General features: G+C 38.1%; 2 protein-coding genes and 1 non-coding gene across 3 annotated transcripts; 2 read left to right on the top strand and 1 right to left on the bottom strand.

Moving 5' to 3' along the window:
* Window positions 1-12,510: 12,510 nt before the first annotated feature.
* Window positions 12,511-22,672, top strand: Stoml3 (stomatin like 3). The gene is made up of 6 exons (XM_047554286.1): window positions 12,511-12,846; window positions 12,928-13,000; window positions 15,622-15,704; window positions 17,485-17,688; window positions 20,245-20,379; window positions 21,657-22,672. Exons 1-6 carry the CDS (start codon window positions 12,511-12,513, stop codon window positions 21,882-21,884), a joined length of 1,059 nt encoding a protein of 352 aa, XP_047410242.1. The 3' UTR covers window positions 21,885-22,672.
* Window positions 22,673-37,045: 14,373 nt separating this feature from the next.
* Frem2 (FRAS1 related extracellular matrix 2) lies at window positions 37,046-209,816 on the bottom strand. The gene is made up of 24 exons (XM_047554183.1): window positions 204,309-209,816; window positions 199,226-199,315; window positions 128,999-129,145; window positions 123,852-124,082; window positions 111,644-111,769; window positions 110,108-110,359; window positions 73,332-73,481; window positions 69,368-69,577; window positions 67,715-67,912; window positions 66,505-66,669; window positions 65,632-65,814; window positions 62,250-62,380; window positions 60,231-60,389; window positions 58,402-58,705; window positions 56,017-56,148; window positions 55,381-55,712; window positions 46,051-46,243; window positions 44,606-44,710; window positions 43,059-43,186; window positions 42,824-42,958; window positions 41,954-42,080; window positions 40,944-41,131; window positions 40,585-40,731; window positions 37,046-39,302 (listed from the first exon to the last, which is right to left on the bottom strand). The coding sequence occupies exons 1-24, from the start codon at window positions 209,470-209,472 to the stop codon at window positions 38,790-38,792; spliced, it is 9,510 nt and encodes a 3,169-aa protein (XP_047410139.1). The 5' UTR covers window positions 209,473-209,816; the 3' UTR covers window positions 37,046-38,789.
* LOC124986060 (U4 spliceosomal RNA) lies at window positions 49,086-49,220 on the top strand. The gene has a single exon (XR_007108964.1). It is a non-coding gene; the product is annotated as a U4 spliceosomal RNA (small nuclear RNA).
* Window positions 209,817-277,834: the final 68,018 nt, after the last annotated feature.

The following is a 277,834-nucleotide window of genomic DNA, read 5'->3' as shown; positions in this document are numbered from 1 at the left end:
GGACTAGACCACACAAGGAGGCAAAGAGGTACTGAACGTATTGGCATTCTGAATCAATTACGACTTTGTGTTCACTTGAAACCAGTGGGGAAAGGGAGACATTGTGAAAATTAACCCAATATTCCCATTGTAGGAGATACTGAGCCAGGGCTCAGTTCCCACTCACCGTAAAGACAGTCACTATGTATGAATGCCAGTCATTACTCTGAGAATTTTCGGTGTAACATTTTGTATGATTCTCACACAGAAAACTCTGGTAGATCCTATTATTTCCACTGTATAGATGAGAAAGATGAAAGACAAAGGGGTGATATAACCTCCCCACGGTCACCCAAGGGGTTCACAGTGGAGCAAAGATTTCTCTCCATGGGGCAGGGTGATGGCAGCTCAAAGCCCCCTTTCTTACCCCCAGTGCCTCTGGTGTCATTTCCACATTGAGCCATAACCAAGGGTGTATGAGGACAATTCGGAAGAAAGTGTAGGAGGGCAGACACACACTGACCATGTGCGTGTGTCTGCTCTCATCTGTCTCTGGCCCCCAGTCTCCTTCCCTGAAGTTCCCAAGCTCTGTGTTAGTTCTTGAAACCACAATGGCTGCCATGATTATTACTGTAATTTGAAATTGTGCAGAACGCAATTTAGATCATTAAGTATTTGTCGAAAGTACCCCAGACTCTGGGAAATATTTTAAGATGATGTTGCTAGGAAGAAAATAGAAGCCAAATGAGGAAAGATCAGGGTTTGTTTTGTGTTGTTTGCTTTCACACAAAGGAGGACACAATATTTGGGATATTGTTATGAAAAAGATAAATATTATGAAATTAGAACACTGGTGTTTTTGGTATTGGAGTAAGCTTGACATGATTCTTGATTTCAGGTGATGTGATGCAAGAAGGAACCGACCAGGTGGCCAAGGTTCTGGATTCAAGAAAGGGCTTTGCCCTTGTGAGATGCTATCCTTGACTAATGACCTAATTCTTAAATCAACAAAAATCTGTTGAACATCAGATATGGACCTGCATTGCTCTAAATGCTACAGATGCAATCATAAATAATACGAAACCTAATCACTGCCCTCAAGGAAAAGTGCAGTGTAGGGCAGGGACAGCATGCTTCTCCTGCAAAGGGACAGATAATCAATATTTAAGGTTCTGCAGGCTAGATGGTCTCTGCCACAAATACTCAACTCTGCAAGTACAGTGCAAAGGTGGCTGTAGACAATACAGAAATAAAGGGGTATGACTGTGTTCCAATAACAGTTACCTTAAAAAAAAGGAAAGAAAAGAGGCAGTAAACCAGACTTGGCTGGCAAATTGTAGTTTGCCAATCCCTGGTCTAGAGGGGAAAAAAAAGATTCAAGTCAGACATTTATGTATATGATACCATGTGCAAAGGCCCTGTGGCAATAAGATTCATCAAGTCTTAGAGGGAGTGAGTGGGGTGTCATGTGAGTGAAACTGGAAAAGGAGGGAAGGACAGACTAGCAGCGTCTCCTAGGACATTTAGAACTTTAGTCTTTATCGTCCTAAAAGTTGATAGTCTTGGATTATTTTAAACAGGAAGATAACATTAGATAAAACTTTTAAATGATGTCGCACTGCAGTGTGCTGAATAAATTGGATTAAGTTTCCTTTTATAAAACATAAGGATGGATATACTTGCCTTGTGTATCAGATATTTCATTATAGTGACCAATTGCACCAGGTGCACAGAAACATTTTATAAAACCAAAATGACACAGAAAATTACATAGTGAAATCTTATGGGAAACACTACCACCCGCAATTCATATTCTTTTGGATTTTCTTTCTGAACAAAGACAATGTGAAGTCATGAAATAAATCTTTTGTTTATGTTATTGGGCTTCCTTCACCAGGGTAACTAGTCCTCAGGGTGTTCATTGAAGAGCAGGAACTTCCCTCACTCTCTCACTCTTTCTGTTCTGCCTTCTCCCAAGCTGCCCGTGCTGCCCGCTGCCCAGGCCTGGCCCTGAACCCATGAACACTTGCCAAGTATAAGAGATCCCCAAGCATGAGATGGACGCTGGGATGTCTTCGCCTGAGAAGCAGGATAAAGACAATTTAGTGGGTATGATCCTCTCTCCTGTTCGAAGCATGTTGTCTACATAGGAAGCAAAGCAGGAATCATAGCTTAGGGTTCATCTCTATTTATTAGTAAGCATGGGGTGTACGTATTGAAGTTGACTTCAATTCCATTTACAGTCCAGGATTTGGGATTCATTGCTTATATTGGTTCTATTTACTTCTTGAATGTCAGTCTAGGATTTGCTCCTTCTCTTCATTTTGAGATGGAATTGGTATTTATCTTTGCATTCCTTTTTTCACATTAAATAGCAAAGATAAAGATGTATTCAAATATATCCGATGATACTATGATTAAGAAAAAACTGGTTTAAGTTTCATCATGTTTGATAAATGGAGAGAAGTTGAGTAAACTAAAACCCAGCCCCTAAGAACCAACTGCAACCTTAAATATTATTAAACATAAAAGAGTCGTTTGCTTGCATTATTTTTCAAATCTTACAGTACTTCTAAGTAGATCCTCTTATAATCTGATTTTATAACCGAGAAGATCGAGTCTTGGAGAGGTTAAAAACTGGAGGGTTTAGAAACCCACAATGATGGTGTTGGTGGTAGGCATGTGTGCCTGTGTATCCAAACCCACACTTTATACCTTATATCACCAAAAAGTCGTAGTTGAAGTTGCAAATCGAGAACACATTTATCACTATTAATTTATTTTTTAAAAGTGTACATTTAAAGCCATTTACGTTGCTGAAGTAGGCATAGCTACACTGATATGCTGGAGGCAGCAGATACCTCCTGGAAATGGTAGCGGAGGTGGACATCTCTTCCAGGATACCCTTTGCCATCTTTTTAAACAAAACATTCCTTGAGACAGTCAAGTTTCCATTCTAAAAGGTTAAGATAGCAGTGGGAAGGTAGCATGATTGAAGTTGCATTGCCAATGAGATATTTGAAAATGTTCAAAAGTTTTCTTGGTTTTGATCTTTTAATATAATGAAAAACTTACACTATAGGAGAAAAAAGAGGATTGGGACTTCTATTTTACCGTGTCTGATTTTTTGTGCTTTGAGCCATTTGTGAGAAATGCGGTATTGACCACCCTCTGAGATTTGTGGAATAAGTTTGCCCTTGCCCTCCTCCAACAAGGATGTACTAGACAGTTCTTGTTGTAGTACAGAAATTCCATGCCAGCTTTACAAACCATTTGTGCACATCTCTAACTTCAAATTCACGGTGTCACAAGGGGTGCATTAGAATCAACTGCTGCTTGGGGGCTAGGACTGGGGTGGTATTTATATAATGGAAGTGCTCCCAGTAACTATTGTTAAACACTTCCTACCACACCACTATCCACTAGCTTATTTTTTGGCACTGCTGAGGAATTGAACCCAGGGCCTTGTGCTTGGGAGGCAAGCACTCTACCAACTGAGCTATATCCCCAACCCTCTCACTAGCTTTTGACATTCACTTCTGCTCTTTTTTCTCTAAAGTGAAATTGATTAGAATCCAGATTACCCAAGTCTTAGATATTCCTCTTAACAATAATAGGCAAAAGAAATTTGGTGGGGAACTTGTCCAAATGCAAGGTGGTTCCTCCCTCCTAAAAATTCTAATACTCTAGGTCCAGCTGGGTTTGAGATTCTGCCAGCTGGGTTTGAGATCCTGCAACTAAACCAGCTCCCAGGAAGTTGTCAGACTGAGCCCACACATTGTGTATTACTATTTCTTTTAAGAAATTTTGAACTTTCCTGAAAAGTGTTCTTTTCTGAAATAGGTTTGGACCTATTTCAGAGAAAGAGACAAGAGGGAAAATGAATTTCAGATGATGAAAAGATAGTGTTTACTTCTAAGGTTTTACTTAGATTTTATGTTTGAAGTTCAAAATCCTTGATTCTCAGCAGAAAGAACCAGAAAGTTGCTGGATTCTATTTGGCCAATCGTAATCCTCACAGAATTGAAGGTGAATAGAGAGAATTGCTAATGCACCTTCTCAAACCCAGGGAAGGTGACCATTCTCACTCTGATCACTTTTTATTTTTCTCCAGGGAATAATCTGATCTTGTCTTCTCTGCAAATGCAAAGAACTTGTTTTTCACTTGACATGATTTTTATTTTGAATTTACTTTTAAAAATTATATAAAAATCCAGAAAATTCAGAATTAGAAACTGCTCAAAAATAAAGAAAACTCAGAATCTCTATGTTTCCAACACTCAAAAATAACCACTTTTTCTATTTTGGTTCATTTTCTTCTAAAATTATTTCTATGCATGCATTTCTATAATTGGGGTCTTACTGGTTCTAAAATTGACATTCTACGACATTTTTCTCTTAACATTTTACCATAATCATTTTCCCATACTTTTTTAAACTTTAGAACAATCATGCATAACATGATACAGGGTGTGTGTGTCACGGGTCACTTAATTATCCTGCCGTTGTGCTCTCCAGGTGCTTTCGACTTTCTGCGGGTAGAAATAACACTATCATGAGAATATTTAAGCTTAAATCTTAAGGACAAAGTACTTGTACTTGTTAGCAGTGCTGTAATTTTAGAGAGGACTGGAAGCGTGGGGAGCGTGGGGACAGAGAATGATGCAAGGAAAACATTTTCTCTTTATTTTCTTCTCATAATGATGAGGGGGTGAGGGGACAAAGAGGCAGAAAGCACGAAGGAGAAAATGCAAGGGCATACGGTTCTCCGCTTAATTGACTCTCTTGGGAGAAAACAGAATCTCGACTGATGGATCATTATTTCCAGACAAGAGTGTTCAAACTCTATTATGTTGCTGAGCATTATTCTGAGACTTCAAAGTGGGTACACATGTACCGTTCACTTCATTTGTCTAGCAACCACTGTGGGTCAGGAGGTGAAGACATAAAAATAAAATACCTACCTTCAAAGCACTACAATTTTATAGGGAAGACACAGAAGTTAACTAAAAATGGCAATGCAGTAGGAAAAGTGACGAGAGAGGGTATGATAGGAAATCAAAAGAGGAGCGCCCAAGGGTGAGGATGAGAGTCACCTTCCTAGGAAAGAAGGTGATAATCTGAGTTGAGACCTGAGGCAAGGTGACATAGGGGAGAATGTGGGGGGATGGGGACCCAAAGTCTTGTGCAAAAGGATAAAGATATGTGAAGACCTGAATGTCTGTCTCTAGTCATGTTAGCGTGTTATCTGGGTCACTGGACCTATAATGGAGACCACCATGATCCCTGCCACCTGAGAATCTGTTTATTGTGCTAAGAGCCTGTGTGTCAAGCCTGGTCTCTAAGTGGCAGGCTTGGGGGTTGTTGCTGCATTGGGCTGAAAAGGATGGCAATCATCACAAGGGAGCTCTGGGGCATGACAGAGGGACACCAGGAACTGGGCTATAGAGGGGGCTTGTCCTCTGTGGGCAGCGCGTGAATTCTTAAGCTGGGTGGTGGGTATAAGGCATTAAGTGCATTATTTTTACAAGTTTTTGAATGTTCTATTTCAAAATATATCTTAAGTATTTCTTTATAAGGAGAGCGAATGGTGAAAAGAGATCACAGTAGATAATATGTGTTAAAGTTCATGGAACTGCTAAGCATAGATTCTGGAATTGAAATGTACAACTTTTAGAAGACCTGTAGGATTGCATAGTGTTGTTCTCTTATAGAGCTAGCCGGGATGATAAGATCACCATTCAGCTCTGATGTAGTAGTTCTGAACCAAACACCTGGTACTTCTGCATTTTTTCTTTCTTTCTTTCTTTTTTTTTTGCGGGGGGGATTGGGGCTTGAACCCAGGAATTACCTCACCATTGAGCCCTGAACCACACCCCAGTCATTTTTAATTTTTTTTTTTTTTTTTTTTCTTTGAGAAAGGGCCTTTGCTAAATTGTTGCAGCTGACTTGGAACTTGAACTTCTTCTACCTCAGCCCCCTGAGTCGCTGCCTCTCTGCATTATTTCTTAAGGTTGCGAAAGTTATCTGAAAGTGGTTGAAATGTCAGTGACTAGGTAACTTCAGTGGATAAAAATCCTCAGCAATCTAAATGTTTCATTGTATATTATTGAAAGTTTAGTTCTTGCACATATACAAGAACCATTATCTCACAGAAAAAGAAAGCAGGGCAGTGAATGCCAAGGGGTGAGGCAGGGGAAGAACGGCTAATGATACGGGGCTATAATCTGGAATCAGATATCGGTGATGGGTGCACAACACTGTGAATCTATGGAAAACTGCAGAATTATACAACTACAAAGGGTGAATTTTATTGCGATAAATTAGAGCTCAAAAACTAAAGTATCCTCTTTGGTAAAAAGAAAGAAATAAACAAAATGTAAATTGCTAAAGAAAAAACTTCACTGAACAGTGAAACAAGCAAGGAAGAGCTTGTTCAAAGCTATTGCAACAGAGGAGAGAAGCCAGAAGTGGGTCTGAGCCCATCTCACTGGAAGGGTAGTTGATATTTTAAAGGTTTAAAGTTTGGGGTGAGCTAGCAGAAAAGTTATGGAGGACCTGGTGGCAGAGGGTTGTCTGGGCCATGTGAGTTTACTCGCATGCTTCCCAGGTCTTTATGGCTGGAGGTAGCTACAAAGCTTATAAAAGATGTCCAGAAAGGTGCCCACTGAATCTAAGCTCTTACTCCCCACAGAAACTGGTAGATAGGACACTATTTTCCTTGATACTCACATGCCAAGAGGTGAAAAACAAAAAGTCCTTAAGGAAGACAGTTGTAGATTGTAAAACTGGGAAGAGAATTTTTGAAATCCTGGCCTCAAATCTCAAAAGTGCACAGGAAGATTTCACACTGACAAGTTTGGGGGTGGGGGGAATGCTCCAAGAAAAGAGATGCCTGTCAAAGTTGAATGGAGCTGAGGGGCTCTCAGCCTGTCGTGGTTCAAAGCACAACCTCTGGGAAACCCTGGGCAGTGGCCAGGATGGCAACAGAGCCCATTCGTGGGACTAAGAATTCTTTTACATGTATTGTTTTACCTAATCCTCACAACTAGCTATTATTGTCATTATGGTCATGCGACAGAGAAGAAACCAAGATGGAAGCAGGAGAGAGGGAGGTATCTGGACCAGAATAAGAGGCTGGCTGACTCAGGGCCTGTTCTTCTCATCTCTGCCCTGCCGTCTCCTGTCTGCCCGCAGGCTGGCTTTGCTGAGGCTTTTCTTTTCTCTTCTTTCTAAGGATGTAGAGTAAGCAGTGAGTTTCCATCCTCAGATCGAGCCCAGTATTACATACTCTGGCTTTTATTTGAATTATTTATTGGAATATGACATACATACCGTAAAGGGCATGAGTCTGAAGTGTTTGACTTGGGAGACTGAATGTATAAAGGGACAATGGCCAGACCATATCTAAAAATGGAACCCTGACCCATAATTTGCAGCAACCTGCCCAGGAAGCCAGTCCCTATATTTTAGATTTGTGGAAAGTCTATCTCTATCTCTATCTCTAGTATTGCTATCTCTAGTGATAATTCAGAAGCCAAACAACTTCTGTAAGAATCAGCCAAATGGCCAGGACTTGATTAAAACTGACAGTTTGCCTACAGTTTGCCCCCACTTCCAATTTAGGATGCATCAGAGAAATCCAAATATGCTCCCATAAGCAATCCCAGAGAGGCCCACTTCCAGTTGGCCTGCCTACAACTTCCCCAAGCCAACAGCTTCCATCTGGCACACACCTGAGCCTTCCTGTTTCCCACTCTATAGCTTCCTTATGCCTCTGCTGCTTTTGAGTCTCTTCAGTTGATGATGGCTGAGTCCCTGCCATAGCAAGCTCTAAAAAGTCTTTGCTTTTCTCATTTGGTTGATCTTCATTTATTTCTATACACTCAAAATGTGTGATCTATGTAATCGACACCCACATAAACCCATGACGCATCTGGTACCCCAAAAGTCTCCATCATGTTCTTTCCTAGTTAATTCCCCAACCACTGACAACCCCACTACCTAGAAATAGCTACTCCTCTGACTTCACTCATAGTAGTACTTTGTCATTCTTGAATAAATCATAGAATATAAGTCAGATCCTATACATGGAATAAAAAAAAATGTACTCCTGTATCTGATTTGTATTGCCCAATATTGTATCTAGGAGATTCATCCATGTTTTGCAGAAAGCAGTAGTTTTATCTTTTTACTTGCTGAGTAATTTTCCTTTTTATGAATGAACCACAACTTTCTTAATCTTTCTTAATCTATTTTACTGCTGCTGGATTGAGTGATTATTTCTTGGCTTTTATGACTAAAATTGCAGTGAACATTCTGGAACATTTTTCCCGTCCTCAGCACTTATTTCTCTCAGTTATTACTTCTCTACTGAATATTGGATCATAAAGTAGGTGTATATTTAGCTTTCATGTTATTTCCGGATAGTTTTTTCAGATGATTGTGCCAATGTACATTCCCAATAGTATATCTGAGAGTTGCAGTTGCTCCATAACCTTACTAAAGCATGGTATTGTCAGTCTTTAATAATTTCTCTTCTAGGAACCGCATACTAATATTTCCTGTGGCTTTAACTTTCATTTTCCTAATGTGTAATGTACATCGTTCTATTTTGATGTTTAAAAATAATATAATAACTGTATAGCTTTGTCTGTTAAGAAAAGAAATGACTGTGATAACAGATTTGGGGTCAAATATCATATGTAGTATTGATCTAATATTTAAATACTATTGACCAAGCTAAAGTTGGGAAACAAGCAACCAAGTCACCTCACTTGCTTATTTACTATGATTCGTTCCCAGTTCTAATGCTGTTTCAGTGGGGCTAGTGATTCGGAATATTGTCCCTACTTCCTGGCCTCAGGCCGGCACCGGATCTTGCCTTGAGGGTTTACCCTGGGGCCTGGGCGGTATTTACTTCTTTGGCTCGCGGGGCTGTCTCTAAGCGCCAGGAGCAGAGCCCAGAGCTCACCTCCTCTAGTGCTACTGGTTTTGCCTCACTGCCTAAGACAGTAAAAGTAGGCTTGAATCCTGTCAGTTTGGGAACTCATGGGTGCCACTTTGCCTAAAGAGAAATCAAGATAATGGTGCCAATGCTGCCTGCCAGGAAATCCAAAATGAAGTGTCGGTCTTGCTGATCTCTGAAGTCCTCCCAGTGGAGGCTCCAGGTCCCTCTCCCCAGGGTCAGTGGCTCTGGGCCTCGGCTCCTCAGCTCCTTATCATGGCTCTGCCTTTCCCCTTGCAGAACGAGGGGAAGGCGTTGGCTAAAACTCTTCTGTTCTTTGCTGAAGTACTTGGACTCCAGATGGCGAGTCTGGCATCTTGTTCTTCCTAGAGTCCTCAGCTCAGCACAGAGCCTGGCATGTGACTGGTAAAATACTTGCTAAGTGAATGGATGAGACATGAGGAGCAATTTGTTTGGGGGAAGCAAAATCCAGCTTTCTTCAGAAAGTAAGCATTTGGTAATATGGTTTTATGGTCATGTAACAATTGTCCAAAGAAAATACACCTTTGTGGATTTGAATAAAACAGGCGATTGGATGTGTAGGCTGTGGTCTTTATTTCCATCATCCTCAGCCTCTAGGGAGGGCCTGGTAGGAGCCTTGGGTAGGTTGACCTGAAGGCAGTACGGGAAATTTCGGAAGGTCTTCCTTAGCTAGCAAAAGCATTTCATTTCATTCAGAATTACAATCCTCAAATCCAGTTCTCAGCATAACTTCATGGTGGGAGTGGATGTAGAGAGGGGAAAGGTAACCTGGAAGATTTGCTCCTTGGGAAACCACAAAAGCAGCAGCTTGGGGTGTCCCCCAGGGCTGTGGAAGCTCAGGAGGCTGAACTGGGAGGGCTGCAGGGCGGTGGACAAAGACTCAAGGCCCCCTTTAGCCAGCAGCGAACAACACGTGGAGGCTCCACCATTTCTATCAGCAGTAGCGGCTTTGATGATTCAAATGCTCAGGTGTAAATCTTAGAAAATTAATCACATTGTCATCTCACTTCTCTCTCAGCATGCTTATTACCTAACAGAGTCTAGCCTGTGCATGTGTAATGATTGGAGGGCTTGTGGGGACTCTGGGGGAGCTCCATAGTTTTCTCTGTGATAAATTCTTCCTTATGCAACTTGGTTATTAAGGTTGAGGTTCCCTGGCAAATATCCAGAACTTAGCTCAGGGCATTAAGTGTATTCAGTATCCTTGTTGAATCCCAGCTGCACAGTAACAGACTGGTAACAACTGACCCCAGAATCCCCCAAGGTGTCTGAATACCAAATACCGCAGTGTCAGCAGCGAGGAAAGGCATCAATAATGGCAGAACTATGTGCCTTCTCAGCATTTTTATCAAGACTCCATGGAAATGCATATTGACCAGCAAGGCAGGTACCAGCACAGTTATGGTAGCCTTGTTTGTAAGGGCAAAATCACAAGTAAACTAAATGTCAATCCACAGGAGAATAGCTAAGGAAACCAAAACACAGATTTAACATGGGGGAGTATGATTAAGGCAGATGAGTAGGTAATGACATGGAAAGATACAGAAGGTGATTAGGTTTTTTAAAAAGTAGAAGCTTTGGTACAGTGTGCTGCCATTTTTCCAAAATAAAATATGGAAGTCATAGCTAACATTTTCTAAATGTAAATAAATGTGTGCAAATACATTCGGCTTTGGTCTTTAAAACATACATCAAATTGATGATAACTAGGGAACTTCTCTAGATAAAAGTGGAATTGAGAAGGGGGCAGTGCAGAAGACTCTAGTTTTATTCTTTCAATTTTTTTCAATGAGAAGATACAGGCTATGTCATTAATGCTAAAATATGTGATAATACATAAAATACAACAAAGATATTTTTTGAGAATGCTCAAAGTATCTTTTTATCCCATATAATGATAGTCTAAAAAATGAACCCCATAAAAGAATATTTATAAGGAAGTTTTTAATACCGAAATAATGTATCTAGAACTTTGATACTTCTCACCTATCAGAATATAACAATCGAGAAACCCGAAGTTATCTCATGAGAATAGGGCATGTGCTGTTGGTGCAGATGCAGGTGGGTACAAACTTCTTGAAGGACATTCACCATGGGTCAGAATCATAAATACTAGTCCCTTTGACCTAACACATCCACTGCTAGATATTTATCCTACACAAGGGCACAAAAAACAGATGTGTAAAACCATCCATCATCGCACTGCTTGCAAGAGCAAAAGCCTAGAACTCTCTTAAGGATTAACAGATACAGCTCAGGTCCCAGTGACTCAATGGCAGTAAAATGTCTAAGTAGGGATGGTGTTGAGGAGACATCAGTTAGTCCCAGTGACTTTGGTGTTGCATAGGGAAGAGGAAATAATGCCACGTCTCTAATCTGGGCAATGAGGTGGGTGGTTAAAGCTTTAACGGAGATGGAGATGACATGGTGTTTGAGGAATTTCCTGGGTAGAGAGATCTAATCAATATAATTGTTGTAGTGTTCACATGAGAATGGGTCTCAACTGGAAGAGCTGCAGGGGTGGTAATGGGGATGGATGGTTGTCAAGGAGAAGAGAATGGGGAAATGAGAATAAAAGGGACGTAGAATGGTACTAGAGAGGATTCTAGAATGAAAGAATCAGTCAGACATGCATGTTTTCCAAAGAAGCATCCTGAGTCCTGAACAATTATGTAATTGATGTAAATAGAGCCACAGTTTTAGATGGTTGAGGTAGAATTTGAATTCAGTTCCATCTCATTGCAAGACAGTATTCATGAAGACAGAATACCCTTGCTATCATGATTTGTGATTAACCAAAAGACATCTAATGCAATAAGTCGATCCAACAAAGTTCCACGGAAAGTCAGAAATTTTAAATATCAAGATCTGACAGTCCCTCGAATTCCCGTCCATCTGTAAAATAGGAATAATAGTGGTCATACATGAGTGCTAATGTAGATGGCAATGCATATGGGTTAGAAGTCATAAAAGTCATCTCATTTAGTCCTCATCAAATCTTCCAAAGTAGACAACTCTATCCCCATCTTACAGATGAAGAAATAGAGACCCAGAAAGACTGAGTGATTTATATGTAAGGCCGTAGAGTTGGTGAGAGATTTGCACAGAAACTGATGCCTAAGGGCTCTTCAAAATGTATTTCCACAGCCAAGCCTAGTGTTACACATCTGTAATCCCAGTGACCCCGGAGGCTGAGGCAGGAGGATTGCAAGTTTGAGGCCAACCTCAGCAACTTCGCAAGGCCCTATTTCAAAATTAAAAATGAAAAGCACTGGGGGTGTAGCTCAGTGGTTAAGTGCCCCTGGGTTCAGTCACTAGTTAAAAGAAAAGAAAAAAAAATTTTTCCAAGTGCTACATCGTTGCCCTCTGGGGATAACAGTACCTGCCTACTTACCTCTAAGTTATTTTGAATTTCACCTGGAGAATTCACGAGGCCCAAGAATCTGAAGGCTCTGGTGTGGGTGATCCATGGATCATATTCTGAGAAAAACAGTTTTATGTCTTTTGAGAATAATAAACGATGTCAACTCTAAAGAAATATAATGATAATTATTGCTGTTGATTGCTGTGAGACTTTTCTTGGAAGGAACAGGTCCACTTCAGTTTCTGAAAACATTGTGTGTTTGTCTGCGTTCGTGGGTGTGGATAACTTTGGGTCTTCACCTCAGTCGAATCGGCCTTGGCAGGCTGTGGGGATAGTTCCCTCACCTACTCAGCTGGGTGGCCTTCAAAGGATCACATCAATCACAGGCTTGCCTTTTTCTTCTTTCTTAGGCATCAACAAAAAACAGCTGGGTGTCTGTGGCTGGATTCTGTTTTCCCTTTCTCTCCTGTTGATGATCATTACCTTCCCCATCTCCATCTGGATGTGCTTGAAGGTAATGCCCTGGGAAATAAATGGGGCTGTCCACATTAGCCAGCAAACCATTAAGGCTAAATGCTCTCCCTTAATCTCTTAGATCATTAAGGAGTACGAGCGTGCTGTTGTATTCCGGCTGGGACGCATCCAAGCTGACAAAGCCAAGGGACCAGGTATGACAGCGAGACTACTCCCGTCGCAGATCACGGGCACCTCTTGCTTTTGCTGCCACCACCTAGTACTTTTTCCTGGTGGCACCGAGTGGGAGTCTAAGAAACATCATAGGAAGCTGGAACAATTCCGCACAATAGAAGGATGTTGTCCCCTAGGGAGAGTGGCCACCGGTTCGAGGGTCTAGAAATCTGGATCTGAGAGGTGCAGTGAATGTGAGCCAAGTCGGTGATTATGCTCACTGGACATGGACTACCAGGGCCAATAAAAGCCTGTCAGGAGAACAGGGGAAAGGGTAAATGGCCAACATAGACCATTAATTTACTCAGAGCAAACATTCAAGGGGTTGGGTTTTGATTCTTGCTCTTTAAAAAGGGCTAATGGAAGAGTAAAAGATAATTTCCTCTCATGGCAAATAGATTAACAGACCATGGTACAACTCCCTCTGTCCTGTCCCTTGGTTTTGAAAATAAAGAAACTGAAGCCAACATAGGTCTGATGATTTACCTAAGATTACTCTCCGAGTTGGAGGAAAAGACGAACCTTCAGGCTTTCTAATATCGAATGTAGTATTTATTTTCATCTTTTCACTAAAACTTTGGAAGAAAAAATGTTCCAAACGGTTCATGTTACAAAAATATTTTTTTTGTTCTTTTGACCAAGGGTGGAGGTGAGGGTGTAGGTATTAAAATTTCATAGAAAAAAGGTATTGATTTCATTCTCACAACCTCTCAGTGTATATTTAGTTGAACCAAATGAAATTGCTAACATTTGTCTTGGTTTACAAAAATGGCAATTTCATGTGGTTAATTTTAATATTCTTGAAAGAAAAGACTTTCAAAAAGCGTTGAGATGATGGTTTTTAACTATATTTCTCTGGTAACATTTGTTTTTGGCTTCTTCTTAGGGTACATTAAATAAAATTTCGTCTTTCTGCAATGCAAGACCTCTGGAGGCAGAAAGGTTTTTATGCATAGTGATATTCTGTGTATTTTGGATTAGGCCATGAACCACGGTAGCAGGTGCTTGACTATCTGTCACATGAAAACATATGATATGCTTCAAAAGGTGAAGCTTGTGAATGAGGCTTGGGCATTTTGAGAAGTACTTGTCTAATTTCATAGAGTCCAAGGAAAAGAGGGCAAGAATCATATGTTGTAGATGTTCTTATAAGTTTACCAAGATAGGAGTGTTAGCATCATCCAACAGAGGAAAAATAGACAAAGTTAGCCCCTTCCTGGGTGCTAAGATTATAATAATGGATGCGAGAGAAGCAGAACAGTCACAACTTGGAGGACTCTGGAGAAAAATGTATCTCTTGTAAATGAATTTTCCCAGAAGATTTCACTACTAAATGTCCCAGGATAACCACCCTCGTCATATATGTCTCTGGGGCTAATGAGTTACCTCAGAATGTCATAAGGACAAAAGGGAAACAAGCCAAATTGCTAGCAGAAAACTTCTCCACTTTTGCAAATCACAAATTATTCTTCAATAATACAAGTATTAATAATAACAACTGCTACTTCTTGAGCACCTATTACATACCTGGTACTTTATTTAGCATTTTACTTCATTATCAGGTTGAATCACGCTTTGTCTTCACTACCACCTTTGTGTAGTAAGCAACCAAAGTTCAGGAAAGTTGAGTGAGTGTGTTCCCTGTCACAGAGGTATGAAGTGGCAGGGCTGGGACTTACCTCCACTAGCTCTCAGGGCCATGCTCTTTACCACAGTGACACCAAAGAAGCAAGTCAATAGTCAGTCATTCTGACACAAGTCTCAGAAATGTTAGAGACCAAAAGAAAGAGAACATTCCAGTAGTGTACTCTGCTTGTGCCGCTGTCCCTTCTCATGGGGCTTAACCTGAAAACTAAAACAGTACTTGTACTTGAACCAGAATATGGCTAAGTTTTGCAATGTATTGGTTTCAGGGAATATGAGACCCCAGGATGATTTATTTCTTCTGGGTTTTTTGTTTGTTTGTTTGTTTTTTGTGATGGGTATTGAATCCAGGGCCTCATGCATGCTAAGAGCACACTCTACCATCGAACTACACACTAGTGTTTAAGAAAAAAAATTTTTTTTTAAATTTTTGTTTCAAGACAGGGACTTGCTAGGTTGTCCAGGTTGGCTTTGGTCCTTCTGTCTCAGTCTCTCCAAATAACTGGAATTATAGGTGTGCTCAACCATGCCCAGTCCCTGGAATTTTTAACTCAATATTCCCTCAATACATTTGAAGATGCTGAGAATGTTAGTACTCACTAATATTCAAGACCAAAAGTCTATCACTTGAATTTTTTATGTTGGTACCTTTATTATAAGAAAACCAATTTCCTAAATGTCCTTTTAAATTCACATGATATTAAACACTTAGGTAGAAATAGATTGCTTCAAAAACAAAATCTAAAATTTAAACACCAAGGATCATTAGCATTTTACCAAGAGAATTTAATTCTTAGGCAATTGCTCTTCTTTAACCCCCAAAGTTGAATTGTTCATATTGAAGATCATCTGAGAAACATACAGAGACCCGTGAAAATGATATACCAAATAGCTAGGAGACTAGTTGTTGTAATTACTTTCAACAGGTAAAAATTCAAATTGATTTTCTTTTTTGTAGGTTTGATCCTGGTCCTGCCCTGCATAGATGTGTTTGTCAAAGTTGATCTCCGAACAGTTACCTGCAACATTCCTCCGCAAGAGGTAAAAGATTAAAGACGTGTTACTAGAAGTAAAACCTGTATCTCCATTACATGGGCAATTGAAGTCTTTTAGTATGTTTTTCAACAATAAGGGGAGGATGAACTGAATCTCCAGGGACCTGCTCTGATTGCCTTGGGTGACTAATGAAACTACTGCGCTTTGCTTTGCCAAATGAGTCAAGAACCAGGGCTCAAATACTAGAAGACCAGAAGGCTAGAAGACTAGAAGACTTTACACACTAAATGACCTGGAACAATTTATATTACATGCCTGGAGGAATCTGTCAAAATTAACCACACCATAATGTATAAATATATTGCACTAATAAAGACATTAGAAAATACTAGAAGACTTGGAATGACCAGATAAATGAAAGGCTGAGAGAAGAGATTTGGCAGGGAAGCTGGGGTGGAGAATGATAGAACAGATGCATGAAAGAGACAGATAACTCACCACAAAAAGGAGCTGAATTGAATCAGGCAGAGGGCAGTGTTCGCTTATTTAGTATCTTCTTCATTGCCTTCTAAGATTTTTAAATTAATATCTGCATAACTCATCTTTGTTTTATTTTCGATACTTGGAATTGAATGCAGAGGCACTTAACCACTAAGCCACATCCCCAGCCCTTTTTTTGTGTTTCATTTAGAGACAGAGTCTCGCTGAGTTGCTTGGGGCCTTGATAAATTGCCGAGGCTGGTTTTGAACTCACAATCCTCCTGCCTCAGCCTCCTGAGCCGCTAGGATTATAGGTGTACACCACCACATCCAACTCACCTTTGCTTTTGACCTTAAATTGGTTTTATGTTTGGGTGCAACAGAGCAGACAGATGTGGAGACAGAGCAGAGGTTGTGCAGGGCTTATCTGTATTTAAATTTCAAATGATTCTTGAAACTATAAATGAATGACCAAAACCAATAACTGGACACTAGCAAAGACAAACAGAGTTACTAATAACTAATTTGCTCTCTCATTATCAAAGTTACCCCTGGAGGGAGGAGGGGATAACTGTGAGTAGGATCTAGGATGAGAGAAGGGCTTAGTGGAGGGCAGAGGGTAATAAGACAGGAAACTCAGTCAATGCTCAACAATGACATCTCCAGGTCCCTCTCAGGAATGACAGGACTGAGAATTTAGCTCCTTCACAATACCTGGAATGCTTACTGACCTATAGTAGGGATTTCCTGGCTCTATGATGGACAGTTTTGGCTTCTGTTTCCCATGATCCACACAGAAATCACTCATTTGCTCCAAAATACCTTGTCACATTATTCAGATTGATGAATGCTGAGCCTCTTTACAAATCTAAATCAGTTGTGCTTTACTTGAATATAGAACATGGTCTCTGGTGCCATCTATGTTTTCTAAGAAGCATTGCTTCATCACATCTGAGGAAAACTGAAAACCAAGTAGATTACAGGTATCAGGAAAGAAGTGTTCTCCATCTATTTAGAAATAGAAAATGACAGATTTCCAAAAGGGTTCTATTGATCCTTTTTAAAATGGAAGTCTCTATTATCACCTTGGCAAGTCAAGAGCTTCTGCCTATGGGATGTAAATGTTCTCTTAGATGAAGTTACAAAGGTAGGTAGGGATCAAATCTGTGTTGGAATTTTGTTACCAAGTAGGATGAGGTTATAGTCAACCCAGGACAGGATTTGGTGGCTGCTGGCATGAACTGTCATTAACACTTTCCTGTGCAGAAGGGCTTTGGGGGCTGGCTATCATTGTCAATTGCTGTCAATGTAATACGCATGTGGTTTTGCTGTTTTTGCTCTATAGATCCTCACCAGAGACTCTGTGACTACTCAGGTGGATGGAGTTGTCTACTACAGAATCTACAGCGCTGTCTCAGCAGTGGCTAATGTCAATGATGTTCACCAAGCCACATTTCTGCTGGCTCAGACCACTCTGAGAAATGTCTTAGGGACACAGACCTTGTCCCAGATCTTAGCAGGGCGAGAAGAGATTGCCCACAGCATCCAGGTGAGAACTCCAAGAACTAATAGCTTGTGTCCTAATGAATTCTCTTGAATTATTAGAGACTATCAGTGTACCCACTCCATGTGTGTTAACACACACACACACACACACACACCACACACACACACACACAGGTGAGCTTCTATTTGCGAATTCAATTACTTATCATTACAAGGCATAGACTTAAATATATGGGTGGGAAAAGGGAACTTATCCCCCTTATCCCATTTCTTTGGAATTCACAATTATGGATTAATAGCATACCCTTTCTGAGGAGACTAGATACCAAACTTATTTTCAATTTAGATTACTCCAGGAGAAGTGTAACCATTTACAAGGCAGCCCCTATATTCCTACATTTCAGGGAGGTGTTAAAGCTAGATGAGGATTCATCTGAGACAGCAGAGATATGCCTTGTCTGGAAAGATTTACATCATAACACAAATATTAATAATAGTTGTTGCCGCCCGCAGCAACAATCTCGCGGATATTTATCGGAGGTGGACTGGAAATAAACTATTTCTATTCTTGAGCTGCTTCCTTGCTTACTTGCTTATTCTCTAGCTTATAGAGGAAGAGAAGCTTGCTTGATTTTAGAGGAAGAGAGACTTTGAGAGGGAGTTTTAGAGAAAGAGAGGCTTGCTACGCTTTCAGAGATCTATTTCTTAGAGTTCTGCCACTTCTTCTTAGAGGTGAGTCCTGCATCCTGCGAACTAAAGGTGCGTGCTAGAGGTGCGTGCTAAAGGTGCTGTCTATCAGAGGTGCTTCTTAGTACTGCAATCTGTGATCTGAGACCTAGATGTGTGTTCTTAGTCCTTCGCTCTGCGATCTGCCATCTGCCTTCTGCCTACTGCCTACTGCCTTCTGCTTTTTGCCTTTTGTTTACTGCCCGCTTATATTTCCTCCAGGAGGCAGAGGGTAGGTCCATGCCAGTTAAGCAAAGATCAGGCAAGGAGCGAGCTGCCCAATCACAGTAAAGGTCAAAAGGAGCAGGCACGAGCAGGAGCACTCGGGAACACATGTTGTGTGCGTGGACTCACCTGAATACTGCCAATGACAAAGAACCTGAATGTGTTTATGCTAACTGACTTCCTCACCACCGATGTGATCAAAACAACTTCTGACTGGCTGCCAGGCGCCATCTTGGCGTAGTCCGCATGGCATAGCCCCCAACAAATAGTGGTCACCATCATTATTGTAATAATGAGAATAGGGACTTGATTTTAAAAGGAGTAGTAGAACCCTTCTGGAAGTCTGCCATCTTTAATTTCTAAATAGATATAGAACACTTGTTTCCCTGACACCTGTAATCCAGGTTGCAGGTTGCAGGATGTAGCAGGTAGGACCTCATCTCTAGTTTGTAAATCGTGTTTCTATATCTTCTTCTTCTTTTTTTTTTTTTTTTGCCGTGCTGGGGATTGAACCCAGGGCCTTGTGCTTGCGAGGCAAGCACTCTACCAACTGAGCTACATCCCCAGCCCTATATTTTCTTAAATTTGGTTGCATTTTGATTCTTAGCCTCCTTTCTGTAAGTTAGAACTTGGGTCATTCTTGACCTCTTGTGCCAAGACAACACCGTTTTATGAGGTGATGTCGGTTCTGCATGATAAGTCCTCATCTCATTTTAAGAACCTGCTGAGTTTGACAACTCAGATGTTTCCCTTCTAAAGCCAGGTCACTGGCTTCTTGTGATGTCTCACCAACTCTTGGTGTTCTGCCAAAACTATAGAAGGGAAAGGGATCACTTGTCATTTGGTGGCAGAGATGTCTGATTCCCTGTTTGGGAGAGTTTCCCTTCTGACCTTACCATTTCTCCAGGCATTCTTGTCCCTCCTTCTCCAGGACCACCAGTTAGATGTCTTTCATGGTTTTAAGCTTTCACAAAGGATCAGAATATCTTTAATGTAAGCTTCTTAAAAAAAGTGCCCTAAAATATGCTTTAAAAATATGTCCTACTTAAAAAAATTAAAGCAAACATATCTTGTTACTTGTTTAAAACTGACCATCAGGAAGAGATTAAAGAGAGTAGGACAAATAATATCTTGAAAAGTGTCCAATAATAATATCCACTGAGACATTACTAGGTATTGATAATTTATATGTATTATCTCAAAACCTCATGCAAATCCTCATGACGGTTCAGACAGGAACTTTTCATAGGTGAGAAAACCAAATACCAGAGAGGTTAAAAAAAAAAGCCAGTTCTTTGATTCATAGCTGCAAATGGCAGAGCCTGAACAAAATCCAAGCCTGTCTGGAAAGCTTACCCGTTGCTATCTACTTGATATCAGTGACAGCAGATCTGGGACATTGTCTCCAATCCCCATCACATACTGATATCATATGCTGATATACTGAGGGTGGTTGTAGGTTGGACCCTTTTGGTAGACCACTCACTGAATTTATTAGGATTTGTTCATAAAAACTTCATGGGATTCACTTCAATTCCAAGAAGGGATTCATAAGTTTGGGAAGGATTACCTCCCCAAAACATACCAGAAACTTAACATCATATCACCTGTTTCCTGTTCAATGTCTTTTCTTTTGATTGACAAACAGACCTTGCTTGATGATGCCACAGAGCTGTGGGGGATCCGGGTGGCCCGAGTGGAAATCAAAGATGTCCGGATTCCCGTGCAATTGCAGAGATCCATGGCTGCTGAGGCTGAGGCCACCCGGGAAGCCAGAGCCAGGGTAAGGGCCACTACATGTCCCTGAGTAGGGATGCTGCTTGGTACTGGGGCAGACAAGGATAGCACTAAACAGAAGATCAGGGTGTTCTTTTTTATTTTTAAGGAAAAGTCTTGTTCACAGATTTACTGAGAATTCCCTTGGATTAAAAGGTAACGAGTGTGGCAACAGGTCAAGAGGATGCTCAGCAACATGCTGAACAATGAGCAATATGGAGTCCGGTGCTGGCTGCACACCAGAGTCTCCTAGAGAACCTAACAAAACCAAACCCTTCAGCTCCAGTGAGGCAGAGTCTGGGGTGGGTCCAGGAACCGACCTTTTTATAAAGCTGGTGTTTCGGATGTAGCCAGCCAGTACCATGGTTTGGTGCGTTTCATGTTACTGGATTCAAAGGGAGTAATCAAACACAACCCAGGTTAGAATTACCAATGTAACTCCACCCTGTCCCCAAATGTCCTTGAATCTGTTGGATCTGCAATCTTTGTGTTGATGGATTTCCTGAAGAATCAGAAACCAACTGAAATCAGAAACCTCCAAGCACCCTTTTGGGACTCTTACTTCTGAGCTGATGAAGGTTGTTTTCTCTGTCCTCATTCCTTACTCTGGTCTATCTGCTGAGTTCCAGTAGCTCCCCAGCAGGGACTTGGTGATGATGGACAAGATATCACTCTCCCATGGACAGTCAGTACCCACCGCGGGAGTCAGTACCCACCGCGGGGGTCAGCTGAATCTGGCCAAGTTGTTCTTGGGCAGTCTGAGAACTAGGAAAGCAGAGTAGTTAACAGACTCCAGGACCGGCACTTGCTACCACTTGTAATCAAGAGCTGAGGGAACTAGGAACAATTCCTGCATTGTAAGAATGAGACTAAGTTGGTAATAGAATGAAATAAAAACATCTTATGTGAACAAGGAAAAACAACACAAAAGCCAGTAGGAGCCCTTGAATTTCAGACTTCTCTAAAAACAAAAGCGGTGAGTAGTGAGGCCCCTATGGGCTTCAAGAACATTCCCAGGGTGGATGGCTAAGTGTTTATTTGTATTAAAGACAGTGCTTCCATTTTGGTTTGAAAATGAAATCTAGGGAGTCATAATTTGTAAAACATCTCTTCTGACATCGTGCAACTTCCTCAATTTCTCTGTTTACCATGGGATGTGACACTCTAATTCTTGCCAAAGAAGGAAGCAGAGTAAACACATGGGGCAAATCAGGAGCCGGGGGGACAGGTATCAGCATAGAAAATACTAGTCGCATTTGTAAATGTTTATTTCTGTCATTTTAGGTCCTGGCAGCAGAAGGAGAAATGAACGCTTCTAAATCTCTGAAGTCGGCCTCCATGGTGCTGGCCGAGTCCCCCATAGCCCTCCAGCTGCGTTACCTGCAGACCTTAACCACAGTAGCCACTGAGAAGAATTCCACCATTGTGTTTCCTCTGCCCATGAACATACTGGAGGGCATTGGTGGTATCAGTTATGACAATAACCACAAGAAGGTTAATGACCGAGCCTGAGGTAGCCAGTACATTGCTTAGAGAGTCCTTTGAATCCTGTGGAGAAGCCAGCAGTTAGAGGCAGTGAAAAATTACAGCACTATTCAAACCACAGTAACTCCATAGCTGGAATAATTAGCAGGGAAAATGTGTAGAGGCTATTCAAAAAAAAGAAGAAAAGAAAAACGAGGGTTGTATAGTAGTAATAAAACATAATCAACTTGGTAACATTCTTATATAATTAATTAATAGTCATTCTGAGTTATGGCAGGAATTTTCTCACAGTAGTGAAGGAAATCATTGGTTCCTGGTGACTAAGATTTCAAAATTACTTTCTAATTGTTTTAAAAGAAGTACTCTAGATCACTTGTAAAGTAAAATAAATCTCATAGGCATACCACATCCAAAGTAATTACTTGCTATATCCCTGATAGTTGCAGGAAAACCCCTCAAGGCTAAAAATTACAATTGCTTTTGATGTTCAAGACAAAATGTCCACTGCAAACACAACCCCAGCCCCACAGGACAAATCGCACTCAGCTCAGGACACCAGATCTCTTGCTGCCTTACAGGTCCTACTGGGAGGCCAATTCCTAGCCTCCCAGGATGGTTATCAGAGGGCAGGAGAAGGCACAGCCAGGTGGATCACTCTAGTGAATTCATTTGCTTTCAAGTGAGAATGCTTATGAAAGTCTTCGTAGGTGGAACCCCTGGGGAGTCCTGTCCTGTGGATTTCATGTTCCACTCTGCTGTTTGTCTCAAGAGTCACTCGCAGCCCAGAATTGTTAGCAAATTCTATGCCATTCCCTCTCCACCAAAGAACCTGCTGCAAATAAAGAAGCCATAGTGTGTGAATATACTTAAAAACAATGCTTTGTTGGAGGGTCTTTTATTATCAAGGTATAATTTTCTTTGGGGCTCGGGTTTGAGAAATGGGCTAGAATTTTTTTTTTCTTTTTTACAGATTCATTTGTTATTTTCCTATGGCAGTGCATATTCATAATACAATTACATCTTTACAACTTGCATATAACAGGAAAAGTTTTAAAAATTGCTTTTTATTGACCACTTTGTCTTACACTGTGTTCTGCCTGTTGGGACTACCAAGAAATATCTTTATTTTACAGAGGAGAGAAAGTGATGTCGAGAGGTTAAAAATAACTTGTCCAAGGTCCCTTAGCTAGTGAGTGTTGGACCAGAATTTTAAAAAATCCAGATCTCAATTCAAAGTCTTGGTTCTTACATGTCATCGAGTTTTACGTGGGAATGTGGGGTGAGGGGTGGAATCCTCCAATTCCCTTTCTTGCCTTCAATACCAAACTTCCAGGTTCTGGAAGACACCACAGTAGTACCCAGGACTATAGATGCATGTGTACAAACGTGTGCAAAAACACCTTTCTTGGTGCCTCCCTCTCTTTTCACACTCTATGCCCCCCATGTAACCTCCCACCCTCCCTTTCCTGCCCCCATTTCTGTTCACATTGCCTCCCCAACCTCTCCTCATTCAGATCCCATCAGGACACAGGCATTAACTACACATGAATGCAAGATGGGGATCATACTCCTCTTTTGGTTTTATAACCTATGCTTTTCTTCCACCAAACAATCTGATTTTTGGACAATCCTTCTGGCTATGAATCCAACACTCATTCTTAACTTACAGAGGTTCGTATTTGTTCTTTTAGACTCATTACTTGTATTATAATGGAGTTGAGACCTAAGGTGGGTGGTCTGCATCAGCCAGAATCTGAGTCCACTTGTCTTAGTTGGCTTTGTGTTGCTGTGACCAAAATATCTGACATGAACAACTTAGAGTAGGGAAAGTTTATTTGGGAATCACTGCTTCGGAGGGCTCAGTCCATGAACATCTGACTCTATTGTACTGGGCCCAACATGAGGCAGCATGCCTCACCTGCATAAAACTACCACCCAGTCAGTCCATTTAAAGTAGGATGGACTGATTAGGTTGCAGTTCTCATAATCAAATCATTTTACCTCTGAATATTCCTGCATGAACAGTAGCTTTTGGGGGACACCTCAGAGCTAAACCTTAACACTACCTAAACACTTAACTGGTGCCCCAACAACTGAAGGGCAGACTTCACAGAGGCTAGGGTGCCTCTGACCCTGAGAACCAGCTGAGGAGGGGGCCGGATTTATACAACAAAATTTTGCTGACCCTTTTTAAAATCTCTTCTTAGTCTTGTTCCACAAATACATAGTTGCTCCTTTTTTTGACTTCAGTGATTTACATTAAAATGCAAAACTTTGCTGACAGCGTACAGAAAATTCTAAATTAGTGGTTCTTGTTGGAGGTAAACAACATTCTTTCATTCGCTGGAACCTCTTTTTCAAAACGCACAACCAATAAACATACACACACACACCCAAACAAATAGTGCACAGTCTGTTTGCATCTCACATGCATTAAGATGGGGTTGGGAGTGTAACAGCTATATCGGAGTCTTTGGAGCAGGGACAGATGTAGTTCAAAAACTCCCTAGAAAATTCAAGTTACTCCATTCTTTCCAACATCAAACCTTCTTAGTTCTGTCGTGCATTTTAAAACAGATAATTTGTTACATTATTACGAGAGGTCGACTAAAGAAGGTTCCCCTGAAAGTTAGTATATATGAGGACCAAGGGCTTGTTGAAGAATCAGAGAAGTCAGAGCTCTTGAAATGTGAAGGCCAAGGATGATGTTCAAAACAGTCACCCCCCATCTCCACCCACAGAATAAGGCTAAAATTGTTTTTTCTCCTGGAATTGGGGGCAAGGCCAGGAGGGAAAATAGTAGGCAACCCTCTTAGAGAGAAGTGGCTCTTCTCCTAGTAATGCAGCCCCAGGACCCACATCCCATCACTATTTAAACTAGTGCAGATGGGCTTCATCAGGAGATTTCCTGTTTTGATAGCAGGGATGTCTGGGCCCTGGTCACAATGCTCAAGCAGGTTTGAGGCCCCAGTACACACAGGCATTGCCCCTTTGTTGCTGGGCCAGAGGGAAATAGTGGTGCTATCTTAGTCTCTTTGAGCTGCTATAACACAGTTCCATAAACAGGTGGCTTATAAACAACAGAAATTTGTTTCTCATAATTCCAGAGACTGGGAAGTCTAAGATGAAGTCACCAGCAGATTCTGGATTGATGAGGCCCTATTATCTGTTCATAGACGGTGCCTTCTTCTTGGGTCTTCACATGGTGGAAGGAGTGAAGGGCTCCTCTAGGTGTCTTCTTTTTTTTTTTTTTTAATTTATTTTTATTGTAAACAAATGGGCTACATGTTGTTTCTGTTTGTACATGGAGTAACAACATACCATTTGTGTAATCATACATTCACATAGGGTAATGGTGTTTGATTCATTCTGTTATTTTTTCCTTCCCCCCACCCCTCCCACCCCTGGTTTCCTTCTATACAGTCCCTCCTTCCTCCATTCTTGCCCCCCTCACATCCCCCATTATGTGTCATCATCCGCTTATCAGCGAAGTCATTCGTCCTTTGGTTTTTTTGAGATTGGCTTATCTCACTTAGCATGATATTCTCCAATTTCATCCATTTGCCTGCAAATGCCATAATTTTATCATTCTTTATGGCGAAGTAATATTCCATTGTATATATATGCCACGGTTTCTTTATCCATTCATCAATTGAAGGGCATCTAGGTTGGTTCCACAATCTGGCTATTGTGAATTAAGCAACTATGAACATTGATGTGGCTGTATCTCTGTAGTATGCTGATTTTAAGTCCTTTGGGTATAGGCCAAGGAGTGGGATAGCTGGGTCAAATGGTGGTTCCATTCCAAGCTTTCTGAGGAATCTCCACACTGCTTTCATAGCTCAGTTGGTAGACTGCTTGCCTTGCAGGCACAAGGCCCTGGGTTCAATCCCCAACACCGAAAAAAAAAAACAAAAACAAACAAACAAACAAAAAAAAAAAAACAAAAAAAACTGTGCCTGGGTGTCTTTTATAAGGGCACTAATAATAATGAAGACTCTGTCCTTGTGATCCAATCAAAGGGTCCATCTGCTAGTTACTATCACTTTGAGGGTTAGGATTTGAAGATGTGAATTCTAGGGTGGTGTGGACATTCAAAAACATGCTTACCAGTTGAATGTCAGTTGTGATAAATACTCACTTCAAGGGGACCTGAGCTTCCACAAGACAATGGACGGGCACTGAGGAACTGTGATGAGGCAGAGGCTGTGAAAATGTGTCTGGACTAGAGGCAGCATTGATCACATCTGGAAAAAACCTCGGCTCTCATTCAACCCAGGGAGCTTTTAATTTTTAAAGCCTTGAAGCAGACTTTATATGCAAATTTAAAACCAACATATGCAATGAATGAACATGGAGCCGTTGTGGTTGTGGTAGGGATGGAGGGCATGGGGATCTGTCTACCACCCCTTTCTTCTCCTCATTTCCAGGTCCCCTTCACAGTTTGAAAACCTTTAGTCACTGAGTCACAGCTTGTGACATAGTAGGAGACAAACAGCCAGAAACGACAACCAAGGTTAGAGAGACAAGGTGTGGCAATTATGAACCACGTCTCTCAAGTCCCCAAAACAGTGGAGTGGCAGGGAGGGACCAGTCTTTTTCGATGTTCCTTGGTCTTGGATCAATCCGATTTCTGGTGTTAGCATCACACACACTGTCACCAAGTGCACCTGGTTGTGCCCTACAAGGATTCCCTGACAGGTGATCAATTTTCAATGTCCTAAATGGGAAGTAAGAGAGCAATGAGCGGCTCCCTTTGTTAATCTTACTTACTAAACCACCTCACGTCATATCTATTCCTTTAAACTCCAGACATAATTGGATATTGTATTTTCCTTCAGCTCATTCTCTTAGGTAGAACCATCCTGGGTAGAGAATGGCTATGAGGGAGAGGAGCCTCAGAAGCAACTGCCTCTGAGGACATCTGCATCTTGGACTCCCAGCCTTTAGAACTGTGCACAGGCAAGTAGCTGTTTAAGTCTCTCAGCCTGAGGTTCTTTCTTATGGCCTCCCCAGCAAACCTAAACACCCCACTTTCAGTGAGGTAGGCCTATGACCTGGCAGTATGTACATGTGGCTTCTCCACAGGAAACATGATGATTTAAGTGTGATATAAATCTCCAGCTGCCTACCTGGAAGTTCTCGGCCCTGGCTCTTTTAAAAATAATCTGTGGAGCTTTAAGAAATACTGATATCTGGATTCCATTCCTGGGGTTTCTGATCTAATTAAGATGACATGTAGCCGGGCATGGTGGCACATGCCTATAATTCCAGAGGTTCAGGAGGCTGAGGCAGGAGGATTGCCATTTCAAAGCCAGCCTCAGGACTTAGTGGGGCCCTGAACAACTTAGTGATACCCTGTCTCAGAATAATAATAATAAAATGATAATAAATATATGCATATGACTGGGAATGTGTCCGAGTGGTTAAGTCCTTCTCAGTTCAATCCCTGGTACCAAAAAAAGAATGAGGTGTGACCCTGGCACTTTCCATGTGATGCTAAAGTGGGGAGAACAATAACTTAAGGATGATTCTACTGCATTTGCTTGTCTACAACATTTTATGACTTGTGATGGAAAACTTGTTTTTCTCTTTCTGATACGTAAAATTTAGGTAACATGGATCTTCTAAATTCTGTGTTCAAGCACCTGGTAGGTGCCCACCCTGTGGGATCCAATGGTGCTGCTAAATACCATGAAGTGTGGGAAAGGTGATAAGGCCCCGAAGGCAAACAGCAGGAGGACCATCTCACACTTGCTCTTTCTTTTCTGTGAGAAGTGCAGGCTGCAGTAATAGGAAGAAATGTCATTTACATCTGCCCTGACAATATGCTATTTCATTTGGAGAAGTTTTTTTGTGAAAGTATCTTTCTTTGAATCCAGCCTAAGCCAGGGCCCAGGCTACTCTAAAGATATCCCCCAGATCTCAGGAAGTCAATAAAACGTCCTGCATTTCTGTAAGTTAGAATTGCTTGGTCTTCTCTTAGCTGACTGAGACACTGTAGAACTGATATCTGTTTCCTTTCCTAAACACAATTGAAATGTAATCTACTCCTGCTTTCCAACATCTGTGAGATACCTAAGAAATACAAGTTTTCTTTCTAAAATCAACTCACAAAATAGTTACAGCTCTTGGGCATTTTATTTATTTTTGTCCTCTTATTGTGTTGTTTAAGGAAATCATGTCTCCAGATAGACCTTCTACTCAGTAAAAAGTCAAGATTGCTTCAATGGTGCTGGGAAAACAAATCTGGGAGACTAAGAGATAAGATTCCAGGTGCTCAGTTTTCCTGTGTTATGGAAGGATATGAGCATGAACACCCCCTTACACTTGCAGGGGTGTCCTGCCTTAGCTTCCATCTCTGAACCTACAAATGAATTTCTAAACCTTCACCTGAAAGATGTAAAACTCATGGTTTAGGTTATTCTGGTAAAGAACAAGGAACCCAAGTATAGATTGTTTCCAAAAGTTTTCCTTTTATTTTTTCTGTTTTTATTTGACAGGATAAGAAATTTCTCTGCCAATATGATTTTTGTTTTTTGCTTGCTTCTTGCTTGCAACTTTGTATTATCTCTGTTAAAGGAAACAAAAAGAAACAAAACTTTCCTTAGTGCTCCAAATCAGAAAAGAAAAATGCTAAAGGGACGTGACAACCTGTCAATCATCTTGGGTATGAAAAGGAGGCAGGCACGTCAAGGAAGAGGGGCAGAGGACAACTTCTGTTCAGGGAGCTTGATTGTGTATCTATTTGTGGGTCCCTACATGTGGTAGTGGGTCAAGGTAGGGGGTAGAGGGTCCTGAAAATGACTAGCTGATTGTGCAAAAATGTTGATTGCAGGAAACATGATTACTGCTTAATGTTATTTTAGATGGAAATTCAAATCGTTGAAAATCTCTTCTGAGGGTCTTTTGGATATTTAAAACTTTCATTCTTTGCCTCATAAAAAAAGAACCCATTAATCCATTAGAGTTTGTCTAGGAGAACTGAGTTTTCATTGTTCTTTGTCCAAAACTTCATTTATTCCAGATTTCCCCTGACATGTCTATCTTGTTCCTCACCGTACACAGTTCTTACATCACCTGTCATGGCTACAACAATGACCAGAGATTAAACAGTAGGAAAAGATAATTCATCATTGCTTCTCACATGCTTTTCTTTTCTTTCTTTTGCCCTTTTCTGAGGGACTAATATGGAGAAAGTATAGTCTATAGTTTTATTAATTTGACTTTGTGAAAATATTTATCTTTACTGCCCCATTTCTGGGTGTAAGTAAATATCTTGGTCTCTTAGTCCGTTTTTGGTAGCTATGATAAAATACATAAGGTTGGATAATTTATAAGGAAAAGAGGTTTATTTATCTCCCAGTTTTGGAGGTGGAAATTCCAACATCAAGTGACTGCAATTGTTCTGCCTCTGCTGAGGTCCTCTGACTCTATCACAATTTTGGATGTACAGCTTTACATAGAGGCCAACAAATGCAAGAGGGGTGAGCAGAAGAGAGATTTGAAGGTGGTGTGGGCTCACTTATAATAACTCACTCTTGCAAATACTGATCTAGTTCCATGAGAGTTATAGCTCTTGAGAGTCAGCAATAATTCCTTCCAAAGATGGTGCCCCAAATGCCCTAAACATCTCCTAGTAGGTGCCACCTCATACAGAGTCTATCCACTTAATTGCCACACTGTGGACAACGTCTATTTGGGGGAAAAACCACATCTGAATCATAGCTCTTGGAGTCAACCAGGCCCTGGCCCTTCTTCTAGAGACTACTTAACTCTGCCCCAAAATGGACTGGAAGGACCAACAACTGTAGAAGTACCTTGGGACCAGGTAGAGCTGTAAACCTAGTGACAGAGACAGAAGCATTTTCTGATTCCTCCTGTACCATTCAGCCTTGGTCAGATCAGAGTGCTATTCACTCACATCTCATCCTTTACAGCACAATGACAATTTAACACAATAGGGTATTTGTATAACTCTAACTGAAGGACTTTCCTTCGTTCTGGGATCTCATAATGGTGCTGAGTACCTGACAACCACCAATGTCCCCTCCTACTTACCATGGTACCTGCCACATCTTTAAATAAATGAAAAAAGAAAAAGAATGAATAAGATTAAAATTTACATGTGGTTCTCTGACCACTGCTGTTCTTGTTATTCGTGCCTCCTGTAAACCGGCACTGCTGTCTAGGAGGTTGTGACCGTTCACCGGTCCCTTACAGGACATGGACACATGGTGGGCATCTGCTCTGGGAATTGCCTTCTGACAATCAGGGCTCTGCACAGCTATGTTTTGTCAGCCTGCACTGCGTAAAGTCTACAGGTATAATTTGGATTTATAAAAATTGATCTCACCTCCAACCCCACAGTAAATTGTGGTGTGATCATATACCTTGCTATTGAAAACTGCAAAAACTCAGGTTTCACATCACACACTGGCTTCCTCTGGATAGTACATGTTTATTCCTGGGTAAGCAGATGTGGTTAGCGACTCATATTGTCGCCTCACACTGGGCTGCTCCTGCCACTAGTCTTTCTTTGGGAAGAAGAAACACTGTCTCTTGAGACCTTGTTTGTTAAACCATGTTCTGCAGTGCCCCCTCCTGTCACGGTCAGTGGGAGTAGCAAGTCCCCAGAGGTGCAGGAGAGTGTTAGGATGAGTAAACACTGGATTCTCACTTATTACAGGGCCAGTCACCATTACCAGAGCTTGAATTGATCATTATTTTTGCTCTTCTCTCTGTTGTGCCTGCACTTTTTAAAGAAAGAATTTTAGAGCCAGGAGACACAGTATGTGGAAGTTCTGAGTTGGCTGGGTCAAATGTCAGTATTTCTTCATATTCTAATTATTTTAACCAGAACAAAAATCATCTCTAGACTCATATGTATTCTAATTCATTTGGATTTTATTCAGTTCTCTCTAAAGAGGAATGTACTTTGCCATGGTGTTGTTTTCTTGTTGACTGTACTTACAATACACAATTGTCTAAATTCTGTAAAAGCATCATTTATACTTGAGTAATACTCATTACTCTTTTAAAGACTCATCTCATGTTAATGAGCTTTAAGCTCCAAGAGCTGTTGCTATCAATTTTGATTTTTAAAAAAGGCCTTTCTTAGTGATAGCTTCTTCCTCATCTTCATTTCTAAGTGTAGGGGATCCAGCCGGGAAAACCTGATATGGTAAATTAGGCTAAACTCTTAAAGCGTTTCACAGGTATCGATTACTTGACCTTTATCTATGGTTGTTATAATCAGATTTGTATGTCACTTGCTTTAGGCTTAAAAACTCCCACTTCATGAAAATTCCACAGCTTGGCCTATGATTCTGCATTTGTGGAGTGCACAGAGATTCAGGACTGAGAGTGTGGGTGAGGGCTGAAATACCACCTTGGAGCAATGTGCTGGAGTGGGTTTGTATTGGTCAGTGGGAGTCGACCTTTAAATTTTTAGTAATTTTTCCAAACTGATGATGTCATGTTGTAGCTTGAAATTGACCACAGTGGAAGCACTTACATCAAGCAATCAGCAAATATTGATCTGGGACTCTGTTTTCCTCTGAGAACTGGATAGTAAAATATACAGCTCACCACTGACTTGACTTGTCCAACCATGCACTCCCTGCAAAAAGTCCCCTTCCATTTGATAATTTTGTGTTTCTGAGGCTTTCATCCTTCTGATCTTGCTGATCCTGGATGGACAATGCTTCCAAAGGTAGCCCATTTTCAGAGATAATAAATGATCAACCTATGGGTACGCCTTCCATAGGCAACCCAACCAATTCAGAGCCGTACTTCAATGATTGGTTTTTCCACCGTGGCAACTATCCACTAATCACTCAAGGACCAGGTGCCAGACAACTAGGCCCTAGGCTCAGAGCCCCTGAAAGTATCCAACCTAACCCACCCAAAGCCTGCTTACCCTGCCTTACTCTTCAGACCCACAGAAACCACAGTAAAGGCTTTTGCCCAATCCTGCCTCCTGACCAACCCTGGTCCTTCACTCTGTGGCATTCCATGGAATGGCATGGCTGATCTCTTGGAAACTGTGGGTGTAACGTGCCATATTTTTAACAGCAATCATTTCCTCTGCTGGCATTGCAATACCTCAACCGTGATAAAAGCTATGTTTAAAAACACCAAGTCATAAATCTGGAGTCTCATCTCATACAGGAACTATTTTTCTCTAATTCATCAACACAGAGTGAGTATCTGTGTCCATAGAAATAATACACTGGTCTCCCAACAGAAAAACATAAACCTATAAGTTATAAGCAAACTCCTTTGATTCAGGGAGACTCGCAGTTTATGGCAGGGAGATTTTACCTGCAATTGCTCCTGAGGCTTTCTCTTATGACATTTGGGTAGTAACAGTGCCTCCTAAGTTAGTGATTTTGTTTTTTTAAATTTAAGCAAAGTAGTAGTGGTGGTGTGGAGGAGATGGGTAACCTGTCTTCATTGGATGTGGTTGAACCATATCAGGTCATAGTTATTGTGGGTCCTAAATGTAGCTCAGGGTGACCAGAAAAGGTAACCAGTCTATTTTGGTAGTAAGACCAGACTGACTGATCCATCCTCGTCAGGGAAGCTGGGTAGGGTTTCCTGTGTACAGCAGGATCTAGTCATCTAGGTGCATTAGTCAAAGGATTAGTCATTCCCAGTATGTTGTTTCTTTTAAATATACATCGCCCTTGGCAGACCTCAAGGTTTTATGTACACCCGTTACAATTGGTGGTTGGGCTTCAGGACCTGTGGGTATATCCTGCTGAGGAGTGGCAAATATTTACCACCCTTATGGCCCCGTCCAGAGGCCTGCATGAGCTCAAGTCTCCAGAACAAGAACACACAATTGACAAAATGCACTGCATACTGCAGGAATCTGTCATTTTAGTGTAAACAAAAGTTGCAGAATGCACCACAATAACTTTGCAATTTGAACATCCATATTTGTATGTGCTTTATTTATATTAGAGGGTGTGATATACTTTGAAGGAAAACAGGGTTAGTTATGAAACAAAGGTGGTAGCAAGAGTTATTTTAGACATGACTGTAAGACTGCATGTCTACAAATTATTTGCAAAATTAGATTCCCAGGTATAAACTTTGATATCCAGCAAATACATAGTAACTTAGCAAACATATGAAACGAAACGAAACAAAACAAAACTAGACCCTGTTTTTGGAGAATTCCCATGGGAAAATAACCAAGGCTATTAAGTTCTGCAAATAATTCCATTACACACAGATATGTCACTCAGTGGCCAGATAAATACAAATTTACTAAGTGTTATGAAGGCCACTTGGGAAGGAAGAAAGCACTTAATATAATTATAAAACACACAGCTCCTTGTTCAGGATAAAGTTTTCTTTAATACACAAATGGGCTTCAAAAACATCTTGCCAAAAACTTGAATTCCTGAAGTCAAAGGGAAAGACTCTGCTTTGTACCATTTTTGGTAATATGTTTAATTTTGACCCGCACAGAAATTCTCTTTTATTCTGACCAGTGACTACCTTGCCATATTTTAAGTAATTTTTATAATCATGCTCTTAATTTTTAATTTTGAAAAACTTACACTATTTTTCCTTCTTAAGCCACAATACTGACAATTCTCATATTAGAGAATGATCCAAATGTTGCAAAAGATAACTATCCCTAGTAGAAGGTCATGTGGCATCTGGGAGTGACCATGTGATCAGGGAAGGTGCCATCTGGCTAATAGCAAAAAAAAAAAAAAAACCTTATGACTTTAATAATTATAATTCAAAACCGTTAATGCTGTTAACATTTTAACAATTTCTTTTGACAGTTGATTCCATTGCCAAGCATTCAATCATCCCAAAGAATTTCATCTGTGTGATCTCTGACCTTTGATTCTTATTCAATGAAATCTCTAAAGGGAATTTTTTACATCTTAAATGTCAAGGCTGAATTTCCACTGAGAAAAAAAAATGAGGGCACAGATTGTCATTATATTATTCGACATGATGCTTTTGATTCTGGCAGGAAATTGTTTTTCCTTTCACCCCAAAGCGTTAACATTTGGTACAGAAAGGAGTACCGCCACCACACCTGTAATCCTGGTGCCTAGGAAGGCAAAAGCAGGAGGATTGCAAGTTTGAGAAAATTTAGGGAGACCCTATCTCAAAATAAAAAGTTAAATAAAAGGCTGGGGATGTAACTCAGTGGAACAGCATCCCTGGATTCAATCCCTAGTGCCCCAAAGGAAAAAGAAAAAAAGAAAAAAAAAAAAAAGAAAAGAAAGAAAGACCTAGTTCATTAAGTTAAAAGGGAGAAAGGAAGGAAGGGACAGAGAGAAAAAATTAAATGTGTTTGAAAGACAGGTTTGCAAATTTAAATATTCTGATTTTTCTCCCAATAAAATTGAATCAAGAAAGAGACTCAGTTTAGTATATTTTGTGTTATCAACTTTTGTTCAGCTTTCTTTCCTTGTTTAAAAGTTTTCTATGCAATCTTTCTGTTGGGAAGGAAGGAAAAGATCTTGTTCTATTTTAAAGTCTTAATTAAAATACCTACTCAAATCTCAAAGCCTTTTGTTCCTTAATTAATATGAAAGGATATGGAAAAGGGAAGAAATAGTAAGGGATACCTTGATCGTATGAAATAATATTTCCTGAAATTTTCTGTCATTACTATGCAATAATAGAATTAAATTTGGGGAAATATCTTGAGGAAACATACTAACCTTTGGACTAATGTCAATGAGATTCCCCAAATAGAAGTTTCCCACAAATGACCTTTCTGTTGACCTTGGACAATCATGAGTTATTTCAATTGTAACTATGCCTTTAGGATCATATCCATCTAGAAACGAGGTGCTTCTTTTTATATGTATTATATTTGAGAGAGAGAGAGAGAGAGAGAGAGAGAGAGAGAGAGAGAGAGAGAGAATGTGTGTGTGTGTGTGTGTGTGTGTGTGTGTGTGTGAGAGAGAGAGAGAGAGAGAGAAATCTCACAGGAAAAAAAAAACTCCTACACCAGGCACAGTGATGCACACCTGTAATCCCAGCTAGAGAGAGAGAAAGAGACAGAGACACAGAGAGACAAACAGAAGGAATACTAGTATTTATAGTTTCCTGCCAAATTATACATTTTTGAGTATTGACAAGTCAAACTAGATGAACATTTGAGTTCCATTCATGTGCCCCATGGTTGGTGAAGAGACTTGTTTTCATCCTTTTATAATTGCTGTTATGGCTACAAAAATAAAAGCATTTTAAAGAATGGTAACATGCTTGTTTTCAAAATAATACAATTCCAAAAATTTCTAATTTGCAAAACATTTGCACTTTTAACAACGTTTTTTTCTTTTTATTCTTAAAGCACTGAATCAGTGTCCAAGATGATGTTAAATAGATATTTAAAAAAAAAAGTTTTGACTTTTAAAATCAAAGAGTCCTTACATTTAGTTCTAATATTGGTACTTTCACATTGCTCTACCTAGAATTATTTTAACTTCTAGTTTTGAGACATATGAGGAAAGGCTCTCAATAATTTTTATACAGGTCTGTAAACCTTGGAGTTGGTACCCTGGAAAAAATTGGAAGTAAGATGACTTGATAAAGCTCTTTTGCTGCTTATAGAACTAAATCCCTTCCTACTGAGCCTCCAGTGGGTCTCTCTAATCACGATGCCACGTAGAGAGTTGACAGCAGGATTCTAGTTGATCTTTGATGTGGTTCCAACATGGCAGATACTGGTGAAGGTGGATTTCAAGAGATACTGATGATGCTAAAGGAGAAAGAGTTTGTTCTCTGCATCCCATTCTTGGAATAAAATGGGTCTATTGTCTACTAAGAGGAAAAGAAAATGCAGGGTCACTCACAGCACTACAATGTACTTCCTCTGGGTAAGTCTGTGAAGGTCAAATCCATCAAATTACTGATTTGAAATATTTTGCATGGGGTTCTTTCAGATGGAAAAGAGTGGACTCTTATTTTGGTGATGTAGAGAGATTTTTTATAAATGTGGTTCACCGACATACCTGGTATGTCCTTGTTCCAGGAGAGAACCTAATGTGATTCCTTTAGTCCAAAGAAAGAGCCCTAACCCACGGCGGACAGGGAGAGTAACTTGGTTTCTACATAGTCTCTCAGAAAGGCTAATCAATTCCAAGTGAGTGTTCAGTAAATGTTAACTGAAGAAACGAAAGGGAATAAATTAAATGATATCATCACTAAAATTTACTTACATATTTTAATGTCCCATGGTTCATATGCTTAGAAGAATCACTAATAGTAATATTTATTTTTTGTTTTTATTATGTAATATCAACAAGACCTTGACTGGGGTCAGAAAGTAATGAGTAACTAAGGAACTATTATTGCCTATAACCTGTTCTCTATGGAAGTTATTTTATGTATTTGTTCTGATAATAACAGAATACTGTAAAAACAAAATACTGAAAATAAGGGTCAATTTTATTGAATGAAAAAAATTACCTTATTTTTTTTCTACTTAAAAGAATGTTGGAAATACTCAATGTTTATTACATTATATATTTAGTGAAAAGAATTTTTTAAAATGATGCATACATCTCCAGTAACTTATATGTAAGAAAGTTATATCTGCATATTTCCCACAGACTCCTTCCTTTTTCATAGGGATGAAGAGAAAGAAGAAGAAACAAGGGGAAAGAAAAAGAAGAGAAGGGCAGAGAGGAAGGAATTTCTTTTGAGTAGGAAAGAATAGTCAATTTACATTTGCTCTCCAATTTATAGATAGTAGCCTCCTTAAAATAAAGCATTGCGGAGTATAATCTAGTAAAACCAACCTGGTCAATGACTCAAAACAGACTTACAATGATGCTTTAGTGAGTACTGTTTTCAGTTGTCAGTGAGACCCAAAGGTTGCATGATAGGCTCTGAAGTTCTTAACTGCTGAAGTATCAGAAAGTTGATAGAGAATACTTGTTGCATCTGACTACATAAACTGAGCCCAATGCAAAGTAGTAAATTGTCCGTGTACTATTTGAAGCTGCTTAATTCATGTTAATTCCCATACAGAATATGAGGTAGCCAAAGATGTAGCTAAGCATCTACCAGGAGGTAAAGCAAGAGAAAGGGGGATAATTAAGAAGTATCACCATAGAAGGAGATTATGGTCTATTCTTTAAAAGACTGTAAAGAGCAGAGGTGCCCAAAAGAAAGGAGGCAAATATCAGATACTTTTTAACCTCTCTCCCAGGACCAGGTAGCTTCCTTTTTTTTTTTTTTTTTTTTAAACCAAGAGATGGTTGGTATATGGATACATCAAATGAAGATGGGCATATATGACCTGAGAAGAAGTTTGCCTTTTAACAATCTCCATTCCACCAGAATGTCCACTTTGGCCAGGTTCCGGTGGAAGTGGAAGGGGATTCTGGAAGACACTTAAGGGTTCATCCTTAGGCATTGCTCTTTTTCTCCTGATTTTATCTTTGTTTGAAATGTATTTAGAAGCTTTCAGAAGACTGGTCATTAAACTACTAAAAATTTCCTTTCCAACCAAAATTTCAGCCATTTGGTAAAAACACAGAAAAGCAACTCTTGAGAGAAACAATACATTTCCCTCACATTCCGTGGTTTTGTGGGGAGAATGATAGGCAGGGTTATAGATTATATTTTTAATTAGTGAGTGGCACCTCACTTTAGCAGTTCACTGAACTGGGGATGCCAAGAGTGGTGCTTTCTTCTTGGATCAAAAAGCAATATGATCAATGATGCTGGTCACATCCAAGACCATTTCTGGAAAGACAACTGCAGAGATTCCCATCATTTGGATCGGGTGCTGACTAGAAATGTAATAAAAATTCCTATGGTCAATGAAATTCTAGATGTTATTGTGTGGTTATGTTACTCTGAGGATGCACCTCATTTGCCATGTGTCAAAATGTTCTTTCGTTCTGTAAAGTATGTATCAGAGGCACTCTGGTTATACATATTATATTAATAAATATCACCTTCGCCATCTCTAAAGATGTTTTTCATTATCATTTATGGGTTCAATACTGCAAACATCTAGGCTCAGTTCTTACAGAACATTGTCTGGTAAAAGAAATCTGATGCTAAGGCATTTCTTTGTCAATATCAACAATACTCTCATTTTCCACAAATATTGAGCACCAATAAGGTATATTCCTATGCAAAAAACAAAACAAAACAAAAACACACACAAATCCTACTATTCCTCACTAGATACCCAAACAGGGCAGTCTCTCTAAAAAATCTTTTCCAGAATGAACATATTCTTTGGTTTAATTTAAAATTAAATAAGCAAATAAAACAAGAAGGATCTGAGGAGGATGAGAAGCAATTCAAATCCAAGTGAGTGAGTGAGTTCCTCTGATCTTTCCATCCACTCTTTCCCAAATAGTAGAAAAAGGTGATTTATATTGAGTTAGCACTGATCATAATTTTATGCTGTCTTCACCTATGAAAACTTGTCATAATGAACAGGGTGTTCATCATTCCTACCGGCTACCAATTAAAACGTTTCTAGTAAGGATGAGTTATAAGTGAAAGAACAATGTGATAATTTCACCTTCCAAGTTCACACTAACATAACAATGGACTTCTTTTAAACTCAGGAGAGAGTCTGTTAGCACCTTTGAATTTGTTCATCTCTATCACTGAGAGAACATGCTGGAAATAAAAAAAAACGAAGTACATTCCTTGCTGTCCATCCATGGTTCTGTGAACGTGTGAATACATCATTGATACCTTCTGGCAAAAGAAAAGATGTGGTTTGAATTTGTCCTTTGATGCACAGGAGGGTAGATAGAATTCAGATTAAAGGACATTAGCACAGTTGGGTTCTCTGAGCAGCTTCATCACACGATCCCCAATTCTCTGCTGTCCATCAGAAGCATTGGGGGTTCTATTGTCTTTTCTCAGGCACTTGAAGAGAAGGTTGAATTATAGCTGCAACTGTCACACCTCCGAGCTGTCGCTATGGTGGCTCTGCGGGGGCATCATGGGCTCGCTGCTGCCAGAGCCCTTTGGGGTGTCCTTCCCCCTGACACTCTGCTTGCTTTTGCACATCATTACTGCAAGGACTGTGAGGCAGATGGTGAGTAATCCCACCGCGATGCTGCCCACCATGGTGACCAGGCTGACCTCAGAGCTGGGACTGTTGAGCTCCCGGGGTAGGACACCTTCAGGGGGGACTCTCCTTGGGGGGATCTGCCTCTTGTTGGTGCGGTCCAGGGCAATGTGCTGGATGTTTGTCCCTCGGTTGTTTTCAGCACCAATGTCCTGTGCCAGAGGGGGTGTGCTCCTGACCTCCCTCTTCTTCCGGCTGTCGGCAGGGATCTGTGGTTTCCCTTGATGCACCAGAGAATGGTACTCGGACTCCACGCTTCTTTTGCCAATACCTCGATTGGTGTTGTCTTTTGATCTTACTGTATAGATTGTGTGGATGTACCATTCTCGGCCCAGAGCAACCTGGAAAACACAGACCCATTTGTTAGGAAATTCAATTCTATGCCAACCTAATTTACAAGAGAAATTAATGGCAGACAAAATGAAAAATGATGTCAGCCTGACTTAATTTACTCGATACTTTTTTTTTTGTGTGTGTGTGTGGTGCTGGGAATCGAACCCACAGCCTTATGCTTGCAAGGCAAGCCCTTTACTGACTAAACTATCTCCCCAGCCCCTACTTGATACTTTTTGAGAGTATAGAAGGTGCAAGGATTTGTTTAAAGCACTCTGTTAACTTGTGTGCAATTCAAGGGAGTTTGCAGTTACAGAATGTGAGTGCTATAATGAAGTTTCTATAGTACATGCCTTTAAAAATGAGCAAAGAAGAATACACAGTAGTTCAGAGACTCGCTTAGTCTCTCCAACTAGTTAGTGGCAGAGACAGAACCGTAGCTCAAACCTGCCCCGCCGGGACTCTTTCAGTATGTCTTGCTGCTTTTTTGCAGGTAAGACCACAGTGGGGAAATATCAGTTTTTAAGCTTTTCCAGGGTCTGGGAGGAGGAGGGATTTTTCTGATGACTCTTTGAAGCCTTCAGGATTTAGAGATGTCAGATGTTTTGAGATATAATAATAAAAATGAAAGGAATCGTATTTCCATCTGTTGTTTGAAGAGTCAGAATAACAAATATGCTTTCTTAAGACTCCTTCCTTAGGTTGAATGAGAATAACGTATTTCCCCTGTCAGTGTAAAATCCTGCCTGTGTGTAATTTTCAGTAACCATCCGGAAGGGTGTACTTGCTCCCCCAAGGATTCACAATGTCAACACATCTCTGAATTTGTTGTGATTGTCCTCTCAGTGTTCCCAGGACTGCCTGTGTCCCTTTGCACTCTCTGTCTTAGGATTTTCTATCTTCATTGATGGAATCTTTGAGAAGGGAGATCTTGTATACTGTGCACAATTGCTTTTATGAGCCCATCAGTTCATGAAAGATCACTCTCAAAAGTTGGCCATGCAAACTCCCTAGGAAGGAAATTTTCAGTAAGAAAAGCAAACTACACAGCTGCAAGGCTTAGCTCTATATATTTGGGCTGAATAACAGTCTTCATTACATGTAGTCTTAAAATAGTAACACATTAATAAAAATAAAAATAGCTAGAATTTGTGGATGGCATTATCTTATTAAATGTTCCCGTTCACTACGTACAGTATTACTGTTCCTTCCATTTATATAGGAGACATCTGAGACAGAAATGTCAGGAGTCTTGTTCAACTTTTCTAAAGGAACTTTTTGGGGGCCTACCTGAAAGAGTGGTGTTGAGTCAACTTTAAATCCATCAGAGCCAGGCTGATTCACTAAGAGAATGGCTTCAGGGTCATCCACTGCCAGTTTGGCATTAAAGAGGACATTTCCAAAACTGGTGGCTTGTGTCTCTGGTTGAGCTTTGTCCTTTGAGCAATAAGAAAAGTGATTATTGTTATAGATGATGCCAACTTTGACAAGGGCTGAAAGTTTTCCTATTAGTTTTGTGCAAGTACAAACTGACATAAAATGCCACTATTTGATTTAATTTAAAAATGATGATATTGTTTTAAAGAATAAGACCGAAAAGCTTACATTTAAAAATCTATCTAGTTCGTTGTTTGGATCAAAGCACTTACCACAATTTTAAATCTATACAGGAGTGAAGGAGAGTCGGCTAAGCAGCCATATTCTTCATTTGTCGGACTGTACTTGGGGACATAGCCATCAGCTCCAGTGCATAGGAAAACCTTCTCGATGCTGCAGTAAAAGGAGTCACCCAGATTCTGGACAGGATCTACCATGACACGACCATAGATTATATCACCTGAAACAGATGTGGAAATGTTATTTCTTTTCTGTGATAGAATGTCTCTGAATGATGCTGCACTTTACGACAATAATGACCCAGAGATTATTTTCTTTGCATCTGTCATCAAATATGGAAGGCCTTTTCATGTTTGGATTCAGTCAACTCCCAGGTCTTTAATAAGACCACTTTTTGGAATGACTGAGACCAACTGGAGAGCTATGGAACCTCAGAGACTCAACCACCAGTGGAATAATCCAAAAGTCTGGTCTATAATTTGACATTCATAACATTCCCTTGTGGTTAAAGTCCAGTTTACACAAATTAATTAGTGGGTGAGATGTAGACTAATATAATATAAAATAACACTGAAAAAGAAAACATCAATAAATAGCCTAATTAACTTTATTTGCTTTTGAAAGAGAGTTTAATGAAACCCCCTGGTATTTAATCACATATTTCACAATAATTACTATCCTCTTGGGTTTGCTAGGTATTTTTCTAGGTGCTGAGCATAAACCATTAAAAAAGATGGAAACAATATTTGCTTATGAGGCATTTAAAATCTCATGTAGCTGCAGTATTTCAATCTGTGAAAACTGAGAAAAAAATCCAAGAAAAGAAAAAAAAAAAAAAACACAGACTAACTCTAAGGTATATAGAGGCTAAACAGAATAAAGACACCATTCAGTGACATCTGCCCAATTCAGTGACTCCTCACACCTGCCGGAGTGAGGAAGACTTGCTTATATTATAACACAGAAGAGGCTGTAATTTTCCTCCTCAAACACAATCCCAATAAAGCAAGGACAAACAGAGCAGCCCTCTCTGAAGTAATACCTTCTGCAAAAGCAACATCACTTTCTTGCCCAAATCCCATGGATCCATCAGACAACCAGAGACTCTTCTTGGAGAGTAGGTACATCTGAGTATTCAGGCTAAACTCAGCTGCCACTGGATCACTGACCTAAAACCAAGGGAAAAAGCCCTTTTATGTATTCTCGATGGTTCTGAAGGCTCACAAGTACACACCGCACTGTTGACGGACACACACACACTTATGCACACACATTCACTGTATGCTGGCACGGAGACTACTAAACACTATGCTGCAATCTCCATAGCCAATCAAGTCAATTTAGGGAATTAACTATGATCACTTTGTCCTTCTTGAAAAAACAAAACTGGTGGGGTTAAATCCTTTGTTTGAATGGGACTAAGTGGCATTGCTTGAACTCATTTCTACTGGGGTTTTGGGGCATATAACAACTCTGTAAATATCATGGTCAGTGGAAGGTCAACATTTAATATATCATAGCAAGTAGGTACTTTGACGTGGTTTGAACTGTAGGTTTTTCATTCTCCTTGAAGATTAAGAATGAGATGAAGATGGGCAGAACTCTGGGAAAGTTCTCAAATCTCTGAGGTAGCAAAACTGCAGGAGCTGACAAGATGAGATCAGGTAAGAGAAAAATCACTCCTGCATGAACTTAAACTATGAATTTTATATCCAGAACTACCAACAGATAAAATTCAGTTCAGTTTGCCTTCTTTCTTCCCTTGCCTTCTTCCTATGTGACTTCCTTTTTTCTTAGTATAGAAGAATTAAAGTCATTCACATGTGAGAAAAAGAGTAGTGATCAAAGTAAACCAAGACTTGAACAAAGTGGGATTCTACAGGTCATGGGATAATAACTCTATGAGACACACCTGTTGGAAGCGGATGTCAAGGTCAAAGGTGACAGGCTCTCTTGGGTTGCAGGTGACTGGCAGTCGGTACTCCTGATTGGATGGGGTGGTGCATGGCACCAGCTTTACAGTATAGGTTCCTGAGTAGTCACGTACCTTTGAGAAGGAAAGAAGGCATTTATATAGTTTCCACTTAAAAATTCAAGGTAAAATCAAAAAGTAGCAGAAAAGGAAAATTTAAGTAAGCTTTACTTACTGCAAAGTCAGAGACAAAGCTCCATTGCTGTATAGGCTGGTTATAGGTTGGTTCACTCCTTATAAGGCGGAGGGAAAAGGTCAGGCCTGAATGATCAGCTGACATGATCATGGAACTGGTAAAGGATGCTGGGAAAGTGCCAACAATAACAATGGTTTAGTAGTTAAATTGGAAGAATGAACAGCAGTTTAATGTTCAAAGTACCTTACTATATATTATGTGCTTGTATTCTTATAAGTCTGCAAAGTAATCAAGATTGTATAATAATCTTCATGTTGTAGGTGAAGAAATTGGGCTGAGAGAAATTATGTGACTGTACCAAGATCATCACACAGGGAGGGTGTGTGACTTCCGTGCCTTTTCTGCTATGATATTCTCAAAAGGTAATTGTATAGAAAATGCTCAAACTGCTCAGGACTACTTTCCAGGGAGTCAGTGCACAGCGATCACAGTGCATGTGAATGTATTTATTGTGCACCAATGCTAGGAGCTGAACTTCAAATAGTCTGTTAGCCTCTGCACAGCTGGGCAACCCCAATTTATGAATGGGATCTAAATTTAATTAGATTGCCTGCAATTGGGGCTAAACAAAGATTCAGTTTATTAGAAAGGTGGACCTGTGGAAGGAACTGTAAAACCCAGGAAATCCTCCTTTTTCAGAATTGTCAATTATAATAAAGCAAAATGATTCCTTTGGGTTCTGTATTTCTTGTAACTCAATCTCATAAAAATACAATGAACCCTCTTTATTTGCCTGAATATTCAACTCTGGTCTCTCTTTCATTAGGGCTTACATCCAGAAAAAGGAAGGATATGGGGAATGAAAGTCAACTATTTTCTCTTCCCAATCTAACAGAAGTTGGCACTCCAGTAAAACACTCAAAACCAGTTTAGTAATATGGAAACTCAAATAAGAAAACGAATTATTTGTAATGAAATGTCCTTTTTAAAACCATCAAACATGGGGCTTTGCTGACTGCTACCTTACTGATACTCAAAGCACAGTCCATCACATTGAGTAGCCGATCCTTGTTAAAGATAAGTAGTTAAAACGCCTGAAACTTCAGTATGAAAGTAAAGTACCACTTCTGGCTCTCTTATAAAGATTTCTCACAATACCTAAAGAAGGGCTGTAAACACAGATGTGCTTGCTAAATGAATCACCTGAAATTTAAAAGGAAAAAATGGTTTTTTTGTTTTTTTTTTTGGTGTAACAGAAGCAAAGTGGAGAAGGGAATTGTTATCCCCATGTTCTTTATCTAAGGAAAACTCTACTAAACATGAACTCTGAGGTTTCCCTTTACATACACTCAAAGAGTTTCAAAGAGTTTGCATTATCTCTAAAAGTCTGCATTACGATAATTTTGTGGATGATGAAATAACAGCAAACAATTATCAAGCCTTCAAGGAGATAATCACACGTATAAAATTCACTTGAAATTAAGGGCTTCAAAGCTAGTGGGCAAGCATGTTGAAACACATGTGAATACAGAAAATTCATCTCTTTCTTGTGTGGGGAGTGACTGCTAATGGAGAGTGGGGCTTACCAGGATGTGACAGCACAAACAAGCCGTGGAACTGAGCCTGGGTCTTGAAGTTCACAGCCAGGCGCCCCTCTTCCCCGATGCGCATGCTCGTTGGGTAGAGAGAACCTACAATGGGGACAGCACACAGGGTGGAAATACAGGTGGGCAGAGACTCCCGATGTACTGATTCTTTCCAAAAACTAATTCAGATTTGTCTGATCTTTAAGCGCTGCAGACAAAGGATATCATCAGAAGAAATCTGAATAATAAGAAAGGCAGAGATTTCTTTATTTTCTAAGAAGAAAAGACATCTAAAAAGGAGGCGAAACAAATTAGGTAATGAGTCAGTTCGCTATGAAATACAGATTGATTACAGTAAGCAGAGTTTGTTTTTTCAGGGTTTGTCTGCAAAAGTGAAGCTATAAATTGAGAGAAATGATGAGCTTGTCAAAATCAGAGATTTGGACATCTAAGTGGAAATGGGTTTGTGTTCTCCAGAATTTTGACTGCAAATTTTACAGGTTTCAGGAAAACCCTGAAACTTTCCCAAGACATTTAACACTTTGGCAAAATTTAGCTCTACATGTAAGTAATTAAATCTATATACACACTGAGGACCAAGGAAAGAATCTTCATTAAGACTCACTTAAATATCCATCTAGGGTGAGATGTGGAATTAAAATTCATGACATATCCTGAAGTGATTATTTAGGGTGATCAGGTTACTTTTCACATAGCTTTATGGTGATTTTAATCTGCCTAAGACAGTAGATTTGTGTTTAGGATATGATACCCACTCTGTTTTCTTTCTGGCTAATAATGGAGTTTCAGCATGATGCTATAGACATCCATAGGACCAGAACAAAAAGGTATGTCTGAAAAGAAAAAGTCCTTATCTACAATGGAATAATTAAACTTTAAGCTGATAGACTTCAAATTATTATTCTCACAGAGTGTAAAATGAACTTTTGCAATTGCCAATGGATCCTAAGCATTTCAGAGACCTGTGTTCTAAGACATTTGGCTAAAGTATCATAGAATAATAGAATGTTAAATTGGAGAGAGATATTAGAAGCTTTGTGAGTCCTACAAAGGTTAAGCAATATGCTTCAGATCACACAGCTAGTTTCTGTATCCATTTTCTAGAACCTGGGGAAATACACATCAATTACTAATCAACTAAGATGGATTGTTAGAGTAAAGCATCCACGGAATGCAGAAAGTTTATATTTAACAGTTACATATAAAAACTTCTAGTCATCGGGATGATCTTGTTAAACAAGATTCCATCCATCACAAAAGGGAAATAATCTTATTACTGAATAGAAAAAAGAGAATATATTGAAAGTTGCTTCTATTTTTGTTAACCACAGTAAACAAAGCAAAACAAATGCCCCCCATCCCCCACTTCTCTTAAGTAATTCAGGTAGATAAGAAACCTGGAGCGTTCTGTCCCATGCACGCACCTTGGAGTTCAGCTCCTGGTGGGCTGCCGATTCCATTGCTCCACAAGATGGCAGTGTCATACACGAAAGTCAGACGGAGCTCCGACTTCAAATCAAAATGCTGCCAGCCACCTACTCCAACCGGGGAGTGGAACACGTAGGAAACGTACAGAGGAACTCGAAGGGTCACGTAGGACTGCACTAGATTTAGGACCTGAAACAATAAAATCATACCTATCAACACTCCCCTGTGTGGACTAGATGAGCCTGATTTTGTACAAGCCATTTTCCTTACACTTAATTGAGGATTTCACATTAGTTACCCAGGAAAGGAAATGACAGCATTTTGTAACATTGTTACCTCACTCTTAGCTTGGGAACAAATACACTGTTATTACTAACCCCCTTTATTTGAGGCAGAGGGTATGCAACAGAAATGCTTAGGATGAACATTATTTTGAGCACAGTAGGCTTACACAGTCCTTTTTATGTTGTAGCAGCTTTATTAAGATATAGTTCACAAACTGTATTATTTAAAGTGGAAAATTCAGTAGTCGTTAGTATATTCAAGGAGTTGTGCAATTTTAGAACATTTTCATCACCTGCCAAAAGAACCCAGTACCCATCAGCAGTCACCCCCACCCCTTCTCCCCACAGTCCCTGGCAACCTCTAGTCTACTTGGTGTCCCTGTGTATTGCCTATTCTGGACATTTGGTATAAATGGGCTCATACAATTTGTGGCCTTTTGTGATGGACTTCATTCACTTAGAATGTTTTCAGGGTGCATCCATGTTTCAATACTTTATTTCCTTTTATAACTGAATAGCAGTCCATTTTGTGTATACATTGTATTTTATTTACTCAGTGTATTTTATTTACTCAGTATTTTATTTACTCAGTGGATGGACATTTGGGTTATCGCCAGTTTGGGGTTATAATGAAAAATGCTACTGTAAGCTACTTTTTTTTATTACATAGAAGAAGATGAGGCAAAACTGTGAAGAACCATAAACAAACATATTTAATAATGACATAGAACATTTAAAATGACCCAAGCATAATTAGAGCAAAAAAATTTTTTTTCAATGTATTGTCTTGCTTTGAACTTTATACTTTTCCTCTTCAGGTACTTAGCAGGTGGATTGGGGCTAGTGGAGGTTAAATATTTATTTATTGAGCACAGATCACATTTCAGACTAGATTCCTAACAAAAGCTACATAATATTTTCATTCTCCTCCATAATTACATTTATGTGTATGTGTGGGTGATTGGATGGGTGGATAGGCAATGAATACAGAAAGAGATAGGAAAATTGTCTTAAAGAAATAAGATACACTTCCCACAGGATACCTTAAAGGTCCTTAGTGGCTCCACCAAAATTAGAACTCAGTTTCTGGTCCATGTTTTTTTCTACTCTTACTACACTTTATCACATTCCAAACAAAGCTGATGACAGTCCTAACATCATCTAATAAAAATTATCATAGCTAATTCTCAAAATAGCTCTGAAGAATAGTAGGACAAACACAACTATTCTCTTTCATGAAAGAGGAAATGAACTTAGGTTAGGACACACTCCTTAGACGTTCAAGTCAGACAGCGTGATAATAGTCTCATTCTTCTATGCTGAGCTGACAAAAGGAATCAGTACCCAAGTTAGCAAATAATTTAAATCAGGAAAATTCTAACCTAGCATGCTATCATGGGGTTAATAGTGAACTACTTAAGTCACAAAAATGATTACGAGAATCACTAACAAAAACATGTAAAATGAGAACCATCAACCAGTAAGTTGGTTCCCAGCTATGTAGAAACTAACACTTTCCATTTCCTGCTGGGTTAGCAAGAAAGGTGCCTTGCAATACAAGTCCTGTGAGACACAGTTTTCCAAGATTGGCTATTATAACTTACACTGAGCAAGTGACTCTAAAGTCTCTAAAGTGACTAAAGTGACTAAAGTTTCTAAAGACTCTAAAGTGCTGTGTTAAAGCTCTGGCAGTGTGATGGAGGATAATTAAGTAATCCATGGACCAGTGGTCCTTATGATTTAGATTTCATCCTGAGATCTAAAAAGTCACCATTCTTTAAATATTAGGCTTCAGTCATGAATTTCAAGTTAAACTTTATGATTTTTGTCAATCATATACGCTAATCCATCAATCATTATTCAGTGTATTATTTTGGAGGGAATTGTTAACATTTATTTTCTATGAATAAGTTAATTGGAATAGAGCTCCATGACTAATTCTTATTTGATTTTGTTTGATTCCTATGGTAAACTAGAATTTGATCATCTCTGGACATGGACTTAGCATCTGATTGCATTTTCTAATTATCCTTGGTCAAGTCTTCTTTCTGTCTACTTAGAATCTCTGCCTTGAGGAACAGAAGCCTAAATGGAATGACCTTAATCATTCAGGTCACCAATCTGTTTTTTTTTTTTTTTTTTTAATTGAAGCATGCAATGCAATCAATTTAACTTTAGATGTCACTTTAAAAAGCACTCAATTTCCTTTCGGTCTGCTGTACCTGAAGACTTTTGGAGGTATTCGTTTATATTGAAAATGGCAAATCTTAAACAGAGATGCAGTGAGTGCCTCCACATGTCCTTGCTGACCTTTGAAGTTTATTCAACAAAGGGAAACACTCAAAATACTATATTTAAAGGGGAAAGTGTAAAATGCAAATGCCCTGGAAAAGGTGACATCTTGTCAAATTTATATTACTAAGTAGCAAATATGTATTTAGGAAGTATATTATTCGCCTAAGAGAATGTCTGCTAATTAGTGTGAGGTACGTAGAGATGGCATGAACAGGGAGAAAGACTGTGCCCCAAAAGGAAAACTGCACTGGTAATATTTTCTGAGGTGGGAACTAATGTTAAGGAAAATTGCCGTAGCTTTAATTCTTCACTTATTTTGGGTATTCAGTTGTAACCACCCAACTTACATTTTGCTTTATTGATTTGAAAATTCTCGTACAAACTAAAAATCTTTCTCTCAGCAAAGGAAACTATCAGTAATGTGAAGAAAGAGCCTACAGAGTGGGAGAATAAGCTTTGTGCAGTGGCAGTATCGTAGCCAATGAGGTTTATCCGAGGCGCGATTATTGCTAATTGAAACAGAGTGGGAGAATATCTTTGCCACTCATACTTCAGATAGAGCGCTGATTTCCAGAATCTAAAAAAAACTCAAAAAACTCTACACCAAGAATACAAATAATCCAATCAACAAATGGGCTAAGGAAATGAACAGACACTTCACAGAAGATGTACAAGCAATCAACAGATACATGAAAAAATGTTCAAAATCTCTAATAATAAGAGAAATGCAAATCAAAACTACCCTAAGATTTCATCTCACCCCAATTAGAATGGCGATTATCAAGAACACAAGCAACAATAGGTGTTGGCGAGGATGTGGGGAAAAAGGTACACTCATACATTGCTGGTGGGGTTGCAAATTAGTGCAGCCACTCTGGAAAGCAGTATGGAGATTCCTCAGAAAGCTTGGAATGGAACCACCATTTGACCAAGCTATCCCACTCCTTGGCCTATACAAAGGACTTATAATCAGCATACTACAGAGATACAGCCACATCAATGTTCATTGCTGCTCAATTCACCATAGCCAGATTGTGGAACCAAACTAGATGCCCTTTAGTTGATGAATGGATAAAGAAACTGTGGCATATATATACAATGGAATATTACTCCTCCATGAAGAATGATAAAATTATGCATTTGCAGGCAAATAGATGAAATTGGAGAATATCATATTAAGTGAGATAAGCCAATCTCAAAAAACTAAAGGACGAATGATCTCGCTGATAAGCGGATGAGGACATATAATGGGGGTGGGAGGGGTTAGCGTTAGGGTTAAGGTTAGGTTTAGGGTTAGGGATAAGGAGGGTGGTAAGAATGGAGGAAGGAAGGACTGTATAGAGGGAAAAGAGGGGTGGGAGGGGTGGGGGGGGAAGGGAAAAAAATAACAGAATGAATCAAATAACATTGCCCTATGTAAATTTATGATTACACAAATGGTATGCCTTGACTCCATGTACAAATAGAGAAACAACATGTATCCCATTTGTTTACAATAATAAAAAAATAAAATAAAGTATACAAAAAATAAATAAAAATTCTCATAAAGTAAGCAATATATATATGTTTATATATGCTTATATATGCTTATGTAAGTAAGCATATATAAGTATATATATTAACACACTAGTGTTCCATAAGAATAGGAGTCACAAATTCAATTAAAAAATTTCTCATAGCTAAATTTGAAAAAGTAAAAAACAAAACAAAACAGGTGAAATTAATTTCAATTATACAGTTAACTTAGCCCAATATATCAAAAATTACATTTTAATATGTAATCAATGTAAGATAATTTTTGGTAAGATATTATACATTGCTTTTTACATTGAGTCTTTGAAAACTGGTATGTATTTTAACTGTACCGTGGCTGGTACTATCAGATTAGACAGTGCAGATGTAAACACCCCCTCCTCAATTTTTTCAACTAGCTTACACATATTTGAAATAAAAATTATTTAAAAATATTTTATCAGTGGGTGCATTCCTCCCTTTTAGTGGGATAGGAGGTCTGTGTTTACCTCGCAGATTGAAAACTAACTGGGATCTGAGGGTTATCACTGCTGGGAATTTCCTACTGGTTGAAATATCTTTCTGTTGTTTGTTTTGTTGCCAGAAACATCTACACACATCAGGATGGCAGTGTTTGTGAATGTGGAAAAAAAGTTCATCGATCTCAATAACTTCAGGTCTCCAGGTGTGCATAGCTACTTGGTTGAGGTCACCACTTTCACGAGTTAGAATTCTTAGCCATGTTGTATGAACAGCACACATCTGGGAAGTCTTCGGAGAAAGAGACCTTGGCTTTGGCCTAGTTACAAGACTCTCTGAGGGCCTGTGTATCAGAGAGGCAGGTGCAGATCCCGGAATGGGAGCCAATATTGGTCCGCAAATTCTTTCAAGGCAAGGAGCACTCTATGGGATGGTTATGATGAGAGAATTATAAATGATCTAAACGACCAGCAACAGAAGGATGGCTGAATTCAGTGTGATGCACACCCCCAAGGTGAAGTATCATGTAGCCATCAAAAGTCAAGGATCTGAAGAATTTTCCTTATCATGGCAAATATTCATGTTAGGTTAAAAAGCAGAATACAAAATGTTATGATTAATATTATGCCAGTATACTTAAAAATGTGATGCATATTAAAAGGAGGTTAGAAAAATGTGTCTTTTCCAACAATAGTGGGATAATGGATAGGGTATTTTTTCTTTCTTTACATCTTTTTGGTTCCCTAGATGTCCACAATGATATCATTACTTTCATTAAACTATGCACATGGCTAAAAACTTAATTGGTAAATTTGACAAAACAAGAAGCAACATAATTTGTTAAAGTTAAACATTTTGAATTTCTCTTGCTATTCCTTACAAAATGAGTTAGAGCTTATATCTAAAAGAGAAACTCTGCACTAAATACAAAGTAATGGGATGAAGACAGATGACCTCTAAAGTGTATTCTAGCCTCAAAGTCCATGTTTGAAAATCAAACACACCAGAAAAGAAAAAAGGCAAAACCATTCACCAAAGCAACTAAAAACCATTATTCACTTTTCCAAAATCATAACATATCTTTTCACAAGTTCATTGCAATTTCATGTCTTAAGTGCAAACTGTAACTGGGATGCATTTATGCAGCTTATTCATGCACCCTGAACCATATTATCAGTTGATGTTTACCTAACAAGGTGGAAGTTAAAATTCTTACCTTGCAATACAACTAATTAAAGGTAAAATGAATGTCTTTTATTTTTTAAAGAACTTGTTTTCATGAGAAAAATCACAAAAAATCCAATACTTTTAAAATCTTAGTTTAACTCTTGCATCAAGAGTGTTTTTCATAGCATACTGGAACAACTTTATTACTATCATTTTTAAATGAAACACAGGAAGCACAAAATATGTAATAAAATAATTTGTTTCATCGACATTTTTTTCCTGCCATTGCCCTCACTTTTATATTTTAGAAACTAATGATTAAAATGATTTCAAATCATTATAGAAATTCAAAATTTCTTTTTCTTGGCAAGTAAAATTCTTAACTTTTACAAAAGTGATAGCCTGAGTCTTTTAACTTTACATTGTTGGACTGTAAGCTTTGTCTAGTGTCCTTTCCTGGTATCTGATATGTTCCTTTGGTGTTCATGGAAAGTTTTTTTTTTAATGAATGAATGTATAAATGAGTAAGATGGCCAAAGCTGATACAATCTTGATAGCAGCAGCATGTCAGATTGCATAAAACAGTTGAACTGTATTGCTGTTAACAGATAACTGTCCTGGATTTTCCAGGTGATTCCTTCACTTTGGCAACTCTTCTTACATGATAAATAATCCAAATTGGGTGGTTGGTGAAGGCAGAAAACCCTTTTAGAACGTGTCAGAAACATATCTCTAATCACAGACACGAAGGCAAGAACTTGGCAATATTTCATGGTGGTAGCTTTAACTACCAAGGACACATAAAGAAAAAAGTCAATTCCCCATTGCGTTGCTTCTGGCAGAAGCAATTACAGGTTAATAAAATTTGTTTGCACAGTGATTACCTTAATCTGAAATGCCAAGTCTAAGAAAGGTCTAAATGAGGGAAGTCGTGTCTGCTTGGTCCTTGGCTAGGGTTCTGTGACTCTGCAGAGGCCAAATATACCTGCATGTGCAGTTGCCTGGGGAGATCAACAAAACCACTCGAAATGAAGCTGTTTAAAAGCATACATCATGCACGCTGATGGTTTAAATTTATTTTTGCCCGTTTTCACATTCTAAATGCAGAAATGTGAGGGGTGTAAGACTTTCATGAAATTCTAAAGTAGAATCTATTCACTTCTCATTTCCTTTGCTTTTCTTCAGGTGCCATCCCATGAAATGTGTCTGCATTTAAAACTGACATGTCTGCACTCAGATGGCCACTACTGTTGGGATGTGAGTTTCCTCCGTTTTATCAACAGTAGGTGTGGACATAACCTGGTACCTATTTTCATGATCACTAACGGGCAGCATTCTTTGTACGGAGAACAAAGGGAAACATTCACTTGGTTTCCTTGCAACTGTATCTGCGATCATAACCATTCTTCACATTCATTCACTCAATTAAATACCTAGATAAGAATTATGATGTGGTTATGAGCATAGGCTTACTAGCTACATGAACTTGGACAAGTTATTTGAATTCTCTCTGCTTCAGCTTCTTATCTGAAAGGAGGGGACAAAAATAGTACTCACCTCATAGGGTTGTTGTGAGGTTAGCATGAGTGGAAATATACAAAGTACTTAGAAGAATGCAGACCCATAGTAAATATGAAATATATGTTTGCTGTTATGGATAAAGGACAGGAAAGCACTGCTATTTTATGGAGAAGACAGAAAACATTCTTGAGGTGAAAAAAGGTAATCAATCAGATGAGACCCATAAAAAAGTGACTTCAGCAAGGAATAACTGAACTGCAGTAATCCTATTATTAAGGCCTATATTTTTCTAGGCCAAAAGATTCCATGACTTGACCAATTTCCTGAGAACAGAGCAATCAGAAAAGAAGCAGAAGTGATTCAATAATGGATTAAAAATAGGCTCTGTGAAGAAGAGCTAAAGGAACTAGAGAGATTAGATCTATAAAGGAAACTCTACTTAAGATAGAGTTGGTGAAATGAGCCTTTGTTTTTATTCTGGGGACAGGATTTTTTTTTTTTTTTTAAGGTGGCAAAGACAGGTTGAGGAAGAAGGACATGAAGAGTTGTCATTTATGAAGGCTTAAGTAACTTGCCCAAGAAAACTTAGGTAGAATATATTAGAACCAAGTTTGAGTCTCCATTGGCTTGAATCCAGTATCTAGGTTTTTTCTACCATTTCACACTGCCTTTATGTTGGTGTTTTTATTTGGCATTTTTCCTAATTTGTTCAAGTTACCAAGTGTGACTGCTTTTAAAGGAAGCTATTAAGATGAACTCTCACAACCTGGAGTTCAATGACTCCAGACATAATGTGTGGCTGCTCAATTCAACATCAACACCAGCTGAGCTTGTCAAGTCCCACAGCAAAGCTGTGGGATTAAACCGATAGTGAGTTATCATCTACTTCTCTCTTTCTACTACTTGCTTTATATTTTAACACCTTAGGAATATAGCCTGAAGGAATTCAGGAACCGTCTTTTCTGTTAGGAATTGAGCCTCATCTTGGTTAAATCTTGAAAGATATGTTATATTCTGTGTACCCTTCACTACTTTAAAGTACAAAACTGCTTTTGTAACTCTTTATTCAGTTCAAGTAAGACGGAGCATTACTTTCAGTTCAAATGTGCATTACAATCTTAAATGATACTCAATATATTTAGATTTTCTATTATAACCCCAATGGAGACCTTGCTTTCTTATGATTCTTTTTTCATTATTTGGCATCAAACCCAGGACCTCCTGAATGCTAGGCAAGTGCCCTCTACTAAGTTACATTCACAGCACCCCCCCCCCTTTTTTATATTTATTTTTCGTCAGAGTCTTGCTGATTTTCCAGGCTGACCTCAAACTTGGGATCCTCCTGCCTCAGCTTCCCAAGTTACTGGAATTCAAAGAGCAGACCACCAAGACTGGTTTTTTTCCTTACCATTTTAACAATTTTTTTTGATGATGGTGGGGAAGAGGATTTTGTATGCAAGTGGTATTTTATGTAATAATGTCTGTGTAGTATGAGGAGGAATTGCTAATTGTAGTGGAGAAATAACAAAAATGTTTCATGAAAATAATTTTGACTATTAATGATGAAGACATAAAACAGAGGAAAAGGCCATAAAATTAGAAAGAAAAGGGAGGAGGAAGAAGGGGAAGAGGAAAAGATAATAAGTAGGGATAAAAACTAGACTTATCCTTGGGATTGTAAATCCCATTTTAGGTGATGTATGATATAGTTTTGTAGGTACCTATATGCAATAAGTGATAATGCATACTTTAAAGAGAAGTCAGTATTTGGATTTTTAAATGTCAGAGTTGAATGGAGTTTCAGGCCATGGTTACACAGTGAACTTTCCATACAAAGCTAACGTTACCCATTATTTAAAACTATATGCATTTTGACACATTGTTCCAGAAATAGACATGAATTTTCATGTCATCCACGTCAATTGTCTGGTCCCCCTTGTGACTAATGACTAGTCCCCCTTGTTATCAAAACTAGAGTTAAGATTTATTAAAAAAAAAAAAAAATCTATGAACAGAACAAACCAGCTGACTTATGCAGTGATGGAAGCTCAGGTGTTAGAAATCTACCTGTCCGTCTGTTCCAATGGTGCCTCCACAGTCAGCGAGGAGCTCAGACATGTCATAGTAGCTGACAAACTCCCACAAACAGGCCTCTAAGTTGAGGTTGCGGTAGAAGCGTAGGGTGCCGTTGCCTCTGAGAGATGAGCTGTACTGGTAAGGATATGTCTCACCAATGACCTCTGGATTTTTTGTGGCATCTGTCAGGAAGCCATGATGGGTCTTCACCTCGGTGTAGTCCAGGAGGTTGGAGCACTTGTGGTTCCCCACTCTTGTACCATCGGGGCTGAGGGTCAGCTCGAAGTTGGAGAGCTCTCTGGTAGAGATCACGGGAAGCATGCCTACAAAGAAGCATAGGAACCAGGGTTTTGTCTTCTTGTGTTCGGAATTGTGCTAAATTTATCTAAAATTTTTGGACATGTGTTAAATTTATTTGATTCTAAAGAGAGCTGAAATTGTCAGACTTTTCAAAGCTGGGAGGAAAGAGGGCCAAAAATAATAAAAGACACAAAAATATTTAAAAAGACACAAAGTTGTGAACTGAACAGTTATTTCATCTTTGTTATTTAGGAGGTTAATTAAAATAAATCAGATGATGAGGAGTTCAAAACTCTTCCATGGGGCTTGCTTACCCAAGTCACCTACCGTCTATGTGTGGCATGGTGACTGTGAGCTTGATAAGGTTTGAGTAGTCCGGGTCCTCAGGGCCGGTGTAGCGCAATTTAGCTGAGAAAGGTTCGGCCCCAGCTACTCCAGGCACACGGGGCTGACAGAGACCTGGAGGAAATCAAGCACATTTATGCTGAAAGAAGAAAATAGATAATAGGTAAAAATATTTTAAAATAAGTGCTATTATTGTTCTATGTACTTTACAATTTCCTGTGGACTAGGACCCAGTTAAGAATGTGTATCCCAAGGAAGTTGAACACCACCAGGTGAAAAGTTGTCATGGCACCCAGTTAAGTGGCCCCTTCACAATTTAGAGATTTTAAAAAAGATTTGACAAAAAGCAGCTATTGTTCAATGTGATTTAATATGTGCTGGTCATTTTAGGTCATGATCATATTCAGAAAATAATTTTAAATATATAGTCTGAACAGAGACAGTAAAATGATTGAAAGCCAGTAGGAAATAAACTAAGCAAATTTGATTTTTACCCTAAAATAATATACTAAAGATTAGTTGTAAAATAGACATCCTTTCCTACTGAATAAAACTAATAATGTGCTTTTTTTCTTTTTTTCCCATCTCATGTCTGGGATGGAACCCAGGGCTTAACCCTTGCTAGGCAAACACTTGAGCACTGAGCAACATCCCTGGACTCTAAAAAATGTTTTATTATTACAAACAAAAACTAAAGTCCCCTTAAAATTAGAGAGCATAGAGAAAACCATAGGGTTTTCTCTTTTTATGTAATTTCTTAGCATGTGAGACCAAGATGCTGGATTTTAATTTCAAGAAAACTGGGAGATAGATGACTTCTTTTCTGTTTGTACACAATAGAGAAAATAAATAGGCATTTATTAGAATAGTGGTAAAATCAGATTTAGGCCCCAGCATCTGGGCTGTCTGTTTTATTAATGAGGACACTAATTTTAAGGCACTGTTTAATTATTTTTTGTACCAACAGAATAGTTCGATTTTAAGAGAAATTTGAAAATCATACATCATAATCCATTTAAAAGAGATGTTTATTATACGTGATATAATATCAATAAATATTTGATCCTGCATCTATAAAGGTAGAAAGTGGTACTTTGGCACATATTACTTTTGTTTATCAGCAAAGGTACATTGGTGTGTGGGGGTAGCAGGGGTGTTCGGCATCACACCCATATTAAGCACACTACCACTGGGTTACATTCCCAAACCTAAATGTGCTTTTGAATACCATATGCAAATAGAAATTTTAGAAAATGAATCATATACAAATCACTTTAAAAATATGATTTAGAACTGGGGTTGTAGCTCGGTGGTAGAGGGCTTGTCTGGCATGCATGAGGCCTTGGGTTTGATCCGCAGCACCAAAAATAAATAAAATATAATTTAAAAATTCTTGTGCAAAGTGAGGAATCAGTTTATAAAGTAAATTTCCTGTCTTTCCAATGTTGTCTCCAGCCCCAGTGCATCCTTGGTTCTAGCTCCAAACAGAACCTCTCTTGTAATAAAAATGTATGAGCCTGTGCACGTGACTCTCCACCTGGACTACCCTTACCTTCTTGTTCCCAGAAAACTCCTATTCACCCAAATGCATCATGCAACAACCAGCTGAGCATCCTGCATGGCACAGACATCCCCTGTTTAGACCTGGACCTTGCATCCCATCCTACTGCGTCTTTTTGGGGGGATGGGCACCAGGGATTGACCTCAGGTGCACTCAACCACTGAGCCACATCCCCAGACCTATTTTTTTGTATTTTATTTAGAGACAGGGTCTCACTGAGTTGCTTAGTGCCTTGCTGTTGCTGAGGCTATCTTTGAACTCTTGATTTTCCTGCCTCAGCCTCTGGAACTGCTGGGATTACAGGCATGTGCCACCCCATCTGGCCTGCTATGTCTCTTGATCCTGCCTCCTCTTCCTCTCATAAGTTCCCCCATTTCTCTGCTTGTCATTCTAGAATTCCATGCTCTTTCACACTTCTAGAAGTCATTGCTCCTGTTTCTGAAATTCAGTTTAAGCTTTTCCTCAATAAGGAGCCTTTCCTGATCCACCCAGGGCAGAACTAATCGCTCCTAATTTTGCATTTCAGTGCCTTATCCAGACTCAAATTTATCTGTGTCCTCAACCTTCCTATGGACTCCTGGAGGAGGAGGATCTTGCCTTTTATCCTCATTGCCAGCATAAAGTACTCACAAAATGAGGGGACAAATAACTTTTCTGATGCTTATTTTCATAAAAAGTAGATCTTCATTTTAAAGTACAGAGTGCTATGGAACACACTGGGCAGTTGGAAGAATTAATAATCATAAATTAGACACACGTAACATTCCACAGCGTTCCAGTGATCAGGTGACATGCCAAGGCCTCACCTTCTTCCCTGCCAATGGTAACGATGGGGCTCATCAGCTCCAGGCCTTCGTTCCCATTGGCATTCACAGCACGAGCCGCACACTGCACCCGGGAGCCGGGCTGGAAGTATATGGAGTCTAAGGTGATCATCTTGGATGATGTAAAAAAGGTGTCGAAGTCCACCTCTCTCATGGGACTGGTCACACCATCAGGGCCAGCAGGAGCGCTAATCAGCCATCGGTAGCGGGTCAAAGTGTCGTTGATGTTCTCACTTGCACAAATAGAGCCTGTTTTATCGTAATCCGAATATTTGGGGTTGCAAGCCTACGAAAACAAACAATGGCGTCAGGACCACAGTATAGAACAACGCAGCCACCGTTCCTCAGGTCCTCTCAGTCCTGGGGTTTTCAGTGCTCCCCGCCCCCACTTCCACATGCTGTTTGTGCCACTTCCAAATTTCTATTCCCAGCCATGATAGCTTTCATGAACCATACAGCTTGATTTCAAATGGCACATTGGACTTTTCCACCTGTAAGCTGATACATGTAAAGGAGCTGATCATATCATCTGGAACCCTCAGAGTTGTCAAATTAACTTTATTCTTTCTCTTTCTCTCCTTTACCCCCCAACTCCCTGGAAAAGGTACCAAAGTCCACCTATCCTGTGGGTGACCAAAGAGCATTTAATCTGCTGTTGGTAGGTGGTTCCCTTCCTTCCCTTCTTCCATGTCCAATGGATCAGAGGATTTGATTCTTCTTCTTTTGCCATGGCTCTTACATTGGCCTTTTTCCATTTCCATCACCACCTCCTCATCTAATTTAGTTCTTTCTCTCCAGTCAAGTGACACAGTACTGCCCTGCTAACTCTTCCAACATCACCCCTGCAATCATGAGGTCCTTCCGTGCAAGAGCTCCCTGTTATCCAACCAGTGAAGCCCAGGCTCCTTACTGTGACATTTAGAGATCTTTATAATTTGGCACCAAATGGTTACCTATGTTTTCTTAATTCAATAAGCATTTGTTGCCTACCTGTTGTATATGGGTCATTGCAACAGGACTGTTGTGATAATAAAAATTAGCAAGTCTCAGTTTTTGCTCATAAGGAGTTTATAATTTAGAGTCAAGAGAAGACAAATAAAAAAAAGTAATGATGATGGACCATTTCTTTTGCGCTTCCTCTGGCTGTAGCATGTGTTATGATCACTTATTTTTGAGTGATATTTCTTTGTCTGACTCTTATATTTGAGAGTCAGACTATCCCAAACCTTCCCTAATATATGCAGCTGCAACGCTAGTTCCTAATTTGCATCATTCCTATGATAACAATCACATCTTACATTACAGCTACTGTTTTGTTCTTTTCCTTCTTATTTTTTCTTTTTCTTTTCCTGCAGTGCTAAGGATTGAACCCAGGCTTCATGCATGCTAGGCAAGTACTCTACTACTAGCTACACCACAACTTCTCTTTTCTTTGCTTTTATTTACTCATTTATTTTATGTGGTGCTGAGGATCAAACCCAGTGCCTCACACATGCCAGGCAAGTGCTCTACCACTGAGCCACAACCCCAGCCTGTTTCCTTGTTTTTAAAGGCTTATGTGTCCAGTTCGTGGTTTTTCTGTTTTTCTATCAGTGACATACTCTGGGGTCACACTTGATGTACACATCAGTTAACAAAACTTTATTGGGTAAAGGAAGAAAAATGGGAGCTTCACTTAATGGATGTTATCTTTTCTTATTTAAAGGTCAAAGTTTAAAACTTAAAGTATTTTCCCACTTTCATTCATGATAATATTGATTAGGGTTTACAGTTAAATAATTATAATTTCCCTCAATTTGTCAACTTCTTACTGTGACGCAGATGATAGGATAGCCGGACACAGGCCCTGCACTCTCCTTAGCTTTGGCAGTGTCGTCATACATCAGCAGGGACACGATTTGAGGGACAGAAGGAAAAGTGACATCTGCCATGCTGTTCATTTCTTCTATATACACAATGGCTTTGGTCACCTAGAAGGAAAAGATAATTATAATTGATTAGTGAAATATTAGAAGAGACTTTTAGTGCTTCTTTCTACTATTCAGGGCAATACTCACCATGCTGGCAAAGCCATAGGATCTTTAAGATGAGAACTGTGGAGCCACACCCCCAGCAGAGTGACAGACTGGGTGGTTAATGGCATGGGACCCTGACACCTGTCTCCTGTCTCAGGGCTCCAGTGGGGGGCGCCTGTTCCTGGGGCAGTAAATCCAGAGGTTAGCCAGTGGTCCCTGAGGTCTCTGGGGTCTAAGGTCTTTTTCTTTCCTATTGTGATGATGGCACTAAATCTGTCTTGGGGTTGCGAAGTGGAAGTTCTATGAAGAAGTCAATCATTTGACAGTAGGAGGAAAGCAGGCAGATGCCCGGAGAGAAGGGTGACCCTCAAGGTCATGGGAAAGTGTAGGCCAAGAAGAAGCGGAAGTAAAGTAAAAGCTTTAAATCAGATAGAAGTAAAAGCTTTAAATCAGCAAATGCCAGAAGGCACTGCCTGAAGCCCAGAGAGGAGAGAGAAGTCCAGAGGGAACATGAGTTCTAGACAGGATCACAGACAGAATCTGTGAGCATTTGCCACTGGGCAAGGTGACAAACACCTTGCTATCAGAGCCCTGACTCCTTATATGCATAGATGCTCTGTGGCTTACAAAGTGTTCACATCCCACAGACGCACTGCAAGTTGAAAATATTGTTAAGTCAGAAATGCATTTAATCCACGTGACCTGGTGAGCATCAAAGCTGAGCAACAAAGTGCACTGCAGAGTCTCAGCTGTTCCCACCACCATCACTGGGAAAAGACAACAGTCTAAATTTGAAGTGTGGTTTCTACTGAGTGCATAACACTTTTACAACATTGTAAAGTCAAAAAACTGTTCAGTTGAATCATTATAAATCAAGGATTGTCTCTGTATTTTTAAAAGAAGCTTTTATCACTGGAAGTGATTTTAGTGAATCTGTTCCTCTCACAAATCCATAAAAATAATAATATTGACATATTTCTATAGGTCAAGACATAAAAATATATTTGATAAAGATTTTCTGTCCAAACTTCTTTATTGTAAGTGTGACTTGAAAAAGAGTAACACAATGGAGCAGAAACACCATCAAGCAATAAGAATGATAAAATCACAAAAATGCTTAAGAAAAAATATTTTTCTCAATTTTTTCCAATTTGACTTCATATTAATGGGGAAACAAATAACAAAAGCAATCTAGGGAGTTTAAGCATAGATTTTATTAAAATTGATCTGTTCCTAAAAGGACATATAATTTAAAAATTTATTTTCAATATAGAAATCAGAATTCTGTGGAAATTATGTCTGACTTGAGGAAATCTGTCTGCTGATACAATATAAATTACATGAGTGTAGAAAAGCAGGGTTAGGACTGTAAGATTTTGGATGAATCTCTGAGCATCAAATTCTAATCCAACTAGGAGGAACGGGTGGGAATTTTGGTGGCTAGTCAACTGTTTTGTGGGCTAAAATGTATGTTTTCATGAGTAGTGGTGCTGAATTAATATCTCATCTTTGCATTGAAATGATGCCTTCTCTCACTATTTCACATTCAGTCACTACTAAGTGTCATGGGAATGGTACATGGGATAATATGGGGCTCAGTGACCCTATGCCTGAAATTTCTATAAATACGATTTGTCAAAGAAAGAATTCCCTGCTGTGATCTAATCAGAACAAAATTTATTTCAGAATCGAAAAGGGATTATGCATGTCCCTTTCATGTAAGGCTTGCACAAAGTCTAATTACTTTAGTGCACACTATTTGATATCTTTGTATGCATTTGCTGGCCATGAGTTTATAAATATCAAATTACTTACCTGGGTCTCTGCTATCATATTTTCATCAGGTTTTAAGTGAACAGTGAAGGCCTCTCTCATCTCTCTCACCCCATCGAAGATCACTTCAATTTCAACAATGTGCTGGGTTTCTCCTTCCTTAAACTCAATTTCTATAAATGCAAAATTACAGATTTAAAATTTTTGAATATGAGTAAAAAACGTTTTATGTAAGTCTTTTTGACTATAGTGTACAATGAACAATACATTTTTCCTTGGGGCTCAGTATTGTGTGTGTGTGTGTGTGTGTGTGTGTGTGTGTGTGTGCACCTGTGCATGTAGGTGCCAAAGCACAAGATTAACAAGCATCACTTATTCTTATTCTCTATATTGTACTGTAATATATTCTGTTCTGTTCTACTCTAATCTACCCTACTCACCTCTTCTCTACCCAAAGGTAAGTCCTAATTATAAATTACTAAATTGATTTGTTGATTTACAATTTGAAAAAGTTCTGAGTTATGGTACAATCAATAGTTCTCATACTGGGACATAATCAGACAAACTCATCTCTCATTCCCCAGAATTCTAAACCAAGAGCATCAAAGGTATAATGGTGTATCAATAGTATTTACTTTATATATATACGTAGAAAAACTAGATAAAAAATTTTGAGTTTTCAAATGCAATATAAAATTATATTTAAAAAAACATTTCTTTTTCTTTTCTTGGAAACGTAGAAAAGATACTACAGATAAATGTTAGTGACTTTTTCCCTCATCTTGTTCCTTCTCACTAAAGAGAATTGCTTTATTGTCATGAAAGTTAAATCCAATTATCAAAATTCTTTTTTTTAACCATTCCATTTACAAATTTAAAAATTTTCATATCAAGGGATTTTATTGAACTCGTTATTGAGCAGTTGGCTATATGCTAAACTTGAATACATAATTTTGTTAGCTTTTTCTTTTTTACCTCTCAAGAAACTGGTTTAGAAGAGAAAATATAAAGAATATAAAGCATAATCATTCAAGCATAAATCATATTAGAGGAGATAATAGTTGCTTTCTGACGTTATTGCATCAGAATTCTATCAATTATAAATTTATGATCCTATCAATTATAAATTCTATCAATTATAAATTTAGAGTCTGGCAGAAAAAAATGGAACTGTACTGTATTTTTCTTTTTCTATTTCAATTCTTTTATTATCAATTACAAAAAAAAAAACCAAAAACACCCTATTTTCTTTAAAATTGAGTTTGTGAGTCAGACATCTTTACAATTAGTTCTGTTTCTAGGTATGGCATCTCCCCACCCCTGCCACCCCCATGTCCCATTAGCATGTTCTTCTAGCTCATCAGTCCCAGGTTGCTCAAACACTGAGAAAATTTATGGTTCTTAATCCAGGGGATGAAAATTATTTTTGGTCTACTAATTTGTTTAACTTTAATTTTTCCATTTTATTATTTTTATACAAATCTTTTAAAAACATTTTTAAATTTATCTTAAAAATTTGTTCTAATTAGTTATACATGGCAGTAGAATGTATTTATGCATTTTGATAAATCATACAAAAATGGTGCCCAAAACATTCACTGGAGAAAAGATAGTCTAAGTTTAATTTTTTAAAAATAAATTTTATTGCATGAATTTAGTGTATACAACATGATGTTATAAGATAATCTGCTTAGTTAGACCTGTGTGATGTGACAATATAAAATTTAATTTCTAACACTTAAAAATCCAGGACTTGCGAAGGAAAATATGGATTTTGAGTTAATTTGCACCTTTCTGCACCAGGATAGTTAGGTGGTTAGGACAGAACAGATTTTTCTCAACAAGGAATGTACTTTCTGGTTTAAGAATATTCCAATCATTCCATTTTCTTTTCATATTTTTTTCACCCATTTTCACTGCTTGTCCTGCCTTTGTATGCATGCAGGTTTTTATGACCCTCTGAGTCATACAAACCACAAGCACTTATTATCAGAAATTTAAATGAAGAACATGTTTTGAATATTTAAATTGTTTTCTGATTGTACACTTGCTAGATGATAATCAAAGCTTCTCAGATACATTTGGCTCAATCTGTTACTAAATTTTCAATGTACAAAAAATTTTCAACCTTTGTGTTTAATTTTTTTCTGCTTATTTTCATAGACTAATCTCAACTTAGGCCATAAAAGGAGAAACTAGAAGATGCTTCAGGAAAAAAGTTCCTTTAATTTTTATTATAAACATTATAAACAGCATGCTAACTTTCATGGGATAAAAGTCATAGGTCGATTTAGTATTGTTTAACTTTTCTCTGAATTCATTTGTCAGTTTACTACGTGGTTATAATTTTGTTCCTGTTTTAGGCAAACGAATACTTTTAGTTTGTAGAAAATCTTTCTGTGAAAGGTCATACCATTAATTTTTAGAAGACATTTCCTTTACTCATCATAGAAAAGACTGATTTTAGATTTTTATAATTCAGTATCTAGTCAGTTTTGTTTTATCTTCTTTTGCATTCTATGTGATTTATTTCAATTATATAGGGAATAACTTGAGGACACCTTTGAAGTTCTATAGTGGTTTATCTAAAGTGTACCATATATGTAAAGAAAGTACAAACTCCTTTGTAGAAGATGCTATTTTTTTCTATTATTTCATTAACTTTGTTACTGATCCAGTTAATACCCATCAGTCACTTTCTAAATTTCGTTAGGAAATTAGAAAATTGATATGAATGCCTAAAGTACTACAATGGTCAAAAACTGGTTACTAGCAGTGAGAGGTAGGAAAGTATAAACACAGTGGAAAAGTAGAACTCCAAATAATTCATAAGCTTAATTTTGGATGTAAGTTTAATGTTTAGTCTGTCAGTAAATAAGTTAGAGAAGAGAAGAGAGAGATCAATTTGTTTTAACTATTCATAAAAATAGATAATAAAATGAACCCAAAATTTGCAGAAAGAGATGAAATGCACCCAAAGAGGCTCTTACATCTCAGAGAACTCAGGGTCTTTGTGGTTGGTATACTACCCTCTCACTGTCCTCTGTTAGCACAAATTTTTCTAACTTTAGTCTAAAATAGACTATCATCATGGCTACCAGGCACATTTTCCATATAATAGAAACTTACAGAAAAATTATTATCTAATGTCTGATCTCTAGATGGAGATAAAATCAGCAGAAAGTTAGACTCCAAATAGGTCATCTAACTCTTCTCAAAATTTCCCTAAGTCCTACCACATATATCCTGCAAGTCAAAAGAAAATACTAGAAATAAATTCTGTTCTTTATTTTTCTAAAGGTGAATTTAAAAGAGTGGGTCTATTTGTTTTTCAGCTGGATGCTTCTCTCCTTCTTCTCAAGGGCATAGCGCTAACACAGTGTTGGCATGATCCATCTGGTGACAGGCCCTGGGAGCCCCGTACCTTCTGACACAGGGTGATAGTCTTCTCCAGAGGTGGCTGAGCCATCCTTGGTGTGGACTCTCATGATGGAGACCTTCGAAGTGTCTCCTTGGCGAATCACTGGAATTTTAACCACTACTGATTCTCCTGGTTCTTTGGGTTCTGTGACGCTAAATTTGGTTTCTCCAAATTTGATTACAGTCTCTGAAATTGTGAAAAACAGACAAATTGTTAGGGGAACACTTTTCTCCCATTTCTAATATTTTTTTTTCTATGTGGGAGGAGATTGATTACTATCACACTCTTGGCTTCTCCCTGTCCCTCACTCAGTATTAGTTGTGATTGTGTAAAGTGAAGTTGCTAAGTTAACCCGGCTCCTTTCTGAGAATTAACCAGCCCCCAAATAGCGTGTGCTCTGGGATGTCTCTTTGTGCCATAAGTATACAGGAGCAAACCACTGGCAGGGGACACGCAGGAAGGAGACTGTTGGTTCAGGAATACTTGAATCCAATGTGTGAGTAAGGGGAGGATGGGAAGAATGTTTGGGCTTTGATATTTAGATATAAGTCATTCTCCAAAATCAGCTTTATCAGTTTGATTTTCTTCTTCCCTTCTTTTCTTCTTCTTTTTAGTTTTTTTTTTATTTTAATTTTTTACTGTGCTGGGGATTGAATCCAGGGAAGCACTCTACCATTGAGCTGCATCCCAAGCCTCCAACTTGATCAGTTTTAATGATTTGTTTTATTCTCTATTTGTCTGAGTGCTTTTCTTATTTCTCAATTGCTTCCAAATCCTCGTCAGCAAGAGGGGGTTATTTTCTGAGCTGCCTAAAACCTCCGTGGGGATGGATTTCAGTGCCTGCTTCACAACTGAGCATGAGCAATGACTTCTTACTATCGGCATCATCTTGGATCCTTATCAGAGTTTCATTCTGTTCACCAACCACAGCCCCAAAGGGAGAGCTGCCTTGTGGAGTGCCAAGTACCAGGCGGAGTTCTTCCACCTCCTCATAGAGTCCATCATCCATCAGCTCAAGGACACAGGGCTTTTCAATCTCACCTGGAACAAGTAACAATGACAGCAGGTCAGTCACATCCCATAGGTCGGGAGCCATACATCAGCAACTGGAATTCAACATCACAGGAACATGGATGTTACTTTCCCTCTTTTGTGGATAGTGTTTGGCATGAAATAAGTTTTCAATAAATATTTGCTGAATGATTAAATAAATGTTTGAACATATGCTACGACACACTGTATTTGTACAGGGAATTTCCTTAATTTCTGTCTTTCAATTCTCTCACTCATCTTAGAAAACAAGGAGAAAAAGAACAAATGCCAATTTTGCTTATGAATTTCTAGCACTCTGATTAGGAAGCAAATTTAATGGATTTTTTAGTTGATTATCTTTAATTTGACCACAAGACTAGTTTCTAGTATTATTAACTTTGGTATTATTAAATAAATCATTAAGTCAAGACCAATTAGGTACTTGCCTCTAACAAGTTGGGTCAACATTATATCCTCAATTATCCCTTATCTCATTAAAATTTTTAAAACAGTTTTTATTGACTATGAAATATACTATTGCATAGATGTTCAAATAAACAATTATCTAATGATTGACCACTTATTTAAGTTATTTATATTTTTCTCTTATAGTTAATGTTACTTTGTGATAAACATCAACATAAGGAAACTTTCTTACACATTTATATTATTTAAGAATTTATTCTTATAATTATCGGATCAAAATGATTAAATAGTTTGAGGCACAGAATACATATTACAAAGGTGAGCTTTATTTCATTTCAACATTAAGTTCAGTTTCAGCATTGTGAGATCTGTACATTTGATATGTTCTCGTTCACTGTTAGTTTCAAATAAACAATATAGCACCTCCTTAGGAATCAGTGAGTTAATACAGAAACCAAAAGCACTTTCATTCAACCTGTTACTACTGCTTCATCTTATCATTTAGTATACACGAAAACATCTCACAGGCTTGTCAAAATCAAGGCACTCGTATTTCCCTAATTGCATATTTCTCAACAAACACTTGATTTTCTTAAATTCCACATAAAACTTTCAAGCTCTGATTTACCAGGGAGGAACGTGATGGTGGAGAGGTCAGTGTTTGGACGTTCTTCAAAGTCCATCATCACCTGTGCAGACCCCTGCCGGGTGTAGCATCTCACTGAAGACCTGAACTGGATATCCCCACTCCTGTGGATCGTTGCAACTACATGCCCATCACTTTCACTGCCAGTATAGACTCGTTCTTTGAATTGCATCTTAGGCACTGCAAAAACAAATAATCTTATGGATCAAAGTGAACAGAAATTTCCTTAAGGAAAATGGCATTTTGAAAGCAGAGTTATAGTGGAAAAAAATAGGAGAAAAGAAATGAGAAAGTTCGGATCTCAGTCTTTACTCAGTCACTTGCCTGTTTTTTTTTTTTTTTTTGGGTGCTGGGGACCCAGGGCCTTGTGCTTACAAGGCAAGCACTTGCCTGTTTTGAAATTGAAATCATTTAACTTTAAGGTCTTTGGTCTCCTTATCGTTTCAATTTCCCTCTGCCTATTTTGTGGAATAAGGATATGAAATGAAATGTCAAAGTAGGTGTTATGATTTAGATATGGGGTATCCTGCAAAAGCTCATGTGTGAGACAATGCAAGAGAGTTTAGAGGGGAACCTAAACCTAAGCAGTGTGTTAATCAGAGGATTTCAGAATTTCTTGGTATGAAGAACACTAAATCTGATGCATGTAATTACAAACAGTTTATGCAGACCATGTTGAGAAAGTTGACAATGAGTGTGCACATATATAATTTTTAGGTGGCACATAAATGGGGTCAATTACACATAGGTGTCATTGACAAGCACTTCCTTCCAAGTCAGAATCAACATGGCCCATGTGTTCAGAATGCCCTTGTGATGATGCCTCTGCCTCGTGATCAGCAGCTGGTTGTCGCGGAGCACTGTATTTTGGCATGGTATTAGGGATATTTGAAAAGTGGTTGGGTGAAGGAAATGGAAGTGTCTTGCGGGTCTTATGAAGTGAAAAAGGACCTCTTACACTCAGTGATCTGCACAGCTCTGTGTAGTTCTACCCATTTGTTGTGAGGAGATTGTTGAGACACAAACAAAATGCTGATGACAACACCACTTTTTTCTTTGAAATTTGAGAAGTTTAAAGAATTTCTTCTAAGACTTAGTCTATCAGAATGATAGGAGGAGAAAGGAAGAAGGGGTCTGCTAATGTATCCTGGGTTGCACTGTGTCCACCACTGCACTGGTCCATTCACATGTTGAAGTCCTGGCCTCCAGAACATTAGAATGTGACCTTATGGGTAGGCAGGGATTTTACCGAGGTGATCAAGTTAAATGAGGACATTAGCGGAGGCCCCTACTCCAAAATGACTGGTGTTCTTTTAACACAGAAAACTGGACCTGGAGTTTGATGTAGAGGAAAGATGATATAAGGAGACAGGGATAAGCAGACCATCTCCCAGTCAATGAAAGAGGCCTGGAACATCCTTCCTTACAGAGCTCAAAAGGATCCAACTCTGCTAGCACTTTCTGGCCAATGGCTCTGAAACAATAAATTTCTGTTGCTGATGTCCTTTAGTCTGTAGTCCTTTATAATGGCAGTTCTGGTAGAGGAATATAAGAATATGTAGTTTATTGTTCTACTTGTGAATTATATAAACCCTGGCTTATCATTTTAAAGTTGTAAAATGAAGAGACACTCACAATCTGAGACAGAGTCATTGATGAACACTGTGGCTTTGCTGGGCTCCCCAAGGGCAGCATTCATAGGCATACGAAGCACCAGTTCAAATTTCTCAATTCCTTCCAGCACTGGTTGTCCAAGGTCATCCAGAATGATAACACGCACAGTCTGCATGTTGACTCCAGGTGCAAAATCTAAATTGCGACTGATTCCCACATAGTCTGTTCCGGCTATGACAGTAACAAAAGGATTATTTAGTTGGGGACTAACTCAAAAAATATACAAGAAATAAATTATACAGATATATTTATATTTCATTAAAAAATAGAGACCAGCATCATAGTACAGAAAAATACCTTAATGAAATGCAAAATTAGTATTCACATGGCTGTTGAGGAGGTGAATCAAAGATCAGGTTCTGTACTTAATCTATGTATAAGAATTTGGATTAGTTATTTTAGCTTTCTGTATTACAGTTTCTCCATCTTTATTAGAATCCTCTAATGGAGCTCATAAAAATCAAGTCTAAAACAATCAGCTTGTCAATCAAATCTTAAATGTTAAATTTAAGATTTGATAGACAAATTATTATATATGAATTATACAATATTTTTACATTAGTGAAATATCATACTTCTTATTTCTATATTTCTGGAGCTACCCTAGAACACCCTATTTTGGTGTATGGTTGTCTGTTAATCTCCATAACACATTTCAGGTACGAGCTGCTGTCCCCCACCCCCACACCCACTGGCCCCAGGAAACAAGAAGAAATTTCAATTCCAAAGATATATTTGATCTTTGATTTAATATTTTTCAGACCATGAAGTATATACACCTAGTGCTGGAACCTCCATTAACATCTAAAGTAGCTAAAAACGAAACCGTCTTTTAATCTTTAGCCACTACAAACATAAAGACTTAAAAGTGGAGGACAGTAAATCAGCATTATTGCCTCTCTCAGTTTTCATGCTATTTGCTGTTCTCTCATTTTGTTCTTGCTTTACCTCCAAACATGCAACTTTTTGAGAGTATTTGTCTTTAATTCATTTCAAGACTTTTCTTTATCTCCTGGGGCAGGGGTTGTAGCTCAGTGGCAGAGAGTGTGCTTAGCATGCATGAGGGTTACATCCCAGGGCCAAAAACAAAAATCAAAAGCAAAATAAAATAAAACAAAAAAACGTATCTCCTTGTGGTTCTTTTTTGTATTTTTTCTCCCTCTGCTTCTTACATTTTATTCTCATTTGTCTTTCCCTTCCAAATTCTGATTATTTTCCTCTCAAAAATAAAAAAATGTGACTAAACAAATGTTTACTGAATACCTACAATATGGAAAACACCACGCTGGTTCCACTGCATCAAAAAAGATAAAACTCAGGTGACTTTTTAAAAACTGGAATGACCTCTGCTTGCTTTATGTGAGGAATGTGTGATGTGTGTATGATATAAATGTGTGTGCGCACAGATCAGACATTTCTAGTGCAAGGATGAACCTATATACATGAGGGACTTTGTATTGTTGGCTGATTAGAAAAAAAGAAAAGGAAATTTTGAGTCCTATGCTTTCCCTAAACTTTATGATCCACTTTTTGAAGACAGAGATCTCAGAATAAGAGGGAGGCATGTGGTAGCTGGGACAGTTTGTACAAAGAAGTGTGAGAAAAGCCTTTAGGTCTTGAGTATGTCTGGAGACACTTGGTTAAAATAAGGAGGAAGTCAGGTGAAGATGCATGACAGGTCTTCAGATTTCTGTGAGGGCAGACAGCATGATTATTCTTGCGCATGTAACTTAACAACATTCAATCATGTTAGATTTCCAAGAATGGAGAAGCAGTTTATGCAAACGTAGGTATTAGAATTTAGAATATTACAACTTGGCTACTGTGAAGTCAAACATGGAATACACACATCACTGTAGTATGATGACTTTAATTCTTTAGGATACATACTGAGGAGTGGTATAGCTGAGTCATATGGTGGTTCTGTGCCTTGTCTTTTGAGAAACCTACATACGGATTTCCACAGTTGTTGTACTAATTTAAAATCTTGCTAACAGTGTAAGAGTATTCCTTTTTTCTCCACATCCTCTCCAGCATTTATTATTTGTATTCTTGATGACTGCCATTCTGACTGGAGTGAGATAAAAATCTTAGTATAGTTTTGATTTGCATTTTCCTAATTGCTAATTGGTGTTGAACATTTTTTTCACATACTCGTTGGCCATTTGTATTTCTTCTTTTATTTTCTTTGTATTAAACAGAAGGGTCTGTCTAATTCATTTGCCTATTTATTAATTAGGGTATTTGATTTTTTTGTGTAAAGTTTTGAGTTCTTTATATATTCTAGATATTAATCCTGTCAGAAGAATAGCTAGCAAAGATTTTCTTTGATTATGTAAGAATCACATCCCTAATTGTTTCCTTTGCTGTGCAGTTTTTTAATTTAATGCCATCCCATTTATCAACTCTTTGTATTATTTTCTGAGCTTTAGGAGTCCTACCTACTCATGTTTATAGTTGTAGGGTTCACTATAGCCAATCTATGGAACCAGCCCAAGGGTCCATCAACAGATAAATAGATAAAGAAAATGTGGCATATATATACAATAGAGTTTTATTCAGTCATAAAGAAAAAATGAAATTATGTCATTTGCAGGAAAATGAATGGAAGTAGAACTATTATGTTATGTGAAATAAGCCACACTCAGAAGGTCAAGGTCATATGTTTTCTCTCATATGTGTAAGCTAGAGAGGAAAAAGTAAAATAAAGGTGTTGGGGGTAGGAATCTCATGAAAATCAAAGGGAGATCAGTATAGGAAAGGTATCAGAGGTGGGAGGAGAAGGGAGGAAGTGCTGTTGAGTGATACTGGTCAAATTATTTGTTATATTGTGTGCATGTACAAATATGCAATAAATATACCATCATTTTGTACAACTACAATGTACCAATAAAAAATATGGAAAAAAATTCAGAAAGTTACAAAAAGCAAACTTGAATTTACCACATGCCAAGCACTTGGCTGAATCCCACAAGTGAGGTGACATGTAGATGCACCCTGCATAGCCTCCTACTTCTACCACCCCACAGCCTCTCTCCTAAACTATCTGGGCATCCTTCACCTTGGGTCACCATTATGTGCTCACACGTGGGCTGGCAATGGTGGCATCTAGATTGAACATGTGCAGACTCTTTTTTCTAATCATTGTCCCCTAAACACTACTGTATAACAATGCTCACAGGACTTACATGAGATGCCATATTATAAGTAATCTAGAAAGGATTTGAAGTACATGGGAAGATGTATGTAGATTCTATGCATCATTTTTTGAAGGGGACTTGAGCATCTTCAGATTTGGGTAGTCACAGAGGAGTCCTGCAACCAATCCCCCATGATGTCAAGGGACAACTGTACATGAATCAATACATCACACCATGTCCCACAATTATGTACAATGATTATGTATCAATTAAGAACAAAATTAGGGCTGGGGAGATAACTCAGTTGGTAGAGTGCTTGCCTTACAGGCACAAGACCCTGGGTTTGATCCCCAGTACTGCCAAAAAAAAAAAAAAAAAATAAATAAATAAATAAAAAAGAAAGAAAGAAAGAAAGAAAGAAAGAACAAAATTAGGGGCTGGGGTGGTGGCTCATTGGTACTGTATTTGCTTAGCACATATGAGGCACTGGGTTCGATCCTCAGCACCACATAAAAATAAATTGAAAAAAAAAGAACAAAATTAAAAAGTGTTTTTGGAAAAAGAAAAGAATTCGGAATCTCTGAGTATTTCATTTTAATCTAGCCTCTGATTCACAGCTCTTAAATGTCCCACAGTTGTAAATAAAGCCCAGATTCATTTACCACCAATAGATATCAGGAAAAAAAACATCCATCCAGACTGCTCCAATAGGAGCAGAGCATTTTGTGTCATGGTAGTTGAAAGCTGCAGAGCAATCAAGAGAGCTGCTGTGGGAAACCTCTCACCATCTGCAGAAGGAGGATCCGTCTTCCGAGATCTCACTGTGACACTGGAAGGCCTGGAGAGGTCGGTACCTGTTCTCCACACCCGTACCTCCACGTGGCTGGAGCTCTCATCCACGGAGTACTGCGTATCCCCAAAGTAGAAGCTGGGTTCTGTTAGGAACAGAACACAAACCACTTCTGCTATTTTTACTTTTTCACATCAAATGCTACTGACATGATTTCAAAGAAGAGTTAGCTTCATCTTATATCATCATAACGTTTTCCTTTTAGGAAGATAACGTCTCTTATAGTTTTCAGGTCAAAGTGCCATTGCTCAAGAACAAAAATACATATGGTAAAGTACTTTCTGGAACATTCTAATCTTGAGACGTGAGAATTAGTTTGTCTTCCCTATCTGAGATTATGAATGGCTTCTAAATGTACTTCCTAAAAGCTTAGATGGAAAAAAGAACCAAATGAAATATAACACATAAGGCGGATTGTTTTTAAAGTCTGACTCTGGCATACTTCATCTCCTACCAAGTTTTCACTCTGAAACAGAGACACTATCCTGACATTATGTCTTCTATTCATTAGATTTTTGCTTTATCCATGTATTTGGGTCCATTATCATGACAAGGGTGAGAAGTTATTGGTGTAAAGAGACCCAAGTGCTTTAGGGAGGCTTGCCTGCTGGTTACCTGTAGAATGTTTGGGGATCTTCTATATCAACTGAAGATTTCCTAAGCATCATGGTTTAGATATGAGGTGTCCCCTAAAAGTTCATGTGTGAGACAATGTAAGAAAGTTTAGAGGTGCAATGATTAGGTTATGGGAGTCTTAACCTATTTAGTGCATGAATCCTCTGATGGGCATTAACTGGGTGATAACTCTAGGCTGTTAGGTGTAGCTGAAGGAGGTGGGTCACTAGGGACATGCCTTTGGGTATATATTTTGTTCTTGGTGAGTGGCTTTCTCTCTCTGCCTTCTGGTCCCATGTTCTCCTGTGCTTTCTGTCACCATGAACTTCTTCCATCATGTTCTTTTTTGCCTCGCCTCAGGCCTCAATGAATGGGGTCAGTCATCTGTGGACTGAGACCTTGAAATCATGAATCTCAAAATGAACTTTTCCTTTTCTAAATTTGTTCTAGTCAGGTTTTTTGGTCACAGCAATGAAAAAGCTGACTAAAACACTCAGTAAATAATCTCATTCCAAGACTTCAGCATTTGTCCTCATGATGATGTGAAGATGATGTGACTTGGGTTACTAAACTAGGGCATGTGCTTTGGGACTTGGCCTTTTTCTCCAGTATTGGTGATGAATCTGAATCTATTTAACCTAATCATCATTTCCCATCTGATTCTACCTGTGACCAGTTTACTTTGTGATAGATAGAGCTGCCAGGAGTCTGAAGTATAGCAGTTAGATGACTAATGAATAAAACTGAGAGATAATTTGTGAGCTTATTTTTTTTAAAGGGCCGACTTTGAAATACAGAGAGGCACATAAGAAATTGGAAAAAAGTAGAGTGTATTCTTTGCCTATTTGTGAGTTTACTTTATGAATCCTTAACAAAGTTAATTGTACATGCATAAGATGAACAGTGTTTTGAAGTGAGACGTTCTAGTCATTTGTCTCTGGTTTTATGAGAGCCGAAAGGACTGTATCTAAAAGGATGTGCGATTGATTCCCAAATACTTTATTTTTTTCGAAGCTATTGTGAATGGGGTAGTTTTCCTAATTTCTCTTTCTGAAGATTCATCGCTTATGTATAAAAATGCCTTAGATTTATGTGCATTGATCTTATATCCCGCTACTTTACTGAATTCACTTATGAGATCTAAAAGTTTTCTGGTGGAATTTCCTGGTTCCTCTAAGTATACAATCATATCATCAGCAAATAGGGATAGTTTGAGTTCTTCTTTTCCTATTCATATCCCTTTAATTTCTTTGGTCTGTCTAATTGCTCTGGCTAGAGTTTCAAGGACGATATTGAATAGAAGTGGTGAAAGAGGGCATCCCTGCCTTGTTCCAGTTTTTAGAGGGAATGCTTTCAGTTTTTCACCATTTAGAATGATATTAGCCATGGGCTTAGCGTAGATGGCCTTTACAATGTTAAGCAATGTTCCCACTATCCCTATTTTTTCTAGTGTTTTGAGCATGAAGGGGTGCTGTATTTTATCAAATGCTTTTTCTGCATCTATCGAAATAATCATGTGATTCTTGACTTTAAGTCTATTGATATGGTGAATTACATTTATTGATTTCCTGATGTTGAACCAACCTTGCATCCCTGGGATGAAACCCACTTGATCATGGTGCACTATCTTTTTAATATGTTTTTGTATGCGATTTGCTAGCTGCTCAGTTCACAATAGCCAGATTGTGGAACCAACCTAGATGTCCTTCAATTGATGAATGGATAAAGAAAATGTGGTATATATATACAATGGAATATTACTCAGCCATAAAGAATGATAAAATTATGGCATTTGCAGGCAAATGGATGAAACTGGAGAATATCATGCTAAGTGAGATAAGCCAATCTCAAAAAACCAAAGGAAGAATGATATCACTAATAAGTGGATGATGACACATAATGGGGGGTGGGAAGAGTTAGTGTTGGGGTTGGAGTTGGGTTTAGGGAGGGGGGCAGGAATGGAGGAAGGAAGGACTGTATAGATGGAGGGGAGGGGGGGAGGAGTGGGGGGGAAGGGAAAAAATGGCAGAATGAATCAAACAACATTACCCTATGTAAATTTATGATTACACAAATGGTAGGCCTTTACGCCATGTACAGACAGAGAAACAACATGTATCCCATTTGTTTACAATAAAAAATAAATAAATAAAAAAATAAAAAAATGTGCAACTCACATCACTGCTTCTTACAACACAAAGTCATTAACAAGATATTGTCATGTTCCTGAGATTCTGATCCAATTCTCCAATACAAAACTGAAGAAAAACCTTACAACGGCTCACAAAGAAAATCTTTGTGCATTATTCAAGTTGAATATGAATTCTTTATTTTCCTGACCTAAATAATTTACTTTTATTAAAATTAGAAAGTCCGTTCATTTCTTTACAAGGTGGGCATGATTAAAAGTACATAGTTGTCCCAAATTCTTGAATGATGCCAAACCAATGTTGGAAATTTTGTTTGCATATTTTGGTTCAGGAGGTGATAAATCTGCCTACAGCATAGTTCACCTCCTTCCAAGGTGGCCAGCGCTAGGGCATGTGAGTGTGTGTGTATAGATGAAGGTGTTATCTTATCCACCTTAGTCAAAGCAGACCTGGACTGCAAGCCAATACATTCCTTACATTTTTCACGCTAAGGAGGGGGCAAAGGTGAAGACAGAGCCCTAAAAAGGCTTCTTCTGGCCAGATGGCAAACCACACACATCTGCATGTCTTTTGAAAGGCTTTTATAATTATCATGGAGGCTCAATCATCTCCAACCAGAAAGCAAGCTCTCTAAATCTCTATACATTCCTGGCAAACCATAGCATTGCACAGATTAAGTTTCTGAGTTATGGGATAGAGCTGTGAAAGGCAGTCAGGAAGGATGGACCACCTATTTAATAATGTTACCTCCCGTCTGCCTGCTCTTCACAGATATGTACTAGAAGTGCAATGGAATAAAATCATGGAAGTACAACTATAAAACACCAAAGGCACTACTTACCAGAGGAAAAATTATGTTTTGCATGTGTGTGTTCAGATTCGTTTTGTTAACTGTAGAACAAGTCTTTTTAGTTTACAGCTTAATGCATAGTGGGGAGTCCTATGTCATACTCTTGAGAATTTTATCCAACTGATCATTCAGAGTGAAGAATAATGATAATAGTTAACATAAATAGACACATGTACTTTATACACGTGTGTGTGTGTGGCAGGGTGGAGCAGCGGATAACAATGCCATAAATAAGTTCCATAAATGATGCAAACAATATTGTCATATTGCCTATTACATGGTACATTGTTACCTCCAGCAGGAGGAATGGAAATAGGGTTTTAATCCTAAATCCCTCAGTTTTAAAACGATAGCTAATAGGAGGAGTTAGGAAAGTTAATTAGCTACTTCCTTAAAAGGAAGTTTTTGATTATCAGTCAACTTAAGTTATTTAGAAGATTTCTTTCTGTCTCTGCTGCACTGAGAATGACTGGAAAATTGGTTAAACACAAATTGCAATCATTGCATTCAAGTTTGAGGTGATTAATTATTATGAGATTAAAATACAATTAAATAGTTCCTAAAAGACAAAAATAAACAAAAAAAAAATCCATCACCCTAACTACTTAGTTTCTTGGACGGGGTAAAATGAAATGTTTGGATATTAGCACCTTTATATCTAGATGAATTAGAACTCATGCGGATTATTGTATTTCAATTTCTTAATATCTTTTCAAAATCTCTAAAATTTGAATATTGTTTATAATTGTTAGTATTGGGACAAAACCTTAAGCATACATATAAGCTATAGATCTTTAAAGCAGTGAGTTGAGTTACAGACAATACTCAAAAAAAAAAAAAGAAAAGAAAAGAAAAGAAAAAGAAAAACAGCAAGATGCTCCTAGAATATTCTAATGGGTGTCAAGCAAGTTCCAAGGGAAGAAAAGGATAAATGGGTGAAGACGGTCCATGACTGAAGGATACCTATGTGAAATCCAGAATAATAGTTGCTTGTGCTAGCAAATAATTATTATTCATGAGTAAGATTTTTAACTTATGTCTTCCTTTGTTTTTTTTTTTTTTTGCCTAGGAAATTGACTTCTTTAAAGTATTAAGTAAACTGAAGATTTTTATGAATCAGTCATGGAAATACTCATATGACAATTAGACTAAGTTGGGAAAAGCATGTTTGCATGTTTAATTCTCTAATTCTGCTCTTAAATACACACTGTGCCTTGTACTACATTGGGCTTCACAGACTTTATGGAGAAAACAACCAGTAGCTGATACTATAACCTGGAATGAGCAGATTGTCAGGTAAAGCCACATATCCTGCAGTCCACACCAACATGATACTATACAACAGCCATTCCTCAGCACTTTCCCACCCTCAGGTGAGACTCCATAATGCAAATTTATTTCTTCTGCAGAAGAAAGATAAGTCATGTCCAAATTGCTTGTGAACACCAGAAGGGAGGTTTGCAATTGACCTAGTCAAAGTGTAAGATTCCTAAAGGAAGGAAAAATCTACTCTCCAACCATTATGGCATTGCACTTTCAAATGCAGGGTGCAAAAGGTCTGTTTTACTTAGCTCATTAAGCATTACTAAGACTGTCAAAGTTGGAGATACTTTCACTCCACACAGCCCAGATACAAGCACATTTGTTTCCTGCAAAGGTAGAAGAGAAGGCTTGGCAAGCTGCACATCATACACACCTGCAACAAAGGGAAATAGTTTCAGTTTTTTCCCATAGGGTAAAAGTGAACTTTTTCTTTAGGTGTCTAGATTGATGTTTACAATTACACTGTGTCTCATGAGATGAAAGGAAGAGGTGCCTAGAGTAATTGCTATCTGGAGCCAAGTCTTATTTACTCACGTGTACATGGACCATCAGTCAAAGAAGCTTTGTGGATCTGACTCACATGTTTGTTTAGAACTGAACCGAATAGAAGCTTTTATGCTTTCTTTTGGTTCAGTGCTGAAAATGAGACAAAAAGCCTCCTAAAATTGTCTCCAACTCAGGTCTTTCTTCTGAGCTTTGACTTGATAACTCACCGCCTACCCAACCATTTCCCAATGGGCACCTCAAGGTAAACTTCCCCAAAACAGAGTTGATCAAGTCTGTCACCCCACCCCTAGTGTCCCTCTGTCTTCCTGCCACTAACTTAGACACCTAGGCAGCCAGTCCCCTGCCATTCGAATTCCCCCAATAACCATGAAACAGGCTTTTAACCAGAACGGCCACCCCCAGAGCACATGGTATCAGAATAGTCCTTTTGTTGAAAAGCTTCCAAAATTTCTCATTGTTCTTAGACTTGTTCACAAACACCTTAACAAGGCTTTTAAGACATTGAAACGTCTGGCTCGGTTTGCCTTTTAAACCTCCTGTCCATTGGTTATACAGTGTCTCCAATGTCTTCATGTGCCAGCCCCGCCTTGGCTGTCTCAGTGACAGGCCTCCCTGCTGCTCATCTGGGTAACTCTCACTCACTCATCCTAGCCTAGGAGTCACAGTTTAATTCTCAGGAGTAATCTCTTGGGATGTCACTTCTGTGTAAAGCATCCTTAGCTCCTATCCAAGCCCTGGTTCATCTTCCACTGTCATTGCACGTCCTGTCCCCCATGGTCTTTGAACTATCTGTGGGGAGACACAAAGCTTCCTTTATTCACTGGTCTTGTCCTGATACTTAGTTCTGCCTGTACCTGGCAATAGGTGCTCAATTAATGATCATAGAGTGAGCGTGTCTGTTTCTGTTGTTGGTGAGCCGGTACCAGGCAGGGGAAGTGTAGGAGCCTCCCAAGGAGGAGCACTTGGCTCTCCACTGCCATGAAATCACTTTGCAAGGCTGCCCTTTGGATCGGGAAGACGTCCACAGGGAAAGGGAACTGAATCACAAGGAGCTGAGAGACAGTCCCCCAGCCCTTTTTTTCTCAATTACTTTGCCTTTCATGGTCCTCACCTTGAATGTGCTTTGGAATTATCCAAGGAGATGTCAAAAATGCATATACTGTGTTCTCACCTCTTATTTATCCAATCAGAATCATCAGCAGGAGCCCTAGGCACCAACTTTTTATTTTTATTTTTTGGTTTAAGGACTTTATTGTTTAGAGTAACTTTTGTCTCAGGGCAAAAGTGAGCAGAAGATACAGATTTCTCAGGCCCCTTACCTCCGCAGGCACAGCACTAGTATTTTTAAAAAACTTTAGCTCACTTCATTGTCTTTAGCAATGATGACTTCATTGTTAGATGTCACGCTTATTTTAAATTCAAATATCTTATTTGAGGCTCACAACCACTCTTTGAGTATATTCTATATTAATCCTTTTTTCAAAGATGAAAAAACCAAGGATTCAGGAGATCAAGAGATTGGCCCAAAGTAGCCCATCAGGGAAAGTGTAGAGTTAAGATTCGTATCTAGATAAAGTCCTGTACCCTCAACCACCATGAAGAAAGAACTGAGTCATAAGGATAGGAGATTTTCACAAGATTTTAATGGTGAAATGTCTTACCCAGAAATCCATCAGAGGAAAATGCTAACATACATGTACAAAGATATATACAAAAGAATGTTTACTGCACTTCATTCATATTAGGGCGCCATAGAAAAAAGTCCAAAATCCCCCATAAGGGGGTTGGTTAAAATATAGTGCTTTCATAAAATAGACTACCAGGCCTGGTGTGGTGGTACACCCCTGTAATCCCAGTTACTTGGGAGGCTGAGGCAGGAGGATTACAAGTTCAAGGGCAGCCTGGGTAACTTAGTGAGATCTTGTCTCAAAATAAAATTAAAAGGGCTGGGCTAGCTCAGTGGTACAACCCCTTGGATTTAGTCCCCAGTACCAGGGAGAAAAGAAAAAGGAAAAGGAAAAAAAGAATAAACTACTAGGCTATTACATATAACACACACACACACACACACACACACACACACACACACACACATATCTCCAGGTTAAAACAAACAAAACTAGCTGAGATACTGATGTTCAGGGCGATTGTGGGATAACGTATCTTATACTTTCCACCTATCTTTACCAACATCAAAAGATAGAGGAAAAATTAAAGGCAACCTTTTTTTTCTTTTTAGAAGCTTTGAAGAAGGAAAAAGAGGACTGTACTCGGAATGAGTGGGCTAAAAGTGGATTGGAACATCACAGTGCTAAGTGAAATCAAAGTGAGCATGTTTTTGCTGCTCTCTGAGTCTGGAGGCACAGTGAATCCACTCTCGAAGGAGTCAAAGGAAACTAAACTAAAACATCATTCAAGAGTGAGGGTAAAATATAGATTTTTTTCAAGCATCAAAGATGAAGAGGGTTCAGTTATCCACAAGATGCACATTGAAAAATTACTAAAAACACAACAAAGAGAAATTCAATGGACTGTGGATGCAAGAAACTATGTTGAGCAAAGAAATCAGTAAAGTATGCTGGTACACCCAATACCTATTGATGAAAGGCATAAATAATAATTGTGACTGATACTTTTCTATTCAATGCTGAAACTAAAAATTGAGACAAGAATAAGAAAGTTATAAATGCAAGGGTTTAGTTTAATGTCCTGGTCTTTTTCAAGAGAGCAATCTTTCTTAGGACAAATAGTTAATATCTTTGTTGAAATTATAAAGGTTGTCACTGAAAGGACAGAAGGCAGAAGGAATAAAAATAACTCTGAATAAAGAAAACTTTCCCCAAATAATGTTAGGAAAGAGGAGGAAGCCAAGGAAAAGACCACAGGCAGAATTCTACAGAAAAAAGAATTCTATAGTCCACCAAAATTATATGATAATCTTGACTTTGCATTGAAATATTTAAAGTGAAAATTGACAGAATTATAGAAGAACATTGATTAGTGTATAATTATAGTAGGTTTTTATTGCACAACTTTCAGAAAATGAGAGGACACAGAACAATTTAGTAAGAATATAAAAAGTTACAACCTGAGTTTTGTCTAAGGTGTGTTCATGTGTTCCTAACCCTAAAACAAAACATTAGTATTCGAAATAAATAAAAGTTCTCAGAAAAGTATAAGAAAAAGTCTAACATCAAATGGAAGAATTGGAAAATTATATAACCATGCAAGTATCAGAAGAAAACTGTATTGTTATATTAAATAATTGTGTTAGTACTCAGGGAAATAAAAATTAGAACACCAGTGAAATTCTAAAAGATAAGCAAAACCTAAGTAGTTCAACTCTATGGGAAAATAGACATCCTCAGATATTGCTGGTAGGAATTTACTTTAGAAGAGATTTTGTGATATCTGGTGAACTTGAAAGTGTATATGCAGTATAACCCAGCTCTTTAACTACTAGGCCATTAGACCATTAGGAATACACTCTACAGAATACATATATTTTTAAGAACATTAACAAGCATGTTAAGTGTGGCATTATTTATACTTACAAAGCAAGGGAAAACTCAATGTCCATCAGAATGGGTTCATTAAAACTCACCTAAATGCATCAAAATGACCAAATCTTCAAAAGACAATGCTGTTAATTTAAAAAATTGGGTTGAAATAAATATTTCTAATTATGATCCCTGCTGCTCTTGGGGACAATGGCAGTTGAAAGATCCTAATAGAGGCATAACATTGTATGTACAATGTTTGATACCTTCAAAAGATCTGATGCAGGCTCTGGGTGAAGCTTGGTGATAGAGCACATGCCTAGCACAAACAAACAAACAAAAAAATCAAAAAGATTTGAAGCAACATTGCTTAGTTTGATATAGAGGACATATCTTACTGTATTATTTTTATATTTTTGAACATTTCTGTGATGAAAATGCTTTAATGGTAGTTATAGAATGGCATGCATAAAATGATTCCATTTTATTAAAATGTATGTATTTATTACTGATACATAGATAAACAGTAAAGAGTATATGTCAGAATGCCGATTGACTAGACATGGGATTATGAGGACATTTAACCTCCTAAGTTATATATTTCTTACACAGTTTCATTTGTTACACATTCAGCTTTTAAAGGTAGCCTCTACTATTTTTATAAATTAGGAAAGCAAAGAAGAAAGCCAATCCCGGATGAATTTCCTCTTATAAGTAATCTATTTTTTTAAAAATGAACATTGAATAGTTTTGACTGGGACTTTCCCACTTTTTTCCTCAAGAAATATCTTAAATACATAAACACATATTCTTAAGAATGATCTTCAATCTAGTCTTCAAAAAGCATTTTCAAAATTCTTGTTGAAAAACTGAAGACCAAATGTATATTTACAGGGAGAGTTTAAAAGTATATATCATTTTAAAGGCACGTTTGACATTGTTTTTTCTTGCCAATTATGATTTTTTTCATAGAGATAAAAGGGAAGCCAGTTCATGCTTAGGATGCTGATAACGACTGAAACTTTCCAAGATTTCTGTTGAGAATACAGCTTTTCTCCAAAAAGATAATGCTATCAGAGATTCTATTACCAATATGGTTTTATTCCAAAATTCTGATGTGATATTTTAGTGGGTCAGCATAAGTTTGAATTAAAATTTAAATGTCATAGTCATCAAAATTTTCTACCATTTAGCAGTATGTGATGAAGCTTCATGAATGTTCTTTATTTATAAGACATTGTCCTGTTCCCTGTCTTCTCTGAGAGTGTTTGAAGACTCTAGTTTTTCTATCCTATATGATTTGATATCCCATAAACATGGAGGGGAAGGAAAACTGGTCATGACCTATTAACTGATTTCTCAACTCAATGACATACAATTTACAATTTTCTAAACACTTATTCTTTATGACAATGTTTCCTTAAGGTGCTTCCAGATCTGTATTCTAAGTCCCTGAGGAATCAAAGATTTTAAAGGGTCTCAGGTGAACTGTATGCAAACTGGAGACTGAGAGTCAGTTCTGCCCTTCAGTAGTTAGTGTGGGAGGGCACAGGGGCACAGCGTTGGCATCAGGTGACAGGCACTGCAGTCCAGTTCCCAGGATGGCAGGCTGCCCCACGGTAGCAACCAGGAGAAGAAAATGTGAGCCAGGCCTTGCATCCTGAGCAGGGCTTCCCAACAGCAGTAAAGTGGAAAAGCATCTCAGGAGGAAAAAAAGGTGTTACGGTTTGGATGTGAAGTGTCCCCCAAAAGCTCATATGTGAGACAGTGCAAAAAGGTTTAAAGGAGAAATGATTTTATCATGAGAGCCTTAAGTCAATCAGTAGATTAATCCCAGGATGGGATTAACTGGTAACTGAAAGAGGATAGAGTGTGGTTGGAGGAGGTGGGGCATTGGGGGCATGTCTTTGGGTATACATTTTGTATCTGGTGAGTGGAGTCTTTTTACTTCCTGACCATCATGTGAGCTGCTTCCCTCTGCCATACTCTTCTGCCATGTTGTTCTGCCTCACCTCAAGCCCCAACGAACAGAGCCAGCTGTCCATGGACTGAGACCTCTGAAACCGTGAGCCCCTAAATAAGCTTTTCCTTTTCTGCAATTGTTCCGGTCAGGTCTTTTAGTCACAGCAGCAAAAAAGCTGACTAAACAAGAGAAAAGATGCAAGCACCTGGTGGGATGGAAAGTGGCATGACTGGAGTACAGAACTGCAGCAGAGGGCAAAAGGTGGGGAGGACGTTCAGGTGAGGCTGTGCAGGTTCTTGCCCTCCATGCTGAGAACACAGAGAAGGAGATTCATGGCTCATTTTTAAGCTGGAAGAGACAGGATCAGAACTTGATTTGGGAAGAGAGAACTCTAGAAGCACTGTGTACTGAAGCAGGACTAGGAGCTGGGGAAACATTCAAACCGACACGCAGTCCAACGGATTCAGGTACTGAGGTCCTTGGGAGAGGGAAGGCTAAGAATTCATAATTAAGAAGGACTTCTGAAATAAACACAATGCTTTGTGATCAACTACATGTGAAAGGCCTCATCAAGGTGGATGAGAGGGTGATATCGAGTTTGGTCAACTGGGCAACTTTCTCATTGTGAAGGTTCTTCCTATTGTCACTGTTTGCCATTGACAACTGATTTCTCTCAGAAACAATCATTCTCTTGCTTTCATTTCCTATCTCTCCCAGTACTCTGGTATGATACACACACACCACCTACATGTGTATACACACATGTACACACACACACACACACACACATAGGTATTGGGGATTGAATCCAGGGTACTTTAGCACTCAGCTGCAACCCTAGCCCTTTTGTTTTGTTTGGTACCAGGGATTGAACCCAGTGATGCTCCACCACTGAGTCACATCCCTAGCCGCTTTTTGTGTTTTATTTTGACAAAAGGTCTCACTAAGTTGCTTAGGACCTTACTAAGTTGCTGAGACTGGCTTTGAACTTGCGATCCTCCTGCCTCAGCCTCCCAAGCTGCTAGGATTACAGATGTGCACCACCGCGCTCTGCCCTTTTTATTTTTTTACTTGGAGACAGGGTCTTGCTAAATTGTTTGGAGCCTCATTAAATTGCTGAGGCTGACCTGGAGTTTGTGCTCCTCCTGCCTCAACCTCCAGAGTCTCTGGGATTACTTGTGGGTGCCACTGCAACAAGTTTAGTGTGATATATGTTTTTAAAATTATCTCGGTAAGAATATTTGTATGTTAACACGCTCTATTCACACCTGCGAGTCCTTCTTTTAGGGTAGAAGAAAATTACTAATTTTTCTTTATGGTTAAGAATACAGATGAGGGCATCCTTTGGATTTTTGCAAAGATAATAGACATATAATTAAATTTAAGGTTATGAGTACAATTATTTTAGAGGACTACTTAAAATACTGTATTTAGTCAATGCTATATCTATTTTACAAGACAAAAGCAAAGACAAAATTTGCAGAGGAGCAACTTTTTGAGAATGAATCACTGTTGGAAAGTAGCCAAATTGTTTGATGTGGGCAAATACATTTTTTCCTAAATCTGTGTACTCCAAGTATATCTTTCAGTTTCTAGACACCATTGATGTGACTTGTTTCATCAAAAAAGGAATGAGTTCTATGCTCAATTAACAGGTGAAATTAACACAAAGAATATAAAATCTAAAAGAAAAAGAGACTGTTTTCCACTAACATCTCCATTCCTTTATTACCCTACTAGCATCTGGGGTCTCCTTATGCTATCCTACAAAGAACATAAGGGGACCCCAGATGCTATTTTATGTAATAGTGTTTGTTTTTCTCTACTATCAACAATAAATATTCACCTTTAGTATAATACCAAAAGTGAGGAATAGTGATAAATGGTTAAGAATGATCTCCACAGTCTCAGCATATTAGACTTAAGAAAAAAATATTACAGAACAGAAAATCCCTGATCTCCTGTTAACAGGTTCTGGCATCTTTACCAGCTTGCTGCAGTATTTCACGGTATTAAGGACAAGTATGCTGTCTAGGGAAATGAATAGTCAATGCACTTTAAAAAATCATTACCTCAGAGTCCCAAGGTCTTGCAAAGTTTGTAGCTTTCCATTCTTAGATATAACCTACTTCCAGCTAATGACTGCAGACAAAGACTGTCTTCTCCCACTTCTCACATGCACTTTTCAAATGAATCATTCACACAACCCTCTCATCCATTAGACGGATCTCCTGGAAGGCAGGAATCATGTCTTGTTCATCCGTGAACCCTAACTAAAAAGCATGAAGCTGGTGCATACAGTTCATCAAAAAATAGGTGGGGACATAAACTATGACTGCTCACTGCTTCCAAGTTGTCTAATCAAAAGCAATTATTTAGGTTTTAGGTTCATCTTGCATGTGAGAACACACCAATTAACAGCATAGCTAATGCAATACCAATAACATTATTATTAAGTATTATTACATTATAATGTAGCATAGTATAACAATAGCTATATTTCTTGAGTGTTGGCCTCTGCAAGTAATATCAAGATCTCTAGAATCTTGTTATGAGCCTTTAGGGCTCATAACAAGATCACACAGTTAGCATGTGGCAGGATTGTAATGTAAGACACTAAAGCTGTAAAATTTGTGTCTTTTTTCATTAAATAGCACTTTCTTTGAAAACAGTTAAATACCTATATAGTTTTAGATGTGTAGTTTTTTAGATTATTTCAGGAAGTGTAATGAGAGTGAGCTTGAAGGAAAAGGGAGAAACACTATAGTCTAGGTAAGAGAAAATAAGAATGTGTTACAGAGGTCAGTATTCCTAAGTTGTGAGAAATTTCTTAATTTAAAAACAAGGGTGTACCATCACAGGAAGAGGAAAAGAGCATGAGATAGCACTTTAGGCTTATTCTCTCTGTACCTTTAAAATGATCACTCCCTCCAGATCACCTGTCAGAAGCTATACATGTACATGTTTGTCCCTGCTGACCAAAGTGAATTGTGCAAGATTTTGGAATCAACAGAAACTTTGACATCAGACTGATTTATTTGGGAATCCCAACAGCTGAAGGAAGAAAAGCTGCAACTAGTAAGGTGTTAAACACAATCTGTGTGAGGTCTCAGGAACAACAACATGAGGTTAACACTCAAAAAGCAAATAATCTTGACTACAGACTGCTTAACAATTGACACTTGAAATGTGCCTGCAGGCAGCAAAAGAAGGGACTCCAGAATGGACAGTTAAAGCTACTTATTTCTAGGTAAAAGAAGTGTGCTCCCTTTTGGTCTAAATCCTTCCTTGGTAGTGAGAGTTGCTGTTGAGAAGCCAACAGTTCTGCTGCACTTCTTCCTAGTGCAGGAAGGGAAATCATTGTCCTCCAAGTCAGGGGTGCCAGTCCCTTTGTGGTCACTGTGAAATGCCTGACATTGGGAGACCCAAAGTATGGGGGGTCTTGACCTTCTTGTGTGCAGTATGGAGACGATCCAGCTGGGCTGTGTGAAGTCTGATGACTGAGTTTCAGGTCTCTTCTCACTCTTTTGCCTCTCATTGATTCATCTTTCAGCATCAGTAGGCACTGGTTGGCAGTCATCTCTCATGTAATTCATTCAGGCTTACTTTTTGCAGTCTTTAATGGAAGGAAAAATAGTTGCTTCCTCTCCAGGAAAAAACAGAATTCGGAAACCATTCTTGTCTTATAGATTGTTTGTAAAAAGGGAAACCATAAACCAAGATGATAAAAACTTAGGCATTATGATTTTCATATGACTTCTTATATTTGGAGAAAAGGCCCTTGGTAATATACCTGGCCCTTAAGCTACTACCTTGTTTAATCATTTCAGTGATTTCATTTAATTTCTAACTGCTTACATTATTAATCATTTAATTTTCAGAAAATAAAAACTAACATTTAAAAATGAAAATATAAAGCCTTATTACCACCTAGGGTGAAGCAAGCAGCAGTAAGTTAAGGCAGAGCCTTGTGAGTCAAATGGTTAATAGGCAGCTCAAAGAGGAGGCTGGGTAATGGAATTGGACAGCTCAATGGATGGTTTTTATGGGGAAACTTAAAAGCCAATTTGAGGCTATTAGTGTTCAGATAAATATAGTGTCACTACGAAGCTATTTAGTACTTCTCCCCTAACAGCTGCACGTAGGCTGGAGGAGGCAGAGGTTTCTAGAGCAATGATGGTGCCTCTCTGCTGCCTTTAGGTGGCAAGCCCACCAATGGTTTTCAGAGAAAGACCTAGGAAAATTCAAGTAAGCTGCAAAGAACACATCTTGTTCTTGGAAGTATTGATGTTTTGTAAACACAATAAATGAGATAAGTAAAGCTCTATTTTTTTAATCTCAATTTTATTATAAAAACAGTAAGTAATAGTAAGAATATTAAGAAAGGGAAACCTGGTCACCTGCCTACTTCCATGCATCGATCACCTATTTATTGGACACCTCTTAAGGGTCGGGCACTTGTTCCATGCTGGGAATACTAATAGAGAAAAGAGCTTGTTTTTAAAGAACTATTGAAAAATAAAAACCAAACATGCCACTGCACAGTTTTCCTGGCAATAATAACAATGGCAACTCAACATATTGGTGTTCCAAATGCTTTGCATATGTTAATTCTTCTTCTTCATAACAGTCCTACAAAATAGGTGCTTTTAAATGGAAATTGTGGCACAGGAGGGTCTTCTTTTACTTGAATAAAAGCTTGAAATCTTCTATCCATTATCTTTGTGTTCTCAACTCCCATTGATTGTGAAATTCACTGAGATATGACTTCATCCTCCAAAGCACTCCAGAATTCCTCTTCCCAAGATGATCAGTGCCCTTCTCTTTGCAAAATCCAACTGCATATTGCAGATTTGTCTTTGTTTCTGCAGAGCTTAGTGCTGTGGTCTACACCTTTCTTCTTGCACCTTTATCCCTTTGCTTCTGTGATACCACTTTCCCCGAGCTCTTCTCTCATCTCTTTAATTTCTTCCCTGACCAATAATTGTGCTTTCTTTTAAAAGAAAAATATGAAGATGACCATAACATAAAACCATTATTATTAACAGTTGGATTCTGAGACATTAATGTGAGTTAGAAGGGTGAGGAGGTAGAGTTGGGTATTTTTCCAGGCATGGAAAGCAGTGCAGATGTGGAAACAGACTGAGTAGACAGTCTTGAATGTTTGGGGACTGCACAGTTTGGTGTGGTGTGCTGGGCTCTGCTGTTTGGGGAAGGAGATGGGGTGAATGGCCATTCAGGCTGCTGTGGTTGGAACCTTGTCTTATAAGTTAACAGTTGAGAGGTGAGCTCAGTTTTAAGAAAGGGAAGGAATATGATGAAATGCTCATGTAGGGGTCTTGGAGGATAAGCAGTCTGGGGAGGAGGGGAGTTGGGCAAACCAGAAGTAGAGAGACTAGCTAGACAAATGTAGGAATCTAGGCAAGACTTGAAGCTGGCTTGGCTCAGATGGTGGCAGTTCAGATGGGGGAGGAAAGTGAGGATATAATGTGCTGTGATAGTTTGGATATGGAATGTCCTCCAAAAGCTCATGTGTTGCAAGCATGGTCCCCAATGCAGCAAGGTTCAGAGGTGAGGCTATTGGGTAATGATTATATTATGAGGGCTTTGACATCATTAGTGGATTAATCCATTTGATGGACTTGATGAATTAATCCACTAATAGCTGGACAGACTTTTGGAAGGTAGGACCAAATTGGAGGAAGTAGGTCACTGGGGGTGCGCCTTGGAAGTGCTTGTCTTCTCTCCACTTCCTTCTCCTCTCTTATTCTCTCTCTGCTTCTCAGCTGCCATGAACTTAGAAACTTCCTTCACTGGATGCTTCTGCCATGATGTGCTGCCTCACCTCAGGCCCAGAGCAATGGAGTCAGTCTACTATGGACTGAGACCTCTGAAACTGTGAGTCAAAATAAAATTTTCCTCTGCTAAATTGTTCTTGCAAGTATTTGGATCACAGGGATGAAAAGTTGACTAACATGCAGAGACATAAAGGAGCTAGAATAAGGATTTGGGATGGGGGATGAAAGAAAGGAGTCTAGCACTAACAGAAGCATTCACCAAGATCAGAAATAAAGGAGGAAAACCAGGGTAGAGTGAGGACTAACTACTCTTCCCTATTTGTAGCTCTCCTACCTGATTTACTTTGATTTCTTTCAGAATTGAAGGTTCTGAGTCCTTGGTAACTTTGTATACCTACATCATTTTTATTTTACTGTTTAAGAAGAAAAAGAAGACAAAAACAATTCTCATCCACAGCTACCTTACTGGTCTTCTGTAATTATAACACAAGAGTTTGCTGGAGTCCCCCTCTTCATAGAAATGTCAAGGGATATAATGTTTTGAACACAGTAATGAAGCTTCCTCAGAGAATTAATCAAACATCTCCTGCTAATGGAGGATTTGTCCTCGTAGTATATGAAGTAAATTCAGTACCTATTACTATCTAGAGGTACTGACATTTTAAAGAACTTCAAAATGTTTATTCTGGATGAATGTCAGTGAAAATAAGCAGGTTAGATTTGTTGGAAGGACAGGGATATCCCCTGGAGAGTGGGTGCAAATCTCTTACCTCTCAACCCTGTTGTGTGGAATGCATAGTATTGCTCCATGTACTGAGATGGAGACCAGGCACACAGGTGTAAAGCCAGCACATTGGCCATTTCTAATTTTACCTCATATTTACAGGGTCTTCTTGCAGTACTGGGGCTGTGAGGACTGTGACTTTGGTGTTTTAGTTTTTAAGTTAACTTTTTTTTTTTTTTTTTAAACTTTCCCTGGTAGTGTGTTCCTAACCCCACTCAATAATTGTGATTCTTAAAAGATAAATTTAAAAAATACCCCAAGCCCCCCAAACAGAATGAGCTCCTTGCTGGCATTTTGACCCACAGATCTCTAGCTTTTTGGTTGCTTCCTGTGAAACTGATTGCTTTTGAAATACCCTCAGGGAAATTTAAGGTGAGATCTATTTTCTCTTTCAGGCTAGAAGGTGTAAGAAGGAAGTTCTTTTTATTTTTTTTCCACAATATCTATATTCTTGTTTTTTAAAAACAGTATTCACTAGTGAAGAGCTACGCCGCTTTTATTTCTTTTCACGGGGACTTCTGATCTGTGCTGGGATGTCACTCAACCCAAATGGTGCAGTTATCTTTACAAGAGAGAGACTTTCACAGCCTCAGGGGACATGTAATAATGCTCATCAATTTACAAGCTACCAATTTGAATGACCCTATCTCATAAATTTCTGGTGTGTGGGACAGCCGGCTTCCTGGAACCCAAGACCAAGTTGCATGACCTCTGAATGCCCCATCCATCATATGTGGGACCTGGCCTTATAATTTGCTATATTGCATCTGTTTGTCTATCTCCTTGTTCAAATCCTCTAAAACTGAGCTAATCTTATTCACCATGGTACCTGTTTTAGTCAGTTATTTTGTTGCTGTGACTAAATGATCTGACCAGCACAATTACAGAGGAGGAGGAGTTAATTTGAGGGCTCACAGTTTCAGAGGTCTTAGTCCATAGAAGGCCGGCTCCATTCCTTGGGGCTTGAGGTAAGGCAGAACATCATGGCGGAAGAGCATGGCATAGGGAAGCAGCTCACATCATCAGGAACCAGAGTCTCCACTCTCCAGATACAAAATATATACCCCCAAACCATGCTCCAATTCTAATCTCCTCTGGCCACACCCTACCACTTCGATTAACACTATTAATCCCTATTAGGGGACTAAATCACTGATGGGGTTAAAATTCTGACAAACCAATCATTTCTCCTCTGAACCTTTTTGCATTGTCTCACACATGAGCTTTTGGGGGACACCTCACATCCAAATCATAACAGTACCCTTAGCGACTTAGGGTGTGCCCACCATACTACTTAGTTGGGGCCTAGCCAATATGTGGAGTGAAGGTTGGAGAAATCCTGCTACCCTAGCACAGCATCTTGGACAATTGAAATATTCAACAAGTATTTTAAATTAATAAATGACTGAATGTAGAGGATCTCTTGATATCCATGGGGGATTGGTTCCAGGCCTTCCTTGGATACAAAAATTTGCAGATGCTCAAGTCCTCATATAAAATGGACTAGTGTTTGCACATGACCTAAGCACATCTTTCCATAGGCTACTTAATACCTAATGCAACACTTAATACCTAATACAATGTTAACTCTATGTAAATAGTTGCTATACTGTATTGTTCAGTGATTCATGACAAGAAAAACTAATCTGTGCATGTTCAGTACAGATATAATCTTTCTCCAATATTTTTAATCTGTGGATAGTTGACTCTGCAGAGTCAGAACCCACGGTTATGGAGGGCTGAAGGTATATTGCTTCAGTTACACAAGTCATGTTTCTTAGAGAAAAGATGAAGCGATGCTTTATTTCTCCAGAAATTTGAAGGGAAAATTTTGTCCATAATTTTAAGTCCTTCACATTGTTACAAGTGACCTAAAGAAAGGAGGCATTTTTAGTTTTAGCTAAATCTCATAATTCCAACATAGATTATTATTGTGTTTATTTGTAGCATGATGTAGTTCCCCAGTTGTATCAAGTGGTGTTACCTCTGTACCTTACTGTGCAATCTTCTATCTCTGTTGGTCATTGTCAAGGTTCTCTGTATCATTCTAAGGAATACTTAGGTCACTTACAAAAGCAGTATATATAAGATTTATAGACAAAGAATAAAGGAAGAAGAGAAGATTTGAACATTTGGTTCAGTGGCACAGAACGAAGACCTGCTTCTCAGGGAAAATACTAAGACCTGTTTCTCACGGAAGGTAGAATCTATCTGTCAAAGAAAGGAAGAATGACAGAGAGTAGTTAGAGAACTACTTCGGATTTTATAAGGATACAAGCTAACATGTTTTCATGACTCTACAGTGACCTTGGTGTGTCACCAGTAACAGAAAATACTGATTCCAAAAACTTTTTAATTTTTTCATTTTAATATCATAAATGGAGATGCTGCTAACTGTTTAAAAATGGACATTATGAGCACATGTTTTCAACAATAGGTCACAGATGCATAGTGCATTGTTTGGACTTGCTAAATAAGTAATCATAGCCCAGTAAGTCCCCTGTAGCATTTCGTAGACTCTGGCCATTCTTGCATCACTGCTGCATACAGGCCAAGATTCTGAAGCAGCTTTCAGACAAGCTGCAGCTTTTGGCTTATCATTTTGTTTTATATATTTTATGATTTCAAAAATAGGATTCATCAGACCCCTGTTGCTGGCAAATAATTAGAACTTTCTAATGCTACCAATAATATTTTTAAGAGAAGATCTTTTAAACATATTCAATCTTTCATGCATTTTATTCACTTGGTTTTTATTATTAATTTTTCAGTAGTTTTAAGATTCTTAAATTGCTTATAGATTCTGAAGTCTAGTGTCTTAAACTGGCTTCTCAGATGTCTGTGATTTTTATCACTAAAATGGAATTTGTCCATGACCAAGTTCTTGAGGTTTCTATCAATGTTCAATGATCTGCTTCCAGAGTTTTAGTGAGAATAAATCAGCACTATTTATCCTTTGATGTCTAAAAGATACATGGCCAGATTTCACTCTCCTGTTTGGAAGAGATGAGAATCAGGCAGATAGTGTTACTATGAAAAAGACAAAGCAAACACAAGATGGTATTTAACCTGAAGAACCTGACAAGAGAGGGAGGCAGTTCAATCCTTCAGAAAGGCAGCCACTCCTCCTGGGCGGCTTGCTAAATGATGTGGAAAAAGCAATGCTGCTCCTTGTCCAACCAAAGGAGCAGACTACATAAATAAGCTCCTAATGATCCTGGCGGAATTATAATTGCTAAAAAGTGAACTAGAATAGCTCATTTACAAATTATCCCAAGATCTGTAACATTTTAATTACTCTAGGATAATATTCAGGTTCCATATTCATGTGAAAGTATATGTAGCTTGTTTCATCTTGTGAGGCTTTCTGTTAGGATGTCTAATAACATCTTTTGAGTATTACACTGTAGAATCAGAAGGCAGCTGTTTTCGTTAAATAAACATAGGGCCTACATAATAAGAGGTGGGTTGCAGAGGTTAATGGCACTGATGGTGTAAACTGGCTACATACTTAGCAGCTGTTTGCCCTGGGACTAGCTACCTGACCACTCACAGATGATGAAATCAAGGCATAACCCAACTTGCTCATAATATATGTGTGTGCTTGGGCATGTTGGTTAAAATGAAATAACTCAAGTAAATGGCCACGTGGGTGCTCATGATAGCTATGATTACATGAAATATATGTTGTCTAGGTGGCCCTGAAAAATAGACATGAGTTCATTTTATACTGTGAATGGCACAGTCCTATTCAGTATCTTAACCTTGAACAAACCCAGCCGACCACATGCCGACAGATGTACACTCCAAGGATTTGAGAGCTCATGTCTGGGTGAACTAACTGCCCCTGCATCGTGGCTCAGCTCCCTGTGCTCACTTTCCTGTGGGCAAGAAGGTCATTGTTCAGGGTAAATTATACAAAACGGTTAGTTGTTCTCATAATGAACTCTGGAGTCTTTGCCTTTTCTGGTAATGGTGATGAAGCGTTTTCTTGTGACTAGCAGGGGAGATTCAAGTGGCTGCTTGCCAGGCCTGCACGTGTGTGCTGTGGAACAAAGTTCCTGATGCCTCTCCTGGGGTGAGCAGAGCATTCTATAAACAGTGTCAGGAAAACCAGGGGAGTCTCAACAGGTAGCACAGCAGCAAGGTTCCCTGTGGAGGTTGAATCAAGGTGATACTCATCGTGAATGACCCTTTTCTAGCAAAATATATATATATTTTAAGTTATTGATGGACCTTTATTTTACTTATTTATTTATATGCAGTGCCAAGAATCAAACCCAGTGCCTCACACATGCTAGGCAAGCACTCTACCACTGAGCCACACCCCCAGCCCTCTAGCACTTTCTGATCCTTGATCTTTTGCCTTGATTTTACTTGGTGTGCCCCTTCCCCTACCCCTCATGAAATCATTCCTCCTTACTGGCTGCTCTGCTGGGCTCTGAATCTATGTCCAGAATTAAATAGAGAGGGCTAGGAATTAGGACTTTGAGGGGCCACAGGTTCTCCAAAGGTCAAATCTGGAGAAATCTCTCTTCTCTGGACACTTCTGCTCACATTTAGTAGAAGACTTCCCCATTTTCACCAGTGTTTTCTCTCATGTAAAAATGAATGAATACTGTGATTTTGCATCCCCCCTCTTCAAATCACTAAAAAAAAAAAAAAAAAAAAAACATGAAATGATTCTATCAGAAAGAGGTCTAAATTTAACTGAAAGGATTTACGAAATGAGGGAATGATACCTTGCTAATTTGGTTTTAGTTATATTTAAAGGAAGCAACATTTATAGATAGTTTGTTTAAATGGTCTGAAAATAGACTCATATTTGACAACTGCAATGATGTACTTTACCCTGCATATTTCTGTAGTTTTTTGTTATATAATGATGGATAATAACCATTGCAATAACATTGTGTATACTCGGTATCTCCCAATCCCAGTCAATATATGTGGAATTTAAAAATTTCCATTAAATAACTTGCTTTCTCTTTGCCATGAGCTTTATAATCATATTTAGTACAATTATTCTGAATAAATGTTGTTTCCTTTCTAAAAAAAAATAAATATCCTCAAATAACTTTTTATTATTCTGCTTCACATACTTCATTTAATATAAATGTCTATGAAATTCTAGAGCATCGTAACTTAACTCCCATCACCCTCTCTCCTCTTCCTTGTAGTTCCCATGTCCCCTCCTGATTGCAACTACCACCACTGGAAACGTGATTTAGAATTCTCACACCACAACTTGTGCGGTTCTGTATTAACACTGCCTTTTGCCAGTCCCACCGACGCTTCCTACAGGAAGCTCAACCTCAGTATGTTTAAAAGGAACTTATCTTCTTCCAACTTCCTTTCCCTTCATGGGGGATACATGAGCCTTCCATGTATAAACATTTTGGACATGCATTGAAAAAAATTCCTCTCCTTTCTCTTTCCTACTTGAGGTCCTGGTCCTGTCAGATTTTTCTTAACAGTGGATCATTTCCTGTCCAGTCTCAACTCCTTACCTTAAGCTTTCAATTCCTTATTTGGTTCCACTTTCGGTTCACTTACATTACTGTGCAAGTGGTAACCTTCAAACCCTGCTCTGATTATTTCACCCTCTTGTATCAAATAAATTCAGGCCTCCTTATTCATTCAAGCCACCCACAAAGTCAGTCCTGTTTTCCATCCTGTACTGCCAAGGAGTCTTATCTTTCTTTTGTTTAACTCATTTTTAAAGTGATTTCAAACAGATCATGTTGTATGGTCTTCCCCAAATTTCTGTAAGCATGAGATGATTTGTTCATGCTTCAAATGAGGAAAGGAAGATGGACAAGGAAGGTGGACTGGTCAAAAAGAAACCTCAGTTGGCCAAAAATTACTGCCTAGCCAGGGCACAGTAGAGTACACCTGTAATCCCAGTGGCTTGGGAGGCTGAGGCAGGAGGATGGCAAATTCAAAGCCAGCTTCAGCGATTTAGCAAGGCACTGAACAATTCGGTGAGACCCTGTCTCTAAAAAAAAAAAATACAAAAAAAAGGGGGGGCTTGGGGATGTGGCTCAGTGGTTGAGTGACCCTGGGTTCAATCCCCAGAATAAAATTTTAAAAAATCATTGCCTGGAAGATAGCAAAAATGATCCATAACCCAGGACTCCTAATGCCCAAGCCAAGCAGCTGGACACTGAACCTTTCTTTTAAAAGGCAGCCTGTCCAAATGGGACTGCCCACTGCTCCCAGCAGCCTTTCTTTTGCTCATGCAATCTCAGAATAATTGGTCTTATTCTCTATTCATCTAAGTCCTTTTCATCTTTTAAAGGTTCCATCCATTCCTCTCCTGACTCATAGTGACTCATAGAGTGACTGCTTTTAATCACTCGCTGCCATCTTAGTTCCTTTCATTGTTTCAAATTCTGATTGAAATAAATTATTCTCATTTAACCTTTTATATACTTATTTTTTCCTCTCAAATAGCTTTTCAGTCTTATGAGATCCTGACCTACATCCTAAGTGTGTCTGTGTTTCCTACTTATCCTACTCATTATACTTAGTAGGTGGACAACAAAAATTTGTGACAAAGGGATGCGATCTCAGAATAGATTTTTCTAAATGGTGAGACATTGCCCATAGACTGTTTATTTTGGTTCTAAAGAATGTAGTATCTATATCACTATATCTAGTATCCTTCCCATATGGAGAAACTGGATAATTTCTCTTAGTCTCCCCTTCTGTGCCTTCATGGGCCAGAAACTCCCAAATGTCCTTTGGTATTTACTGAGTCCTTGGCACCATCAACACTATTAGTCTATTAATGGCTGTAATGCATTAGTATTCTGAGCATTTAGAAATTTGTTTTTCCATTTCTTGATTTTTAATATTTTCTACCTTAGGCAGACTAAATACCGAATGAAAGTTTGTTTGATCAAGTTGTGGTTTTAATTGAATCTGCCCATTTCTTAAAATGATGGGCCTGGCATTCCTTCATCAGAGCTAACATTAATGCAAATCATTGCATTCAAGAGGAAAAAGATGGTGAGTAGGTCTTTTAGCTTTGCACAAATGAATTAAAAAATGCTTCACCCACACACCACCCCATGATGTATTTTTCTAACACTAGAAACGTTTTCTTCTCTAAGCTACTCCTGCTGTTGAGAGAGCTTTTCTGATGTCAGTAAGCTTCTGAATGGCACTGAACTGAGGTACGTTTACCACAGGGCTCACCATGTCGCCTTTTACACGTTCCTGGCTTCTATCAGGCATGGTCATTGTTCCAGGGTGGTCAAGGAAGACAGCCACTTTAGCAAAACCCCCTGTGGCCTTCACACAAAGGCAGAGAAAGAATTTAGCTTGAATGTGCCTTAATTAACTTCCAAAGACTGACAGCAAAGATTAGTGAAATATTTTTGGTGCTGCCTTAAGGAACTAATATTGTGGTATTAAGCTATGAACTTACTGAAATACTGAGGACTGAAGACATGGAAGCAGAATGTTTAGAATATCAGCACAGAAAGCACTCTGCACATTAGGCATGCTGTTCTCCAAACACAATGAAAAATTCCTCTCGTTTCTTAAAGGCCTAACAGGTTTTATCAAGACATATCTCTGTACTTCGAGAGTCCCTGTTTTACTTGCCCACAGTTAACTTGGCACAGAGAGAAAACACTGGGTTCTGATGGAGATTTTTAGACACGTGCACCTAAGAGGAGCCACTAACAGTCCATGGCTGGGTCCTTGGCTCTGCAGGCAAAGAAATGTCACTTTATAATTTTACGAACTTCGCAGAGTCAAATTTTTAAAAATTCAGATTGCTCTATTACACAAAGTAACAAGGGATTTATTTCTTTAGTTAGGGAACAGTTCGTGTGTTTCTCATAAGTTTTACCTATTACCATAGAAACACAGAGATCACGGCAAAGGCGTAGAAAAGGCAAGAGGGACTCTTCATTCAGGCCGGGTAACAGCTTGAGTGTTCTCCCTATTCCAATTGCATAATTTTCTGCGACTAGAAAATCAGCCCACTCTCGGAAACATCTTCCTCTTGACAAATGTTGACCTATAATTGGACTTTTTTTTTTTTTAGATTCTAGGCTAATTTGGACCCTTTGGTTATGCCTTTAAGTATTACGTATGTTTTAACCCCCTTAAATACATCCAGGATTCATTATAGCCCAGTGGTGAAACACTTAGAATCCAAGTTTAATAGACTTGTATTAAGGACCTATATCCAACATTTTACAGCATCTTAAGCAATTTTCTGATACTTTATAGCTAGCATTGTTCTTTTTCACTTATAAACTTTGTACATTATAGGTAGAAACATCACCATAAAATATCAAAAATTGAAAACAATATAGGTACAATTAGTATAACCATTTTAAATTTATGGAAACTGAAACTTAATTCATAAAACTTGAAATTAATAAGACATGAAGTTTTTCAACAAAGCAGATTCCTTTATCATAAACTCTGGGTATAACTTACCTAGTATTTAAAAGTTAGTGATGTATTTACATGTGAAGAAAAAATAATCTCCCCATAGGCTAGTTAAAAGCTTTTAGTAAGCAAGAGGAATATGACAATGACCCAGTTGTCACATGCTAGATGTTTCAGATTTAGGAACATCTCATAACACTCTGACATGGAAAGGTGTTTGATCCTTAGATTCTTTTTTTCTACTGGGATTGAGCCCAGGTCTCACACCTGCTGGGCAAGAGCTCTACCACTGAGCTGCACCCCAGTCTGATCCTTGGACTCTTCTCAGTTTCTTCTTTGCAGAGATTGTCACACTCTCAATAAGGACAGGCGTCTCTCCTATTTATTACTTCCATTCTCTGCTTAGCATTCATGAAATTCATTCATTTTTTTTTTCTTTCAACACTTTCTACCGGTACATGATAGCTGTGCATAATGATGGGATTTGTTGTTACATATTTGTCCATACACACAAAATAACAATAGACTTGGCCAATATCACTCCCCAGCATCTTTTTTCTTTTAAATTGAGAATCATAAAATTTGTTCGTGGGGTAAGTCATGTGAGGAGCATTTTTGCGTATTTTCTTAAACAATCTTGTTATGGTTTGGATCGTAAGCGTTCCCCAAAGGTCAAGTACTAAAAAGGTTTGGTGACCAGCCTGTGACCCTACTGAAAGGTGGTATAAACTTTGTGATGTGCAGACCTAGTGGAAGGAAGTTGGGACACTGGTTGTGTCCTTTGGAGGGATCCTGGGTGTCTCAGACCCTTCTCCTTTCCCTCTCTGCTTCCTGGTTACTATGAGGTGAGCAGCTTTGCTCCACCACGTGCTCCCTGCCATGATATCCTGCATCACCACAGGCTCAAAAGCAATGTACCCAGATGACCATGGACTGAAACCTCTGAAACTGTGAACCAAAATCAATCTTTCCTCCTTCTAGGTTGATTTTCTCAGGTGTTTTGTGACAGCAATGTAAAGCTGACTGACACAAACCAGTGACTTTTATTATTAACAGAGAGAAACTGTAACATAGTACTTCACCTAGCCCAGAACTCCTGATCTCCAGACCCATATCTTCTGTCGGGGTTTCCGGGACCCCCAGCCTTGGGCATGGTCAAGATGGCGCCTGACGCTGAGCCAAAAGCGGCCAGCTATACAGTAAACAACCAGCGAATTCCAATGATTGGCTAGTTAACGATGTGATTAGAGCATGCCCCCCTCGTGTACCTATCCTATGCTTGCAGCTGTCCGCGTTTACCTCGTGTACTCTCCCCTGATTGGTTGAAGTGCATATAAGCCTGGTGGGTGGGAGAGTAGGGGGGCGGAGGCTGAAGCTGAGCTGGAAGCTGGGAGTGCGTGGAAGCTGGGAGTAAGAAGAAGCCGAGAGAAGGGAAGCTGGGAGTGCGCGGAAGCTGGGAGTAAGGGAAGTGTAGGAGAGGGACTGTGCATAATAAACTTCCAAAGCTTCAGACATTTGTCGTGTCTCTCTCTGCGGCCAGAGGGAGCGCGATAACTGGTGCCGAAACCCGGGAAGATGAAGGCCTTATAAAGAAAACAAGGTAAGATACCTAAAAAATCTTTTTTATATACAAGTTAAAACCGGTTATAAAAAAGTTAAAGGGTGTCAGGATGCGCCATCGGCGGTCCTGGGGACGCGCGGAATGCGGTCCAGTTAAAAGGTTTCGGGATACGCCATCAGCGGTCCTGACGCGTAGAACGCGGGTTAAAAAGTATCGGGATGCGCCATCAGCGGTCCTGACGCGTGGAACGCGGGTTAAAAGGTAGCGGGATACGCCATCAGCGGTCCTGACGCGTGGAACGCGGGCTAATTAAAGTGAAAGTAGAAACACGTTTGAAGCGGTCCAATTAGGGTGTAGGTAGTACGTGAAAAGCCGATATAAAAATTCTAATGCACACTTGATAGTTTTCCTTTCAGTAATCTCCTTGCTCCTGGCAGCTAGGCCACTGTTTGATTTTGTAACTGCCATAATTAAAGCTATTCAAATTAGTAACAATGGGGTCTGAAATGTCTAAATTCAGAATGCAGCAACCCCTCAGGGAGCTATTAAAAAACCATGGAACGCCATTAAAGGAAAAAACAGCTAAAGTATTTCTTGATACTGTGGAAAGGATTTCCCCTTGGTTTTTGGATGAGGGCCTTTTGAATACCCTACAGTGGGAACAGCTGGGGAAGGACCTTCGTATAGCGGATAGGCAAAACCCTTTGCCAGTAGGCACTATGGCTATTTGGTCTCTTATTAAATCCTGTCTGCAAGATAAAAACAAAAAACCTTCACTCAATGAGCCTTTAGCTGAGGGAAGACAGGTTTTGGAAGAAATAAAAGAGGAACGTTCATATCTTTCTCAAAATTCAGAAAAAGGAACTAATTCAGATGAGGAACTATCGGAAGGGGAATTATCGGGAGAGGAACTGGAAAAAAGAGTACAAAGATTAAGACTAGATAAAAAGCCCCCTCTAGTGCCCGTGTTGCCTAGTGCACCTCCCATAAATAGGGAACCCCCTCATGAAGCGTCCGGTTTTGGATTACGCTCAGAATGGAGTCATCTTGGATCTGTAGCGTATCCTGTTTTTGAGGATGCTCAAAATCAAAGATTCCACCAACCCTTAGACTTTAAAATAGTGAAACAGTTAAAAGAAGCAGTTAGCACATATGGTCCTCAGTCAGCTTTTACTATAGCCTTAGTAGATACCTTGACATCATTAAACTTAGTGCCCCAGGACTGGACTAATCTTGCTAGGGCCGCTCTGTCTGGGGGACAGTACCTTATGTGGAAAACATCATGGCAAGAAATATCTACGGATACCGCCCACCGAAATGCAGCAGCGGGGAATCCCCAAGTCAATAGGGACATGCTTATGGGCGTAGGACCTTATGAAACCCTTCAGGCACAGCTTAATTATCATCCAGCAGTCTATGCGCAAATTGCCGTGGCTGCAACCAAGGCCTGGAAAACATTACAAGGAGCAGGAGATTTGCAGGGCCAGTTGTCAAAGGTAACTCAAGGGAATAGTGAGCCCTATGCGGATTTTGTCGATAGGCTAATTCAAACAGCATCACGCATCTTCGGAGATGCAGAGCAAGCCATGCCCCTAGTAAAACAGTTGGCTTACGAACAAGCTAACAGGTGGTGTAGGGAGGCCATAAGACCATGGAGAAACAAAGACTTGTCTGCCTACTTAAAAGTGTGTAGAGATGTAAATGATACTTCGGCGCAGAGCAGTGCCTTTGTAGCAGCCATAGACAGACAAACCACCTTGTTGTCTGCTGCACTTGCACAAGCCCAGGGGAGGTTCCCTTCAAGAACTAATAAAGAGTCTTTAGGATCATGTTTTGTGTGTGGACAGAAGGGACATCTAAAAGCCACTTGTCCAAACAAAAGGCCACCCTTTGCCCGGGGTGGGAACATCTATACAAAGAATAACCTGGGAACCGGACCTGGGCTATGTCCAAGATGCAGAAGAGGAAGTCATTGGAATAGTGCCTGTCAGCCTATTAGAGATAGGGAGGATAATTTCCTAGGGTTGAATCCTAAACTTCAAAAAAACGGGAGACAGGGCCCTCCCCGGGGCCCGCAACAAATATACGGGGTAATTCAACAAGTTCCCCGACGGTGGTATCCTCCCACAGAGAAGGGGAGCGTAGAGCCACCTCAGGAAGTGCCGGATTGGACATCTGTGCCACCTCCAGACTCATACTAACCCCAGATATGGGGGTGCAGATGATTGATACTGATTGGCATGAAAAAATCCCACAGAACAGTGTAGGACTATTACTAGGTAGAGGTTCCTCAACACTAAAAGGACTTATAGTACACCCAGGGGTTATTGATCCTGATTTCACTGGACAAATAAAAGCCTTGGTCTCTTCACCAAGAGGAATTACGGTCATCTCTCCAGGGGATCGCATTGCACAAATGCTTATATTGCCCAGTCAACATTCTTTGTGGCCCAGTAAAAATACAAATAAAAGACAAGGAGGTTTTGGATCAACAGGAACCACTTTAATAAACCTTACTATGGATATGGGACAGAGGCCCCTCCTAAAATTAAAAGTGGGAAATATGGAATTTACAGGTTTATTAGATACGGGAGCAGACAAAAGTATTATTAGCGCAATGGTCTGGCCAAAGCACTGGCCATTGATCACAGCAGCTCAGAGCTTGAGAGGCTTAGGAGTAGTAGACAGCCCCAATCAAAGTGCTTCCTCATTATCGTGGAAAGATACAGAGGGACACACAGGAATATTTCAGCCATATGTCTGTAATGTTCCTATTAGCCTATGGGGACGAGACGTCCTGCAGCAAATGGATATGAAACTCACCACTGATCAGACTTACCAAGGGACTCCTGTAAGAAATATGTTACAAAATATGAACTATGATGATAAAAAAGGATTAGGAAGACATAGTCAAGGATCTACCCAACCACTGCCTTTACTTCCACCAAAAAATGATTCTCATGGATTGGGTTTTTCCTAGGGGCCACTGATAAACCATCAATCCCTATAATATGGAAAGATGATAAGCCTCGCTGGATTCCACAGTGGCCCCTAACAAAAGAGAAGCTAGAGGCAGCTCATAAGTTAGTACAAGAGCAGGTACAAGCAGGTCATTTACAACATTCTACTTCTCCTTGGAATACTCCAATATTCTTAACAAAGAAAAAATCAGGAAAATGGAGGTTATTACATGATTTAAGAGCCATAAACGAACAAATGTACCCTATGGGACCCATCCAATGTGGACTCCCTCTTGTCACTGCACTACCAAAAAATTGGCCTACTATCATTCTGGATTTAAAAGATTGCTTTTTCTCTATACCCTTACACAAAAATGATTGTTGGAGATTTGCTTTTACTTTGCCCTCTCTTAATCACACTCAGCCTGACCAGAGATTCGAATGGACCGTGTTGCCTCAAGGTATGGCTAACAGTCCTACTATATGTCAAATATACGTAGATAAAGCGTTAACAACTACTAGACAAAAGTTTAAGAGATTGTTGATTTATCATTATATGGATGACATACTTATTTGCCATCCAGAAAAAGAAGTTTTGTTAGAAGCATTACAATTTATAACTCAAGCATTAGAAAAGAGAGGACTAACGATAGCCCCTGAAAAATTACAATTAGAGGAGATCCAAGAATATCTGGGTACAAGGCTCACTGCTACTACAGTCAGACCAACAAGGTTGACCATCAGGACAGATCAATTGAATACCTTGAACGATTTTCAGAAACTCTTAGGTGACATTAACTGGATCAGATCCTATTTAAAATTATCCACAGGGGAATTAAAACCTTTATTCGATATATTAAAAGGTAATCCTGACTTGAATTCCCCTAGGAAACTTACTCCTGAAGCACGGATATCCTTACAGCTAGTAGAAAATAGACTTCAGCAGTGTTACGTTGATCGTTGTGATCCTACTCAACCATTAAGTTTAATCATAATCTCAGAGAAGCATACCCCTTTTGGCATAGTTTGGCAAGGAGGACCTCTGCAAAGTATAAATCTCCCTAGCTCTCTGGCTAAAACATTGCAATCATATCCCCAAGCTATTGCTCAGGTAATATTCAAGGGAATAGAATCTTGCATTACTGTTTTTGGAATCCATCCGTCTATTATTATAACTCCTTATTCCACTCAGCAAATTAAATGGCTAATTAATAATGATGATGATTGGTCAGTATTATATTGTTCCACTTCAGCTCAGTTCGATAACCATTATCCCCAACATCCCTGGATTCAATTCTGTAAAAATACTCCCATAGTTTTTCCAAAAGTGACTAGTGTCCAGCCTCTTAAAGACTGTGTAACCATTTTTACTGATGGCTCCAAAAAATGGAGTAGGTGCAGTACTTATCAGTAAACAACTTCACACCATAATAGTTCCACCCAACTCCGCACAGGTTACTGAACTTGCAGCTGTAATAGTAGCCTTTAAATTAGCAGATAATCAGCCATTCAATCTTCTATCCGATAGCTTATATATCGTTAACGCTTTACAGGTTCTTGAAACGGTACCCCATATTTCTTCCATGTCCACGGTAGCTTCTTATTTTACTACACTACAAAACCTTATCCTACAGCGTAAACATCTATTCTATGTAGGACATATTAGAGCTCATTCTAATTTACCAGGACCTTTGGCCAATGCTAATGACTTGGTAGATATGGCCACCAAATCAATTTTTGTTTTTTCCATAGAGGAACAAGCAAAACTCTTTCATGAAAAATTTCATGTAAATTCCACTACTTTGAGCAGAAAATTTCCTATATCTAAATGTATGGCTCGACAAATAGTAAAAAATTGTCAACATTGTGCTCCTTTAATCCCAGTACAATCCTTTGGAGTTAACCCCAGGGGACTGCTGCCTGGTCATATTTGGCAGATGGATGTAACCCATATCTCTGAATTTGGTACTGTTAAGTATGTACATGTGTCAGTAGACACTGCTTCAGGGGTCATTATGGCTTCCGCTCATTCTGGAGAAAAGGTAAAAGATGTCATTCAACACTGCCTACAAGCATTTGCTGGCTGGGGCATACCTAAAGTTATTAAAACAGATAATGGTCCTGCTTATACTTCCAAAAGCTTCTGGTTGTTTTTACAAACATTTAACATCCAATCAGTCACTGGCATCCCCTATAATCCTCAGGGACAGGGCATTGTGGAAAGAGCACATCTTACTTTAAAAAATTGTCTAAATAAACAAAAAGGGGGAATAGGAGCCTCCTACAAGTCTCCTAAAGATAAACTTAACTTAGTTCTTTTCATTCTAAATTTCTTAACTTTGGATAGGGACGGCTATTCTGCAGCTGATCGACATTATAATCCCCATAATACTCCTCAAGTATGGGCAAAATGGAAAGATATCCTGACAGGTTGTTGGAAAGGACCGGATCCAGTCCTTCGTTGGGTCCGAGGGTCTGTTTGTATTTTCCCACAGGATCAACAGACTCCAGTCTGGATTCCAGAAAGGCTAATCAGAGTTTTACAGCATGCAAGTGATGCTGCTCCTCCTCGCAATGGCGAGCCTGAGCCTTCCTCCAATAACAAAAACTCAGACGGAAGGGCAAACCCGGAACCTATGGGCCATTGTTAGCCTGGCCATATTTTTCACTTCTAACTAACACATTTTTTATCCTTCCTTTTCTAGTTTTTCACCAATTCCTCTACAAGCCTGTCAATTCTACTGATGATTTTTCAGGTCGTGCTGTTTTTGGTGACAAGGATATCTCTAGCCTTTCTTTGCTTTAACAGGAGGAATTTCTGCACTTTGCCGTTGGAATCATACTAAAAATCAGACCTAGAGTAGAGCAACTCGTTCTGCTGACCCTAGCTGTAATATTGCTTTTCCTCCTATGTCAGCTTGTGTATTTCCTCCCTTTCTATGTTTCTACCAACTAACATTTCTAATAACACCTCTTAACTGTTCACTAACCGTGTGCTATCTCTCACAATACTGGAATGGTTCTTTTGCCACCCGTGCAATTTGCACATTTCTATCTTCCTACCAGTCCTAGTTTCTGTTGCAGATATAGAATTGCCAGTGTTATCATCAAGAAACAGGAGAGGCTTTGACATTGCAACAGCCGTGATCATTGTCATCACAGTCCTTGCAGTAGCAGCATTGACACAACCATAACAACGATCATTTGGCCGAGAATGCAGCTGCAGCCTTGCAGACCATAGAGACTCTATCAGAGAGTGAACTCATTATAAGAACAAGTGGATACCTTGCAAGAACTTTTGGGACTGGGATGCGTTTATTCCTTGAGAGCTGTTTTGTGTTGCCCGTATTGTAACTCCACTGGGATGTATATTGTTTCTGTATTTAATATGGCTATATGGTTTTTCTTCTGTTTATAGATTTGTCAAACAGCGGGCAGGCTTGGGAGCTATGGTGGTACTCCTCTGCCTTGGCCTCCTTCTCTTCATTCATTTTGGCATGCATCTACGAGCTAGCCAATAGAGAGATCAAATTATCTTTCATCAGGCCATGACCGCCCTAAAGGCCGACAGCCCCCCATTAGTATGGCTCTTGATGCTGGACGGGTAGTCAAAGACGGGTAATGAAGGAGGTGGCTGTGTACCAACCTAAGACAGGAGCTGCAGCATGCTCTGCAGACTCTGATGACGGGTAAGGACATATGCTGACCACTCAACCTAAGACAGACACGGTCCCGAGCCTTAGTTTAATAGTAAAGAAGGGGGATATGTCGGGGTTTCCGGGACCCCCAGCCTTGGGCATGGTCAAGATGGCGCCTGACGCTGAGCCAAAAGCGGCCAGCTATACAGTAAACAACCAGCGAATTCCAATGATTGGCTAGTTAACGATGTGATTAGAGCATGCCCCCCTCGTGTACCTATCCTATGCTTGCAGCTGTCCGCGTTGACCTCGTGTACTCTCCCCTGATTGGCTGAAGTGTATATAAGCCTGGTGGGTGGGAGAGTAGGGGGGCGGAGGCTGAAGCTGAGCTGGAAGCTGGGAGTGCGCGGAAGCTGGGAGTAAGAAGAAGCCGAGAGAAGAGAAGCTGGAAGTGCGCGGAAGCTGGGAGTAAGAAGAAGCTGAGAGAAGAGAAGCTGGGAGTGCGCGGAAGCTGGGAGTAAGAGAAGTGTAGGAGAGGGACTGTGCATAATAAACTTCCAAAGCTTCAGACATTTGTCGTGTCTCTCTCTGCGGCCAGAGGGAGCGCGATAATCTTCATTTGTCAACTTGACATCCTATATTTGAAGTCAATCAGGCTCTTCAAAATATCATGCCCTAAATAATTCAGTATTGGTTTCTAATCTGATTCTATTCTTATTCTCCTTCTAAGTGGACGGGACCAACTTTTAATCTAACTGCCCTAGCTAGAAACCAGAGCATCCCTTCAGTCCTTCCTGTTCCTCATCTTTCCTCCTCTAATTGACTACCATGTCACATTCACTCTCACTCGGCACTGTCTCTTGGCTGCTTGCTGGTCTCTGTCCCCCCTCCACAACCACTCTGTTCCAGCTGCTGTTCCCAGCACCTGTGCCCCTCCCACACTCCCTGCCCCCAGATACCACTCTGTTGTACACTAGCCTTGCAAATTTGAGCCTGTCTCTCTCAGCCTCCCTAAATTTTAATTTGGACATCTGTGAAACAGGGATAAAGACATTGCCCCTCTTTCTTGTAAAGATTTAGTGATATATATGTGAAATGGCTTATTTCTGTACCTTTATTTTTTTCCTATGTGCATTCTGTAGCAATCCACACAGAAAAAAAATTTTTGCCAATGAAACAAACTGAATTGAAGTAACCATTAAGTAGACTCTCTATTTTTACATCAAACCTAACTCTGTCAATATAGATTATCAACAGCTGAAGAGCTCTCTGGATAGTAGATAGTCTTTTAGTGTGACTCTTTAGATCTGTTTAGACTGACATTCAAAATATTGGTGCCTTCCCTAATATTGATTCAATTCAAAATAAAATTCCTACACTTGAGTCAAACACAGAATAAAACTTCTTATTAAACTAATACACTAAAGCCAACATTTAAAAATATTATCCATGTAGTTTATTATCTATGGATAAATATCCATTTAGGGGTAGAATCAAGACTTTCTTCCATCTTCTCTTTTATTTTTTTTTTGCGGTGCTGGGGATTGAACCCAGGGCCTTGTTCTTACAAGGCAGGCACTCTACCAACTGAGCTATCTCCTCAGCCCCCCCATCTTCTCTTGATAAAATCATTCCTAATTTATCATTAGTATTTTTAAACCTTTTCAGTAAAGGACATTCTTATATACTTCATGGGGAAATAAAGTACAAGGTAGTACATAGGCTGCAACCCTGTGCTTGGCAGAGTTTAAGCTCAAGTGACCCCTGACCACCTCCACCTCTGACGTTCTCCTTGCCCTGAACTAGCAAAGACCTTTCCTGGTAGATCATTTTCAATTTGCTGAGTTTTAAGATAATTTGTGATTAAAGTCTTTTGACTCTCCTCCCAATAGACTCAACCTTCCTCTTTCAAAGGGGAAAGAAACACAGTCCAGTGCTGAATGGGGTGGAACGATCTGCTCTCTCTGTTTACTGCTCTTTGTGTTCATTATAAGATTATTTATAATCTTTTTCTCTTATTCCCTTTCCTGACAAGAAAATGAAAACTATTTCTTCAACTGGGAGGATTAAGACCCCTTTTTTCCTTTACTTTTCAGAAGGTCTGACTTCCTGGTAAGCTAGTTTCCCAGGGAAGAGTCGTCCAGTGTATCCACCTCTCTTCATCTTTGGTGTCAGGGTTCTTGCCTGGTAGACTTAATTTTCCATTTATTTATTACCTTTCCAGTTATTCATTGAACAGCCTTATCTGATGGATTTCTTTGAAAAAGGGGCTGGAACACTGAGAAGATTAAAGTTATAAAATACAAGCTTTTTAGCAAAACAAAGTGAAATAAATTGGGTTAATTAAAATTGCTTCAGTACTTCACCATGAAATTTTTAAAGTGTAATATCACCTAATGGTAAATGGTATTACAAAAGAAACCCTATGGAGCTTAACAAAAAAAGCAGAACAACAACAACAACAACAAAACCCCAACAACAACAAAAGCTACCACATAGGTGGTTTAGCTCTTTAAAAACATGCAGTCAAAAAGGGGGCCCTATTCACACTATAAAATCAAACTGACAATAAATGTGCATAGTTTTAGACTTCCATGTTTCTATCTAGAAAGCTGTGCTTGACATGTGCAGGCAAATGAGAACTTACCATCATCTTTGTCCGGGAGGATTGTAACCTGAGCTCCTGGGAACTCCGATCCAATTCTCCCACCCATGGGCATGCTCAAGAGGACACGGAACGTCTCCTCTTCTTCATATAAGGAGTCGTCAATGACAACTATCCGACACATTTTCTCCCTTTCGTCTTTGTCAAAGCGAACAACACTGGTATGGTCCTCAGGCCTGGATATGTAATCAGAGTAAGACAACACGGAAGTTGGCACAGTCCCCGTCGCTGTTCCTGGAGGAAGAGAGAAGCCAAGAGGTTTGATGTAGAATGTGTTACAGGGTATTTCCAGAAACCACTGTTTCATAGGCAGTATTTTAAAAATATATATAACACCCCCATAATTGCAATTGCAACTGTGGATGGTTCCATTATCAAGAGTCAACCTCAGGGTGACCTCGAACATTTCCAGTGTTTTCTCTTGTCTTTCCTGTCAATGGACTTTGAGTTCAACATACTATTATAAAATAACAGTCCCTATATTCAAATGCCTGACATCTATTAATCCTCTTAACTGTTGTTTTGGGTTTTACACATTTAGTAACTGAGGTTTATAGAAGTTAAACCATTTACTCTGGAGGTCAGAGCTCAGAGCTAATTCTGAAGACTATTTTTATCATTATTCTATACTGCCTTTAAATTCATATATATATATGTATATATATTCATATATTTAAATATATATATGAATTTAAAGCAGTATGCATATATATATACATACATACATATATATACACACATATGTGTGTGTGTGTGTGTGTGTATATATATATATATATAAATATATATATAAAATGTAATGGAACTCTGCTCAGGTGTCAATGCATATATGACTTTTTCTTTTGCATTCTTAGAAAATCTACTGCTTTAATGGGCTCAGTGGCTCATGCCTATAATACCAGCAAAACAGGAGGCCCAGACAGAAGGATTTTAAGTTCCAGGTCAGCCTCAACAACTCAGTGAGACCTTGTTTCAAAATAGAGGGTTGGGAATGTAGCTCAGTGGTAAAGCACCCCTGGGTTAAATTCCCCAGCGCAAAAAAGAAAATCTACTGCCGTCCCGGAAGGCAGTTAGTATGTTAAAGAATATTATGTATGCATTTTAAGTTTGCATGACATAAATCACCTTTCATAAGGTGCTTATCCATGAGTAAAACAAATATTTTGAAATTGGTTAAAATGAATTTCACACTAGTTTTAAGTTAATTTTCCTTGGGTATACATGTTTCTTTCTTTTTGTTTGTTTTAAAAATAACTCCCTTCAACTTGAAGGACTTGGATAGGCTTCAGTTTCTTGTAATCTGAAAAGACGAGAATTACAGTAAGTGACCATGTGGAGTCAGAAACATCTACAGTGAGCAACAGATTGTTCTGCATGCTCTCAGAGGGTGTCCTCAGAGGACACTTAATTGCCTTTTTTGCAATTAGAAAAACATCAAAACTTCATGGCAAAATGTCCTGGCTCTGTCAGGCTAAAGGCTTATTTACATCATTCGGGCTATTTCCATTTAGTTTGTACCTTGTTGCGTGTAACAGATCACCATGAACTCCTGGCTGACGTCTCCTGTCCTCCTGATGGGAATGAACAGCTCACCCACATCTTCTTCGATGGAGTATTCAGACTGGGGAATGAACACAGTTGATTCTGAAGAGAAAACACAATTAAGGTGCTATGATTTTTGTTTGAACTGTGCAAATTAAAATTTCTCTGGTGATTGATTCTTTTTCCTTTTGTGTATTATTTTAGAGTAATAGTGTGAGGGGTAGGAGGGAGGAGGGGGGAATGTAGTAGTTATAACGTATGCAGGCTCTGGGCCAGTGATGTTTTAAATCTACACAAAACCCAACTTGACTTTTATCTCCAGTTATTGCCCTTTTCTCAATTAATAGTGCTGCTGGCAGAGTTCCTTTAAATCCAACTTTGTTCTCTCGGCAGAGATTCACCCCTTCCCCTGGAGGGGTACAATCTGAGAGGCACGTGACCTCAGTCATCTCCTTCCACCTCTTACCTTATGGGGTAGGTGGGGGGAACTTCAGGCTCCCACAGTTGAAATTATTTGCCCAGACTTTCCCTGGTGGAGTCAGGATTAGAACTGGGCTCTCGTAATGTCTACTCTAATTCTTTGCACTCTAAAAGGATCCTTTTGGATGATTTGTGATTTAAAATATAATAATACATTATTTGACACTTTTAAAAGTAACAGTTCCTTCAGAATTCATAAATCGACTCATTGGCTGCAAGGATGTTTCTGCAGTGTCCTTCTTCCCTTGCAGGTTAACAATGACATGTAGCATATACATTATATGTCTGTAAGTTTATATATATAATAGATTATATTTATGTAAGTTTATGTATGTATGTATTGTAAGTTTCAATGATTCACTTTTAACATAGTTGAAAGGTACATTAAATAATAAAATAGCATAATTAAATTGTTAAAAATTAGTTACTATATAAAATTATAAAAACCATTTAGTTGGGTAGTTTGACATCACAAACCCCAAACAGATACCCTATTATTTGATAGGGAGTCCGTTTCCCTGAAAGTCTCATATCCATATGTACATATAAAATGTTTTAGGACTATTTTTAAAGTCATAAGACCCACTTTGGTGGATAGTTATAAAAGACGCTGGAATAGTGGACAGAGGACTCGAGATCCACTCTTCACCCTGCTCTGTTCCCAGACTAATGGGAAATACATGGAATGTACAACCCTTCACTTTTCAACTTCGGGCTTCCAGGTGGGTCAGTCAAAGAGGAACACAGGAGTGGCCTTGGAGGGCAAGAGCCTAGTGAGTTTGGCAGTTATCCCTCCCCCTCTCAGGTTTCCAGAGCTGGCTGCATGCTCCTCTGGCCCACAGGGGAGGGCAATAGCCCTCACTCATCTTGGGTCACTTTGCTAAACCTGGGGGGTCTACAGACCCTTGCTCTCACTTTGGTAAAAGAATCACAAATTCTGTTCAAATTACTCATTTTGAGCCTATCATTTATTTTCTCCTGGAAATCTGACACACTAATTTTTAAATTTCTCGTATTTTACAAATCTGAATACAAGATTTTATAACTAATTTTTCACTTATCAAACCCTGACAGAGTGACTTCAATTTCACAGGAACTGTGCTAAGCACAGCAGATACAAACGTAAAGAAAAATCCTGCCCTCCTGGAGTTTTCGTTCTAGTTGGGGATGGGGAGGAGAAAGAAAATAAATATATAAAAAGACAAAATATCGCATCAGGGTATGATACGAAGAAACTGAAATGTGTTCGGAGCAGTAGGCATGCTGGGGCTGGGCTATGGGGGTGGAGGGTTCTATGGTACTTAGATGTCACATAGGGTGCTTCTGAGGGAGTTGTATTAGAGATGAGGTTGGAAGATAGTACTGAGAGGCCCTCAGTGAATACCACAGAGGTGGCAGTTCCAGGCAAAGGGATGAACATGTGAAAAGGGCTTCTGGCCATGTTGTGCCAAGTGTGTACAGGAACTGCCAGAGACCAAGCAGTCAGAGCCAATTGGGAAAGGCAAGGTTAAGACCCAGGGCCAGTGATAGGATGGGTGGTGGGCAGAGCACACGGACCTTCAGGAATATTAGAAGGACTTTGGTTTTCACTCTAAGAATGGAAATAAAGTTATGAGAGCAAAGAAATGCTGCTTATTTAGGGTTGGCTATAATAATGGAGTCCACCACCTTCACTGGGGTTTTGACAGAGACTCAGAAGCAGAGAAGTTTAGTAGGGGAAAGGGAAGCTCATGTGGGTCCTGATTAGAGACTGTGGGATGGGAAAATGGTAGCAAGCTAAGTAGGGTGTCCTATAGGATTGTGGAGGGCTGTATATTTGGGTTTCTCTGGTTGGCCTAGAGTTAGAAATAAGAAACAGAATCAGGGAAGCTGTCAGATCAAGTTCTGATGATCTTGGGCTGATTGCTCCAGAGGTTGTGGTTTGGCTTCTGTAGGTCATGGGTAAGAGCTGAATTTTAACGTATGGTCTGGCTTTCTCTGTTTGCACATTCAGTTTCTCAAAATGGAATCATGGGAGGGCTCTGGACATGAATGGTAGCATTGTACTCTAACATAATTTTAGAACATAAGTTTTGGCTACTATGAGATAGACATTAGGTAGCAGCAACTGAAACAAACAACTTAGTAAGGAGACTTTGCGACCACTAAGGGAAGATTGGAGGTAGCTCTAGATGTGTTACAATATGATTCTGTGGAGGGTGGATTGCCAAGGAAGATCCCAAAGAGTTTTATAAAGATCAGCTATGTTGTGTGAGAGAACCTGAAGAACCAAGGATGACTCCAGGTTTGGTTGTCTTTACCAACTGAGCAGATGAAATTGCTGTTGATGAAGGTGAGGAAGACTATAGGAGAATCAGATTTGGGGGGAACCTGGAATTCCATTTTTGATATATTAAAATCAAGGTGTCTTAAATATCCACATTGAAATGACAAAGTGCCCTGCTGAGTATATAATCCTGGATTTCAGAGGAGAGGTCCAGATTGGAAATACACAGGTAGAAATTGGGCAGGTTGATGGTATGCAAAGCCACGAGTCAGAGAAAAATTCCACAGGAGAGGATTATAGACAAGGAGGGGAAAGGGTCCATGAACTTTGCTTAGGGCATTGAGAAAGCAGGGAGGAGACTGAGCAAAGGAAGCCAACAGGGACTCCCAATGATGGAGACCAAGTGCAAATCCTGTGTCAAGAAAAAGGGGGAGTTAGTTGTTTCCAATGCTGCCAAGTCAGATGGGTTGAGGCGTGAGAGTTAATCATCAGATTAGCAGAGAAGGCACCAGAAGTTGGTCTTCTTCACTGGAATTTTTTCAGTGGAGTAGAAGGGACGAGATATTAAAGGAGTGAGTTTATAAGAGAATGTGAAGACAGGAACTGGAGACAATAGACCTAGGGATTTCTCTCCAGTTTTGCTTGAAATGGGATCAAAGTGGTATCTAGAGAAAAGCTGGGTTACTCTTAAGATGAGTTTTAGTAAGGGCAAAAATTCTCAAGTAAGATTTTACCAATTTAAAATTTCAACATAGGATCACCCTGACTTTAGTGCAAAAAAACACTCAGTGTGTCATAGAATATTCAAATAGTAATTGCGTTTTGCTGAATTTTTTTTCATTAACACTTTCATTAAACTTGCCCTGGTGTCACCTAGGTTTCGGCAAATTTTAGGTTTGGTGCTTGTGGTGTTGAATATGAAATATCATGGAAAGTTTGATGACTTTTCTAGGCTTTGCTATGGAGCGCAAGTTTGTGCCCCTGCAAATTCATGTGTTGACACTCTAACTTCCAGTGGCAGATGGGCCTTTGGGAAGTGATTAGGTTAGGTGAGGTCATGAGGATGGGGGCCGTATGATGGGATTAATGTCCTTATAAGAGGAGCAAGGACATGAACTCTCCACCAGCAGGCAAGGAATGCTGAGTAATATAGTGCAAATACAGCAAGGACCTGAGTTACTATCTGTAAGCCAGAAAGAGGGGTCCCTCGCCCAAAATCCTATCTGCTGGCACCTTAATCATGGACCTCTCAGCTTCCAAAACTGTGAAAAAGAAATGTCTGTTAACACCACCTGGTCTATTGTATCTTGGTATTACAATTGGAGCTAAGAAACAGGGTGGATCACATGTAATATTCATGCTGCTAACTTACACTGACCAATTTTGTTTTCAAATAAGTTATTCAAAAAAGTTTCATAGGTAGAATTTTAATAGCATAAACCTTTTAAGATTTATACCTTTAATACCTAAGGTTCCTCCTAAACTCCATGACCCATGCAGAATTGATTAAAGAAGACAGGACTTCTTGGCAGTGCCAGTATGTTGAACTATGAATAAAGAAGAAAACTGAGTAGTTGGACCATGCCCTCAGCTCTGGAATTCTCTCCTACAGTTGATCTGACATAGGGCAAATAGGCCCAGTATCAAGTTCAGGTCTTCTGTTGACCTAACTTCTAACAGAAATGTGTAATCTGTGGGAGAAACTTTAAAAGGGTATCAGGGAGACAAAGAAAAGATTTCCCGGGTAGACTTTTCAGCTAACATTATTTTTCAACTTCAATTTGTATATACAATAGAAGTGTATTGTATACACTTCTCAAGTATGTATAGCCTTTTATGTGAAAAATTTCTCAAAGTGTCATTTTTGTATTATCCTTAAAAATGATTAGCTAACCCATACAGACTTCTTACTCTTTGTTAAGCCCTATTCTAAACACTTGACATGTACTGGCTAGTTTTATCTTTTCAACAACCTTTGAGGGGAGAAGTCTTGTGACTGTTATTTTACCTCTGAGGACATGAGGCCCACAGATGTGAAGAATCTCCCGGAAGGCTAGGTTGGCAGGTGTTGATGCTGGAGTTGAACCCAGACACCCCATCTCTAAGCCCTTGCTCATAAGCCTGACTCTACTGTGTGAAGGGAGAATACTCAGCATTACTCAAAGCACAGGAAAACAAAAGACTAAACTACCATGAGAAAAGAGGAATTTAAAGTACTGCTGAGGCGGAGAGAGAGAGCAGGGGCCTCGGGGAAGGTAGAGGGAAACTGGAAACAAGTGTTGAGAGGAATCCTTCAACCATCAGAACTGTTGGGTTGGGTGCAGTGGCCCATGCCCATATAATCCCAGTGACTTGGGAGGCTGAGGCAGGAGGATTGCGATATCAGAGCCAGCCTTAGCAACCTAGCAAGGCAAGGCCCTAAGCAACTCAGCAAGACCCTGTCTCTAAATAAAATATCAAAAAGGAGCTGGGGATGTGGGATGTGACTCAGTGGTTAAGCATCCCTGGGTTCAATCACCAGTAAAAATCAGTCCTGACACAGAAATTTTATATAGGCATACAATTGTACACATACAAAATTATAAAAGTATCATATGTACAGCACACATATTAGTACATATAGGGAGAATATGACATGTGGATATTAAATAAAAGTGTATATGTCAAATCTCACTCACACATTACATTGAAACTGTAGCTGTCTCTCTGAAGATGCTCAGGGAAAAACAAAGGGCTGGATTATAGAAATACAAAGCTCTTGGGAAGTAAGCAGAGACTAGTATGAGAACCCTCAAACAACAAAAATCACCAGTCAACAAACAAAAGTGACTGCAGGGTCACAGACTAAAACATTAACAATGATTTTTTACAAAATTTAATATGCTTTATTTTTTGGTAGTTTTAGGTTTAAAGAAAAATGAGTAGAAAAGTTATTATATCACCTGACACCCCCCACTTCTTATTCCACTATTATTAACATCTTGCATTTGTCTTTTGGACAATAAAGATGTGTAGCTTCCAGACTTGCATTTTGGTTTCATGACCCTTTATTTTGAAAGATTAAGCTGAGTTGAGTGAATGCACTCATTATTAGTCAATGTGACTGTACTGAACACTTTGATTTATAATCATGGTTTTTATTTTTAGGTCTTGACTCTACTTCAACTTAGACCAAAAAAAAAAAAAAAAAAATGACTTTTGTTCTCAGAAATAAAGTAGTTGTAGCTATTGGAAAGAGAATGTTCATGCTGTCCCTTTGCTCAATTATGCTACACAAAGAGAGAAAAAAAAAGGAACAATCAGACTTGGTTAAAAACACGATAGAACAAATTATCTTCTAAAAGTCTTCCAAGGAAGGGAAGGAAAATGTAGCACATGGATGAAAGCACCAAGTGTTCATTGCTTTTAAAAAATTTGGCAGATTCAAAAATGACTAGAAGACATTCCGGTACATCTTCAGGCTATGACTGGACTGATCAGTACCCTTGGACTGACCAGTAAGTGTACTGAATACAATGGAATCTGTCACTGATACGTTTGAACTTGGATGTCTCTCCTACTTCTTTGCTTTAAAAAAAAACTTTTTTAAAAAATAGACTTTTAATACAGATTAATTTAAAGAGCAGCTTAAAAGAGAAACAACGGAAAATATGCCGGAACCACAAGATCATGTGTTACAAGGTCACCTCAGGGTACCACAACGTCCAAAAGTCATTACTTGATACTGTGCAGACATATTGGTTAGAGTGAATCTTTGTGAAATCTTTGCTCACATCATTAAATATCTTTATTTTGTGAATGCTGCAAATTTCAGAAAGTTTTACATGACTAAAATAATTTTAGTCCTGGAAAATGAAAATAGTGTCATCAACAACCTTTGAGTGTCAGAGACTATGTGCAGTTCTTTCAAAAAGAGGCTGGAATTTTTTAGTTCTCTTAAGATGATGATATGCTTCACACTGCTGAGTTTAACTCTCACAGAGGTTGAAGCTCTTGCGTGCTTTCTATATCATTTCCCTGTTATCAGCTGCAGTTGACCATCCTCTTTCACTAACTTGGGACATTGAATTTTGGCACACTTATCTCAAAATATAAGCCAGCCAGTGAGCTCCTTTTGTCAACCTTGTCACTGGTGCAAAATTTCAAAACTGAGAATTAATGTTTGGATTTCAGATACTGGTCAGCCTATGTCACCCAAATGTCATATCATAAAATGGAATTTGTTTACTCAGCTCAGACATGTGTGTGTCTTCTCTTTGTATGCATTCATATCAGGATTTCTTGAGATACATTAAGTTCTATATTCCTGTAGAATAGTGTGTTTACTCTGTACTAAATATTATATAGCATTAACCTGGTATGTTCATACCAAAAATGATCACAGAGATCAAATCATTAATCTACTCATTCATAGTTATAGTTTGCCGTCTTAGAAATATAAGAATGACTTCATTTCAATCAGAAGTTTGCAGACAGTTCAGGTATACAAGCAAAAATAACTAGATAAAACATTTATAGGACTTAGATAACTTTGCTAGGTATTGGTACTGAAATACCTCTATATTTGAGTTTTGTACTTAATTACATAAAACTCAATTTACTCTGGTTAAAAATTACAAGGTAAAAAAGGAATGGGATTTTTATGTAAATTAAGAAGCTTCAGCTCTTACATGTATTCTTTAAAAAAACAATGAAAATGTTTAATATTAGTTAATATTTATATATTTCTAAGCTTGTGGAAAGATGATATAATGTCTGATGGGGAATTTAACATACAGAAAGTTAAAAATCTTCATCTCAGATACTTTTATTTCTCTCTCAAAACTAGGTATAATATTTCTATGGGCTTTGATTGTTCATAGACAACAACTGGTAGTTAATTAAACTATTGTATTGTTAATTAAAACAATTGGTAGAATGTAATCACATAATTATAAGACAGACTTCAGGGTTGGCATGCTTTCTGTTCTCTAGCACCTGTATCCCTACCTCTTAGCAGAATTTCTGGTATAAAACAGTTGCTTAATAAATATTTGTTGAATACAGATTATTATATATAGGCTGAAGTGGTCTTGGTTATCTTCTTAGAGCACTTGGTTTTATTCACCTGTTCTCACTTGATATAGAAAATGAAAACAGAATAAGAAGGGGAGGAATTACTTTGTTGTTGTTCTTCCAACATACAAGAATAATTGAAACAATGTGGCTGTGACAAAGCACACGGATTAATTATGTCTTGGAAAAATTATGTCTTTTCTAGTCATGTGAAATGATGGAAGACTGCACACTTCAGAGGAAAGGGAAGGACATAAGAGGTTAAAATATACCTATACGTGTATGTGTGTGCATCAATATCTATATCTTATATTTTTCAAATACTGCATCTAGCACTTATTAGCTGGGAGACTTTGGGAAAGTAAATTCGTTGAGTTTCAAAGATCTCATTTGCAAATTGACGTATAAATCACAGGATTGTAAATGTAAGTTTTAAATGCAATAAGGTTGCAAAGTTCCCAATGCAGCATCTGGCTTATAGAGGGTACGTGACAATAGCAGAGATTTCTATTATAATGACTATTTTAATCTTGCCTGTGGAACTGTCCTTTTGGACTTCTGGAAAATGGGTCAGAAGAAAAGGCCTAAGGAATGGCAATGACCTGAAATTCCCTGGAAGTCCCCCTGTCTCATGAAAATCTGCTGTGATCTGTGAGGGCAGAGAGGATCTTCCAAGAGAAGACAACAGCTGCCATTCAGTGGAACTGCAGAGGAACTCCTGTTCCCTCAGATGGAGTGTAATCGCACCCATTTCTGCTAATACCAGAGAAAACCAAACAAAACAGCCTGCAACTGTTTGACTTCTGCCAAGAATAAAGGACACCTGTATTTCTCAGGTTCTCATTTCGAAAATGTGTTAACTGTTCCATGAACTTTAAAGAACCTTCTAACTGGAACTTTCAATGTGCATATAAAAAGGAAGGAGATTGTGGAGTCCAACTGAAACAAGGAATGACAGTAAAAATCATGACAACAGATAGGTAATTTTCCACGTGTGCAAACTCAGGGGCCGCAAATGTCTGTTAGCATGGGAGGTGTTACAAAGAGAGGATAAGCAGTCTGTCCTTTCCTTATTTTAGTTCTTCTCTTTCAATTTATTGAATGCATTTTTATATTCAATAAATGAATGAATCCATTTGTCTAGGAAGTTGTTGATATTCATTATGGTGTATTCTTTCTTTAGGGCTCCCATAGCAGTCTATTGAATAACAAAGAAACCTCCTTCCAGTCTTGCATTTTCAAACAAAAAATATGTCTGAGCTAGACGAAAATGTGGACTTGCTAAGCCCCTTCCAACAGTGGCACTGCCCCTGGGTGGTTCTCTCTGATTGGCAGGGGCAGGTACCATCTGTTAGCACAGTTCTGAGTTTGCTCCATCATATTCATACCATCTCAAAGCTCTCAGATCCCTGATTGGATGCCACTTGCAGCAGACTATTACTGGTATCTGCCACTCAAAACAGGCTGTGCTTCTCTATACAGATGCTGCTTACAGAGCTGTGGTTTCAAACTAGGTGGGGCACAAACATCTGGAGGCACAAGAGGAATTATAAACCATCCACGTGAGCACTGGGTAGTACCTCAGATTAAATAAATAAGTAAGCATTCAACTGTGTGTGTTATTTTTCCAGTGGATGTGGATGCTGATAGGTGGAATAAAACACATGGTCATTTAAAATCATGATCTAACTCATAAATATATAATTTAAAAATATTTAAATGGATAGAGAGAATTATGTATACTTCTGAACATATAAGAAGTCAGATGAATATATGCATATGGTATGTATACGTTGTGTGTATATAGAATTTATGTTTAAGAGTTTGTTTTTGTTATACAATTTGGGAACTAATGCTTTAAAACTTGGCACATGTGTAATCAGCCAGTACAATGCCTAAAATGGAGCACACATCTACACAGGAGTGAGGGAAAGGGGATTAAATGAATGAGCATACATAATGTGTTAAGCATGCTATCTGGCAAATAATAAGGGCTTGATGAATTTCAATCATTACCATTATCTGAACCAGTTATTGTAGTAAAGTATTTGAGAAAGTATGGACTTGCATGTATTCATAACATCAACTAATAAGGAAAAGCAGCTCCCAGCCTAAAACAAAGCAGAGTTATTTAAACTCTTCTGTTCCCCACAACCCTGGCTCAGAGTCTGTTGAGCCACATCACATTCTATTGCAATCACCTGTTTGTAGGGTTCTCTTTCCCACCTGCTATGGTCTCTGAGAATAAGAATTGCATTCTATTCTCTTTGCTTTCCTGATATGTAATACCCTGCACAAGAATTAACTGGATAATTTTTTAATGCATGGAAAAATATCTTGTAGTATATTTTAGAGTGAATATATGGAGAGAGAGAGAGAAAGAGCGAGCGCGCGTGTATGCACATGAGAGTGAGCTTATAAGCATAATGATTTCTAGGGCAAGTTAATTTATTTTTTGAAGAGCTTGGAGAGAAAGTACAGCAAGAAGCAATCAAAATTTTGAAGTGGTTGAGAAAGTCATTCTGTTTGGAAAAAAAGATTATTAATTTCTTAAAGTAAAATCTGATATTAGATTTATGATCTTAGAAATAACAATATTTGTATCCTGCTTTACCTTTCATAGAAATGCTTTAATAAAAGAATTATTCTGTTTTTTTTTTTTTTCTTGCTTAGTGCTTTAGGAAACTAAATCTTAATAAAAGTTTTCTGATTTAGGATCAACCAATTAGAAATAGAGTTGAAATCAGATGAAGGTCTTATAATCTAAAGACCAACAGTCTTCAGCAGGACATGGGATTTACCAGGTGTTATGGAATAGTCATCAGTTATCAAAAGATAAGCATGGCTTGAAACGAAAAGGGTGGCATTTGATCTAGAAAATTCCAGAACAATTTAGAAAACCATTACACAAAATAAAATTAGGGTAAACTTTTAGTTGATATATCCTATACTAAGAAGAGATGATAAATGGGATTGTGTGTGTGTGTGTGTGTGTGTGTGTGTGTGTGTATTTTGTTTTAATATCCCACCACTCAGATTTCACTGGTACAGAGTGTCACTCTGTCTGGGTTTATAAATAGGAAGACAGAAATAAGTTTAAAATGTTCTATTCCTTAAGATAAAGTACAGTAACTGTACCGAATTTGTAAATAAAATCTCCAGAAATGGCCTCTAGCTTTAACTTAGGCCAGTTAATGGATCAGTTTAAATGTATTATAGCTGTATACCTGTCATGGGCTTGTTTAAAAGAGAAAAGCTTTATTACTGAAGTACCTAATCAAAGCTCAGGACTAGAAGAAAGTTTAATGACTTATCCCTAGATAATGCAGATAAAATTAAATGTAATTAAATGCTAACTGTTCTTGAGTAGAAATGATAAACATAATTGGACTTCATATTTGACTAAAGGCAGAGATGGTAGTTAAACAAACCATGTCAGAGCTCCTGTGCTCTTATCCACTATCGTTAATTATACTCAGTCTTTTAACACAGGGATTTCCACATGCATCTCCATTTCATGTACTCAGCAGATTGTATCTTTGCCGAACATTTAAGAGCGTTCTGACAAAATAAAGTAGGCTGGCAGTTTAAACTAAGTCACGTCGTCTGGCTTCTGACAGGATTTCAGCTTCAGAAGTCTCTATGAGGTTTGTCTAAATGCCAGTCTTCAAAAAAGTCATTCAACTTTTTTTTTTTTCCTTTTTTCTTTTTTTCTGCCTAACAAGCCAGGATTGTAAAAGTTTGGCAAGGAGAAGAAAAAGGTCAAATTACACACAAAAGCATTAAGGTTCACTTTTACCAACATTAGCCAAGAGTGTGCATTGATAAGAAAACATAATCTATCAGAAATGAAGAGCAATGTTTCAAGACTCTGTTCACTGCAAATGAGAGAGGGTCAGGCGAGTGGGGTGGATTTTATGTAACAAATATGGAAACCATAACCAAATGAAAAAAAAATTGGCTGTGGAATGTATGAAGGAAACTTGAATAATTAAATGCAATCTTGGAAGCAAAACATTCCCCCAAAGGTCGAAGTCTTAAACCATTTGTCTGAAATTTATTTTAAGACATCGAAAAGACTTTAAAATTGATGACTTAATTCAAGAAAGATGAGATGAGTAATATTGGTTCTAAAGGATAGAATCATAACCGTAAGAACATGCTGGTAATCTGTGTAGTTCATTTACTTAAATGAAAAAATACAACTTTCTTTCCTTAGTCTGTTTCCCCCTTCCCATTGACCTATCTGGAAATACCAAACCATTAATCCAGAAAATTCGCTCTATAGGAAATGAAAATATTGAATTTCAAACTTTCTTTATAAGGTATTTCGTCATGAAAACCCACCAGCAATGACATAAGTAAATTAGTAATAACTCTTACCATCTCCTGGGTCAACGATCTCTACTGTGGTCACTGCAGGGAATTCCAGAGCAGCCAGCACAGGCTCTGAGAGAACCACCTGGAAGGTCTCAGATTGCTCGTGTTCCCCATCGCTCAGGATTCGCACTCTCCACGTGGCCCTGGTCTGGCCAGGGTTGAACTGCACTTGCTTCTGGGCTTTGCCTTTGAAGTCCTTGTCCTTTTCTGCAGTCCCATCTCTTGTGCCAATACCTGCACAGAAACAGTATCGTTTTCTTAGTTTTGATTTCGCTTGTGTTAAGGCTTTCCTTGTTAACTATTCAGGAGCCCCTGTGTCCTGCAGAGGAAAGTAGACCCTGTTTGACTCTATAGACTACTGAGTACAGCACTGTGGACGAAAATGTTCTACTGAAGGTGTTGGTAGTTCATGATTCTGTTCTACTCTTGCCTCAATTATGGTTTTGCTATATATTCTGTGAGCTAAGTTTGCATTAGGATTTCATGGAAGGCAAGACTGAGTAAATTCCTACTCATGTGATACAACATCTATACTCTTACAAGTTCATGAATCTAACTAGAAAATATAGGTCAATCAGAAACTGTGAGACAAAATTCTTTGATAATCTAACGCATAAATGGTCAAACAGTAATACAATTATAATATTTCCTAAACATCTAATGGAATTGGAATCCTTAAGAAAATCTAATCAGTGTTTAGTACAATGGTCCTTGCCAGGTTTTTCTTTGTGGAACACCCCAGAATTCCATGAAATTATGTGACCAGAATCAAAGAGCTAAATATATATAGTTACTATGAGCAGTATGCTTGGCTTATCTAGTGGGTCACTCAAGGTCAATTTCAGCTGTTTGGGAAGGCTTAAGAATCTCCAAGCCTCTAACTATATCACAAGAAGATTGTTACCATTACTATGCCAGGGACTGAAACCAAAGGATATATTATTGAAAAAGCAGTGAGCAAATACAATGTCATAGAAAAATTATAAAATCACAATAGTACCTTAAGTACTAAATCGGAACCTCTTGGGTCAATCAAGTTATTAGAATAATTTTCAAGCATATGTTTTCTGAACATTGACAATTTTAGAGAAATTGGTATGAAAGATTTAAAAGGAGAAAGAAGTGTGATTGTGAGATTTAAAAGTCTGAAAATCACTTATTCGTAGCATTTTTCATTTAATTCAAGAATTATCAGTTTGGGGAAAAAATTCCTTTTGTTTTTTAAGGTAGAATTGAAACTGTACCAAAAAAGGTACATTCGACCTCAAATATTCATTGAGTACTTTCTATGGGCTAAGCTTTGTTCTACGTGCTGGGTGTATATCAGAGAATAAACAGACAAAATCCCTGGATCTCAGAGTGCTCAAACAAAATTAATTTGAATATTTATGTCATCATCTGAATATATCATTGGCTGTTAAAATGGGGATCAAAATAAAGGTTTTGTCAAGAGCATATGTCTTACAGGTCTTAGAAAAATAACTGACAGATAAATATTGTGTTGCATGTTTTTTTCAGTTGTGGATGAAATATGAATTTTTTTTTAATGGCAGGAGAAGGGATACAGCATAGCAACTACAGCAGTATGAATCTTGCTGGATGTTGCAGACTTCCTTTTAGCTCTCTGGTTCCTAATGCCCACAGTGGTTGTCAACACTTCTTGGATCCACTGCAGTTTGCACCACCAAGGGGATGATAAAAGGAAACATTCTCTGTGAGGTTCCAGAACACATGCTACTCACTGACCCATCTATCCCCAGTGGCACAACCAGCAAAATTCTGCTAGTCTGCCTCTGGTAGCTCCTGTTTTCTATTTTGCTGTATTTTCTTTCATCATCAGTACATTCTTTTCCTGGAGATTCAAAAGACCATGAAAAACAAAAAGGAATTTGTATGATACAGGGAATATCCCCTAGTTCAAACTAGTCATCTTGACTACATGATAGTCAACTCATTCAACCTGACGAATAATAAGTACCAAGTCCCAAATATTCTTACTGAAACACCCATAATTTTTCAGTTTGCTTATTGAGTGAAACCACAATTGTATCTTTTTGTCTTATAGGGAAAAATACCCAGGTGTTAAGCAAAGTACTTTTGGAGTGAGAGAAAAGATTTTATGTATCATCTCAGTACATAGACATGGGATTGCAGACAAGTTATTGCATTCTCTCCAATTTAGAAAACCCATGATGCAGTGGTTAAGGGTGGAGCCAAATATCAGCTTTGTCCCTTACTAACTGCATAAATTCGGGCATGTCACAGCCTCTCTGTTTCTCACCTGTAAAATGAGGGATATAATGGCACTCTTCTGTTGGGGGGAACTAAGTAGGGTGTGGGGAATGAGCCCTGGCACATAAGAAGAACTCAGTACATGTTAGCTATCATTAGCACTTCAAAGTCCATCACCTCACACAGCACCTGGCATGTAATGAGCATTCTAGAAAATATTAGTTGAACTAGTGAGTAAAGGATTGCTGTGGACTAAGAGAGAGAGGTAAAGTGCTTCATGTGTTTGATAAAGTATTTTGTCTTTGGTGGATGATAATAGTAGCAATAAGATCTTTGAGATGCAAAGATCTTAAACACAAATACATATTTAGTTTATTAGTAAATTATAAATACAAACACATATTTGTAAATACAAACACACATTAGGTTTATTAGTAAATTATAATGGTTATAAAGTGAATGATCATCTCTGAGAAATACATCTATCAGTTTTGTATAATTCATGATTCACTGTTCAAGTGATATTCTGTTTTTAGCCATAGTGCAATCAAGCTCTTTCTGAAAGTCTGTAAGTGAAAGCAGAAGTGGTGTGGGGACAGCTACATGGGATATCCTCAGTGCAAAGACCTATCAGGCTGACCTCCCTTGTATCCTACTTTGTCCCACCATCCCAGAATTGGAACATCTCTTAAAAACTTAAATATAGCATGTAACATATAATTTTATGATATATAGCATAATCACATAAAATATAATTATAATATAATTAATATTATATATGTTCTAGATTATCGACTTCCAAACTATTTTAATGCATCTGTGTCAATTTCATTAAAATATTCACCAAAGAGAAAACCTAGACTTAATGGGTAATTTGACTTTCTCCAGGTCCTAGCAAGAATGCTGTGGCCATTTTCAAGGATAGCAGAAGTGGGCTGCACACAGTTTACTAAGTAATCATCTGATGTTAACCAAGTAAAGCTATAGAACTTTTGTAGAATTGCTGGTGTCTCCACAATTTGTAGGCAATAACAATTCGTTGAAATAACTTGGAAAACAGTTCTTTTAAAATATTTTAGCATTGAGCTTAAGTGGAAAAGGCAATGGAGAAAAAAAATCCAAAAGGACAGTTTTAAAATCTTTCCCAACAATTAACTTCTCAATGATATCCACAGGCCAGTTGTGAGCAAATAAACACTCTAGGAGTGGAAATCAAATGCTAAATCAAATGAAAATATCCTTAATAATTGCTAAGGGGCTCTGTTGCTATGGTACTCTTATTTAGTCATTATTTTCTGAACAATTTATTTGCTATATTCTTAACATGAAGCACAGTTAAGACTAATCTCCACCAGGTGCAGTGGCACAAGCCTATAATCCCAACAACAGGGTGGGGGTGGGTGGGGGCTGAGGCAGGAGGACTGCAGGTTTGAGGCCAGCCTCTGCAACTTGGACAGATCCTGTCTCAAAATAAAAAGTAAAAATGACTGGGGATGTGGCTCAGTGGTAAAGCACCCCTGGCTGGGTTCAACCCCTGGTACCACCTCCCCACCCCCACTCCCACCCATTAACCTCTCACTGCAACAGGTAGGACAGGTTCTGCAGGGCATGTGTGTGCAGACAGAACATGTCCCCAAAGGGAGAGCAACAAGAGCACTCATTACCCTAGAAGGTTCCACACAGAGTGCAAATGACCGCCAATGTGGAAGCACATGCAAACACAGAAGGAAGCAGAGCTGCCCCACTGCAGGAGGGTCTGAAGGTGGACCAGCCCCATCCCCCGGAGCCAGAGGAGCCTGCAGAAATGCACAGAGTACGAAAACCCGTTTCTAAAGTTAAAAAGAAAAAAAGGTATTTTTAAAGTAAGGAGCAATTCATACCCAGTATTCAAACATATCAGGGGAAATCCTAAGGGGGCAGGAAGCTGAAGCCATGGCAAAGGAGTAGAGGTGTGAGGGGGTGGTTTTCTATTGATACGGATCTACTGCTTTAGGGTTCATGGACCAGTAAAATTTCAAAATAACCATTCTGAAGACAAACTAGGGTTACTAGCTTTTTATTTTGCTCATACTTCCCTGGATTCCTTAGTTGATGGTCTGACTTAATGAAAAGCTTTTACTTATATAAATTCTATCAACCTAAAGGTTAATGAAATATATAGTACCAAAAACAATACAAGTGCTTGGGGTGCTGCCAATTTCTATCAACATTATCAAACATCTTGTGCCATTATATTAAAGCTTCAAATCACCAGTGTATTTACTTTTATCTTTTTTATGTCTATATGAAATTTAAAAAGTACATGAATTAGAGTTGAAAAAGCTATATTCATTTGCTTTTGACTTTCAGTTTTACTCAAAGAAAATAAAGTGGAAGAAAATAGTTAATAATTAACACTAATATTTGATACCAAGAAAAATCACAAAACAAAATTTTTATGTAATATATTGATGATGTTCATAGAACTTTTAGTGACTAGTTGGAGCATTCAAACACAACAAATAGTAAGTTATACTTTCATGCCTAATAAGTCACTGAATAGATTTTTGCTTATTTATTAAAATAGCTATCAGATATTTTACACTGTTGATTCAGCAGACATTTATGGATAAATTTCAGGTCTGCCTAAGTCACTAAGTCCTAGTGACATTTATTTTTAGTTTTTAACTCATGAGTGATTTCTTAGTTTTTTAAAGTTATTTTATGTCAGAGAAAGATCACAGTTAGGTCAATAACTTGAAGAAGTATATCCCCTGACACAAATCTGCTGGTGTGTGTGTGTGTGTTTTTTTTTTTTACCAGTTAAAGAAATGTCAATATACTCTTGAGTGTTTAAACTGGAGAGGTGAACTGGAGGGAGATTATAAACTGTTGCTATAATAATGGGATTTTGAGACAGAAATGCAAATTAAACTTACTTATAAATGAAGTTTCTCCCAAGTAACCTCTACGTTTAAGAACAACATCGAGAAATTTGGAGTCCTCATTTATCAGGTAATACTCCTTTTCAAAGGAGATCCATGCCCAATTCAGACGAAAATGCTGATTGGTTAACTTGTTTCCACCTGGAAAATAAAAATTTATAGCCCGACATTAATGCTTTCTAGAACAAGTGACCTTAAAAATCCAGCATGCAACTTAAAGAATCCATACAGCAGCTTGGTTTGATACATAGCTCTAGAAATCAACAGTTTACTATTCAGTGGTTGTTATACAACACACAACAGCTGTCATAATTGTTCACAAATGCCGTGTTCTTTCAGGAGGGGAAGTGGGTAAGGGTGAAGAAGCACACTACTACCAGAGGCAATTTAGTTCAATCATAAAACTGAATATCCACATTGCAGGAAGATGCACTGTCCACAAGGTGCCGCTAAAGAGCAAGCTTTTCTACGAAGAGGTCCTCAAGCTTCCTTTGTGATGTTCTTAAAAACACAACTTCACAAATACCTTTTCTGGTTCACTGAGCAATTGGGTGGAAGGCTTTCATTATAACCACTTAAGGAAAAACAAATATCCCTTCCCAGCTGCCCCTCCATTCCTCACAGCAAACAGACAACTCTTTTCATTGATTTCCATTCCACTCTGAAGATAAGGGTTTCTCCTCCCACCTTTCCACCAAAATGGAGCTGGCTGCCTATCAGGAGAAAATAACCTTTGCGTGTGATCTTTCTATTGTGAAAGCTACTATGAAAGGAAAAAATGGTTATCAGCTGATCACTCTGCACCTATCCCTAAACTCCTTTTGATCTATGCCAATTATTTCAGAGTAAAGTGAGGTTTATAAACAAAAGCATCAGTAATTCCTTTAAAGTCTTTCTGGAAAAGAGTAGGGGGAAAAAAAGCCCAAATAATAAACATAGCTAGAGGCACAATTTCAAGTCTAGTGTCTTTTCTTAGTTCACATAAAGAGAGCTACAGTAAAGAAAAATAAATGAGATGGGAAAATAACTTTAATAGACCCATAGAAAAAAATCTGCACAATGGGAAATAAGTGAGTGAACAAACACAAGAAAAAAATTTTTTTCCTAGAATTTTTTAAAAGTAAAGTGTACAGTGACTTCGAGTATCAGTTGACACATATTAAAGAATAATGACCCAGTCTAGCTGAGATTACGTTGGGAAATGGGTTTTCCTGTTTATTTTTGTTTGACTTGCAAATTAACCCAAACCTTTTAGACAGGTATGGCAGTTTGTACAAGAGTAAAACGATGTTCATATCACTCTTGTAATTTGTATGGGAGAAGCAATAATGTGTTTCTGAGGGAAAATTCATGGCAATATTTTCTGCAATAGCCCCAAACCCCAAAAAACTTAAGATTAACTATAATGTGATACATCAGATCAATAAAACATTATTCATCCATCAAAAAATAAATACTAGAATCTTGTTGAAATGCTTAAAAGAGTGTGTTGTGGCATACTTGAAATAATTACAGGTGGTAATTAGCAGCAATCTCATTTGACTCTTCAGGTGAAGAAACTGAGGTCCAAAGACGAAAGTTGCCTAAAAGTAGGCAACAGATAAGAAACGAAGTGGCCTTGAACTCTAGGTCTGAGGAGTCTTTCCACCCATGGCTTTTCCTCCCTAGAGCTGGGAGTACCCAGGGACTAGGAGATGTATGACATAACAAGGTCACAAAATATGAATGAGTTTCCTTCGTAAATTGACAAAAAAAAAAAAATTCTGGTCTGCAATCAATTTGCCTTTTAAAAATTAAGTATAAAATTGAAATGTCCATAATTCCATCCATTTAAAGCACCCAGTGAAATGCCATATCTTAGGTGACTACATTGACAGGGTCAGGACCATCTGTTTCTGTGATTACTTCCAAGATCAAGTGAGATAACCCATACACATACAGCGCCATCCAGTCCATAGGTGGCATTCTTCAACAAAGGTCAGCCTGCGTTGCTCTGCCCCAACACATGCTTAAGTCCCCCCTGCACACTCACTGCCAGACTCTTCATCTTCCCTAAGCTCAGCTCTGCTGCTTTCTCCTTTGCCCCATTTCCCTACAGCTGCTGCACACGTCAAGCCAACACTTCTCTGTGGATTTCCAGGTTCTCCTGACCTATCCCCATCACTACTCTCTCATCTGCTCACTCCATGCTCAGGCCAAGATCCTGGCAGTCCCCTGAATGTGCTACTCTTGCTCCTCTGGACACCTTGTTCTCCTGCCCCGAAGATGTACTTTGGCAAGTTCTACTCTTGGAATCTCTCTCTCTCTCCAGCAACTTCCTGACGTCTCCTGCACCTCTGGAATTCTATAGCTGCTCATGTGTTGATTATTCTGCATAATTATGCACTTGGGTTGATATCTTTTGTATGGCTTAATTGTACTAATTTACTGACAGCATTAATTTGCGTCAGAAATGGAAAGTGACTGTTCTTTTACAATGTTTCATCAATTAAATGAAGGCAAAACCAGTTTGATTTATTTTTTATTGGTGCATTTTAATTATAGTTAACCATGGGATTCACTATGCCATATTCACATATACACATAATCCGATCCATCTCATTTCTAAGTCCCGTCCCATGCCCTCCTTTCCTCCTCTGATCCACTATTAAAACAGGTCCTTCTATCAAAGCTCCTTCTATTAAAAACAAGTCTGATTTCTAAAGGAATTATTATATGAGAACAACTTTAGGCTACACTTTAGTCCATTTTGATTGTGGTTCCAGTGAGCCCAGATTTTATTCCAAACTTCTTGTCCAGCTATCCCAAGTCATTCCTTGTCCATCCTAACACCTACAGCTTCATATCCCATCACTTCCCTTCTAAACATGATCAGTTGTATATATTTGTGGGGAACAGTGTGATAATTCAACATGTGCATGCAGTGTGCGATGATCAAATCAAAGCAGTAAGCATTTCCATCTCCTAAACTTACAAAAGGTTCTTTGAAAGGTCATTACTAGAGGCTGAGAAGGGTGGAGGGAAGTAGGGGATGGAAAGAAGTTGGATAAGGACTACCCAGACACAGTGAGATAGAAGGAGTAAATCCTAGTGTCCTACAGCACAGGGGGGTTGGGGGAGGGATACAGTTCACAGTAACCACAGCTAAAGTTTAAAACTCAAATGTCCCCCAAAGGCCCATGAGTTTGGATAAAACACAGAGTTCAACATATTGAAGGAAGGGACCAAAATGCTGGCAAATCCAAGGTTTTAAATGACACATAGTTGAACAAGTGTGCCAGTGTATCACATGTCCCCCCACCACTTTGAGATTTCATTAGAAATAAAATTCAGAAACAATATCAAGTTACTATTCCTAACAAGTTTTAAAATACATTCTAAACTGGGATTTTTAAGTAGATGTTTAGTGAATCTGAAGTGAAGTCTACAACACTTTGCTCCAGATAAGTACTAAAAACTCTTCTGAATCAGGACTTTGTAAAATCTTAGTACTCACCTCTGATGCTGAAGTGATTCAGGAGTTGAGGAACTAAGCTGTAGCTCATTGTGACTCCCTTTATTAAAACTGCCATCTTGCCTAATTTAACTCTGTATTTTGCCTACAGAGTGGAAAGCCACCTTATTTACTCATTTATTGCACGCTTCTCACACTTCTCTAAAATTGCCGTAAATGGAAATAGTGACTATTAATGCTTGAACAAAAGCTACAGCTACTCCATGGGAAATTGTAGATGAAATCAAACACCTTTAAATCTGGCAAATTTTTACTTACACATGAAGCAGCCTCTCTAAAATAGAATCTGTCATCTATGATGCCGGAGGAGCTCTTCTCATTGAAAACAAAGTCCATAGCTTGTACCATAAATCCACACAACAGGTGCCTGACAGCTGATAACCACACTCCCAAAAGCTTTGTCCCCAAACCCTGACACTAAAGTCATTAAGGTTTTGATGAAAAGACCCCTTTTGAACTTTTCCAGCTGGTCTTTAGGCTTCTTCTTTTTCTTTTTCAATTCACATTCAATAGTTATTTTAGAATAACAAAGAATCCCAGTCTTCAATTAGCCCTCCCTAAAAACACAGGGCTCCTGATTTCCCTGAAGACAAAGCATACCTCTTCAATAATAGGAAACTAGTATCACAACTTTGACTTGTGCTTGTTAAAGGCTGGTATAGCTTTAACTTTGACAAGAAAATGCTTCTTGGACAAATTAGTTAACAACAGAAAATGGTCTTGTTATTTTCTAGCTTAGTAAAATGTCATTTGCCCAGAATAAAGTTCAGCCTGGAAGCTAAACTGGAAACCAAATATACAGCTACTAAAATAAACAAACAAACACAAACCCCTCAAAAAACCTGTATAGAGTAATTTAAATCAGCAATAGAAATAGGTATTTACATTAGAAAAGATTATGTTATTATTACCTAATCTATTGGGGCAAATGAGATAATTTTGTATTTAAGCAGATCTTAAGGGGTCTTATTCACGTACAGGAAAAACCCAGTGTTTAACAACCGTGCAACCACCGTCAGGGTCAGAGTTGGTAATTCTGGTGAGAATCTAAAATTAAGGTAAAAATAAGAGTTCTTTGCCATTTCTGTGATAAGATGATCTTCTCAAACTCTGTGTTGCTTGTAGAATCTTCCATAGAATCTAAGCCTGTGGAATCCTGTCCTCTGGGCCTTGAAGTCAGGTTGATTTTACTGTTTACTAGAAACCACCTGGTGCAAAGTTGAAGCCAACTTGGCTCTTAAGGGCCCCCAGGGGTTGGCATTTGATGATGGGAGATGGCACATGCACAGAGATAATGCACACAAACTAGATCCTGGCAAATACTGTATGAGGGGCACTGTTAATGAGCTGTGAGAGTTCACAAGAGTGAGGGATTACTTTAACCTCTGGGCGTCAAAGGCAAAGTCATGGACGAGACGGTGTTCAAATGGGCCTTAAGTACAGGGCGGTACTTGGACATTCAAGGAGATGGAGAGGAAAGTGTTTCTGGAAGATTAAATATAAAACCAGAGATAAGAAATTCAGTAAAAAAATGAACTTCAAAGAATTCAATTTGGTAGGAGCTCAGGGCATTTACTAAATATTTATTTCCTGCTCCTTTTCCTATTTAAATGATTGCATAATAGAGACAAAGATACAGTAGTAAAGATGCATCCAAAATCTGGGGTGGAGTGGGGTATGCATTCTCAGGTGCCCAAGAAACCCAGAGATGATGAGCATCCTTTGAAACAAGAGCAGCTATATCTTCCTGTGACTGTGGAACTCCTGAGCAACTTGGGGATAGACCCTGAAGAATTGCCAATAGTTTTTGTTTTTACTCCTAATGCATTTTTCCTCAGCCAATGGTTTTTAATATTCATACACTAGTTAATAATTTTAATGATTACTTTTGCTCAATAGTTAATTGTCCAAAAATTACCACCAGCCAGTGCAATGGCACATGCCTATAATCCCAGCTAGTGAGGAGGCTGAGGCAGGAGGATCACAAATTTGAGGATAACCTCAGCAATTTAGTAAGACCCTTAGCAACTTAGGAAAGCCCTGACTAAAAATAAAAAATATAAAACAAAATAAAAAGGGCTGAAGATGTAGGTCAATGGTAGAGTGCCCCTGGATTCAATCCCCAGTACCTCAAAAAGAAAAATTATCACCATGTGCAACTTTTGATACATTGATACATTATTTTCTGCTCCCATTCTGCACACCCACACATTTCTACTGTCTTATGTGCACAACACAAGGGGTCAGATCCACTAAAAAACGCAAACAAACAAAACAAAACAAAAACAAAAGCAAGAGTATGTAGAAAGAGAAGTTAAAAGATGAAGACCCAGGAGCCGGTGTACATGTTGGTCTCCACGGGTTACACGCACCCATCCAGGATCTTCTAGGCTACTTTCAGGAAAGGCACAAAAAAGCTCACCCTTCACAACCAAAAGAATAAGTGGAGATACAATATCTTGTAACTGTCACATGAAGTATATTGAATTGAGCTCAGGTACAGAGCAGTTCACACTGTTCTTTGTTCTTCCGTAGATCTTGCAGGTGAGTTTCCAGATGATGTGGGGTTAGAGATGGGGACTGACAAATATACCAATGTTCACCTTGGAAGCCAGAGGTATCACAATCCACATTATTGCCTGTAATTGTGTTCCTTGGGGATGTGACTTGGTCATATATCTACTTATAACAGGTATAGAATGGGGGGGGTGTGTATAGTGGGTTATTTGTACATGTGGTTCCAAAGCCTTCATATTCCTATTCATCTACTACACCAAAGGTTAACTTTGAGTGCATACTCATTGTTCCTGGATTTTAAATTTGCAGATTCACCTGCTCAAAAAAGTTTATTTGCAATCCCCAAATTAGTACTCCAGGTATTTCTGAGGTCATTCTTGGGCATGAGCACTGTGGGATCAAAAATTTTGCAAAACCTGCTCAGCTCCCCTTTGCTAAACACATGTCCTTCCCACAGTCTGTTTAGCACCACATTGCTCACATCTTGGTACTATTTTCTTGGTGATTTCACCACTTAAAATGACTCCAGATCATAGTGCTGAAGGACTATCAAGTATTCCTAAACATCAGAAAGCACTAACATAACTTAGGAAGAAAATGCGTGTGTTAGGTAAGTTTTGTTCACAGGTGCGTTACAGTGCCGTTGGCCGTGACTGCAAAGCTACTGAATCAACAACAAATATCAAATGAGGTGTCTTTGAACAGAAGCATCCATAAAACCAGGAAATGGTATAACTAGAGCTCACGGGAACCTAAGCCTGTATTTCCCTTAAGAACTATCATTCAGTATTTGCTAATTTAGTATTCATGTTGATTTTATAGAACTTAACTGCTATGAATAATGAAAATCAACTAAACACAGTACAAGTCACAATAAGTTATTGTAAGGTATAACGCCACCCTTCTCTCCCGTTTCAGGAATTTCGGGCCTCCCCACCACCTGTCAATCTGTGCTCCCCCGCCTCTTCCATTACAGGAATTTCCGGCCTCCCCATCACCTGTCAGTCTGCGTCCTGCCCACCTCTTACGTTATAGGAATTTCCGGCTTACGCTGCCCTCATCTTCCTGCCTCTCATATTATGTCCTAACATGTTATTGGTCCATCAGTCAGTCTGTAAGAATTCTTCTCTGCGATTGGTTCCTCCCAGCCTGGGAAATTCCAATATCTGGGAGAAGCCCTACGCCATTACTTCTTTTTTCTTTTTTCCACCCGGAGCGGACATTATGCGTCCCCATAAATAAAGTCTTTTGCGTGAGATCTCCTATCTGCGGAGCATTTTTTCTGGGAGCTACCTGCGAGCCACAACTGAGCCAGCGACCCCTAATAGTTATTGTTTCAAGACATGAAAAAATGGAGCACAAGAGCAGAAACATCAGCACCCCAACACCTTTCCCTCTCTTGAATCAACATGTTTCCTGACTTAGGCTCAGAAGTGTGAATCGAACGGACTCTCACTATATTCTTAGATGGGCAGCCCTGGCCTCCCTCCAGCCATCTGCCCCTGGCTACCACAGGCAGCACTAGAGTGCAGACACCTTGTGGTTCATGGGTGAAGGGTATCCTGCCTCCTGCATGACTATGTGCCATAATTTGAGGATAAACAAAGAAAATTTATAGAATAGCTATTAACCCGTGTGAAAATAATGTACACGGACTGAATTCTGATGCAGAATCACTCCTAATCCTGCCAGAATATCTTAGGATAATTCATACTAGCATCTCTGTCTAAAGCACAACCCACAACTATGCTTATGTGGGGAACTGGGGTGAAAGACCTTATGGAAGCTTGGGTTATAAGAAGCTTTTTTTAAAGAGAGGACTCACAAGAATGGAAATCAATGTCAGACACAATAATAGATTCCATACCAAGTTTTAATCATCAGTGTGAAGCAGATATTATAAATTAAAGTGTAAGTTTATTCATCTTTAACTCTTACCCAGGCTCCTGAATGAATGTTTGGATTCCAAGAAAGAGAAAACTGTGAGTGGAAATTTAAAGAGTTGCTTAATTAGTTTTTTGTTTTTGTTTTTGTTTTTTTTCATACCAGGGTCCAAGTAGCAAGCTTTGGAACAAACTTTTTCTTCAATACAGAGTAACAGAAAAGGTTACCACACAGCTAGGGCCCAATCCTTGGGATTCTTGGGGATACAGTAAGAGAAGGCCCATGCTATGGGGGAGCCAGGCATTGCTGCTAGAATTTCTGGGGAGCTCTGCTGGTATGGAGAGACCAGGTTGACTGCAGAGAACCTACCCTTGGGTAGCAGGGATAGTAAACATTATTTTTACCAACCAATGGCATGGGTTTGGAGCAGCTGGCATTGCAACAATGTAGGCATTGATCAGTCAAAAAGGACTGGCCAAAAGCACCTGGAACCTGGATACACTTGCAAGATATCTGAATTCAGTTCAGCCTTGAGGACCCTAAAAATACCCAGTAAAAAGGGCTGGACATATTGGGGCCCATGGTCAGCAAGATCTTGATAACATGCACGTTGTCTCAATGTAACTCACAGCAACCCTGCAAGTTAGTAATTTTCACATTCTGTGAATAAGGTAAATGAGTGCAGGTTAAGTCACCCACTTTAAATCCCTACAGGTATGGTAGATGGCAGATTTAGGATTTGACTCTAGCCTGTTAGTGTTCTGTCTATACTGCCTCCAAGTTATCAGATTATGTCCTTCAGATTAATATTCCTTTTCAGGCTATTTCAGATTAAATCTGATTTTTTAACTTAATTTATAAATTAACGCTATTGAATAGGAGCAAAATATTATCTGGGTGAGTTTCCTTCTATGAGCATACATTTCGGTGCTAATGAACAGTGAGGTGGCCAAATAGTAAAAATGAAAACAAAAACAAAAAACAAAAAAAACACAATCTGAAGGTCAGTTTCTAAATATTTAAGGTGGAATTACTAATTAACACAAGCTAAGAGTTAAAATCCTCTTGTTTTATGAAAGAATTTATAGTCAGAGGAAAGGAAAAGTCTTCCAGGCTGACTGATCCAGGCTGAGCCATCCGGCCACAGCTGGGGTCAAATCTGCAAGCCCCAGCCTGCAGGAATCCTTCTTTGCATTATCTAAGCACAGCCCCCTCCCCCAGCTCCAGTTTAAAAATAAAAGTAAAAATAAAATAAATTTAAATTTTTAAACATGTTTATTTCTGTTCTCTGCAACAAAAAGAAAAAGAGCAGAATCACAAGTTTAAACATCCCTTCAACTAAGGTTTAAGCAGATTTCCTTAATCAAATCTGACTTAATTTTGTCACACCTCGCTTTCTTAGTTGGAACCTTCACATCAGTGGAATGAATGTCTTTACTGCTGGTATGCGGGCCTAGGATAAGGAATTCAGGTGCACATCCACAGAGCACAAAGGACAGAGCCAACGTGTAATTGCAAGGTGAACTCTCATTCACCACAAGGATGTTACTGGATTATCATTTGGAATCTTGAATTAAAAGCTAACTTCGTCACGTTAATGATGCAATATGAGAAGCTAAATTTTTTTTTTCCCTGCTGAAAATGCAAGTGTAACACTGATTTTAAACAAAATCACTAACTAATTCAAGAAATAATTGTGTTTGTGAACAATATGAACATAGACTCCAAGCATTTTGGAGCAAGAATGAAAGTTGGATTGTATCTTTTCTCATGCAATTTTACCAAGATCCAGAAAGGTTGTGATTTGAATAAAATAACATAGAAACTATTTGTAAAAAGGAGGAATATGTTCCCAGGGGTTTTCATTCCTGGTCTAGTGGTCTTTACATTTAATACACTGATCTCAAATACTGTTCTTAAGCATAAGATCATAAAAATGAAAATTTTTTAATTAAAAATTAAAAATTAAAATTTTATGTAAGATATATTATATATAATACATTTTGTGTGTAATTTATATTAAAGCTGTGTGCTTAAAATTATATGTAAGATATATATAATGTTTTATATCTAATTTATAGTTAAATTATACATAATTCATGACAAGTAATATATATGTGTGTGTACATATACATATGTGCATATACGCACATATATATGTAAATAAATTGGGAGAGACATACTTTTTTCTTTTTAAAGCAGTCCAGGAATAATTTTCTATCATTTTTCTCGTTTACCAAGAGAAGTCAAAATTAAAAGCAAAAAATCACTACACTTTCATAGAAACACTAAATGCTTTATGGAGAGCTGAGTCTGTCGGGATGATCCACACCCTCTTCTCCCTCGGGGAAAGGAAAAAAGACAAAACCAAACACCTGGTGCAGCAAGATTTCATGCATGCACAGCCTGAAGCTACAAATAAATTTATTAGATCTCTGGCAACACATTCTTAAAATAAACTTAATAGCCTTCAGGTCTCTGTTCAAACCAGAACCTAATTCCTTTTGTGGCGCCAGACATCTCCCCCACCCCAAGGAGGCTGGGGAAAGCAAGGCAGTGGCCCTGGTACCCTGCACCTCCAGGAGTAACCGGTTTAGCACCATTTAGTTAATTCCCTGCAAAGTAAGGCTGTTTTCTAATTCCTATTTGTATAGCAGTACTATACGCATTACTGTGAGACTCCCACTGCAATTAACATGCATTACAGGCTGAACTATATTTTGGATTATCTTTTGACAATGTGTTATACTCACATTAGGAGACAAAAGTATAACAAAGAAAAAAAAAAAGAAGTGATTTAATCTGGCTCTTAAAAAGAAAGAAAAACCTTTAACTCGTTCCATTATTTTCAGAATTTAAATTTGATGACCAGGATGGAGGGATTCAGGTGAGACAAGAGCACAAGAGTCAATCTACGAATTCAAATACCGTGATTGAATTTTAACTTGGTACCTGGAAAGTGAGAGCTGAATGAGAATTTCCTGAAGATAATTTTTGTTTAATTTTTTTGCTCTTGCTGCTTTTAAATATGGGTTGGTAGTATTTCTCAGCTATATTCTTTTTCAGCAGCAAAATCAACATGTGGCAGTTTTAAATTTGGAGGCTTAAAATAAATTTATGAACTCATAGCTGGTTAAACAGCTATTACTTCTGTGAGAGAAGAAGGGAAGGAAAAAAAAAGAATGTGTGTGTGTTGGTGGGGGGAGAGACAGAGATAGACGTGGAGAAGAGGTGGAGTAGTATAGTATGAATGCCATATGTTTATTCACATGTTTTTTTCATTTATTTCAGATTAGTTTTACAAAGCTAGCTTTTGTACTTACCTTGCAGTGTAATTTAATTAGTTAACCCCTTTGGTGACTTCTCTGATCCCTTTAAAATTATGTCAGAGCTACAGAATGCGGCCCTCCTTGGTGATTTCCCTACCTGAGATTAATTTGAAAGTTATTCATTTACATATTTTGTAAAAATGCCAAAATAAGGAAACAAACAAACAAACAAACCTAGGACAGGTATAGAGACAAGTTGGTTTTGTCATAGAACACCATACCTGATGGAAAAATAAAAAGTGAACATGGAGCCGTTTAATTCAATGTGTGTTTTTGAACCGAGCTCTGAGCAAAGCACATACTAGGAAGTATAAAATGTTCAGATATATTCCCTTCTGTAAAACTTAGACTCTAATTAAGGGGATGAACCAAGTACCATTCATAAATTGTATTGCAAATGTAAAGTAAAAGGGTGAATATAAAGTACCTAGGGCTCAGAGGATGGTATAGGGGCTTTGTGCAAAGGGCTTTGTGCAAAGGGCTGGGGAGGGATTCCAAAGGGCAGTGCCACCTGCAGGGGAAGTGCAGGAGAAGCATGGTGGGCAGGCTCCCAGGAAGGAATGAGTCAGTTCAGCTCTGCAGGGTCTGTGGACACAGTGGGAACAAGGAAGAGACAAACTGGAAAGTGAGGCTGCCCTGGGAGAAACATGGGTTCAGGAGATTTATAATCCACATCACGCTTTAAGAAATATCAATCATTTTTTTCATTTTTTATTTTATTCCTTAGGAAAATGATGTAAAGGAACATAATCCAAGAGACCATTTGTTTTGGGCAGTGAAAAGAAGCCATGGCTGGATTCCTTGAAGGAGTTTTGGAATTAAGTGTCTATTTGGTCAAAATCCAAATTGTATCACAGGCAAAACTTATGCTTCTCTCTCTCTCTCGTAATGTTATTTAATTAGTGAAACCCTTAGCTGACTTCTCTGATCCCTTTAAAATTATGTCAGAGCTACAAAATGTAGCCCTCCTTGGTGATTTCCCTCTCTCTCTCAAGAGGAAAGGATCCATGTGGCAAAATTCTTTCTTGGGTCAAGATAAACCATATTTTTCTTCGTTTAGTCAATATTCAATGCAGGTGGCATTTTATGAATATGCTGAGGAGTTGAAATCCCATATTTGAGACAATTTGAATATGCAGAGAGTTCTTACTGATTATGTAAGGCACTTAAGAAAGTATACTTGGAAAGCCAATACAAGGACTTTATAACCCAGAATATGCCTAAACCCATGGTGCCTGGGAGTGGGTGATTGAAGGATATGGACAATAGGCCCCAGGGAACTTCCCCTACTGTCCTACCTGCTCCCCTGTCCCACCCTAATTAGCTCACCACCCAAGCTCCTCCCATGACCTGGGCCTGCTACACCCTATAAAACCCAGACACTTGTGGTGGCTTGCCACCAATTTCCCCTCAAAACTATGCCCGTCCAGTGCTGAACAAAGCATCACTGGTCCACTGAGATCTGCCTCCACTTTCTTTTTCTTTTTAAATTCTCTTTTATGTGCTTTAAGTGATGATTTTGCCATTGGGTGGTGGGGGGTGGTTATGTCTGCACATACTTCTGCTGTCACAATGGGGTAGGGGTGGAGAGTGAGGAGATAGTTACTGACATCTTCTGGGCAGGTTGAGATCAAGGAGACCAGGGATACTACAAACACTGGACTGTCAGACCCTGCCCCTCCCCTCTACACAAAGAACCATCTGGCCCAAAATGTCAATAGTGCAAGTCTTAAGAAATCACAGTCCAAATTTATTATGTTCTGACATATCAATATATATATAACTTAGCATAAGCATATTATCTGACTTTCCCATTTTTTTCCTTAAAAGTTAAATTAATAATACATATAATCAAATGATAAAACTGCCTCTTCTTCTAATGTAAATATGCAGAACTGTTCAAATTCATCAATGATGTGGAAAAATTCCCCAAAGTTTTTCTCTCTTGTTTCAGGAAGTAGTTGAGCTGGTAGTTTTCCTACTTAGTTAAAATTTATGGCTAATCTCATGGGAAGTTAGGGATGAGGAAGGATCTTGAGAAATGCAGCAAAATTGTCAACTCCATGCATGATTTATATTTTAGCATCAAATCAAATATGTGGGCAATGATTTTCACTCTAGACCTTTTTAGTAGATTAAGGTTCACTAGGGCATCTAAGAGTCCATGTGTTCAAATGCATGTGTGTGCATGTACACAAACACACACACCCATGTACACCCACGCACACAAGTGCATATGCATTCTTACCTATGCTTCTACAAAGAATGACAACACTTTCCAAACACTTTCCGAAAGCATTCAACACATAGCACCTTTTATAGTCTTTCCACTGAACAATTTAGGGAAAGATTTCCCAAAAATATGTTTTTGGGATTTTTTTTTTAAACTTGTTTTTTCCTGGATGTTAGTACGTGTTATTAATTTTTTTTGAAGAAATCACTATATCAACAGGAAGAGAAATATTCTGTATTGGGCTATATCAATAGAATTCTTCATAATCAATCAACAAATATATGAAAAATATTCAATTAGAGAATTAGAATTATAGTAATTAGAGAAATACAAATCAAAACTACCCTAAGATTTCATTTCACTCAAATTAGAAAGGCTATTATCAAGAAGAAAAACAACAATAGGTGTTGGCAAGGATGTGGGGAAAAAGGTACACTCATACATTGCTGGTGGGATTGCAAATTGTGCAGCCACTCTGGAAAGCAGTATGGAGATTCTTCAGAAAATTTGGAATGGAACCACCATTTGACACAGCAATACACTCCCTGGTTTATACCCAAAGGACTTAAAATCATCATACTACAGTGACACAGCCACATCAATGTTTATAGCAGCTCAATTCACAATAGCTAAATTGTGGAAATAACCTAGATGTCCTTCAATAGATGAATGGCTAAAGAAACTGTGGTATATATACACAATGAAATATTATTCAGCCATAAAGAAGAATAAAATTATGGCATTTGCAGGTAAATGGATGGAGTTGGAGAAATCAAGCTAAGTGAAATAAGCCAATTCCCAAAAACCAAAGGCTGAATGTTTTCTCTGATAAGTGGATGCTGATACATAACAAGGGGGAAGGGGTAAAAGAAGAATGAAGGAATATTGGTTATGTAGAGGGAAATGAGGGAAGGGGAGGGAGCAGGGGGCAGGAAAGATGGTGGAATGAGACAAACATCCTTACACTATGTACATGTATGATTACATGAATGGTGTGACTCTATATGGAGTACAACCAGAGAAATGAAAAGTGGTACCCCATTTGTGTACAATGAATGAAAATGCATTCTGCTGTCATGTGTAACTAAATAGAACAAACAATTTAAAAAAATAGAATTCTTTACTGCAGCAATTCCCAGGGGCATGCAACATTCTCAATCTCGCTTCACCAGGAAACCCATTCCTTATGGTATCATGTAGACTCTGTCCTACAACATGCACTTTGGGACAAGTTGGCTTCCTCTATGGACCATTTAAAAGGCAGATATGAGCTTAAAGCCTTGTGCAGTATCAATCACAGTCAGATCACATAATTTTCAATTGCCACCTTGAATACCAACAGTTGGAATTGTACTTCATAATCTTTAGAAGCAAAATCAAGGGATTTCTTTCTTTTTTTTCCCTACCAACAATCCAAATTCTGGCTCAAGGTACTTCCATTTCCTAATCTAAATGTCAAAGTAAATATGTTAGTTTGTAGAATGCCAAGAAAAATAAGCTACGTTCATGTGAACACATCTGACAACTGGCATGCTTACCCCACAGTCACCACATTTGTTGTTGGAGACACAAGTTTTGCTTTTTTAGTGGCTTAACAATACAGTTCTTCAGCCCTGCCTTTTAATTAGCTAAATGTGGAATCAGATCTCAGAGGAGACAACAATTAGGATTTCGGTCATTTCAAACACACACACACACACCACACACACACACATACACACACACACAAAATCACCAACAATGTACAACAAGCTACGTCAGCCCCTATTTTCAGTGGGATCTTACTCCCTGTGGATATTTGAACCCTGTGATCTGCCCAACTCTGATAAGGGATTTAAAGGCTTACTCAGAAGAATGCTTCTGAAGCTATTAAAACAACCAGCACGGGAAGCATGGGCTAAGCTGGGTTTTGGGAAGAGGATAATGCTGCAACATAAACTTTAAGGCTGATAAACAGATAAAAATTCTGAAAGCACATTGTTCCCTAGTCTGTACTTCTTCCTCACTCTGAGCAGTAACTGCTTCCCATGAGAATATCCACAAATACGACTGTACTCATCAGCTTCAGAAGGAAGCTGAAGGACATTTTTAAGCCATCAATTCACATCTCAATGGGTTGCTATAATGATATGAACAAGTTCTCCTGGAAAACACCTTTAATCATCTGAAAAACCAAATGGGCTACAAAATGAAAATGGTTAACTAACTTACCCTGTGTTATATGTGTGTGTGTGTGAGAATGTATGCAAGTGTGCGTGTATACACATATCTATATAACAGGATCAGGTGCTCTGGAGATTTAGGGCTTTAGGGTAACAGATTTTATTTATACATATATACATAAATATATTTTATTTATATATTATATATATTATACTCGCACGCACACACACACATACACACACACACACACACATATACACACACACACACACACACACACACACAGAGTCATGTCACCCAACTTCATGACCCCAAGAAACTAAAACTGAATTTTTTTTTGTAAGAGAAAATGCATGCCATGAGTACCTTTTATAGGAAAACCATCTTTTAGGAATATGGAAGATTCATAGAATGCATTCTTAGAAAACCTAGTAATCATCTTTGAGTACCCTATTGGTAACAAAGTGAATGACAGATACCAGGGAGCGCCTCTATTTCTTGTTTCTATTAGTCTCTTGCCTCTCTTTCCTCAACATGGCGGACAGGGCATATGGCGGATGGAACTCAAGATTCCTTGATGGAACTTGCAGATGCTGGATTAAGTGTAAATGAAGCAAACAGGACTAAGTTGCTCTTACTTGTAATCAGGGACTGAATTAAGACATCTGGACTAGTTTGGAGGCTACAACCTGGCCAGTGGCTTCTACCAAGGACCCTGTTGGAAAACTCCTCTTGCATGGCTTCACTTGTTCTCTAGGGAAGTTAAATCCCCTTTTGGTCATTTAAAGCCCTCACTCCTTTTCTGACAGACGTCCAACTCCGTCACTCCACTTCTTTCTGCCTAACCTCAATTATAAGCCCCTTTACTTCGCTACCATTCATCAGGTAATTGAACAGCTTATCTTCATTAATTATTCAACCCAAAATATGCACAGGCTTATTTTTTCAAGATTTCTTGGAAAGGAAGAGCTTCACCACATTAATACTCTTCTAGTAGAGGGAATACTTTTAGTATAATTATACATGATAGTGGAATTTATTGTTACACATTTGTACATGCACACAATATAACAACATAATTTAGTCTATTCCATTCCCTAGTTTATCCTCTTTTCAAAATTTTAAAAATTTGTTCTTTTTAGATATACATGACTGTAGAGTGTATTTTGACATAGTATATATACGTGGAGTATAACTTATTCTAATTAGGATCGAGAGGGACTATTTTTAAGAATGGGCGTTTCAATAATATTTTCCTACATGAGACCATTACTCTTCACTAATTTGCCGGGCAGTATAAATTCACAAAATCACAAGACTCGTTCACTTCGTCTTCTTGTCCCCATCTCCTGGCCACTCACTTCCCTCACCCTGGTCATTGCCAAAGAAAGAGTTGCATCTAGAAAAGTGATCTGGGTATTGTAAATATAAGTGTGGGCATTTTTATGCATTATGGAAACATCTTGACTAGCACTTTATTGCATTTTATGCTCAGTTCCCTACACAGCATTAAAGAACTTTCACTGGGAGCCGCCTGAAGACATACAGTAGCTTCATTGTGCACAGGTTTCTCTAGCTATGGATTGTTTGCAAGACTATTCAAAAAGTTAAATAGGGTTGGGATGTTGTTATGCAGAAAAAAATCCATAGCTTCCATAGCTATTAAGGCTATGCTTAAAACTCCTTCATAACATGAGTGATCTAAAGAATAATTTAGGGCAGAAGAGTAGAGATGAATGCTAGTACTATGCTACTATAAGAGTTCTAAAAAAATGCATTGTTGCAAATCTAATGAGTCTATCTGCTGTGTTCCATGAGGCAGGATTTGTTAATTTGTGTGGTACAGGGATCATGGAAGTGTGAAATAAGATCAGATTTCTCATACAGAAAAATTGTGTGGCCCAGGAGGGATATAGAATGTGCATTTGGCACAGGGGACAAAACATAGGCTCAGCTGTAAGAAATTGGGAAAGGAAGGAAAAACGAAGAAGGGAAACACATATAGGCAGAAGATTCCTAATTTTGCCCCTAAGTCTGCTTCTAGAATATGGGTAATAACCAAGTACTGAGTGTCAGCTACTTAGTTTCAATCTGTGCCCATGAGATGTTGGAAGGAAAATCAAAAAACCATTTTCTATGGTCAAGTTTATGTAGGGTGCTCCCTGAAAATGGGGACAAGAGTAGAGTGCCAACCTAGACTTCTTTGGTCAATAAAGCAGAAGGGGGAAAGTTTTTAAAAAGGAACAAACCGCATGAGGATAGGAATGAGTCAGGTGTTTTCAGGGACCTGATTAAACAGTACTTCTTGACTTTGATATGAAATCATACCATAATAAAAAATATAGAATGATATGAGAAAATGTTAGTGAATATATACATGGTTTTATTTATTTTTTAAATATGAGACAGAAGTCTGTTATGGTTTGATTTTTAACTGTCCCCCAGAGGTTCATATGCCAAAGGTTGGGTGGTCAGCCTGTGGTCCATTGGGAAGTGGAACCTTTAGGAAATGGCACCTAGTGGATTAAGTCACATTATCGAGTGTATGTTTTAGTCAGCTTTTCATCACTGTGACCAAAGGACCTGACAAGAACAACTTAGGGGAAAAAATATATTTTGGTTCATGGTTTCAGAGGTTCAGTCCATGGTCAGCTGACTCCATAGCTCTGGGCCCAAAGTGAGGCAGAACATCATGGCAGGTGTGGCAGAGGAAAACAGCAAAGGACATGGAAACCAGGAAGCAGAGAAAAAGAGAGGGGGAGAGAGAAAGAGGAGAAAGAGAGAGAGGAAGAGAGAGAGAGGAGAGAGAGAAGAGAGAGAGGGGAGAGAGAGAGAGAGAGAGAGAGAGAGAGAGAGAGAGAGAGAGAGAGAGAGAGAGAGCTCCACTCACCAGGGACAAAATAGAGACCCCAAAGGTAAGTTCCCAGTAACTCCTTCCTTCAGTCACACCCTACGTGCCTCTAGTTACCACCCAGTTAATTCACATCAGTGGATTAATCCACTTATTAGGTTATAACTCTTATAATTGAATTATATCACTTTTGAACATTCTTGTAATGTCTTACATATGAACTTTTGGGGCACATCACATACCTAAACCTTATCAGAGAGTATCTTTGAAAGGGGTATTAGGACCCAAGTCCCTTTTTTCTCTCTTTCTTTGCTTCCTGTTTACCATGAGATGAACAGTTTCTTCCACCATGTGCTCCTGCCCTAAAGTATTTTACTGCCAAAGGCCCAAAGCAATAGGCCCAAGTGACCATGAACTGAAATCTCAGAACCATGAGCCAAAATAAACTTTTCCTCCTTTAAATTGAATTACCTTAGATATTTCATCACAGTAGCAGAACACTAACAACTCTGTTCACTCTATCTTTTTTATTTTAAGCTCTACTCATCTATTCCTACGAAAATTAGGAAGATTTTCTTTTTCATCTTTTGCTTCAAAAGCAGCTCAATGATCCTCATCAGTATTTACCTACAGTTGTTTGTGTTATAATATATATAGGCTGAGTATCCTTTATCCAAAATGCTTGGGATTGTCAGTATTTGGATATTTCTGGACTTTGGAATATTTAAATGTATATATAATGAAATAGCTTGGGAATGGGACCCACTTGTAAACACAAAATTCACTTACATGTCATATAAACCTTATATACATAGACTGAATATAGTTTTATACTATTTAAAAAATAAATTTGTACATGCACCAAAGTTTCATGATGTGGAACTTCCACTTGTAGCATCATGTTGAAGTTCAAAAAGTTCCAGGTTTTGGAACTTTGTGGATTTATATTTTTGAGTAGGAGTACTTGACTCTTATGTGTGTGTCTGTGTATCCAACTGTCCACAATGAGAAAAATCAGGGAAAAAACTTAAGTATTCCAAGATTGAAGTTGCCTGGGGCATACCTGGGTTGTAGATCCCAAGTGTATTTTTGAGTAAGAAGAGATTGGGGCAGGCCTGTGATAAGGGGGATGAGATGGGACATGGTATTAGTGGCATCAATTTTCTTTAGGAGATTGTTTTCCTTTCCTGCTCCTTCTTACAGGTGCTCCACATAGGTGTTTGTCAGGTACACTGAGTTTGAGGCATGTGAAGTTTATCGGTACTTGTGGGCCCAATTCACTAAATTATCCCAGAAATCCTAGTTCAGACCTTGCTATTGGACCATTTCCCCAGTGTAAGGCTGTTGCCCTTATCATTATTTTACAGTTTCAATAATTCATAGTTGTTGGTTCTTATCAATGTAGGAGACATGGGACCAAGTTAAATCCTAATTTAAGTCCCAAAACTCACTGGAAGAACTCCTATAATATAGTAAAGAACAAGGTTTGAGGTTCATGGTTAAAAACTACACAGAGAGTACACTTATATGTTTTTATGTTCTTTGGAATTTCCCCAACAATTCTAATCTTGTAAAATAGCAAAATGGCATAGTCCCCGAAGAACAAAGAGAGCAAGAAAGACGGCAAAAGCAATAGCATTTATAATTTGGAATCAGGTGGGTTAGTATATCAGACTAGAAAATATTAGAAAAAGTACAAAATAAAACTGGTCTGGGGAAAAAATTCATAGACAACCCTTATTTGTGTTTACAGGCCTAGAAAGCCTTAGAAATTAATAACGCCAGGTGGCTCCTCACAGCTCGCTTTTGTTTGTCCCCTGTACCAAATTCATGTTCCTATGCTCTTTTTATTCCATATAATTTCTCTGTATGAGGAATCTAATCTCATTTCTCATTTTCATGATTTGTGTATTGTATAACTGAGGAAACCCTGCCTCACTTAATACAGCAGAAATATTCATTATTAGATTTGCAAATGCATAATTTTATACTAGAACTCCTCAATTATGTTCATCTCTATTCATCTGCCCTAAATTGTTCTTTAAACAATACTAAACAATACTAACTCATACTAACTAGGAACTCCAAAAGTAGACTCACTAGCTGGTAGAGATACTTAAAACCTGAACAGATGAAGGGGACTATAAGAAAGAAATGTGACCGGAGAAGATAATGATTAATTGTTATTATAACAAAAATACAACTTTGCCTCGTTTGAGTTTAGTAATTCAACATACAGTGTTAGTGGTTTACCCATTATGTATTTCTGACCTCCGCTCATAATGTATTATTTATCATTGTCAATATTTATCAGATAGAAAACCTAAATAATAATCAGCAAGCCTCAGTATCTCCTCTATCCCCAGAGAAGCATAGTAGACATCAGCCCTAGATTTATACATTGGTGTATTGGGAAAAATTTCCACTGGTGTGTTGATGAAATGATTCCCACTTTCACATCCTCATAGAAATGCACACTTAGAGCAGTGGGTACATGGCAATCACCTCCCATGACTGAGGAATAAAGCCACTTCAACTCAAGTAAGGGAATAAAAATAATCCTTTCAAAAGGTGGAGAGCCAGAGAGCCACTAACTGACGTCTTGCAAGGGTATAGCCATCTTGGGCTTACGATGCTTCCTAGGAGAAACTAAAATCAAGCATCACCAGTACCCCCATTCACTTCCAATGGTGACTTCCTTGGGACAACGGAGGTGCTTCCCTTAGTTGTTTGACACACACTGCGTTGTATGCACTTGAGAGTGTCCTCCATTGTCCCTGCTTATTAATTTTTTCAGAAAAAGAATACTGAGTTCTTAATTTATGGTCATTTGTTGACTGGATTCAAGGCACAGAAGAAGGTTTTCATTAGGAAGAAATTCTGTGTGTAATATGGCAGATGGAATATTCCTTCCATGTTTTGAAATATGTAACATGGGGAACTCGTGGCATGCACTCATCTCTGTATTTCTGTCTTTGTATTTCTGAGTGTCTATCACTGCTTCTTCACTGTCTCCACCCAGTGCTAAATCAGGCATGAGTCTCAGTTGTCTCTTTAGTGGTCACAGTGCTACAACAGGGAGTGTGTGGTTTCGTGGAAGAAACAGGTGCTTTGGAATTACATCAGACAAGGGTTTGAATTCCAGCTCTGCCAATTACTCTCTGTGACTAAGGATATTTAATCTCTCTTTCTACCTTTATTGTGTGGATAAATACCGTATAGGGCAAGGATTTAGAGTCAGTTGAGTATAAAACAAGAAGATATATTCTTTAATTTATTGTGGAAATTTTTGTATGTGACCTGTATGCACACAGAGGGTTGTACTGTTCATGGTGAAATTTATTTGTCACTTTTTGGTGAAACTATCTTCCTCATCATTCTTAAGTAAGGCAAGGACTCAAGAGCTGAAAAAAAAATTTCTTATTCCTGTTTTCCTCTAACAGGAACCACTAATAAAGAGGCAAGCTTCCAAATGAACACCATGAATAAAAGTTTCCTTAATACCATAAAACAGCATGCAAGAGAACAATTATTTTTAAAGTGATAACAGACAACTGCATTTCATTGCAATTAACATTTTAACTATCATCAATATTTATTGATATCCAGAGGGCAAATAGCACTCTACTGCATTTTTCTTCAAGATGGATATTGCAATGAAATCAGAGAACAAAATAGAGAATGATACATTTATTTCCTTATGAGGAGTAATGCTTGCAAATGAGGTATTATAATTTTCTTTGTCTCTTTTGTTCTTGCAGTGAAGAATAGAACAGAGAACACAACGTAATCACTGGCCTCTTCTGTTGGTTCCTATTTATCACCTCAGTAATTAATGCATTTTCAAGTTCATTTCAAAAGCCGTATCTCCTAAAAGTGCTCACATTGTTAAGGTCTGATTTCTAAATGTGCTTGCTGAAATTGCGTTTATTTTATTCTCACGTTTTCCTTTGTTACAAGTCTTTAATGTTTATAAAATGAAGTAACATACCTCTAGACCATGAAAGTGCAGTATATAATATGTCCTTTTAAACATTTTTTCTTGGATAATTTATTAAGTAGTTGAGCAATCTTACTGTTTTTACATTACAACAGGACTTGTTGATTTACACAAAATATATTGATCAAGAACATCCTAAAATAGATAATTTTAATAGATAACTCAAAACTGAAAAATTTCCTTAGGGTTTATAAAATATGGCAATGTTTTTGTGAGAGTATGCAATTTTCTTACTTTGAATTGCCATGCAGATTAAAAGTGTAAAATTATAAGAAGGAAGAATTGTGATCTGCTGGTTATTTTAAAGATAGTTAAATAAAAGCTGTTTAAATGGGAAGATAAATTTTTGCTAGCATCAGTAGACAATGCTCTTCTCTGAATGCTCAGACCTTAATGAGGTAAGTATATTTGAGATTTTATCAATATCACATTTTCTAAGTTAATGAAAATAGCAACTTTATGTCATACTATATTCCAATCACTGTATCTTTAGTAATACAAACACATCAACTGTGCATTACATATCAAATAAGACCAGGTTCCTTGTTCTTTGAGGCACTGGGTGGAGTCTCTTTGGGTGGTAGATGACTGGCATTAGGCTATCTATCCCAGGTGTTGTGGGGATGGTGTGGGGTATACACTGAAGTTGTGAGCACAGAAGAGCCAGCAGTGGAGGGAGCTGCGGGGAGAGTACCTGGAGAAGCTGGAGTGAGGCTGAGTCTTAGAGAAGAGGATGGTTGGTGTGGGCTCATGGTTTCTAGGAGGGGCAAGGATCAGGCAAAGCAGGGCCACTGTAGTAGAACAGTTTGATTTTAGGAGGGGCCATTGGAACAAGACAGAAACGCTGGGCTGAGGACACTATACCAACTGTTGCCCCATTTTCTTCTTCCCATCAAAGTCAAAAAAATAAAAATTAAAGGGCTGTACATATTCAATCCCAATTCCTTCACCTTCCACTACTAACACTGTACCCATATGGGAATAGGCCTTCCCGTCCCACTAAAACTGTGAATATGAAGTCCACCAATCAAGTCCAAGTTTTCAAATGTACTGGACTGTTTTGGGTGCTGATCTCCCTTTATCTTTTGCAAATATTTGCCTATTTTAAGAACCATATTTATTACTTTTGAAATGTTCCTTATAGTAGTAAAATAGTGGTGATGATGATCATCATTGCTGCTATTACTGCTCCACCATTTCTCTTACTTCTGATTACTCCCTTCGCCATGGGCAATTACTGTGGGTGTACTGGGGAGTTGGCATTGCCCAGTGTGCTACATACATGATGCCATTTCATGTTCACAGAAATACTAGGAGATAGATACTGTGAGCATGACATCTTCCAATCAGGAAACTGGCCTTAGAGAAGCTAGCTTGGTCTAGTGGGACAGAGCTAGTATTTCTGGAACAAAAGTATAAAACCATGTCTGTCTCATCCCCGATCTAAGACCTTAACCATGTGACATCACTGATTTTATTCCAGGCTTTCTTAAAGCCTTATTTCCGTTTCTGTCATGGGCTTCTCTTTCTCAAGGTTGCAGAGTTTTGTGATGAGCAACCTGATGGTCTTACACTGTGTCTGACTGAAATTGACTTTTTTTTCTCCTGTGGACCTTGCTCTTCTTACACACCGATAACTCTAAAATATGTGGACTTATCTAAAACTCTTTGGTCAGCTTCAGACTCAGGTGATCTGCTTTGCATTACAGGTGTCTGCGTAGGTGTCTCACAGGCCCCAGGGAGTCCAAAGCCAAACCCTGTTATTATTTTTCCCTGCTCTTCTCTTATGTCTCATGTTATGATAAATAGTGCTTCTTGCTCTTAAGTACTAAACAGAACATGAGGAGTCATACCAGCTTCTCTCATTCACTCACTTCCACATCTAATCAGGCACCAAGGTCTAAACATCTCTGGAATTCATCCCCCCTTTTTTTGCCATAGCAAGTTCAGCAACTTCCTTCTTTCAGTCCCACATTATCTGTCTGCAAAGGCTGTCTACCTGGTGCATCTGCATTCCACTTCACACTCTTCTCCCCATCCATCCTCCATGGAGCTTCCCAATCACCTTCCTAACATGCCAACTAAATTATTTCATCTCCACTTGAAAACCCTTCACAAATTCCCCATGGACCTGAGGATACCATCTACAACCTTAGAACAACATGCCCAAACCTTCATGATTTGGAGTCTCCTTAACTTCCCAGTCTCACTGTCCTGATATCTCCATACCAAGCCCTCCTTTAAATCACACCAAACTGCTCACCAGTCCAGGAACACAATGAGGTCTCTCAAGTGTCCACTCAACTCTAATAGATATTTAGTGAGTGTCTAGTATTTACCAAACACTGATCTGGGCTGTTTCCTTCACTGCTTTATCCTGTTGTCTTATAAAATTCTTAAGACATTTAGTTTTACTCTAGTATTAGTTTCAACTTTTAAATTATAGCTCAGAATTGGTTTGTATACCACAGATCAAAACAGATTTTCCTATTTTATGTATGCTAGATAATCACTAGCAACCTGTACTTTGCCATAGATATTTGAGAGAACTATACTAACATTGTTCTTTTTTTTATCCCAGATGTCTTGGGGGCTGGTTTTAATTAAAATAATCTAAATAATAAAAACATGTGCAGTCCAATGATCTAGCATTGGAATAACAACAATTTAGAGCTTCTCTTCCTGACAGCTCATGAGTTCAGCTCCCTAATTGTTCTATTCATTTATTCAATGATCTTTAAGAATGTGCAATGTAAGGGGCTGTGTTGGAGTGGAAGACACAAAATTGAAGGAGACATACAGTCCATCCTGGGGAGACAGACAGGAACACCAGCTACTGAAATCCCCACACATGATACCTACTTGGGTAGGGCATTGGTGGGTAAAAGAAAGAAATTGCTTCACATCAGTCACTAATAGTTTCTAAGAGAAGAATATGTGAAGTGGAGTCTTCAAAAATAAGGATTTAGTTTAAGTAGGAAAGGGGAGCATTTGAGCCAGAGAGACTATCAAATGCAGAGGCCCACTTAAGTGGTAAGAGAGAAAACAGAAGGAAGAATTAAAGAGAACAGGAACAAGAGTAAACAGTTCATCTATGAGTTAGTTGTCTGTATAGTTTCTAAAAGTTAACACTGTCCTATTGGCTAATGGAATTTCCATCAAAAGGAGATGTCTAGTTTTTAACATCAATATGAATTTCTTTGTACGATGATTTTCATTATTCATTTTAACTCAGATTATTCAATAATTCTTTGATTTGTCTTCCCAAGAAATGAGGTTTCACCATGAACCCAAGGGTCTGCTTCTTCCCTAAGCCTCGGGCTCAAAATAGTTTCATTAAAGAATATTATATTGCATACTCCAAAAGTGGATAAAGAGAACATGCTGTCTTATATGAATATTTGGGACGTAAATGTTAAAAAAGATGGAAATATTTTATTGTAAACCATCAAAAATTTTGACATAACATAAAGTCCTACAATAAAATACGAGTACTTTTCCTTTGACTTTTCAAAAACTAAAATGCCTGTTCCCTGGTTACAGACAGACAGGTTGTGATGAAAGAGCAGCTAATAAAATCATGATATTTCTAAACAGATTCCCTTCATCGATCAGTCTCTCCACCCCAATTTCCAGTCATTTGTTTTCAGGTCCTTTCGAAACAATTTTGTCGCTCCCTTAGGCCAGAAAACATATGCCAGTTAGAACCACTTGCTGAAAATCATTCTTATAAATAGGTTACTTTCTAGTTAAAAATTATCTCTCAAGGTTTGAGATAGCTTGTATCATTAAGTGAACCTCTGAGGCAGAAAAGAGCTTGACTCAATAAACAGTGCAATCTGGTCTGGGCCTGAGCGATGTGGTTGGGGGAAGTTGTATACATTGAAGTAGTTTAATACAGCCAAAGGGCATCTGCCTTCTGCATGATTGTGTACCTCATTCTGTCCCCGACTGCTCCTCTGTGTTTCTTGAAGCAGTGGGGACACCAGCTTTCACATCAAGGACACCTGTGTGACTGCCAGAGTCCAGGTGAACTAACTCCCACATGTACCTAAATCACCTGGAAATGCAGGTTGAGGAGGCTCCTCAGAGGGGGAGGCAGGGGAAGGAGGGAGTATTATCTAATCACAAAGGATGTTGAAGCCCTACCAGGAGCAGAGTCTCAGATAACAGATGCTCAGCTGTTGAGTCTAGGTGGTTGGAAGAGTCACTCTATTCTCTAACCCCAACTCCTCATTTGAGACTTCTCATTACCAGTAGGTTAAGCTTTTCAGCAATAGCAATTTAAGTTCTCCTGAGTAAGTTTCCCAAGAAAGCATTATAAAAGAGACCTTGCTATATAATTTCCTGCTGTGCTGATGACAAATAATTACTATTTTGCTAAATGGTTGTTCTTTCTGTAAGAATAAAAACTGAAAATGAAATGACAAAGGAGTGGTTATCCTGTTCACAGATATAATCAGAGAGAACCATCAAAGAAAAGAGGTGATTCCTCCCTTGAATGAATTTCACTTTCAAACAAAGACATCACAGGATGTGTGTGCTGCCCTCCCAGGACTGTGTTTGTCTAAATTCAACCACACAATTTCTAAACCGAAGGGCACATTTAAAACTAGGAATGTGAGAATTGCTGTAAGTTGGGATGATTTTAAGGTCTTATATGCATAAAGGTGAACACCTTAATATTTAAAAATTAAATATAGCATGAAGATAGAATTCTTCATAACAGGGAAAATTTAACAAGGCTATATTTTCAACTCAAAGGATGTATCATCACCAATCAGATGCAGAATCAGATCTGAGAGCCCTGCCAAGCTCTATTAAGCCAAGTATTTTAGATATTCCTAAAAATGTACAGCAAACTGCCACTCACCACTCTTCTAAAATTTTTATTTAGGAACATGGGGTTACTGTTGATAGTACTGTTATTTTAGTATAAGTTCATTATTTTTATATTCAAATGAATTGATAGATTAGTATCTGAAATTTCTCTCAGTTTAAACCATGGTGGATATGAATAGGTATATCCCAAACAAAATATGATTTATTTGAGGTTCTCAACAAAGTTTTAAGAGTAGAAAGAGAGCCTAGGTCTAAAACATCTGAAAACCTGCTATACAGTATGCACAAACAATGACTTTGTCATTGTGTTACCTTATTTTATTTTATTTTTAAACAATTGCATGTATTTACTAAGCTTTACATATCTACATATAATTTTGAGACTGGCTGGAGACACAGCCCAATACAAGAAAGAAAGGAGAGGCCTAAATGAGTCCTTAATAAGGGGTAGAGTTCTCCCCCACCTCTTTTATTTTCAGCTACAAAGTATTTTTTATGTAACTAGTTTAAAAAATTGTTTTGTTAATACTAGAGTAGTTTTTTTTTTTTTGGGGGGGGGGTGGGTACCAGGGATTGAACTCAGAGGCACTCAACCACTGAACCACATCTCCAGCCCTATTTTGTATGTTATTTAGAGACGGGGTCTCACTGAGTTGCTTAGTGCCTCATGTTGCTGAGGCTGGCTTTGAACTGGAGATTCTCCTGCCTCAGCCTCCCGAGCCCCTGGGAGGCATGCACCATGGTGCCCAGTGGCAATCAGCATTTTAACAAAAGGAAAAAAATATGAAGTGTCATTTCATTGTAGAGAGTAAAGGTAAACATTGTTTCAGGAAACTATGTTCTTTTCATTATTTTTATTAAATTATAGGCAAAAAATATGCTTTTGAGCTTTTCTATGGTCCTCAACTTCTTTGCCTTAAAATGGGATCTTCCCATCATCAGAAAAACCATTATTCCCAAACTTAGGAACTGGAGGTTCCACTGCCAACTCTTGACAATTTTTTCCCTCTTTGGATGCCACACTGTAGTCTTCACCTTTAAAACGCCCTCCCTCTATACTAGATGACTCTAGAAGTAGGTTTGCAGTTCTCCTTGCTCAGCCACCTGGTGCTGGCTGCCATCCTCTAACAACAACAACAACAACCCAAAGCAAAACACACAAAAAACCACAAAGCCCCACAAAGCAACCCAAAACCCGATGAAACCTCCTTCATATTGTCCATATAAGAGATCCTCTTCTGGGATCACTTTCACCTGACCGTTTATAACCACTGTCAGTCACTGAAACAATATTCCAGTAATACAAGAAAATGTTTCACCATTTACCAAGCCAGTGTGACTCCCAGACTCCAAAGGTTTGTTTGGGGTTTCCAAAACTATGCTAGTGTTCTCTGCGGACTCACTGTCTCTATGGTACTGAATCTTCACTGACATTCATCAACTTGATATTAATTTCTTCTTACTCCCCCTCCTGATCTTGCTGGGTGACTTCTTATTTCTAGAACTCCATCATCATTGGTTCCTTCAGTGGGCTTTAGTGATATTTAGAGGTATTGCACAGCTAGAGATAGTATATGCAAGTCATGGAACTGAACCCAGTTCTGCCAGACTCCAAGGTCAACTCTATCCCCATTTCCACACCACTGTTGGGGAGGAGGACTACGTTTTGCTGACCTTTGAATCACCATGGAGAGCTGAGCATAAAGTCTTCTTTAGGGTTCAACAGACACTTGCTGAACTCACATAGAGTAACACCTTAAAAATAATGGCTATCAGAACTACAGTATCTTATTAGGTAAAAATAAATCATGTATCTTAATGAGAATACAGTCATGGTGTTGTACTATGAGCAGTTATTTCTGTTTAATTAGCAACATTCATGGGTGAGCTAAATTCAATTAGGAATTTGGCAAGATACGGAACCTGAATTGACAAGTTCTGATTTATGGGCAGTCTTAACATGAACACTCTGAGTGAATAGTATTCAAAATTTAAATGTCAAAGAACTAATAAGACAGGCAATTTTGTCAAACCTAGTTATATTCTTTTAAGAGGATTTTAATGAAGCTTAAATTTTATACATCTTTATTATCACATTCTTCGGAATGTAAAAGGATGGTACTCTTCTAATTCCATTTTTCTCTTGCAATCACCAGTTAAACTAATCGAGCAGTACCTGGTGGTACATCATATCCTAACACTTCATGGCTCCACGTGTCAGATTAAAGATGAAAGTTCAGAGTCAAGTCTTTTATAACAGACATCAAATGCTGGTGTTTCATGGGATCTCTCTTCACTAATGGGATTTTCCTCCAATGTAATTGCTTAGTTTCTACCTGACATTGAAAGTATTTCTTTTTAATTTTGTGGACAAACAGTAGCTGTTCAACTGAAGCCATTTATATAGCTCACTCTATTCTGAGCAAATATTTGCTCTGTATTGGTAATGTAGGTAAGCTCCAGGAGAGCAGGCTGGTGTACTCATTTCAGAGTTGTGCCCAGTGACTAGCACAGCATCTTGAACAAAATTAGTGATTGCAAATGTGATTATTGAAGAGTTTTCGTTTCCTCTTTTGAAAATTCATAATCTGTAGTTTTACCATTATTTACCTCCAGGACTGCCCTTCTTTATATTGGATGGACTTTTGTTCAGTATGGTTAGAATCCCCCTTTCTCTCTCAAAAGTATCCTAGCTAGATAATAAATTATATTGTCCATGTGGTCTTTCAGATAATGAAATAGAAAGTCCATTGTCAAGGTAATGCATTCAACAAAAGACTGGTCTCTTGACTGCTTTTCACTGGCATCTCACAATTTCAGGGAGACCCTAGTTACATGCTATTTTTAAAGCCAATTTATTTAAGAATAATCTTTAATCATCTGTTTTGTGTGTTTTACATACACAAATGTATGTAAAAATAAGTCAGTGTAAATCATTTACATAAAAATAAATCATTATAGTTTTCTTAATTTAATACATAAAGTAGTTCCTAAGTAAAATAAAGTCAGTTAAGCATATATTCTTCATTTCTTTTCACAGGGGATTCATTTTCTAGAAGTTAGCATAGACCTTTCGAAGTCTTCCATAAGTATTATTCTTGCCACTTTTGTGGGATAATTCTCAGACATGAAATTTTGAATGGAACACTATTATGAAGTAAAGGTAGAAACGGAGCATTAAATTTTGCCTTTGAATTTAAATCTGATAAATTTTGGATTCTTCAGATTAGATAACATCTAATATCTAATAATGCTCCATTGTCCATAAGAACATTAAATTTCTCAGCAAAGACATAAGTAAGAACTGTTGTGAAGAAAAACTTTTGAAAACTAAGTTGCGTAAGAATGTTTTATAGCCATTTTAGTGTATTGGAGCCAGGTTTTACACTTCGAAACTTCAAAAACTGGAAGAAAAATACTGTCTTTGAACCTTCTCTACTTTAATATACAAACAATGATATTCCTGGCTGATTCACCTTATCTGCACCTACAAAATGTGGGCAATGAGTCTTGCCTAAATGACAAATTGCAGTTCAATAAAAGAAAACCATTTTCATCTTAAAAGAAAAAGCTATGAACACATCTCAAAACACATAGGTGCAAATAATAGGCTTGAGGGAGGATGGAGGGGAGAGTGCACTGCCTGAGGAAGAGGTCAAATATAATTCTTTGCCTTTCTTCTTGCAAGTCTTTCCAAGAAAGTGCCAAGTCTTAATGAGGCTCTCCAGCAACCCAGCATTCCTTTCTCCCAGAATGGGTTGCAGGTTCACACTGGTAAACCAGCAAAAGCTCAGAGATCCCTCACCCCATCAAGCACGTCGGTACCTCCAGTCATTGCCAGGATACCCTGTTCACACTCCCTGCACATCATTTTTATGTTAAATCCTTAGATTCCACTTGTGTTTTTACCACCAAATGATGGTTAACAGGCAGAATCACTTTATAAACAAGAAGAAATATCATTTATAAAGAAGTTAAATGTACGGCACCCACCTCCCCCACCTCTTTTAAAACAAATGTACCATAAGCAGACTTCAGGCAATACAGTGGAAAATGGGAAAATTCTAGCTACAGTAAAGACCTCTTCACATTGTCACCAGACCCAGGGCTACTGTATGATGTCTGATGATGGAACCTTGCTTGTCAGTTTCTAAATTCTCGACCACCATTCATTCACTTCCCTTTGACATTCCTAAATAACTACCCTAATAATGATACAAAAAAAGGAAATTCCTTCTTTTTTCTTTTTTAATTGTAAACAAATGGGATACATGTTTCTCTGTTTGTACATGGAGTAAAGGCATACCATTTGTATAATCATAAATTTACATAGGATAATGTTGTTTGATTCATTCTGTTATTTTTTCCCTTCCCCAGGAAATTCCTTCTTAAATGAAGAATTCCTCTCTTCATTTATTTCATAGAATGTAGCTTCATCCTAAGAGTTTTCTGTTTAATTTTTTGGAAAAATCTGGATAGAATTATAGTCAGTCAACATAAAGACACTTTATATTTACTCCCAGAGCACAGTAAGACCATTAGTTCTCCTGATTTATTGACTCATTATATGAAACATGTTTAAATACTCTGTAATTATGCATTTTAAAAAAACCACTTATTTACTATAGTTTGATCACAACTGTTGAGTTTCTAGGTACCACCAAGTCACATTTGGACTTTAAAGAAATCTTCAACATGTAGGCTTAGGATCAGACTTCCTTAACAGGACTCCCATAGCACAAGAAATAAAAGCAAGAATCAACAACTGGGATAGATTCAAACTAAAAGCTTTCTCTCAGCAAAGGAAACTATCAGTAATGTGAAGAGAGAGCCTACAGAGTGGGAGAAAATCTTTGCCACTCATACTTCAGATAGAGCACTAATTTTCAGAATATATAAAGAACTCAAAAAACTCTACACCAAGAATACAAATAATCCAATCAACAAATGGGCTAAGGAAATGAACAGACACTTCACAGAAGAAGATGCACAAGCAATCAACAGATATGTGAAAAAATGTTCAACATCTCTAGTAATAAGAGAAATGCAAATCAAAACTACCCTAAGATTCCATCTCACCCCAACTAGAATGGCGATTATCAAGAACACAAGCAACAATAGGTGTTGGCGAGGATGTGGGGAAAAAGGTACACTCATACATTGCTGGTGGGGCTGTAAATTAGTGCAGCCACTCTGGAAAGCAGTATGGAGATTCCTCAGAAAGCTTGGAATGGAACCACCATTTGACCCAGCTATCCCACTCCTTGGCCTATACCCAAAGGACTTAAAATCAGCATACTACAGAGATACAGCCACATCAATGTTCATAGCTGCTCAGTTCACAATAGCCAGAGTGTGGAACCAACCTAGATGCCCTTCAATTGATGAATGGATAAAGAAACTGTGGTATATATACACAATGGAATATTACTCTGCCATAAAGAATGATAAAATTATGGCATTTGCAGGCAAATGGATGAAATTGGAGAAATAAAGCTAAGTGAGATAAGCCAATCTCAAAAAACCAAAGATGAATGATCTCGCTGATAAGAGGATGATGACACATAATGGGGGGTGGGAGGGGTTAGTGTTAGGGTTAGGGTTAGGTTTAGGGTTAGGGTTAGGGAGGAGGGCAAGAATGGAGGAAGGAAGGACTGTGTAGAGGGAAAAGAGGGGTGGGAGGGGTGGGGGGAAGGGAAAAAATAACAGAATGAATCAAACAACATTACCCTATGTAAATTTATGATTACACAAATGGTATGCCTTTACTCCATGTACAGAGGAACAACATGTATTCCACTTGTTTACAATAAAAAAAAAGAAAGTTTCAAAACATGTATCAAACATGACTAGATAGAGTCACTCTTTTTAAAATGTCATTTAAATGTAGCAGTTTTACATTGAATGTCAAAACCCAATGAGTGATTTTTCTTTAATAGGAAAGGTAATCAACTGGAAATGAATGTTTCTTTTCCAGATTTTTCCTGTCTATAAGAATAGAGAATAAAGTAGAATATAGTAGAGTTCATTATCCTGGTATCAATTTCACCCTTTTATAACATGTACACCTAACACAAATGAGAGTGATTTCTGGTCAAGTACACATGTCATAAGGATCAGGTCTTCAAAGACCTATTCTTTATTTTAAAAGTTCAATGAGAGTTAAATTCAAGTCTTTTAGTAAGACTGAAAATATCAGAGATGAATCTAGCCCAAATTCCTAGTTAGGTCAAGAATCTAGTAATAATTATTAAAATAAAAATTTAAAAATCACAATTCTCGTGATGCTGCAGTAATGAAAAATCATATGCTTACGTACTCTTGAGGCTATTACAAATTCACATTCTTTTTTGACAGCAAGATGGTATTATGTTTCAAGAATGACATACAAGTTCTTATCTTGATATTACCTTAGAAATAAAATAATTCAGAAGAAGAACAGTATCATATGCACAAAAATATTCATCACTTAATCCCATAATGCGCATCGTGAGATGCATTCTTTGGAAGCCAAATTCCACAGGACGCTGGCGTTACCTGAGAAAGGAAATGCCTGTGATCAAATGAGTATGAGTTTCAGGTTTCTTTTCTTTAGTACTCTCTACTGTGACTCTCCAGGAGACAGGTAAGTAGGTGGAATTTCCCAAATGTACTTGACTATGGAACTCTTCATGGAATATCTCATGAACCTCTTTTTTGGTAGAAGGTATTCATGGAAATAATAGAGTCCTCTTGGATGTTTCTTCTCAGACACAAAGACTGCTCCCTATTATGCAACCTTCTGAGTTGCCCAAATGGGAACCCCAAGTTCACACTCACTGTATACTTGCCCCTGTTGTTTAAATTACACTTGGTGAAAAAGTGTAGCACTCATAGTCTGCCAGTGGCAACTGGTGACTTGGTCCTTACAGAGATTCAGAAGACCACCAGCTAGGAAAAAATAAAAGACACCAACCGTGCTCTGCATTGTTTTACAGTGCAGTAAGCTCCCCAGGGCACAGCTTACCCAAGGGTTCTAGTCCAGAATGTATGACTAACAAATGGCATGGATCTGAACGTATCCTAAACCTCTTCTTGCCTTATTTGATTCATCTGAGAAATGACCTGTGCCCAATCTGTGCGAGAGGGTTTTGAGTAAGTCATAACTCAAAAGTTTTGTGAATGTCACTATGGTGTCTCCGACTTTCATCTAAGTCACAGCCACATGACAATCTTGGGTTAGCTTTTATTTTGGGGGTACTGGGGATTAAACTCAGGAGCACTCAATCACTGAGCCACATCCCCAGCCCTATTTTGTAATTTTTAAATTTAGAGACAGGGTCTCACTGAGTGGCTTAGCACCTCACTTTTGCTGAGGCTGGCTTTGAACTCTCAATCTTCCTGCCTCAGCCTCCCAGGCTCTGGGATTACAGGTGAACACCAACACACCTGGCACAATCTTGGGTTAACTTTTAATTGCAATTATAACAAAAAAGGAATGTGACTAATTGTATAGCTCTAATGTGTTCCATTTTACCATCACTAAAATTACATAATAACATTATGAAATATTGTTGCCAGAAGCAAAACAGAAAGCAAGCTGTGGAAAGAAAGCTCCTCAGAGGTGACGCAGTGCACACAGCTTGCAGAGATGGCAATGCTCACTGCAGAGATAATCCACTGCCATGGTATTACACTTGGTTTACCCTGGTTCATGTATTCACCAAGGTTTTTTAAGGGTTTACTTTGTGCCAAGTGCTATGTTAGGTGCTAGAGAAAATGGTGAACAAACACGACTTCTGCCCTTAAGCAGCTTGTAAACTTTTTATTTATAAAAGAAAAATTTTCAGATACACCAGAACAGAATGATGATCTGCATTTTTACAGTATTTTAAGTAAATTAATAAAACAATATACCCAGAGTGACTTTTTAGAATAAAATTATGTAAACTAAAAGATTTCTATATCTTAGGCTCATATCTAAAACTCAAATCTGTTATGATTTAGAGGTGCTTTGTTGCAGTAGAAGAAAAATTTTGGTTGAGTGCTACTGAAATTGTATTGAAAGCATAAAAACTATTTCCAATAGGCTTTGGAGAATTAAAACAATACTTTCTTTGCACCTTAATTAAAGTCAATAAAGAATCTCACTTTGTCAGGCCTGACAATCACCACCTTTCATTTCAACTATTTTAATTAAAATACCTAGCAACTTGGCAGAAGTTCTACCGATTAACAGAACTACCACTTAACTCTGTTGGAAACATCTATCAGATTCCAAATTAAGGTGCAACAACAGCTGTAATTTCATTATATGCATAATGGGTAAATATTTTTATTTCCTCCACCCACAATCATGTGTCTGTGTTCAAACATAAAACATCACATAAGAACAGTTTGGGCAACAGGATGCAGTATGGGGAAGGCAGCTGCTCTTTCTGTGTCTAAGCTCCCTCTGACCATAATCTTTAGTAGTGGAAGAAACAAAAACAATTTTAAAAAGACCATTTTCCAACCTGTTTGTTTTTTGTTTTTATTTTTTTTTGGAACCGGGATTGAACTCAGGGGCACTCAGTGAGCCACATCCCCAGCCCTATTTTGTATTTTATTTAGAGACAGGGTCTCACTGAGTTGTTTAGTACCCCCCGTTGCTGAGGCTGGCTTTGAACTCATGAGCCTCCTGCCTCAGCCTCCCGAGAGGCTGGGATTACAGGTGTGCACCACTGCTCCAACCTCTCTTTTAGATGAACTTTCCAGCATTTTAGCAAGGCTACCTGGGATAGCAGTAGTACTTAACATTCCTCCTCCATACCCTCGTGCCACACATACGACAACTGTCATTTACACCTTCACGCCCTGTATTGGCTGCATTTTCATATGTTCTGTATTCTTGGTGCTCTGGCCCTTGGAGCCTTGCTGACTCAGGGGAAATGCCTAGAGACAAATTGTCCCAGCAGTGTGCCTTTCACAAGAGATCAACCACTCCAGAGCACACACTCCAAACACCTCCTCCACTTGGCTTCTACATTCCAGGAGGCAACATTTCTTTGTCCTCATCAACTCAGGCCCAGGTACCAGACAACTAGGGACAGAGAGCACATCCCAGGCCTGCAGAAATGGTTCAAGCTAGCCAACCCCTTACTTATCCTGCCTTGCCTTTCCCCCAGAAACCACAATGCAGGATGATGCCCTTGCGATCCCTTTATTTCCTCTGCTTTCTGCTTCCCCATGTGTTTCTGCATGGGATGGGGTACCCCCTTCTCTTGGAGACTGTGAATAACAGGTACCATTTCAATAGCAGTTGTGTCCTGATCAGTTGGCCTCACCATACCTGGGTAATAAGATCTCCAATTAAAAATAGTCTCAGATGACTGTGAGTTCTACACCTCTGCATGAAACGGTGTGCTGGACACCTTAGTTATAGATATCTCTATCCTGACATTTCTAAAGCCAAACTTTTCATTTCCTAAAGCTCTCATGATACATGTCAGTAAAAAGCCTTGCCATCCTTCCAATTATTTGAATCCCAAAACTCCCAGTCCAGTTCCACAGAGATCTGTCAAAGTAAATTAGGGTTTTCATTTGTTTGTTTGCTTTGCTTTTTGTGATAGGGTCTTACTACATTGGCCAGTCTCAAACTCGCCGACTCAAGCAATCCTCCTGCCTGAGCCTCCCACATAGCTGGGACTATAGGTATACACACCTGGCTTTGCAAAAGTACATTAGATTACTTGGCTCCCTGGGTTGAAAACCTTCCATGACTTCCTGTTGTCAGTCAAAAGTCAAGAGGTGGACCTGGGCGGGACTTTCTGAAAACTTCCCTGTGACCCCCCAAAAAACTGGAGGGCAGGAGAGGTGCACAGTTCCTCTCCTTTCTGAGAAGACTCACTCTCTCCCTTGAGAGTGTTCCCTTCCCCCTTTCCTATTCCTTCTAACAAACTCATGCCTGCTGCCCTTGAGTGACATGTCTCAAATCCTTCTGACCTGAATAGGGGCTTAAAGGGTCCTTTGCATTGCCTCAGTTTCCCGGAAGAACCCAGCCCTCTAATACCAATACTTGGGATTCTGAGACGCAGTTTCTAATGGCCTCCTCTAGCTCTGGTTTCAAGCCTCTCTTCCTATAAGACCTCCCCAGCACTGACCTAGACACGTTCTCAATCCCCAAGTCTCTGAGTACAACCAGACATGCAAGTTGGAGGTGGAAACTTCTGAAGATTCAGAGGCAACAGCAACTAGCAAGCATCTTGCAGCAGCAGAGGAAATGGAAAGTGGACTTTGATTTCTTAAGAAGCCCCTGGGCATTACCTCCTCTCTCCCTTCAGGGCCATGTTGCTGTAGCCCTCCCTCCCAGGCACCTCCTTGGTGACTACACCTTCTTCTGGTGTAGAAGGCTGAAAACCTTCCATGACTTCAGTGGATCCACAGACTTCCAGAGAGCAAGGCTTTGATTGACTGGACTTCTGATCAGTTCCTCTATTTTCCCTCAGATCTCTTTGTTTTAGCCATAGGGCTTCTCAGTTCTGCAGAAGGGAAGCATTTCTCTTTCTTAGATCTTTTCACAGAGAACCTGGACTATTTCTTTTGAGTAGCCCACTTCCCCCCAACTTTTTCCAGGGTTAACTCCTTTTCACTCATCAGAGCTTAGCTTGAACCCAGCTCTACAAGAATCTCCTTGTAGTTTAAGTCCTCTCTCCATTTCTCCATTTCCTCACAACTCCCCACCCACATTTTTGTTTCCTTTTATTTTTAAACCACTCATTATATTTTATAATCATTTTAAAAAACGTTTGCTGTTTACTAGTCTGCAGTTTGTTTTCCCCTTGCATTTAAGTACCACGAAGGCAGGGATTTCATGTTTATTCAGTGATCTAAATCTTGCACCTAGTGTTACAACTTGACATAAAATTGGCCAATAAAAGGCAAGTAATAAATAAATGAGTGAATTATGAATGAATTTGTATGTATGCACTGCCATTTGCATGTTCAGATTACTGGCTATGGTTTATAGGACATAAACTGGGGATTATGCATAAGTCTTACCTGTAGCTTTGTCCCTTCTTTTCCTTTCCTAAAGGATGTGTTTCAAAAGACATATATTTTATATTCAAAGATTTCCAGACACATTTCCTCATTTCCTGTTCCCCCAGCAACATCATATGAAGCCTATCAACCATGTCTGCCCATCAAATAAATTTCCAATTAGTGGGTGGGCATGTGTTCTTAGTTGATACAGTTATAGTAAATCTCAGAGTTTTGTGAGAGCTATTGCAAACAAGTCTTGCTCTTCCCATTGAACTTGACTGCAGTTGGTATAAAACAAGTGCTATAGCCTTCTTGCTACTGTATTTCCCAGAAAATAAGGACAATTAACAAAGGTGAGCTGAGCCAAATCCCAAACAGAAAGACCTCAGGATCTCAGGATGTTGGTTCTAACCATCTCTGAAATCACTCTCCCCTGGTTTCAAATACATTTATTTTTTATGAAACAAATTTCAAGTCTTTTGATCACTTTCAACAAAAAGAGACTTCATTGACATGATGCTACTATTATAAAGATAATTTGTGTTTTACATAAAATTGTTTTAAAAGTCTTTAGTTCTTTAAATAATATCTTTTAAAAGATGGTGATGAGCCCATTTGAGTTTTGGGCTTTGGAATCTAGTATCATGCTCCTGGTGGGATTTCTGTCCTATGCTGGTTACAGCATCTTGGTTAAGTTACTTCATGTTTTTGAGTCGGTCTTTAAAGTATAATGTGTTTTATCTTAAAATGTACCACCGGAAATGAAGTGAGAAAAAGCACGAGGTTCATGGCAGATATTAAGCCAAGGTCACAAACCTACTTTGTTCAGGGCTGATTTCCCAACAGAGGACTCTTCCTCTTTTCTGTACCACCCACTGCCATTCCCAACCACTTACAGATGCAGTATGCCATGGAACAACCTGTGGAATAATGCTGGAGCACAGATATGCTGGGTCAGCTGACTCAGTAAACGAGTAAATCCAAAAGAAACACAAGTCTGTCCCCAGACACATTTGCACTGTACAGAATCTAGAGTAGCAGAGCAACTAAGAACATGGGTCTCCTGGCTCCCATTCTTCCTCTGCTACTTCCTTTATCACCTTGGGCAAGTTATTTTGTTGTGCCTCAGTTTCCTCACCCATACAAACTGGGGAAAAATAATAGAATCTATTTTTTAATCGTTGCAAAAATTAAATAAGCCACAACCCACAAAGTGCTTGGAGCAGAGCCTAGATGCCAGTCCTGCAGGAAATTATCTCAGTGATTATTTTCTCACTTGATTAAGGCTCGTACCATTCTAGAGAACGGTCATGAAGTAAATTTATTTTGTGCAGCAAATGTTTTAGGGCATTAGGGATTGACTTTCAGGAACATTGGTAGATAAGAGACAAAGAGCTCAATAAATATTAAAGACTGTAGAAGTTCTCCTCAGGGGACAGGGAAGGGACAGGTGCCTCATAGCCCATATGCAACAAGGATCCTAAAACTCATTTCCATGCATTTCTTAATCAAAACAATTTTTTAAAAGAATTATGTGTTTCTTTATTCATAGTGATATTTTGATCAGTGGAGTCATCCTCTGAAATCTTTCTGGTACTTAAGGAGACCAACTTTTCAGTCCTGACTTTTCTTCCAAAAGCAATGGGCCCTGTCAATCAAAGGTTCTTGTTCCCCATCCCACCCCACTTCACCAAAAGCTCAGTTTCTGGCTGAGCTGACAAAGGAAACTGTCGGGGTTTCTGGGACCCCCAGCCTTGGGCACGGTCAAGATGGCGCCTGGCGCTGAGCCAAAAGCGGCCAGCCATACAGTAAACAACCAGAGAATTCCAATGATTGGCTAGTTAACGATGTGATTAGAGCATGCCCCCCTCGTTTACCTATTCTACACCTGCAGCTGTCCGCGCGTTTACCTCGTGTGCTCTCCCCTGATTGGTTGAAGTGTATATAAGCTTGATGGGCAGGGGAGTAGAGGAGGAAGCTGGGAGTAAGAAGAAGCTGAGAGCAGAAGCTGAGAGCAGAAGCTGAGAGCAAAAGCTGAGGGCAGAAGCTGAGGGCAGAAGCTGAGAGTAGAGTCGCAGAAGAAGCTGAGAGTAAAGTAGCAGAAGAAGCTGAGAGAGGGGGGTAGAAGGGAGGAAGAGGAGTGCGGGCAGGCGTGAGCCAAGCGGGAGAAGCGGAACGACCGGAGCAGGCGAGAGTTAAGCGGAGGGAAAGAGAGCAAGAGAAAGAATAGAGAGAAGGAACTGAGAGTAGGAGTAGAAGCTGGGAGTAGAGGCGTGCAAGCGGGCGTGAGCCGAGCGGGAGAAACGAAGCGCCGGAGCAGGCGAGAGCCGAGCGGGAGAAGAGTGAAGTGCAGGAGAGGGAAAGAAACGAGAGAAAGGGGTAGATGAGAAGGAAAGAAAGGAAGACTGTACGCAATAAACTTCCAAAGCTTCAGACGTTTGTCGTGTCTCTCTCTGCGGGCAGAGGGAACGCGATAGGAAACTTTCTTTATAAATGTAGGGGCAGGAGGAGGCATGCAAACACTCTTAATCTTGTTATAAAAGTATTCTTATCATATTTGGCAAAACAAAACTTTGGCACATTTTACCAGTCTCTACATAATATATAGTATGTGGCAGACACAGAAATTAACTTGTTTAAGATGAATAAAAAAATCAATAGAGATGCACTCCCAAGGGTATCCCCAGCTGAGTTTTGATGACTTCAAAGTTTGAATATTCAATGCTTTGAACTAAAATTTTATTTAGACGTTTTCAACATGTTGTCAGAAATGAATAACATACTTAAAATCTTGTATTTTAAGATTGATTCTCTGAGGTCAAGTAGACAGGCAGTAAGATGGAAAAAATGTTACCAGTCATCAACTTCAGTCATCTTTACTACATCTTGTGAGGACAAGGTTTCTCAGCACATGCCTCCAATGCCAAAAGCTTTGGCAACCTGAGTCCAACCTGTACCTATGGAGGAATCGGATCCATGCAGGGCGGGAGCCATCAACCTGTGTGTCAACAAGCCCTCCAGGTTGTTTTGATGCATGCTACAATTTGAGAACCACTGCTGAAGAATACTGACTTAGCTCAGTAAGTTAAAGAATATCAGGGAAAAAAAGCTCAGGAATCCAGGCAGGACTGAGGATTTACTTTCTCTAATTCAGTGCTTCTCAATCTTGGCTGCATACTGAAATTACTTGAAAAGATTAAAAACATACTAATGCTGGTGCCCCCAAACCACAGATTCAGACTGCGAGACTTTTCCTGGGCTTTGGGACTTTATCAATTCTCCAGGTGATTCTGATCACTCACCAGGGTTGGGAACTTATCTCTCTAAGGAGTAGACAACATCCAACTAGGATGGAAACTCATCATCTTAAAACTTTATATTATTTCTGTCATTAATAGCTTTTGGTACCACCAGGAGATAATGAGTCTGCATTTGTTCCATAAAAAATAACAGATAAATATTATTTAATTTTTCTGTTTTCAAAATAAAATTAAGTTTCATCAAGATGACTGGATTCATCGGTGCTAAATTATTTTCCAAGGGCTAGACTAGCCTCAGAAATTGAAACTACAAAACAGCTAATGCTTTGTGTCCTGCAGTTTTGCAGTTGGTTGTTATTTTGTCACTTGGGTAGGCATGGCTTGGCCAGCCACTCTTTCTCATAAGTCTCATTATTAAAATGCCTTCGGGATCAGAATCAGCAGATGGTATCTCCACTGCAGTCGGCTGTGGGCTGATCCTGGTTATGGGAATGTTTTGCCTTAAGGATCAGCTTGCCACTGCCACCTAACACATGCATCTTCCACAGACGGCTTGGAGCTCTTGGGCTGCTGCTGCTTCTCAGTCCTCCAGGCGGCTACTGAGCCGTGGTGGCTGCCAGTCTGCTCCCCCCACCCAAGCCTGCTGTTTAGCACAGTGTTGCTCTCTCCACCATCTCTACCTAAGCTCGGCACTACGCCACTTCCTCTGGTGTCCTGTCAGTTTCTATCACTCTCCTCAAGTGCTGGGGACATTGGAACTTGGTCTCCAAGTTACTAACAGCTGATGAGAAATTTTTTTTCTTGGACCGTCAAACACATAATTGCTTTCATCTGTCCAGCATCTCTTTTTCATCAAAAGTCAAGCTTAAAAATATCTGCCTACTGCTACCTTTGATGATGTCCCTACCAGCAGAGGATCCACATTGAGGAAAAGAAAAATAACACATTTTTAGAAATGGGATTTTTCTTTTGAAACACAACCCTTGGGACATTTTGACATCTCCCTTCTCACCCCAGTGACATCAAGAGACCCCACCTGGTCTAGGTTTGGGTTTTCCTTCCATCTTTTGATTCAGTTGGCTCTGTCTTGGTCTCTTTAGCATCTGTCACTTTGCCTCATATAAAATTTGCAAAACATTTCTTGACCCCTTCAACTGGCAGTTCAGTTGGGCTGAGGACATTAGATTTTTTGCCCCTTTGGCTATGGGCCCAAAACCCGCCTTTACCCTGGTCCTGCTCAGACTCTCAGAAATCCTGCCTGGCATCTGACTTTATAAGGACGTGATTCAGAAAGCTTTCTCTTTGACTCATTTACACCACCCAGTCAGAATTTGTAAATCTAGGATTGTGTATGTCAGAATCTACCCAGAGCAAGAGACACAATTAGAATCTGCCAGAGCATGTATAAGCTACATAGCTTTAAGCGATGTGGTTTGTATACACTAAGAATTCAATGAAAATGTGTCCAATTGAATGGACGACTCCTCCTGCTAATCTCTGCAGACAAGCCTCCATTCCATTCTAGCCGACAGCAGGCCCACTGATGTTCTTTAGAGTTAAACTGTCAAGCATCAACAAGATAGTAGTAAATAAGGATTAATAATTCAGAGTTACAATGGTGTTTGCACATGTTTGTATGCCTAAGTAAGGGGGAAATCCTACCACTAAGACTGGCTCTGGGCCAAATGATGTAGTCGCCTAAAATGAAAATTTCCATCACTCCACCTTCCCTTTCCATGACCTCTGCCTCACTTCCTCCCCCTCTATAGGAATGTTCTGTGTGTACTCAGTAAACTACCAATGAACCATCTCCTGAGCACCTTTGCTATCTGAATGTCACTTGGAGATTCTTAAAGACTTTTGAACAGAAATTCCCCCAAACTAATTCTAATGGTGGCATTTCAAGCATCGTGACAGGCTGTGGGTTAGATATTTTTTTCCATAGAAAGACCTAGATTGTGTCCCTTAAATTCCACAAACAGGAAGATAAATAAACCTGGATTTGACTCATCACGTGGCTGTTTCTTATAAGTAGGATAACTTTGTTCGGCAGAAATGTGGGTTCCCCAAAGATATCCATGTCCTAATCCCTGGAATTTATGGATGTGTGAGTTTACATTGGGAAAGGGAATTAAGTTTGTTAATCAACTGACCACGAGAGAGGAGATTATCCTGAATTATTTGAATAAATTCCATATAATCATGAGCTTCCTTTTAAGTGAAGAAGGGAAGCAGAAAGTTAGAATTACAGAAAGACTTAGAGATGACTGATCATGAAGATAGAGACAGAAGCCAAGAGAATGCAGGCAACCTCTAAGAACTGGAAAGGCAAGAAATCCAGTGTTTTGCTCTTAAGTCGCTTGATTCCATATGTAATTTTCCTTAGCTTCTTATCAGATAGATGATTTGCAAATATTTTCTCCCATTCTATGGGTTGTGTGTTCCTGATCATTTCCTTTCTGTGCAGAAGCTTGCCTACTTTTCTGCAATCCGGTTTGGCTACTTCTGCTTTTGTTGCCCATGCTTTCTGAGTCCTATGAAATCGCCATCCAGATCCAAGTCTTGGAGACCCAAGTTTCTTCTAGTCCTTTAGTTTCAGGTCTTAGGCTTAGGTCTTTCATCCATTTTGAGCTGACGCTTTGCAAATGATCTGACTCTAACTTCATCATTCTCTATGTGGATATCCAGTTGCTCCAACACTATTGTGGAGACTGTCCTTTCCCCACTGTGTGATCTTGGCACCTTTGCAGAAGAGAAACTGACTGCAGTAATTGTTTTCTGAGTTTTTCTTTCCTGTTCTATGAGTCCGTTTTGATGCCAGTACCATGTCATCTTGATCACATAAATTTATAATACATTTCGAAATCAGCAAGTTGCTGCTGTCTTTATTCTTTTTTTTTTTTTTTTTTTTTTTTTTGCTGCTATTCAGTCTTTTCTGGTTTTGTATGAATTTTAGGATAGTTTTTTCCATGTCTGTAAAAAATGACATAGGAGTTTTGATAGTGAATGCATAGAATCTGTAGATACCTTTGGGTAGTATAGGAATTTTAACAGTATTAATTCTCAAAACCCATGAACATAGAATGTATTTCCATTTATTTGTATCTTCTTTAATTTCTTTCATCAATGTTTTATTGTTTCTGGTATAGAGATGTTTCACCTCCTTGGTTAAATTTATTCCTAAAAGAGCCATCCTGGAATTATAGCATGGCGATGCCAACAGGAAACCCAGATTCTGTGAGTTCATAGCTAGGTCTGCGGGAACCAATCTTGGCCTAGCAAAGACTTAACTAAGCCTAACAAACCTAGGAAAAAATAAAAAACTGAGAGGCTTTTCCCCAGGGTAGGGAGGATAGGAGGGAGACATAAGTTTGAGTGACTGGAAACAACCCAGCTCTCTTCAACCCTGTGAGTCTGGCAGTTTGCAGGAGCTCACAAGTTCTGCTATAGTAGGCTGGGAAGTTAGATGGGTGGTTGTAAAGATTTTCTCTCACTCCATAGGCTTTCTTTTCTCATTATCGATTGTTTCCTGTGCTGAGAAAAAACTTTTTAGTTTGAATCTATCCCATTTATTGATTCTTGCATTTATTTCTTGCACTACGGGGGTCTTGTTAAGGAAGTCTGGTCCTAAGTCAACATGATGGAGATTCGAGTCTACTTTTTCTTCTATTCGGTGAATGGTCTTGGGCCTAATTCCTAGACCCTTGATCCATTTTGAGTTGAATTTTGTACAGGGTGAGAGATAGGGGTTTAATTTCATTTTACTGCATATGGATTTCCAGTTTTGCCAGCACCATTTGTTGAAGAGACTATCTTTTCTCCATTGTAAGTTTTTGGCACCTTTGTCTAGTATGAGATAACTGTACTTATGTGGGTATTCTCTGTATCTTCTATCCTGTATCATTGATCTACCTGTGTATTTTGGTGCCAATACCATGCCGTTTTTGTTACTATTGCTCTATAGTAGAGTTTAAGGTGTGGTATTGTGATACCTCCTGCATCACTCTTCCTGCCCAGGATTGCTTTGGATATTCTGGGTCTTTTGTTCTTCCTGAATTTCATGATTGTTTTTTCGATTTCTATGAGAAACATCATTAGGATTTTAATTGGAATTGCGTTAAATCTGCATAGCACCTTTGGTGTGAGGGCACTTGGCTCTTGGCTTGCCAGGCCTGCCTGACCCCCCACCTGGCCCATATATCACCCTGCCAGACCTGCCCGCTGTCAATTGACCCATGGCCCAGCCCTGGCCCACTCAGCCCACACAACCTGGCTTAATGCAGGGCCCAGACAGCAGCTTCACTGCCTGATCCCAGCCAGCTCATCCGACTTGACCCGATGCTTAAGCATCTGGCCCAGCTAACCATTTCCCGCCTGGCCCACCAAATGGCCCACAACTTCAGTGGCTCAGTGGTTGACCCCAGGAGGCCAGAAAAGGCGACCTGGAGAGACTCCTGGGGTACAGTTTACCAAGTAGATTGGCATCTACTGGGCTCTAGATGTACATGGATTCAACACTACCAGACTACTTGCCATGCAATAAAGCAACTGGAACCTCACTAAACCTAAGTCCCCGCAATCAGGAACTCCTACTGGAACCCCTCTCACAGAACCCAGCAGCGATCACACCCTGGGAGTGGAACCGATTGCTCTTCCCATTCTACCCCACACCAATCTCCCAAGAAGGGAAGTTGAGAAGTCTTAAACTCCAACAGGCAACTCTGTGAACAACACATTCAAAAGGAAGGACAGCCTTCAGCCTATACTCCCACACTCAGTCACACCTCAAGAAGAAAGAGGCAAAAAATTAGTTGGACACAGTGATCATAGAGGCTCATTGACTATCTTGTCCACCATAGTGGAAAAGACTCCTTAACTTTTTTTCACCAATATTTTTCACTTTTCTTCCTCCCTTTGTGTCCTGAATGATTCAAGGACATCTTTACATATACATATTTGTTTCTCTCTTCTCCTTTCTAACTTTTTTTTTTAAGTTGTTACTTTTCCTTTTTTTTTTTTTTTTTTAGGGTTAGGATTTTTGATTAGTAGACTTGGTTTTGGTTTTCATTGTCTTTTCCACTACTCTATTTCCCTTGTCTCCCTCTCTGTGTTTTCCTTTGCTATCAGCCAAACTTTGTTCTCAATTTCATTCTTCCTTTACATTTTTATTTCTATTTTCTCCCCCTCCTCAATACCAACACATCCTACATTACACTGCATTTTCCCTATTCACCCTTTGAAATTGCAAACACTTTTTTACCCTCCTATCTCTTATTCCTGTTATTCAACTTATCCTTACTACTAATTAATTTATACAATGCCTGCCCCCACCACAAATGCTGCAGCAATAAATAATATGGTGGAAGTCACAGACAACATCTGTTGTTTGATATTATGCCAGACATAAATTATGATTATTTACTGTTTTTACCATTGGAAATTGGTGATCCTACTATTTTTGATTATTGTACCAATTAACACTGTAGACGTCAAAAGAGGAGCTATGAACCTAGTCTGCAGCTATAAATTGTTTGCATAGGTTTTTGTTATCATTGGGCTCTCCCCTAATCTGTGAGGTACTAGTAACATATAAGGACACTATAAAATTGTAAGGTAGAAACTCTATAGCTTCAGATCCATATTGTTAGATGGATAGGCACAAACAATATCAAAAGCAAGGTAACAAACTGTTGCAAACAATACAGATTATCTCATCAATAGACTTCATTGACACCACAGTGAAGGAAATATCAGAGATGGAATTTACAAAGTTCATGGTTAAACTGGTCTATGAGGTAAAAAGATGATGTAAGAAGTGAAATCAGAGAGAAAATACAAGAAGTGAAAGAACACTTCAATAAGGAGATAGAGAATATGAAGAACAATCAATTGGAAATCCTAAAAATGAAGGAATAAATAAACTAAATTACAAATTCAATGGAAAGCATCACCAACAGACTAGACCAGTTGAAAGATAGGTTTTCAGGCATTGAAGACAAAGTAAATAATCTTGAAAATAAAGTTGACGATAGAGAAAAGATGTTAAGAGACCACAAACAGAACTTTCAAGAAATATGGGATAACATGAAAAAGCCAAATTTAAGATTCACTGGGATGGATGAAGGTTCTGAAATACAAACTAAAGGAATGAACACTCTTTTCAATGAAATAATATCAGAGAATTTCCCAAACCTTAAGAATGAAATGGATACAGGAGGCATATAGGACTCCAAATATACATAATTACAACAACAATTCCAAAGCACGTTTTTATGAAAATGCCTAACATACAGAATAAAGATAGAATTTTTAAAGTGGCTAGAGAAAAATGACTGGTCAGATTTAGAGATAAACCAATTTGGATTACAGCCAATTTTCAAACCAGAACCTAAGAGCTGGGAGGTCTTTGAATAATATTTACCAAGCTCTGAAAGAAAATGGATGCCAACCAAGAATACTATATCCAGCAAAATTAAGCTTCAGATTTGAAAATGAAATAAATACCTTCCATGATAAACAAAAGTTAAAGAATTCACAACTAGAAAGTCAGCACTACAAAAACATACTCAATAAAATAGTTCATAAAGAAGAAATGGAGAATAACAATGAAACTAGCAAGGGAGAAACTACACTAGAAGAATACTCAGTTAAAAGAGAATATAATTCAATTTAAAAACTAGAAATAAACAAAAATGACAGCAAATAAAAAAACATCTTTGAATAATAACACTGAATGTAAACAGTCTGAACTCACCAATCAAAGGCATAGGCTTACAGATTGGATTAAAAATCAAGACCCAACAATATGCTATCTTCAAGAGACTCACCTCATAGACAGAGACATCCATAGATTGAAAGAATGAGAAAAAAATATATCATTCACATGGACCTCGTAAACCCGAAAGGGTTTCTATTCTCATATCAGATAAAGTGGACTTCAAACCAAAGTTCATCAGAAGATATGAGGAAGGCCACTTCACACTGCTGAAAAGAATTATACAAGAGAAAGAAATAACAGTTATAAAATTTATGCTCCAAATAATGGAGCAACTATGTATATCAAACAAATCCTCCTCAATATCAAGAATCAAAAAGACCACAACACAATAACACTGGGTAACTTTAACACACCTCTCTCAAGACTAGATATGTCACCCATACAAAAACTAAATAAAGCTACAGAACTAAAAAATACAATCATTAATTTAGACTTAACATATATTATATATATAATATTTCATTCATCAATGATTGAATACATCTTCTCAGCAGCACATGGAACATTTTCTAAAATAGACCACACTTTAGGCCATAGAGAAACTCTCATCAAATACAATAAAATAGACATAATACCCTGCATATTATTAGATCACAATAGAATGAAATTGGAAATCAATAATAAGGCAAAAAGTATATATTATTTTAACACCTGGAGACTAAATAATTCATGTTTGAATGATGAATGGATAGCAGAAGAAATCAGGATTGAAATAAAAAAAACCTTAAAAGTAAATGAGAATAGTGATAAAACATATCAAAATATCTAGGACACTATGAATGTGGTTCTAAAAGGAAAGTTCATTGCATTGAGCTCATTCATTAAAAGAATAGAAAAATGTCAAATAAATAGTCTAACATTACATCTCAAGACCCTAGAAGGGGAAGAACAAATCAACATCAAAAGCAACAGAAGAAAGGAAATCAGAGCTGAACTCAATGAAATTGAGATTAAAAAATAATTTTAAAACATCAACAAAACAAAAAGTATGTTCTTTGAAAGAATAAAAAAATTGGTAAACTCTTAGACAAGCTAACTAAAAAAAGAAAGAGAAAAAACTGAAATTGTTAAAATCTGTGATGAAAATAGAAATACCACCACAGACAGAACTGAAATAAAGAAGAGTTTTGGAAACTACTTTAAAAATTTACTCCAAATAAGCTAGAAACTATTGAAGATATTGACAGATATCATATATCATATTCATATGACCTACCCAAGCTGAACCAGGAGCTTAAACAGAGCTTTAAGCTTTAAACAGAGCAATTTCAAGCAATGAACTTGAAGATGCCATCAAAAGCCTACCCCAAAGAAAAGCTCAGGACCAGACAGATTTTCAGCTGAGTTCTCCTAGACCTTCAGAGAAAAATAAACACCAATACTCCTCAAATTATTCCATGAAATATAAAATGAGGGAACCCTTTAAACTCATTCTAAGAAGGTAGTATAACCCTGATACCAAAACCAGACAAAGACACATCAAGGAAAGGAAACTTCAGACCAATATCCTTGATGAAGATAGATGCAAAATTTCTTAATAAAATACTGGCAAATCACATACAAAACATTTTAAAAAGAGAGTGCACCGTGATCAAGTGGGTTTCTTTCCAAGGAGGCAAGGTTTGTTCAACACACAGAAATCAATAAATGTAATTCACTACATAAATAGACTTAAAGACAAGAACCACATGATTGTTTCAATAAATGTAAAAAAAAGAATTTGATAAAACACAACATTCATGCATATTTAGTACACAGGAAAAACTAGGAATAATAGGATCATACCGCAATATTTTAAAAGTTATATATGACAAAGCCACTGCCAATTTCATTCTAAATAGAGGAAAACTGAAGGCATTCCCTCTAAAAACAGGAACAGGACAAGGATGTTCACTTTCATCACTTCTATTCAACATAGTCCTTGAAACTCTAGCCAGAGAAACTAGGCAAAAGAAAGAAAGTAAAGGAATATGAACAGGAAAAGAAGAGTTTAAACTATCTCTGTTTGCTGACAACAAGATCCTATATTTTGAAGATCCCAAAATCTCCACCGGTAAACTTCTAGAACTCATAAGTGAATTCAGCAAAGTTGCAGAATATAAAATTAATACCCATGAATAAATTGCATTCCTACAGTCCAAAGATGAATGAGCTGGAAGAGAAATGAGGAAAACTATCCCTTTCACAATAGCCTCAAAAACATAAAATATTTGGGAATCATCTAACAAAAGAGGTGAAGGACTTCTATAGCGAAAACTACAGAACACTAAAGAAAGAAATTGAGGAAGACCTTAGAAAATGGAAATATCTCCCATGTTCTTGGATAGGCAGAATAAATATTGTTAAAATGGCCATAATTCCAAAAGTGCTATACAGATTCAATTCAATTCCCATCAAAATTCCAATGATGTTCTAAGAAATAGAAAAGTTGTCATGAAATTCATTTGGTAAAATAAGAGGTCCAGATAATCTAAAGTAATGCTTAGTGAGAAAAATGAAGCAGAAGGCATTGCAATAACAGACCTTAAATTAAACTACAGAGCTACAGTAACAAAAACAGCATTGTATTGGCACCAAAATAGGCAAGAAGACCAATGGAACAGAATAGAAGACACAGAGACAAACCTACATAAATACAGTTACCCCATACTAGACAAAGGAGCCAAAAACACAAACTGGAGAAAGATAGTCTCTTCAACAAATAGTGTTGGGAAAACTGGAAATCCATATGTAATAGAATGAAAGTTAATCACTATCTCTCACCCTGTACAAAAATCAACACAAAGTGGATCAAGGACCTAGACATTAGACCAGAAATCCTGTATATACTAGAAAAAAAATATAGACCCACCCAACACTTCAACATATTGGCTCAAGAACTGACTTCCTTAACAAGACTTCTAAAGCACAAGAAATAAAATAAAATATCAATAAATGGGATTGTATCAAACTATAAAGGTTCTTCACATCAAAGGAAATGATCAAGAACATGAAAATAGTAAGCCAACTGAATGATAGAAAATCTTCGCCACCTGTACCTCAGATAGTGTGTTAATCTCCAAGACATACAAAGAACTCAAAAACTTAACACACACACACTCTCACACACAAACACAAACCCCCATATAACCCAATCAATAAATGGGCAAAGGAACTGAACAGACCCTTCTCAAAAGAAGAAATACAAATGGTCAACAAATAAATGAAAAAATGTTCAATGTCTCTAGTAATTAGAGAAATGCAAATTAAAACTACAATGAGATTTCATCTCAATTCAGTAAGAATGGTATCTATCAAGAATAGAAGTAACAACAAATGTTACTGAGGATGTGGGAAAAAGGTAATGTAGATACCTTGTTGGTGGAGCTGCAAATTGGTGCACCAACTCTGGAAGGCAGTATGGTAATTCCTCAAAAAACTAGGAATGGAAACACCATTTGACCCATTATCCCAATCCTTGGCATATATCCAAAGGATTTTAAATCAGCATACTACAGTGACATAGCCACATCAATATTCATAGCAGCACAATTCACAATAGCTAAGCTATGGAACCAATGTACATGGCCAGATGATTGGATAAAGAAATTGTGGTATATATACATAATGGAATATTACTCAGCCATAAAGAAAGACTTTATGACATTTGCCAGTAAGTGAATAGATGTGGAGACTACCATGTTAAGTGGAATAGAACAATTCTGAAAAATAAAAGGTTGAATGTTTTTGCTGAAATGTAGAAGCTAAACCACAATAAAGTTGGTGAGGGGGAAAAAGAATTTCAGTAGATTAAACAAAGAGGAACAAAGGGAAGGGAGGGAGATAGGAACATGAAAGACAGTAGAATAAACATAACATAATTTTCCTATGTACACATATGAAAATACCTAAGTGAATCCCTCCATCATGCCCACCCACAAGAATTAATTAGAATAAGATATATTCTATGTTTGCTTAATTTTATCAAAAAGGATTCTATTGTCATAACTAAGAACCCATAAAAGAATTTTTAAAAATTATTCCTAAGTATTTCTTTAATGCCACTGTAGGTGGAATTATTTTCTTTATTTCCTTTTTGGATACTTCATTATTAATATATATAAATGCTACTGATTTTTGTACCTTCATTTTGTAACTTGCAACTTTACTGAATTTGTCAAGTACAAATACAAATTTAAAATAGTTTGACTAAAAATGGGTAAAAGATTTAAATAGACATTTGTCAAGAGAAAAGATAGAAATAGTCAACAGATATATTAAAAAACACCAAAATCTTTAGTAATCAGAGAAATGTACATTAGAACTATGCTGAGATATCTCATGCCTGTTAGAAATGGCTATTATCAAAAAGACTAAACAGAAGTGTTGGTAAGCATGTGGTGAAAAGGGAAGCCTCACACACTGGTGTTGGGAATGTAAATTAGTACAACCATTTGGAAAATGGGAGGTTCTTCAAAAAACTAAAAATAAGATTACCATGTTCTAATAATCCCACTTCTGAACGTGAATCCAAAGGAATTAAAATTGGTATGTTGAGGAAATACCTGAACTCTCATGTTTACTTCATCATTATTCACAATAGTCAAAATATAGAAGTAACTTAAGTGTTCAATAATGAATGAATAAACAAAACGTGGTATGCATACACAATAGAATACTATAGTCTTTGCAAAGAAGGAAACTCTGTTATTTACAACATGAATTGAATTAGAGGACATTGTGCTAAGTGAAATAAGCAAGCACAGAAAGACAAACACCATGTGATTCACACTTATGTGTGGACTCTAAAAAAGTCAGTCTCAGAAAGAGTAGAAAGGAGGTTACCAGGGACTAAGGTAGGGGGGATGACCAGGAGGAATGAAGGAAAAAGAGATGTTAATGATGGGTACAAAATTTCAGTTAGATGAGAAGATTGTTTTACTGATCTATGGCATTGCATGGTGACCACAATTAATGTACTGTGTCTATTTCAAAAATTATAAATAGATCTTTAACTTTCTTACCCTCTATGCACACACAATGCTAAATTGGTGAAGTGATAGATATGTTTAATTAGCATGACTGAATCTTTATATAATACATTCACAGATCAAAAACATCACATTGTACCCAATCAATAGATACAATTATTATTTATCTAAAGTAAATAAAAATAATTTAAAACTACAGAGTCTCCTCTAGGGCTTCCAGTTAAACACAGCCCTACCTACATCTTGACTTCCATGTAGCTAGACCCATTTTGGACTACTAACGTCCAATATATAAGGCCATAAATTTGTGTTAAGTCACTAAGTTTATGATCACTTGTTGTAACAGCTATGGGAAATAAATACAGTAACTCTGAGAATTTCTTTTGTTTATTTTGGTGCCAGGGATTAAACCCAGGTCCTTGCAAATGCTAAGCACCAGCCCTACCAGTAGGCTACAACCCATCCCCTCTGCCCTGAGAAATTTATTTTCTTGACTCTCAATTTCCTCCTAAGTAAAAGGGGAATAATAGAAACAACTGACTGCTCCTGTAATGCCTGATGGGTAGGCTTGGAGAAAGTGCTGCTTACACAGGAAATATTCAACACATTTTCTTCATCTCTTCTCTCCATTAGCTGGTCCACTACCAACCACCACCATAAATCTTGCAATTTTGCATCATTTCAAAACTGGGAGTACGTGATTAAAAGATAATTATTTAATAAATATTATAGAATTATCTCTCCAAGATATTAGTGTCATTTTTAAAGTGAAAGAAAGAGAGAAAAACTGGTAGAAGTACAGCCATCAGCAAATACTGAAGAACAACTGTTTATGTACAGTTTATCACTGCAGGATAGAAAATGACTTCTGCACGAGTAGGTGCTCGGAATAGGTATGCCAGGAATTCCAAGGCCAACAGATCATTATAAACCATACTTTCTTTCTATTAATAATAAAGGAGAGAAGGAATGGTAGGGGGTGTGGGTGTTATCAACCCTTAAAAGCAGAAAGAATGTAGCTAGATTCCACCTGCTAACAGTGAAAGACAGACTATCCATAAACGGATCCCCAAGTATCTTTACCCCTGGAGCAGGGCTGCCATCATTTTTAATGTTAACTAAAGCTATTTAATCACTTACCTCTTAAAAATGTAAACTTCTTTAAAATGTCAGTAACTGTTTCGGTAACTTACAGAAAATAACCACATTCTGAAGTACCAAGCAATCATTAAAAACAAAGTTGTAGATCTGTACTCATAGATCTAGAAAGATGTTCAAAATATTCATGAAGTAGGAAAGCTAGACTTTAGTTAAGTTTATATTAAATGGTGCATTATTTTGGTAAAACATGATATGGGGGGAAAAAGCTAAATATTAATTGTGTTTCTGCTCAGTTAGTGAGATTATGATTACTTATTTATTTAGTTAGTTTTGCATTTGGTATTTCTCCTACTATGAACATACATATTATGTATAAAAAAAATTAAGAACCTTAATGAATCCCATTGATGAAAACTCCCTATAATTGTCTTGCAGGTAGTAAATTGGTAATGTTTTCAAGGAAAAAATTCATATTCATCAAAATGGGGATCCAGACATTTTTATTTGAAAGGTCATTTTCTCAAGTGAAGCTTGACTCATAGAAACTTAGAATTAATACCAAGTCCAGTCTCTCACTCTGTCTAGGAATCAGTTTTTAACACCCTTGGCAATGGTTGTTCAGTCTGGAATACTTCTAGTGACAGAAAGATTATGATCACTTGGAAGCTCACTTTAATTTCAAATGGCACTGGTTAAAAGAGTTTCTGTTTCACAGTTATCAAATCAGAACTTTCTTTTACTTCCAGCTATTGTTCTTGGTTCCACATGAAGATATTTACAGGCATTCCAGTGCAAGCTCTCTATGGCTCAATGTAAAACAATGGAGAAAACATAAAGGGTATTTAGCTCCTATTTGTACGTATGTGTGTACACACACAGGTGTGTGCAAGAGTGTTCGCACATGTGTGTGTTGGAAGGGGAAGAATGTACAGACATGATTTCTAAACCAACAAAGTGAGGGTAGATATGAGGGAAGGTAAAGGGAAAGAGAGAGAGGCAAAGTCAATGCTGAGACTATACTGTGCTGTAGTTATACTGGGCAGTAGTTAGATGCAGGCTGATTAGATTTTTATGCCTATTCTGGATTGAAAACAGAAACACACTGCACAAAATTATAGTGGAATAGACTGAGGGAAACAGTAACCATTGAATGGATTAATTCTAATTAATGCTGGTATTAAATGACTGGAAGGGGTCTATGTGGATATATTCTTTTTTTTTTTTTTTTTTTTTTTTTTTTTTTGTGGTGCTGGGGATTGAACCCAGGGCTTTGTGCTTGCAAGGCAAGTACTCTACCAACTGAGCTATATCCCCAGCCCACATGGATATATTCTTGAGGGAGAAGAATGATTATGACAGCCTGCATGAAGCTGTTTTGATAGCTTAGATTCATAGGAGACTTAATCATGAACTCAGTGTGTCTACAATTGACAATAAGAAAACCTGGGCCAAGTGACACAATCACCCTGGATTAAGCAACAACCTGACAAGGGAGAACCGTGTTTTCTAGAGGTTGCAAAAGAGCCCTTAACCACATCCAGATCTCCACCACATGTTCCCTCTCTGCTCTGTTTACATCTATTCTTTAACTTCCAGTCTCAGACACCTGCAAGATAAGCCAATCCTTTCTCTGAAATATCAGAATTAAACCCTTTCAGTGTCAGTAACTCTAAGGATTCCACAGCCCACGGTCTTCACCGCATTCACTACATATGTTCACTCAGTGAATATTTAATCATTCAAGTAAACAAATAGAAACTCAGAGACATCTTTAAGAAAGTGAGCTGCTCTTACCACTTTGTCACATCATCTAGTAACATAATTTTTTTTTTTAGGAATACCTCCAGTATAAAATACTTTGGTAATCCACTTCCTCTCTACCAGTTTTACCTTTGCCCCAATCTAAACAGAACAGATATTCAGTGTCATTTAATTGGCTTCCAAATATCCTCACAGATGCACCCTGGTCAGAGGTGGACATGGGGATGGAGAGGGACAGGTACTGTCTCAGTTTTGTCAAAGTGATGCAGAGACAAGAGGGAGTGAAATGAGTCCACTAAGATGAGGGTATAAATTCAGTCCATTCTCAATGGTGTCTAGAATATGAAACCATAAAGTTCAGCACACCTTATGCTAACTGAGGAAAAGAAATTACAGCATTCATACATGCAAAATGTCTAGAAGCAAAATCTCTTATCCAGAAACACACACAGGCACATATACATATGAAAATCTACTCCATTTTTAAAAAGCAAGACCATTTGATGTCACCATAAAAGTGCATGGGAAGAATAGTTGGAAAGTTATATGTTCACATGCGTCAACATGTGCTTGAAAGATATCTGAAAGTGAACATAGGCTTTCATCTATTTTACATTATTTTTATTTGGTAAGACTCTTCTCTTTTCCTTTAAATTTTTCTCTTGACTTCTGAAGTTACTCCACATTATACTTCAAGAGGAAACAAATCAACATTCACCTACATTCTGCATTTACTCATGACTTCACTCATATTTCCTGATCTCCTACTATGTGCTACCTGGTGACCAAGTACTGGATAAGGAGACACAAATATGTAGAAAACTCCTACTTTAGTTGAGAAACTTCAGTAACACAAAAGTATAGAAGAAGTTCCAACACTGCATGGTACATTCAGAGCTGCTGTGCTGTGCTCATTTGATTCCTAGGTAAGCAGAGATAACTTAAAACTCTGATGGAGTCAGGTTTTATGCCCGAAATGCCTAGAACAGCTCATATTGTTTACCAAGATGTTAGTTAACACCTCTTATTGGTCCTGATGTATTCAGTTTCACTGAACTAAACCTTGCATTCCAATGGTTAAGTTTTGTGACCTCCTGTATAAACAGAGATATTGGATACACCAGAATCTCATCTATTTTGTGAAGCTTAGAAATAGTTTGGAGGTGATTGCCTTAGTTCAGGAAAAGCTGAAAGTATGTAGACTCAGCATAACAAGATCATTGATGTTAAGGGTACTTTTCTGCCAAGTGGGGCTGCAAGTTACTTCATAAAAACCAGTTTAAGGGTGAAGTCATAAGAAGAGTTTGACATGATATTGTCTGTCAGATCGTGGCCTGGAGAGGGTATCCATTAGCTTGTGGAAAATGCTTTTAATAAAAGATGACATCAAAATGAAAGATTCAGAGATTATTAGTATCCTTTGAGGAACAAAATTGTTATTATAACGTAGCATTACAAGCACTTTTATAAAACACAGATATGTGCACATATATATTATGCGGCTTAGTAATTTAACAACCTTAAACATTACATATTAATTATTTGTGCTTCCACTTATATGGTGAGCCAATTATATACATATGTATATGTGCATATATATTTATATATTGATGTGTATAAATATATGTAAGATGTTATTATTGGCATAATGCTTTAAATCATTATATTGTTACATGAATGAATATTTTTAATATAGCCTCCAGATACAAATATGAGGGGTTATGGGTACACAGAGGAGGTGACGTCTGACCGCAAGGACAGAGGCAGAAGGAGTCAGGGAGAAAATGTGCTATCTGGGCTGAATCTCGTGCAGAGGCAGCAGAGGGTTTTCAAGAACAGAAAGGCAGGAGTGCAGTACGAAGCACAGCACATACGGGAATCTTGAGTCAGCACTGTGGCTATATGATCAGAACTGGCTGTTTTACACATTAAGAGAAGAGCCTGAGTTTTATGCCGTGACTAAGAAGAGGTCAATGAGAGTTGGAATGTAAGGACAGCTCAGATCTGAATTGGAGAAAAGAAGGTTTTTTTTTTTTTTTACAAAGGTAATTTAAATTTCACATCTGTATTTTTAGGTTACTACGGAAACAGATATATAAGGATCAAAGGAGGAAATAACAAGAGAGAAAGAGACCCAGGAGGAAAATTGCATTAGACACAGACCCATTCATTCAATGACTCTGCTGAAATCATTGAGCACCTGTGTGTGCCAGGCACTAAGATGTATCAATGAACAACAGAGATAAAACCCCTGGTTTTCATGGGAATCATCCTACATTACGGTGGGGGAGATGGCTAAAATTTATAAAGAACTTCCTTTGGGTCAGTGATTATTTTAAGCAGTTTCCATCTATTAAGTCATTTAAGATGACATTGATGTGGTTGCAGTGAAGCAAACAGACATGGAGTTACAAGTTGGAATGTGACCACAACGATTCAGGAAGCAGGTAAAACAGACTTGGACCTGGATAATGACAAAAGATGACATTGAGGTCCAGGTAGCAAGAATAAGGGGATAAGAAAAAATTCTTCATTCACTTATCAGGGAAAACATTCAACCTTGATTTTGGGGATTGGCTTATTTCATTTAGCATGATATTCTCCAATTCCATCCATTTCTCTGCAAATGCCATAATATTCTTCTTTTTGATGGCTGAATAATATTCCATTGTGTATATATACCACAGTTTCTTTATCCATTTGTCTGCTGAAGGGCATCTAAGTTGGTTCCACAATCTAGCTATTGTGAATTGAGCTGCTATAGACATTGATGTGGCTGCGTTACTGTAGTATGCTAATTTTAAGTCCTTTCGGTATAAACCGAGGAGTGGTATAACTGGGTCAAAAGGTGGGTCCATTCCAAGTTCTCTGAGGAGTCTCCACACTGCTTTCCAGAGTGGCTGCACCAATTTGCAACTTCACCAGCAATGTAAAAGTGTGCCTTTTCCCCCACATCTGCACCAACATTTATTATTGTTTGTGTTCTTGGTAATAGCCATTCTAATTAGAGTAAGATGAAATCCTATAGTTGTTTTAATTTGGAGGAACTTTAGATTATATAGAGGGAAATGGGAGGCAGTGAGGTATGGAATATGGTGGAATGAGACAGACATCATTATGTATGTACATGTATGATTACACGAATGGTATAAATCTACATTGTGCACAACCATAGAAATGAAAAGATGTACCCCATTTGTGTATAATGAATCAAAATGCAGTCTGTCAAAATAAAAAAAAAATCTTATGGTGACAGTAATCAGGAGAGTGGGGATGGCTTGCCTGCAAAGAGGCCCATGATCCTGGGAATTTTGGGGAAAAAAGGAATTTTTCTTTATCTTGATTGGAGTGGTTACATGAGTGTGTACACTTGTCATACAACTATACACATGAAATGAGTGCATGTTATCATATGTAAATACCTTGATCATTGATTTTTAAGTAATAAAATTGTTTTGATGTATTATTAAAAAAAATCTTAAAAGGTTAAGTATAGTCTACCTTTTTAAATCTTATAGCTTGAGGCAAATCACTTAATTTTCAGCTATTTCTGCCTAAAATAAATTGAGGGCAGAATTATGGGTACACACAATGTTTTTTTTTTTTTTTTTTTTTTCCTGTCTCTTGGATTTCTGAAGTTCTCCAACCAGTTTCGCCACTTCGTTTTCAATTTCCAAAGTGGCTCTCTTGAACTGTGCTTGAAAACACTGTTTTCAGTGTTCTCGGCTCACGCCTCTCGCAGCTACATAAGTGGAGTTAGAGGAGGCAGGTGGCACTTTACCAAAATGAAATGATTCAACCTTTTTTTATTAAAGAATCCAGCAAAGGAATGAAGAGCAAGTGGGTCTGTTCTCCGGCTTGAAGAATGCAGTCCGAGCTGTCTTAGATCAAAAAGAGAATTGTGTCCTGCATCAAAAGGTCCCAGGAAGGGTGTTATTTTCCAAGCTTAGTTCAAAATTAACATGAAGAACAAAGAATAGTTCCAAATGGAAAACCCAACAGAACTATATAATTATTCTCTTCATCTTTTTAATTTCTTTGTTCCAAGAATACCGATACTCTGTTTAAAGAATAAGTCTTGAACGATAATTAGCAATAGCTGAATAATTCATTCTGGAAACTTCTCTCCTAGCAACACTTGCAAGAATTCTAAGTGTAAACCATCTGAAGGTACACTGTTTATTTAACATGATATTTATTCTCTCAGTGAAAATCGCTCACATGGAGCTACTTGGCAATTTTTTATTTTTATTTACAAGGGCAGAGCCAAATTAATAAAGTACTAATTTCAGCAAATTCACTGTAATTGTTCTAAAACAGAATGTTAAGGAAAACAATTTTTTCTTATTTGCACAAACATTTTTGCTCTAAAGATACAAAACATTAGAAAATCACCCTACTGGTGTGGTGGAGGAGCTTGTTCTTAGTCCACTACTTTGCTTACCGATCCCACAATCCATGTGAAGTGAAATAAGCCAATCCCAAAGAACCAAAGGCCCAACATTTTCTCTAATACACGGATGCTAATTCACAAAAGTGGCGCGGGTAAGGAAGAACAGAGGTACTTTGAATTGGACAAAGGGGAGTGAAGCGGGGGGAGGGAGTATGGGGATAGGAAGGATAATAGAATGATCGAACATTATTACCCTATGTCCATATATGATTACATGACCGGTGTGATTCTACATCATGTACAACCAGAAAAATGAGAAGTTATACTTCATTTATGTATGATGTGTCAAAATGCATTCTACTGTCATGTATAACTAATTAGAAAAACAAAAAAAGAAAATCGATCTACATTTGTAAAGCGATAACAGGAGCGCCAATACTTTGCACATGTGTGATTCACTCATTCATCAATTTTTCAGAGTTAAATTTCGATAAGTCTTATTTTTCCTATTTGCAATCAGGATTAAATATGACATTTGAACCTTTGACCTCACTGGGGTTCTGCCAAAAGATACAGGGTTTAATACTTACAGGATAGAAAGTCTGTGATTATAGTTGTTTAATAAAATCCATTCATTGCCCAACCATTATTTATAAGCACATCAGGATTGCAAGATTTTTAAAAACAGATTGTTTTCCTTTGATCTCAAGGGAAAACAAATTCTGTATTTTCATGACGTGTAAAAAAGAAGTACTTGTTTATGACAAATTGTTCTCACAAGCAACATTTATTTTTTAAAGAGACATGCTGGGTATATACACATATGCTCAGCACTTATTTTTCAGTGACCTCAACAGAAAATTTCAAATCTAAACTTGTGAGCATTTCCAAAGGTACATTTATTTAATTGCTTTATCTTCTTTACAATATTCACTAAATGATGCATCTGTCTATTGGGATGACTTACAGCATCCTGTACAAACTAAGCATGTTGGGTAATTCTAAGATCTGAATAAACATCGTGTCTTATCAATGTCTTCAGACTGTTGTGACTGAGTGTATGAGATTTGCAAGCAAAACTATCATCCTTTGAGTCCTCTATTTTGATAAAATCAAATTAAGAACTTTCACCTTCAAGTCTATACAATTTAAACTTCCAGCCAACAGAAAGGAGAAATAAAACATGCAAACTGGGCTCAAGAGATACTTATTTATTTCTCATATATGATCACAGGGAAAATTCCTCATTTATGTTTCTTCGTGAAAATCTTAGTTAAGCTACTTACAAGCTGTGAAATAACTTTGGAAGCCTCCTCAGCCTTTAGACTCTGTGTTACAGAAAGGCTGGTCCCCTTCCCACTCTCCATCACTGTAGCTCTCCCTATCTCTCCACCAAAAACAAATAGAAAAATGGCATAGACCAACACTGTGTGATCATGAGGAAGGAAGAAGGGAGAGAGAGGGAGAGGAAAATGAGAAAGTGAAATAAAGAAGAAACAAAAGACGAGACCAGAAAATAAGAGAGACAACAGAACCAGGCTGGGCGCCATGACGCATGCCTGTAATCCCAGCGGCTCAGGAGGCTGAGGCAGGAGGATTGTGAGTTCAAAACCAGCCTCAGCAAAAGCAAGGTGCTAAGCAACTCGTTGAGACCCTGTCTCTAAATAAAATATAAAATAGGGCTGCGGATGTGGCTCTGTGGTTGAGTGCCCCTGAGTTCAATTCCTGGTAACCACACCCCCTGAACAAAAAAAAAAAAAAAAAGAACAGGACAACTCCCCCAGAGGCCCTGGGAGGGATGGTGACAGCAGGAGCAGTGGCCCCTGCACAGTAGCTCATATGCAACAGAAACTGTGCTACATGAGCAATCTTTCCATGCACCAGCATACTTAATATTCAAGAGAACCCTCTTAGTTAGGTACTCAATTATCCCCACTTTACTAATGAAATCAAGGTTAAGAACGTTTGGGTTGCTTGGCCCAGGGTCACATCACCAGTTCTAGCAAGGGGCAGAACCAGTACAGGTCTCAATTCCTACTCCTAGGAATGTGCTGCTGACCAATGGAAGAGAAGGTAAGCAGGCTCAGGGGCTGGCCTTCCTGTGTGCCCTTAAGAAGGAAGGCATCTCCTAATTAACATGCCCCAGACGACCTCTTATTTCCTCCTTTAAACCTATCTCCTCCCCTCCAGCCTTTCCCTTATCTTAGTAAATCTTAGTAAATAACACCATCATTCTTTTCGGGCTATGCAACTCAGAATCATGCTTGCCTAAGTTCTCCTTTTTCCTTACCTATAATCTGATCCATCAACAAGTCCTTAGATTTAGACCCCAAATTGCATCTCCTTTCTGGGTCATTTCTCTTACTCAACCTCATGTTAACATCAGCCTCGTCTTAATCTCCTTCTTTCCCTTTATTGGCCTTCTCTCCATTCTCTACAGCCACAAGAGTCATTTATTCAAACACAAATTGGAATATATTACTCCCTTCCTTGAAAATGATTTGGAGGCTTCCTTTTCTCAATTACTCCAACTGGTCTACAAGGCTCCATACCACCCGGCCGTGGGCTCCATCTGCAGCCTGGTCTCTGGTTTGTTGACTGAGCTCCAGGCATGCTGATGCTCTTCTGGTGACTTGAACGCTAAAGCTCAGAACCTTCACATAGGCTTCTCCTTCTGCCTGGAGAACTTCTTCCCTTATTATAGTATCTCATCTTAAGTCTAAGTTGAAATATCACCTTTTAGAAAACTTTCCTGAAAACTGCGTTTCCATATTTTAACCTCCAGAATACTTTAACAATTCACACTTTTGTGTATTGCTTTATCCTCAGGATGAATCCCAGGTCAAAGATTATGACCATTATATTCATCACTGTCTTCCCAGATTCCAATAGACACCCCAAATGAAGTAGGTACTCCAAAAAATACTTGTCAAATAATTTAATAAATAAAAGAGTAGGGAATCTCTTTTAAGCAAATAAATTTCACCATAGAAACTCTGACCCTTCTATGATACCCCATCCTGGTTCTCTGATGCATTGTCATTTGTTCTAGCAAATAGAGAATAATGTAGCTTATAATTGTGAAGGTACCCGTTGAAAACTACCTTCCTATTCTCCTAGCCACCCAGAGCAAACTTAAAGAGACAGAATGGGATATTACTGGAATGTGTAATAAATGCCACAAAAAAATATTTGATTTGAGATTATAATATTTTAATCACCTATGAAATATCTACTTAGTTTTTAAAAGGTGACTATAATTTGTTCTAAATGTAAATAGAGATTCATGATAATCTCTAGAGATGTGCCTGATAAGAATTCATACTCACCCAAAGATTTAATGATTTAAGGAAAGTATCCTCTGAACTAAAGTCAATAAAAATAGCAAAGTCATATGATAATTTTGGAATGAGCCTAAAGCACAATAACTGATACAATTTAGTTTATATTTTTCTGTGTACAGGGTGTAACTTCTTTCCTGGACACTGAACAACAGGCATATTAATAGAGTCATGATTTAAAGGCAAGGATCTGGCATAGAAAGATCTTAATGACTCGAACTATTCTGAACTGCTCAAAGGAATTAAAAAAAAAAAAAAAACTTGCATACATTTAACACTAGCCCTACTGCTCCCCAGGATCTGAATTCTAGTAGATCTTGTGCACAGATTAAAAATATTTGTATCAGTGCCTGACAATACTTCACCATCTTTTTATAACTCCCTAACGTACTAGTTTACTTCCTTTGGTTCTCATGTCACTAGCAATTAATTTTATTGTCAAGAATGCTTGCTTTACTCTGTAAGCTGAGTATGTCTGTATAATCTTTTAATGCTCAGACCTCATTTTTCTACTTATAGTACTTATTTATATTTTTCCAGCTCTGGCTTTAACTTCAAGTTAATTATCAGTAATTGCTTTGCCTTAAACCCTGAGGTTACTGGTCACCTTCAAGTTAAAACTTGTGCTTCTTCTGTCTAGAATGAAGAGTTTCTAGTGATCTTTTTGTGTTTTGAGTATTTAATTGTCAAGTACAGAATCAAAATTCAAAAGCCTCGACCTTAACTGACATCCTTTTCATAGATAAAAATGACTTTGAAACTCTTCCACTATGTCAAGATGCTATTTATATCTTTCAATAGCACATAAATTAAGGATCTTGGCGGATGGGGACTTGGGCACCAAAAGACATGATAACAGACAGCAGCAAAAAATATCTGACCATAGACCAGATACACTGTAATGGCCCACACAGATTTTATGTCACTGCCCAAGTGTCAATGCCAAGACTGGCAGGCAGAACCCAGACAACATGCCCATGTCATATGAGAGTTCAAATGAGGAAGCAGCAAACAGGTTTTCATAATGAAGAATAAAGTACAACTCCTCCTACTCAGTATTATTAAGCCAGATGACCACATTTCCTAACTCTTTCTTATGACCATTCAAAAACATCTTTAGGGCTGAAGATGTAATTCAGAGGCCAGCATGAATGTAATGCATTGCCCAGCATGAATGAGGCCATGAGACCCTGGTTTTAATCCCCAGCACTGAAAAACAAAATTAAAAAACAACAACCAAAAACTGGGGATATAGCTCCATGGATTGAGTGCTTGCCTGGTATGTATAAGGCCCCAAGTTCAATCCCCAGCACCATCAAAACACAAACAAAAAACTATAAAAGTTTACACAATAGCTTTTTAATAATGACTGGGGATACATTATGCTTATACAACTATTTCTCTGTTATAATGTTGTCTCATCACACGAGGAAAGACATTGGTGTAACCAAAACCTAAAATACTTACAATAGTTTTTCTGGCTTCAAAATTTCAGTGACTTATAGAAAATGTATATTTGTCTTTAAATTGTATACTTGTTTATATAGTATATTGACAAATAGTTTATATACTATATCGACAATTTTTTTTTCTTAAAAGAATGCCTTAAGAATAATCTGAGCTTGGAACTGGTGGTTACTATGTAACTTTTCGATCTGAAGTATATTTCCTTGAGGATTTCAAAGGAATTTTCAAAACAGTTGGTTTCATGTATCTATATATGTCAAAGCTTTACTAAATATCTTTCTTGGTGCCACAGGGATTTATATTAAAGCTAGGATAAGAGATCATTCTAAAGGAATGCAGAGGGTCCGCTGGAAATTGTTTATGGGAACTTAGAATACTGTTTAATTTAGTTTTTTTCCTCCCATTTATCCATTCATCCATTTTAATATCTGGTAAGTAAGCCAAGTGCTCAGCTCTGTGCATATAGAGGTACAAAGATTAATGATCTTTTGATTTGAAGGAGCTTCTTTCCCACTAATGGAAGTCTTGATGTTAACAAATAACCACAATACAACATTCTTGCTGTAAATAAAGTTATGGATAGAAGCACAAAGAAGGGTGGAACTAACTTCCTTATCATGATATAGGGAACAACTCTGAAATGACATTTGAGCCTGGTTTTGAAGAGTGATTAACAGTCATTGGGGTTGTGGGTGGGACATACCTGGAATAGTTACGTGAGACTGGCTTTCACATCACAATACTAAACCAGAGGAGTTCCTTGAAGAGAAAACTAAAAATGTACCTGGAAAAACACTTTTGCATTAAAATACCTCAAAGAAAAACCATAGAGATGAACACTAAGAAGGAAGAGATAAGAATGTGTTCAACTATGAAGGAGGTAAATGAACACATGTCTTCTTTCCCCCCACAGAATTCTGGGGTACTAGACCTGGAATTAGAATTCAAAGAGGCAGCCAGCAAAAGAGAGTGTATTTCCTAGGTTTGCAGTATTATTATGTTGAGAGTTACTCTCATGAAGATATGAAGGATGAAGTCGAAAAGAAATGGAAGATACGTTGGCTAAATCCATAGATGATTGTTTAAAGGTATTTAAATGCACAAGCTCATTAGAAAAAACCACATATTACTGAAATACATCCCCAAACTTCAGAGTTTCTCCTTACAGATTGGTACTCTGCATCCCCATGTGGTGACTGGCCCCAGAGTACCTGGACGGATAGGCCAGTCTGACCAAACATTGGCATGCTCTCCCTTAATGTTCTAGTATTTCCTTACTAAATAATCATTTTAAGAATTACACTATGATACCAGGGAAGAGCACTATAAAGTTTATGGTAGTATGACCTTTAAAGTATTCTAAAAATTCACATTCCAGAAGACACAAAATTTCTGTATGCCTTAACAGTAGAGCCTATTCTGACTCATTCTCATCAATTAAACATCCCTAAAAATTTGGTCTGGAGAAGGCAGAGAAGTTCAGGAGTCTTTCCTTATCCTGCGGCTATTCTAAGCAAGTGGGAAGTTACCAGTAATCACTGGGGAGAAGAATCCGGGATTGAAATCAGCCTCTAGTTCCCTGGTTGTGCGACTTGAAGAGGATCAGTTACCCAGTTCTGTGATGTGGTTTCCTAATCTGCCAAATAGGAATCATACTTTTTGTTGTTGTTGCTATTATTGTTTTACCAAGCTCATAGGGATGCTATGAAGGCAACATTGCACAAGTAACAATAAACCACATAGAAGGTTTAAAGTCTAATTGAAAGAACCCTAAGACGTAAGGATCCCTGTGTGGGCTTTCATGCACATAGTGCTGTATCAGCCAACACTCATCAAGTCCAAATAAAGCAGAATCCCTCAGAGGGGAAAACCTGACATTATCTTTTCCTCAGTACTCTTTACTCCTGTCATTTGGTAGGAACCTTAAAATGCTCCAAAATCCAAAATGTAGTGACCGTCACTAATCCATGGATACCTCTTGACAGAAAAATCCTGTGGCCAGACATGTTTCCATGATAACACAATTAAATCTGCTCGATCCCTGAAATTAAATTATATTTAAGACTATCCAAGGATTATGTTTGCACTAGTAATTTACTTAGAGAGATACCATTCTAAAACCAATCTTGTGGATTCGAAGGTGAATTTAAGGGATTGGAATGACATTTGAAATAAAGCATTCATAATTTTATGCCATTGTGTCTTGACTGGCTTCTCAGATATAAGATACTAGAAGAACTTCATATATTTCATGGATACAATTTAAGGGTATGCTTATATAAAGTAGACAATAAATCACTATAGTTTATACTCTGCAAGTTTAAATAGTATTATATTTCTCATGCAAATGTAAGACTATAAGATAACGCAAAAATCCATTAAAAAAAGGAATCAGGTCAAAACAATTTTGAGATATGTATGTGACTTTTATTTTCAGTCTTGAAAGTTTCTGTGTTTATTTTGTCAATGGAAAGTCTTCTTACATCAGGGAAGTTAAGATAAACTCTGTTTAATAACCGTTTGTCAGGATCTGCCTGAGTCCTATAAGTCATGCTATGCCTTTGGAAAGGTTTTCTTTTCAAGTGAAACTGAAGCTCTGAAGAAGCTGAAATGATTTCCTACTTGTTCCCATAAACACAATCTTCAGAAGCCCAACCACATTTCCAGGAATTCTAAAATAAGCCTAGTCTCTTCAGCCTGTCAATCCTCACTTGATATTTGGAAATATGATACTACATGCTTTCCGAAGTTTGAATATAGACCTCAATTTTAACATAAATGGTATTATTTCACTCAGTTAAGGATGTGCAGACTAATAGATAATAGTGTGTGTGCATGTGTGTGTATGTGCATGAATGGGGGAAGAAAAGCAAAATCCAAAAAAAAAAAAAAAAGTACAGGCTATAATATCTTAGAATAACTGTAGCCATTGGAATTTGAACTTGTCTTGTAATTTTAAAGAAATTTAAACTTTTGCTGTTGAGGCTCATTCAGTCATTCTAAGTGACAGACCTGATGTTTTGCATCAGTGTTTGATTATTTCCAGTATCATGCTACAGTTTCTTTCAGCGGAATTTAACCTTTGAACAGTAAGATTCAGCAAACAATTTTTTTTAATAAAAAAATTTGATTTCTTTCTTTAGAACTGTGTTCTTTGCTAGGATTCCTTTAATCAATATGTGGAATACGAAACTGTGACCAGCCACTCTCAAAATAAAGGCATGAGTTCTATTAAGCTCCCGATTTAAATAGTTGAGCCCAAGTTAACACCCTTTTTTGCCTCTTTGGCACACATTCAGCAGATGTCATTTTTCAGAGCTGTCATCATGTTGTGTCCAATGATATTTTAAACCAATTCTATTTGCTGCTTCAATGAAGATGGAGGCTAAGGATGCAATCTTTTTGAGATGGATGACATAATGGTGTGCCATTTTTAAAGGCATCACAAGGAAGCAGATGACTGAGTCTGACTCATTTTCCTTCTCCCTCTCTTTTCCTGTACCCTGTTCACACAACACAAGTACTTGCTGAGGCTCTTCTGCTTCCCATGAGGGCACACAAGAACAAAAACATCTTTATGATCAAAAACCCAGAAGTGGCCAGTTTTTCTCCTAGTCCACAGGATTAAGAAGATGAGTCACTGGGAGTTGAAAAGAACATGATTGGCAGCTGGTCTGGGGGGAGTAATGACAATAATCTTGCCCAGAGACTTCGGTGGAAAGTGTTACAGTTTGTTCTGGAACATTTCCCCAAAGCTCAAGGGTTGACGACTTGGTCCCCAGAGCAGCAGTATACAGATGTGGGACTTTGGGGAAATGATTGGATTATGTGGACTCTGACTTCATCAGTGGATTAATCTATTTGGTGGATTAGTAATTTGAATGGATTACTGGGAGGAGGTAGAAACTGTAGGCAGTTGGGACATATTAGAGGCAGTAGGTCATGAAGCATGTGCTTGGGGACATCGTGTTCCTAGCCCCTTCCTCTCTTCTCTCTGTCTCTCTCTTTGGTTCCTGGCTACCTTGAGTTGAGCAGCTTTCCTCTGCCATGCCCTTCTACCATGATGTTCTGTCTTACCTTTACTCCAGAGCAATGGAGCTGGCTGATCATGGACAAAACCTCTGACCCTGTGAGGCAAAAAAAATCTTTCCTCCTCTATGTTGTTTATGTCAGACATTTTGGTCACAGTGATGAAAAATTGACTAAGTCAGAAATTTATACCCATTCTCTGCAGTATTCTCTAGAATTCACCAGGGAAAATTTTTAGCTAGATAAGGTCATAAAAATCCCCAAACTAAGGAAATCATTAGACATCCTGAGGTAGGTGAGATACATACACCTTTATTTAGCATTGAGTTCTCTGTGACAGCAAATCTTTTCTACCAGCATGAGTCCATAGAGACCAAGTACAAATTAGAAAAAGGTACTTCTTTCGTGTAGACACACCCAGTGGGCACATGGCTGAGTGGAACTGGGCTGGATTCCAATATCCTTGCATCACTTCAAGTAGTTAACATCATGCAAGACAAAATCTGAACAACTGGACATGGGGATCCTATTTATACAGATCTCTTTTCGATGTTTCCAAATCATAACACAAAATTGATCCAACTATAATGTGTCTATAGTCATTACAGACTACCATTGTGTCAGATTGAATTTATAAAATTTTCTATTGCAAATATCAAATTCACTGTCTAAATTCAGATAAGCTTAAAATGATACTTGAAGAAGATTCCTCATAATATTGATGTCAAAGAACAATGAAGAGAAGTCCCTCTCCTTAGTTTCACTATTAGAAAAATGGAATACTTACCACCATCTTCAACAGCAAAATGGAACACATCACTTGTGGCATTAGCCCCTTCTTTTAAGACGTAGCATATTTTCATGTCATCAATGTCAGCTAGAAAATAACCAGAAAGCAAGATGATTAACTACTTGGGCAAGTTACTTATGATAAGTAAATCTTATTGGCTCTTGCTTTTCTGTAAACTTGTTTATGTCCCCTTCCATGACTGTCAAATCTCTAAGCCCCTTGATTTCAGCTGTCTGTGGAAATCTGATGCTCTACACAGAGTGTGAGATGTAGGATGTAATAATAGCAAGGTGTTGCCACTCCCAATAGTGCTCGAATGTTCGTGCACCAAGAGTGACTCCTAAATACGGAATATCAGGCACCATGACAGGTGGAAAGGAAGATATTTTGAGGCATGGCAGATTTCCTGGCCCTCTTGAAATCACATCCTTTGCCTCCCTGGAGGACCGGCCCTCAGAGGCAAAAGACTTTGCCTCTTCACTCTGGCTCACTTTCTTACCTTTTGTGGAATAGCAGGCTGTTTTGAAGAGCTCCAAAGTTTGAAAGGAAAAATCAAGGAGATATTTCCTTAAAAATCTCACAGATGGAAATAACTATCATGAGGCGATGTCAAAGAGAACTTAGAACAAAACAACATCAGATAATGGAAAGCTTTGTTTACAGTAGAAAGTTATACCTCCCAGGTTGTTTCCTATTCTGTTGAATTCACTTGATATCAAATTCACTCTATCAAATTCAAAGTAATAGATCTATTTTCATTACTAGGGTACCATTTTTAAAATCTAGACATCAATTTTGCCAGTTCTCCTCCTTAATGACAGTGCACAGAGAACATAATAGGACAAATATTCTCTTCTGCAACATTCAAAATAGGTGGTTATTTGACCTGGGCCAATCAGTGAGTTTCCTAAGGTTACATAAAATTGGATCACAGTTAAAAATAGCTTCAACAGGGGCTGGGGATATAGCTCAGTTGGTAGAGTGCTCGCCTTGCAAGCACAAAACCCTGGGTTCGATCCCCAGCACCACCAAAAAAAAAAAAAAAAAAATAGCTTCAACAACAGTGTATAATGTATGTTTGTCTGGTATGTGTTTTAGGTTTTTTTTTATCTCCCAAAAGCTCTACTTCAGTTCATGCTAGAGAATTCAGAGGCATTATATATATATAATATATCTATATTTATATTATATACATATATATATATATATATATATAATTTATGAAAGAATAAACTTGAGTGAGGCAAGGTGTTAGGATTCATGAGTTTCTACACCCTTACTCTATGGATGTGAGATGGGCTCCTTACTGGTTCATACAAGTTTGAAAGGTGACTCACAGCCAAGAATCCCTGGGGAGGTGAAAATCTGATTTTATAGTTAATGGCACCTTCTTACTAATAGAGGTACTTGGAGGTGAAGCAAGTCCAAGATGTTCTGTTCTCCTGCAATACTTCATTCTAACTATACCATCATTTCCCAAACTCTCTGCCATTTTTATCTTTCTGTGTGGCTCTCTTTCCCAGTAGATTGAACACATCTTGGATATATTTTTTCCATCCTATCTTTTCCACTTCTTTGCTCAGGGTCTTATAGTCAGTAAAGGCTCAAATGTTCCTTAATGTGAAATGAAGGCGTGAAGTGGCCCGGACCTCACACTGGCATCTCTCCCTTGGCATGGGTGTGTTCCTGCGCGGTAAGGAGTGCAGGCCCTGAGAACCTGCCTCTTGGTCTGTTTACCCTCCAACTCAACTCCTGTAACCCTCCCTTTGCCAGCAAGGAGTTAAATCAACTTCACTGACTATCCATCCCTACCTTAGGGACAATGGCCTTGGGCCATGTGGGAAAGACTCTTTCTTTCCAATGTTTTCACTTTTTCTTAAATTTTATAAGAAATCCTAAAGGCTAGGAAAGAAAGGCAAAAAAAAAAAAAAAAAAAAAAAAAAAAACCTGTTTAGCACATCCAACATTGGTGCCAATGATTTCTTAAGCAAAAATATAGTATTTAGGAGACAGTTTCATTGAAACAAATCACTGCTTCCAAACTGATTTTTAACCACTTTCCTTTTTAAGGAAAAAGGAATATGAATGCAATATGACACTCAGATGTCACATTCCCCTTCCAAATTAGTGAATGTGGTATTGGTTGGTTGGAACTTACCAAAATTATTTTCATTTTTCCCTAAAATTTTAACAGTAATTTAGAGTTTAAAAAGAGGATTTTTAAATCTCAAGTAAGTAAAGACTTTGATCATAGCATTGTTATCTTATAGGTACTTCTAGAAGAAACATAAACATACTGTAAATAAGCATTAACTCTAGCTTTCTTAAGGCACATAAGTCCTAAGAAGATAAAAACTTAATAGTTAAAATGCTGTCTTCTTTAAGTAAACATCTAGGAATTAACTGGATTTTCTTCTAATTGTTAAACACTCATTTACATTTATTTCGAGTTTATCTGCACAATAAATCTATGTTTTCTATTTTAAGTTCACTAACATGTCTGATAACCACATCTGGTTCAAACTTTTTGGAGATGTTTCCACTCTACTGAAAGCGATCTATAAATTGTCCCACACAGTATATCATTGTGTACCTACTGCAGAGGAAAAAAAAAAAAAAAAAAAACTCCAGGTTTTTGAGACATGTGATTTAGAACTGGTGTGGGAGATTGGTTAGAGAGGAAGGGCAGGGACACATTGGGAAAGCTGTAAAGTTTGAAATAAAGAAATAATTTTAGGGTTGAGGATGTAACTCAGAGGTAGTGCATTTGCCTAGCATGCATGAGGTCCTGAGTTCAATCCCCAGTATCACAAAATAATAATACTTTCCCTAATCCAACTAATTTGACATTATTAATTTTTCCTTATAATAAACTTCAATTAAAATTTTACGAATCAATTCTTCTTTTTCTTCTAGGAACCAGTTAAGTCAATCGACATAAAATTTTTCCCTGGCTACCTGTGCAAAATTGACTAAGTCAGTGCATTGAAAAATCCATCAAAATATAGTTTAGCTTATCCCTGATGATAAAGAAAAAACAAAAACAAATTAAAAGACTGCACAGTCTTCCTCTGCTTTCCTTCTCCTACTGCAAGAGCTACCCCGGCAGTTCTCTGATGGAGTTTTCTCCATTTTTAATCGCTTATCTAATCTCCATAAATAACTGCTACGAAGCAAACTCCAGCCTCAACTTGTTCATGTGAATGCTGTGTGATTAGATTAAAACCAAGTTTTCCTAGCCGATATTTGAGTTTGTATTGCAATGTAGTAATTTCCCTAAAAAATATAACTTTTTCCCTTAAAAAGAGAATCACTTTTTGCAATAAACTTATAACTACTGTACATTTACAAAAAACCATAAACATAAATGAAGACAATTCAAAATTAGTGGGAAATAGAACAACTGCCTAGAATAAAATGATAAAATTTTAGGTGAACATTTAAGAAATATTTTGAGCTGTTGGATTTGGTTGGTAGAATTTAAATTAAATCATTTGCCTGTCTTCATCCAAAAATTCTTTAAAAAAAAAATCTCTAAAATCAGATTCCTGTTTCAGGTCTTGAGAGGGATTTGAAGTACATTTTCTGTCCTCTAATATATTCCTTTCATCCTCTTCACTTTCCATGAAAATGAACCAGTCTAAGATTGCATGGCATCCCTATCCTCAGAAAGCCTTCACACAAAAGTTTCCTGCTGGTCTGGCGTGACACTTGGCACTCTGGGGTTTTCCTGTCCCTGCAGGCCTTGGGATATATTCAGGCTTTCAGCCAAGAATCAGGAGGCTGAAGTGTGAGGCTATTTGCCAGCATCAAACAGAGAAGCAGTTCACTTTAGCACTACATTTTGCCACATCCATGTTTATTAAAGTATTTGTTATCTAAGAGCAGAACACTGTTGCAGGAAAAGAACACCCCCACTGGGATGCCCTGGGGTTAAACTCCATCTCTACCCACAGAGCCCACAAATGGTGGATCTAGTTTCCTTTCTGATGTGGTGAGGTTTTCATGAAAGCAACACAAATCCCTTTGTAATGAAAGTTGCACGTTCTAGAGAACAGAGTCCTAACTCCCAAGCCAGCACACTGAATGGGCTTCTCCCTTCTGTCACTGAATAACCCAGCATAGGTCACCTGCCCTTCCTGTCTCAGACTGTGTATACCCACAAGGGAAATTCAGGTTAGAAAAACTCCATTGCCTCAAGAATGCAGGAGCTTGAGGCAACTGTGTTTGGAATAAAACAGAGAGAAGGCACAAAAATGATGAAATAATTCACTCCATGTACTATTAGTCTTATTTACATATCTTCAGGTTCTAAATAATGAAACAGGTGTACAGTTTGGCAATGGACACGTTGTCTTCTTATAAGTGTAGTATAATCTCCTTTTCTTGTGTGTATCCCACTAGTATGTCCTGGGTTATCACATATAACTCTAACTCATATAACTTGTTGTAACTCTAGATGAGAGTTTATCTGTTATGTCTTTGTACAGGTGTTTGTCTCAGTCATGAAATATTATAAGAGAATTGTTAAAGTCTCAATGTAAATATGAACAAATTTTTTTTCTTGTAGTTACAAAGTTCCTAAGAGCCACAGTTGTATCAGTGTGAACCTTCTGAGCATTAATTAAAGTAACACAAATGTAAAGGTTTATTTGAGTGCTAATTAATAATGATAATAATCTGAATAAATACAATTTAGTGAGCTACTTTAGCTATAAGGTGTTGCAATGCTTCATGAAGCATGTGTAATATATAAAACATAGGATGCTCAGAGGATAGGTGTGGCAAATGCAGTAGAATTGGAAAGTCTGCTTCAATTTTATTTCACCAATCTTGCCCCTGCTCTGGCAACATAACTTGCCACTATTAAAATATATCAGTACTCTCTCTAATGAAGTCACTACCATGGGACATAAAGCAGCAAAGCAGCTGTTTTCCCAGGAAAATAAGAACACAATTATTCTTCCATTTTCTCCCTTCCCTTCACTTCCCTTGAACCCTAATTTGATGCTCTGTTTATACTCTGAGGAAATAAGACCTGGAATGTCCCTTGGATAGAAGGAAAGAAAAGGAAGTATACCTTGAGTAAACTGAGTGATGCTGTGGTTGCCTTTATCCAGGTTGAAGAGATATCCGTGTCGAGGGGCCTCTGTCACGGTAAACTTCAGAGAGAAGTGCAGGCTGTCTCTATCCTCCACTTTCAATATTTTGCTTGTGATCATGAACCCCAAGTGACCAGTGGTCAGACTGCGAAGCACAGAGGCCCCTTTATTCACTGCAATTTGGGGGACACTATTGTCAACAGCTAAGATCTGGATCTTCATCACTTGAGGTCTCCTTGTTTCAAATACTGTATCCGGGAAAACATAGAAGTCTGTATGGGTGCCATCTGTCACCGTGAAGGAGAAGCTGTCTTCACTGGACTCTGTGCCATCATGCTTGTAGCTGATTAAGTTTTCATTCAAGTCTTGCTTGGTAAAAGCCATGACAGGTCTGGTATTGTTGAAAAGGAGATGACCGTGAACAGGCACCTGGGTGACGGTGAATTTCAGGAGTTTGTCAGGAGTATCTCTGTCTTCAACAGTGAGTTCAAAGGGTGTGATCAGCTTGTTTTCACTTTCACTGACAACCAAGTTATGGATGGTGACCACTGGTTTTTTGTTGTCCACGTCACTAATGGAGATACGGAATGTCCGGAAGACAGGGTTACGTCCGTCGGTGACTTGAAACTCAAAGCTGTCCATCTTCACCTCGTCATCAGCTGTGTGGATGTAGTAGATTTTGTTGCCAGCAAGCTGGAGCTGAGTGAAAGATGCGATGGACACTCCAGGTTGGTCTGTGCACTCTAGGTGACCTCTCATGGGGGCCCTGGTGATGGTAAAAACCAAGTTTTCATCAGGGCTGTTCAAGTCACTTGTACTTAGTAAGTCTGTTGTGAGGGTGACTTTACCACCTTCTTTCAAGGACACCCCCTTACTAATCACATCAGGGAAGACAATATCAGCACTCCCGATGGACACATAAAAGTAGCGATCTATAAGGGCATTTATTCCATCAGTCACATCAAATTTAATTAGGTCCCGAATGCCCTCTTGCCCCAAATGGACATACTGAATTAAGTTTCTGTCCACTTCATCCTGAGTAAAATTCATGCCCAGTGTGATATTTTCAAAGGCACCTGTGAGTTTTCGTCTCTGTAATATGCCGTGTCCTGGCCCATAGCGAATGATATAAACCAAAGATTTGTCTTCGGAGTCCAAATCAGTTGCCATTAATATTTTGTTGTTGATAATTTTGGTTTCCCCAATTTCTATCTCCAGTCCATTATTGATGGTCATTCGGGGGGTCTCATCATCCACAGGGAGGACCATGATGAAGGCCACCTTTTCCACAGAGTGCTCACCATCCGTTAACTTAATCACAAAACTGTCTTCCTGGGTCTCGGAGTCATCATGCTCATAAATAATGCTGGAACTCTCTATAATCTGATCCAAGGTGAAGCTTTCAACCAGAACTGTGCCATTAATCAGCTGGTTCATGATGTGACCGTGAGTGGGAAATTGGGTAATCGTGAAGGTTAAGTCATCCGGGGGGATATCAGCATCAGCAGCATTGAGAATGGGGGTATCAATCACCAGACTCATACCTTCCATTACCATAAATTCTCTCATAAACATTTCTGGCTGTTCATCATTGGTAGGGATGATTACAATGGGGAAAAATTGTCTCTCTGAGAAGTTAATGCCGTCAGAGCAACGAAATACAAACCGGTCTTCCACAGGTTCCACCCCTTTATGGACACTCTGGACGTAGTTAATGTGGCCCTGCCTGAGATCTTTCAGGGTGAAGGCACTTATGGCAATCCCTGCCCTGGACTTCTCAGAACCTGGGGCTGGAGAAATGTTTTCAACGTAGCCTGAGGTGGGCTGAATAACTATTGTGCACAGGAGGTCATCATTCAGGGAGTCAATATCTTCAGCACTTATGTGCCTTGAGGTTATAACACTTTTATCACCTTCCATTACTGTAAACTGTTCACCCACAGAAATTTCTGGGGCCTGACTGTCCACAGGGAGGATGGTCACCCACACAGTGACACCTTGAATAGTATTGCCCCCAATTCTCCATTCTTGAGACTTATCTGACAGACTCAGGTTGAAAGAGTCTCCTTTGGGCAATAGGCCAATCTCGCCACTGGTGTGGGCATAGACAACGGAGCCCTCTAAGAGGTCCTTTTGGGTGAACTGCTCTACTGGAGCTCCATTGACCAGGATTTCCCCATATAAGGGAGGATCTTCCAAGAGGAAAGTCAGCATCAAATCATCTGTGTATTCATCAGTCCCTTTAATAATACTGGCAGTGATTTCAGTAGCTCTGTTTTCTAAGACATCTAGATAGGACTCCAGAGTACCAGTAGGAAGGCTCAGCATGGGCGCCTCCATGGGCCGGATATTCACTCTGAGAGTGACAGGCACCACATGGTGTCTGTCACTGACTTCCAAGGAGCAGCTGTCCGTCAAGGACTCATCCCCATTATGAGTATAGGAAATTCGGCCCTGTTTTATATCCTCCAAGTGGAAGAGCCCTCCTACATGCAGTGTCTGTCCAGATACTTGCATGTGGCCATGTTTGGGTGCCTGTGTGAGGGTAAAAAAGATGTGGGCGACATCAGTGTCAATATCATTCACATGCAACTCAGTCTCGCTCAGGATGTGGTGACCCTTCTCCTGAACAGTGAAGCCAGTGTTGAGGATCTCAGGTGGCTGGTTGTCCACAGGCTGCAAGTAAAGGGTGAAGGTGCCAGGAGCCACATTCCCAGCGCGGTCCTCCACCTGGAACTGGAACTGGGCCACTCGTGCAGCCACTCCCAGTTCTTGACCTGGGGGTCTGTATGCAATTTTATGGTGATTGATCTGGGCTTGGGTAAAATGGGTCACCACAATTGATGGGTTGTCAGTCAGGACCAAGGTGCCCAGTGGGACTGGCGAGTGGTTCTCATCTGTGTCCACGGGAGGCTGGGTCACCGTGTAACGTAGTTCTCTGTCATCTGTGTCCAGATCAGTGTAGCGCAGCCACTTCTTCCTCAGTGGTGTGAGCTGGGATTCCTGCACCACCATCCGAAGGGGACAGCCACTGACCAGCTCTGGGGGAAGGCGATCCACAGGATGAATTCGTATCACAAACCTCTGTAGTCCAGATTCATTAGGGGGGTCATGGTTATCCTGAACTCTAAATGTGAACTGGTCGATCACTGGCCCAGGACTGTGGGGCCCAGAGTGTCTATAGAAGAGCCTCCCCTCTGTTATGTCTTTCTGCTGCCACTCTGTCACTATTCGCTCATAATATGCTCCCTGCTTCCTCCAAAGGCCCTTGATCAGCTCCTGCTCCTCTTGGGGAGGATGAGTTTGGCGGAGAAGCAGATGCCCTGTAGTTGAGGGGGGTGACTCCAGCACAAAAAGCAGCAGAGAGTCATCAGAATCTATGTCAGTTGCACTCAAAGCAAATGGTGGGATAGGCACTGTTTCACCCTCTGCCAATGTCAGCCCAGTGTTGGCATTGAGGACAGGGGGCTGGTCATCCACAGGCACTAAAGTGATGGGGAACAGAAACTGTACCTGGTGCCTGCCTCCTCCATCCACCATGCGGAGCACCAGGTTGTCACTCAGTGAACCATCCTTGTCATCATGTTGGTAGACCACCTGGCCAGCTGCCAGCTCTGCCACTGTGAAGGTCTTCGGAGCAGAGTTGCTGCTGGTAGCACCCAGAATGACAAGATGACCATGCCGGAGCCCAGCTACCACCTCTAGTCGCACTGCTTCTAGGTCATCTTCATCACTGATGACCAAGTTTTGTGGTCCACTGCCTTCAGGGCCTGTGAGAGGCCGAGACTGACCTTCATAGAGAATAAGACCAGTGTTTCTTGTGACCACTGGAGCTAGGGTGTTCATGGGCTTCACCACCACCATGAAAGCGAAAGGGTCTGAGGCTGCTCCTTCCGGGTCCACTACTTCTAGCTCCAGTTCAAAGAGTCGCTCCTGGTCAGAGTCTTCAGAAGGGGGCTGGTAGGCTATCTTCAGAAGGCGCAGATCTCTCTGAGTGAAGGAGGAGAGGGGTAGGCTGCGGTCATCGGTGCTCACCAAATAACCCTGGCCAGGCTGTAAGGGAGAGGTGAGGTTGAAGATCAACAGATCAGGGGTAGACTCAGCATCCTCTGCTGCCAGCATGTCTGGAGTCAGGGCGGTCAGTACAAACTGGTCCACCTCCATCATCATCATGGCCACGAAACTGGGCTTCGGTGCGGTGTTCTCAGCCCCTCCTCGGATCCTCACCAGCACCTGGAAGTGCTCGCGTTTTAAAGCAGGGCTGCCAAGAGGAGCCCCTCGTGAACGAAGCTCCACCACCATGGGCACCCAGTCTCTGTTTGGTGAGCGGCTGGGGGCCGTGTGCCGGTAGCGCACACCTAGCTCCTGAAAAGCTTTGCAGTCCATCAAGAGAGGCTCGGAGGTACCTCCCTTTCTGGCTTCTCCAGGCATCTGCGGGTAGTGGAGGAGTTCTCCATAGCGAGGCAGCGCACTCAAGCCAGACAAGATGCCCACGCGGCACTCCTCCGTCTCGGGCTGGTAGGCAAACTCCAAGCTCCGCGCGTCCAAGGCATTGCTGGTCCCCAGCAGTTCTTCCACGACCAGGGGCAAGTTCCGTGTCACAACCTCCAGTTGGGTGAAGACCACTTCCACCTCCAGGACCAGTGGAAGTACTATCGCCCCTCCAGGAGCGTCATAGCGCAGCTGCAGCCGGACGCGGTCCCGAGATGGGCTGCGTGCACCCAGGTGGGAGTAGCGCACCTCGCCCGGGCCAAAGTCGCATGGAAAGCGCTTTGGGCTCAGGCGGCCAGGCCTCTGGGCCAGCGCGTCGTTGTCTAGCACAGTCACTGTGCAGCGGTCCCCTGGCTGCACCTGCAACACTAGGTCGTGCAGGGGATCCAGCCAGACTTCACGCCCGAAGGGAACCCTGAGTCCGCGATTCGCCATCACTATGGCCTCCTCGGAAGGAACCCCTGCAGCCCCCGCGAGACCCGGAGACAGCAATGCTCGGTCACCCACAGCGGGCTGTGCCGAGATGCGGCTTACCAGTGACAGGAGAAGCAGCAGCAGACTGGGTGGCAGAGCAAGCATTGGCCGAAAGCTGGTGGAGTTGGCTGTCCGGCGCGCGCGGGTGGCGATCTCGTGGGTCCTGGCTGCGCGCATTATCCGGGTGTGAGGACTCAGACAGGTCAGTCTGAGAGCGTGCAGTCCTCGGGCAGGCTACCAGAGACACCTCCGCAAAGTGCCAAGAACTCCGCAGTCTCCCTGCTGGGTCCTCCTGTAACTAGGACTGAGCCAGAAGGATGGGAGGTGGCCGGCGCGGTCCCGGCTGGAGCCGCAGTGGAAGAGGACAAGCCCTCCCAGCCGGTCCCGCTCCGCCGCTCGCGGCTCACTCACGCAGAGAACTGAGTCCTTCCACTCCTACTTCCCAGGTCCCCAGACCCAAGGCTTTGAGGCAAATCCTTCCCCTCCTACCCACTTACTCTAGTCTTCCCAGGAGACCAATCGTTGGTCCTGGGAGGAGGGCCAGGAGTCGAGGGTTGGGTAGTGATTTCTGTCCATCAGTTCTAGGGACCGAGGCGGGGAAAGTGCGGGGAGGGGAGGAGAAAGAAGGAGCAACAGGTTGTCTTAGAAGTGAAGGGAGAAGGGACCCGGAGTTGCTTAGCTTTGCTCTGAACTGCTCGATCTGGGGCTTCCGCAGAGGAAGCGGAAAACGCAGAGGTGTGGGATTCACTTCTTGATCTGTCTGCGATTAACCCGTATTAACCCTTCTCCACGCTGCAAAGAAATCCCGCAAAGAGGATAGTCTTTTTTCACCGAAACTTGCAAAGCTGGCCAGTAAAGTTAAACACAATGAGTTTGAATCGAAACTCAGAGCAGTTTAAGAAACTCTGGGGGCATGTTTGCAAAAGAAGGGCAATCCCCAAAAACCACAAGTCCAATGTTTTCTCTGATAGGCGAATTCTAATTCACAATGGGGCCGGGGGACGTTAGGGAAGAATAGAGTTACTTTAGATTAGGTAGAGGGGAATAAAGGGAAGGGAAGGAATATAGGAAGGACAGTAGAATGAATCAGACATTATCACTATACGACCGGTGGGAGTCTGCATCTTATATAACCAGAATGAGAAATTACACTCCATTATATAGGATGTATCAAAGTGCAAAGTGCATTCTATCGCCATGTGTAACTAATTAAAACAAATTTTAAAAATTAAAAGAAAAAGCCGAAATTAAGAGCAGGTTGTTTCCCCAACCCCCGCCCCGGATACCTTCTCATAAATTTACAGTGAACACAGCCCTCGGACTGGTGAGTTTTTAACAAGCCCCTCCTTTGCAACCAAAGTTCACAAAGTAAAAGGAAAATAGGGCATTTGGAATGCGTGAGAAATGTAGTCTGATCAGAATCGCTAGTCTCGCACCAAAGAATAAGTTCTAGGGAATGTAGCCCCAGGCTGTCCCAAAGCCGCTGCTGTTAGGGTAGCTGTCATTAGAGACGCTCCTGTTCTCTTCGCAGTAATTAGACCAAGAACAAACTAAACCCACTTGTCAGCTTCACATTTCTTTGCATGCCAAGAGAATTGATAAATGTCCGGAGGGCGAACTACAATAGTTTAGATCCGATTTCAGTCAGCCGGTTTGAAGTTAGAGTTGAGCTCTTCCTGCCCCCTTGTGTTTGTCTGGTTTCAGTAGTGTGTGAATTCCCTTTCTAAAAGGTTTTCTTTTTTTTTTTTTTTATTATTATTTTTTATTATTATTGTATACAAATGGGATACATGTTGTTTCTCTATTTGTACATGGAGTCAAGGCTAAGTAAGATAAGTCAATCTCAAAAAACTAAAAGGTTTTCTTACCACCCCTCACCCGGCCCCCCAAGTTCCCTCAAAATTAAAACAACCATTTCTAATTGATTCCCTGAGCTGTCTTGTTTATCATGGTCAAATGTCTTATTTGGTGTGACTTTTTTTTTCTAAAAAATAATACGAATCTGATTTTTAAACAGAAACACAGAATTGGAATAAAAATCATCTTGCTCTTTTCCTCCTCAAAGATACTTTTAATTAAAGAGAGGTGTGTAAAAAACTGTTAATACCCTTTTAAATTCCAGTCTAAATGAAAGATATACATGTACTTCCCGATAATTTCGGGAAGGTGCCTGTCCTTTTAACCCTTTTGTGTTTTTAGCTTGAGCTTCTGTGTCAAGATTAAGTTTCTGCCTGACACATCCAGAACTACTTTCCAGACCACAGCATAAACTCTGTGCTTAAGTTTTGATGGGAAGTGTCAGATTCTGTTTCAGGAAGCACACTGGACAGTGTGTCCCTAGGAGTCAAAGATGGAAAGTTTTGAAAGTTTTCAGAAAGAAGCAAGACATTACTACAAATAAACAAGGTTTAATTAATTGAATCTTTTTAAAAATATGTCAATCCATATGTTTAGCTTATTTGCAGTTGTACCACAATTTTAGAACATTTTAATTACCTTCAAATGAAACGATGTATCTGTTAGCAGTTACTGTCCATGCAGTCCCCATTACTCGCCTTACCCTCCCCACACTATAGCCACTTGACCACTTTCTCTCTACATATAGATTAGTCACTGTGCACATTTCATATAAATGGCACCATACAATATATTAGTCTTTGTGTCTGCTTCTGCTTACCATATTTTAATAATTTCATCTATGCTGTACCCTGTATCACTTTTCATGGCTAGGTTAATTAGTTGAATCTTAATTAACCTTATTGTGTGTGCTCTGCAGTATATGATGAGCTTTAACTCATACTTAAAGTTGATGGATACATTTCACGATATTACAAAATGAGCACCCAGGAGCATAGAAAAGATGTGACCAGTACTTTAAATACACGACAAAATTTCCATCCAGTTCCTCACCAATTTGTAATTTTCTTTGACATTATTATTTTATAATTAGGATTATTTTATCATACAGAATTCTAATGGCAGAGACATGACAATATCCTATTTCCTGTTCATGAATAAATAATAAGACACCAAATGGAAATGAAAATTAATTTCAGAATATGACTCTTTCCATATTATGTTTCAAATTCTGGTTATTTGTTTTTATTGAAAAATGTCAGCTGGAAGCCAAGTGATTCCTACTCAGGCATGGTGACCCTGGGTGAGTTCTGACCACAACCAGACCAACAACCTGGCCCTTGATGCTTCCCAGTGGCTCCAGGGTTTTCCTTTCTTCCTTTTAAAGTCCAACTCTGTTTGACTTGCCAGTGATGATAAGATCAGCATTTGAAGTATGGTAGTATGCCTGAAGGGCAGAGTTCAATATTTTGTTTCATGCTAAGAGTACAGGTCCACACTGATTTTTAAGTAGCCTAAGGAAATCAATAAACTATAATCTTTTTTGACTTTTAAATTTCACCTGCCCTGATTGAAGTGATGGAATGATTCTTAGAATTTTTTTTTGTAACCATCCTAGGTTTTTCTTATTTTCCCTGAGATAGAAGGCAATGCATATGATGATTTGATTAAATAAATGTTATATTAATGATCATTGATAAAATAGAGAAATACTACCTTTTCATCTGAGAGCCACTATTATTGATGATCATCATCTCTTTTCAGAGTAATAGTATAGTGTTAAATGATTTCTGTGCTTAATTAGCATGAAAATATTATTTTAAGATAAGCATTCTCATTATCTTAAGGAACTAAGTTAGCAATGTGTGACTTTTTAAAAAAAATCTAAGCTTAGTCCTTCAATTCTTATTTTTGTAAGCCTTGTAACATTTCCTGTTCACATTCTGAGCAAAATGTTCATGAAAATTAATTTTGATATTTTAAAAACTTGAAATGTCTCCTAAAAATAACTTAAAGTTAAAATTATTGATTAAAACTCAAATGGTTTCTGGCCTAAGGTTAAGCACCAGAGAACTTGTTTCCTAAAATAAATAGAGTAATGTGAATTTAAGACTCAGACAAGATACACAAATTGAAATTCAATGGCAGGTTTGGGACTCTGAAGTCAGACTAGAGCTAAAAGTGCATTTATTTAAATTTTAAACTTTACAATTTTCATTGTAGAGATTATTTAATTTTTCTAATGTTCCTTTACTGGATCATAAAATTTAATAGAGGAGAATGCTTCATAGACACTCTAAAACTGTGTATAGTATACACAATTATCCCTCAGTATCCAGGGGGAACTGGTTCCAGGACCCTTGAGGTACCAAGTCCCTTCTATAAAATGGATAGGATTTGCATACAACTTATGCCTATCTTCCCATAAACTTGAAATCATCTCTAGTTTGCTTATAATAGCTAATAAAATTTAAATACTAGGTAAATAGTTGTTATACTATATTTTTAGGGAATAAAAACAAGGAAAAACATAGTTCTTGCATGTTCAGTACAGATGTAATTTTTCCCCCAATCCAATTTGGTTGCATTTTTAATTCCTGCTTGGTTGACCACATGGATATGGAACCTGCAGATTCAGAAGCCTAACTGCAAGTATAGACAAATGACTGCAGCTTTGGGTCAAGCATCTTTCCTAGTTCTGGACATGGTTTATTCCTCAATAGCTTCAAAACCATGACTTGCCTGCAAACACAAAACTTGACTGATTTCAGAGCAGCAATCAGGGAGAGCAAACAGCTCTGGACTGATTAACCAGGGGCGATTCCAGTGGGTTTTGACATCCACTAATGGTATGTTGTGACTATATGTGTGATTTGCAGCAGTTCTTGTTTTGCAACATCAGTCTCTTCAAATGTAAAGTGAGGAACTGTCTTTGTCCCTTTTGGTCCTAATATACTTGTGCCATAAGACCAAATTTATGGACAAACTGCCATTGTGCTTCCCCATATTCTGTGTGGTCACAGGCTATAGTTCTTGATCTTTCCAGAAAGACAGAAGAAATATATATATATATATATATACATATATATATATATATATGTATATATATATATAATTTTTTTAAAGTATCATTGTTATTATATCAGAAAACTAAATCAGAGCTCAAAGTTCGCACCCCTTGCTTATAGATCAATTGTTCCTTTTTAAGGTTATATAGAACTTTTTGCATTCAAAATATATCTTAATTTTTTTTTTTAGTCCAAAAGATAATTGAGAAAAATCTATCAATACAAAACTAAAATGAACTCATTTTGAGGATAGATGGGATTTCAAGATGTTTTTGTTAATGATTCATGTGACTTACAAGCACCCAGACTTTCAGACAAAACTATGTTCAAATGGGAGTCTACTGTAGGTGAGAAAAGAACACTGATCTAGAAGCCAGAAAACATTATTTTAAACTGGTTTTCCCACTTCCTTGAATCTCAGGACAAGTCACCTTATCCATCTCTAAAAATGTGTGATTGGGGAAGACATAATGCATACAAAAATACAAAATATGTATATATTTATGTAGGGGTATATATGCAAAGTAGAAATAATGAGAAATGATCATTGTTTTCAACCCTCCAGTTCTATATATGTGCCAAATATTTTCAAAGTAAAGATGACAAATTCTTGGTTTCTCCTTTTCTCCTTTTCCGGACTTTTTCTTAGTATCTTATTAATGAGAACTTGAAATTTTGGGGGGGCAGAGGTACTGGGGATTTGAACTCAGGAATACTTGGCCACTGAGTCACATCCCAGCCCTATTTTGTATTTTATTTAGAGACAGGGTCTCACTGAGTTGCTTAGCGCCTCACTTTTGCTGAGGCTGGCTTTGAACTCAAGATCCTCCTGCCTCAGCCTCCTGAGCCACTGAGATTAGAGGCGTGTGCCACTGTGCCTGGCTGGAATGTTCGGTATGGTTATAATAAATGATAATATCTATTAATTGTACGTGTGGATTGTTCTATCCGTTTTCCTCTCTCACCTGCATCTTCAGTCTTTCTAGTGGCTTCACTTAGACTAAAATCACGCTTAGTTTTTCTATTCTGTAGAAACACAATTCCCCTCAACAGCAATAACCCCTCAAAGTAGGCATGAATATCTCTCGAAATAGTCCTGAATTATATATCTCTGCTTCCTCAATTTCTTATCCAATTGATTCATGAATATTCTATGAGGCAATATTTAGCCCACAAATTCTCTCAATCATGCCTCCACTTGTTCTCTGCAGTCCATCATTGAGCAGGAGAGAATGTCTCTTCACAGTTCTTTCCCAACAGTCTTCTCTTTCCATTCCTGTCTGTCACCACCCTCTCTCAGCTCACCGTTGTTTTTCATCAGATCCCAGCATCATTACTATTATATCTGCCACCCTGCACGTTGCTGTAGATAAGACAAACTGCATCTTTTATCATAATGTTTTGCTAAAATCTCTTCTGGCATCCCCTTGCCTATCAGATGAACATTTCTTCATCTTTTGACTATATGTATTAATTTTGTGTTTAGGCATGGATTCCGTCTCCAACCCTTCTCACTTTGTACATGCAAATATTTGAAAATCTGAAAAAAAAAAAACCCAATTTCCAAAACATTTCTGGTTCCAAGCATTTGAGATAAGAGACACTCAACCTATAGTTAGATGACATCAGTTATAATTCCTTTAATTTACTTTGATTAACTCTAATTTATTTAATTCTAATTTTGTCAATAATCATGAAAACTTGGAAAAAAAAAAAAAAAACCCCACCAAACCTATGATGTTTCAGTTTTCTCATATATAAGATGGTACCATTGATACTTACACTCCTATAATGAGCAGTGATTGTGTTTGGCTCTCTCAAATACAAACATTATCCTCTAAATGAGGAATTTCCACAATATGACTCTTAGTGGTAAGGAGAGCCTCTCAACTCCAGAAGACCAAAAAGTCCAGGTAGTCACTTCCCCATGTGCTTGGAAGTCAGGACCCGGGCCTATGACTTAGGCTTGGATAATCTGGTCATGCCTGGGTCATATCATTCACAGGGACAGAAAGAGAGAATAAATCATTTTGTTGGTGGTTTTAGTGACACCCCAAATCTTCAAGCAGCAGCGGCAATGGCTTCCAAGTGGCTGGCTCACACTAAATGCTGGTTGTAGTGGGGTGTCTCCTGCAAGGTCCGGTGCCCAACAGTGGTTGCAGTCCTAGCGCTGCCAGAATCTTTGCTTCTGATGGCTTGGTTTGTGGTTCTATGTCTTCCCAGAAATTGTGGGAGCAATCCAGTATCTTTGAATTTTCTTTCTGCTTAATTTAGCCAAGGTCAGTTTCTGTCAATTGCTATAAAGAAAATTGAGTAACATTCTTGACTACTTTGCAAAGATGTTGTGAAATACAACGGAACTATTTTGTGTTTCATATACACCTCATTTGCAGACAGAAGGAAATTTTATATAGTGTTTTTAGTGTGCCTACCTTTTGACTGTGACCCATCCCATGAGGTCAGGTGTAGAATTTTCCTCTTGTGGAATTCTGTCAGCACTCACAAATTTTGAATATTGGAGCATTTCAGTTTTCAGATAAGGAATGCTAAACCTGTTCTACTTTGCTGCTGGTCTATTATTATTTCTTTTATATCCTGAAATATGCAAATTTTTAACTTTCAGGAACACTTGGCCAAAACATTTGGAGGAGGGAATGAAGCTAGGTCAGGTGATTGTGGTTGTTGAGAACTGAGAGGAGCTTACCATGTGGCCTGAGGTTCAGCATAGAAACTTTCATTTGGCACCCTTTACATTAGTTTAATGTCCTTAAACATTTGGTTAGGCCACTTATTAAGATATTTTTGAAGCCAATGATGCTGGGGCATTAACATTCACAGATTCTCTACCTGTAGGTTTGCAAACAAAGCTCAGAATGAAGTAGAATATTAACAGTTTAAACAAAGAGATAATCATTTGACTGGACCACAAAAAACAGTAAGAGGAAAAAGCTCTTTCCTTACCAGAATTTAAAATTTTTTAAAAATTTAAAAATATATGAAAATATTTCCATTGATCTCTTCTGGCAGAAAATAGTCATTAGGTCGTTATTAGTTCAGATTTTAATTAAAACACCCATGATATCCAATGGAGAAACAATATGACATTTGACAAAAGCCCCTCTGAAGCATAATGCTCCATTCTGTCTATTTCTCACCTAAAATAAGTTTTCTAATCTAAGGGGAACAACTTAAGTTTTAAAAAATTTAATTTGAATGTGACATTAATGGTACATACACTTCTAGTGAAGAAAAAAAAACACCTCAGTTCAGTAGCTTCAGAATAGAATTCATAAATCTACAACCTAAGAAAACAATTGCAGAATTATTTTCAGGAATTATTATTTAAGATGAATCAGTTCTTGAGAAAGATTTCAATGATAGGTCAGTTACCATTTCCTGCAAACATTCCCTTTTCTTTTAAATTTACATATTAATCTCCAGGCCCACTTTTGACAGTTTTTCAGCTCCAATCTGGAAAGATGCCTGCCCTGTTTATGCAATGACCTACCTAGGATCTCCAGCAGTGTTCCCAAATGGCTTCCGAGAGGCTTACTCATGTTATCTTTTCAAAAGCATCCCAAATTCCAGTTCCCTATCCCCTGCTGTCCTGTCTAGACTTTGTGATATAAATTTTGCTATCTAGGATGGATGGTCATCTGCTGCTAAAAATCTTCCAATGGCACAAAACTTGCCATTCCAGGTGGGTTAGGCTTTTCACTGAAAATCCATAATTGTTAGAAAGTCCATTCTTCTATAAAGCTAAAACCTACTTAGTGTGATTTCCATCAATTCCCTTCTCTAGCATGAGCAGGATCCTATCTATTCTCTCTTCCATGTGACAGCTCTTTAGGTATTTGAGGTCAGGAGTTATGTCCCTTCCATGTTATCTTTTCTCCAGACTAAATACTGCTGCTTCACTCAGCTGTTCCTTGAGACAAGTATCTCAGAACACTTGCCTTTTTATTTGCTCTGTCTTGAGATTACATGAGTGACTGAACTGAGATTTGAACCCAGGTAGTGTATATGCAGTGACTGGGTGCTTCTATACTAGATACTCCCTCCCACTCTCACTGTGCCTCCAGTTTTTTGGCTTAAAGACACATCAAGGTAAAATAAACTCCATTCTTCTGCTAAAACATATTTGAAACAACAGAATAGAATTAATTGGAAATATTGACAGCTCTTTTTCACCTTGTAAATTATCATAAAAACAAACAAGACAACAACCACCAAAAATTAAAAGAAAAGAAAAAATATAGGAAGGTTGACTAGGTTATAGAGAGCATAAACTATTACCAGACTTGTTGAAAAAGAGTTAAGTTATTATTAGTTTCCAGTTTGAAAGGAATGTTTTTAATTCCTATGAGATAGTTATTTCAACTTCCAGAATTTAGCCTAAGAGCGAATTCACTTTGAAATGGGTACATAAATAAAGAGGTTAATGACAATATTATTAATAAGAGAACAAAACCACAAAGAAGCTGACTACAAGAAAATAGGAAGATAAATTAGTAGTGAATATATTGAGTCATTATATTGATCTGTATATGTTTAAAATATGTTCACAGAAGAAGGTCTACAAGCAATCAACAGATGTATGAAAAAATATTCAGCATCTCTAGTAATAAGAGAAATGCAAATCAAAACTACCCTAATCAGAATGTCTATTATCAGGAATACAAGCAACAATAGGTGTTGGCAAGAAGGTGGGGAAAAAGGTACACTCATACATTGCTGGTGGGGTTGCAAATTGGTGCAGTCACTCTGGAAAGTAAGTATATTTATTTGTGAATCAAAAGCCATTTTACCATTGAAACCACCTGCTTTAGGACTGTAGGAAACATAATAAGACCAGGGGATTCTATGAGGGTGGGTCTATTGCTACATGCTCTTTTTGCTGTCAAGTGAATCCCTTGGTCAGAAGTTGTATGGAATACCGTGACAATAGTTAAAGCACCAGAAAGTCCCCAGCTGTTAGTTTTGGCAAAAGCATTGCCTGCAGAGAAGGTAGGTATGTCTCAGAGAGGGGATGGAGTGCTATCCATTTTCTAATGATGCCTATATCTCATGCAGAACCATCTGTAAAGCAGGCTTTTCTTTCTCTGTCAACTGGTTGTAGGTAACTCCCCATGGGAATATAGGAGTGGGTCAGAAGTGAGTAGGTAAGTAGCAGGAGTGGGGACCATGGTGTTTGGGCCACTTCTTCATGTGGCTTTCTTATGCCTTCAGGGCTTGCCTATGCCAGATCACATATATACCATTTTCATTTGCTGATAGATTACTGTTGTGTACATCCAACATGATGGTTTGGTGAGTGAAAATAGGTGACTCAGCTTGCAGGGAGACTTGGTGGCCCATGTTAAGTGTTCAGTCTCTACGGAAGCTCAACAGCAGGCCAATTCTTCAAAAGAATAGTAGTGATATTCAGAAGATGGCAGGGCTTTGTTCCAAAATTCTAAGGACCTCAACTGAGATTCACTTATCAGGTCCTGCCCAAATCCCTAAACAGCATCCCTATCTTCCCTTGTCACCCTGGATTATATGGCCAGTGGCAGAGCAGCTTATACAGTGGCATGGGCCTGTTGCAGAGCCTTCCCATGTCCAGGGTCCCACTCAAAACTAGCAGCTTTTCACATCACTTGGTAAGTGACCAAAATTAGGAATTATATGCTTTATCCATACTTCAAAATATCCTACTTGGAATTGTGTCTCCTTTTGGTTGTAAGAGGGGGCAAATCCTACTCACACCTTTGAAATGGCATCTTTTATTTTTATTTTTAGTTGTCAATGAGCCTTTATTTTATTTATTTATATGTGGTGCTGAGAATTGAACGCAGTGCCTCACACATGAGAGGCAAAGTGCTCTGCCACTGAGCCACAACCCCAGCCCAGTATGGCATCTTAATATGCCCCACACCAATGGATCCTTAGAAATTCGAGAGGTAAAAGTCTCCTTAATTTTTGTCAGATATATTTCTCAACTGCTAATATGCAAACATCTTACCAATATGTCTAGAATAGTTGCTACTTTTTGCTCACTATACCAAATTAGCACCTTATGTCAACTAAGTAATGAACCAATAGGATATCTTGTAGGAAGGAAGGTGATCAAGGTCCCTGTGAACTAAGTTACGACATAAGTCTAGAGGGTTGAGGTACCCATGTAGGATAGTGGAGGTGTCAGCTGAATACAAGCTGCTTCTGGTGCTCCCTTATTGACAGGTATGGAGTAAAAAGCATTTGCTGGACTAATAGGTGCATACAAGTTTCAGAGAACATGTTATTTTCTTAAGCAATGAAACCACATCTGGTGTAGCAGTTGCATTTAGAGTCACTGCACGGATAAGTTTATGATAACCCACTGCTTTATTCCAAGATCCATCTGTCTTAGGCACAGGTTAATTGAATGGGGATGTGGTAAGAATCCCCACCCCTCTATCTTTTAGGACCTTCATGGTATCATTAATCTCTTCAATCCACCAAAGAATGATGTACCATTTTTGGCTTACTTTTTTCTGAGGTAGAGACAGTTCTAGTGGTTTCCACATGGCCCTACCCCCCATAACAGCCCTTACTCCACAGGTCAGGGAATCTGTCCTCCAACTTTTAAGTGTATCTATTACAATGCTGCATTCCAGAACTGGGGAAGTAACCACAAGATGGGGTCAGGGGCAACTCGACCCACTCTGAGATAGAACTGACCTGAAACTCCACTGATCACATGACTCTGATAAACTCTTACTCTGGTAGACCACAGTGATATTTTGGATATCCTAAAATTAGTTTTAGTTGTTCAGAGTAATTGTTCAATAGTTTATAAATATCTGTTTATTTATATTTCCCCAATGTACAGTTACCCTGGTTAAAGACCATAGGTTCTTTTGGGGAAAGCGGGGAGAAAGACTAACAGTGTACCTTTTTGAAGTGTATTGGGGTTCTTCCTCAAAGGGACCCAGATTCCCTTAGTTTGAGTTCTAGGTCTGTAAACTGGGAATGTGACTAAGGGACTTTGACTATTTTTGTGATTCAGGTTGGATTTTATGTACTTGATATAGAACTTTTTGTCATATAACATATCAAGTAATAATCTAGTAGGCTTTCCATCAATTTCACTTCCAGAGACAGCTTGATGAACTAGTCAATGTTGTAGGTCTCCAGAATTTGGACTGTCTGGTTGCTGGTTTGATTAACTGTGCTGTTCATTATAGTAGCCATGCCCATTTTGCCTTGGAAGTTGAGTCCCTCCAATCGCCACCCCAGGATCCAATTACTCCCACTGTATTTAGCCTTCCCAGTTCAGTGACTGCAGTTTCTCAGTAAGGCCTGACAACAGAGAAAAGTGATCATAGAACTTTTCAAGGATGCCAGAGCTTCCCTCACTAATTTATTTCTGATGGTATTGGTTAAAGTCATGCCTTTGGGACATTCTCAGTGGGGGTGAGCAGGTCTTAAATGACCAATCTATTCTAAAATTTTAATTTTATTAAGTCTTTGAATCCCTTCCTTTATATTAAACCGATGTAGGTCTGGCATCTCCAGCTTGCTCTCTGTGTGCCACCATTTGGCCCCACTTTCAGCCAATCAAAAAAACTGCTGGGGCACTTCTAACTTCCCAGGATGCAACATTAAATGCAGAATCTCTGCTCACATTTGACTTGATCCAGCTTAATATTTTCCCCACTATTAGTCAATACCATTTATATCCATTCCCATAAACGTCCTCTGGATTTCTGTCTGTACAAAATAGAAAAGTCAAGTACTTCTTTTGGAACATAGCATACCTCCTCATGGGTCATACTTTGCTTCTCATCTTTAAGGAGCCTGCTAGGATTTGAATGGAGTTATAGGTATAGAAGCAAAAAGAAACTGAGGGTACACCTTGAAGAGCATCAATACTATCTTGTGTGGCTATTGCCTTGGGGGAGACCACTTAATTTCCTTAGGCAATGAGTGGGAAAGCTACTTCCACTGGGGTTATGAAAAGGCTGTTCTACTGGTGAAGAAGACATCAGAATTTAGGGGCTTAATGTCTCTCGCTTCATCAAAGTAACATACCTAGTAACTTAAAAGACCCCATTATTTCCCAGCTAATGCCTGCAATTTAAGTATAGACACTCTGTAAATCTGGGAGTTCAACTTGTATTGTCATTTATGCAATTTCAGGATGAGATTCTGTATTTAGTTTTCGACAATCTTATCTCTGTAGCTACGGCAGATAAGTGACTCCTTCAGGGTGAACACAGAAGCCTTCAAGTTCTTCATGCTGTGATTCAGTTGGGAATTTGAATCTGAGCCTTTTTTTTTTTTTTTTCTTGCACCACTTCATCCAACAATGTAGGAGCAACCAGCTAACTTCATTATAGTCATTCATTTTCCAGAAATGTTCTAAAGTTATATATACACAGTAACCCAGGCCTTAGCTTTGTATAAGTGGTTGATTAGAAGTATTCAGCACAGATGTTTTGCATATCTCAATTGCTTGTTCAATTCATAGATTATCACTGTTGTTTTTTTTTTACCGACAATATAGTCATCAACATCTAAAACATCAACATCATAACCTAGTCATAGTAGAGATCCAACTCCAGAAACCCCAATTCAGATCACTCATAGTTAAAATTCTACTCCAGTTGAGAAGTCACTTGAGAAGTCACTTTACACGATAAGGTAGATAAATGCTACCTTTTAATATAAGACCCAATCTTATTGATTCACAGCTACATCCCTGTCCCAACCTATCACCTTAACCTAAGCAACCAAAATGGCACCAGAAACTCATCTTAGGTGAATGTGTTTATTTAACAAATGTTCATAATTATTGTTTGTAATATTTTAAAATAGGTTCCTAGGGCCAGAAAGGGTGACTTTAGGAATAAGGAGATAAAGGAAAGGTTAGGACATTTGCAGGTAAGAATGTGTTTATAAATAACTTGAAGACATAACTATTGAATGTTTACTATGTGCAAAGTCAAGCAGTCAAGGATTGGAAGGATAAAAGAAAGATAATTTTCTCTTAAACAAAAATGTCAATTTTATAAAACAAAAAGTGTTCATTACTTTAAATGACTAAATACATTATAACTTAATACTAAATGCTTAATACTTTGGGGTGTAACTCAGTGGTAGAGTGCTTGCCAAGCAAGTGCAAGGCACTGGGTTCAATTCCCAGCACCATAAAAGAAAAAAATTGACAATCATAACTTAATACAAAATACAATACTTTAAAAAAATAACTTACCTTGAAACTTAAATTTTCTTAAATTTTGGTTTACTTTCATATAAAATGTAATCTGTAGCTCAGAGGTAGAGCACTTACCTAGCATGTGTGAGGCACTGGGTTTGATCCTCAGTACCACATAAAAACAAATGAATAAAATAAAGTCATGTGTCCATTTACAACTAAAATATTAAAAATTAAAATGTAATGCTATTCTTTCTTTTACAAATATTTTATGTTTCTTATCTTCCTTTTCTTACAATTTATAAAGAATTGTCAGAGCAATTGGTAGATGCAGTAACAAGTAAACTCTGTTGAAAAAGACTTGTTTAAAGTTTTAAAATTTGTATTATTTTGAAACTAATGAATCCTCTATTACTTTGTAACTTATGTGAAGTGTTCATCCTTCAGGCTGATTTCTTAGAAGAAAAATGTAGTTTTTTACTTCTCTTATGAATGAATTCTCTGATGTTTTCTGACTTTGCATATCAAAATTGATACACGGGGTTGCTTAATGATAGAGTGCGTGCATGCTTAGCATTCACCAGGCTCTGGATTCAATCACCAGTATCAAAAGAAAAAAAAAAAAGATTTCATTTTAAAATAGTCAACCAAATTAAATATACCAGGTCAATAAAATATTAGATTAAATAACTATAAAGAAATTGTGAAGAATTTGTAATTAGATAATAAATATTGCTAGGTAAAGACTGATTTCTCAGAAAAAAGAAGAGAAGGTCATTATAGTAGGAAGTGGGAAGGTTTAATGAAGGAGTTGGACTTGAGTTGGAAATTGAAGGATAAATTTGGATAACTGAATAAAAAGAGAGAGACTATAGACTAAAGAAATACATGAAAGAAAATTCAGAGTTGTTAAGCCCTGCCCCTTACCAGCAGGCACTCAGGATGATAACAGGCTATTTAGAGGTATAAATAAAAGGATTGATGAATAGGCTGGAATTCCTCAGCTTTGAGAGTCATTATTAATAAAGTATTAAGATTTGAAAATGAAAGTAGTGGTAGCCAGAGGACTTTCTGAAAGCAATGATAATAAAAAAAATTCACTGGGCAGTTAGCTCTCTGTAAGCTGAATGAGATTGCAGTTCTAGGATGTCATTGTGATGGAATGAATGGGATGGAAAGAAGGGGTTACAGTAGAAATGAGAAAAGAAAAGGCCAGGACTTTTGGAGGTAAAAAATGTCTCCATGGCAAGAAGTTTGAAGAAGTTTGAAGAAGTTTGCTGCCTTCTTCCTTCATGCAAAGGACTGTGATAAGAAGGGACAGAAGCTTAGTGAATGGAGAAGAGACAGGAGAGTCAAAGACAGCTTCCTAGTCTGTCACTGGAAGACAGGAAGACCCATCCTACAAGAACAGAAGTAGAGCTAGAGGAGCTGGAGGAGCACGTGGGGAACATGGGCCCAGAGAACTGAAACCCAGCACCCCGAAGCAGGAGCTCGTGCCCTGAGTTTTTCCTGAGTACCCATTAATGTCAATGTGCGTGAACCCACATCTGCCACACTGCCATCAAAGGCAGGAGGCTTGCAATTATATTTATAAGGCTGTTAAGTTTCTTTGATGTATTTCTGGCATAAAACTATTATGCCCAAAGATGCTCATTCTGGGGTGATGAAGAATCGTTGTAATATCTCAGACTCCAATGGGCTCTTTCCTTCCAGGTCTTTGTACTATTATTTTAGACTTTAGAATGATGTAATTGTAATATTTTAAAATGTGTACCTTGCAACTGAAATTCTAGAAATTTTTTTCCTCTTAATTATGTAGCTAAACAAATATTTTTTGGTGTAGTCATACTTGGTCTTTGTAATGCCTCAAGATTTCTTCAAGTTGATGTCTGTCTACCTGGGTATTTGAGTATTTGAGTACAGCTTTACATTGTGGGTGGAAGGTTTTTGTAAAAATATGCAGTTAAGCTATGTGAGTCTTTTTATGAGATTTTTAAAACTTTATTTTATTTTTTCCTTCAGTGCTGGGGATCAAACCCAGGCCTCAAACATGCAAGGCAAGAGCTCTACCACTAAGTTACACACACAGCTGCCGATCAATGAGTCTTAACTGGGGAAAATAATATATGCAGTAGAAATATTAAAAGTCTTGTTAAACATAGTATTATTCTGATGTTATCTGGGAATTTATGTGACTGAAAGTACTGGCATGTTATAAATATCAATGTATTTCACAAGTGTTCAAGATAATATTAGGTAGGGGAAAACCAGGCTATTAAAAGAGATAATGTCCTCAAATGAAAGTGTATTCTAAATACAGTTTCTTTCTTGGAATACATCTCATGTCTAATCCTGGTGATGTGAATGAAGAAAAATAACTATTTGGATATCAGAATTTGTTTGAGTCCTCCAGTGTAACGTAATTTTTTCCCTTTAGCAAGTCGCCGAAATGACATAGTAGATTTTAGTAATAGAAAAAAAAATCTGACTTTCAGTAATTTTACGAGACGTGGTGGCTATGATTTACGTAAGTTCTTAGGAACTAGCAATAAAAATCAGGCAGTCCAGTAGAGGTCTATCAAATACAATATTATTCCTCATTTTGCTAGTGGCATTCTGCATAAGTGGCTCATTACATGCATAATGTATGGGCAAGGATTCTGAGCTCTTCTTATCCCTCCGTGGGCTGACATAAACCACAGATGGTGCCTAGGGCATACCAACTCTATGAGACACTGAATCCATCTTGGTATAGCTTCTTCCTGGAGGAGAGGTAGCCAGGGTCCATCGCAGAGGCATAGAGGCCCTACGGTGACTTGTTCTCAAGGAAATGAAAAGTAATATTTCCTTTTTTTGGGTAGTGGGTAGGGAAGCATCTTTGCTTCTGGTTATAGGAAGTTAGGAAAGAGCATTAAGTTCATAGCAGACAATGTGTGGTTCATAGCATAGTGACTAATTCCCAGCAAGTACTTGGTAAAGGTTTGCAAGGGAATATTGCACTGCTGTGCTAGATGCTTAAACCATAAGGATAAATAAATAAACAACAAACCCTGTCCTAAGAAGTTTGCCATTTCACTGGCAGAGCGACAAAAATCAACAGTAAAAACACATTGTGGTAAATATTCTGTTAGGGCAGACAGTGAGGGCTATGGGTGAAAGACAACCTCTTTTGGAGAGGGCCAGGCAGGTTTTCAGAGTAAAGATGAAGAAAACTTCACCAAGCCTTAAGGAAGGGATGAATGCGCATTCATCAGGTAGATGGGTGGGAAGGGCGTTTTGCAAGTGAATTCCATGACTGTTTCAGATATGGACGCTGTTGCTCTATTGACATCGCTCTGCTGAGCCCCCAGCCACAGGTACATGTTAGACCAATTTCTACTTGGGCCAATATAATGGGTACCCTCTCTTCCTTTCTCCTGTGCTGATGTTCAGCTTTTAGCTTTGTCTACTATTCCCAAATTTTCTGCTTTACTCTGCTTATTGCCTAATCTGATCTTCTGCTCTGAGCCTTTTTTTGTGTGTGACAATGAACTTCTTTTCACTTTCTCAGTTTCAACCATTAACCCTAATGTTAATTGTCACTGTAAGAAAACCCTTTGGTGACAGATACATGGCGACTTGGAAAAAACACTATAATACTTAGGAATATTAGCACTATGATATTTATATTGAGTTGCAAGCATTTATCTGTGCATTCAAAACAAATTAGTTGTTGCATACTTCATTACACTGAAAGAGTGAAATTGCTTAAAAAAAAAAAAAAAAACTCTTACTGGGTAGTCAACTGTGAATTGTTTCTTTTAGAATCCCTTTCCCTTTCCGCACAGTTGGAAACATTGTTCAAAAACTTCTGGTTGATACTTGTCCCTCGCTGTCCTGGGTTCAAAAAGATAGTTACTTAATTGACCTTTACCTCTGCTTCTTGTATTAGCTTTGTTTCTCTCAGTAAGGGGTGATTCTGGACTCCTAGGGACATTTGGCAACATTGAACACATTTTTTAGTTCTCACAGTTGAGGGAGGGGTGTGAGAGGCCAGGTCTACTGTGAAAGGCCAGATCTCCTGCATGACAAAGACTTTTATGACCCTAAATGGCAATGTTGGCACAAGGAGAAACCCAGCTCTAGCTTTAGATAAGGGACCTTGTTGGTCCTTTATTTATTTATTTATTTATTTTTAATAGTGCCACTGTAACAACATTTATTTTTTGCATAACTCATTAGATCAAAGTAAAATAAAATATATAAAATATATAAATATATAAGTATACTAATGAAGTATAAAAACAAATCTTATTTTTCCATTTATTTTTTCAGTATTTTCAATTGTCTCACTATTGCATCTCAGCACAATTACATAAATCAACAGCTTTACTAATCTTTAAAATTTAGACTGGATTCAAACAAATATTTCCTGAAATATTTATGGTGGGACAGACATTGTGCTCTTAGGACCTAAGAACCCAAAAAAGCAGATATGGTTCCTGCCCTCAGTGGAGAATTCACCCAGGCAGGAATGTTAAATAGTAATTGTTGAATATAAAGAGGAAGTATTGAATGCTATGGGCTTATACAAGAATCTAGCTTCTCTAAGGTCATTGGAAAAAATACCTTAAAGAAGCGAGGTTTAGGCTGAGATATGGAAATAAGCCCAAGTCAGTCAGTTGAGGGAGAGTGCTTCTGACAAAGCAAAGAACAAGTGTAGTGGTAAAAAAGAAAGCTTTGAGGGAACATTCTAGAGATTGCAAAAGTTCAGTTTAGCAAGAGTACAGAAAATGGGTAAGAGGAGTGAGAGAGTTGAGGTTGGTGCTTTGTACAGATGTCCCTCAGCTGCCAAGTGTTGGCTGATAACTCCTCTGGGTCTCTCCCTTCTCAGAGAATTGTCCTTACAGGAATCTGGGACCCCTGTCTATCCAACCATCATCAGACAGAGGTCAGTGACTCCAAAGGCCAGCCCTTGCCTCCATGTAGGTTGTGCTCTGTGGAGTAATTAATATTTGAAAGCTGTCCTGCAGGATCACATTGAAGTTAGTCTCTAGCTGAAGTTCCACCTTTGTTTAACTCCCCCCGACCTTGCCCTGTTCCACTTCTCTCTTTCTCAATTTCCTGAGCTCTTTAATGAACCACTTGAACAAGGATCCCTATTCTGGTTTCTGCTTAGGGAACCCAACCTAAGACAATTTGCTGTGAACAAAACAAACACTACACTGTGGCTTCCAAACTCTCAGCTGTCTATGTGACTTGGTGACATTTGTTGACCTTGACGGTAACCTGAATTTCTTAGGTCCAGCCTGATGAAGGTAACATTTGATGGCATTTGTTTTGAGGCCCTCTCGTGTCTGAATCAAATCCTCTCCTGTACCTGCTCTCATCCTCTAGCAAACCAAACTAGAATCCCATTAAAATTCATTCCCAATTATTTTGAGAATCTTTGCTAGTGTCTCACATATAGCCACTCTGTGTAATGGAAATTTGCATTGCCTTTGCTACTGGTTTTCTCTGTGAAAGCTCTGATTCTTTGCCTAGAGTTCTGTCTCCCAGAACTTTCTAGGTGCCAATGATATTTTTACCCACTCACCCATCCACCAGTCCACCCGCTGCCTCTCCTGTCTGTCCATCCATCCATTCATCTATCCTTGCATGCATTCACATATTTATTCAACATGTGTGATGAGTATGCTTTTTGTGTCAGACAGCAGGAGTGCAACTGGAACAAACACGAATTCAGCCTCTGCTTCATGTTGCCTACTGCTCAGTGGTGAACATTGAAAAGAGAAGAGATCGCTGCCACATAGACTGCCTAAGGACTGTGGGGGTAACAACACAATAAAGGACACAAAAAACACAAGGTTGAGTTTATTGTTTACTATAGCAATGGAGAACTTTGAATGCAGCAGACTGCTGGTGTGGGTTACAGGAAGAAAGGAGTCCAGAGTTTTGTAGATTTGGGGGAGCGTGTTGACATCATCTGTAGAGACAGTTATCCAGATGAGGCCATTGTGGGTTGGTTGACAGTCAGAGGCAGGTTTAGAGGACTGAGTCTGAACCTGCTCACATCTGACTGATTGCTGACTGGCAAGAAGCTGTTTTCTGACTGTTGGCTTGCCCAAGTGTGTACCCAGCAAGATGTCATTGATTAAACAGAATTTAGACATGTTCTGGTAGCTGCTCACTACTGTGGCTACAGAAAAATCATTCTTTTCCTAGAAATATAGATTTTTTAATTAAAGATTTCCATATGAAATTCATATCAGAATGGGATATTTTGGCTTCCGTGTCCTCTGCTTTTGTGTTTCTTTAGGTTATTGTAGCAGAATTAACACAAAAAGTTGAGGAACAGGAAGGACAGAATTTTAATTTTGATTGACTTTAAATCTCTGTAATCAGATTGAGAAATCAGTTTTAGATTAGACTGATCAGTTTTAAGTATAAGATACCATAATATGAAAGTGCTGGGCTTTAGATGGATTGTAGATGAGTATCTTTTCTAAATCAGGGTGTTTTTTTTTTCTCTCAACTTGCAGTTATATTTGCAAATAAGAGCTGTATATTTTTGAGACATAGAAAGTGATATTTTGATGTATGTAATACATTTTGAAATGATTAAATCAAGCTAATTAACATTTCTATCACCTCATATATTATTTTTTGTGTGTCATGAGAGCATTTAGATCCACTCTTTCAGCAATTTTTAAGTATATAACACACCATTATTAGCTATAGTCACCACACTGTAAAATAGATCTCTAGAACTTTCCCCTAACTGAAATTATGTCTTTAGAAAGACATTTCGCCTGTGACTTAGCCTTCGATAAGCACTATTCTTGCATGTTGCTTCCATGATTTTGACTTGTTTGGTTTCCATATATAAGTGAGTTCATGCAGCATTTGTCTTTCTGTGCCTGACTTATTTCACTTCCAGTTTCATCCATCAGACACATGCAGGTATGTACACACACACACACACACACAAATGCACACCACATTTTCTTTATTTATTCATTCATCTATGGATAGATGGATACTTAGGTGGTTTTCATATTCTGGCTATTATGAATAATGCCACAATGAATAAGGGAGTAAAGATATCTTGGACATACTGATTTACTTTGAATGTATGTATATCCAGAAATGAAATGTTGATTCATATGTCAGTCCTATTTTAACTTTTTGAGGAGTCTTTAGACTGTCTTCCATAATGACTATACCGATTTATATTTCCACCAACAATGTATAAGTGTTCTCCCTTTCTTCACTTCCATACCAATGCTTGCTATCTTTTATCTTATTGATGATAGGTATTCTTTCAAGTGTAAGGTGTTATCTCATTGGGGTTTTAATTTGCCTTTCCTTGATGATTAGTAATGTTGAGCATGTTGTTGCATATACCTTTTACATATGTCCATTTGTATATCTTCTTATGATAAATGTCTATTCAGGTCCTTAACCCACTTTTTAATTGAATTATTTATTTTCTTAATATTGAGTTGTTTGAGTTCCTTATATATTTTAGAACATTCTCCCCACAGCACATATTGCAAATTACCCCCTCTCTGTGGGTTGCCTCTTCACAGTGTTACTGTGTAGAAGTGCAGAAGCCTTTTAACTTGATGTATTCCCATTAGTTTATTTTTCTTTTTTGACTAGGCATTTGGGATTGTATTAAAAAATCATTTTCTACCCAATGTCAAGATTCTTTTCCTTTATTTTTTCTTTCAATAGTTTTATAACAATTTTTTTCCATATGCTAAACTGACACTCTGCTACTGAGTGCCACTAAGTCTTTAAGCCGTTTTGAGTTGACTTTTGTACATGGTGGGAGATAGGGGTCCAAGTTTATTCTTCTGCATTTGGATATTTAGTTTTCCCAATACATTTATCAAAGAGACTATTTTTTCTCACTGGTCACTTTTGTTGAAGATCAACAAACTGTGCATGGGTAGGTTTATTTCTGAGCTCTCTTACTTTGTTCCATTGCTGTATATGTCTGTTATTATGTGAGTATATTTTTATTGTATCAGTACCATGCTATTTCAATTACTATGACTTTGTAGTTTATTTTGAAATAAGGCAGTGTGATACTACTGTAAATAAGATTATTTTCCTCATTTCCTTTTTTGGGGAGTTCATTTTTAGTGTATAGATACACTACAACATTGAATCCTACAACATTACTGAATTTTTTTTTTTGTTAGTTCTAACAGGGTTTTTAAAATTTTTTTGGTGGAGTCTATATGAGATCATATAATCAAAACAGAGGCCATTTTACTTTTCCTGTTTGGTTGAATTTCATCATTTTTTCTTATCTTATTGGTCTGGTTAGAACTTCTGGTATTATATTGAACAGTAGTGGCAAAAGTGGGCATCCTTGCCTTTTACCTAATCACAGAGGAAAAGCTTTTAGTATTTTGACATTGAGTATGATATTTGCTGTGAGTTTGTCACATATGTGGTCTTTGTTATATTAGGGAACATTTCTTCTACACATAATTTTATGAGCCTTCTATGCACAAAATTATTTCCCAAAATTTTTTCCCATAATTTTATTGGGAAACTGTGTTGAATTTTGTCAAAACTTTTTTTTTGCATCTTGATTGAGATGATCATATTTTTTATTTTTCATTCTGCCCCATGTGGTGTGTCACATTTATATATTTGCATATGTTGAACCATCCTTGTATCCCAAATTACATCCCACTTCATCATGGATTATGAAGTTTCATTGTGCCATTTGAACTCTTTGCTAGTAATTTGTTAAAAATTTTTGCATCATGTTCATCAGGCATATTGACCAGCAATTGTTGTTTCTAGCGGTAACTTATTTAGCTTTGGTAGCAGTGTAATACTAACTTTGTAAAATGAGTTTTGAAGTTTTCCCACCTCCTGAATATTTTCAAACGTATTTGAGAAATATTAGTGTTAATTATTCTTTAAATTATAGATTCACTAGTGAAGCTGTGAGATCCTGAGAGTTTTATTATTGGAAGGTTTTAATTACTGACTGAAAGTTGTTACTCATTATTGGTCTCTTCAGATTTTCTATTTATTCATGATTCAGTTTTCTTAGATTTTATGTATCTAGAATTTATCCATTTCTTCTATGTTATTCAATTTGTTGGTATATAATTATTCATATTTTTCCCTTATTAGTGTTTTATAATATTATTTATAATGCCTCCTCTTTCACTTATAATTTTATTTATTCAATTTGTCTCTCATTTTTAAAAATCTAGTTAAAGGTTATTGATTTTGTTTATCAAAAAACCAAATCTTAGTTTTACTGATTTTTTTCCTTCTTTCTTTTTTTTTTTTTGTGGTGTTGGGGATTGAACCCAGCGCCATGTACATGCAAGACAAACACTCTACTAACTGAGCTATATCCCCAGTCCCTCTTTCTTTCTATCTTTCTTTCTCTCTTTCTTTTCTTTCTTTTTGATAGTCTTAAGATATTAAGCCCCTCAATGAGTGTTAGCTATTGTCAGTCAGGATGCAACTGAAATGTATAATAGAACCTTGATTCTGTAAGAGATGTCATAGCAAATTGAGAATCACAATCAGGTACTGTCAGATACATTACCAGGAAAGAAACAGAAAGATAATTTGAAAGAAAGGATTTCAGAACACATTGTGAGCAAAGCTTTGATTTCTGCAAGACAAAGGAGATGGAAATGCAGGAAAGGCACCTATGAATGAAAAGACATTTCTTCCTCCTAGTCCACTTTCTGTTGTTTATAACAATGTTTCAGATTAGGTAAATTATAGAGAAAGAAGGTTTATTTTGACTCACTGCTTTGGAGGTACAATTTGAAGAAGCTGCCCCTGGAATGGCCTATTTGCTGGCAGAGTCCTGAGGCAGCCCTGGGCATCCCCCGGCAGGAAGAACACTGCCCAGGGGCAATGTGCTCTGTGATCAGTTCCTCTCCTCCGAAAACCACTAGCTTTCAGTCATAGGGTCTCCCACCTGATGACTGTCTACTCCTGATCACCTCCCAGAGGACCCACCTCTAGATACCATAGCCAGGTTGAGTTTCCACCCGCTCAGTACAACTCAATGAGGATTAAACTTCCACATGAGGTTCAGAGGGGACAAACCATATTCAAACCACAGCCCTATTCCTGAAAACTTTACTAACATTCCGTGATAGAGGGTTGCACAGAGACACTCATCTTCCCATTTATACTGATACATTTCTATATTGATTTGTTTCTGATTAAGTTTACTATTTAGAAGATTTGGATGTTTCAAAAATGTCATCAACTTTAAAAGGCAATTGTTTTCTATGTCTTAGTTCAAATACAGAAAATGCTGTTAAAAGAGGAAGGAACTATCATTTTTGCTTGTGATTTGCTCTTGACTGATTATAACCTGTCTTCCCCCCCCATAACTCCCACCCGTCTCTCTCTTTCTGTCTCTCACTGTCTCTGCTAATCTGTTTGTCTCTCAATATTTACATGTCATGCCCTTCCAAACACAGAGTAAGACCAGATAGTAGGGCTTAGATGATTTTTGGTAGTTTTAATGTTTACTTCTATGGATAACACAATCAAGTTGCTGTATTCTGTGGAGATCTTGAAGGTGCCTTGCTCATGTGTCTCTTCAGAACTTACTGCAGGGAGCAGAGTTAGTTGACCCCCTCTTGTTTCCTTTTCTTTGGATCCTACACATGCTACCTGGGTCATCTCCCAAAGTGCTCAGGAGGATGAGGACACAAATCTGGGATTCCTCTTACATTCAACCTTCGCCTGGTTAAAATGATTTCAGAACAGCACCTTGATCTGAAGGTCTTTCTACCTGATTCTCTCCTGACCCCTGTCATACCTGCTGGGCCCAGATCTAGGTCTGAAGGCTGTGTCTGCTTTTTTATCCTCTACAGGTTTTTCCTGGTGTATGTCTGCTTTGTCCATGCCATCTAGACACTTCAGTCTCTGAAAACCTATGCCGATATGCACCTCTTGGTTGTGGCTACAGTGACATGTAGCCACATTATCAGCAAACCCAAACCCTGACTATCTTTTTACCATTTCACTGTTTCTCCAAGGATGTGCTGATGGTGGCAAATATTACACATATCCCATCCCTCTAGTATCTATATATTTTTGCTTAAATCCAAATCTACTTATCCAAACTGGGAATGGGGAGCCACACCAACCCCAAGTGGGGTGTCATCCAAGTAGCATTTGGCGGTTCCAGTATAGCCATCAGTGGGGAGTGGAGGGAAGGCCTTACTCTGAGACCCCTCAGGCAGGATACTAACTGTAGGACTCCTGCAAAATATTTTTTTGGAGGGTGACCTTTATAGAGGGGGTGAGAATAGCTTATTATAATTCTACTTGCCCCACATAGGCTAGCACAGCAATGACACAGTTTAACTCTTGTTTCTTTGACTTGCCAATGCCGTTTTAGTTAGTGTTTTCTTCAAATTTCTAAATATAACAAATACTTTCTTGATTTCTCCATAGGTCTTGTTGTGAAAACCTTTTTTGTTATGGCAGTAATTACTGAGTCACTTTTTGTAGTATTATACCCTCTGACAATTTCATTAACATTATTTGCCCTGTATCTGAATCAGTAAACCACACATCTGTACATTCATAAAAGGTGTCAGGGAGTGTGTGGCTCTGAACTTTGCATACCTGCCAGTTTCATCCATGGAGTCCAGGAGCACATAGATCTTAGATTCAGAATGCCTGCTCTCTAGACACTAAAGGAGTAAAGCAAAAAAGGAGGGCAAAGACTGAAATTTCAATATAAAAATTAAAGTGGCATAAAGGCTGGGAATAGGAGTTATGGAGTTAGGAATTGAGTCTACCAGATTTAACACCTCTTCTTAATAATAAAACCCATCCTACATTGTTTTGATTTCCTCTGATTCTCATTTATTCTTTTCCCTTCCAGAAAGTTTTGAATTTCGAAACTATTGTACCACGGTTGATCAATGTTGGAACATTCCTCCTAAACAAACTTTGATGCTCTGTGTCCTCTATCTCTGTACAACATCCATTTGCCCTGTCACTCACCATCAGTGCAGTGGATAGAAACATTCAAATAGAAACTAAAAATATATATAAAAAATACTGGGTGGAAATAACGTGGGCTTTTCCACAGGTAAGTCCATAACCTTGTGTGCTCTGTGTAAGTGTGGGGTTTTCATTTTACTTCACGATGGCAAGCACATCACTTAACTTGAGGTCTGTTGCTTTTCCCCCTATCTCTATATCACTCAATGGCTGACATTATGTGTCTGTCTTTGATTCTCAGGATTTGAAGGATCAAACCCTTCCTGGTACTACTACAGGCAAAATACCGTTCATACATATGTGGCATAATTCACTCAGAGAAATTTTATTATGCAAACACCAAAATGATATATCTTCAAGTTTGAACATGTAGAGTTCGTTATTGTCAATCCAACTCCACATGTCTCTTTCTACTTTAGTCAGCCTTTGGAAAAATGATGCTGACAGTTTGAAAATCAGATAAATATTTCTGGAGGCAGACAAAATGCAGAGTGGCCACACACTGTGTAGGGACCACACAGTTGACTAATTGTGGGTTTAGGGCCAGTTGACTAAGTATGAAAAACCAATCCTCAATTGCAGGCATCAGTCTTATGTGCTAGATTCTGAGTTTATATTGTTAACTTAGAATAAAACCAACTCAAATTGAACTAAACCAAAGCAAAAAAGTGATGTCTACCACTGGAGACCTTAAAATTGAAGGCAAGGCAAATGAGAAAAAAATGAATTGCAAATTTCATCAACATTTCAAATGAAACACGAAATACCCTTGGTAGCCTAATGTTTGTGACTTTACTAGAGTCCCTTCTTTTTTTTTTTTTTTACGTTTTATTTTTTGTATTTTTTAAATTTTTTACAGACTGTATTTTGCTTCATTAAACACAAATGGGGTACAACTTTTTGTTTTTATGGTTGTACATGATGTAGCTTCACACCATTTGTGTAATCATACATGTACATAGGGTAATGATGACTTCTTCCTTTATAGTGGGAAATGCAAAGACTTTCTATAGTTCAATCACAAAAAAAATCTCATAAAATGGTTTCTTCATGTGATAAATGAAGATGGCTTTATTTTGGGGACCAGTGCTTTAGAAGGAGTCACAGTGACAACTCTGAAAGGTCCTGGGGAAGAGCAGCTGAAGCTTGGGATGCAGTAAGGATGTCGTCAATATCTCAGCAGAGAAATTGCAAGTGAGTCAAATAAAAGAAGAGTAATAGGATAGAAAAGTGTCAGGAAAAGGTATTTATGAAAAAAGGTTTGAAAGAAATTGGGCAGATGATGGGTACACTTTAAAAACAGAAAAATCCGAGATTAAATTTCTCATTTTTGATTTTGGGGGACATTAGAAACACTTGTGGAAAAATAGGGGGATAAAATGGGTGGGTAGAAAAGGAAGGAACTTACATTTACTGAGCACTGCTTATTTAATTTTCACATAATATTCCTATGTCAAAGACTAATTTGCTCACTTTAATCCATTGTGGAAATAAAAGAACTTTGCTATTCTATCACTTTTCTTTCTAATCTCTTTCATAGTTAGGAATTAGGATATTCATACAAACTTGTTTCCATTTAAAGGATGATATTTCTTGTGGCAAAAAAATCTACATAGAACTATAAGATTTTTACAGTTTTTAGTGCATAGATCTTTTAAAAATAATTTTAAGTTATAAAGTGCACAAATTTATGAGGCACAGTGTGATCATTCAGTAAATGAATGTAGTGTGTGATGATTAAATCAGGGTGGTTAAATTTTCTGTCTTCTTAAACATTTAAAATTTGTTTGATTAACACAATAATTATACAAATTTGTGGGGTACAGTGTGATATATCAGTTCATGTATACAATCGAATAAGGGCAATTGATGCCTCCATCTTCTTATCATTACTTTGTGTTTGGAGGTTTTGAAATCCTTTCTTAAACTACATGACAGGTTATAGTAAACTATAGTCACCCCACATTGTGTTGAACAATACTAGAACCTAATTCTTTTATCTAATTTTATTTAGGTACCTGTTGTTCAACTTCCCTCTATGGCACTTTTATCAGCCTCAGACAATACTATACATTTCAATCAACTTTTTTTTTTTTTAAACATCCATATATGAGAGAAAACATACACTATTTATTTTTCTGCATCTGACTTATTCCACTTAACATAATGTTCCATCCACTTTGCTGCGTATGGTAGGATATTATTGTATTTTATACTTTCAATCATCTCTAGATTATTGATAATACCTAATATAAGGTAAATGCTTTGCAAAAGTTGTTATGCTATATTGTTTAGGAAATAATGACAAGAAAAAATTCTGTGCATGTTCAGTACCAAGACTTTTGAAAAATAGTTTAGAAACATGGTTGGTTTAATCTGGATAAGGAACCTATTGAGGCAGAGGGCCCATGGTATCACGTGCCTAAAAGCTCTCCAAGATGGAAAGTTGAATACATGTAAGTTTTAGAAAGTTAGTCTACAGTTGATACTTACAATAGGGAGAAAGAATTTTCCAGTGTTCTCTTCGGAAAGAAAAGTTCCCACCCAGCTTCAGTGTGAAGATGAAAGGGGCTTAGTTGCCATGTTTGGTGAGGGGAAGGTTAAACTTCTGTCCATGTTTTTCTACCGACTCTCCTTTCATCTCCACTGTGAGAGTTTATGCTTGTAAGCAGCTGGGGTCCTGCTAGGTCTTCAGTTCAATAATTCATAGTAACTCTCCTGGTAAGAAGCAGGCTTGAGCTGATTTTGTAATCTGCTTCCTGTCCTCACTATGCATGGCTGGTAGATAAAACAGAGCACTTAGAAAAGACAGTGGAAACTTCTGCCCCCTGCTCTCTTCTTCCAAAAAGAATAGAAAGAAAAATACTACGCACCTGTTTTTGGAAGCATATTTTCAGATCCCCTAACAGAAAAAGGTCAGAACACTTGAGACTATTTTACTTTTTAAAAAGAGTTCTTTCTCCAATCTATTCTCTGATAAAAAGCAGAGCTCAGGATAAGATATTGAATTTTCAGATTTGGAAAGTCTAGATGAATCAAGATTTAAAGGAGGGCAATTAATGTGCTTGTTACTGCAGTTTTTCCATTTATCACCCCCATCCTCACCTGTTTTTCATGAAGGTAATAAAACATGATAACATCTCAATCTTGTTATTTTATTAAAGTGCAAGGTAGATCTGCAGATAGATTTTGGGGAAAAGGAGAAGCTGGAGTTTTGGATAGTTCCTTTTATCTTAGGGTCTATAACAAGGAGTCTCAAAACTGACTTTTAATATTAAATGTGAGTTTGCATTACAGGTTCTGTGAATCCCAAATACCTTGGATAAAACACACACACACACACACACACACACACACACACACACGTGTAGAAAAAAGGGAGCAAATGAGCTAAGATCCTTTTATGTTATTGTATGTTTTTGCTTTTCCAACATAATCCATTTTTACGCGTTCTTGTCTATTTCTATATTCCTTATTTTATTGTAACATTATCATCCATGTACTTGAAAATAAAATATTAGGGTAATTTCTGAAGTTAAAAAATTACTTATAACATTGAATTTTAAAAAATAAATATTCATGCCTTTTAAGCATATCTTTTGTCTCTAGCAGAGCCTTTCTCAGGTCTTTGGCTAAAACCAAACATGATATTCCACCATAGCCACAGCGGTGTGTCCCTGACACATTGCTACGACCTCAGCACTAAACTGCCAGTGCAGGAGGGAGTTCAGTAATGCGCATTTCCAAAGGAAGTAGAAATATGCCATATTGTAGGTTTCTCTCTCTAGCATTTTAGTTCAAATTAAAGTTGTTTAAGGAATAGGGAGATTTCAGATTCAAATTTACCAAGAGTCAAGTTGGACTTAAGGGCAGTCAGATTTCAATCCAGTGCTTCAATTCTAGAGCTGGCAATGGAGAGCCAATTAAGTAGCCCAAGCACATAAACTGGGCACATATGGAAGATGTGTGTGTGTGTGTGTGTGTGTGGTAGTGGTGGCAGGGGAATGGAGAGGAGAGGAAGGTTGGCTGCAGGTGAGAGACATGCATATACTTAGGCAGCAAGATTTAATTATCCCTGCTGCTGCTTGTTGCTGTGCCTAAGCTCTTTGGAATGCAGACTTCCACGGTGAGAACTGGCTCAGAATCTGAGCTTAGCAAATTCTCAAAAGTTCAATGAAGCCATTGTCTGCAAATGAGAGGACTTGGAGAAGTTAGGCACTAGCCTGTTCATCTTAGAAGCCACTCAGGTCAGAACTTATGGCCTAGGGACCTGTGTGCCTGGGTGCATGTGAAAATACCTTTTCTTCCTTTTGTAATAAGTGACTGAGATTTGGGGGTTGGTTTTGACTATGCTAGAGTCAAGAGGGGCAATGTCACTTGTGAATGTGGACGAGATACAAATTTTACTGAGATCCACTAACATCAATGAAAGCAGAAAAGGAACAGTTAAATTATTATTTGAGATAAACTGGAAAGCAAGAGATTTGAATTTTAAGACAGAATGCAAATGATTTCAAATCCCTGGTGTAGTAGCTATTTACTTTTGTGCAACAAATTTACCTCAAACCTAGTGGTTAAAAACAACAAACATTTTTCATCTTCAGGTTCTGTGAGTCAGTATCTGGGAGTGGCTTTTTTGGGTAGTTCCTGCTCAGGATCGCAAATGGGATTACAACCAAAATGTCGGCTGGGGAGGCAGGCATCTAAAGGTTTTGGTGAAGCTGGAGGATCTGAGCCCTTAAGAGGCTCACTCACATGACTGTTGACTGGAGATCTCAGGTTATCACCAATGAATTCTTCTTAGACTTCTCACCACATGGCTGTGTATTTCCCCCAGAGCAAGGGATTCTAGATAGAGAGGGGTAGGGCATAAGGCATACTGACTTTTGTAACCGGCTCTTGAAAGTGTCACACCATATGCAATACAAAGCTAACTCTAACTTCCCCAAGTTTGGTTAAATTTCACAGGTTCAGAACTGAGTCTCCTACAAGGTTGTTCTCAACTTCAGACATCAGTTACAAGCATAAGGGGTCTCAGGCTAACTATAGTTCCAACAAACTGGCTACATATTCTAGAGTTTTTACTACCCTTCAGGTTCAATAATTTGCTAGAATGACTCAGAGATATTATAATTCTAGGATTATTGTTTTATTATAAGGGATAAGAATTAGGATCAAACAAATGAAGAGATATATAGGGCAAGAACTTGAAGAGTCCCAAATGCAACATTTCTATGTCTTCAGGACATGTCACCTTAGAGCACATCTGTAAGCATCATTAATCAGGGAGCTCTTCTGAGTTTCTTTGGAGTTCGGAGTTTTTATTAAGGTTCCATTGTATAGGCATGATTAATTGAATCATTGGCCACATGATTGAATTAAACCTCAGTCTTCCCTTTCTTCTCAAAAGGTCAGACTGACCTCTGATTACATGGTTGGTTATTCTGGTAAAGCCAAACTTATCTTGAAACTATGTAGGGGCCTACCATGAGTCACCTTGTTAGCATAGACCCAGGGGTATTTTGAGGGTCCCCCATGAATAACAGGCACTCCTATCACTCAGGAAATTCCAAGGGTTTTGAAGTTCCCTACAAGGAACCAGAAATGAAAGTCAGTTAAGTTCTTTGTTGTGTAATACTATACTTCTGCCATTTTCTGTTTTCATACAGATTGATCCTGATATAATGTGGGAGGGGACCCCACAAGGGTATAAGCACGAAAAGGCAATTATCACTGGGAGCCTTTGTGAAGACTGCCTACCACACCTCATATCAGCAAAATCAAAACAACTTTACCTTATACTTGGGTTTCTTATAAAATATAACTTATTAAACCATATTTATGCAGTAGGAATTCAATAAATACCCTGGGGTGTTCATTGAAATATAGCAAATTAAAATGTTCTTGTTTTTTGCCTAGAGAAATGAATTATCATGTTCAGTTGAAAACTGTCATTAATTCAACTTAGGTCACAAATATCAGTATTTAAGAGAATTAAAGAAAATGTGAATTTCTACTGATGGGATTCCATGTTTTTCTAATAATATTATGTTGAAAAAAGATCAACAAAAGAAGAAAAAAAAAACTTTGTAATTTAGTTCGAGATAATTGAAAGAGAAATAAAGACTGCAATTAAAAACAAAAGAACAACAACAACAAAATCCCAGAATCTTTTCTTCCTTTTGGCCTCATTTTTAGGTCAACATGACTAAGAGAAATTTTTCTGCTCAGTGCAATCAATTTTCTTCCCTTCCTAATTTGGCAGAGAAATTAACTTTAAGTGCAATCTTTCCACTTAATTACAAAGTAAAAGGACTTAAGGAAGTTTAAGAACAACCAGAATTAATCTTTAACCAAAGTTAAAATAGCAACTCAGTCATGTGGCTCAATAATTAATGAATACAGTACATTTAAATAAATGTGATCTTTATTTTTATTTATCATGAATGTAAGTAAACCAAATGACCCGGTATACTATTACTATCATATCACATACTTACAGAATTTAACTAGTATGTTCTACTTGAAGATTGAATATGCAGATTTAGCTTATTGTATTCCCCATTTACATATTTTTGTAATTCTCTGAACTAATTTATTTTTTCTCACTAGAGTTTAACAATCTAATCCTTGAATTCTCTTCACTCCTTTTTGATAAGTAGCCTTTGAAAATGATCTAATGAAACAAAAGATAATATGCTTTTTCATAGAAGCTATTTCTTATCTCTATTGTGAATAGTAGAATTATTGTACGGTTAAAAACAACATATTCTTTGTCTTCCTTTGTGCAATAAAAGAAAATGTACAATGCAATAGAAATCTCTTAAGAAATATAACATTTTGGTTTTGAGTCGCTTTTTTTAGGGCACTATCTAAAATCATAAAGTAGCTTATTTTTAAGTGATCTGGAATTGAATCTCAGTAACTGCATAGATGAAACAAGGATAGAGGACATTCAAGGAACTGCAGAGTTTGTAAGGATTATTTTATTTATATATGAGAAGACGAAGCTCAAGGGTATTTGAAAATAAATCAAGCAGGCAGTGGAAGAACTCAACAATTATGACTGGATGGAAAAAGAAGCATTTTCTTGCTGGGATATTCAGATAACAGGAGCACCCATGAAAATAGGACTAAAATATCAAAGCTTCTCAATTTAACCGTAGTCACTGAACTGTTGGGATTCAGTAGATTCTCAGATATGTTACTACATATCTCTCCAAGATTTCATTGCTAGAGAAGTAAAGCAATTCAAGTCTAGTCCACAAATTAAAAAATCTGGGGAAAAATCTCCATATCTTTCATCAGTTTTCATTCGGATGAAATCTAGGAGTCTGCTCAGGGGATGGAGGGGTACTTGAGTGCATGATAGCATGAATTGCTGTAGCACTAATAGGACATAGGGTCAAAACTGAACACGACTTTAAACAACAGCCCGCCCATCTCTGGGCAGGACAGCTATTTTCAGAAGAGTGGATTAAGTAGATTTGGACCACTTGAGAAATCACAAAAGCAGGAGAAACTACTTTTTGATCACTTTCTTACATACACTGCCTAATGAAGAAATAAAGAGAATTAGCATAATATCATTTTTTTGCCTTCAAGGCATTTAAACAATTTGAAGGACAATTCATGAGTGAAGTTAATTAAAAGTAAAGTGAGTGATGGTGGAGAAGTCACTAGGCTCTATAAGATTAAAGTTTGAGTCAGTCTATGAGTATAGGAATTTCTAAAGGAAGAAAGAATTCTCTGAGTAAAGAGAGGAGAGATGATGTTTACAACAGTGTGATTTTGGAACAAGGAAATCTAAAGGTGGATGGGGACATGAGACTGCAAAGGTAGGTTTGGGGGCTGATTGCATAAGGGGCATGTATGAAAAGTGAAGGGATTTAGTCTTTTCAATTTAGAAAATTCTCAAAGGTGAGTATTTCAGAGGGGTTGATAAATTGGTTCCCTCCAAAATAAACTTCAAGTAGAGAAATGGAGGGTCAGAAAACAGGTTACTAGAGCAATTTGAAACCAAAAGAACTGAAAGTTTTATAATGGGAATTATAAGAAATTTATATGAAATCACTGATATTTGACCATTTTTGATCTGTATAAATAGAAACTTCAATCTAATAATGTGGAAAAATTAGCAATATTTAATATTTGAAAAAAACGTACATGTGGCTTGGAAAAAGACTCTGCTACACACAGAACAAGAAAAACAAGAAGAAGAAGAAGAAGAAGAAGAAAGAGGAGGAGGAGGAGGAGGAGGAGGAAAGCCAAGTGGTAGATGAGGCCAACTTGAAAAGTCCAATTTTAAGTATATTATATTTGAAGTGATGAGTTGAAATATCCATTGGTGGCTGGAGATGCACAACTGAAGCTGAGAGCAAAGTCAAGAATGAAAATGTAGGGGTTCGGGTTATAGCTCAGTTGGTAGAGTGCTTGCCTCACAAGCACAAGTCCCTGGATTCAATCCCCAACTCTGCAAAAAAAAAAAAAAAAAAAAAAGCAAATGTAGATTTGGAAGGTCACCTTATGGGAAGGAGCTTATTGAGGCCAGGTAAGTAGAATCTTTGAGGATGGAGTGATGGGGTGAGAAGAGTAAGAGATCATAGGCCGATTTTAAAAGTGGGAGATGAAGGGTCAGAAATAGAACAGGAAATGGAGTAATTCAGTATAATCACACTTAACATGGAGTAAATACCAGTCATTTGAATTTAATGATTAGAAGATGATTTGCAATCGTTGGGGAAGCCAATTTGTTAGTGGAATGGGAATGAAGGGAAACAAGGGAGACTGTTTAGGAAACAGGAAAACTTGGATAAAGGTGATTATGGCCTTCTATGAAAAAAAGGGGACCATATATGACTATAAGTTTGGGCTGATTAATAGAAGCAAAATTCACTGTATTTCATGATTTCTGACCCCTAGGAAGGCCGAGAGGGGATCACTTCAGTGTTGTGCATGTTTGGATTTCTCCATGGTACTTCAAATTCTTTACCTTAGAGCACTTCAGAGTATAAATGAAACTGTCTTAAAGAAGTTCCAACTTACAATTATGAATGAGAGCCATATTTACTATGTTGGTTTTAATTGTGTCCTTGTGAATTCCTATGCCCACTTCGTTGGCAAGGCCTGAAGCACTCACATCCAGGTGCAGAGCCTGTGGTGGCATTCTGCATGACTTGAGAGTGCCAGGGGCCCTTCAGTTAGGGGTAGTGGTAACCCTGACCGAAGCTGGCACGTGCAGCTGTGGTCTTGGAAGAGTTCCTCTTGTTCTTGGTTTTTGTTTAACCAAAACAGCTGAACTTAGGTAAATGTCATCCATTGCAATTACCATACTCTATTTATTAACTCCAGTTTACTCATTTATTTATAAGACATTCTCTTATTTTTGATTCCATGGTTGTCACTTTAAATTTTATCATATATATTTATGCATATATATGAAGTCATATATATTGTCATATATTTGTGTTTGTTGTTTTTGAAGACTATTTTGAGAAGATTTTATTATAGGAGAAACTACAATGTGCAAATTATAAATAAAGCTTACCACAATCTGAGGAATGTAATGATAATAAGGGAATTAGCTAGATCCCACTTCCATTTTCATATTTAATTAAATCCTGATTTAAGTATTTGAATATTTTAGAGATGTAATGTCAAAGACTGGTTTAGTCAGCTTTTTTGCTGCTGTGACTAAAAGATCTGACCAGAACAATTTTAGGGGAGGAAAAGTTTATTTGAGGGCTCACAGTTTCAGAGGTCTCAGTCTATAGGAGGCCAGCTTCATTCCTCAGGGCTGGAGGTGAGGCTGAACATCATGGTGGAAGAGGGTGGCAGAAGCGGATCACATGATGATCAGAAGTAGAGAGAGAGAGACCCCACTCTCCAGATATAAAATATATACCTCAATAGCATACCCCCAGTGACCCATCTCCTCCAGCGACACCCTACCCTTCTTCAATTTCCACTCAGTTAATGCCATCACAAGATTAATACACTGATTGGATTAAGGGTCTCATAACCCAATCATTTCTCCTCTAAACTTTCTTGTATTCTCTCACACATGAGCTTTTGGGGGACACCTCACATCCAAACTATAACAAAGACCATGTTCATAAATTATTTTTTTATTTTGATATGATTACACTGTAACTGTAGTATTAAACTGAATTTTTAATTTAGATTGAACTGAAATTTCAGTATTGTCTCTATAGGGATGTTCTCTCTGAGTAGCCACCACACAGAAATCAGACTTCGTAGACATTCATTCTTTCATGCATAACACCCATTGTTAGACCCAAGAACTACAGTATTATACCCCTGTCTCCTGAGCTACATCCAAGATGTTTATTGTCCCCACAAGTAGGGAGCTGTCTTCGGACAAACCTGGATCAAAACCAGGAGGAATGGAAGGGAGATCAGAGTATTCTATCAAGTGCTTATATTAATTTAATTGATCTACAATAGTGTGTCTTTGAAGTACTATGTGGTTATTTCTGATTTTCCAGCAAGCTACTGCAAATTCTTTAATATTCCAGCATTCTTTTTGCCCCCTAGACTTATTCAATTTTCTTAACTTAATTGGTGGATGAAGAAATAAAATAGATTTAACATTTTCATTTAATCCATGTTGGATTATAAAAGAGTTAAAAGTATGACATTTTATCATGAATGACCATTAGATTCTGCTGTTGTGAAGAGAAATGTGAACAGAGTTTTTACATTTGAATAGTATAGTTGCTTCCGGTTCTTGAAGAATTTAGAGTCAACCTAGGGCACAATAGTATGCACAAAAGTCCCAGAAGTACATGCATGGTATGGGAAATGCAATTTATTTATTTATTTTTTATTATTATTTTTATTTAGTTTTTAATTTTTTACAGACTGCATTTTGATTCATTGTACACAAATGGGGTACATAATTTCATTTCTGTGGTTGTATACAATGTAGATTCATACCATTTATGTAATCATACATGTACATAGGGTAATGATGTCGGTCTCATTCCACCATTTTTCATGTCCCCCTCCCTCTCATTTCCTTCTACATATTCTAAAGTTCCCCCATTATTCTCTCATTCCCCACCCCACCCCACCCCCATTCTATATCATTCTCCACTTCTCAGGGAAAACATTCAGCCTTTGGTTTTTTGGGCTTGGCTTATTTCACTTAGCATGATATTCTCCAATTCCATCCATTTATTTGCAAATATCATAATATTATTTGTCTTTATGGCTGAATAGTATTCCATTGTGTATATATACCAGAGTTTCTTTATCCATTCATCTGTTGAAGGGCATCTAGGTTGGTTCCAAAACCAAATATAGTTTCTTATACCTTTTGTGGGGATATGTGAGTCATTAATCATAACTATGCCATTCAGTCAACATAATCTACTGCATTCCAACTGTTATTCTGGACATCGAGGATTGAGCAGTAGGAAATTTCTGCCCTCATGGAATGTAAGATATGCACTTCTATTGCTCCTTCTCTATGTCAGGCACTGTGCTAAGCACTGGAATGCAGAAAAGCCTGCTTCTTGGCTTTACCATCATCCTCCAGGAGGATGACAGGCTCCTAAACACACAAATAGGTACAATAATAACCTGTCCTAAATAGAGAATCCTTAATTTGATAATAAGTTATTGGAGGGAGATATTTATTTAAGAAAGTACATTTATTTAAGGGAAAAGCACTTCCTTAAATAAAGCTGGTAAAAAACACTTTAGCTAAAAGCATAGATGCTCAAAAATATATATATATAGCATGGGACATTACACTTAACTCTCATTTTTGCCTGCATTTGGGGGTTGGCAAAGCCAGAATGAGTGAGAAATAATCTCATAGCTTAAGGAAGTTGTCGGAACATCTATGAAGGGCTTGTGTTTATAATTGGCACCGTCATTCTGAATCAATCCATACTTTCCTTTAATTTCTGTTCACAGAGGCCCTCTACAAAGATCAGAGAACTGAGTTTTATGACCCTCCACTTGATTATTGTATGATTTTTCTGTCTATGGTGTGCATGCCAAGTAAATAGTTCCTTTTAACAACATTACAGTAACACAGATAAGTGCTGCTTAGCTGTTTTGTACATAACCGAGGTGTTAATTATTGCCAGAAGACAGGATGATAAGCCATTGCAGTCTGGTCTTCCCTACCAGGCTGTGCTGTTTTGATCACACAGTCACTCATCAAGCTCTGTAGCAGAACGCAAATGTTTGCCAGGGTTTTTTGCAGGATGTATCAAGAGGAGACCTAGCATTGGAAAATTGCTCACCCAACCTCTTTTTCAGTGTACTTCAAACAATAACTTTAAATAGCATTTGATCTCCTTTTTGGTAAAGTTCCCCAAACTAAATAAAAATACAACTATGCTAATTTTACAGCAGGCATTTGTAGTCATTACTTGGTCCTCATGTTATTTTAGAAAACAAAACTTGTCTTGGTTACAAGAAACAGCTGCTACCCAAAAACGGGGCGCACCGCCCTGCTTTGTGCTCTTGGCATCAGATCAAGCTTTGGATTTTGCCCTCCACAACTTTCTTTGTTGAGTGAAAAGGAAATGGTGAAAGTCACTGTATAAAAATAATGATATTTTCCCATTACCTTTTTGTTGGTCTACTGGTGGAAATTCAACATACAAAAGTTTATTTGATCAATGTTACCTTAAGTTTTTTTTTTTCTTTTTTAAATGATGCATTTGATTTTTTTATCTTTCTTCTAAATGTACTGTATCAGGTTAATGTGGGAGCAGTCATATCAGCAAGGTTAGTGGAGAGCCATTTATCATCTAAGACAGAGTCACATATTCGTTTTGCTCTCTAATGTAGTGCTTTGCAAGTTGGGGGTCTACAAATCCCTGGGGTTCCTTGGTACACTTCCAGGGAGTTTTCAAGGCCTTTGATATATTAAGTCATTGTCTCTTGCAATGTATTGGCATTTGTATTGCGGAGCAAAAGCCTTGGGCAAAACCCTTGGTCCCTTAGTGTATATCAACATGAGGCATCAAACTATACTAGTTGCCATTATATTGTTTGCCATAACCACACTGTCAGTTAGGAATATCATTGATGAAGCAGTACAAAATATCAATTTTTTAAAAATTGAAATCCTTGAATCCCTGCATATTATTTATAGTGTGAGACCAATGGGAAATATGCATCAAGTGCTTCTGTTCCATATGAAATGCGATGGCTCTCTTGGGGGGAAAGAATTTGTGCAAGCAAGTTGCAAGTTAGATGAGCCACTTTTTTTAAGAAACACTGTTTTTTAGTTGAAGAAACGATTGGCAGGCCAACGATGGTTAGTTGGACTTGGGTATTTGATGAATTTTTTTTGGAAATGAACAAAAATGTGACTGTCCCTTCAAGCAAAGCAGCTGACAGTATTTGTTGCCAGGGATAAAATTTGAGACTTCAAGAAAAAATTAGAATTTGGAAAAAATTTTAACTAACAACTATAGTTGTTTGATATTGGATGATGAAGTGTAAAATCAACATTTGGAAGATTCAGTGAACCAGCATTTTGCTAATGACCAATGCATGATGTTACAAAATCATTTGTGTGCATGAAAATTCATTTATTGTTCGAGATAGACCATTACATTTTAATTCAACAGTCTTATAAATGTCCATTAAAATGGTTTTATTTCTCATTGCACCTACTCTGTTAGAGACAATCCTTACTGAGAATTGGTGTCATGTTAAATAAGATGACCATAATTATTTGAAAAAGACAGTTAAAATATATTTACTTTTTCCAACTATATATCTGTATGAAGTCATATTTTCTCTGTATACTTCAACCCCAACAACAGAGCACAACAAACTAGATGCAAAAGCATGCAAAAAATTTTGTCATCTTCTATTATGCTAGACATTGGAAGATTAACCAGAAATGCAAAATGATACCAGTTTTCTCACTATTTTTTTCATTTTGTAAATGTGATTGCTTATGTTAACATTAATAGATTGCTATTATTTTAAGTAATTAGTAAACACATCCTTTAAATTTTTTCTCCATTTTCATTTCTAATACAATAAATACATAAGGGTAGATCCTACATAAACAAAAGATTTTGGAGGATTTAGTAGATTTCTAAGAACATGAAGAGTGTACAGAGTCAGAAAATGTGAGGGCTACTTTTTTACAGTATTATTATGTGACAACTAGGTTTTTATAGTATTATGTGTTAAGGAGGAGTAAATTTTAAAACAAAACAATTAAGGAAATATGGAGAAATCTCATCATCTAGGGACATGTTAAGATTGTATAAGCAACAAGAACATTGATTGCCATTCTGGCTTTTGTGCTGGGAGTTACTGACATCTTCCTAAGGTACAGTATTGTTCAGATTATAGAGGTATTGTTGTCTAATTCAGGGAAATAATTTAGGTGAGCCAATATAGCAGATTGTGATATTGTGGAAGTTGAAATAGGAGAATCCCCTTTTCACTGTAGACTAGTTGTGTTATCAATGGGCAGATTTATCTCTCTATGTATCAGTTTCTTCCTTTGTAAAATAGAAATAAAAATAATACTAATTGACTCTTAGCTGGATGAATTATTTGAATGAACTAGAATGTGATTTTATCACGATGCATCCTACATTAGATAGCATGCATTACTGTACCTCTTCCTGTTCTATCTCCTTTCCCACTCCTTTGTTCTATTTGATAGCTCTTTCAGTATCAAATATTTTAGTTGACCACTTAAATTGATAAAATGACCCCTCCCCATTTTTTACCATGGAAACATTTCTCCTCTAATGCATTAAAATGGGCATGTAAGTACAATTACAGGAAGCATTCAGTATGTCAGTAACTAATGCTTCAGATAAACAATCCTGGGAATTTCCAACATGCTGATTCCAGCAAAACAGTACCATGTGAAATATGCCTAAGGAAGGAACATACATAGCAACTTAATTAGCAGGGAGACCTTGCTTAAGACTTAAATCTTTACATTTTTTTAATGTTCATAAATCATTACAAATAGGTTAGAGCCCTGAGACATTTCTCTAGGGTTAGGGAATGTTTGGAAATCACCCAGGACTTATAATATCAGAAGAAGAAAATTCTTCAACAGTGGCAAGGATGAAAAGATTAATTTAGCAAAACAGGGATTTTGTAGTTAAGGTTTTTCATGTTAGGATTTACATTAAACTGACTAGGTATGTGTTTACCATTTTTCTGTCCTTACTGCCTATGTTCTTTTGACAGGTATTGAAGGAACTAAAGGTCTTGATTGGAAGAAATGTATGCTTTGTTTTTATTTTATACTATAGGAGGTATCAGAGGAGAAAAGCAATTGATCTTTATAAAATTGGCTTTTGGGCATCAGTCTATCAGTTTGTCTGACTTCACAAACTCTGCCCCAAACCAATTCTTCATGTACAAAATCTGCTACATTATAAGAAGGAAGGAACAATGAGAGTCTCAGCATCGTGACAGGAACAAATCTGACTTTAGACTTTCATGGTAAGGTCTGAGACCATTCATTCCACAGATCGGATGCATGCGTGCCCATTCAATCCTAGAAAGACAAAAGGATTTCTCAATATAAAGTGTGCCCACTGCTCAGACATTGTGGGCTAAATCCAGATGTAGACAAACATTATTTTATGGTTTTAATATAAAGACATAGGCCTTTTAAAAAAGTTCTGTGCCACCAACACATCTTTCTCTCAAGAAAACATTTTACTTAGATATCAAGCCACTTGGATATTTCTTTTCTTTCCTTTTTCTTTTTGTGGTACTTGGGGTTGAACCCAGGACCTTATACATGCGAGGCAAGCGCTCTACAAATTTTGAAGGATTAATTTCTTGCCTTAAGTTTAACAAGCATTTAGTTGATCTTTCTTTCATCTAATTGATGGAAAAAAGAGACACAATTACATGAGATTAATTATACATATGACCTTTTCTCTAGGGATTTGAAAATATTTTATTGTTAATTGGTTATTCTATAGAAAGTATGATTTTTGATTTGTTTTGTCTTGTTTTTTGATACTAGGGATCTAATCAGGGGTGCTTTACCATGAAGCTATATCACCAGCCCTTTTAATTTTAATATTTCTTTTCTTTTCTTTTTTTTTTTTTTTTGAGACAGGGTCTCACTAAGTTGCTAAGGCAGGTCTGGGATTTGTAATCCTCCTCTCAGACTCTGGAGTCAGTGGGATCATAGGTATGTGCCACCATGCCTGGTAGAAGTATGATTTTTAAAATGCATTTTGCTTAACTTCACTCCTTAACTTTCGTTTTGCTATTATATTTCCCAATTTTAATTTGTTTTATATTCCTTATTTTTGTAAATTTCTTTTAAAATCCACTTCCTTACCCTCCCTTCACATTCATTGATTTGTAGTTCTCTGATTTGTCATCTATTTTTATAATATAAGTGTTGGCCAAATTTTCTCTTTCTTTTCTTCACATCCATCCATTAAGAAAGTATTACCTGGGCGTTGTGGCACAGGCCTGTAATTCCAGCAGCTGGGGAAGCTAAGGCAGGAGGATTGCAAGTTCAAAGTCAGCCTCAGCAATTTAGGAGGCCCTAAGCAACTCAGTGAGACCCTATCTCTAAATAAAATGCAAAATAGGGCTGGGGATGTGGCTCAGTTGTCTCACGCCCCTGAGTTCAATCCCCAGTATCCAAAGAAAGAAAGAAGGAAAGAAAGAAAGAAAGAAAGTATTTAATGGTAATTTAGATAAAAAATTTCACTACAAAGGCATTTAAATGGTTTAAGAGAAATATATCTTAAATTTGTGAAAATATTTTCATTTGAGAGTCACTGGAAAAACTTCATCAGAATCTGAATAATAGTGATTTTTCTCATTTTAAACATTCTTCAATATTGTATGTATTTGAATGCTAATACTCATTTTATACTTGAGAGTTTTAATAAGTAAATAACAAAAACTTAGTCATAAAGTATTTATATTCCTAGCAACTAATGACTGTTCAGTCAATGTTTGAACTAAACCAAATTGTTTGTTGAAGTATGAAAAGAAATTCCACATTGGCAGTCCTCAAGTACACTACTGTATCAGAGCTCTAGTTCAAGGTTCAAATATAGACACTTAAGCTCAAAGGGAATGATTAATGGCTCTCATTGCATAAATAAATAAGCTAGGAATGCTGAACTATTACTCTGAGTACATGCCTTAAAACCTATGAAGTTAATGACCTGAAAAGATTTGATTGCAATTTTTTTACTTGGTTATTGTAATTCATATGTTACACCAAGTGAATTAAAGGCTGTTCTCTTGGTTATGGTTTCCTGGTGATAGAACATAAAAATGAAATTGATTTAAAATATAATTTATTTAAATATATTACAATGTTCTGCCTTTCCCCATCCCCTGAAAATTGTTCTAAAAAAACTAGAAGAAAGGATTTTACATGTTTTTACCATAAAGAAATGATAAATATTTGAGGACATAGATATGTTTAACCCAATTTAAACATTATACAATGTATACAAAAATCTAAGCAGGCCTGTGCTTATAATTTTTTTACGTTTTCATGTATGTTAACAATAAATGTAATGAAAAAAAATTCCGTTTAAAATATTTGAACATACAAGTTTAATCTACCTGTTAATACAAAGATTTCTGAAATGATTTTAAGTAAATTTACTTTTCAAAAAATCTCCATGTTCTCAGTATATTTACATCCTAGAATGGAATTATGGCAAGTTCTTTGTCACTGGAGATGATGGGCTGAGTTAGAAGCTTTTCTAGGAAAGTATTTGCATTAGCATTTGTAATGAGCACGGTGTGGGGCTTCAATTAGAGAAGCAGAACCGGTAGAAATCTCTATTAAGAGATTTGTTGCTTAGGAATCGGCTTACATGGTTAGGGGTACTGGCTGGGCAAGTCCAGCATCTTTAGGGAAGGCTGTCAAAATGCACGGGCTGGACATCTGGAGCTGCCATCCACAGCTTCAGGTGGAACTTCTTCTTTAGGAAAGCCTCAACTCTGCTTTTATGAACTTTGAATTAATTAAGTTAGGCCTACTCAAATTATTTAGGATGATTTTCCTTTCTTGAAGTCAACTGGTAATGGACTTTAAATACCTTCACAGCAAAAGCTAAAATAAATAACAGGATTGTAACCCACTCATAAGACCATTCCACCAGAAATACTTGCATTTACTCTTAGCGATTCCCCTCCTCCCTTAAAATACAATATACAATAGTGACTTAAAATACAATATATATTTTTGGAAAGGTTTGTTTTTCCTGGTTAAAGATAGTTGTTGAAAGTCTGCTCACCCTGCTCATAATACTGTACTCCAGCTAGAGTGCATGGCCTAACTCAGAACATTGTTAGGTTCTTACTGAAGCCTCCTGTGTTCTGTTAGGTGCTTTTCAACTTGAGATAAATAGCTACTTCTTCCTTGAGCTTTCGAACTTAAGGGGGAAAAATGAATGTAGATGCCTACACTAAATAAATACGTAAAATTTATTTCATGTTTTACAAAGGGCCATAGGGAGATACTTGAAGAGTAAATGAATGAAGACTTTTATCTACCATGCGTTCCTAGAAGTGTCTTGAGTTTACATTATGAGTGACCATCTAAAATCAGTTCATCCTTAGTATTTAGTGAATATTTATAAGTGTAGAACTCTAGGCTCAAGACATTTGGAAATTTTCAGACTAACAGGGAGAGACAGATCACATTCATGTGAAAGATAAGTAAGAATAAATTCAAAGACACGGGCAAGCAAGTCCAACTACAGATTTCACGTCAGCATGAGACTGTTTGCACTGCTGTGGTGAAAGGGTGAATAGCAGAACATTCATCGGGGCACACAGATCCAAAGGTGTGTGTGTTGTTGTTTGTTTGTTTTCATTTATACAGGACACCATCTGCATAACAATGTTGGAGGACATGGATCACAAGCATTATTGTATCTGTTAATGGTTTAGAATCATCTAAGGGAAAGAACTCTAGGTATCCACCCATGGTCAATGTCAGCTAATTATATACAAAAATCAGGACAAAATTGTCTACAAGAGTAACTGTTCTTTTAAACTCTGTGTGTCTAGGGATTTGCTTGAAAAATTGAGACATTCATGTTCAGCAGTTACTCAATGTAGTCTGTCATCTTTTATATTCAATTTTTATTTTATATTTTTATTAAGCAATTACTAGGGCCCAATGCTTCACAGATCATACTCAGTTTCATACTTAATTTTTGTCCAACCCATCTCTCTCTCTCTCTCTCTCTCTCTCTCTCTCTCTCTCTCTCTCTCTCTCTCTCCCTCCCTGGTATACAGGCACACACATACACACCTACTCCTCCATGTCTCCCAAAGGTCCTCTGTATAATAATCCCTACCTCCTTTAGGACTCTGTTGAAAAATCACTTCTCCCATGAAGTATATACTATGAAGTCTGTCTATAGCATTGCACTATTTTAAGTTGTTTTATGGATTTTACATTTGGTACTATTCTATTTTGGATATTTGTTTCATTCATATAAATATAGTTATGTACAGTCTTGTAAAAAAATGCTTAATAAATGGTTTCAATGGTGATCATGGTTTGATACCTATTCCATGCTAAAATCACTGCTATGTATATATGGAACCTGTAATTATAAAATTAAACTTATTAGTTTATGCATTGCTTATGTTTAAATTTAAACACCATTCTTTTGGGGTAGAGACTGCATTTCCTGTTTGCTTGGTAATACAGGTCATAAAGTTAAAATATACAAATAAAGATAGCAATAATGATTATACCAATTTATATAGATGAAATTTGAGAACTTTGGGGGTTGATAAAAAGATTTAATTTTGCTTAGAGAATAAATTACATGTATGTATATATTTGACCAAACACTTTTGCATTTCATCAAGTGTAAATTACATCTTTAGCAAAAATTTCCAAGTATAAGAGTAAGATTCAAGAAGAGTTAAATAGAAAAGGAAAGAAACCTTGTCTAAATGCTTATCATTGAGCTCTTTCCAATCTTGCCAAAAACCACATTTAGATAAACAGTGACTTCTTAGTTTTCAGTCTCCCATGCTAGCAAGGTTTATGTTTTACTCCAAATTTTTCCTCACTTTTATCAATAGTGAAATAAAGAAAGCTCTTTGTGTAGAGGAAAAATATCTAGAAAATGATGGAATACTGGGTCCATTGATTTTGTTTCAGTAATGTGTTTATTTGAAACAATATTTTCCTGAAGTATGATATCTAGTTGGCTCTGAATAAAATCTGATAAAATAAGCATTTATAATTAACAAGTACCATCATAAAATAATTTTCTAAAATTTGAAAATACATTTATTAATGTGCAAAATCAGGGCAGAACATTGTTTGCCCGGAACAATTATAGCTAGAAGACATAATTTATCTTTATCCTGCTGCCTAGAACACCTTCTTCTCCCTTTTCCTTTCGGAAAAAATCTTAATCATTCTTTTTTTTTTTTTGGTGCTGGGGATTGAACCCAGGGCCTTGTGCTTGCAAGGCAAGCACTCTACCAACTGAGCTATATCCCCAGCCCACTTAATCATTCTTAAAGACACAGGAGATACTACTTTTTCTGCAAATATCCTAGATTATCCATGTCAGGATGACATGTTCTTTGTTCCCAAAGGATTCACCCATCTCTCTAATAGGAGGAACACAAGTTATCTTTTAGTGTAATTATCTTGTTCACCTTTGCTTCTCCAATTAAGCAACTCACTCTCAAAGGTAGACTGTTTTGCTTGCCTTTCTATATTATTATAGGTCTGTATATCATACTCAATACTGATATTTTAAAATATTTGTTGAATAAGTGAGTCAAGAAACACATTAAAACAATTGTTATATTCTTTCTGTCAACCAGCACGACCAAAATAGAATCTTTCAAAATGATAAATTTTTGTGATCAAACTTGGAGGAAGTAGATGTTTGACTCTTAGGTCAGATTATAAAAGAGTCCCTGATAATTCAGTTTCAAAACACTTTTTTCTCATGGGATAAATATATCCTCTGAAAACATGTCCTCTGGTTCCCCCGTCATTCTTGTCCTTGACCTCTGTACTCTACATCACCAGACTGAATTCAGCAGGTTCTGTTTTCCCCTAATGCTTGTCCTGCCCTTCTGTGCATGGAGGGGCAAGAGAAATTAAGCAGAGGTCTTCTCTCTTTATATAAATCCTCATTAGTTCTCCTGGAACAGCCACTTTATTGTCCAGTACTGCTGGGTGCATTTCTCCTGGGGTCTTGTCTCTGTTTTATTTACTTGTTACCCTTGTCTGTTGGTGAGTACTGCAAGGTTCATTTAAAAGAAAGGAGTCAAGGAGCACCCATTGCTGCTTTTATTATACAAACTAAATATCTAGGAGATTAAAATTTACTACAAAGTGAAGAGCTTCTTAAATCTCTATGAGCTCAAGAAAAAGGAAGAGATGACATTTGAATATAACTTAACTAATTCTGTTTGCTCTTTGAATTTATAAGAACTTGTCCAGTTTACTACTATACACCCAGGGCCCAGCACAGTGCTCCATGCACGGCGCAAATCAGTCAATGGTGATGGGTTAATAAATAGATATACACACATGAGGGACTGTATCCAAGGTTGATTTGTTTCACTATCCTGTTTTGCACATTCCCATGATGTAAAAAGGACTGTTAATATCAGTGTGACTGAATCCTACCACTAAGAACTAATTCTTACTAACTTCACAAGGATAGGGACTATCCTCAAAGTCTGGGACTGTTTGCTATCCAGAACTTACAGGTATTCATCATTACTTCAATCTTGTTAAATACTGAAGTTCTAGGCATTGATGGAATAGGGTTATGTTTGGGGCGGGGGAGGAAAAAACCCTACATATATCAGAAATGTTAACTTTTTCATGAATATTCTGGATTTTAATGTTGATATGATAATGAATATTTTCTGGAACTACATAGGATAGTTACGGATCCTTTAATTTTTTTCACCTCTCAACTCAGCCTTTAATTAACCTTCATTGGAAAATAAACAAATTTCTATTCTGCTAGCTCTCTGCATCTAGTGAAGAAAGGAGAGCCTCATATGACTGCATCTCATAAATTCAGGAAGCAAAAACATATTGAAAATAATTTATTATATTTGCCACCAAAAAACTTAGGAACTGTTAAGGGAATGAAATCAGGGGGATTGAAAGAAATCTAATTCATCTACAAAAGGGTGAGGTTTAACATTTTAATCAAGTGTCAAAAGCAGTCAGCTTTTGATTCTTCAGATTTTGGATGCTGAGAGTAGAATTTAGCACTTTGAGATAACTTTGGCTCATTTATTGTCAAGAGACAGAAAAGTTCTTCTGGTTGAATAAGTTCTCATTCCCATGTTTCATAAAGTGCACATTACTCTAGATCAACGTCATCCCCTAGAACTTTCTGTGATGAAAGACATGTTATGTATCTGAGCTCTGTGACACAGTTGACAGCTTCATGTGACCATTGAGTGCTTTGCTAATGTGACTTAAGAAATTTAAAATTAATTTTAATAGCCACATGTGATCAGTGGCTACCATATTGGATAGATAGCTCAGCTCCAGTGTGCCCAGTTACCAAAGAAAATGTCTACAGCAATGTGAAAATTGGTCTATGCATCCACTAGAGGGTAGTGCTAGCAAAAGCAGATATCTATATTTACATGGCCAGATAATTGACTCAAATAACCTCTTCTTTTCTACAGTCAGAAATAAAGGATTTGGAAAAAGTGAAAATTACCATAAAGAAACTAAATGGAATTGCTTATTACCTTCTATTAAAAAGGATGGCGAACTAGTTCTGAGAAATATTCAAGTGTGTCTAGTATTTCAATATGTTTTAAAGTGATTGAAAACCCTCATAAATAAAAAGCATTTGGGGAGGGAAAGAATTGTTAACTCTCAACAATTTATCTCCAGGGAGACAAACTTATGACAAGTCTATTTGTTCATTTATCAGGTGTGAGTTGGATTTTTCATGCTAATACATGATAGTGAAGCATCCTAAACAAACAACTATCTCCTGCTTCCCCTGTCTTTCAGTGAGTCTTCTCTTTTTCAACATAGAAGAGGATTTTGGTTCGAAGGCACCAACAAGCCACAGGAGACTTATCTACTTGCTCCTTGATCCTTTCCTCCTTTGCTCTCAAGTTTGTTCATACATTTTTAAAATTTAGTCCTCTCTGGAATGCAAACAAACTTTTATCAGTCCCTATAATTTATTCTCCTTGCTCCATTCTGAGATTGGGGTCTGAACTGTCGATCAATGGACATCTCATGTCACCTTCAGTCCTTCAAACAAACAGAACTAATTATTTACAAGGATTTGAAATAGAATAAACTTAGTTAGAAATTAAAATAATGCAATAAATAAATACACAGTTAGAAGAAACCTTTCAGTGCAACCCAAAGTTTCTTTTGAGGACAATTGTTATAGTTTCCTCCTCTCCTCTGGAGTTCCTCTGGGCATATTCAGGCATGGGACTCTCCATATTTTTTTTTTTTTTTTTTGTCAAAAGCATGCTGCATATACTATTTTGTATCTTAAGTTGTTACTGCTTGTTTGTTTTTTTACTTTAATCTAATTTAATTTTTATTTAAATTAATATTGTAAAGACAAACAGTTTTAAAAAGTCAATTAGTTATATAAGGTATAAAACCAAAATTAAACTTCCGCCCTAATTTTGATTCTTACAGTCAAAGACAAGAGTTCTCAGTTCAGTTAGCTGTTTCTTAGGTGTTGACCTCCATATTTCTAAATATCATACTTCTCCTGATATTTCCATATTTTTTGGTTTCAGGAGACAATTATGCTTTGTGAAACTTTGTTTGTCTAGGAAGGCCTTTGGCTATGCACAGTGACTCATGCCTGTAATCCCAGCAACTCAGGAGGCTCTGGCAGGGGAATCACAGGTTCAAAGCCGCCTTAGCAACTTAGCAAGTCTCTAAGCAACTTAGTAAGATGCTGTCTCAAAATAAAATTTAAAAAAGAGTAGGGGTGTGGCTTAGTAGTTAAGCACTCCTGGGTTCAGTTCTTGGTATCTAAAATATAAACAAATAAATAAAGGTCTTTGTTACACTCTCTCATAGGCACAATAATTTTTCCAAGCATTGTTCCATTGTCTTTCAGTTTCCAATTGTTCAGAAACCTGATGGCACTTTGATCCTTGCTCTTTTGATTTTATTTATTATTTTAATAATCTTTGTATTATCTCTTTATGCATAAAGTTGATTGGAATTTTTCCAATGCTATGTTCTCCATAAAATTGGTGGAGCTTATGGGGAGCCCTGCCTATCTCCTTAGGGGTGGCTTATCGTGGATACCCAGAACAGAGCTGGTAATGTGGACCTCAGGAGCTCCTAACACTGTGGCATATATGGTGGAAGATCAAAGGAGAGATGGCCTGCCTCACAGCCTGCTGTGTGTGTGTGCCTGTGTGCATTTGTATGTGTGTTGAAGGGGGTTTCTTGGGTGGCAGGGGTCTCACTGTAGGATGATCACTGTCAGGTGATTTTATTAAGAAACCCTCAATATCTGGTATCTGCAATCTTCTCTCTTGGCTGGTTTCATTTCCTCAGAAAGGGATTCTCTGTACTTCCTGGCAGAGAATGCAGTAGAAGCCATCTAATGTTTTCTCAGAGTCAACAGGGAAAAGTGGTATGAGAGTTTGTTCTTTTGTGTGTTTGTGTTTTCACAGAATCTCCAGTTTTCCGCAAGCTAAGTCCATTACCAGCTGAGCCTGATGGTGGGATGCAGATTCACTCTACCTCAACCTTTCTGGAAGGTAAAGCAAAGTTGAGTCTTCTATCTGGGTAGCCAAGGGGCAACTGCCTGGTAGGGTGGGGTAAGGCACTGGATTTGGGAGACTAGCTGATGCTATGTGGACATTTAGTCCATTTTAAACTCCTTCCTAAGTGCAACCTCCTTTTTGGATGTACGTAGTACTTCTAATTTCTGTGCTCTGTTGAGTTTCTACAATACAATTTTGCTTCTGGCTTTTGTCTGCTGCCAGCTCAGGTGCTGGCCACGTCTAGTCTGCTAAATTAGTTACCCCTCATCGACCTGCTTCCAGCTTCCAAAATTTGCTGCCACATCTCTTCTTCTTTTGTCCTTGTGGATTGATGCTTTTAAAGGGGTCCTTTTACTATCATTTTAATGCATTTTCAGGAGGAAACACTTTCTCAATCTACCATGTTTTCTCACATTTTTTTTTAATAATCATTCACTGATCCCAGGCATTATCTCCTCAAGGACCCCCTTGGGGCTCCAATCCTCCTGAACCTCGATTTCTGCCACCACTCTCTCTGCTCCCTACCCACAGTTTTATCCCATCTGTTTCATCTTTTACATGCTGCTTTCTCACGTGTTGTTTAGAATATGTGCTCCTTGTAGGATGTCTCCAGGGCTCCTCATTGACCTAAAAAACAAAATTCTACCTAAGAAACTCAAACTACATAATCCATGTTTTGCCTAGATGTTTTGGCTCATCATCATAAAATAGATGAAACTCAGGATTATTAGTTGCAGTAGCCTGCAGGAAAGAATGTGGCATCAAAAGTCACTTCTTCCCTCTCATCATCTATTCTGTATAGTGTTTAAGTGTAAATGCAACCACCTTGTGTAATTCTGCCAACTTAATTGTGTTTGCCTACCACCAAATCTTGAATTCATTTAAGCATTCAGTTAATTTAGCATTTCAGAAATCAGGGTCACAGTTTAATTTCCTTTGACTATATTCTTATGCCTTGGATAGAAATGAAACAGATTTATTAAGGATTAAGTGCTATAAAGAAATTACTCAGATTTGGTTAGATTTTTACATTATAAGATATTGTATATTTATTTAGGGACTAACAAATGCGTATAAAATGTGAAATAGCCATCTATAATTGTGTAAAGGCTTATCCACCCCCAAATCTGATATACTCAAATCATTCTTTAAAAGCAGTATATTCAGATAGCACAACATGTGTTAAAAAAAAAGTAATAATTTTATTCTGTGTAGATATTGTTTTGTATGAAATCACACTTTTCTAAACTAAAGGCAGTCAATGAATATATCCAACATATCTCACTCAATCTTTCTGGAGCAGACACAAAAATTATTTACCAAATACTTGGTAGTAATTATTTAAAAAATGTATTTCCTGTATTATGCATCCCTTAATGTGCTGAGCCACAAAAGTCTGCAGCAGTCTCAGAATGTGGAGTTAAAGTTTAATCATCTTTGTTGATAACATGCATTCATAGGGAGTGGACTAACCTGCCAAACTTGTTCTTAATGACATACCATTAATGGTTTGGCTCAGCCAGACAGCACCAATCTCCCAAGGTGCAGGATACACACTGGCATGGTCTACTCACTAGCCTTCTGTGCTGCAGAGGACATCCATTTGAACACTGCTCAAATTCTTCTAGTACGATTTATCAAAATGCATAAATGCATTCTACTAGTATGTATAACTAATTAGAACAAATTTTAAAAATTAATAAAAAATACATCTAGTTCTGTTTGTTGTGCCAACTTCAGATTTACTTAAATAATAAATTTTCCCAAATGCAAAAAAAAAGTTAATGTTGAATCTGAGAATTTTAAATTTATCATAAATTTCAACGTTAGAAAGCAGTTTACTTGTGTATCTTTATATAGTCTGGGATTTTGGATTTTATATGATTTCCAGAGCTTTATTTCAACACTTACACTTGATTGAAAAAAAAATTAGTTTTGTCTGACTACTGTTTAGTTCTCTGAGATATCACTATTAAATCAACCATATAAATCAGGAGGAAAAGTCCTTACTAATAAATGCTGAGAAAACAGCAACAACAAAAAGAACCACGATGGTTTATTTTACTATAAAACACACATGAACACGTTTAAGATCTTGGCCTTAGTCCATCATAAATTGTTTCTTGCTCTGAGCAAGTTATAAGGTGGTTTTTTTGTCAAGGTCATGTGAACAAGGACTCAGAGATCATTTTATTCATTATTAATTTTGTTCACACAAGATTAAAAAATAATCCACATAACACTCATTCTTTTCAAAGATTCTATAGAAGCTTATGCCAGAACTTTCTCCTCATAATGATACCCTGAGAATTTGGAGATGCCCAAGAGATTTGCTTAATGTCAGAACTCATGCACATCAATCAATGAATGAAACAAAGGATGACATATATTAAGCACCATAGTGTACCCAGTGGTGGAAGACTCCAAGGGGAACCAAGAATAGCTTCCTCATCAAGCTTCTACACACAGGAGGGCCCGGATATCAGAGAAGGAGAAAGTCTACTTCATCTCCAGGGCATGTCTTCCTTCTGGGTTACTGCCCTGATCTTTTGCTTGGTGTGTACCCATGACTCTTCTGTGTCTTCCAGGACATTGTTTCCTCGTTGATTTGCTGCCGTCAATTCATACGAATGTCCTGAAAGTATTCTATCTCAATCCCACTCTATTTTTTAAAATTATTTATTTATTTTTACATTTTTCACAGACTGCATTTTGACTCATTGTACACAAATGGGGTACATCATTTCGTTTCTATGGTAGATTAGATTCATACCATCCATGTAACCATACATGTACATAGGGTAATGAGGTTTGTCTCATTCCACCATTTTTCATGACCCCCCTCCCTCTCATTTCCTTCTACATAAACTAAAGTTCTTCCACTCTTCTCTTACTCCCCATAGCCCCACCCCCAGTATACATCATTCTCCACTTATCAGGGAAAACATTTGGCTTTTTGTTTTTTTGGGATTGGTTTATTTCACTTAGCATGATGTTCTCCAATTCCATCCATTTATTTTCAGAAGAAGACGTACATGCAATTAATAAATATAAGAAAAATTGTTCAACATCTCTATTAATTAGAGAAATGCAAATTAAAACAACTCTAAAATTTCATCTTACTCCAATTAGAATGGCTATTATCAAGAACACAAACAATAATAGATGTTGGCGTGGATGTGGGGAAAAAGGCACACTTTTACATTGCTGGTGGAGTTGCAAATTGGTGCAGCCACTCTGGAAAGCAGTGTGGAGAATCCTCAGAAAACTTGGAATGGACCCACCTTTTGATCCAGTTATCCCACTCCTCGGTTTATACCCAAAGGACTTAAAATCATTCCCACTCTTTTAATCCATTCAAACTTCCCCACAGATCTCTCCTATTTGCACAGAAAATTGATGCCCTAGACCACAGGTTCATTAAGAAGAACAAGAAATGAAGCTCACATTCAGTGTTGGAAATTAGACATTATCTAATTTTTTAAGCTTTCATGTTGGGCCAAAATAAAGTCCTTCATGTATTTCTTCTAAGTATAGAACACAAAGACACAAAAAGAAGTGGAAAACTGAAACCTTTCCAACTTTTCAGAAACTATTTTATCTATGAGGTTGCAGCATGGATAAAAATCTCTAAAATTATTTTCTGTAAATCTTATTTCCCCTTAGTAACTAGTAAACCACCATACTAGTCACAGATATAAATTGAAATAAATGCTCCCAGGATTGTAGGGATTGATGCTGATGCTGTTCACTTTTGAAAACATCCTGAACAATACTACACCCATCTAAATCTGCTTGTTGCATCTTTCTTAAGCAAGCGCATTTTAAGAAGACAAAAAACACCTACCATGTTGCCAATATCACTTCAAAAGTTGGAACCTAAACCCAGTTCCACCATATTGACCTTGCTTCTGTTCACTGTCCAAACTAAAACCACTTTTAACTTCAAGCCTTTTTCTTGCTGTGCGATCATCTGGAAACCTTCAACATTGACAATCCTTAAGTATTAATCATTTCATTATCTCCCTTCTTTTGTACTTTTTCATCTGTTATGAATTTCAGATTATATAAATGGCACTGGGTTTTCTCTCTAAAGGACAAGGATAAAATTTATTACAAAATCATTCTGAGCAAGCAATAGACAGTTGGTTACACAAGAAAACATGGTCCTTATCATAGTGGGATTTTATCTATTGAGATAGACTTTAAATACACAAGTCCATAAGTAAATGGGAATTATAACCAGCCCTATAAAGAAAGCACATAAAATCTTTCCAATGACAATGCAAAGTCACATGACCAAATTTAGACGGAAAAATCAGGAGAGATCCTTCTGCAGAAATGGTGTTTCAGTTGTGATTTGAAAGACAGTAAGTCACGATCTGTCTTGAGAAGGTGATGTAACTAGGTGCCTTTCAAATAGTGATGGATTTCTTTCCTGGAAACCAAATAGCAAAACATTGTTTCTGATGCAGATCTTCAAAATTACATAAAAGAAAAACTCTTAATCTTTAAAGTCACTGAAAGCGGTGACTTCAAATGAAGTGATAATAATAGGAGGATTAGTAATCACCTGAATTTTGTTACCAAAATAACTTACTGCCATCTGCAGCTATCATTAGCTCCACTGCAGAGTCCAGACAGAAAACATCACTGTACACACTGATGATGCCTGATTTAAGCACAGTGTTTTTTAAAGGTTTCTGACCTTTGCAGTATTTATGCTTTTGTCTTGTCTCTGCCCCAAATATCCTTGCATTTTATTCTCATTTTTAGACCTTTCTATGTGTGAGAATAAAATATGACAAGGAACATATTTTAGCATTCTGATGATTTACCCTGTACAAAATAATGAGGCATCTACCACGTGTCTGAAGTTCCAGGACAATGCATACCAGCCTCGGGATGGCTTGAGCTGAATATCAAAGTTTTAGGATTTTTAGATGCACATTAAAAAACTAATAAAGCTACTGTATATGGAAGGAGGAATCAGGCACAGTGTGCCTTGCAAATAAATGCTCACCCTAAGGCCTGCTTCTCCTTACTTTTCATTCAAAAGTCACAAAGACCCACCACATTTCCACTCTACCCCTGTCTTCCATTTTGTCTAATTTATTCACACTTTACTCAAGTACCTCCATGGCCTTGAAAGCAGACTTTCTCACCTTGATTTTTGTATTTTGAAATACCTGTTAAAAACATTGTGTTCCTCAAAAATGATGTGTGATAATATTTTTAAACAATACATGTAAACAACATTACCATTCTGTAAAGAGAATCAATTAGTTTGGGTTCATTTGGAGGAATTTTTAATTCTGGCTTTTGAGTTTAATAGAATATGGAAAATTCATAAGCTCCTGATTTGAACTGTTGAACTAGATATTATTTTATATAAATAGCTGCTCATTTATTATTGAAAACACATGTAAGCAGTAAACTAGTTAGCAACACAAATTATAGAATCTGAAGAATTTGGGGTCAAACCAATGAGAAAAAGAATCTCAAACTTACTACTATATTGTGATGACACAAGCATACCACTCCCCGAAATTTATGGGACTTGAGGTCAGAGCACAAATGGAGGCCCACATCTGATATGTCCAAATATTTAAAAGTAATATATGACACTTGAAAACTATTAAATAAAAATGCACTCTACCCTCTGTCTTCAAAATTACATAATGACATTATTTATAAATACATGCAAATATGGTTTTTACATGACTGAAAATTGGCAAAATATCAGACAACTACATTTATTATTATAACACATGTAGAATTGTTGATAGTCAATGAGGTTTAGATGATTAATAAACATCCATAATTTGTGGCAATTATTTATTCTCTATATTTTATTTTGATACTACTTTAACAAAATCACCAATTGTGGTGTCATAATCAAGATTTTCATGTAAATTGTACTCTATTACTAGTAATGATCCAGTAGTAAAATAAAACACATTTCTATCCAAAGAGGAGTTTTTTAATATTATTAAAATTTAAATTTTATTTAAGTTTTCAGAGTAGCTCTCTTCTAAGAGTCAAAACTATCTTTTAATATTCAAATTAAAATATAAATTATAATTTATTAATAAAAAGTATATAAATCAAAATCATTAAACATAATTGACTTAAGTTTTAAACTATCTTTTGAATGTGTAATGACATCTTGTTAAAATTCACAAAAATAAAATTCTGTAAGACACTCTGTAATTCTAGTATTCAGTACCACCCAGATGTCACCTCGCAGAATTGGTGGTGTGCAGACGTATTTGTGTGCATATCTGCCTTGCTCAGTAATGTTTTATTGGCAATTTGATGTCAGTTATAGAAGTATTTAAACTACTAAATTTGGCCAACACTACAGTCCAGGCTCTTCTCTCCCAGAAAGTTGTCTATTAAATATTTGCCAGCAAACCCTTGAGTGGTTCTCAGATGAAACCTGAGAATCCCAAGATGTGATCAGAACTTTTCAGAAGGCATAAGTGGTCAGTTGGATCAAATTCTGCTGCTGAAAGGTTGAACTCACCGAGGGAAGAACAATATTTATAAATGTACTAACAGTGGGATTCTTGATTCCCTGATGGGAGGTTTCAATGGAGAGGTGGGAGAAAGGACAGACTGACCTGTTTGAAGAGAAGTGGCAAGTGAAGTACCTATCTGAGGCACAAAGAATTATTTCAAGAAATGTGACTACCAGGGAACAGAAACTTGGGATGGTAGATGGAGTCTTGTTATAATTCACTGAAGGTGAGCATCTCTGGTAGCATATATTATTTTCCATTAATGACAATTAAGCATTTATGGCATTTACAAAGTGTTTAGTAAAATTGATATCATAAAATCTTCTAATAGACCTTTAACTAGGTCCTCCTATGGGGAGGAGGCTGGGATTACTTTCAAAATATTTACATAAACTTAAACTTTGCTTTGAAGTATAAAGCGCAGTCTTGTCTTAGCTGAAATTGAATCATGGAGCCCTTTAATTATATACATTTGGGTTGATGCACATTAAGGAGATGAGTTTTTGAATTTAACTGTGCCAAACTGACAAGCAATTATGTTTAAACACAGTGAAAACCGAACCAATCTCTTAGCAGTTATGATCAGTGCTATTATTATTAGAATAATATGCCTGAACAATAGTATGCATGAAGCTTTACAATTATTAAATAAAATGATGAGGATAATTGTTAGCACTTATTGAATCTTACTATTGCCTAGAACTGTGACAAGCACTTTGTCTATGTAGAATCATCTCCAAAGCACCAGGAAACAGGAACTGTTAACTAGTCCCACTTTATGGGTGATTAAATAATTTAAGTAACTTCATTAAGTTCATAGACATGAGATCTGAATGCTGGCAGTCTTACTGATTCCAGATGGCTCAGAAAGCAGAATCTGGGCTTTTCTTTTCCAGGTCAAAGAATCGACTGATTTTTTTTCCCCTTCTGCAATAGACCGTAAAGTTCTCGATTCTAGAAATGGATTCTATTTCATCTCATTCTGTCACTAAGCAGAATAGTGTCTGTACAGAGCATGTGCTAAGCAAACACATGTTGCATTAAATAGTTATTTTAGTGATAGGAACTGCCTCAATTTTTAAAGTTGTTTTTATAGAAAACCTAGAATTTATACAGTATTAAATCCAAGGCAGCAAAGTCAATATTCACAAAAAAATCTGAATGAAGTTCTAAGTCTTCAAGAATGTTGCTATTGTAGCCTATCTGGGCACTTTGCCTAAAATCTGGGTTCCACCCTTATCACTCCTGTCTGAATATACAACCTTCTTGCAAAAAGAAGCGTGGTTAGAGGCTTATCTTCTCAAATGTAATCCACTGGCAGAAGAGATTAAAAAAAAAAAAAAAGGACAACATTACCTGAAATCAAAGACAAAAAGATGATTATAATGAATTTTAATGAAAGAATATGTGAGAGAGAACACTTTTGATAGAGTATCTGTGGGGTCACTCATGGATTCATGGAATCCACGTATATTAATTTCCAGTGTGATTTCTTTTATTAAGTGAAAGAAGATAGGTATTATATCTGATCCAAAATGTTTTCTACATGTAAAAAGACTCCAATTAAAAAAAAAAAAAAGACTGTGGTGCATGAGTAGGAAATACCAAGAGGGAAGTGAGTTGCATGGGCTCCATTTGCCCTGTGAAGTTTGGCACATGGTTTATTACAGCATTTACTCCTAAAGTCAAAAGGAATTTTGGTTATGACTTAGATTGTCATGCATCCTTGCCATAACAGGATGACTTGAGGCTTCTGTGATAACTGCAGAATGAAGACAGTAGCCACGAAATCTACAGGGAGAGTCTGGGACTTCATCAGGGAAGGTTACATCTGTGGAATTTATGAAGCATACAATGGATAGGGCCCACTCATGTAAGGTGTTTCATTAAATATCGTTCTGTGAAACCTGGAGATTGAACAGCTGAAGCATATATGGGTGGTCACTTTGGTTGCAAAGATCAACAAATCTCTCTGTCTAACAAATGGAAGGGCTCTAAGGAATATAACAACAATGACAGTTGCAGAAGACCCACAGAAACAGCTCCTGTGCCAATGGTCTACCTTTGATAGGACTCTACTCTCTTAGTTTCTGCATCTCTTTGTTCATCTTTCATTTTTCTTTCTGCGTCAGATCAGAGGTCATTCTCTACTCCATCCGTATTTCCTCTATCTTACTTCATCACCCTGCTCATTCAAATTAGTACATGACTTATATCCTCTTTTTCTTCATAATCTTTTATTTTATTTTCTATTTGCTAACTGCTCAATTCTCATAAGAGACAGTATTAAAATTTCTGAGAGGGAACAATCCCATTGGCCTGCCTCTTCCTTACTTGGGAAGAGTATTTTGAGATCAGGGCACATTATCACTCTTGGTCTATTTATAGATAGTTAAATCAACCTTGGTTCAGTAAGTTGGGACAAAGAGAAGGTGCTAAGACAATTCAGTGGGAAAGAATAATCTTCAGTTCATGGTGCTAGGAGAACTGGGTATCTCTGTACAGAAGAATAAAGTTGGAAATTTACTTCACAACATCTGAAAAATTAATTTGAAATGAATGAAGGTCCCCAAATATATTACCTAAAACTACAGAACTCTTAGGAAACAAAATAAAGACATAAATATTTGTGTCCTTTGATTTGGCAATGATTTCTCAGATATGAAACCAAATATCTTCAGTGTTAAAATCTTTTGTACTTCAAAGGACACCATCAAGAAAGTGAAAGAACAACACACAGAAGGTCAGAAAATATTTGCCAATCATGTATTGGGCAAGGGACACGTAACTAGAATGCACAGAGTTCCTATAACTAGGTAATAGGAAGATGAAGAGCCCAATGAAAAAGTGGACAAAAGATACAAATAGACATTTCTCCAAAGAAGATACACAAATGGTCAATAAGTTCATGACAAGAGGCTCAACAAATTAGCCATCAGAGAAAGACAAATCAAAACTCAATGACATACTACTTCATACCCACTAGGATGGCTATAGTAAACAGAAGAAAAACAAGTGTTAGTGAGGTCCCAGAGATATCAGGGACCCCCTCCCACCAACTGTAGGCAGGAGTGTAATATGACACAGTCATTCTGAAAAACACTTTCTCGAAATTCCATAGAAGACTACATATGAAGTTATAAGGTGATCCAGCAGTACCCCTTCTATGTATATTTCAAATGAAATGGAAAAATGTCCACACAAAAACTTAAGTGTTCATAGCTGCATTACTCAAAATAATCTAAAAGTGGAAACAATCCCAATGCCCATCAATTGATGAATAAATAAATAGTGGGTGATAAATTTACATAATGGAATATTTTCAGCTACAAGAATAATTGAAGTGCTCATATAGGTTCACGACATGAGTGAACCTTAAAAATATCAAGTTACATGAAAAAGTCATTCACCAAGGATGACATCATATCACTCCATTTATATTAGATGTTTTAAATAGGTGAATGTACGGAGACAGAAAAATTGATGATTGCCTAGGCATGGGGGAGAAAGGGAGGCATGTTAAAGGTGGCAATTAAAGGGAGTGGCATTTCTTTTTGGAGCAGCAACAATGGTCTCAATTTGACTGTGGTCATGGTTGCACACCTCTATTGACATACCACAAGCTATTGAATTTTGTTCTTTAGGGTGAAGTGCGTGGCATGTGCATTGTGTCTTGATAAAGCTGTTTTTTAAAAAATCACAATCTTGACAAGTGCAATGGAACATGCCTGCAATCCTAGCAACTCAGGAGGCTGAGGTAGGAGGTTTGCAAGTTTGAGGCCAGCCTCAGCAACTTAGAAAGACTCCATCTCAAAATAAAATAAAAAGGGATGAGGGTGTATCTCAGTGATAGAACACACCTGGATTTAATGCATAACTCCACTCACACAAAAAAATACAATCTAGAAGATATCTATTAAAGATTATCTTTCAATATGTTCTTCTCGTCGCCAATTCTGTTACCCAGTCTAAAACCTTCATCTTAAATTCTCTTCTCTCTCTCATGTCCTCCCTTTCCTCACCTTTCACTTAGGCCACATCTATTTAGTTTCTAAGTCTTTTAGTTTCAACCTCCTTAATATTTCTACATCCTTCCATTCCAGCCCAATTTTATTCCCACTCTTTAAATTCAGGCTGTAATCATTCTCCCCTGGCTTGGTAAATCTTCTGAGTGTCTTCCTTGTCTCTAATCTGAGCCTCCTCTGTGCAACAGCAATGAGGAATTTTCTACAGCATCAATGTAATCCTTTGTAGCAACGGTTTAACATGAGTCTATGACTATATAGTTTTCAGGATAAAGTTCAAAATCACTGAGCTTTGTGTGCATGGCTCTTCCTGAACTGGTGATGCCTGTCTCTTCCCTTCGCTAAGCTGACCCGCCTTTCTAGCCAAACAGACCTACTTACCGCCTCTGGAACATGCCGTTTAGTTTTAAATCAGCACTCTGGGCACATTTACAAAGTCAGTACATCTCTGTTGAATACATAGGTCAAATGAATGAGAATTTATTGTAGAGAGGAATATTACTATGTTCATGCAACTGTCATCCAAAATTCTACTCTTATACATTGTCTACCATCTAGAGCATTTAGGCTCCAGACAGCCAAAGAACACAATCAAGCCTAGTGTGGGTTGTGTGTGTATATGCATGCATATATAATACATATGTATTTCCTAGTGTGTTGTATGATGTAGGTATGACCTGGTGTTGGGGAGGAAAAGGAGAAGGACAAAGAAGTCAACGGGAATAATGGTTGTCATGGGTGGGAACAGGAAACTGCATACCACCTAGAAGCTCTTTTTCTCAGAGCTTTGAACAGAGCCAAGAACATTTGTCAACACTTTTCAAATATTAAATATCCAAAGGAAAAATTATTACTCACACTAGGTGAATTTGCATTGTGCTGAAACTTTTGTAGATTGCTTAGGGTGATGCCTTTGAAACTAATCTGCCCCACTTTTTAGGTGTTTCTGTTATCAGCAACACGGATCTTTGGCTTATGTGAATAACCAGATCATTTGAGCTGTATCTTGAGCAAATATCCAGGTTTTCTTCCTGTCCATTCCTTCATTTTTGTTCTTTTTGAACTACAGTAATGACTCATATTTGGACTGTTCCAGAGGCGACCTCTTCTGGTTTGGCCATGAAGATCATTACTGATATGATAAATGGACTCTTAGATGACTACAAGTTGAGGGTGGACAATACTCCAAGCACATTTTTACACTGTATTTTACTAACTAAATAACACTGAGTTGTTCCATGATTAACCTATAATCATATTTTTACATAGTCAATCCATTTTTTTAAATAGACATATTCAGCCACATTAATGATAACTTCAGAGATGTTATTTAATATTGCTAAGTATCAAAGGTCAGTCTAACTCAAACACTGTTGTCAGATATCTCTCACTTTTAATGTTGGGCAGGTAGAAGATCTCAAATTTATGGTGGTTGCTCTACTTATGTTGCATAGCTATGCACTTTATACCTGGAGATAAAGGAAAACTCTGAAACTCTGAGACATCTGTAAAAAAAAAAGTATTTATCCAATGTATACTTAGAAATGAGAAACTGAAAAAACCTATTTATTAGCCAGATGAATATGAGAACAGGTTATCCTAGGTAATTGAATTACATTTTTCTGCTAATTCTCAGGAACAGACAAAAAGTTCTCCTATGCACACCACCCTGAAGGCCAATAAATAGGGATCGTCCTGTTACAGAAAGAAAGTAAATTCCTTTCTATCCTCATGCTTAGTACATGACTTCAAGGCCAATTTAAAAAATCACTTGAGCAACTGTCTTTATTTTCAATGGGAGTGTCTTTGAGTGTCTAAAGAAGGGATCACCCAAGACACTGAGCCTCTATAATTAGGACAGATATGTCAACAGCAAGGATCACATAATCTGTACTCCTATCACAACGGAGTAAGGCTCTTTCAAAAACATTCCAAAACGTTTATGTTATTCTTGTGTTCTCAGCATGAAAATACATACAGATACATTCCCCCCCACATGCATGCAAACGTTGACACACACACACAAACACACACACACACACACACACACACACACACTTTCTGACACATGATTTTCGTACACACACACACACACACACACACAATGCTTCTGTTGTAGTAGTTCTTAAAGCAACATTTCAAAGAACTGTTTTCCTGTCTTTCTTTTTCTAGATGTCTTGGGAACATTCTGAGAAACTATGGCATCAAGAAATAATATTGATCTTAGTTGACCCTTCCCAAAATGTAAACTCTCAAAAAAATTTACAGTGGCTTATTTAGTTCCAGTCATTTGAATCTACTGAATATATTTGTAGATATGAATATGAAATTGTGGAAAATGAGTATGGAATCTGCCTATGTTTTAAATTTTAAAATTAAAATTTAAATAGCATGTTGTTGCTTTTGGACAATTATCTCTTTAATTTTTATTCGACATGAATATAATTAGCTTAAAACAGAATGCTCTTTTTTTCGTTTGGTAGGGGATCAATCGAGAAAAGTCAAATCTTAAAAACATGGTCAGTTCAATGTCAAAAAAGTAGGTGGTCTTTGTGTGTAAAACTGGTACTTCCAGATTCCAGTCACATAAATGAGTTGTGGAGCAATGAACCAAATGACTTAAAAATTACCTGGTTCAGTTCCAATTACAGAAATTTGTCCTACTTATATATCAGCTTAAATTTACACTGAAGGTTTTCTTTTTTTGTGACTGTAAACTTTCTTTTAGAATCGATCTTTAAATATCATTTCTAATCATCTCGTTATTTCTCTCTCAAATTTCATAATTATGAAACTGATGCACACTTTTTCCCAATATTTTTAAATGCTCGTGTAGTTATTATCACTGCTCTAAAGAAAAATCAAACGACTAACAATGAATATCAATCCATCATCCAAGGATCATCCAACCACCATTCCTTGCAAAGTCCCTTGGAATTTTGTGCCCTGGGAATAAAAGAAAATATGAAACAGATTGCTTCTGGGGGTCAAATGGAAACACAGACACATGGCATGCTGTTTGTAAGTGGCAGCAGACACACAGGTAAGGTATTATGTGACACAGAATGCCAACACGTTCTCACCTTTCTACTCACTTTCAAATTTGTTTTGATTTTTATAGATAACATGACTATTCAACACAGTTGTATTGATTGCAAATTTTTATTTCCTTTCTTCCCCAATAAAATGTTGAGTCTACAAGAGTGGAATTAAATTTCTTGTTAAGGTCCCTAACCCCAGAAAAATGACCATCATATAACACTTGTACAACTGAGATTTGTTCAATGGACGAACAAAGGAAGGAAGGAAGGAAGGAAGGAAGGAAGGAAGGAAGAGGGGCACAGTAAGGCGTGGAAGTTTTCACACTGGGCTGGTGAGGCTCTCATCTTTTGAATGACAGGTAGGTATCTACCAAGTAGGCAAAAGAGGAAAATATCCTAGGCAGAAGGAAGAGAAGTGCAGTTTTATTGGAGTAAGAAAGACCTAGTGTGTTGGAAACTGAGAGGTCATACTCAATTTTGCTAAAGGAGAGGACATATCAGAGAATGACTTGTGTGAGACAGTAGAAGAAAGAAAGAGAATGAATAGATTATGGGATATAATGATAATGTACTATTTGGAAATGATTGTTATTGAGTTTATTAAGTGATATTGTTGATAATAATTTTCTTATGTGTGATGAGATATTGTTGCTACTTGTTCTTACTCTATTATCCCTTTATTCTTGTAGTGTAATTTTTGGTCTGGTTCCAATTCTTTTATCACCAGTAAAAGTGAAATCCTTTTATTAGAGGGGTCGATTGTCAGGAAAAGGCTATTCATAGCTTTCAGATCTCTCTGAAAGCTCTCTCCACCACTGAGCCACAACCTCAGCCCCTGTGTCTGAGTTTTTATTTGGTTGAGTGCTATTATTAAAATATGAGTTATTCTGTGTTCTTCTTTAGAATTTCTCTGATTTTTGTAAGTTAAAACCTTCGGCAATGCCAGCAATTTATGAAATGTACTGAGAGAGCAGAAGTATGTGTGCTCGTCATCCTTTATTTCAGCAATCTTCGTGTGCCAAGTACTGTTCTGGATCTGGGTCAACAATTTTTTTTCTTTTTTTTTTTATGTTTAGGCTTTTCAGAACTATGGTGTCCATCCTAATGTCTCAACTCTGCCACTGTAGGGTGAAAGCAGCCATAGACAACACATGAGTAAACACGTGCAATTGAGATCCAATAGCTCTTTATTATGGACACAATCATTTGAATTTCATATATTTTCATGTATCACAAGCTGTTATTCTTCTTTTGATTTTTCTCACTAAAATTGTTAAATCATTCTTGCTCACAAGCCATACAAAAATGGGTGATGAAAATATGGTCTGTGGACACTAGTTTGCAGACCCCTGCCCTAGGCAATATGCAGCCAAATAACAATTAAAAAAAATCTCTACCCATATGACATTTATATTTTAGTTGGGAGAGGAAGCCAGCAAAAATGGCTATAAGTTGTGAGAAAAATAAAGCAGGATAAGGAGGATAGGTGCGAGACTGAGTGGGAGTGTGCAATCTTTAACAGCATTGTCAGGGTGACATTTGACCTGAATGAAATGAGGGAGTGACCCTGGGGAAAGATGCTCAGGCAGATTGAAGACTGAGAAGTGCCAGTCCTAAGGCAGGCTCGTGCTTAGGATGTTTTAAAAACAGACGGCAAGGGTAATGCAGGTGCCTCTGTGTAAAACAGGAGCAGGAGATAATGTCACCAGAAAAGGACACACAGAAGGGAGGACAAGACAAGGAGTAAAATGAGTTCTGCACCCCTAGATCCAGCCACCTCTGAAGCCAAGGCTCCCCTCTGGGCTGCACAGGGCCTGTCAGTCCTTACACCAGTTTGAACCAGGTTTCTTTACAAGGAAAAGACTGATGCGTGTCTCCAACTATTTGAAATTCAGAAATCCATAAAGACATGTCTACTCCAACACCAGACATCTAGGTAACTCCGAAGCCGCCAGCCACACAGCCGAGCTCTCAGGGCACATTTCTCTGTCTCTTTCCACCCAGCCTTAAGGTGCAATTATTTTATTTCATTCCACAAAAAAGGATCTGGAAAAGGAAAAGTTTAATGACTGAACCTACAGCACGCACTTAATAAGCAGTAGATGAATGAACAAATTGAACAAAAGCATAAATAAATCCCTGTATTAATAGAAAAAAGTACGATTCACTCAAGAGAAAACGACCTTATTCTTTCTTTTAGGAAACCTCTCACGTGCATGCTACGATGCTCTCCTAACAGGAAGACTCTAGTTAGTACTAACTAGGTACACACGCCTATGCTCGGAGATGACGACTCCAGCCCACACTGGATCTTCAAGAAGAGTACCTGGGCCAGTAAGGTGACAAATTTTACAGGAGAAGGAACCCAATGCAGTGAAACATTTTTCCCATTCAAAATCATTTTTTTACATTTGCTAGGATATACACAGCATGTTTACCATTTTAGCCAATTTTTTAGTGTATAATTCAGTAACATGAAGCACATTCATGTTGTAAAATGATTGCCACCACCTGTCTCCAGAAATCTTTTCATCTTCTCTAACTGAAACTCTGTACCCATTGAATAACAAACAACTCTCCTCTCTCCTCTGCACCTTGGAAACCACCACTGTTCTTTCATCTCTATGGACGAAACTACTCTAGTAACTTATATAGGGGGAATCATATAGTATTTGTCCTTTTTCTCTGGCTAAGTTTTCTCACATAATGTCTTCAAGGTTCACCATCCATGTTGTAGCACATGCCAGAATTTCCTTCCTTTTTAAGGTTTAATAATATTACATTGTGTATACTTACAACTTGCTATTTTATCCATTCATCCATAGAGTTATTTCCACCATTTGGTTATATGAGTAAAGTGGCTATAAACACGGTTCTGTGTTTGAGTCATGCTTTTAATTACTAGAGTAAATACCTAGAAGTGAAATTACTGGATTGTATGACAATTTTATTCATTTTTTCCTCACAATCATGTCTATATCTTCTTCATTTTATATTTTCTTTTTAATTCATTAGAAATGAAACTTGAATCTAATGAAGCAATATTTCAGTTATTTTCAGATAACTACTTTGGAAATTAAATATAAAAAATAATTTAGGTTGGTATTTATAAAATCTGCTTTGGAGAATATGTGATCTACTCATTTCAAATGAACCATTATAGTCAGTTACAGAAACTTTAACCTGCTAGGAATCTCTGAATGTGATATGATTGTTTTTGGAATTTTAAACTGAAACAGAAAAAAAAAATCCCCACAGAACTGACCACTCAAGATAAATTGAGTAAGAAGGCTTTCATTGGATTTTTGGAGGTTGAGGATAGTATTATTATAACTGGTTTTCTGTTGACAACACAGGTTCTTTCCATTCTAGAGCCCGGTTGAATAGTATGAGACTTCTTTAGGACTTGTGTACATATAAAATTTTGATAATAATAGTTATTGTAAATATAAGCTACAACTATCTGCTGCCTTCTTTGTGCCAGTTACTATGCTAAACATCACACATGACCGTAGGAAATGCAATGGATTACAAGGCAGCTTTTTATAATTATCATGGCGGCAGTGTCTGCGGCTGCCATGTTTAGTCACAGCACTTCTGAGTTTTCACTGGACAGATGACTGTTTAAATGCATTCCAAGTTTTCCAGACATCCTGATGGAACTAGTAGAGCATCAACATTAGAAATCACAGAAGAGAAATGAACTTTTAATTTGTTTAAGACATCACATAACGCTTGTTAAGCCTGTCTAAGTCACTCTTGCAGGGTTTGAACACTGAAGATGTGACACTAAAGCCCACCCTGCTAATAGCTATGCTATGTGGCTTCACACTCCAGGGCCACTGTTAGCATTCCTCTACCTTTTCCACAGAAGAAAAGTATGCACTTGTTGCATCAGGTAACAAGGCATATCAGGTAAGAAGGAGCTGAACTAGTCAGGATGTCTGGCATTGAACACTATCTACGTGGTTAAAACTCAAATTCGAGAATGAAAAGATTGATTTCTAAAAGCTACATTGCACATCTGAGAAATGAGGTGAGGCTGAGA

The sequence above is a fragment of the Sciurus carolinensis genome, chromosome 5 (genome assembly GCF_902686445.1).
Source record: "Sciurus carolinensis chromosome 5, mSciCar1.2, whole genome shotgun sequence".
Lineage (NCBI taxonomy): Eukaryota > Metazoa > Chordata > Mammalia > Rodentia > Sciuridae > Sciurus > Sciurus carolinensis.
This window is presented reverse-complemented; position numbering and strand designations above follow the sequence as displayed.

Coding starts and splice junctions, on each gene's coding strand:
- Frem2 (XM_047554183.1), bottom strand. CDS start 209,472: ATGCGCGCAGCCAGGACCCACGAGATCGCCACCCGCGCGCGCCGGACA. Junction 199,316..204,308: donor CATCACTCAGTTTACTCAAG/GTATACTTCCTT, acceptor GTTATTTTCTAG/CTGACATTGATGACATGAAA. Junction 60,390..62,249: donor ATATGATAGCAGAGACCCAG/GTAAGTAATTTG, acceptor TTTTCCTTCTAG/GTGACCAAAGCCATTGTGTA.
- Stoml3 (XM_047554286.1), top strand. CDS start 12,511: ATGATAATTATTGCTGTTGATTGCTGTGAGACTTTTCTTGGAAGGAAC. Junction 12,847..12,927: donor CCATCTGGATGTGCTTGAAG/GTAATGCCCTGG, acceptor TTAATCTCTTAG/ATCATTAAGGAGTACGAGCG. Junction 15,705..17,484: donor GCAACATTCCTCCGCAAGAG/GTAAAAGATTAA, acceptor TTTGCTCTATAG/ATCCTCACCAGAGACTCTGT.